Genomic DNA, 288,358 nt, shown 5'->3' on the forward strand with positions numbered 1-288,358 from the left:
GCTTTACACTAATGCGTGTTTGTAATTCGTCAAGGAAATACCCCTGGTGTGTTCAAGGGCGCGGGTTTTAATGATATTGGATTTGAACTTTGCTAAAAGTGGTCTCGACTTAACGTGAGATATTGTCAGTTTTTGTTAACATAATTTGTTTCTTTTTGGAATAGTCAGTGCAATGAAGACTGAACCAAATTCATTGTTTTGTATGCAATTAAATGCCAAACCACAAGTGATATGCGGTACATTAACTTTACACAAGTCATGTGTCATTCTACAGCACGTTCCTATCCAAGGTAGACTTTGTGCTCAAACAGCCCATTCTACACCTGGTTAATTCCTCAGATCTTGCCCATACTTTAACCATAGTTTCAAACAGGTAGGTCAAATGTACTTTTAAATGTGAATTTTGAACTTATATAATGGTGCCTGGGTTGCAGGAGGAGAAAGGTGATTTGGCCTTGGACATATAACTACCCAAATGCAAAACGGTCTGAAGGTAATGTGTAAAGTGAGGGACAAAGCAGAGTGTAGCTAATGGTAGCCCATAATTTAAAGAAAGGAATCAACAGAGCACTTGGAAGCAGAAATAAAGTCCACAAATAAGGTGACTGTATTAGTCCATCTCATGGGACTAGGGAGGTGTAAGGACGGGAAAACTAATTTTAAACCCAACTATGCCCTTCACAAGAGAACTGTCTCCTTACTATACTCAGAACTTGTAAGATTTTGCCCAAGCCATTAGTACACCATACTGGTCACCCTTTGAACACAAACTGGCTTAACAAATAAGAAGGTTTCTTGATATTGAAACAGGAAAAAAAAAACTTTAAAAAGGCTGCATGGTTTATTCCAGGAAGCAGACTAATTAATTGCCAATGTTTAAGTAACACTCCCAGAAAAATACACCCTCTTCCAAATATTTGCTTTCTTGGAAATCCCTGATGCCAGGAAATAATCCTGGTCAAGACTCAATGGCGCATAATTAATTTATTTTAAAATCAGAAAATGACAATCTTGCTCATAATAAAATTGCTTAAAGAATCTGTTCTTGTTATATCACCCACCTGTTTTCTGGAACCTGTGCATGTAAATAGTTTATAGATGCTAACACTTCTACATTGGAGCATCAGTCACTAAAAACTCCAAACCATCTGGCCGTGATCTCACTACAACACTGTAGCCAAGGAAGACCTCCCAACAAGAGCATGTGGGTGTAAGTGGTGTCAGACAACTTCATGCTTCCGACAGTTACCACAACTAAAATCAGTCTTCATTTTAAAAGACAAATGGCCTTGTTCACTGGGTCCATAGTGAAGGTCAAAGGGTGAAAAGATGGTGGATCAGGGTCTTGATTTTTTGTTGAAAGCTACATTTTTCGTCTCCTGCCTGGTCGATTATGGGACTTCTTCTTCTTTTGTGTCTTCTTTATTAGGCCAGGCTGCATTCCACTTGAATATTCAGATCGAAGGATGTTAGCAACACTTTTTTCACTTCCCATGGCTTTAAAAGCTCTGTAAGAAAAAGATGGGAGAGCCTTCAATAGGACACCAAAGCACTTAAAATTACATTCACACAAAACATTTCTAAGGCAATGAGTACATTTTGTGAGATTTTACAAGTCAATATTTAATGAAAGGAGGGTGGCATGGTGGCGCAGTTGTAGCGCTGCTGCCTCCCAGTAAGGAGGCCTGGGTTCGCTTCCCGGGTCCCCCCTGCATGGAGTTTGCATGTTCTCCCCGTGTCTGCGTGGGTTTCCTCCATGTGCTCCGGTTTCCTCCCACAGTCCAAAGACATGCAGGTTAGGTGCACTGGCGATCCTAAACTGTCCCTAGTGTGTGCTTGGTGTGTGAGTGTATGTGTGCCCTGCGGTGGGCTGGCGCCCTGCCCGGGATTTGTTTTCTGCCTTGCGCCCTGTGTTGGCTGGGATTGGCTCCAGCAGAACCCCGTGACCCTGTAGTTAGGATATAGCGGGTTGGATAATGAATGGATGGATGGATACTTACTGAAAGAAGATTAACTGGCTAGAGCCATGAGAAGTGGTTAATATTATTAATATTAAGTGATGTACATTTAGGGTGGTCTTAAGTAGGTAACCACACAACTCCACACAAATAATACTGTCATTACATTGTTAAACCCTACCAAAGTAATTTAATTTCTGCGTCACATCCAAGAACTATTTCAATCTTCCAACTCAACTGTGGAAAGTGTACAAAATTGGAGGAAATCAATTAGATATTGAAATAAAAGTGGATAATCCACCTGTCTATGAGACCCACTGCATTGAATCTCCTAGGACAAAGTTTAAAAAACAAATAATGAACCACTTTAGTACATTTATATTAGCATATGTTAGGTAGAATGCACAGTGGGAACTGGGCAGTCTTATGGCCTTGGAACTCCTGCAGATTTTGCTTTTTTCTCCAGCATCATGCCCCTGGAGTTTTGTTTTATTTTTATTGTCTTCTCTGGCCATCTGAACATAGCAGTGGACTTACCATTAGAGACTTAAAATTTAATCCATACAGACTCTGCTCCTTCTAATACTTATAGAACTCCGTTACGTAAGTGCATATTGATTTATCCTTATCTACAATTTTATTATGTCATTCATTCTTATTCCTATCTAATTGTAATTTGTTTTGTTTTCCTTGCTCCTTGTAAGGCACTGTGAGCTACATTCTTTGTGTGAAAATGTGCTATAGAAATAAATGTTGTTTAAGAAGTCACATAATGTACAAAAAACATCGTCAAATACTACAGGACTTCTTATAAATCATAGCATATGAGACAAAAAAAAAAAAATATATTTTGAGTAATTTTCTCTGGTAATTTTTTGTACTTATATATACTACCGCTCACATTATGAAGAGTGTAGCTGAACTCACCCCAAGCAGACGTGGTCGCTCCTCTGAAACCCCCTCTTAAACGGTGATACAATGGGAAACGAATAGCTTTTTTTTACCTCCTTTTTGCTCGATAAGCTGCTGGCTTGCTGCTGCTGCTGTGCCGCGTGATCTGCATCTTGCATGGCACTTCAAACATTTAAAAGCCTGTACAGCAGCTGTCCTACTCTTTGTGTTTTATTTCCGGCCCCGGACATGGTTAAATCTTTTGGCACAAAGTCCCATCTCACGGGACATGAGTTCTTGATATTTTTTAGTTTAAAATTTACAAATGGAATAAGAATCTGAAAATCTAACAACATCAAATTAAAGTTTGATAAATTCTGAAAAGAATGATACCAAACAAATATATGTAGGTTTTAAAATAAGCCCGAGTTAAAACGAGACAAAAAAACGCGACGTAAAAACGTCACTGTTGCACTTTTACGCTTAGGATTTTATATTATATGGATTTGCAACATTCCCAGACAATGAAGTGTTGCTACTGTTGTGGTCAGTGCTTTCTGACAGGTTACTAAGACCAGCAACCTAACAATACAAGTGCTTTTGCATAATATGTTTAATGAATTAATTACATTTAGTTGGAAACTTTATTACATTACATAGTCAGTAGCTCTTCACTATTTGTATTAACCATCTTCTTTTGAATTAATCTCCTTCAGTACCATTAGGCTATGGAAGCAAATTGTGTCTCCACCTTCAGCGGGCAAATCATGATATTTATGATTTTGCTCCTCCACACATATGGTGGCAAAGATACGTTTTTGTTATTTTTTAAAACTATTATATAATAAAGGCATTTTTAAAATTAGACGTTGCACCTAAGTTCAGGGTATGCCTTGTTCCTTCCACCTCACCTAGAAGTCTAAACTTAGATTAAGCCTGTTTAGTAAATGAATGAATATATGTAGTTCTTATTTTTCTTCAGACTGGCTTTAGAACACATGTTTTTGAAAGTATGGAAGAGAATTCTAGGAGCAAACATCCCTAGTCTAACTTAATTTACTTAGGCTTTGCACACTTTTTACACAGAAAGTTAATAGTGAAAGAAGAAGCTGCAGAAATGAGCAGTAGTTTGTTTAACAGCACTGCTAGCTGGTTAAATAGGTGAAGAGTTAAGTGGAGAATGTTCAAACTCGATTGTCAAGGATATGTCCTAGGACTGTTACTTTTCTTAATTTCTACTAATGATGCAGAGTCATTTCAAGTGAGATACTTGTAAAATCAAGCCTGGAGGGAAAATAAATACTTAGCAATATGGCAAAAACAAAAAAGGTGACAATTTTCACATCTGGGCAGCATGCAAAATTCAATTTAATGCATATAAATGCCAAGGGCTACATGCAGTTAAAAGGAACATTAATCATAAATGGGTGATGCAGAGCTACAAAAAGCAAACTGCGAAAAGGATTAGGAGGTTTATGTTGACACAACATTCAAATTCTCTAGCAATGTACAGAAGGTGAATAAAATGTTAGTCTTTGCAGTATAGATGGAAACTGTGTAATGCACCTGTGAGGGAGCGTCTACAGGACTGTATACAGTTGTGGTCCCCAAGTACAAAAAAGACATAGCAGCACTAGAAGCTGTGGTAAGATAAACAACCAAGAGTATTCTGGGACAAAAGGATACTACATGAATCTCTTTAGTATTAAACACAGAGGTCTATATGAGAATCTTCAAAATTCTTCAGGAAGTTGATAAAGTGGAAAATTCTTTGACCTTCTCAAGGACAATTGGTGAACAATTAGGGGAAGTGGGCTCACTTCTTCAGAGCTATGGCCCATTTGGAACAAGCTACCTAATCATGTACATAAAGCGGGGATCCTGACAGCTTTTAAGAACCAACAGAGAGAGAAATAGTGAAAACTAAATCAGCAAGATCCACTCAATCACCTGTGTCCATTTTTTTGGTAATTGTCATAGGAGGAATGAAAAAAAAAAACCTTTGTTATAATGCAAACAACTTAATTTTCATTTCAAATGATTATGAATTATACAGAAATAGAGATCATTTTGCTTTAAAGGTCAAAAGCACTGCAGCAAATCCAAAAGTGTCCAGCAAGTCCAAAGGAAATAATTTCCAAATTAAATGCCTTCCTCCCCATAACAATCCATTTCTTTTTCCCTAATCATCAAGCAGAGGTTCTAAAACATAGAAAAGCAGACAAATTTTTAATCGTGCTCTTTTTTGGCCAACTGAATTGTTATCCAAATGATTGACCTTGTAATAAATTGTGTTGCTTCCCAAGTAAATTGAAAATCTCCACCATTTCACAAAGCTTGTATTCTCAAACTCATAGTATACAGAACACGTTTTCAAATACCTTCTGAAAAATACAATTCTGAGGTCAAAGAAGTTTTTGCAATCATTTGTGTAATCCACCCATTAGCCCCACTAGTGATTTCTAGTGACACTTTTCTAAAGCTAAGTTGTAAAGAGTCTAAGCCTACTCCATCGCAAGACATATGCATACAACAATGTATTCAGAAATTGGCTGCTAGAGCTCTGTGATGTCATGCTTTGCAAAGCATCATGGGGTGCTGGGGAGAAAAAAGTTTGCTCAAGTCGGCCGCATGGTGAATTTTCAGTGTAAAATTTACAAACATGTTTGCCAGTGAACCCAGATAATTCACTATGAAAAACATTTTGCTGATCAACATGACTCATAGGCTTGGCTTTATTTGAATGAAAAAAAGTGTACACATGAAAGTCACAATAAAATGACATTAAACAGGTTGACTTTGCTTTTCTTACCCCTTTTTAAAGTCCACCCACATTGCCACATTCATAACACATAACTTAATATAAGCAGCTCTAGTAAATTTATGGCCTCCCCAAAAAATCTCCACCAGCTTTACAGAAATAAATAAAGAGAAAGCAATTGGAATTGTACTATGAGTGCAGAAACTAAAAGCAAGAATCACAGAGGAAAAATAAAAGATCCCCTAGCCAGCAATAATAAAGCCATGTCACCCAGCAGGAGACAATGTAAAACAGACCTCCAGTGGATAAGGGAGTGATTATTTAATCAATAAGTCCTGGTGTTTGCGTCAGCCACAGAGCCAGGAGAGCGATCACAAGGCTGTTTCCCTTGGGGGATCAGAGCTGCCAAGGCGCCATTTAAAAGTGGCCCTAGGACAAAAGCTCGACTAGGGCTAAAACATCCCTAAATCAAAGGGGGCGGAGGGTGGTTGACCGACTTTACACTAAAGACTCAAATTTGTCGGCTTTTGTTTGGTCTTCTGATCCACCTCTTCTTGTTCAGTCCAGGATGACGAAGGACCCCTGCTGGTGAGTTAAGGGTCAATGTGAATAAATGATATGGACAAGAGGTGAGCCATAATATACGTAACTTAAAATACACATTTTATAAGATGCCCACAAGGTCTGAAACTTTTAACAAAGGAAGCTTTTAAAGTTACCCAATTCAGGCTGCTGACAAGGCAGCAGTCATTAAGGCTTTTCTGACTAATAAAGATGGAATTAATCTCAATGAATGCTTTCAGTAATAAAGAATCATCCATCTAACAACAGCAACAGAAGTATAATGAAGAAATGTTTCTCAAACATTCCAAAATGCAACAGAAGAATACACTTAAACTAACCAAAGAATGCTAAAAAAACATTTTTTTTAAAAGCTAATGACACAAAAATATTCCAGCAAATCTGACGCACACCTGTTCTTGCAGCATGTTATTTAACATCATCAAAGCAAAAACAAGTTTCGAGGAAACTTAATTTTTTTTAATCACATTTTGTACACTCTAGTCGCACCTTCCAAAATGTGCTATACTGCAGCTCCTTGACATTGTATTGTTTAAGTCTTTGATGCCAAGGCTACACCTAGAGGGAATTTAATGATATAACAGATGAAGGGAATCAAAGAGCCGCTTCCTCAAGGCTTTCATGTCCAAACCAAGAACACGGGGCACCACAGTAAATTAGTGGAGATGCAGAAGTACCCTCCAAACCATTCTTTCTAGAGGGTGTTAGATAATTAAAGGCATGCAAGTATTAGGACAAAAATAACTTAATCAGTAAGAAGGACCATCAAGAGTAGTTTGGAGACACCAACTGGATAGACAAAGTGTGCATCTGAGGGTCAACCCACCAATGCAACGGGTCAGAGACCAACTCCAGTGCCCACACAGTCTCCCATGAAACCACTTAATTAGGACATGTCTGACGAGAGTCGACCGCAGCCACAAACACCTGTAATGAAGTCTCACCTGTGAGCAGCTGGACAAGCTGGCCAGGCCTTCACCTATGATTTTAGAAGAAAAAGGGGTGGGGGTGGCTTGTTTACTTACTTTGATGATGCTTGGTGAGAGTGGGTTTGAAAGGAAAAAATACTGCAGATGTGTCTGAGGTGGAACTGGCCTTCTTTGACATGTCACTAGAGTATACAATACATGGGGATGGCTGCCTTTATGCTGGAAGAGGACTAGTGAATTAAAACAACTGTAAGATTCTAACTGCTATGATGGAACTGTGCACCAGGGATTTCTCTTGTCTGTCAAGGGATTGCCTAGGGCGGCTGACATCATTACACAGAGTTCACAGTTTTAGACTGCGGGACTCTCTCTTGGCTGCCCCCAGAACAGACAGAGAATGAAGCCATCTTTCTCAGGAGAGACGGAGTTATCAAAAGCCTCATCTTTGGTATCTGCAGCAATAGGAATGATTTCATCTCGAGGGACAAGCAAGTATATTATTCCGTTGACACTAAGCAACACAAAGTGGTTTCCTAAAACAGATGAATAGGAACGATATGCATGTTAAGAAAAGATGACACACATGTCCAGATAAAGAACGTATAATGGATTCAAAAAATATTCAGGCCCCTTCACTTTCTGCACACTTTATGGTGTCGTAGATTCAATTTTAAATGGATAAATTTGCCATTTTGCACATCAATCTACTGTATACTCAACAACCTAAAATGACAAAGTGAAATAAAATTTATTAAAAATAAAAAAAAAATGAAATCTCTCATTCACAGAAGTATTTAGACCCTTAATTCAGTACTTTGTAGAAACTCTGTTAGAAGAAATCACAGCTTCGAGTTATCTTGGGTAAGTCTCAACAAGTTTTGAATTCCTGGATTTGGACAGTTTATCCCGTTACTCCTAACATATCCTCTCTGGCTCCATTAAATTGAATGAGAAATGTGTAAACTGCCATCTTCAGGTCACTCCACCCATGTTCTATGGAGTTTATGTCTGGGCTTTGGCTGGGCCACTTAGGGACAATCTGAGACTTGCCATTTCGATGTTGCCTTGGCTGTATGCTTTGTGTCATTGCACTTCTGAAAAGTGAACCATCAACCAGTATGGGGCGGCCTGTGCTCTGAAGAAGGTTTTCTTCAAGGACCTCTTTGTATTTGGCTGTATTCAACATTCCCTCAATTCTGACCAGTCTCACTGTCCTTGCTGTTGAGAAGCTCCCCCATAGCATGATGCTTCCACCACCATGCTTCACCACAGGGACGGTATTAGGCAAGTGACGAGTAGTGCCTGGTCCTTGCCAGACACAGTGCTTGGAATTCTACCCAAAGTTTACCTTATCAGACCAGAGAATTTTTTTTTTGAGCTCCAAGAGTGCTTTAAATTGTCAGATGCCTATTACTCATGAATGGCTTCTGTCTAGACACCCTACCAAAAATGCCTGATTGATGGAGTGCTATTGAGATGGTTATCATTCATACAGGTTTTCCCATCTCAGGAGAGAAAACTTTATGCCACTCCCTGACCAAGGCCCTTCTTGTCCAGTGATTTAAGTTTGGCCACTTAGCCAACTCTAAGAGAAGTCCTGGTGGTTCAATACTTCTTCCAATTCACAATTACTGAGGCCGTTGTGCTCTTGGGAACACTCAAAGCTTTAGAAATGGTTTCAGAGCCTTGTTCTGGTCTATGCCTCACCACAATTTGATTGTGGACATCTACAAGAGATTCTTGGGACTTCTTGGCTTGATTTTTGTTCTGACATCCAGTGTGAGTTGTTGTATCTTATATAAGCAGATGTATGCCTTTCTAAATGATGTCCTATCAATAATTCACTAGGCCAAAGGTGAACTCCAGTCTATAAACATCTCAAGGAGAACTGAAGGAAACAGGAAGTGCACCACAATTTGGAATATCAAGCAAAGGGTTTGAATACTTGTATGAATGAGAGATTTCAGTTTTTGACTTTTAATAAATTTACATACCTTTCTGAAAACATGATTTGCATTTGTCATTTTGGGATAGTGAGCATAAACAGATGTGCAAATATGGGAAATTTATCTAAAATTAAATCTATAACACAATAAAGTGTGCAGAAAGAGAAGGGCTTTGAATACTTTCTGAATACACCATATGTGTAAAACAATATATATATATATATTCTAGCCATCCCCCGCAGCTTCACCCCCATAGAATTGAAACAGGACATTGAGGAGGGCCCTGCCCAGCTCCCTACTCCTGATGTCAAGCTTCCCCCTCTGTCCTGCAAGCGAACTATGATTCATCTCTCTGGGATTACTGCAAATAAATCAGTACCGTAAGGGAACTATGATACTTCGCACGATGACAGAGGTCACAAAATCAAGCAAATTATAAAAAAAAACCCGATCTAAATCTGTTAAGTAGTTCTCTCGTGAAAAGCGGACAGACATACAGACGTGTTATTTTATGTATATATAGATATACATTTTACCAGTCAAAACTTTTAAAACACCTCAGTTTTTCTTCAAATGTAATCAGTTGAAAAGCAATGAATGACCTAAAATTTAAAGTTTAGGTTAGCAAACAGGAAATTTCAGAATATTACAAATGGGCCAACTTCAAGGAACAACTAATAGGTTATGACCTACAGATGTTCTGCAGCAATTAAAGTAAATGAAGCCTTGCAAGTTGAAGCTAACAATTTGCACAAGTGTCCCAACTTCTGTTGATTACTTAAAAACCCTCTGTCTGTCATAAAGCAGAGTTGGAACAGACTATGTTACTACACTCTCTGAAGTACTACTTCAGAGATATGGCAGACCCAAAGTCTCAACCCAATTAGAAGACAAATTTCTGAGGGTCACCAGCTTGTGTGACAGGCGCCTCACAGCTCTCTGACATTTTTAATTGCAAACAACCTCTAAATTGTGTTTTATTCACATCACTTACTGATCTCTTTTATTCTTGTATTAGTGCTAAAAGGTGAGGGTTCAGTGATCAATGAATGATATATCATCATGAAAAATAATGAATAACTCTGTTGTAACTAGTTTTCCCCATGCCTCTATCAGTTACTACCTGTGGCAAAATGAAAAATAATCCAACATTTGAAACGGAACCATAGACCAGTGCATAAAAACTTTAGTGGAAAAAACTCACCCCAGAATCACAGTCCTATCTCAGAGTAAAGCACAGCGGAATAAGATGAGCCACCAGACTATATGTAGGATATTTAGAAAGATGAGGTCACTAGACCGACCAGATAATTTTTGGAGTACAGTTCTGTGCCTGCTTTCCTCATGCATGCTTTACTTCACTAGTCTGAGAGTGAAAACCTTTCATGGTGAGACAAAGGGTAGATAGACAGAACGATAGGGCTGAATTATTGACAGGCTAATAATCTATTAATAGCATATGCTTTAAATTACAAAGGCAAGACTAGAATAATCGGCGTTTTGTTTGCACTTTTCCACAATGTCTTTTGAAAGATGCACAACAGGTTTGCCACAATGTCTTGAAGGGGACCCAGCACTCATTTTTCAGTTTTAACTCTGCCTTCAACTTGAAATAGCTTTGCATAATGCTCAGTTACCACAAAAATAGATGGCAGAAAAGCTCTTCCTGAGAAATCATAAACACATTTTAAAGGAAAAATAATTTTCTGACTTAAAGATTTATTATCCATTGAAACTGTAAAAAACCTATTTCTAAAAACTTGTGTTGCACTCATACCTGCTCTGTGGTTCCAGTCCATCGCTCAAGCATATTAGGCTAATGCAGAGTCAAGTTATTATGCATGGCTTTGGTTTATGGCAGAAAACCAATGTACCGCAAAAAAAAACCAAAAAACATACATATGGTTATGGAAGTTATAAGAAAATTCAACACAACAACTGAGAGACAGAAGTATGACAATGTGAGCAAGTGGTGCTGCAACATTACTTTTTAATAAACATAAATATCTACTAGATATTCAGATTACTTTGGAACTGTACTCACAAGGGAAACAAATTTGACCTACTGATGCACAGAATTTTTTTTTTTTTTTTTTTAATGATGCCTTTTGAAAGGTATTCAGAAATGCACAGAACTTTCAAAGACACTCATGTATTATGACTAGCTGACCCAGGTGGATATTCTGTGCTCATTGTGACCATAGTCCCAGCAGGATTCAGTTCAATAGAAAACTCTAGTGAGTAACAGATTCTGATGAAGCTGCATCTCTAATACCACACTAAGCCTCACTTTTCACATTGATGGTGTTGACATAGCCAATCAAATGAAGCCTAAGCTGAGAGGCAATGTGTGGGACCCTAGAGAGGGAGGCAGTAATTGGTCCTGTAAATATGCCATGGCCATTGCTTCCAAGCCAACCACTCTGAAATGACAGCTGCTCAAGATATGGCCCTCACCTGCTGCTAAATCTGCCCTTTGGATTTAAGCAGGTCAAAAAAAGCAAGCAGAAATCATCCTGATTAAGTGTGACTTAGAAAAGAAACATCACATGACAAGAAAAAGAGAGAAAAAAAGAGTTAAATATACAAATTTGAACTTTTCCTCGTCCTTTGGATCTTAGTGCTGGATTGCCCCAATTCCGTATTGCTAAATCTCCCCAGAGAATCTGAATACTTATTAATAGCTAACACCCAAAAGTTAATCAAAGGTTACGTACCAGGCTTACTAGAGCAACCCATCTGCTACTGTACATGCTGCCAGAAACCAGTGGCATGCAAAAAAAAAACAAAGAGCGGTTACTTAACTACTGCTGCACCGAGCCACTGTAATGACTTCAGGCTGTTGAGGCGTTAATGACTGCTAATTAAGCTAAACGTCTGTCCTGGTCTCCTGCACCACCATCTAGGAAAACCTCAGAGACAATTTTCTTGACCATAATCCAGACTAATTATGATCTGACCGCATCTTGTAGACTGACCCTACAGAAGCTGAACTGATCACTAATGGCCACAAATGCTTTGGTATTTAATATTCCATACTCAGCTGTATAAAATTCATACAAACAGACCACTGCTTAAACAGACATGGACAAACCAATGTGGCATTTCATCCTGAAACAATCGAGTGTGAACGATTCAAAAGAGACATGCCTTTCTTTAAGAAGCTCTTGAAGATTGTCTTGATCAGGAAAAGTACATGTTGGGGCAGTCATGTGAAGTGGGGCACGTACACCTACAAATCTGGGACAGTTTAGCTATGAGCTAAACACACAAGCTTGACGGACTGAATGGTCTGCTCTCGTTTGTTAAATTTCTTATGTTCCTTCCCAGATAAAGCAAAGTCTGACATGCTCAATTTTGGAAGGACTACAATTTCAGCCGTAATGACACTTCTTTATACTTAAATAACAGAAATTATTCTGAACTGGTCATCCTAATGTAAGCTGATTAACAGCTGCACAACAGTGCCCAATCAAAATAGGCAAATATCCTGTGGGACACCATCAACATACCTAAAGACATTTAATGTGAAAAGGGAACGCTAGTAGTTGAGGAGGCAAGTCTACACTGAGATGTTATTTCACCTAGACAGGGAGCCACAGCTTGCCCATTGCTTGCTTGTTTCTTCTTGTAAATTGCAATACTAGAAAAATCTAGATTTAAATTAATGTACTAAAATATTTTTTTAAATTCATTTTTATTTTTATATAGACATCTACAAGGGAAAGAAATATTACCAAGTGCATATTATTTGCATGAAAGCAGAGGAAAATGGACAAGATGACTCCAATTGAGCACCAGTCTTACTAAGCACGAACATGAAAATGGCAAAATTAATTGGCAAGAAGACGGACACTACTGCATTTTTTGCAGTTAGCACCATGATATGCCCTGAAGCAACACTGTTCCACAACCTTAGCCGTATCCGAGGAGATTGCATGTTCTTCCATGGTATGCCACTTCCTTTACACATCCCAAAGATAAGCATTTTACTTTGCCTGCCGTGAGTGTGTGTGGGTGTCTTCTTTAACAGACTGGCACCCACTTGAGGTCTGGTTCCTACCTTATGCCTGATTCAGCTAGGATGGGCTTATAGGCTTAGACACTGAATCAGAAGAGACAGAATCACAAAATGGATGAACTGACATGTCTTGCTGCAGGCCATAGAACCCTTTCCCACCTAAAGCATATCTGTCCTCTAACTAACCAAGTGCTGATCATGTCGGCATGAATCCAGTGCTGTTGCTATCTATTAGGACACTTTCTGTTGTTGTTTCAGACTTTCCTGAGAAACTTAATGTCTAGGCTACTTCAGTCCATTTTTAGAGCCTTGTAAATTTAAGAGTGAAAGTTGCTGTCTTGAATGCATTCAAATCCTCCAATATTATAGAATTTTGTTTTCACTGCTATAATAACAAATGATTAAACATTAATAAAAACAATATACTGAACTTAAGTGCTCTGATTGTCTTAATTCAGATGGAAATATAGTTTTAAATAACTACTAGATGCTCTTTTTGACTGATATATACAAATAATGCCTGCAGCAAAATGTGTCAATTTAGAGATGGACTGTATGCAAGCCCTATCTTTTCAATTTGTACTTCTCCATTTTATTTGACCAGCAAATCCCACTACTAGTAAAACTCAATTTTTAGGCAATTTATATTTATATGTGTGTGTTTATTTTTTTCTCGACTTGGTGATGTGCACAAATAGCAGACAATAGCAGCTCTACTTCACTTTGCAACAGTTTGACCAAATGATGAAAAATTACATATCTTAAAAAAACATATAAATAACCAACTAAAATAAACAGACTGCTATTTCTGTTTTTAGCTAATCACACTAAACAAGGCCTAATAGTACACTAATGTCTCGACCGCCCCCTACAAAAAATAAAATAAAACTAGTAATAACTAATATAAAAACACAATCATCCACACACAAAACATTACTATTAATGCAAATGACTGTGACTGTGTGTTTCTGTGGTCTTGCTCCCCCTACAGGTAGTACCCTACCACAATTTCACAAAAAGCTTACATATCTGCAGTCAGACTCACTCTACTACATGCTAGTTCAGGGCCGATTTTCTCTGGGTTTTGTTTTGTTTTTGGGAACAAAGCAACAACACTTCACTATGAACATTTTATGGGGAGCCCTGCACAAATTCCTTACCTTGCCAGCTGGAATCAAAAGACAACTCTTATACTTAATCAGTTATCACAACCGTCTGTCTTTGAGCACAGAGTAAGCGTTTGGCACTAGGTTGTCAACTAAGCTAACCCGTGTGAGCAGTTCTGGACAAAGCAGCCCACTCACCTACAGAGTCTGAGTTATGAAGCCAAAGATTGTTACAGAACGCACAGCTCCACTGCTTTGCACAATTACTTGTAGTTGCTTATCAAATTAATAAATTAAAAATATCAGAAATGTGATGTTAAATAGATTTGTCACATCTACCTGCAGAGACATGGTGGCAAATAATGGATTGTTTATGTCTATATTATTGCTAAAAACAAAACCAACCAACGAATACCTCCTCTAGGATTTTATAATACGTTTAACAAGTTACAACATAAGACTCAAAATGATTTACAGGACAGTATAATCTTGGCACAATAAAAAAAAACAATAATACCATATAACAAGCAGGATTAAGGTAGCCTGGGAAAAATCCACTTAGTAGTGGCTGTTATCCGATCGAAATTAACTGCATGCCAGGTAATTGCCAATAATGCCATAGCTTAAAAGCATTAGGAAGCGCCTACTCCTTTAATACGTAGTAAAGTGTCAGGCCTTTGAATGATTTGCTGCCTCAGCTTGCATGCAAAAAAGCGTCAAAATGGCCAGGTCAAGCATGTAAAACATAATACACAGGAAGAGAAGAAGATTGTTACGTTACATTCTTACATAAAAGATGCAGGAGGATACAATTAAATTACAAAGCAACTAAATTCTGTGTGGTACAGAGAGTATGTTGTAGGTTAAAAACATACTTAAAAGGCTTTGAGTATTCAAAGTCACACAATTTTGATGTGACATACAGAATTCCATCACCATTAACTCTGTGTGTCAACGCTGTTGTTTGGCTTAAACAGAAGGTTTACTAAGTAAAGCTTTAGGTTTTTATGTATGAAAGTGTACACTATAAAGCAAGTAAGGGAAATGACTGCTAAAGAAATTGAGCTCCTGACCCAGTATGGCTTCATGGAAATCAGAATCAGTTTCAACAGCAGAAAGAAATCACTTTTCTGGACAAGGTAATCCCAATTTTGCATACTTTATGGAATATGTGTAAATTTGGTGGGCCTATCAAATGTAAATTGCTTACATAAATGGCATTCAGCAGTTTTCTATCACCTTCCATCCATCCATCCATCCATCCATTTTCCAACCCGCTGAATCCGAACACAGGGTCACGGGGGTCTGCTGGAGCCAATCCCAGCCAACACAGGGCACAAGGCAGGGAACCAATCCCGGGCAGGGTGCCAACCCACCGCAGGACACACACAAACACACCCACACACCAAGCACACACTAGGGCCAATTTAGAATTACCAATCCACCTAACCTGCATGTCTTTGGACTGTGGGAGGAAACCGGAGCGCCCGGAGGAAACCCACGCAGACACGGGGAGAACATGCAAACTCCACGCAGGGTGGACCCGGGAAGCGAACCCGGGTCTCCTAACTGCGAGGCAGCAGCGCTACCACTGCGCCACCGTGCCGCCCTCTATCACCTTCTTTGTAATAAATTAAAATTACAAGCAATGATCTGACAGGATGGTTTAGGATCATCCTGTGTCCACCAAAGAGAACCAGGAGAAGTCTCTTTTATATAAAAAAAAAAAAAAAAAAAAAAAAAAAAAAAGGTTCCTGGCTGGAACTAGCTCTAAAGTTTGAAGGCTCATTTGGCTCCTGCTTTGTGTGTAAAACTTCAGTGGGCTTGTGGTGGTATCATGGTTATTAATTAGATTTAGCTCTTTTTGAAATACAGGCAAGATGACTGCAGTCAAACAATATTTGTTCTGGGTACTTTCTGAACCAGGGTGAAGAAACCCAGTTTTTAGAGTTTATGTTAATTTGTTCATATGGATTTCCTCAAGGGGCACAAATCACACTGCTAGGCAAACTGATGACTCTGAATAGGTACCAATTTGTATGTGTACATGGCTATTCCCGGCATGCCATGCAGAAGGCTTTGTGTCTTCGGCACTCTAGATAGTTTTTGGCTCCCTAGAAACCATAAACTAGGAAGTTTAGTATATGGTGGAAGACGTGACCTATGAAGGTACCACAGCAATACTGGTCAATTAGTTGGCTTACCTTAAAACTCAGTGTTACAAACTGAAGGCAATGCCCAAAAGTGTTAGACTGATAAATGCACTGCAGTTATTCATCAAACTAACTAGACCTAAGTTAAGATGCCACAGGGAAGCTAGACATCATGTGCACATATTAACTTTCCTGGAAAAGATGGGAGCATGCGATGGAGATAAAAATCACATAGAACGACTTGTGATGGATGGAGGTGAAATGTGAAGTTCCTGATGAAGGCTTTTCATGATGTTCTCCTAAGCCCATCCAATCTGCATTCCTTGGGCCCTGGTGGAGATGCCAGACTGCCCCCTCTGCCCAAAGAAGAAAATGCTGGATCACATTCTCAGAGGCTGTCCGAGGGCTTTAGTGGAAGGTTGCTATAGGTGGCGACATGACCAGGTTCCCCAGACTACCGCAGACACAATCTGTAGTGCAGTCAATAGTGGCCAGAAAGAGATCACTGGGATGAACATCATTTTTTTTCTAACAGTTTTGTTAGAGAGGGAATGAGACCAACATCACCAGGAATATAGTGAGCAGCTGGGTTGCACCATATTTCCCAGGACTAGCAAAGGAGGTCAGACCAATTAAAGTTCACTTCATAGATGTCTCTTAGGCCTGACATAGTGCTCAGGTTAGATTCAACAAGGAACATAGTCATGGTTGAGCTCACAGTACCATGAGAAGAATAAACTGAAGAGGCATCAGATAAGAAAACTGTAAAATATGAAGACCTCATTGGCAACTAAAGATTGGAAGGATAAGTAATGGCCTGTGGAGGCATGCTGTCAGGTTTTCAGCAGTCTTTCTGAAAAGCCTTTACCTCATTTAGCATTATATGATTAAGAAGGAGAAGAGCTATCAGCATTATAGTGAAGACAACTGAGAAAGCATCATGATGGTTCTGGATGAAGAGAGCAGGTCTGAAAATTCCTGCTAGGGCACAGGCTGGGAACTGATTGATCCCAGTTTGGTCACCTGAGAGAGGATGTATGAAAGACACCCAGTGACCCCAGGTAACATCACTGATGGTGTGAAATGAGGTTTCAAGAATAGCTCCCTAGCAACCCATATTACATATATATATATATATATATATATATATATATATATATATATACACACACTGCTCAAAAAATTAAAGGAACACTTTTTAATCAGAGTATAGCATCAAGTCAATGACACTTGTGGGCTATTGATCTGGTCAGTTAAATAGCAGAGGGGGGTTGTTAATCAATTTCAGCTGCTTTGGTGTTAATGAAATTAACAACAGGTGCACTTCAGGGGCAAAAGATTTTGTGACTGATGAAAGGAAAGGAGGGGTTGACTAATATATATATATATATATATATATATATATATATATATATATATATATATATATACACACACACACACACACAGGGGGTCCTCGGGTTACAACACAATTCCGTTCCTACAACAGTGATGTAAACCGTATTTTGGCATAAGTCGAAACACACCCTAGCCTAAGTCACTTACCTATCCTAACACCTTTTTAAAATCATATTCTAGAACATAAAAACACAACTAAGCCACAGAAAAAGGAAAAGGACATAAATATACTATACTGTACACTGTACTGTAGTAACAAAAAAATTAGTGTAAAAAAAAAAAATCCTTACGTTTATTCCTTCTCACGTCTCAATTTTTTAAAGTTTTTATGGGAGTGAGCGTTGTAAACTAGAAATGTTATATGTTGAGACGTTGTAACTCGAGGACTCCCTGTATACTTACTCACCAAAAGAACTGTATTTCCCCCTTAGATACAAATGCTACATCAACAGCACAAGGTATCCACTAAAAAAGGACATTTCAATATATCATTACTTAGGGTAACCAAACACATTACAAAAAAATTGTTCAGAGAACTGAGCCTACCGCTTTATGCAAATTAAGGCCATTACCAGAAGTTAAGTGGAAGGCCGCAAGTTTGGTGAAGCTCAAAGAAAACATGCTTAGCAAGTTTTGTACTTGGGTAAACGCAGCACTCCTTATTCTATCAGATTCTACTTATCCTTCTTACTTAATCCTCACAATGTGGTAACAATACATACCAATTTGATAGAGTGAGGCGATGTTGTCCCCCTTGCATTGCCAGTTGCACTAATTTACATATACTTAGAAGAATGGCGTGCAGGATAGGGGGCCCATGGTGTTGCAGAACATACCATACTGCGGAAATCTGAAGTGTCCCCTTGGAGGTCAGACTGAGATGTGCCTCTACACTGTGGTTCACAAAGCCAAAACAGGGAAGTGGAGGTACAGTGTATTGGCCCACTTCAAGACCTTTGGGTACAACACAAGCCAGGAGTGATGGCACACCTCGGTCCAGTTTAAACACTTGAGCGGCTCAGTAAAAGGTTCCCTCACGGACAGAACACTGAGGTGGTGGACATTGTACACCAACATTACACAACATTATTTATTTCTTTTTATCTGTTCTTTTCTGTACAATGGTTAATACTGCACGAGCCACATAAATGTGCAGCCTGTAAATGTCAATGCTAAATGTAATAAGTTAAAAGTAAACCACCAAATAGTGTGCACTGCTTTTGGCCTAAACCCTTCAAGATTGTGTAATGGTAAAAAAATTATATATTAAAGTATTACATTTAAATCTGATGGAAGCCACCATTTTTACAGGATATGATATAGGGTGAAACAATATGCATACCCAAAATTCCCATTATTCTATATTAATTATCTGTCTGAATTCAAAACAATACAGTTTCCTGTAAAATTGCGTTTTCCAATATTGGTCTTATCAACAAAAGGCAGACTCAGTCACTAGGAAAAGCAAGCATTGATCTTACGGCAGGATGTTTTGCTCAAGGACAATTGTATGTAACACGTGAATAAAAATATTAACCCCTGGTAAAACCAATAAAAATATTATTCGTTCAAAAGTTAGTTACATAGTACTTCTAATACATCCGATTAACCAATGCTACTATAACCAAGGCCAATTGTTTTAGGAAATTCCTAGTTTAGGAATAAGTATCCCATTGTTTTGTAAAACATCAGTTCTTGTGCCAATAAAATAAAAGTTAACTATAGTGGGATTATCAAATGACACCAAAACTACAATAAACAAGTTAGGATTTTTCCGTTAATGATAAAATAAACAAGTAAGGATTCTTCTGTCTTCTGTGTATTCTGTGCTATTCTGTGAGATTTAGAGGTTTACTATTTATTTAAGCAGGAACCTATAGTTTAGCATCATGATTTCATGGTAAAACTACTAAATTGTAAAGGTTTATTAAGTGTTAAGGCTTACCCAACAAATAAAGGTGGTGGACACAATAACCTTGGATTTTATTATGTAAGTCAAGTGTTAAAATTTTTTGTCATATTTATATATAACAATTCTAAGCTAATTTTGATAAGATGCTGTTGGCATTCCAGCTCCGCATGCATCAGGCAGATACCGTTATGCTTCACAGTCCGCCCCTTTCTTCTCATCAGTCACTAAATCTCCCCAGTGGAGACACAGGGTGACAGGTTTCACTCAGTAGCTTTGCCAACAAGCTATAACCTTGACCTTTTAGGCATGCTGGCTCAGTCAATGAGCTCTTTCAGTCAATGGCACACTGCCACTCTAGGCCTGGGCTGTGGCATGGCGGAGACAGGCCACAATGGTAAGATCCATACTGATGGCACCTTGGGCCGAACGTGAGGGAGCCCACTGAGTCAGGATTACAGCAGGAGGTTTCAAATAAAGTAGGCTGTATGTGAGCAGGGCTGCAGACCACCATACCTCATAATCCAGAGTCTTATGTGGATTTGAACTCTAGTTTTTTCAAAGCTTAAAAGAGGAACTTTCCAGCTCTGCTTTGCTTGGACCACATCCCAAAAATTAAACAAACAAACAAAAAAGGATAATCTATGCAACTAGCAAAAGAAAGGAGAGTATAGGATGCCAAATGCAGCACATTTGCATTCTGATCATCATAACTGGTGCCTGGATTTTCTCACACACCAATGGTTCAAGCTGCATTCATTACTTAATCTTATAAAAGATCCAAATAAAATAAACTGCTGAAATAAAACTGAACCAAATAGGCAATGGTGAAAAAAATGTCCAATGTAAAAGAAATAACTTTGAAAAGTATCAAAAGAAAAAAAAAACACAAAATGAATTGCCCAGAGCAACATGTTAGGTAGAGACAGGACTTTAAAAAATGTAATGATGTAAGAGGGCAAAAAACACATTTTCAAACTAGAACTTTATAACGATAAAAAAATTCTATCAAAAAGAGGGGCACAAATTCTCACACATGTACGTCTAGAAGCTGCCAGGTCTTTCATTAATGGGAACAAGTGGCCCTTCAGGTTGGGCTCTTCATGCACATTTACACATGATTTGTATAAAATTCAAGATTCCTGAGATTTTCCAGCGCTATGGAGCATGTGACTGGATTCAGAGATGCTTCACAAGGACTACATCTTAGTTACAATGTTCAGATATCAGTAGAGTAACAGATGACAAAAGGACTATCCAAAATTCAGCAGGGTCTGGTATTGTTTACAGGTCAAGAGAAAACAATGTCACAAGCTAAGATGCTTAAGTCAAAGTGACACCAGCTGCTAAAGTCTACATCACAATAGATGACTTCCAGCAATTTTTAGTTGTAAACTTCATTTACTTAACTTTAGCAAGATGGGAAGCAGTCAGCAGCATGATCATGTGACCATTAGTCGCCTAATATGTCATACCCAGTGACTCACTCAAACTAGTCCACGATTTTCTCAGACAAAATCAAACATGTTTGATTTTGTCTTAAGTTGTACAAGCGGGCTATGTGTGCATGAGAGCTGACAACCAATGAATGCTCCTCCGGAGGTACAATAAATATACAGTAATGCAGCAATAAGGAATATGGAAGGTAGGTGTTTTGAACTCCACAAACTAAAGAGAAGCTTGTCTGTCTTATGTTTTATGTAACACAATGGAATGCAAAAAAAAAGAAAGAAAAAAAAAAGACTGTGTCAAACCCTTCAGTACAGCACCAGCTCTGTCAGGCAGCATGCTATTGGGCTGTGGCAAAAAGGAGTAAGCGTGACTGTGCAGGAAGAACAGCATGCATTCACAAAATCTGATATCTCCAGTAATTTAAACTGACATGGTCCGACAACAAGATCAGCAACTGCAATCGGCAAGTCTGACATACCCAATGACTTGAAGTCGCATAATGTGTCATCAGCTTAACACAATTTCTTTCATACTGCATACAAACAGAACGTGAAAGTCATATAACTGTCAACGAACTCAAGGCAACAGTGCTCTGCATTACATTGAAATAGACTACACTGCACTAACTAAATAATAAAATTAAATTTGTAAAAATCTTAAAAGAATGAATGTATTCATGAAAATACTCTAAAATTTTAAGAGCATTGTCATTTCAAAGATGAGGCTTAGAAAATGAAAGAATATCAGAAAGCTGAATGTAGTTTTAACAATAGTATGAAAAGAGTTTAATGAAGTTCAGCTCAGGCTCCAAAAATGATCAAACTAATGGTTAAATTTTAATTTAAAGATATCTGCTTAGATTGAATGTTCTTGTGGGTGACATGAGTCAACTATCAATACGAAGTAGTACCTAAGGCTTAATATCACCCCTTGCCTTTAAATCATTAAATCAGACACACAAAATCTTAACAAAGATGAAAATTCTTTAGCTTAACTTAATTTAACTACTGAGTTAAATTTTTGTCTCTGTAACATTCTGCTGTTGGTTAATGAAGAAATTTACAGAAAGTCACAGACCAGGAAAAGGATATAAAAATACGCAAAATTACTTAAGATGCCTTGGAGTCCAGATGTCATACCCCAGTTCCCCTGAGCATTTTGTTGCTAGGAAACAGATGGCTACCACATAACTTCTATTTTCGAATTGACAGGACTATAAAAGGAAGTTAACTGGCAAGCAAACTTGCTTTGACTTGAGCTTTGTTTTCTTATATCTGGAATTGTACACCTCTCAGTGTTCACACCTCTCATTTTGCCTTTGATATTTGAATAATGCTCGTGAAATCTTTACTTCCTGATAGTGTGCCTAACCGGCTGCTCAGCGTACAACTTTGTCTTTGTTAATAAATGTACTCAAAAATTTCAAAACAAAATTTTAAAGTAAAGTAAAATTCTGCTTTTCTTATGATGAAAACTTCCTAAGGGGTAATCATAGCTCAAATTAATGCGACAGTTACTCTTATAAGTGGAGGATCCATCGCTAGATCTATATGGACATACTGTCTTTATAAAGTGCAACACGGCTCAAGTTAACTATTAGAAACAGGACCTATAGATAAAGATAATGTAATTAAACAGGAAAACAATGAAAAATATGACTTTGCATTAATTTATTCATAAAAAAATATACTGATACACCATTTCCATATGTTCAACCTTGACTCTTAATAGCGGATACTGTTGCCTCAAGTCAGTGTTTCCTATCACTCCTCCATGCAGAATTCTTTCAGCTGTGCGATGTCTTGAGGGGTGTTTTGCCTGCATAGCCCATTTCAAATCCACTCACAACATCTGACATCCAGGCTTTTGCTTGGCCATTACAGAATCCTCCATTTTTTTCTCTTTAGCCATTCTTTTATTTACTTAGTGTTATATTTAGGGTCATTGACTTGTTTGAAGGTTCACTTTTGGTAAAGCTTCAATCTTTTGACAGATGGTTTGACATTATCCTTAAGCCATCCTTGTTGTTATGAAGAATTCACAGTGGATTCTATGGTGCTGAGCTGCTTAGGCCCAATGCAGTAAAGTAGCCCCAAGCCATAACAGTCCAACCACCATGGTTTCCAACTGCTATCAGGTTGGTCTGGTCAAATACTGTCTTGGGGATATATATTGCCAAACATGTCTTCTGGTGCTGAGGCCAGATAACTCAAATCTTTACGTCATCTGTCCAGAGCACTTTGTTTCAGAAGTCCTGATCTTTACCTCAGTGTTTTCATGGACAAACTTTAGTCTTTCCCTGATACGTTTTGGGGATAGTACAGGTTTCCTCCTGGCACAACTGCCATGTAGATGTAATTTTTATAGTCTCTTTCTAATGGTGGACTCATGCACTTTGATAGCAACAGTGGCAAGAAGTATCAGCAGGTCCTGTCATGAAATTCAGGGGTTCTTAGAGACTTTTTACCATATTTCATCCTTTTGGGCTGGACAAGTTGCCAGTTGTTTGAAATCTGCTCCACTTGTACACAGACAGTGGCATGGTAGACTTCCAATCTGTTTGGAGATCTTTTTAAATCCTCCCAACATTGATAAGCATCAATAACCTTCCTTCTGAAGGCTTCACAAAGCTTTTTAGATCTAGGCACGGTGATAACAAATTCCTTCCCCCAAAAAAAGAGCAAACCAAACTAAATGTCTGAGCTTTAAATAAGACCAGTTCAGATAAGATGCTCTTTAATGATGTTCTAATGATCTGCACCCGATTCTAATTTTAGGTATCTGAGAAAGTCATAAATGAAAGGGTACACTTACTTTTTTCACATGCAAAATATAAATGTACGTCAATTTACATTATACAATGAACTACAGAATTTAAATGTTGCCTGACGTTTGTTTTAGTATATCACCTTTACCTACAGATATAGTTTAAATGAAGTTCAAATCTTTCTATATCAACATACGTTAAAAAAACAAACAATTCATTGGGTGCACTTACTTTTCACATACAGTAATAACTGTACATTCTATACTAAGGTAGCACACAGAAACAAGAACAGATGAGGAAAGCCATTGTATCTTTTATACAAGTACTCTAATTGCCGGCCACGTCCTGAAACCTGAATGTAGTATGAAGTTTTGATATTTAATTTTAAAAGAGTTGGTTAGCTTTATTATGAAAGAATGAAGAACACAATTCAAATGTATCAGTGATTTTTTTTGTATAAATACATTTTGGATTCACTGTCAGTGTAAAATATCAGTTCTTTTCCAGACTTATATGTGTTGCACAGTGGAATCTTATATCTCATTTTTTTTATTTAGAATACCTATAACCAGGTAACGAAACCTCAGCCAAACATAAGCATAAAACTGAATACGTATTGTGCATTTGTTATTCATTTAGTCTTACTTGGTAAGAAGGCTAAAACTTGCTAAAATCTTTTGAAATAGTCACAAAGGTACCAAGCAGTGACATGGATTAAAAACTGTAAAAAAAAAAAAAAACTAGACTAATAATTAGCTGTAACAAAAAATTCTTATTCCTCAATATTATTAATCAAAGAATAGAAAGATGTGGTGTCATACACATCCATGCTAGATGAAAATCATTTGTGTATTCTGGTCTATTATAGTTAAGGCTAGAGGTGTCACCCACTGCACTCGGGTCCCAATCCAGGGGGTTCATCATGTGGTGGGTGCGGCAATGTGCCATCAGTGCATGCTGCCAGCCTCTCTTAGCTACACCAGACAGTATCAAAAAGGAATAGTTAAAAAAAAAAATAAAAAAATTATAGCAAAATTTTAAGAGTTTCCACTTAATACCACAGACCTGTTTAAGCCCACCCACAGTGAAACAAGCTAACTTCAGCTCAGGTTAGCACACCTCTGGGTTGGTGCTTTCACACTGCCTGAGGTTACAAGTAATGTTGGAATGCCAACATGATTAAAAGATCAATATCAATGTATGAATGTACGATCAAACTACAATAATATATGGCATCAATCATGAATATCTTAATCTTTTTCCAAAAGTCATTTTAAAGATGTTTTAAGGAAACCATTTACAAGTATACAATATTGTAAAATTAATCAAAAAATACTTCTTTGTCAGGCAAGACAAAACTGAAATGTTCATTTTGAAAGCAAAAGGTGTGATGCCTAGCAACGACCCAAAAGAGTCCCATCAGACCTGGCAGAGGCAGCATTAGCCTAGGGGGATGCTTCTCATCAGCAGGGACTATGAGGCTTGGCAACATTGAGGGTGGGAAGAGGAATGAACCAAAGTACCTGTAACGCTAACAATGACAACCTGCTGCAGTCTGGTAAAGGACTGGTATGAGAATTCACCTTTCAATAAGACATGAAGCACAAGACCAAAGCTACAGTGCAATGACTAAAAAAATGTAAATAGGCTTGGATTACTGACTTAAAAACTGCTCTCAACAGTGAATCCAAGCAGCTTGGAAGTACTTGAGAGAATGTGCAAAGAAAAACTGGTGAGGGCAGCACCTGTAACCAGTAAACATGCCTTTAGCTTAAAAAAAAAAAAAAAAAAAAAAAAAAAAAAGTGTTGTTACTGGTAGTCTATTTTATGGGTGGCAAAGGTTTGAGCACAAAACATAAATTATGGGACATATGAATAGAATCGATAAGAGGTTACTGAAAACCCTCGCTTTTAAATATGATGACATCAATAAATTGCCAATTCACTCATGCACAAAAGTAACAACTAGAAAAGATAAGACCCCCACATAAACAAAGATTGATGCTCTAGAAAATGTTCAAAATGATCCAAAATTCATTTAATTCATGGAGGACCCTGAGAGCACCATCCCAAAATGCACATCTTATAGGGAGATACCTGTAGTTGCAACTGCTGCCCAAAGTGCTTCATACTGTAGCAAACAATAAACATCAGTATTCAATATGTCATTGTGATCTGTGCTTTAAATTGCACTGCAGACCCATATTTTGTCATTGTTCTATCTTAGGCAGGATTTTTTGTATAACTTAGGTTTATATTGTCTTTTTATTTTAAAATGTCTGTCATATGTTTATAAAATTTTGCATTAATATAGTTATGTTTATGCTTTATTTAGTATCTTTGTGTGATGCATTGTCTCTTACATCCCTTGTGCTTTGTGGGTAGCACCATAAGAGGCGGGGCCACCCTGACTTAAGTGGATCTCAGGTAGTGGTGCACTGAGTGTGTTAGGAGTCTTGTGTGAGTGTTACTATTCATTTATACTTAATAGTTGTCTAATTAATTCTGCTCTGTCTCTGGGTTTTGCGCACGGATTATGTTTTTGAGACTTGTTTATTTTGGATTGCCTTTTAGGTACATCCAACTTGGTCTTTTGAGCATTTTTGTTATTTTTCCTCTTTTTCAGTAATTATTTTATTTATAAAGATTCCTTGTTTCCCAACCCTGCTTTTGTGGCACTTTTTGGAAAAAAGTAAGAACCTTTTTGTTATGGTTCTGACTCCTGTTCATGACAGCTATATTTACACACTGACTTAGCTTGCCAATATGTACACATAAAACACATTTAGTATGTACAAGAGAAATCTCATGAGGGATGCAGTATGAGACATTTAAGCACACAGACCAAGAAATTACAGAAGTGAGATATGGTCTTTTTCAAATATAAATATCCAGACAGAAACAGACTGCTAGAAAACTAATAAAGCAAAAGAGAGAGATGTTTTTTAACTAAAGTTCTTAGAAAGTTTCTGTTAAGACACGGCTAAAGAATATATTTTTATTGGACTCATTTTTAAGCATTTAAAAAAAGATGGTAACAAAATACTACTTGATTCTTTCTATTAAATTGTTATAACATTTGACTGCCAGAACTCCCATCTAGCCTTTGGACATTTTTTGAAAGCCTACTTATTTGGATAACACAGAACAGCTGAGAATGTAGGAACAAGAAACATGTATGTATTGCTGTGGATTCACACCACAAAGAATCTCAGTTTGTAGATTTGAACTGTTGTGAACTGCCTGGTGTCAGCTGTGAACCTGCAATGTCTGGTTTAGAAGCGGTCTGCTTACAACGTAAGCTAAAAGGACAACTCCTTTTCTCATCTTTGCAGAGACTGGTCCTGAACACTGTGAACACAGTGCTTCCTGGTGACATCAGTCGAGCTCTGTCTCTGTCAACCCCAAAATTTTCTGTGCAACGCCGCCACTACACTCTCCAGAGCCAGACTTTACAGGTTCACAACTGACCACTGGCAGTTAACCATAATGCAAATATTCTGACTGAGATGTATTGTGGTGTGACTCCACAGTAATCCTGGTTTCACTACTGGGCCAGCAGTTCTTGTTCTGGTGATCAAGCTGTCTTCCAGCTGCCTCAACAGCTGTTTCTCTCAACATTTTAAACCAAGTCAAGCAAGTGTTCTATTTTTCTTTGATATTTGACTATTTCTTACATTGCCATCTATTTTGAGATCCGTTTGATTGTGGAAGGATGTGGTTGTTAGTTCAGTCAGAAAAAACAATTTTCAGGGAACACATACTCTCTGAAAAATACCCCAAGAATGCAAATTTTTTCTAACATATTTTAGTTTTTGATAACCCAGTGCTAACTTTGAAAATCTTTACTTTTTTAATCCATTAAATATTTAAATCTAACCAGATAAAGTAAGATTAAAAACAGAGTAATAAACGCATTTCTTTTGTACTTTACTTAACTGCAACTTATTTAGAAAGTGTTAAAAACATTACAAGGTTCTATACTGTACATACCGCGAAGCATGTCCACCTAGGTAGGGAAGTGCACTACCAGGATTTCACATGGAAGGTTACATTTTACAGAAAACGTTCAGGCAAGGAAAGGGAAACACACTGACAGGAGAAGAGATACGGCTTATGCCAGTTCAGGAGCGCAAGAGCTGCTAAAGGAGGGATTCTAGTCTGGTGTCCCTGGAGCAAACACTGTGCAACTCTATCTTGGGAGAAAATCCGAGACATGGTTGAAGTGTCCCCAGGATATAGCTTAAAGCCACTTTCATGGCCTGAGGTCCATTAAGTACCATGTCGGTAAAAGATTTGACAGGACCTGGTGACAGAGTACAGCAAGACAATGACAAGAGGGGAAAGGAGTTTGTATGTGGTTCTTTCTGATAGGCAGGTCACACCAACAGGCCGGCATTGAATTTAAGACCCATTTAGGTAAGCACAGATAGACAACAAGGTTTGATTTCAGTGTTGCTTATGTGTGCTTTGTGTTCTCACTTTTGTGTATTCTTCCATGTAGATTACTTAATACAAGTGACATTTCTGTTAATTACTTGTTTATTTGATGCACTTCTAGGTGCAGAGGGTGTTATGAGGGCTTCTTATCTCAATGCTCACTTGTATAAAAACTAAGGTTTTACTGCACATGCACCTAAGTAGTCAATAAAATGCACACGAACATAACATTATTAACATTTCTGGAGCTATATGTTCTATTACATACAGTGGGTACAAAGTATCCGTTTGCAAATTTGATTTACTAATACACGCAGGAGTATCAATAAACCATTAAGACAGCTTTATACTACAACACCCAGGATTCAAACAAACTAAAGGAATGAACAACTGAACAAGTGGAAAGAGAGAGGGACAGAGTAGTAAAACACTCAGCAGGCAAACAAAAGACCCTGAAAAACACACTTGATACCTTGCCTGTTAATGCGTGGTGAATGAAAAGATTTACTGACAGGTGGACAAAAGAAACACAGCGAATCGTCGTGGAGAGGCTAGCTCAGCAAGGCAGGGAGATATTACGATAACAGAGAAATGAAAAGAGGGATAAACTAATACCAAGTAGAAAAGTGAGCAGCCAGATAGGGCTCTCTCACATGTTGTTGGTATTCAGCCATGACACAATGCAGACTCCCTGCAATTACGGCCTGTCAATGGCACATGCTAACCAGGAGCCGGGAATGGAGGAGTTTTGAATTCTAATCACAGGGTAATTTCTATGCCAAAGGAAGGCAGATATTCAAGGAAGAACAAAGCTACGGAAAGAAGGGGACTCTCCGGTAACTGTGCAGCTGTCAGAAGCATCTTTACCTGAAGGTGTCTCATATTACAGTGCCTGAAACTGGCTGCTTCTCCCTTCTGCCACTCTAATGGAGATGGTGGGTGTAGGTTAGCAGTGCTTTCCTACCTTGGCACTTCTCTATGTACTCAGTAATCTCTTTTCAGATTGGGAGGTATGACTGCCTTGTAGCTCAACCCTTAAGCTTGTTTAGCACTGCATTGTGTTACCTTTTCTAAATAGAGGTAAGTGTTTCATATGGAGGAGTATTTGTATCAAATGGCACTTTTTTGAGGTTTTTCCTTCAACACAAGTAAAAAAATAACTTTATATACTATACCTTAAGCATGAATGTGGAACATTAAAACCACATTTGTCAAAAGTAATTTCTCTGCAGGTCCAACACATGTATATTCCAAATGGAAGTCATTTATATTCCCAGAATAAAAGTTTTTCCTCTACTGTACATATTAATAACACAAACAACTTTTCGTGTGTGTCACTGATTAAGTAAGACAACAAATTGTGTTTTATCTAGTCTAATTATTCTGAAATAATGCCCCCAAAGCTTTACTGCATGGCTAAGAAGTCCAAAGGATCATTTAAGCTCATTCTGAGATTAGTTTGCTGGAGAACATCCAGAGGGGGTTAGAGGGTTATGGCAAGTGGCACACACTGGCAAGAACTTCCACTTGGTTAAATATAGAATGAGCTCTGGCATCTAGACAAATGTGGAAATGAATGGCTGTTAATCTGCTGACTGAAGTGCACACATTTGATAGAAAGGTGTTGGAGTTTCAAATATTCAATTCAAATGCTTTTCTCTCAAAATAGACAGATCTCGTTTATATGAAAGAACATGAATCAGAATAAAAATAAGTGAACCTGGGAACTAGTGGGGAATAATTTATTAAACAGTAAATATTTTTACTGGGAATGTGTAACACCATATTTAACCTGCTTTGTCATTATCAATTAAACATAACAGATGCCTCCATGACTAATCAGTGAGGGTCAGAAACACTCATGCCATTTTTCTCTCCCTATGTATAAAAGGTCAATAAAAAGGATACTAATTAATGCTAAGGGTTAATTTTGGATGGTTTTGCATGATGGCAGTCTTAAGCATTTGTACAGGTTCTGGCTTCTTGCCACCCTATACACATTTGTTATAATTACCATATCAATTCAAACACAAAATGGCTTCTAGAGTTATGAGATTGCTGAATAACACAATATTAAATTCTATGTGAGTCATACCTGCATTCCTCAAATGGAAGACCCCCTTGTGTGGATGTAATTGCTACATTTTCTACATTTCTGAGATGATCACACTTAATGTTTAAATAACGCAACATACTCTCCATGTGAGTAATGCCTATATTACTCAAATTTAGGACTCCCTTGTGTGGATGTACCAATAAACAGGGCATATTAACACAGAATGTGTTATGGCTATTTATCTGTGTTATTGATACATCTGTGCATGCAAAACACACACTTATTTTTAAAAGCATCTTTATCCTTTATATAATCCAATAAGAGTGAATAAAGCATAGACATAAAGATAGCACAACCACAATAATGTGGTGTTACTACTAATTCTTTAGGGAGAAATTTCAAGACCCACCTCAACCTTGGAGCCTTGTATGCACTAATACAACATTTTGCTTTAATTATATTTCAACATTGTACCATTTTCAAAACAAAACATGTTATTTGATAAGTGAACAGTTTTAATTTCTGATATGGTACTGGGGATAAATGTTTAATGTGGATGAAAGTGAAGACTCAACATTGTCTGTTAATTTCTCTACCAACAGTATACAATTTTAAAATTTAAAGGTGCCTCAATAGTACTTAAAGAAAAGGGCTGTGCAGCATGTATGAGAAGTCATATGCTGTATGAGTGGCAAAGATGGAACACGAAGGAAAGATGGATAGGACAACAATGAGAATAAACAATTGTATGTACAGAGTTTCAGAGAGGATGGAAAATGCAGAGCTGAGAGAATTGATTTGTGTGACCAGGCAATGCCCTCAATTCTGAGAACCTAAAGGAGATTTTCTGGCACTAGAAGAAAAAAACTGCAATTAGTATGACATTACAATAAAAGGTTGGCAATGTAAGGGCCACACTGAGGCATAACTGCTGTAGGGGTAAAGAAAACACAACAATGTGATTTGGAGATGTGGATTGGAATGCACAGGAAAAAATGGTAAAATGATGCATGGCGGTGAAAATAGAAGTATATGGCATAAGAAAAATGGGTTTCAGCTCTATAGATTAGCAAGACCAAGAAAAGTTAAGAAAATTTCATGGGACAACTGACCAAACTGTATGAACATATAAAATATGATTGTTAAGCCAGTAGAAACATTAGAACATTCTAGACGAGAACAGGCCATTCAGCCCAACAAAGCTCGCCAGTCCTATCCACTTGTTTCTTCCAAAAAAACATCAAGTCGAGTTTTGAAAGTCTCCAACGTCTTACTGTCTACCACACTACTTGGTAGCTTATTCCAAGTGTCTATCGTTCTTTGTGTAAAGAAAAACTTCCTAATGTTTGTGCGAAATTTACCCTTAACAAGTTTCCATCTGTGTCCCCGTGTTCTTGATGAACTCATTTTAAAATAACAGTCTCGATCCACTGTACTAATTCCCTTCATAATTTTAAACATTTCAATCATGTCACCTCTTAATCTTCTTTTGCTTAAGCTGTATAGGCTTAGCTCTTTTAATCTTTCCTCATAATTCAAGCCCTGTAGCCCTGGAATCAGCCTAGTCACTCTTCTTTGGACAAACAATACTGTGAACATCAGATGAACTAATTCTCTTAATTTTGTATGTAGCAATTGTGATGGACAGCCGGCAGTTTAACTAGGCTGAAACCCACAGGATGCTAGATGGCGACTTCCCTGCAGCTTAGCGGTGCCCCGGATTCCCGCAGGGCACTATGGGAGATGGAGTTCGGCTTCACAGCCCTGCTGGGTACCGTGGGTGTTGCCAGGGAATGCTGCAGAGAGACACGGGGACTTCTGTTTCCAATATAGCCCGGTAGTACTCCCAAGTCATGGGGATGGAACCAGAACCAGTACCAGAAGTACTTCCAGGCTGAAGAAAATACAAGTCTCCATCTGACCCGGAAGTGCTGGTGAATCACATGGATGGAAAGACAGAAGCACTTCCGAGTCAAAGACTATATAAAGGACTAGTAGAGACCCAGCAGGAAAGCCGGAGTTGGGAGGTGACGGAGCTGCTGGGAGGAGAGAATTGTATTAGTGATTATTGATTTATTGATTATTGTGGTGCTTTGGGGCACAACATTGAAAAAAGAAGAAATTAAAATTAATTCTTAGTGATTTTATCCTGTGTCTATTGGGGTAAAGGTGAGCAACAGCGCCACCAAGCATCCACTTTGTGACACAATATAAGACTTTTTTAAATCATCATGGCACCCTTACCTCTTTCTTTCTTGCTGCTGCTTGGACTTCCCATCTCGGATGCGCCCATGGCCTATGCTCAAGTTTTGTGGTGCATCTCTGAGTCCAAAACTCTTTGCTGTGTGGCCCAGGTGTAGTTTTTTGATGTGAAAAACATGCTTCAGGGTTGCAGGATATGTGGCATAGGCACGTAGGAAAGACTGCAAAGCTGAATAAAAAAAAAAAGTATTAGGACTAGGGTAGGTACACATCTAAATTTTCTTTTAACTTTTGAATTCTGAGACTTTTTTACATTTGCTATAAAAGAAACAAAGCTGCTGGATTAATTTTGAGAAACATTTAACAAAGCTGTACAGATGCCTCTTATATAAAGAATTTATCTTACATCTCACTGCCCAGTTCATGTGCTATGTTTCTTGAGCTCGGACAATTGTCAGAGTTCAGCTGGTGCAGAAACTGAAGATATTTTCTGGTTGAAAGAAGTACAGTAAATCTATAAAAAGTATTATCATCATCTGAGGAATGTTACATGTGAAAGTCATGTCTAATATGAGAAACCCTGCTGTTGGTTTCCAGCTAGCATGTGACTACTACATGTACCTGCTGCAATATAGTATTTCCTTTGACTGTATTGTCTGGTTTTATGACTGACAGTGCTATTTTCAAGCACATAAGATGAAGTGTTAAAACTAGAAGGCTAAAATCTGTTTGTTCAAAGTTTAGGTGAAATTTCTAGGGAGCGCTCTGGGAGAAAGCATTTATGAACTGTAATAAAAAGAGTGATTTTAGCTGGCAGTCCTGGAACCGCAGCAAGGGATTCGGTTAAGTCTCTGTTTGCAAGAGGCGGGAAAAAAAAAAGTGTATTCATTTCAAATCAATGAAATCTATAGAAGGGGAAATAACTCCAATGAATCCTCATGGCACTCAGCTTAAACTCTGCTAAATAATCCTTAAAGAGACAGATGCCTGGTCTACATTTTAACAAAAAACAAAGCTGGATAGTGGCTTTGGCCTCTAGCAAGCCCAGTAGCGAATCATAGCTTTGAACCCAATTACTTACACCCATGCAGATAAGGAGTGTTTAAAGGCAATTAAAATGAGGCCTTAAATGTTATATATATCTATTTTCAACTTCACACATATAACAACGTTCATTTGATGAATGCTGAAATAATCCACCTTAGTTACTGTATATGTGTGCCAGCTTTACTTAAACCATAAGAAAGTAAAACTCACATTCCCAAAGGAAAAAATACTGCTGCAATATTTCTCTCTAAATGTGTATTGAAAATTGAAAGTCAGAATCTTTGAAAATTCCTTTCAACTAAAACAATTTCCAAACTCGAAATGCCATTTGGTCATGTGCCTATTATTTTTTTTTTGAAGTGTGCTTAATATCTTCTTATGTGGACATGCCCTTCAGTGACTCAAAAGTACATTTTAGAGAATAAAGAGATACTAACCTAGTTTGGCTTCCTGAGTGTTCTCCTCATTGGAGTGGACAAAATTCTCAAACTCCGTCTGCAGCACCGTGGCCCGTACTCGAACTTCTCCTTGCGTGACCCCATGTGATTTCTTCAATCAAAAATTATGGATGGGGGGGTTAAGAAGGGGGGCCGCAGGTGGTACAATAGAGGAAAGACACAGAGACACAAATCTAAATAATTGAACTGGTTTCAAACACGAATAATAAAGTAGATTCTTAAGATTTTAATAAGTGTAAAATGAAACAGTATCCGCCGAGGGGCCAGCTCGGTTAATCCTTTCAATATTGCAGAAAATAAAAAGAGCTTTCCAGTACAGATGATGCTTTTGAAGGCCACACAATTAAGGGCTGCCATTCATTCAAAAATGCAGCTTTTTACCCAAATACTGATGCCTCTTGAAACATAGAAGTCCCCTAGAAAGAAAGATTTTACTGCCTCATTGATTCCTTCCTTTAAGGCTGCTCAGTTAGGTTTAGCTAAATCTGAGGACACAATTTTAATCTCATCCACTGTGCTCTTGGTGGCTGGACCAACAAGCAGGACTATTACCAGTATATTTACAGTTTATATTAAAAAATCATGACATGGTTATTGTTTTCACAGAGAGTGTAATTATAGCATAATGAATCATCAATGTGCACTACATTATATTTAATTATTAAAGTCAACCTAAACCAATGTATTAGCAGTTCATTCATAATTCTAGTGCCATATGTTGTATGTGAATGATGTTACATCTAGTTGCTGTGAATTGACTTCTTTTCTGTTCTATAAAACACATTGTGATGTTATGCTTCATGAAAGATACCATTTAAAGACTTAACTTTATTAGCTGATGAAATAAAGTGATTATATAGATCTTTTGATATTTCTATAAATGAAGCCTTACCAGATGAAGTAACATCCTTAACTCTAAGTGAGTGGAGGGAATCAAACCATTAATCTTGATGTTTATGGTCTAATTCTTTAGACACCAGGCCACACTCAATGTACTACAATTCTGTACTTCCATTTTGATTCATCATAGTGAGGCTGCATCTTGGAATTAAATATCACTAGGACTGGCAGCAGCATAGAGTAGTTGTCATCATAAAGCAAAAAGCCCGGCTAATGATCAGCTTCATTATGGAAGAGGCACATTAATCACAAACTGATATATTTCTCAGTGCTCTATGCCAAGGCAGAGTTTAATATATTAAAGATGTGATGATTACAAAAAAAATAAAATAAAAAAAAGATTACAATATGCAAGCTTCCGAGGCAAATCAGGCCCCTTCTTCAGGCAAGATGTAAGTTGCCTCGAAAGCCTGCATATTGTAATCTTTTCAGTTAGCCAATAAAAGGTGTCATTTTGCTTGAGTTTTCACTATATTCATAATGGCTAACACGGTACAACACCCTAGTACTAATATCAAAGGTTGAAATTTTAAATGGTAAAGTGGTAATTTTCTGGACTTTTCACTTGCTTAAAATGTGTCACCCTTAAATCATTGGTTATCTTTGTGTAAGGAGACCTTGTGAACTTGTACTGCAATGGTCTATCAAAATAACATTGAACTGAGAGAGGCTAGGAGTGTTCACCTTGGCCCTGACAAGATTTAAAATGTCAGCTTCAAGCAGGAAGAGAGAGAAGAACTAGGACAGAGGAGAAGCAGGAAGCAGGGAGAACACAGCCACACAACAATGTAACCTTAGGAGACTGAACACCACAAACATATTGGGCGTATGATAGTTACTGAAAGAGCCAGGTTGTATTACTGGCAATTTGTCACACCAATTTACTTTTATTTGCTTTTGCTTTTTGGCACATTAGGAATATTTAAGAATATAAAGACTATAATGACTGCTCCTCGTTGCTTCCATTTAATATTTGCTCTATCCTGTGGCCTGGGGTATAAATGAATAAAGAGAGAACATCCTCTAAAAGAAGAACTGAAGCACAGTAGCAGCCAGTTTCAGGAGCAGAATGAATCCATTATTCCCAAGTGCAAGAATATTGTGGCTGTGGGCTACGTCTCCTTCCAGGCCATGAAAGTGCAAGGATAAGAGAATTAGAATTGGGTTGGAGGACATATCTGTGGGTCTACATAACCAAGTTAGGACAGGGTCACCCCAACACCCTTCTACAATAAAACACATACAGTACCTTATCATATTACTTTTATAAAAATAACACAAGTCAAAAGACTCAGCAGTGTGATAATATTGCTGTTTACACTTATAAATACGAGAATGTTAATGATGCAATATCAAGTATTTTTTAAGAGTGTTATTTTTACATTTGAGTGATATTTAGTATTTTGTTTGTACATTGCAATGATTTTCTTTTTCTCAGAAAAAAAAATTAAAGTCATGACTATAAAATGTCCTAATGCATGAGAGGCTCTGCAAGATTTCCTATTAACAATAAAATCACAAGATCCCAAGGTTGCCATTTTTGAACACCCCCCGCTACCCTTTTTTAATATGCATGCAAAACAACTTATAAAGTTTGACTGCCCTTTCATACACCGGATTGAGTCGGATGTCGTTTTAATAAAGAAGTCTTTTCTTTAAGGAAAAAAAAACTGTTTAAAATGAACGAGGAGGCATTAAGCCACTGAAGGCATGATTCAATAGCAGGTGACTAGGACCAAACATCCAGATATATAGATATATAGTTCTAAAAAGGCAGAAATCCCAGCTGAGTGCTAAACAAACACTAAGCAGGCCCTCATCTACAGGCTGGTTACTGTGTGTGAATCTCAGAAGGAAAGAAACCTGCTCCAAATCCAATATAAAAGATGACTGGAATTTGCTGGCAGCCTGCATCACAGGTTCGAAGAGAAAATTAAAGCAGGATTAGAGGTAGGTGACACATGCTGGGACACTACTCCACTCCCTCCCCCCAATTCTGTTCCATTCCTGGTGCTGGAAGAATTCAATATTAAGACAAGCAAGCATTATCCAGTGTTCACAGCTCTGGGATTTTCCAATCCATCAACCTGAATCTCATTCATACTAAACATGCATAGCATATAATGTGTGCACCAATGAACTTACACATCTGGTTTATAGTATGTGAAATACAGACGCATAGTTTAATTTCACATATAAGAAGACATTCTTAACTAAGATACACAGGCATCTATACATTGATTATATCACTTGGATACTTTGCTGTTTTTTTTTTTTTTTTGTTTTTTTTTTCCAAAAATTATTTGCCATAACTTATTTACCCATTAATGCATAAAAACACCAATTTTGGCTGTGCTAAATTATTTCCATTGTAGAACGTCTTTCACAGGACATTAATTGTTTACAATACCTCCTGGTACATGTTATTCAAAATCGTACATAACACATTGTGCCTTGGAGGAGACAAACACCTGTAACTAATTACCTATGTCTTCCTCAAGGAAAATCTGTTTATCGTCCATGACTTTGAGAATAAAATAGTGTGAATTAATATGTATTTCTGGTTTTGTTTTATTGTTGTTTTTGTTCATTTCAAGTTATTATTTTAATTTCTTGATGCTATTTCTCTTGGTTTCTTTTGTAACTCTAATTGTGTACTGCCCCTTTAAATGTCCTATTGTTCCGTGAGCTTTGTGGGTGGAACCTGAAGAAGCAGGCCACCCTGATGTCACCACTCCTGAGTCCTCCCTCTGACTATATAAGTCTGCTGAGATGGCTCAAGAGCTGGAGATCATTCAATTGCTGCTGAGCTTGTAAGTATTGTTTTCTATTTAGATTTACTGTTTTTTTAATGATTATTTTTTTGCTCTGTTCTTGGATTAATCTTCTGGATTGTGTTTTGGGAATTGTGTGCTTTTCTAAGCCAAACCATTTGATATTTTTTGGGCCTTTGAGCATTTCTTTGTATTTTTTGTTAAGTAAATCTTCCATTTATACAGATTTTTTGATTGCCTTTTTTTATATAAGCTTATGATGTACGGTTATACGCTCCTGTGGTGCTTTTGCGATATTCTTGGTACATTAAAGTTTATTTTTGAGGTTTATATCCCTTTTGAGCCCGTGAAGCCTGGGGCAGGTCACTGGAACTGGGAATAAGTCCATTGGGGAAAGGCCACTTTCTGGGCATGCAAAGGAGGCTTGGCCTGGCCAGTGAAGCATTTTGGAGGCCTCACACTCCTTTCACCATGTGAATGAGTCCACATCATAACAGATATTTAGTAGCAAATAGTTTGAATGGCAGGTGTTCAGTGTAATGCCTAATTACAATTATATGCAATTATATGCTGTAGAAGCAATTTTCGTATGTATCCTAACAACTACACTGAAACATATAACTATTTACATAGTTAAGGTTATCCCCTGACATTTTTATTAAACAATTTTGATTCGCTGTCAAAGCAGAAATCCTTTTTAGAAAATTGGCAAAATTCACATTAAAAGTGACGTACAAAGGTCAGTAACCACAGGCACCACAACTACGTATCCTGATGTTTTTTGAGCTTCAAGGTGGGTCTTAAGTTCACGTTTTGCTGTTGACTAGACTTTCTTCTTATTAATCAGACAGTCAATAAATTTTACAGTGCACATCAACACTGTAATTTGGGAGAACCTAACCAAAGAACACCCCCTATGGCACCTCATGATTCATGAGGCAGCATTTTACTTTAAGATGGACGGCTGCCTCTCTGATGAGACAGGCAAAAGTCAGTCACAGAGAGAGGGAGGAGAAGCCAGATTCACAGATGGGGCTCCCAAGCATAACTTCCTGCCTCCTTCCACTGTACCAAGATCTGTGACACATCCGTCATCTAAGCTCACACAGATAATCAGCTTGATTGGTGTCTGTCTTGTTTTTGAGTGTCTACTGAGACAGTATTAAAAATTCAAACAAAATGTCAGATCAATGATGTATTACAAGGTAACAAATTTTGAAGAGGAAAATAAATAAAGATGAATTGACAATACAGTGTATACAGTGAGTTAATAACAGACACTGAGGATCAAAAGGTGATTCATAACTGAAAAATAAAGTTACAGGTATGAACTATTACAAAAACAAAACAGAAAAGGTGAGTTTTTAAGCTTGATTTGAATGCTACAATTTATACAGCTTCAAAGAATGACCTAGGAAGAATTATAGTACAGAGAGTAGCAGCCACCAAATTAAATGAGTGTTGGCAGAGAATCGTCATCAATAATTATTCTTTGACAAAGGCCTAATCTAAATCAATCTACAAAATTACCATACATACAGTACATCAGAACAATTACAAAATACAATGTCAGCAAGCAACAAAAACAAAATTGCATTAATAAGTTACAAAGTAAGACACTGAAGTAGTGAGAAGGTTGGCGTCAGAGGATCTCAGGTACCTGGAAAGTTGATATCATATTAAGGCCTACAATGAACTGGTATCTTAGGCAGGGTTGTTTCCTGCCTTGTGCCCATTACTGCAGAAAAAGACTCTGGTTACATGTGAATCTGAACTAGATTAAGTGCATAAGAAAATTAAGGATAATTGATTCAGTAAATATTCAGCACACAGTTTTATTTATTTATCTTATTTATAGTACCTCTAAATTGTCACATAAAGCATAATTAAAATGCACAGTGAAACAGAATGACAGAAACAGTACCACTATCCATTTATCTATTCTATAACCTGGTATATATAATTTGCTATAGAATTATCGGAAGCTAAAGTCTATTTAGACAGCAGGGGATGCAAAGTGGGAACTAAACAGTCCACAACAAGGCACACTCACTCACTTTGTGCCAATTTAGAGCTGCCAATTCATTTATTCTCTACGTGTTCAGAACATGAAAAGAAAAGTAGAGTGCCATGAAAAATCCCACACAAACCCTAGAAGAACATGTAAACTCTATACAAACATAATTTGAATTCAGTCTCCTGCAACTTCTGCCCAGAATCAACACGTGAAAACAAAAACAGTGTGCATAACATAAAAAAATATGTATAAGAAGAAAATAAAAAATGCAGACAAAAATAGACATTACACAAAATTATCACTAATGTTACTTAAGTTAAATAATGGCCTGGTGAAATGACTGATACTGTAATTCCTGTTATGTTAAGAGAATTTTACTTCTTTTACATCTTAACAGATAAGGACTCACCTTATGGCTTGCAACCTTCCTGCCTTTATAGTGGTCATCTAGCAGCAGACTGGCCAAAACTGTTTCCATTTTGATCTCTTCCATGCTGATAAAAAAAGAAAGGTCCACTGATACATGTAACAGTCTTGATAGCACCCTGCTATTTTTGTCAGAAGTAATTCAGAAGGCAGTTAAATAAGTAATGTGGATTTCTAAAATGCTTTCTATAATAATGTGTAGATGGGTAGGAAAACATGAAACCTACCATGTAAGAAAAAAGGCAACATTACAATATCACACTTTAGAGGCAGAAAAAGAGGTAGATGGTGAAATTAATGGAAGGCACTGCCAAAGACTGAAAACTGAAGTTGGGAAGCAGATAATTTTATTGAGAGGTACCAAAGACAGCTATCACATATGGTATCTTCTCCAAAAAAGGCAGCAATATTTCATAATCATGTTCAACTGGACAACTCCTTTGACAATTTCAGAATAAAACTGTGTATGTCACTTTAAGGTCACCTGAACATGTATTAATACTATAATTATCTTCTAATATAATGGTGTCAAGATGATGAATGAGGTTTTGTTTTCCCCTGGACTATCTGGGGGTGAAGTGTATATGTATAGCCTGGCCATGATCCTTTGGTGATGCTTGCCCACAACTCTCCTAAAACCCTTTCAAGACCTAAAATAGGGCAGCAGCACTCAGTTATAGAATTCGCTCATCTAAATATCAAAAAACTTTCTCCAGTAAATAATGACATCACAAGATGCACCCAATACCAGAAGGGTGCAGAACACCATTGGTGGCCCTGGGGTAAAATTAATATTGCATTGCTCTAAATCACAAAACACAAATAACTGAAACTAAACTACAAGTATGTACAGCAAGCCAACCTTATACTTAAACATCCTAAAGTTTTGATAATAACACAGTACCACATAGAACTGAAAAACTATCACTAACTAACAGCTGATCCCTCAGCAGAGATGTGCTGTTTTGGCCGAGGGATTGCTAAAAGTGTCAGTTCTTCCTTCCAGCAATTTGGAAATGCGCACTCAGGATGCTGGGAATTATACAGCACAGCACTGTTTGGATTTTGCTTTTTCCCTAATTGGTTAATTATATTCTGTTTTTAAAAGACACATTTAAAATACTGTTTGTTTTAAAACAAAAGTAATAAGCAGGTCATTGAAATTAAAATAAGCCGTTAAATAGGAAAACCATGACTTACAAACCTGACAAAATTAGGCTGAAGCCAAAAAGGTGCTGAATCAGCAGCTACCTGTAGTAGGGGGTTTCAATCTCCATTTTACTTTTTTCAGATTGACAAAGGTGTTTCTTCCCCATAATTAATAATTATCACTTCAGTACTTGTTGTTGTGCACAATGTAAAGAGAACATGGCAGTGCATATGAAATTGACAGCTGAAAGTAATATATTCTGAAATGGTGGTGTTTTTAAATTTTAATAACTTGTGAGGCCAAAGGAGTTGAAACCCCACTTGCTTCTTCAAAAATGTATGTGTCAGTTTTTCCTTTTAAACTTAAGCAAAATGCCTTGGAAGCATAACCTTTATTATGCTGAAAACTAAATTTTGAGTGTATAAAATTAAGAATTTTAGTTCTAAATCCACATTAAGGTCTTATTGGAAACAAAGAATTTCCATTTGATAGCAAAGAATTACATAAAATTCTTAACGTTCTTCTGTGTTAAGATGTGGGCAGGTGATAAGACTGGCTTTCGAACAAATAACTCAAACAAGTTTCCATTGATAAACCGAGTAGTACAATTTATTCACAAAAGAAGGATTATAGAAGTTGGATACAGAAGTAGGACAATAAACAAAAAACACAAAGCATTAACTCTAATATAGCTTGGTATCTGTCTCTCTTTCTTTTATAAAAACGGAACAGACAGATCAGTTATATTTCCCCTTTTAAACTGGACAAATTACTTATTTAAGACTAGCTTTTAAATGCTGTTTTGCAAGATTCCTAGTACATCTGCCAGTTCAATGGATAAGTCTTTGTTTAACAAATTCCTATGTGCCTGAATGCTTGGACGTAGCTGACATTTCTTCTCCCATAACTCGTCTGTGCAGAAGTGTACCTTTGTGTAGTGAACCTGATACATGGCTGCAAATCTGCCAGAATGGACTTATGCTCTCATGAGTTTACTTTTCATAGTAAATTTGAAGGAGGAAAGTTATAAAAGTTAAGGATTCACCAGACTTGTAAATTACTAATTTTAGCCCTAGCCGGTGGCACAATACATGACTTCTACACAGCGGGGATGACAGATGATACAACTAGTTATCATAGGATATCACGAATTAGATGACTAAGTGACAATTTTCCAGCACAGTTTCACATTTCCAAAATACCACAAGCCTGTCCCGTTTTATGACACCCAATATTATTCAGCCTGACATAGCCAGTGTCATGCAAACGCATTACAGGTACGGCAGGTTCAACCACAATCTCTGCTCCCTTTTTTTCTTTTTTCCATTCTGTTGTGGTATGTTAAACACAAGATATCGACAAATTAGTCCTTCTTCTGTTTGCGTGGTCTAAAACACCCACATTCCTTTTTATAATAATAATCCATCCATCCATCTTCCAACCCGCTGAATCCAAAGGGTCACGGGGGGTCTGCAGGAGCCAATCCCGGGCAGGGCGCCAACCCACAACAGGATGATAATAATAATTTATTTTATTTATAGGCGCCTTTCGAGGCACACAATGACACCTTACAGAACACATTGATAAAAATATTCACAATATAAAATTAATAAAATATTACAGTACAATAAAACCAGGATAAATACAATAATAAAACTGAATTTAAATTTATCAGCTAAAATTATCAGACAGAATAAGTCATCTTTAAAAGATGTGTTTTAAGATGAGATTTACAGGTAGGAAGAGAGTCGATATTACGAATGTCTTGTGGGAGAGAGTTCCAGAGGCGAGGGGCCACTCGACTGAAAGCTCTAAACCCCATGGTAGTCAAGCGAGCAGGAGGTATAATAAGATTAACAGAGGAAGAAGACCTAAGGATATGAGAAGGAATGGAGATGTGAAGAAGATCAGAAAGATAAGGATGTGCCAGATTATGAAGGGTCTTGTAAGTAATAAGCAGAAGCTTAAAATCAGTGCGATATTTAATTGGGAGCCAGTGAAGCTGTTGAAGGACAGGAGTAATGTGCTTTATGGAAGGGGTTCTCGTAATAATATGAGCTGCAGCATTCTGAACCAACTGGAGCTTATAAAGGAGTTTGTGAGGAAGACCAGAAAGGATAGAATTACAATAATCAATAGGAGATGTAACCAGAGCATGAACAAGAATGGCAGTGATGGTAGCTGAAAGAGATGGGCATAAACGGTTGATATTATGTAGATGAAATTGCATTATGTACACTGTATTTCTGAGAGTGCGCTCATTCGATATTAACTCTCACACAGACAGAGCCTTACCCTACAATTTAAAACAAAATCAAACCTGTTCGATTTCATTGCAGCGAGTTGTAGACTAGTTGGAATGAGTCTCTGGGTATGTCATACCACACAACTGTCAGCCACAGGAGCTTGCCGCAACTGCCTTTAGTTCACTATGATTGTGTAATTGAAGTCTGCAACTGAAAATCGCTGGAAAAGTTGAGTACAGTGACAACCAACAACCACAAATAAATGAGCTACTATATATATTTGCGTATCAACTGGCTCCTCTTTATTTGGTGAAGTAGTATTTCCTTACTGCAGTTTCCATATTTCTAAGCTTCTTGCTGTGTCAAATAGAATAAGCCCACCAACCATAGACATGAACCTCATTTCAGCTGCTTGAACTTACAATCTCACCTGCTTTGGTCGCTATCAAGAGGCAAAGGTGAAGTTGTAGCTCATGCTTCACCACCAATGCCTGGTACCATACCTGCAAAACATCTGACTCTGCATCTATTCTTTGGTCAAATTTATGACCATCTCTATTCAAGCACGTAACATGAGTCTAAAGTACTTGAATCCCATCACTTGGCACCCTGTATTTTCAAGGAGTAAGCTGCTCTTTTCTGGGTCAGGATCAAGACCTCAGATTTAGAAATGCTCATTCTCATGATCAGCTGTAAAGTCTTGGGTGTGTCTCATGGGTTTTGATGTGTCTTTAAATACAGGGAAAGATTGCCATGTGACATTGCCAATAACACGATTTCTGCTTGCGTTAGAGTGGAGGAGAACTTTCTGAAGGACACCTCTTCTTCATCGAACAATCAAAGTCCTATCCCTACCCCTTCATCTGCTAGATAACCACATGCTATCTCCAGTTCTCATCTTTCAAGACCTTGCTTCTGACTAGAACGGAAGTCCGTGAAGAAACTATAAAATGGCTAAGGAAGAAGACATTTTCTCTTTTGAACATTCTTTATTTTTGCAACGTTTTGTCAATTGGACAGGTCACCCCTGGTACCTTAATCCTTCTTTCTGTTTTGTTTTCTTATTTCACAATGGATTACACTCCAATGTGACCTAGAAGACATTACTATCCAAAACAGCAGAAATATAATTTGAAAGTTTGGTTTATAGGAATTGTGGTCTAGTGGCTAAAGTGGCAGATTAAACCGCAAAGGCTACTAATTTAATCCTCATCACTGATTTCTGTTTGACACTAAGAGATTTACTTCAGTTGTCACATCTGACACTGTAAAAATCTAGAAACTATCAAAAATAAACCAATAAACACACATCAACAACAAAATAAATGTAAACCTTATAAACATTTTACAGTAGGTGGCATGGTGGCACAGTGATTAGCACTGCTGATTGTATACCTCCAGTGTCCTTAGTTTGAATTCTAGGCCAGGACTCTCTCTTTGTGGAATTTGCAAGTTCTGCCCAAGTCTGCATAAGTTATTTTCCCACATCCCGAACATATGTGTGTTAGAATAATTGACAGTTCTAAAAATGTCCCTTAATGGACAATAATGGTAACAAGTACGTTCACAATATACCATTTTTAATCATGAAAAAAAAAACAACAAAGGTTAACAGTAACTGCAAAATTCTGATAAACTAGAAATATCATAATTACAAATTTATAAATTAATAAACAAATTTAGTTAAATATAAAACAAGGAGTGAGTGCAGAAGATAAGCCAAATGTAGCTGACCTGCGTAACTAAGCTATGAGAGCATCTGATCCATTCAATGGACGCAGTTGCCGTGTTATCAATTACATAGAGCAAAGTCACACACCGCCTTCTGGCCTTGGTGCTAAATTAACTTGTCAGTGCTGTCTCTACGATTTTCGCTTCATAAAGGCAGACGGCAATTTGCTGTGACAGCACTTACTGCTGCTCTGTGATGGCTGCCTATCCGGATATTTGCTGCAATTTATCAGCCTGAGCTGATGTGCTTATGGGCTCACCAAGCACCTTGGATCAGAGGCATGCAACGGATTCACCTTCCAAAATAAATAAAGGACTAGCAGTTAAACCTTCAATTTTTTTATTTAATTTGATAAAAAGAATTTAGAATTTATTTTACTTCTCAGGATATATGAAGAATATTTCTTTGAGATTTTCAATATCACCTAAAATAGGGCCCAACCTTGAACCATCCCAAACTACCCTTGATTTCCAAGCCAACAAGTCCAATTTGACAAATTTCAAAATAAATTAAGTCAGTCTTCAGGACTGGGCACTAACAGGACCTCAGAATAACAATAATGTGCAGTCTGCACAAGCAGGCTTCATCCTTCATATTCTGTCTTTAACTGGGCCTTGTCACAAAGAGCTCATTACTGGAATCTGCCTTTAGAAAAAAGCCATCTCAATCTCATGACAATCATTTGGCAGTGAAATACTGAAAGTTAAACAGCTAAAAAAAATCTCCAATACACAAACAAGTTTTACTCCCATTCTCCCAATTACCGCAGCATATGGAGGTAACAGGAAGGGTGACACACTGACATAGCTTTAAAGGGAAGTGTGAACAATGGCAGCAAAAATGTGTGCTCCTATACTGAGGGCATCATCCAGGGCAGGAAACTTTTTTTTTTTTTTGCTATTTTTATTAATCAGAATGATCTCAAATTCAGGTTATGTGCCACTTCCTAGTTGGATAATGGCACTGACGGCTCACTGACTAGGTGCAATTAGGTATGTGTGACTAAAATGTGCACACTGCTCTCCCTACAAAGATCCACACAGACAGATCCATACATTATCTCCTACCTATTCTAGACTACTTTAAATGTTTTAATACACTGAACAAATCAATTTCTTTATTTTTCCACATCAGTTTGCAAATCACAAGTTTTGCTCAATTATTTTCACAGTTCTAGAACTGGAGCACTAGCAGTAGAAATGAGTCAATGAATTAGTCTGTGGTTCGAGCAACCCATTTAATACAGAATTTTTCAGTAGTAAACAAAATCCCAAGGGGATGTACTGGTAGTAACTCTCAGGTGTTTCAAAATTTCTACACAAAGTTTCTTTATTAAATTAACTTGCTCTTAAATTAGCATTAACTGCTCAATTATCAGCATCATGTAAGGCTGTTAAAAACAGACAGGGTAGCATCAATGGATTGTGTGTGTGATTATACAATACAGAACTGACTAAAGGTTTACGTGGCTTTGAATGTGGCATTAGAGTGGGCCTTAAATGCATAGGCCTAAATATATTAGAAACAGAAAGTCTATGGGGTTACAGCAATTGACTGTAAGAGACTGTCAATGAAAAAGAGCCAATTAAGGCTGACACAAGTTGTTTACAGTAACAAGACAAGGTATTCTGAAAGACGCACAGATGAATAATAGCGGACAAAAGATTTCCATCTCTTTAGTAGAAAAAAAAGGATGCACTTGTAGTCAGTTAACCAACAGATTGCAGACTGGTGGTGGCAACGTAATGTTATGAGCAGTGATCAGTAGCATGCGCTGGATTCCTTGATCAAAGCAAAGGAGCATTTGAAAGCCACACACTTTTTGAAGATCAGAATGTCACAGAACATTCAATTACTGACTGTTGATCAGGTGTATTCTTTATTAACAGCATTTCATCCATTTCTACATTTCAGCAGGGTAGCACTCCATGTCACAAGATATGGAAATTAGTTAAATTGTTCCTGTAACTTGACAATGAATTCAACTTAAGTACTTTCTAAAGGTAAGATCTGCAGGACAAGATAGAACAAGCTACTTCTGTCAACATTCACCACTAGTTTAATGAATATCCCAACCAAAAATGACATTCTTTTATGTTACTTGTTCCATGTGTTTTGTAGTGATGACTAAGAAAATGTGCAATGACATGTTGTCATGGAAAAGAAAGATAAAATAAATATGATACAATACAAGCTGCTGGTGATCAGTTCTATACAGTGGAAAAAGGTATGAAAAACATCCAAAAAGACAGGACTCTTGACCAATGAATAAGGAGGAGAGGCAGATCTTCAATTCAAAAGTACAGTATTATGTGTGTCCTGTTTAAGATGTGTGCAGTTTTCTGGAAGTATCCTTTTAACAATATTTTAGTAAAACATTGATGTGTTTTGCATGTTGGGAACAAACAACTGGATAACTGACATGTGGATTATGAGACACAAGTAACACAAGGTTATTTATTTTCCCTTCATGGATGTTTTTCATATTGTTTGCCATTGTACAGCATTTGTCACCATTGGCTTGTGTTATATTACAAATCTTTGTACCCTCATTCTCCATAAAAAATACAAGCTTACATTTTTTTCTCTGTCTTCACTACAAACCACATGGAATAACTACAATGTAAAAATATCATTTTTGGGTGAAGTATTCCTTTAATTTACATCAACTATGTGACACAGTGAGATCGACATTGGTGACATCAAGCCATATTTCTGATGTTTTGTTTAGTTTAGGCCTGGTAAATTGTGGCTGGTCCAAAAGTAACTAAGCTCCACTTTAATTAAGCAGTCACGCAGTCAGTGGTGTGAAATGAATTGAAATCTTGATTATTTATGTGAAAATTCTTATTGGCTATATATATATATATATATATATATATATATATATATATATATATATATATATATAAATAAATATATAATTGTGAGGGCCATATATTCCAGCCCACACCTCCAAACCGCCAGGTGGAGCCCTCCTAGCAGTATGGAGGTCCCCTGAATTCCAGCAGGGCCTCATGGACCTTGTAGTTTTTACAAACAGCCCTGCTGGATATCATGGGGACCACCAGGAGCCGCTGTAGGGAGGCTTGGGGAGTGCTATGTGCCCTATAACCCGGAAGCATGTCCTGGTCACATGGACAGAAGGAACGACGTGCTTCCGGGATGAAGAAAAGGACTTTTAATCTGACCCGGAAGTGATAATGAATCATGGACTGCAGGGTTGGAACCACTTCCAGGTCAGGGGATATAAAAGGACTTTGGGAAAGCCCAGACGCTAAGCTGAGCTGGGAGGAAGGGTGGCTAAGTGTCTGGGAGAGGAGGATTGAGTATTGTATATTGTATGTGTAGTGTGGAGTGGAGGGTGCTTAGTGCACAGTATTATAATAAAAATAATAAGTATTATACTTTTATCTGGTGTTTGGCGTGGTACCTGAGGGTTCAAGGGAGCAATAGTGCCCCTTACTGGTACAATATATATATTATATATATACATATATACATAGAGAGAGAGAGAGAGAGAGAGAGAGAGATAGATATAGATAGATAGTATATTGACATTTTGTACAATATATTCCCATTCACCACTACTGTATATAATGATGTGATGGTGGCATACATTATATATTGCGCTGTCAATTGTGTTTGGATATAACTCCATAAGAAATTACTAAAACTAGGTTGACTGGCAGTAAAATTCTAAGATCAAGTTTACAATATTGTACCATACTAGCTAGCATCAAGAATAAGTATTACGCCTATCTTTAAAATAATTGACCAGGAGCAAATTAAAATAAACTGAGGTACAAATGCAGTAGTGTATTAAAATGTACAGCTCTATATGTAAAGTTTTTCATTGGGAGACTTAAAAATATGACTTTGTTCTCCATGCTTGCTGATTTCTGTTGGTTTACAAGAATAATTTCCAGATTAAGAAATGAAACATAAACGAAGCCAAAGGTTCTGTTCCAACCTCATAGCTTAGCAAACAACAAAGTTCACATGAAAAAATAAAATACTTCTCAAAACACTTCTTCCTGATTCAACTCTTAACTAGGAGCAGCAACATACAAACTTGACATCTGCAAAAAGAAGAAGCCATACTTTCAGATGAGAAAGAACAGAAGGCCTATGGAGACTGCAATAACGGACACAAACGGCATACATCTGAACCATGTTTTGTTGGGTCTCTGACTCAAAGTCTACAAACTATTTTTTTTATGGTCAGCATTTCCTATGGAGGCAGGCAGTGTGGGCCAGCTATTCAAAAATCAGACAAAATGATATAAGGCTACAGTATCAGTTTCCTTTTCTAGCAAACTGTGTGAACAAAAAACGTTACTTTACTTGTGTTGAAATCACAACTTGATCGATTCAGAACTGAAATCTGCAGGTTATGAGTCCATATGAAAGAAATCACCTTGACATACCTAATTGTCTTATTGATGGCGCTTCAGTGTATTATGCAATCAAAATGTACTGTTTTCTATACTGCAGTGCTTGAAAACCATTCTTACTTTATCCAGGACCCAAATGTAGTTACATAAATCTTTTTTAATATCATCCCAAGCTGTATCATTGTGAATAAATGCTATACTGTGTAGCATGATTTCTTAAACAATGTGTTTTGGGTTGCCGCCCTTTGGGTCGAGCAGTGTTGTGACTCATCATTGTATTCAAATGGACAGAGTCATATACAGTTTGCCAAGTGTCTTGTAATGGGTTGCCACATGGAGTTTAAGTAGTCAACGTTGCTGGCAGTTGTTAAAGGGGGTTAACCCAATCCTCCAGGATATGACTATCTGCATGGATTCTCCAAGAAGGTAGCTAAGAGGCTGGTGGAGATTCTTCTAAAGGGACAGAAGCCATGGCTGTCAATGGTGATTCTTCAAGACTCTTCTCTTAGCGCATTATTTTACTCAGCATCATGCTTTCTTCCTCATCTCTTCTACAAATATTCATTTGTAACACATGTACATATGCTATATACCTTTATTTATAAAATAAATGGGTCAACTACTATGTAACCATCCTTCCATTTACTGAACCACTTAATTTTAACATAAGATAACAGATAGCTGAAACCTATCCTGACACCTTAGGGCATACATCGGTATCGGCATCACACATGTCTTGGGGATGTGAAAGGAAAAACAGAAAACAGACACAAGTAGATCATGTCAACAACTATGAGGCATTAGCATTTACTACTGTCCCAGTGTGCCAGCCTTAGTCAATTAAATTCCACTCTAGTTTCATATATGGCAGCATATGCCTAAGCTAATGGGATCAAAAGGCAAAATAAAGTTGAGCAAAGTTAGGTGGCAAGCTAACAAGGTAAGCTCATCCTGAAAAGGTCTATTGGTGGTTGAGGGACTAATAAGAAACCCAAGACATAAGAAGAATACATTTCCAGCTAGGAGAAAAACCAAAACAAACGGCCACGGGAAGTTGACCCTTGGTCTCTCAAAAAGCATATCTAAACATGAATACTTTCTAGAAAGTATGTGCTTACAAAAATAATAAAGTATACAATGTTAAGCTTCATTAACCTATGCCTAGCACAACCTGAGGAACAGTGCAAAAGAAGCTTTTCTTTCAAAGCACTGTTTTGTAAATGGAATTTCAACAGTCTCTCTATATTGTTTCTATTTAATAATAAAATAATTTTTTAAACATTTTATTGAATTTATTAAAATCAAATAACATTCCATACAAGCAAGTCAGGTATTACAAAACTAGGTTAGAAAACAAAGTAATTTTTATTTTTGAATGTCTCACCCTCTGCCAGTGTTCAGATTGCACTTAACGTAATCTGTCAGTAAACACATTAATTTGCAGTACAGCCATCAAAGGATTATTTCACATTATTAACTGCAGAGCTGACAAAAAGTCTGTAGTGTATAGCTGCATAAAGCACTTCAACTTAATATGAATTGACTTGTTTTATCGATCGTTCACTAATTCTTTTTTGTTTATTTACTATTAAGAGTGTTATACTCTTTATTTCTGCTAAAGCTTCAACTTATCAATCCAGAGTGCCATGAAATCAATTTTTTTTGTTGTTTGACTGATAGTCCAGAGCTTAGTATAACTTATTTATCACCAAGCACAATACAGAATGTATGTTATTTATTTCCCTAGATCTTTATTACCTTAGGTAGCACATAGCAGATTTATGAAGGACTGCTCATGATTTAATTTATTTATTACAGTGTCACAGAACTTATTTCAGTTTTTATTTACACTCTGAAGAACTGTACAGAGTTCTTCATTGCTGAAAATATGACAAAACTTTTTTGCACAATCCAAGAGGATGCAAAATTAATAAAGAGTTCTACTTTTTGGTACAAACATCATGGTTTATCCATGGGTATAAAAACATATAACCACATGCAACTGACTCAGCTATGAACGCAATTTATCTTCATTCAACAGGTGTGTCTCTTGAAAAAACCAAAGAGAAGGTGGTGAATAAAGACAAGTACAGAAGAAGCAGTCTGAGGAACACATCCAATTAAAGCATAAAAAAAAAGAAAAACACTTACGTGATATTGTGAGAGGCCAAAACCGAGACATATTCCACTTCAGAGGGAGCCAGAAAGAGCAAGCTACTTCCCTGTGTTCCAATCCGTGCTGTCCGGCCAACACGATGGACATATTCTGTATGTGATGCAGGGGCAGTGTACTTTTGAAGAAGCATACAATAGACCAGTGTCAGTAATGAAGGGTGGTCTCTGTAGTAAACGATAAAACTATCCAAACTTATCAAAATAATTTTAAATCATCAAGTGTTCATTTTTCAGACTCTCTCACCTGAATGATCCATGTCACTTGAGGAAGGTCAAGACCACGGGCTGCCACATCCTATCAACCAAAAGAAAAAAAACCAAAACATTAACACTGTAATACAGGCCTTTAACCAAAGGTAGACTAAGGTCTGATTCATTTTTTCAACAATTTAACAAAACCAAAAAAGCAAAATTACAGAGGTTTCAATAAAAACACCCAGAAATGACAATTTAATGAACAGTTAATGGCTTTCTCATATCATTAAGATGTTCACATATTGTGCTTCCACATACTACTGATTCTGTTGATCAAACATGGCACACTTGAACTGCAGCTTGATAGAGGGGTGGATAGATTGAAACTTTATTAAACCCAAAGGAAATTGCAGTGTTATACATATAACAAGAACAACATAATCTTAAGTATGTTAACAAGCTACAAATACACATGTAGCAAAAATTATCTGTAAGTATTACTAAGCGTAAAGTGATTCGAACTGCACATACTTACCAGTTAAAATTTCACAGTACAGGATGTCAGACATTGGCACAGTATATTGATACAGTAAATTGCACATAGTGTCATTGTCTGTTAAGATGTATGTTAGACTCAGTACCATTCAGCACACAGAAAACAATGGCACCTCAACCATGGGATAACTCATTACAGAGCCTGAGAGTGGTGGGTAGAAACAGCCTCACATAGCATGTCTTATAGTAACACAGTTGTCTCAGTGTGTTACTGAATGTGCTCCTCATACAGAGGATGAGAGTCATTGCCCAGGATAATAATCAGTTTTCAGAGTGACCTCTTGTTCTACCACTTCCCCCAGTGACCCCAACCTGACTCCCAAGATAGATTCAACTTTTTTAATTCATTTATATATTCTGTTGGCATTTCCCTAGCACACTACTGCATAGAAAGTTACACTGGCCACTACAGACTGTTAGAAAACATGTACCTGTGGTCTGCATACACAAAACAACCTCAACCTCTTTAGGAATTCGAGATGATTCCTATCCTTCTTGTATACAGATGGCTTCTGTTTTGGTACTCCACTCACTCCAGATGCAACCAGAAGGATGTATATGTCGTCACCACCTTCATATCTTCAACATCAGTGAGAACCAGGGAAAAAATGGGCTTAACCCTCCTGAAGTCTACAATTATTTCCTTTCTCTTATTGATGTTGAGCTCCAGGTGGTTCGTTTTGCACCATTCAACAAAGTCCTTCACTAGTGCCAAGTTGAATTATCCTGCCCACCACTGATACACACAACTATGCCTTTGCTCCATCAGAGCATTTCTGCAGGTGACATGAGTCAGCATTGGCTTTAAAGTCTGAAGTGTACAGGGTAAGCAGGGAGGAAGTCAGTACAATTCCCTTTGGAAGCCCCGTGCTACCCTTGACAGTGTCTGATACACAGTTCTTAAACTGTACAAAGTGTGGTTTACATTTACGTTACAACAACATTATTTAAATTCTAGAAAGTTACAGCTTGGCATAAGAAAGGGTGTGGGCATAGAAAAAAGATACAATTGTTTACTTGTGTCAATCAAGTCACAAAATGGAATCTCAGCTCCACCTTTTGGGATGCTACATATGTTATTGTCAAACAAGCCTGCTTTGCTAGAGCATAAAGAGAGTTGTTGTCAATTAATTATGGATAAACAGTTCTATTGTTTTGTTTTATTTTTTTCCTCACTCTTCACTGTAATAAACTTGTCCAACAGAACTGAATACATATTATATTACCATGCTGAATGGTGAAAGAGACAGATATTAAAGAAGGAAATTTAGTTTTGATTACCATAACTAGTATTAAAAATTCAAGACATATAGAAATGAATGCCGTAATACATGACAACATATTGATTTCCGAAAGAATAAATATGCACATACTGGGAAATCTGGAAGAGAAAAAGTATGGCAGTGGGCTTGAATGAACTTTGGGCTGAACTATATTATATGTGCAACTTGCATTTTCTCCTACTTTGTCCAGTCTGCAGTAGTCCACAGCTGGTATTTCAAGGCCCTATTTTGTCCATTACTGCCACTCATCCTGTCAAACCTGCAGTACAAATTCTCCTCTTCACAGTACAAACTGACACTTGCTTTTTTCAACCTGCATTGTTAAGTGGTGTTTGAAGCTGTTGTGCACTGAGGCGCCTATTAGGTGACCTTCAGAAACTTGTCTTCTGATTGAGTGGTGACTTTCGGTCAGCCAGATCTCTACCTATCAGAGTTTCTTCTAGTTTTCAATTGCCTTTGAATTTTTTGCCTTTTGCACCTTCTGTAAATGAAAGGTCTACAATTCTAAGGGTAATAATCTCTGTCTCATTCCATTTGTTAATTGCTGTTTTCTTGCCATTATTACTGGAATTTTCAACTTTATACAGTGTAATATTGCCCACATAGTACTTCAGAGGGTGTAGTAAGACAGTCTGCTCCAACTCTGCTTTAAGACAGACAGAGTTTTAAGTAATCAACAGAAGTTAGGACACCTGTGCAAACTGTTTGCTTTAACTTGCAAGGCTTAATTTACTTTAATTGCTGCAGAACATCTGTAGGTTATAACCTATTATTTGTTCCCTGAAGAAGAAACATTGGTAATATTCTGAAATTTCCTTTTTTTCAGTTTTTGCTAACCTAAACTTTAAATTTACACCTCTGGCAGGTTACTGCTTACCTTTTCACCATTTTAGGTCATTCATTGCATTTCAACTAATTAAATTGGAAGAAAAACTGAAGTGTTCTAAAAATTTTGACCAGTGGTGTATAACATACAACATATATTCAAAAATGTTTGAGGCAAAAAAACCCCTAAGTATTGTATTTCAGACTAAACATCACTGGAGAATGGTAATATGCTTCATATTGATTATCAATTGAAAGAAAGAATTTTACTGTACTCTGCTCAGGTGACAAGAATGATCCTATAAATATGTGCATATGAAAGTATACTTTTATCTACTATTGAGCTACTCGCTGTCAGTTGATACTAACTATACTAACAAAATAACTTCAATTTGAAGATTCAGTTTGATGCTTTCCTTCAAGCTACTTCTCTTTATTTTCCAGACACTTGAACAATCAGGACTGAAAAGACTGCAGTTACTTTATGATGCAAAACGCAGCAAACAACTTTGCAACATTTCTGCAGAGTTACACTTATTGGGTATATGGGTGTGGCCCGACAGATTTGTTTATAGCTACTAATAGCAAGAGTTTAATGCAAATGCTTTCAAATGATTTAAGTTAATCAAACCATTCATTCAGTATTTTGGATGCCAAATCCTGCAGGGCTTCCATCTTTTCAAAGCAAATGAATGCGAATAAAAAACGGAGAGGTCTGCTAATATTCAACCTACTCAAGTTTAAATGCAGTAATCTTTGGTTTTATATAAATAGAACGTGCCTGTGTCTTTTGCTGACTGCTGAGCTCTAACCCTTCTGTCCCTGAAGCTGCCGCCAGGATTAGCTCTTCTTTGGATTTTCACATTAGACTGCCTGGGGTCTGGCACAGCTCTGGCCATAAGTACAGATGGAGGGCAGCGCCGGGCATTGCCAGGCTGTCAGTCGGATTAAAACGACTCATTTATTCACCAAAGAATCTCGCAAAGCGACTGAAGGGAGGAGGGAGGGAGGCCTCCTAACAGTTCTCATCAACCCAGGCTGCCAAAAGTCATTATTACTGTATGCGGAAAGCGACCTGCAGGGTTGCGCCCCCCAGTTGCTGGGCGACAGATTGCGCCACGTAATCAGTTGAAAAAGGAGGGGCAAGGAAGAAAGTGATTGGTTCCAGTGATCAGAAAGCAGGCTCTTGACGAGAGGCACTGAATAACAAGAGCTTACCATGTAACCTTTCATTTTAGGCGAATTACTTAAAGAAACTCACTATGCAGGATATTTTTATCTGAAAATTAAAGTTTGGCTAAAACTGACATGGCTACTAACAGCTTTAAGTGGACGTCATGCAGCAGAAGGACAGAATGGACAATTTGCCCTCGACCTGTTATCCTTCTGCCCTAACTGAGTAATCTCAAGTCAGCTTCTGCAAAATGCTTGTACCTGCGGAGGGAAAAGAAAATTCTGGAAAAAATCTAAGCTACATCATAATGTTATTTATTTTAAAGAATGCATCATTTCTCCAAAAGAGATTTACATACAAACAAGAAATTAAAAAAAAGAAAAAAAAAGGATTTGGGATTAGATACCGCTATTAACACTGTGTGACCACAAGCAAATCATTTTATCTGCCTGTTCTCTAACTGAAAAAAAAAACAAAAGGAATGTAACCAATTGTATCTCAGATGTTACAAGTCACCTTGGATAAAGGCATCAGCCAAATAAATAAATGTAAATGTAAATGTAATGATTTGCGCACTGGCCACAGTGTCATTTCCCCTTCATAACTCTTATGAAATCACCTGATGTGCGTTTTATGCGTGTCTTTATTTGTACTTTGCCAATTTCTTATTACATCCTTATTTATTAAAAGGGAGTATGTAATACATAATCAGTGCCAAGACAATAACCTGCACTCCAGGGATCTGGCTCTGCCATGTTTTCCACATTATCAAGGTTTAAACCCAAAGTTCAAAAATCATGTCTGAGCCATGTTATACTTCTGATGTTACTTATTAAATTTGTGTAATTTTTTATTAATTATCCTGTTTACCTTTAAAAATGAAATATAAGGTATCTTTACTTATGAAAGAAAATAATTATCACACAGCATTTCTAAATATACTGTAGAAGATTACTTAGAAAAATATAGGTGTCAGTTTAACCAAGATTTGTCTTATTAGATTAAACTAATTATGTTAGAAATGGAATACAATTCACGTAGTCAAGAAGAATAAAAATCACATGCCATTTTAGTTGCAATCCATTCCATTCAACAGGTGTGAATCATTCTAAAATGCTGTACCATCGGGGACATAAGCAAGCAGCGCTACCAATAATAATAATAAATATTATTATTTTCATCTATAAATGCTTTTCTAACTACTCAAAGCACTTAGTGAGTGGAGATCCACTTGAACCATCACTAATATGTAGAATCCACCCGGATGATGCGACAGCAGCCATTTTTACGCCAGTATGCTCAACACACATTAGCAGTTAGGTCGTGAAGTGGTGAGAGAGATAGCCAATTAGAGACGCAGCATGATTAGAGGGCCAGAATGACTAGGCCACGGTAGGTAATTCAGCCTGAACATTGGAATACACCCTATAATAATAATAATAATACATTTTATTTATATAGCGTCATTCCCATGCTCAAGGCACTTAAAGAATATAATAAAGAACGGTAGTGTATACAGTATACAGTACAGTACTACTCTTTATGTACTATACAGTACAGTACTACTCTTTATGAAGGATGCCCAGGGATCTTTTACAACCACAGAGAGTCAGGACCTCATTTTACGTCTCATCTGAAGGATGGTGCCAATTTATATAGCACAGTGTCCCCATCACTGTATGGGGCATTGGAATCCACATTCAGACCACAGGGTAAGCGCCACCTGCTGGCCTCACCAACTCATCTTCTAGTAGCAACCCAAGCTTTTCCTAGATGGTCTCTCATCCAAGTACTTGCCAGGCCCTACCTAACATGCTTGTGGAAGACCTGTTCTGAAGTGCATGTGGTATGGCTAATAAAATAATTGTTACCAGCAACACTTTAGTTTAACTTCTGCTGAACATAATAAAAATCAAACCATAATTGCTGCTCTCCACTTGAAGACACTGAAAACTCAATGCTATCAAGTGTACAAAGCAAATATGGGAAATATTCAGTTATTTTGACTATTAAGATAACAGCGCAGTTGGGTTCCTATGTGGATTTTGAGGAAAATAAAGAGTAATCTGCAGCATGGCTAGTGGCTACATCAGTAAGGTTCTGGTGAGATAAGCATTAATAGTTTATCCGTATATTTATTGACCTGTCCAGTGGATACTAAATGGTTAACAACAATTTCAACATATAACATGTCTGATTACTCTTCAGTCCTATACAAACTAAATAGCATAGTGTCAGGTTGCCTGGTAGAGAGACTCTTGTTCTTTGGCATATCAAGTATAGTTATGTTAAGGAAGACTCTAAAGAGTTAACTGTTGGCTTGACTCCTGTGAATAAGTGAAAGAAAACCGTAGAGGTAACAGCAGAAACTCTACGTATCCTCAACTGCTACTCAGGCCTTGTTTCATGTCAGACAGTAGAAGAGAGGACGGCTCTTGGAAGGATTTTATCGGGTCTAATTACTCCCGATAGCTGTAATTTACAGGTTGGCAGCAGGAGGAAAGCGGCAAGATTCACACTTTTTCAGGCCAGCATCTGCCACCATTACACAGCAAACACCACCTTAGGTAGCCAGCAAGCAGAAGAATGGTAAACAAGAAGCCGCATGTGACAGATTAGCAGCACTGGCTAAAGGACTTTCCACTGACAGATCATTTCTCTCACTCCTTGAGTTTATTTTGCGGCAGCTGTCACCAATAAATGAAACGGGTGGGGGCGTCGTTTAATTTTGACCCACCGGCAGCAACCTGTATGCAATTTAGTCTAGAGCCTTCTTTTACAGAAAATTGCACTTTATTTAAACCAAACAGGTTTGATATTGTGATTTTTTTAAACTCACAATGCAAGCCAAATGCCAACTGCATTTAAAAAGCTTTGAAGTTTATTTAGAATGACACAGATACATGATAGGTGTCAGGGGATTGGTGAACCACTTTTTGGGGTATAATGTACTATTGGTCCTACATCACCTTAATTGGCTTTTCCCAATCTACAACAGTTGTTACTCAACTTTGAGGACCTTTCAGATGGCAAAGCTACTCACCCTGCAACCTGACATTGAACAATAAACCCTATGACTCTGCAAAAGAAACTTAATGTCTTTATGTATCCACAGATTGATTGTTTCCATTACTGCCCAAAGTTACAGGTGAGGATGGTGGGACAGACTGACTGGAAAATCAGCTATTACTGTGGACTTAGCTCCATTACTTTGGGGTACTATACCAGCAGTACTGACATTGCCAGACCAATCCAAAGACCACTTTCACAATCACCTCTACTATCAGTTATGAATACGAGATACTTAACAGTGCAGTCACTTCATGCAGCTGTTTTTTTCTTTCATCTTCAAACAGTCTGTCAGTCCTCCTCCAGGAAAGTACCATAAATAAGATTTAAAAAGTGCTGTTTCTCATCCTGACTATGTCACACCTCAGCTGTGACCCATTTCACTATGCATTGTAGATCACATACATAGGTGACCATCAAGACAATATCATACTAAAACACCAGAGATTGTATTCCTTAGACCTCAAAAATGTACAATCAACACATCGCAACTCACCCCTTAATAGCCTGTCAAGATAATCCCAAACAGGGGGTGTGGCATGGGTGGGATTCTTAATATTTTTTAACGGGATTCATCTTAACGGCAAGAATTCAGACAAAATGAGACCGGAAGGCATGGTATAGCAGTCATGGAAACCCTGAACTTCCTAAAAGTTGCTTTGGGATTTGTCTTCACAAAAACATACAATAGAAAAAAAAACTATGTGAACCATTTGGAAATGCCTGTTTTTTTTATTTTTTATTTTGCTTTAATTGGTCATAAAATGTGATCTGATTTTCATCAAAGTCACAAGTATAGACAAACACAACGTGCTTAATAACACACAAACAATTATAATCTTTCATATCTTTATTGAACGTACCAATCAAACTTTTACAGTGTGCTGTGGAAAAAGTAAGTGAAGCCTTGGATTTAGTAAGTGGTCAAACCTCCTTTTGGTAGTAACAGCCACTCGGACAAGCAGTGTGGTTAGTGGTTAAGGCTTTGGATTTCAAACTGTGCGGTGGTAGGGTCAAATCCTGTTATTGAAACGACGTGACATTGAGCATGTCACTTGACCTGCCTGTACTCCAATTGGAAAACCAAAAGAAATGAAACCAGTTGTATCATAAATGTTCTAAGCCGCCTTTGATGAAGATGTCAGCTAAATAAGTAAGTATAAAACATTCATTTCCAGTAGCTGTGGATCAGACCTGCTCAGGAGGAATTGTGAAACATTCTTTGATATAGAACTGCTCCAGCTTAGCCATATTCCTAGGATGTCTTGTGTGAACTGCTCTCTTGAAGTCGCTCTACAGATTTTCTAGTGGGTTAAAACCCAGGCTATTCCAAAAGGTGGATTTCGTTTTTTTGAAGCCATTCTGTAGTAGATTTACTTTGATATTTGCAATCATTATCCTGCTGCATCACTCAACTTCTACTGAGCTTCTGCTAGCAGACAGCCCCCCAGACGTTACATCTTGACAAACATAGGAATGCATTTTCCTCTTGATAATGGTAAGCAGTCCAAGCCCCAGATTAGAAAAGCAGACCCAAATTATGATGTTCCCTCCACTTTGCTTTACCTTTGGGTTGATGTTTTTTGTATCGGTATGCAGTGAGCGTTTATGCCATACGTATTGTTGTATATTATTCCTGAAGAATTCAAACTTAGCTTCATCAGTCCTCAAAATGTTGTCCTGATGGTACTGTGTGGTGTCAAAATGGTCTTTGACAAACGAATGGCATGCAGAGATGTTTTCATTTTAGAAAGCATAGGGTTCATCCTTGGTGTCTTGCAATGGACACCATGCCAATTCAATGTTTTACATACGGTAGACTCATGAACAGAGATGTTCACATACTCCAACGATTCCTTCAAGCCTTTATCTGTTACTGAAAAGTTCCTTTAATACTTCGTTGAGCAATTTGCGTTCTGCCTTTCAAGTCATTATGACTGGGTATCTCTCTTCAGGTAGAGTACCCACAGAATCATTTCTATTTATACACGGTTATCTAACTGTGAAGTGATGAATATCTAAACTCTTTGAAACTGCTTTGAATCCCTTTCCAGATTTATGTAAATCAACAATTCTTGATTGTGGATCTTCTGTTTTTCGTAAGGCAAGCTTCACACCAACAAATGATTTTGTGCATTGCAAATTCAAAATGTTTATGTCTTTTTTAATTGGTTAAACCATCTCTAAACCACACCTCCAGTCTTATTTCATTGATTGGCTAACTCCTGACTCCAATTAGCTTTTGCTGAAGTCACTAAGGGTTCTACAGATCCGCTATAGAAAGCATTCTCTGTCACAGTATGACAGTGTGGTACGGCAGCTGCACAGCACAGGACAGGAAGGACTTGGCACGGGTGGTAAGAACAGCACAGGGGATCGTAGGAAGTCCTCTCCTATACCTGGACTCTGTATATGCTGGAAGGGTGCAGAAAAGGGTCAAATGTATAGCTGTGGATCTCACCCATCCGGGAAATGGACTGTTTGTACCACTGCCTTCGGGAAAACGGTACAGAAACATAAAAACACGCACCAGCAGACTGAAAGACAGCTTTTTCCCCAGAGCTGTGAAGTCCATCAACCCCTGCTGATACACACACATACATCTACATCTACCCCTAACCTGCCCCACTGTAGACATGCACACCCACTTTCCCTCGTAATCCTCCCCTGCAGACCCACGCACACAGATCACTGTTCTCTGCAGGCATACTACCTCAAGGAAAGTCTGGACTTGATGATGTTTAATTGTTGCTGTCTTTTATACTTATTATGTTTATTTTATTATTTATAGTGTATTGTGTATTTTAAGTATTCTGCCTTGAAGCCGAGTCGTACCAACAAAAAATTTTGTTATGTGTATGCATAATGACAATAAAGAATTCTGCTACTTCTACTATATGCTTTGTTATTGTTTGAATGATGTATTCAATATGTCAAAGAACAACACAATAATTTGAGCATTATTAGTTAAAACAGATTGTGTTTGTGCATCATTGTAACTCAGATGACGATCAGACCATATTTTAAGAAAATTTATATGATAATATTGTTATTTCTAGAGGATTCACTTACATTTATTTTCCACAGTAGACACTGACCTTCCCAAAATCTATGTAAGGAAAAGGCCTGGTCCACTGATTTACAGCCATCATGGAATCTACATCGGTTCTTCTGAAACTAAGATAAAACTTTAGACTGGAAACTCCACTCCAGCATTAAAGCATAGGCTTTCCCAGGTCTAAGAATTGTGTTCTCTTGTGTGCATGACGGTGCATACAAATTACACATTTATAGGCAAAAATCAATTGACTCTACAGCATTAATGTAACAAAAATTTCCAGATATATTGCAGATGGAACATAAAAGAAAAAAGGAATCCTGCTAAGGAGCCAACACAGTCAAACACACGTAGTCTGAGAGTGGGGGAAAGTCAGCCCTGATAATAAGAAAGTTAGCTATAAAAATGGAAGAATTATCCCAAACCCCCACTCGAGGATGGGAGAAGTGGGTCATATGTTCTGCATTCACAGAAAGTCACCAAATAATCTGCAATTAGCATTCGTGTTTATTATACACACCTCATAAAATGCTAGCAGTAAAGAAGTAAAATATATTTTAAACAGTTTGCAGTTCAAATGCAAATCTCAACAATGCCTCCACTATTACCTCTGTGTTTAAAAATTACAAAAAAAAAAAAAAATAAAACAAACAAAACTTTTCCCTAACTTTCGAAGTTTTTGGCATTCCTGGTTTTCCAGTGTGCACTCTCCCCTAGCGGCCTACAAACTTTCAGAAGTAGCTGAGGGAGCCTGCTGAAGTGGCAGACTTGAAAAGGAGGCGGGATATCAATTGCTCCCAAACCAAGACTTACCGTGCAGAGCAGAATGCCTGACTTCACCTGGGAAAACTTCAGAAAGGCTTCTGTTCTTTCCTAAAGGGTTTAAGAAGAGGGTTTTACATTGGGAATTCATGCAGCAGCTTTCAGAAAATTATCAAAGATGGCTAACTTCAAGTGCTTTCTGGTTGCATGCACAGTGTGTTCTGTTCATGTATCTGTATTGCATTGCAGAGGAAAGTCATTTCCAACTCAGTATTACTCCAAACTAATACTATTTTTTTTTCTTTTGTACTCTGCTGCACTGCAGGAGACCCAAAGATTGACAGGCCACTTTTATTTTACTTACCTGATGACAACACTTTGAACTTAGCGTTGTTTGACACTTTTCATGCAATCAGCAAGGAATGTCTAAATCCAAATGTGCTGTTGGGATGCAGGGTGAAAGGCTAAATGTAATAGTTTGATTCTATGACACCTAAACATATGCTTCTCATCTTTAGGGATCACACAGGTCCTAAACCCAGGCTCACATTTAAACATTATATAAAAAAGTCACATTTTTCACAATGAATCATCAAAAACACTGACTTTGACTGCTAAAGCTGTACAAAGCTGTTGTTGTTACTGCCAACACTGGACTCTATTCACTGTACTGTGTGAATATACATGGGTTATCCAAGTTGTTACTCTGTACATCACATCAACAACAAGCATGGAAGCCTACTGAAAAAGAAAGAACTCACACCATCATACACCACTGGTGACCCAACTGTATGAAAGCACTTCTTTATTCTAGATAGACGACACTGACACAGTCATGTTGATTCACTGTGAAAGGATACTGCAACAGTTGAACTAGCAGATATTTAATGTAGGCACTGAATTCTATAGGAGATCAGGCTTGGCAACTACAGCTTCATGTTGCCACACAACAGATCATGATGGTGGAGGTGGAAGAAGAGGCACCAATTCCAAGACAACTCACACCAGCACAGGTACTTGCTCTCATCCAAGGTGATGATGATGTGGTTGCTTAACTTCTTTTGTTCAAAAGATCAGGCACCAAGATATCACTGTTCAAAGCGAAGCTGAGCCCACGTGCTTAAGCTATTGCTCAGCGGTTAAGCCCTAAGGGCATATTATGATGTAGATGAGCACTTCAGAGGAAGACATATTATCTGAGGAATATACAAGGGAATTCCTCAGTAAATATGGAGGGACCACCAGATTGAGGCCTCAAAAGTGTAGAGGATGGTGCTATGATTCTAAACAAACTGTTATGGGCCCAAGTGTTCAATCTCTGGGATTATTTATCTAACTGACTCAAGTCACATGGGATCTTGGCCAAGCAGATGACTAAGCTTGTGGCTGAGGAATACCTGATGAATGTACTGTTGATATATGCCAAATAACTAGACCATAATTTTTGCCCATTGTTTTTGAGTCAAAGATGGACAGGTAATGGGGATTCTTTAATGACATCAGGAACCTTAACCAGGTATTGAAATTTAATGCCTACCCTTTGGCCAAGGCTGAAAATCTTTTTGAGAAGCTCTGCCAAACGAGTTTCTTAAATGCTACTGACATAACCAAGGATTACTGGAAAATTGCTATGGCAGAAATGACCAATCAAAAAAACAAATAAATTAATAAAACAATAGACACACATATTTTTTTTTTTTTTGTTCTTTATTTCGCCTTATACAATTTCTTGTATTAGGAATTTGGTAGTTTTCGCATACCCCTTGGGGTCAGAGCGCAGGGTCAACCATTGTACAGCGCCCCTGGAGCAATTACAGGTTAAGGGCCTTGCTCAAGGGCCCAGCAGAGCAGTGGCCTTTTGGCAGTGACGGGGATTCGAACCGGCAACCTTCGGGATACCAGCGCAGCTCCTTAGCCTCAGAGCCACCACTCCTAGTGGATACTGACACTTATTGTGCCCCTTCATATGAGCCACACACCAATGCCTGCTTAGGGAATTTGGTCTACGGTAACTAGATAACATCATAGCAGTCAGTCTACCAATGTTCCTCTCACCTTGCTAAATCCACAGCTTAAAGATTTCAGGCTGCTTTCGGTGACAAAAGATGTTCCTATAATTATAATTATAATTCCTGTCTATAAATATAATTTATGCATATTCATTCAGGGTTGGATCATACCTTGATCCCAGTACCGACAGGATATTCTCCAGCCAAATGCAACCCTAACAAGAGAAATTGAGTGAGTTTTTGCACAAGTGTTATATAATTATATTAGGGCAATCACTCTAGTTATTTCTAAATTATCCATATATATATACTGTATATAGCTGTCCATACTTCTCACTTTATTCAGTTCAAGTGTATCGGGGAAGCCACAGCCTAATTGGCAGCAAAGGATGTGACACCAGGATTAACCCTTAAAAGCACAACAGTCTATTGCAGAGCACATTAACTCACAAACATATACTTTTTGGGGACAATTTCAGGACACCTGTCAACTTAAACACACACACCTGTAACAAAAAAGGCATGCATCCAAATTCACCATATCACTTCTTATTTAAATACCTTATATACCTATATACCAGTATATTAGTACTATCAACACTAGTAATTAAACATCCATCCATCCATTATCCAACCCGCTATATCCTAACTACAGGGTCACAGGGGTCTGCTGGAGCCAATTCCAGCCAACACAGGGTGCAAGGCCGGAAACAAACCCCGGGCAGGGCACCAGCCCACTGCAGGTCACACACACACACACACTAAGGACAATTTAGGATCACCAATGCACCTAACCTGCATGTCTTTGGACTGTGGGAGGAAACCCACGCAGACATGGGGAGAACATGCAGACTCCACGCAGGGAGGACCCGGGAAGCGAACCTAGGTCTCCTAACTGCGAGGCAGTAATTAAACATATCAAAATAAATTGATATTCAGTAATAAAGTGATGCAAGAATTACATGCAAGACTAAAAGAACAACCTTTATTCCCTAGCATTCAAGAGATTAACTTGTAAATAAATCAAGGACATTTCCTTCTCCAGGGTCCCTGTGGTACTACAATTGAGGCATAATAAAGCTCAATTAGTGGTTTAATTAGCAGAAAAAATGCAGGATTTTAAAGGAGGTGCAAGCATGTCCAGTTTTTCTCTAGCCTGAGATTTAAGGTAACACAGGCTTGAGACTTGTGAAATAAGACTGCATACAGCTGTCAGTGTGGACACTGCAATAAACCGTATTAAAATATGGTACTTGCATTCATATTATGGCTGCTAAGGAAAGATTTAAGTTTATGCCTGCAGTAAAGACTGGAAGGGGCGGCACGGTGGCGCAGTGGGTAGCGCTGCTGCCTCGCAGTTGGGAGATCTGGGGACCTGGGTTCGCTTCCCGGGTCCTCCCTGCGTGGAGTTTGCATGTTCTCCCCGTGTCTGCGTGGGTTTCCTCCGGGCGCTCCGGTTTCCTCCCACAGTCCAAAGACATGCAGGTTAGGTGGATTGGCGATTCTAAATTGACCCTAGTGTGTGCTTGGTGTGTGGGTGTGTTTGTGTGTGTCCTGCGGTGGGTTGGCACCCTGCCCAGGATTGGTTCCCTGCCTTGTGCCCTGTGTTGGCTGGGATTGGCTCCAGCAGACCCCCGTGACCCTGTGTTCAGATTCAGCGGGTTGGAAAATGGATGGATGGATGGTAAAGACTGGAAGGTTTTAGGACACCCCAGGTACTTTGATTTTGTACACACATATCGATTTCCAGAACTTGCTTATTCCATTATAGGGTTAAGGCAAGCAGAAGACTTTGCCTTGAGCTTGGGAAAGGCGCTGTATAAATAAAATGTATTATTATTATTACTTGTAGCACTGGGCACACAGTAGGAACCAGTCAGTATTTAATCTAACATTCACATCTTAAAGATGTTGGATGAAAGTGGAAATCCATAACACTAGGAGAATATATAAAGTGCATACAGAAGAGATAGAAACTGGGAATTTGGAAACTGGGGTTCAAGTACTAAAAGGATGCAACAATAACTGACGCATTGGTGTACTACTTAAATTTAAACCAATAAAAGACAACATACTGTATATGTATACTACCTAAATGAAAACAATAAATTAAACCGAATAACATGCAGACACCACACTGATAGTAAGTTGATTACAAATCAGATCCAGATTCCTAGGGCTACGAGTCATGAACAATAACCAATGCACAAATATGCGATCCAAGATTACAAGATACAGACTAAAAAGTATTTTCAAGTTTCAGTAGAGCTCCGCATGTACAATGTGTGTCACACTCCGGTGTTCTAAAAATAACAGTAGGTGCAAGAGAAAACCAATGTGACAATTTTGTGAAAGTTCTATATCAAGCATTACATCAAACAAGCTATAAACAAATACACAAAAGAGTGTAAACATGTACTGAAATCTGACACATGACAAAGAATAGACTGAATGTTTCACACCAAGATCAATTCTGTAAGAAGTCAGATTCAAGACACTCTGAACTAAAAAATGTAATGTACACATGGTGTGAGTCACTGAGTGACTAATTTAACCAAACAAGCTTGATGGACTGAATTGTCTCCTCTGGTGTATCAGAGCTCTGTATTCTTACATAATGAAATCTGCATAATGATGAATTACAATCTAGAAAAATATTGTCTATTATATGTGATGGCTACATCACTAACCAGCTTTCTTTGAAATTTCTAAAGCATCCATTAAGTGAAAATATTGTGAGCAAGGACTAAACGGTCTAAAGGATTTAAGTTTGTGCAAGACAACACAGGCACATTGATACCAGCTAAATAAAATGGCTTATTGGCACAACACATATATCTTGTATCATTTTTCAAATGGCATTAAATAACAGTCAAATTTAAATTGCAAAGTACTAGATGCATTGAAATTATTACTTTTACTTTAATTGCTATCATACCTATGTCTGTTAGAAAAAAATCTGCTTTGGTGAAGCTCATAAAAATAAAATATTAATATATACAACATAATAACAGCAGCAGTAATCATAGTAACCAAAATGAAAGCCACAGAATAAACAAAAGCTTAAAAGGAGGTCTAATGCTTACTTGAACTTACTTTGGGAAATACAGTAAGAGCAAAAGCGCATGAATTTTAATAAAAGATGAGGGCACATCAAATGTTTTTCCGTCTGATCCTTAAACTGGTATTCTATGGTACTGATCTTTCAACAGGGTAAATACCAGCTCCTGTGTACTAAAATGCATACAGTACAAGCTGCTAGACTTTGTGGTTTAAGTTAAAAAATGATGTAAAAACACACAATCTAGTATTGTGTTCTCACTGAATTTATAATATACGAGACAACATTAAGCTGTTGGAAATTCATTCTTATTTAGTCAACATACTGTATACTAGGACCGGCTCCCTTCATATGGGCCGGAGAATTTCATTATGACAGGATGTTTCTCGAAGATGACCCAGGGTCCTTTGACACTGATGACAAAAGAAAAAGTTGTCACAATGGAACTAATTATAAAGAAGAAATGAAGAGTGAAATAGCATGATTTTGCAGATACTGGAAATTAGTTATACTTAGGTCAACTGAATTCATCTTGCGTGAATAATTAAAACATGAACAATGTCTGTGCACTCTGGGTGCCCTGGATGTTGACTTCTAAAATGAATCAATCCAATGTTTCAAGGAGAATCTTGAGCTAATGAATTTGGACTGGGAGAAACTTTGGATACAACTCTCTGACAAACAGTAAAAACAACAGTTGAAACAATGGAGGTATGGTAAGGAAAGTAGTTCACTGCTTCATGAACATCTCCATCCTTACACCGCCCAGGCTGCTCTGTAAAACCGTGGATTCAAAGAGATGCCAACCTCACTATTTCCCAAGACCTGGTCCCATGCAACTACCAGGTAATCCCCAATCTAAAAGGCTAACCCTGTTGGAATTGATAAACCACTGATGAAGACATCAAGTCAATCACAAAGAGGTTTTTGCAAAAGCAACAGACAATGTTTTAATTGAGTGGCATAGTAAAGCATTATAGCCATTATAACAAGTATTCAAAGGGATTATGGGGAAAACAACATGTTTGGTTTTACTATCGTTTCACTTGATAGATCAGGGTTTAAATGTTTTGATCACCCCTCATAACCTTATTGCAAATTCTTAAATTTTTAATGCTATTTTTTAAGTATAGCAAAAAATACCATTTCATACATTAGAAAATACTTTTTAGTTTCTTGTGAACGCAGTCATTCTCAATCAAAGCCTGATATACAGAGCAAGACATTTAAATAAAAACAATGAGGTCTGGGCAATATGCCTCTAAAAATCTAAAATTAAAGTTAGCAGATAGCTGAGCACCATGTCTAAAAGCTGTACCGTTTCTTGGGGAAGGATGGGAAGAAGAAAACAAAACTGATAAAATGAGAGACATAATTAAAAGAAGATATTAAAATTAAATAAGAATGAGGCAGACCCGGTTGTGTAGTGGATAATGCTGTTGTCCTTACATCTCCAGAGACCTGAACCAGATTCTTGGTCCAGTCATCATCTGCAAATAGTTTCCACACAGTGCACATGTATGTGTGTGTTACTTTCCAATATTCTGGTTTCCATCCATATCTGGAATGTGTGAGTGTGGGTAGTGCATTAATGTTTCATCCCATCCACAGAGTGTGATATCACAGATTGGGTTGATACCTGCTTCAAACCCAGTACTGCTGGGATAAGGTCAAGCTTCCTAAAGCCATGTAATAGAAAATGCAAGTTTATCAAATGATCGGATGGATAAAAAAAGAATAAATCATTAAATGGCATTATTTTACTTTGTTAACAGTTAGTAATACTTTATATTTCCTATTTCATTAGTTTAATTATAAATGTAATTTATAGACTCTTAACTCTAGCCTCCCAATTGTCGATCATGCCTTTTTCAAAGATTCTTAAAGAATCTTTTACAGACATTTGCTTACCTTGTTTTCAAGCCAGTGATATATGAAATAAAACTACAAATAAACCACCTAACCACACTTATTTTACCTTTAGGAGCCTTTAGGAGCTAAGAACCTACTAATGTCAGTATGCATATATTAATTTACTGTATGATTAACAGCTTTTTGTGGTTAACTGTTACTCTATTATATCTGTAAATCAGGACAGTGTTCAGATTTATGAAAACAAAATTAGAAGAAAGCAGAAGAGAAATTACCATACCTGCTGGTTCATGCTGCCATGCAACTTTGTGAAGTCCATCAGGGGAGGCTGAAGACCGATGGATGAAGTCTCTTGACCATCAGTACATCCACGCAGAACATTTGTCAAGAGTGTGAAAAGAAATTTGACCACCTCACAGCTGGATGCAAACACGATAATCTTTTGATTCTTTTCATGCTACAATTATTGGAGGAAAGAATACATACATACATGAAGAAGAGTTCTAGAATCCACAGCTGTATGTTTTCTTAAATCTAAATGTGCAAGGTGTTATGTTCTAAACATATTACACTAAATAAGCTTAAAATTCAAATTTCATTTAATTTGGAGTAAAAATGGCAAAGCACTACATACTCTGTCAAAAAGCATTACAGTTAGTCACACCAGGCTTCATACATAATGAGCCAAGAGGGTTAGTAAAATGCAAAATAAACCATTGATTTCTGTCATGTTTTTCTATAGATTGTTTATGGGACACATCATTAAAAGCTGCAAAAGGTTAAATATGTGGCCCCAATAGAATTTCTACCGGTTGTAGGCCTAAGGTGTTAAAGGAAAAATAAATTTCAGAATTTAAATGGGATGCATATTATCTTAAATTATTCAAGAAACAAGCAAGGGAGAACTGAAACAGCAGCTTCAAAGGAAAATCTACCAAGTAAGTCAGATGGAGGACCAAAGTTGATGTACCACTCACTTTACACTTCTCCATAATGAAGGCTGCCAGCGTAACGAGGCGCAGCTTGCTGGGAACAATTACAACATGCTGCTTCAGTTGCTCTGGGATAGCAAAACTCTCAGAGCCACCAGTGGAAAGCAGGTTTTGTGGCTGTTCAGTGTCCTCTTCATGTTTAGATGATTTCGTGAAGACCTGCACAGTGACAGGGTCCCTCATACTGACGTCAGCCAGCTTGATTACACCTGAGAACAACATAAAAGGTAAGGAAGTAGACAGACTTGGGAAGAAAGAGCAAAATGCAGCCATGACTTTGCAAACTAGAGAGCTCTACAGGAATTTCATGTCTGAGAGCTGAGAAAGAAGAAAGGCTGCAGTATGGGTTTGTTTCAAAGTGCTTTAACTGTTTTCTTTTTTGGGACAGTTTTATAAACTTTTTTGCTGCACCATATGAAGAAACAGGTAAAAGGTTTAGGCACCACCTGTCAGAATACAAGCCAAACTACTGGACAACACAATGTCTTTAAAGATCTTGAATGATTGACAATATGGATAATTAAAAAAGCTGAAGTGAGATAGCCAAGTATATATTACAACACAATTAGGCAAGAGTTTTTGGCTTGAATACTATAACGCATTAAAGGAATAAGCAACATTTTGAAAGGTGTAGAAAAATACTGCGAGAAGATGCACTCCAGAGATTGAAGAGGACAAAAAACTACCATCGCTACGCAAATGTAAAATAAAGGAAGTTGATTTGTAGGAAGGCACTGTTTTGCCATGCCCTACGAGCCTCTTGTCCTGTAACGCAAGGAGGAACTCTTGCCAATCAACGTGGCGGATAGGCAGTGGATTTGATTTTCTGCATGTCACACACCAGTAGCAAGTTAAAGTACCCTTAGATTTTTTAGGTTATTCCATGGGAAGAAAAATTGAATTTAATTCTGTTAAACACAGTGGGCTTTAGTTGAAATATGAGAATATTAAGACACTACCAGGGTGCTCAGATACTGTATGTAGCAAATAAGACACAAAGAGAGAAGGAAGTGCACTTTAGGTGTTTTGAAAATGGGTAAAAAATATCAGCATTCAGAACAAAAAATACCTATTTTGCCATATCAATTAGGGCAGTAAGAACTGGCTTATTTTGATGTGTTTGCTGCTTTAGAGAATAATCAATATCCTTGACTTGTAGGTCATTATAAATATCCAGCCTGAGGATTGCCTGTGTACTGCACTTAATGTAGCACTATTTTCATCACCAATACCAAGTTAAACACTCACAGCTAACTAATTTTATCATTGCACATTCTAAACCTAAATTCATTCATAGAGTAACCAGTTAATCAATTAAATAGGTACTACCTAGTACAGATGGAATTAATATCTAAAATCCACACTTTGATCACACAGCCCAGAATTCCTTTTTCCTCCTTTTGGTTTTAATCACTGTAAAATCTACTAAAGATCTGGCACCAACTCTGGAGTGTTTTCAGATATTGTTGTATGTCACTGTCTTCTAAAATCTCCCTTCATCCATTTTTAACGTTTTACCATTCTCTGTCTACTAATATGAAATCTGTTGCTGCTGCTTACGCCTTTTCATGCAAGGCTGCCTTCAAGTACTAGCTCATTCAGCCAGTTTGGGAGTTGGAGCTATCATAGTCTGCTCCTCTTGTTTGGGACCTTATTTTTAAAAACTTCGCTTTTGCTTCTAGAAATTCCAAGAAATCGCACATCCCAATCATCAGCATACACAATTCAAATTTGTGCCATGCCCGTAATTTCACCCCCCATAAACATTTTCCTATGGACCTTTCTAATGATCCTCTTTGTGGTCTTCTAAACCCCCCAAGTATTTTTTTTTTACATATATATATATTGGCAATATCCTAAAGTTTCAGGTTTTGATTTTTGTACTGTAGTTTCTTTCTTCTGTCCTCTTCTGCACTCCTGAAGTTTTTCTTCTCTCGGATCTTTCTGCCCTTTTCTTTTTCTGCTTTCCAGCAGAGATTATTCTCCTTGGGCATTACTATTGCAAAGTTAGCCCTAGCTTTGAATTGGAAATCTCCTGACCCTATATCTTTAATCTCTGGAAACTACTTTTGACAACCTTATGCTTCTTGAGCTACCTGCTGCTAAAATTAATGGTGTGACCATCTCAAAGTGGCAATCCTTTACACAGGTTGTTCAAAATCATCTGGATGGGAGTTGTGACTTAATGTCCACACAGTATTTTTTATGTGCAGCTGTGCCTTCTCTCCTCCATAATTAACTTCTGATATTTATACTAAGATGTCATTTTCAGTATTTAAATAAACATGAAAACGTTCTTTCAGACTACACTAATTAAAAATACCTGCCTTTAATTTAAATATCAAACACTTACAGAACACCTTTACTACACACAAATAAAAAAATATTCTTTTATTAAAAAATATTGTGGGGAAAATGGATGATTTGATGGATGAGAAATGGATACAAATGTAAGGAGCCCATACCTGATTCATTGTGCAAACCAACTTGAAAGCTTATTTCTCTTTGTCTTCACCATAAAGGTATGCTACTATTCCCGTTTCTTCAATTAAAGGTCTGATGTTAATCGAATCAGAGACTATAAAGTTAGTTAGTACGAGTGAGTGTTGGTCAGTGTGTGAAATCTCATCTAGGCTGTTTCATGCTTTATGTCCTTGGCTGTTTGAATAGATGCTAGCTTACTGTTACCTTGCACTGAAAAACGCAGGTTCAGAAAATGGATAGGTGGAGGTACGGTTAACTGACTGACTATTATCAGATGTCTTAAAAATATACAAATGATAAATCAAAACAGCTACACAAAAAGTAAGTAATACTCAGTTGCAAAACATGCTAGAACAGAACATGGGCAGTTTCCCTCAATGAATAAGCCTTATATGAAAAGAGGAGTACTGTGTAACAAGGATATTATCTAAAATTCTACTCCATACTTGTACATTTTTATTTTTTATACTGTATTGAGGATTTGTTCTGTTCTGTGTATTGTATTGACCCCCATCTTTTTGACACCCACTGCACGCCCAACCTACCTGGACATGGGTCTCTTTTTGAACTGCCTTTCCCAAGGTTTCTTTTATTTTTTCCCTACAAGGGTTTTTTTTTTTGGAGTTTTTCCTTGTCTTCTTAGAGAGTCAAGGCTAGGGGGGCTGTCAAGAGGCAGGGCCTGTTAAAGCCCACTGCGGCACTTCTTGTATGATTTTGAGCTATACAAAAATAAATTGTATTGTATTGTATAAACATTTTACCTTCTGTCCATGTTGCCGACAACAGCACATTCTGTCTTTGTTGACACGATGTGTTCAAAGCATTCAGTATGGAAGAAACATCCTTTTCGAATCCCAAATCCAGAATTCTGCTCAAAAGATAAATATTTAGGTTTGCTAGATAAACAGAGTGAAGTTTTTGAGCATTTCACTTGTTTTCCATTTGCTTAAAATTCTCTTCACAATGACACTGCACTGGAATTATAAAATCCAAATTTCATAACTACTAGGAGAATCGGATACTGAAACCACAAATGTGCTATATTAAGTATAATTAAACTATTAAAAACTCTGTGAGCAACACAGCATGCACAGCAGCATAACAGAGTGACAATGAAATTGGACAATAATTTCCATTCAACTTGAACACAAGTTACAAATTACTGAACACATTATTGAAAATAAATTGTACTCTCTACAAGAAGAAAAACTTACCATTAAGCGGAGGTGAAAACATAAATCCAGAGCACATACTGTTTTTACCATTATGCTTGCTGCTCTAATTAATTTTTAAACAGGCCGGTCATAGTGCATCTTGCTTGCTCCCAAAATAATGATATGGTTATATTGCACTATAACACCTTGCTTCTGCACTATGTTATGGGACCTGTCTTTAATACAACAAAAGTGAACCCTGCAAAGCATGGTTCAATTTTTACATACATAAAATGCGGAATAAGAAATATCAAGGTAAGTGAATTGAACATGTTGTTTAGTTGTGGCTACTCTACTGTATACTGTGCTTTCTTTATATATAACAATAATCTCCAATAGCCATTCAGGCAAACAATAAGAAATATTAATATCACTATTCCACCCACTAACTTGCTCCCTATCCATATATTAAGCCTCCTCTGTTCTTCCATTGATCCTCTGAACTCGCCTTTCTTTGCCCAGGGTTACACGGAGCCTGAGTCTATCTTGGCAGCAGGGAGATCAAAGGTAGGAGCCATATGTATACAGGCAGGCTCTCTCACATATGATCTATTAAGGAGTTTCCAATCCACATAAAATGTTTGGGCTGTCAGAGGAAAGTTAAATATTTGGAAAAACATTAATGTGAGCAGACAGATATCAGACAATACCCTTTATACCAATGGCAATACGACTTTACAATGTCTCACCTGTGACTGTTCTTTTTATCTATAACCATGACCAGGAGTTTTTTTTCTTTTTAGTCACTCTGGTGTTGTTTGTCATAATATAATTAGATTTTTTTATTAAGCTTCCATAAAAGCCAAATTTCTCCCTTGTGACAAAGTGCAATCTATCTTCCTATACGGTATGCAGAATGCAATGGAATTGAAACTGAGAATTAAACTGGTATCCAAACTCCTAAAGACTGCAACATAATGTGTTGCATCTTTATGCAGTATTATTTCATTCCACAACCTAACACTACATAGTTCAAAATGCACAAAATAAACATTTCCCCTTATTTAGGTATAAATTAGTAGGGAGGTTCAGCAAAGTAGTTGAGGGATTGCATAGCACTTCATTTCAACATCAATATTATTAAAAGATCTCATACTTCAAAATGAAAAAGAACAATCCCAGCATTAAACATTGTCAAAATTACAGCTTGAAAGAAAATGACAAAGTGAAACAAACAGCAGACAAACTAACCAACCTGTCAGCCTCATCCAAGACCAGCCACTTAACAGACTTAAAGCTGACACTCTTAGTGTTGTTGATGTGGTCAACAAGACGGCCAGGGGTGGAAATGAGAATGTTGATTCCTTTCCGCAACCTAAGTGAAATGAAAAGTGGCATTAGATTAAGGTTAACTGAACTTCAAGCACAAGCCACCTCTGAAGCAGGATGTTGTATATATTTAAAAATTGTATGGCAGTTTCAGTTCAATTTCCAAAACTTACTTACTGTGGTACCCTAAACAGGTAATGAATGGTCAGTGATCAAACCTTTGATATACTAATTACTTTGGATAAAAACAAATTTAAATACGTAAAAGCTGAATTTAATGGGGTTTTTTTTATCTATCACATGCCCAAACTAGAAATGAAAAAACAAGACAAAATTACAGATAATACGCAGATACAGGAGGAGGAGGGTGGGACCATGCGCTGATTACAACGCATTGCCGCACCCGGCACATGACTAACCACCCGGATTGGGATCCAAGTGCAGCCGTGCAACGGGTGACACCCCTGCACCACAGTGAACAGAGTTTTTTTTTTTTTTACCAGTGGCTGGAGTGCCAATCCTGCCAGTAACCCCAAGGTTTTTCCCTGCAAGGTGGAGGACCTGCTTGCAGGGCTGGATGCAGATTAATATCATATCCAGGATGGAGCAGCTGCAGGTGAAGGGTCTTGCCCAAGGGCACAAAGGAGAAGACATTTACGAGATTCAAACCGGGTGCAGATCCCTAGCCTCAGTACCACCACTCTGCCTCCAATGTATTCATTTATTGAACTCATGTTTTTCCCTTACACAGAACTAAAGCCTCGCCATTGCAGTATTCAGCAGAAGTCGGGAAACAGCCTTGAATGAGACACTGTTCTACTGCAGGGAACACTCATGTGCCCACCTGTACTCACTCACACTGAGCAAATGTAGAATTGCACATTAATCTAACATGGATGTCTTTCAGAGATAAGAAAACCAAGGAGACACAAAGATCATTCAATAGTAAAAGTGAATGGGTCAAGAATTGAACTCAGGGTACTACAGCTCTGACACAACAGTGCCAAACACTGAACAGTTCCTTTACTGTGTCAGATTTTATAATTGCTAAAAGGTGATAATACGCAATAGGTGAAATGGCAGCACTCTTACTGCTGTTTCATTAATGCAGCCTCATGACATGTGTCAGATTTTCCACAAACTGTAACTCCGAGCTTTTCCATCACATTTTAAAAGGGGCATTAGAGCCAACACTACCATGTTCAGACACAAGGCAGGATTGAGGCCTTAACGGAACAGCTTTCTGTTGCATGGTACAGTCTCACACCCCAACCCACAAATACACACACATACATTTATATGGGACCACTTTAGAGTCGCCATCTAACTTGAATGCACATGTTTGGGAAGTGTGAAGAAACAAACCCATAGGAAAGCAAGTAAAGTGTATAATGACAATGACAAGGATGGCCAGTAAACCTTTATTAGCAGTAAATACATTTAATAAAAATAATTAAAAACAGGGGTGGCACGGTGGCGCAGTGGGAGTGCTGCTGCCTCACAGTTAGGAGACCCGGGTTCGCTTCCCGGGTCCTCCCTGCGTGGAGTTTGCATTTTCTCCCTGTGTCTGCGTGGGTTTCCTCCGGGCGCTCCGGTTTCCTCCCACAGTCCAAAGACATGCAGGTTAGGTGGATTGGCAATTCTAAATTGGCCCTAGTGTGTGCTTTGTGTGTGGGTGTGTCCTGTGGTGGGTTGGCACCCTGCCCAGGATTGGTTCCTGCCTTGTGCCCTGTGTTGGATGGGATTGGCTCCAGCAGACCCCCGTGACACTGTGTTCGGATTCAGCGGGTTGGAAAATGGATGGATGGATGGATTAAATACAGAACCATTCCACTTGCATAACTACTCAAATGCACCTTCTGTAATATTTAGTAGCATTGATTTCGACTGTCTGAATGTTCTCAACTTTTGACACTGAGGAAATGGTCCATTTTGAAAAAGAAAAGATAACATTTATGGACTGCATATTTCAGGTTGTGTCACACATTCTTTGTATGGGGGGGGAAAAAAAACACTGAAAGAGAATGTTCTATTATTTTTAAAAAACTTAAATCTAACTTCATCCTCCCATTAATCTATCTAGCTATAAAAGCATCTATTTACTGAACGTGCTTATGCCAATTTCAGGGTTGTTGGGAAATTAAGCCAATGCTGTCGGCACAAGGCACAGGACAAGGACCAATATTTACCAGGAGGGCAGTGCACTGTAGGGCACACTTACACTCATACACTCACATTCACTTACACCACATCAATTTAGAGTCACCTAATGTAAATTACAGATGTTTGTGATTTGGGAGAAAATATTAAGAAATTAAAGACTAACAAAGAAATAGGAAGCACTGCAAATTCCGGTGACCAGGCAGGGATTCAAATTCAGTCCCCTGGAGACTAAAGACTGAAGAATTAACCATGGCAACTCTATAGCTCATGATGCCTATTGCAAAGTTATTTGACAATCCCCCTTAACCTACTGTTTAAGGAGACAATTACGTCTCTGTTTTATAAAATTTAGTTCTGAAATTGGGGGTGGCTACCCTGTGCTAGTATGTCATCGTTTCTGCTGGTGTTAACCCAAATTGAGTTCTATATGACATAATGCACCTCTTAACAGAAAACCATTTTTGTTCAAGTAACATTTTAAAATGTTTTTTTACTCTCTCACCTGGAGCCAGTACAGTTTGCAAAGCTTATCTCTTACCTGGCCTTCTCCGATTTGCGTTTTTCTCCTCCCATCAGAATGCCAGGGACAATCCACATGAAAGGCTATGAAAAGGATATACTTAAATTAATGGGGCTGTGAACAATGTGAAAATTTCCAATGCTGAAAGCTAAGGATAGCTTTGCATATATGAAATTTGGAAATAAAATGTATTGATATTACTATTAATGTCAGGAATTTTGCAGAGTAAGTAAATGCATAAAACATTCTATGGTTTGTTTTAGGTGTTTAGGATGGTGTGGTTGTTGCTAAAAGTTACACTCTGCTTCTTCAGCTTGACTGAGACTGTTGTGAAATATATTGCTCTTTATAAGTATCAACACAACAATGTCAAATTTGCTATTTTTATACATTATTTTATATATACAGTATATGTATATATATATATATATATATATTATATATATTTGCAGTTGGAGATCCACAAAGGGAGAAAAAACGAATCACGTATCATAAAATACTTTTATTCCTGAGCTTTCAACCCCTGTCAGGGGTCTTCATCAGAGGGGGTGGGTGGAGGTGACTAAGTCCGTATGATCAAAGGGGGGGGGGGGGCGGGGGGGGGGGGGGGTATCGTTAAATTAAACTGCATAAGCATATGCCAACTTAAGAAGGACATATGCACTTTAATTTAACGATACCCCCCCCCCCCCCCTTTGATCATACGGACTTAGTCACCTCCACCCACCCCCCACTGAATGTGTTGCTATATATTGCCTTTGATTCTTGTAAGTCTAAGCATTATCCTCTGATGAAGACCCCTGACAGGGGTTGAAAGCTCAGGAATAAAACTATTTTATGATACGTGATTCGTTTTTTTCTCCCTTTGTGGATCTCCAACTGCAAATATGCAAACCGTATCACAGACCTTCTCTTCCATATATATATATATATATATATATATATATATATATATATATATATATATATACACACACACACAGTGGAACCTCGGATCACGAACGTCTCAGACCATGTACAAATCGGATTACGACCAAAATGTTCGCCAAACCTTTGCATCTGTTCACAACCACACACAAGCCAGTTTCCCTTTCAGTTCGTACGCGCCGATGATTTCCGCACGTGTTCAGTCTCTCCCTGTACAGTACATTGTTCTCAGTCAGACGTGCATTGCGCAGAGGGACTTTGTGGTATAGCGGGTCCAAAGCTCACGTCAAGAGCCAGTTTTAAATGAATAATCGCCGCGCTTGCAGCTTAGCGAGGGGGCGTGGTGGTTGATCGCTACAGCAAAGAATGCACCGGGCTTGTTTTTAAAGAGACTGCTTCAAGCATTGCTTTAACCTTGTTGTATTTAATGAAGACTTTTTTCTGTTGGAGCGAGTGAGCTTGTGCTCGCAGGCAGGCAGCTGGACAGTGAGCCCAAGCAGTATTTTGGCGGACACTCTATGGGGCAGAAGGAAGTGGTCGCTCCAGCTGAGCGATCAAGGACCTGGAGTGACCAGAAGAAGGATGGCTGGCCGCATAAGGCCGAGAAGGCAGTTAAAGAATGCACCGGGCTTGTTTTTAAAGAGACTGCTTCGAGCATTGTTTTAACCTCGTTGTATTTAATGAAGACTTTTTTCTATTGGATTTTAACTTCCACTTCACTTCTGTTTTTATGGGATCATTCATTTATTGAAGGATTCTGAAAGCACTGCACTTTATTTAATTTGGACTTTGTTTTTGATTGTTGTTTTGTTAATTTTAATAAAAGCACTTGGCACTTTTTACACCATCCGATTGCTCCATTGTAGTGTCTCACTGTTGTGCTCATCGGTAACATTACCGACGGTGACAGGTTAAAGGGCTCCCGGAAGTGAGATGGGAGCATGCAGCGAACCCACATCGCCACAGACTTTACCTCAAAACTGTAATCTCCTCTCCACCCAATTCCTCCTCACTTCCTTCATGCCAGAACTCGACTCATGCAAGGTTAGTTTTCTTGGTTGTTTATGGTTAGTTTTTGTATAAATTACGGATTTTTCAAATGTTCATTTTTTTTTCCCTGTGCTTAAAACTCATTAAAAAAAAGTGTTTACAGAGAGCGGTTCGTAAGGCTATTAGCGTGAACTCTTGCAATGTTAGTTTTCTCTGTTTAAGGTTTTCTCAGTGTTATTTAATGTTTTTACATTTAGTTTACTATTACACTGTGCATTCTGTGGTATAATTATTTTAAACTATTTTTGTGCTTAAAAATCTTTAAAAAAATATATATTTACATACAGCTCGTACGGTCTGGAACAGATTAATTGTATTTACATACAATCCTATGGGGGAAACTACTTCGGGTCACGACCAATTCGGGTTGTAGTTTTCAGTAAACAGCTCAAAAATAAGTAGTGGATGCTCATCCCCTAGTGTGATAAAATAAAAAAAAGGGATAAAAAAAAAGAATATGCCATACCTTCAATAATTTCTGAATGATTTCAAAGCTTTGCAGTGCCAGCTATGAGAAAGACATAAAATGTAATTATTTGTGAGTTTAATTTTTGTAAAGTTAACAACCCAGTGAAGCTGACTGACAGAAGTTATTGTCCTTGCTATTCCTATCTGTACTTGTTGCTGCCCCCATGCCCCTCAATCCGATTAAGCAGATTTGAGAATGTATTCTTCTAATCACTTTTGGCATCATTCCATCTAAAAAATCAATTTTGATCTCCAATAAATGATTATGCTAGTTTTTAGGTACAGTTAGGTCCATAAATATTTGGACAGAGACAACTTTGTTCTAATTTTGGTTGTGTACATTACCACAATGAATTTTAAATGAAACAACTCAGATGCAGTTGAAGTGCAGACTTTCAGCTTTAATTCAGTGCGGTGAACAAAACGATTGCATAAAAATGTGAGGCAACTAAAGCATTTTTTGAACACAATCCCTCCATTTCAGGGGCTCAAAAGTAATTGGACAAATTAAATAACTGGAAATAAAATGTTCATTTCTAACACTTGGTTGAAAACCCTTTGCTGGCAATGACAGCCTTAAGTCTTGAACTCATGGACATCACCAGATGCTGGGTTTCCTCCTTTTTAATGCTCAGCCAGGCCTTTACTGCAGCAACTTTCAGTTGCTGTTTGTTTGTGGGCCTTTCTGTCTGAAGTTTAGTCTTCAACAAGTGAAATGCATGCTCAATTGGGTTAAGATCAGGTGACTGACTTGGCCATTCAAGAATTTTCCACTTCTTTCCTTTAATAAACTCCTGGGTTGCTTTGGCTGTATGTTTTGGGTCATTGTCCATCTGTATCATGAAACGCCGCCCAATCAATTTGACTGTATTTAGCTGGATATGAGCAAAAAGTATGTCTCTGAACACCTCAGAATTCATTCGGCTGCTTCTGTCCTGTGTCACATCATCAATAAACACTAGTGTCCCAGTGCCACTGGCAGCCATGCACGCCCAAGCCATCACACGGCCTCCACCGTGCTTTACAGATGATGTGTTATGCTTTGGATAATGAGCAGTTCCACGCCTTCTCCATACTTTTTTCTTGCCATCATTCTGGTTGAGGTTGATCTTGGTTTCTGTCCAAAGAATGTTTTTCCAGAACTGTGCTGGCTTTTTTAGATGTTCTTTAGCAAAGTCCAATCTAGCCTTTCTGTTTTTGAGGCTTATGAGTGGCTTGCACCTTGCAATGCACTCTCTGTATTTACTTTCATGTAGTCTTCTCTTTATGGTGGACTTGGATATCGATACGCCTACCCCCAGGAGAGTGTTGTTCACTTGGTTGGCTGTTGTGAATGGTTTCTCTTCACCATGGAAATGATTCTGCGATCATCCACCACTGTTGTCTTCCGTGGACGTCCAGGTCTTTTTGCGTTGCTGAGTTCACCAGTGCTTGCTTTCTTTCTCAGGATGTACCAAACTGTAGATTTGGCCACTCGTAATATTGTAGCAATTTCTCGGATGGGTTTTTTCTGTTTTCGCAGCTTAAGGATGGCTTCTTTCACCTGCATGGAGAGCTCCTTTGACCGCATGTTGTCTGTTCACAGCAAAATCTTCCACATGCAAGCACCACACCTCAAATCAACTCCAGGCCTTTTATCTGCTTAATTGATAATGACATAACGACGGACTTGCCCACACCTGCCCATGAAATAGCCTTTGTGTCAATTGTCCAATTACTTTTGAGCCCCTGAAATGAAGGGATTGTGTTCAAAAAATGCTTTAGTTGCCTCACCTTTTTATGCTTCTCTTATGGTGTACTTTGACTTTCAGACCTCCCATTGTGTATTCAAACCTCCTACCTGTAATTCTTTACATTTACGGACATTAAATGTCATCGTCCACAAATCTGCCCAAGCTTGTCTGCTGTCCAAGTCCCTCTGTGATGATTCAACGGATTTGAGATGATCTGCCAATCCACTGAACTTCCAAACTTCACCAGCTTGTAATTTATATTCCTATCCAAATCCTTAATATACAGTTAGGTCCATAAATATTTGGACAGAGACCACTTTTTTCTCATTTTGGTTCTGTACATTACCACAATGAATTTTAAATGAAACAACTCAGATGCAGTTGAAGTGCAGACTTTCAGCTTTAATTCAGTGGGGTGAACAAAACGATTGCATAAAAATGTGAGGCAACTAAAGCATTTTTTGAACACAATCCCTTCATTTCAGGGGCTCAAAAGTAATTGGACAATTGACTCAAAAGCTATTTCATGGGCAGGTGTGGGCAAGTCCGTCGTTATGTCCTTATCAATTAAGCAGATAAAAGGCCTGGAGTTGATTTGAGGTGTGGTGCTTGCATTTGAAAGATTTTGCTGTGAACAGACAACATGCGGTCAAAGGAGCTCTCCATGCAGGTGAAAGAAGCCATCCTTAAACTGCGAAAACAGAAAAAACCCATCCGAGAAATTGCTCCAATATTACGAGTGGCAAAATCTACAGTTTGGTACATCCTGAGAAAGAATGCAAGCACTAGTGAACTCAGCAACACGAAAAGACCTGGACGTCCACGGAAGACAACAGTGGTGGATGATCGCAGAATCATTTCCATGGTGAAGAGAAACCCCTTCAAAACAGCCCACCAAGTGAACAACACTCTCCAGGGGGGCAGGCGTATCGATATCCAAGTCTACCATAAAGAGAAGACTGCATGAAAGTAAATACAGAGGGTGCACTACAAGGTGCAAGCCACTCATAAGCCTCAAGAATAGAAAGGCTAGATTGGACTTTGCTAAAGAACATCTAAAAAAGCCAGCACAGTTCTGGAAAAACATTCTTTGGACAGATGAAACCAAGATCAACCTCTACCAGAATGATGGCAAGAAAAAAGTATGGAGAAGGCGTGGAACAGCTCATTATCCAAAGCATACCACATCATCTGTAAAACACGGTGGAGGGAGGCAGTGTGATGGCTTGGGCGTGCATGGCTGCCAGTGGCACTGGGACACTAGTGTTTATTGATGATGTGACACAGGACAGAAGCAGCCAAATGAATTCTGAGGTGTTCAGAGACATACTGTCTGCTCAAATCCAGCTAAATGACGTCAAATTGATTCATGATACAGATGGACAATGACCCAAAACATACAGCCAAAGCAACCCAGGAGTTTATTAAAGCAAAGAAGTGGAAAATTCTTGAATGGTCAAGTCAGTCACCTGATCTTAACCCAATTGAGCAGGCATTTCACTTTTTGAAGACTAAACTTCAGACAGAAAGGCCCACAAACAAACAGCAACTGAAAGCCGCTGCAGTAAAGGCCTGGCAGAGCATTAAAAAGGAGGAAACCCAACATCTGGTGATGTCCATGAGTTCAAGACTTCAGGCTGTCATTGCCAGCAAAGGGTTTTCAACCAAGTGTTAGAAATGAACATTTGATTTCCAGTTATTTAATTTGTCCAATTACTTTGGAGCCCCTGAAATGAAGGGATTGTGTTACAAAAATGCTTTAGTTGCCTCACATTTTTATGTAATCGTTTTGTTCACCCCACTGAATTAAAGCTGAAAGTCTGCACTTCAACTGCATCGGAGTTGTTTCATATAAAATTCATTGTGGTAATGTACAGAACCAAAATTAGAAAAAAGTTGTCTCTGTCCAAATATTTATGGACCTAACTGTATATGTTTTGAGGTGGAGACCTTTCCATCTTTGTGATTCCAAAATGTACACTGCTATTTCTATCTTTTTTGTGAATCATAAGCATGGGTACAGAAGTCAAAACCAGTATAACTTTTAATTTAACTGAATTTAAAAAAGCACATTATAGAAAGTAATATACAGTTTAATTAGACATTCAACCAATATTGCACTCCAAATGTTTCTTTCATACTAAATCAAACTCGGCACATCTCCCAAACCCAGCAGGGAGCTATAAAAGAAGAAAGCCCAATATAAAGTACAGTCATGTGAAAAAAATAAGTACACCCCATGAAATCTTTTTTTTTTCTAACAAATGTGGAAAATCAAGATGTGGTGTTACACTTAGAAGTATCTATAAATAAAGGTGACATAGTATAAAAAAGATCATGCCATAATTACATTTTGGAGTCCATTATATAATTGAAATAAATATAAATGCAAATTTCAGATGTGGGAAAAATTAGGTATACTTCACCATTTATCACAACTTCAGATATCTCAAATTAGAACCACAACATTATAGATTGGATATTGTGAGAACATTTCTTATCTAAACCTGAGACATTTAGTTTGGTTTGCTCCTTGTTGCTGAAGTGTGTGTTATCACCATGCAACGCTAATAGGAAGAACTTTCTGAGGCCTATGATCCTAGAAAGCAACTTAAAAAGATCTCCAAACAACTGGAAATTAACCACTCCACTGTCTAGAAGATCATCTACAAGTGGAGATTTTAAACAAGTGTTAGGTAAGGCCATCCCAGTAGGATTAGCCCAAAACAAGACTAAAGGATGCTGAAAAATGTCTCTAAGAACCACAGAATTTCATCATAGAGCCTACAGTAGTTCTTGCCACTGTTGATTTCAAAGTGCAAGACTATTAGAAAGAGGCTGCACAAATGAAATCAACATAGAAAATGTGTCAGAAAGAAATTTTAGATGTTCAAAAAGAACATCAGGGCAAGCCCATGGGCATCTATGCAATGCCCAAGACTTCTGGAACAGTGTGCTCTGGACAGAGGAGGCAAAGATATAGTTATCTGGCTGCAGTACCAGAAAGAAAACCAAAGTAAGCATTTGATCAGAAAAACCTGACACAAGCTGTTCTGTTTTGGAGCTGCTTTGTTGCATCAAGGCCTGGACAGTTCGTCATCACAGAATTCACCATGAATTCTTAATTATACCTGAGGGTGTTTGAGGATAATGTGAGACCACTTGACGGAAGATTAAATTTCAACTGAAAGCGGACTTTGCAGCATGACAATGACCCAAAACATTCCAGTAAATCAACTGGGAAATGGCTGAAAATAAAGAGATACAAGCAAGAGACCCATGAAACATCACACAGCTAAAAGAATTCTGCATGGAGGAGTAGGAAAACCTTTCAACCAGTAGATGTCAGAGATTTCTAGACATTTACAGGAAACACTGACTTGAAGTGGCAATACCAACTAGTAGAGCAAAGGGTGTGCCAATTAGAACTACAAGGGAGTTGCGCCAGGAGGAAACCTTTGCTGTCCAGAAAAAAATATCAGGGTGCTTTCTTTTTCAACAGATGGAAATGGCATGTCTGTTAATTTTTTATGGAATAAATCATTGCAAAGTCAAATTTTTTTTTTTTTTCTTTTCAAATTTCATCACCTTTATTTAAAAGCATTGTTTAAACGAAAATCTAATTTTCAATTCCTCATATGAACAAAAGAAAAAAATTTATGGGGTGTACTTAACAGGATGGTTTCTTATTGAATATTATAGGTTGAGTATCCCTAATCTGGAATCCCTGGGACCAGAAGTATTTTCGATATTTTTGGATTTTTGAATATTTGCATGTACATAGTGAGACATCTTGGGGATACAAGTGAGTCAGGTAGGGAAATGCAGTCAAACCAGCTAAATGACGACTTACGGGTAACAATAACTCATATTACTGAGATGTTACAATAATGTGCATTGATACGACAAACACATTGTAGTGACTTGGCTATGACTACCATGTGCTGTCCCAGCATCAAGATGGGATAAGAAGCCAACAGTGTGTGCTGGCTATAGAAATAAGGATGCCAGCAGGATCGATGGGCAGGGTGTAAGCAGCCAACTCGAACCAATACGGACAGAGATACTGAACACTCCAGGAGAGGGGTGAGAAAGAAGGAGAGGTGTGCTGAAGAAAAAGTAATAAGTATTAGCATGGGCAGTGAACGTTGTGAGTGAGATTAGACAGAGAAAGAGTCTTGGTTTCATCTGCTATGTATAATGGCCCTTTCCAGTGAGAGTACCAGCAATTAATTAATGCAGCTCAGGGAAGGTGTTCCTCACTGCCAGAACGATGAGGAAGACAGTACATAGTTCAGTTCTGCATATCTTCGGAACCAGTTATGTCCCGTATCATACTTGTCTCCCTTGTTTTGCACCTCTCCCCTAATTACACTGTTTTGTTTATTTTATTTTTTTTTGTTTAACTGCATTCTCTGGCTCATGTGTCTTTACCTGCGAAGATGTCTCTTCAATACTAAACCTCAAAAGTGATGAATATGATGTACAGACTCTACTGTAGTTCCCTTTTAAGATATCCAATTCTGCGTATTAGTACTAAAAAACCAGTAGTTTATATTGACTGCCTGTTGTCACTTTTGGCTGGCAGGTCAGGAATATTTCAGCCATCCATCACTCCATCATGCCCTCTGTACTGGATGCCATTAAAAGACAGACAAAGCGCTAAATTCAGTTTTCATATAGTGTTAGTGTATATACATAAAACATAACCCGTTTTTGCCAACATAAAAAAATATCTGCAGCGGTATCCCATTTTCTTAGAGCAATTTATTGCACTCACCGTGCAATAAGGGCACTTAGCAACAAGGAAGCTGCTTTTGTTAACCGTGACCAATGACATTCCATTGACACAAAATTCATCTGTGAGTTTTGAGATGCATTCTCATACACATATTTATAAGATAACTGAAATTTAAAAAGATAAACGGTGTAGAAATGTGTGTATGGCAGGTTTAATACATTGGAATTTTTTTGGCATATGCATTTTTCTGTTTTTTTGGCATATGCATCTTTTCATGATCAAAGTTTTATAAATGAGACCCCTGATGTGGTGTGGAATTCGTGGCATCCTATTTATTTCCCCCCAAGGGTCTGTCCAACACTTTTGAACTGCTGCGCAGGTGTGATCAATTTGCTCTTCCTCCCCTTCTTAATGCTTCACAGAGAAGCCATCTCAAGTCCCCCAATGGCCCCACCCCACCCTCCGATTGTCGATCGAGTGATGGTAGTTAATGGCATTTGCTACTTGGAGACCCCAACCCCTGTCGTCAATTGTGTGTCCTAGTTTTGTGGCACTTCACTGTGGACAACTGCCAGGGTTGTCGTTAATCGTGTGTCGTAGGTTCATGGTACTGAATGCTTAATGGAAAACCAGATATCTCCCTCCAGCCACATCCACTCAAAATTGATAAATGTGATTGGGATATGTACATATGTTGTTCACATCTGCTCAGCAGTTAAAAAAAACAAAAAAAAAAAAAAAACAAATAACAGGCAACATAGGTTGACATCATTTCAGTGCTCAAAATGTTTTCAATTGTGAAGCATTTCAGATTTTGGAATTGTAGATTAAGGATTCTCAACCTGTATTAATGTATTCTTATCAGATTCTGAAAAGCCTTGACCATTCCTTGTAGAGAAAATTAATAAAATAAGACATCCTTTTCAAATACAATTATGGAGAATGGGTTAGTGGTTCTTCCAACTGAGTAAAATGATATGACAAGCAAGCAAAATTGTACAATAGCAATTTTTTTCATAGACTAATGTTTTACGTTCTGGTGTTATTACTCTAAATAATACGAATAGAGGAGTATAAATCCAAAACAACTTTAATTGTTTTTCTTCTCCAAAATGAACTGAAAGTAGGGACTTCCCGAAACATTAGACTTAGCAAGGCAGGCATATGAAAACATTGCTCACAATTCTGATCTTGTCCCTAATATATTTTATATTATTTTAGTCAAAATGAGTGTATACAGGGTACAGTGTCCTGTTTTAACTAAATTAAATCATGCTTGGCACAGACTTGTGAAGAATATATCTTCTTCATGCCTGAGTAAATTCCTTAGCTAAGATTCTAATTGAAAGGTCCTGCTCCCAATGTGCCATTTGTTTCAATGAAATGCTCGATTTTAGACAAAACATCACATCTCATGTTTGTGCAAAGAATACAATAGTCTTGTTTGGTTAAATGTTGTGCTTTTTTAATTGTATTTGAATCAACAAATTTTATTACTATGACTGAAAACAGTAAATAAGGATGAAATGATACTGTATATGATTTAAAAAAGAAAGTTTGATTGATTTAACTTACCTCTCTAGTAGGCACCAAGACTACTGCCAGAGGTCCATCACTTCGCTAAAAAAAAGATCAAAGCAATACTTAAAAAGTACAATATAAACTTAAAAAAACGGTGCCTGCTGGTACTCCTATTTATCAATGAAGGAAGGTTTACCTGGTAGCCTTCACTGCTTACACATTTTGTTATACTGCAGCCATAAAATCATTTAAAATTATTTTTCCCATCATCAAAAAATATTCAGAATGCCAGAATGACCAAGCAAAAACAGGATTTTAGGAATTATTGCAAGTTTATTAAAAACAAAAAAACTGAAATATGATATTGACATAAGTATTCAGACCCTTTACTTAGTACTTTTTTGAAGCCTTTGGCAGTGGTTACAGCCAGGAGTCTTTTGGATTTGATGCATCAAGCTTCACAGACCTGGATTTGTGAATTTTCTGCCCTTCTTCTCTGCAGAGCCTCTCAAATTCTGTCAGTTTGGAAGAAGACAGTCTGTAGACAACTATTTTCAGGTTTCTCTAGAGATGTATGATTGGGTTCAAGTGTGGGCACTGGCTGGGCCACTTAAAGACATTGACAGAGTTGTCCCTAAGCCACTCCTTCACTGTATTTGTTTTGGGTCTTTGTCCTGTTGGAAGGTGAACCTTTGGCCCAGTCTAGGGTGATGAGTGCTCTGGAGCAGGTTTTTATTAAGGACCAGTAATGGTGCACTGCACGATAACGTGCAGTGAATACGCTTGACTTAAGCATTCATAGTTTTCATACTCTTTCTCTGTACGTTTATCATTCATTTGCTCAGAGGTTGATGCACTTCTTGCTTCCTGAGCAGCTCTCTGTTTCTCCACCCTAGCGGTCCGCTTCTTCTCTTCTTTTGTCGGCATCTTTCGTGTTAAAACTGATTAAGTCAGTGTTTGTGTTGCAATTACTTAGTATGTTTTCCTTCATTTTTCACTTAAGCTAGCACTTAAGTCTTCAATCTGCCTCAAGAATGATTTAAGATATGAAGAGGTAGGGGAAGTGACAGCAAAGGTGATAGAGATGAGAACAGCGCCTGTATGCATGCGCTGCACGGCCACCCTGCTGGCCGCTGCTGAGAGTTGATTCTACAATAAAATAAAATAAAAAATAAAAAGAGGAATAACCTTGGAGGTCAATCATCATCCCGAAAGCACATAGTAGACATCACATAGTATATGTGTACCAAATTTCAGGTAAATAGTTCAAATGGTTTGCGAGCTACAGGTGATTTAAAATCCTGGACAGACAAACGGACAGCCACGGTAGTGTACTATATAAGAAGATACCTCTATACTTCAATCAGGGTTGGGGAAAGCTAAAGGGAGCAGTCTCACAGTACTTGTGGCTTAAAAATAAAAAAAACCACCACATGGTACTGCCACCACCATGCTTTACTGTTGGAATGACATTGCAGAGGTGATTAGAAGTGCCCAGTTTCCTCCATCCATAACGTTAGTCTTGGTTTTATCAGATCAGAGAATCTTGTTTCTCAGTCTGAGAGTTCTTTAAGTACCTTTTGGCAAACTCCAAGTAGGCTTTCATGAGTTGTCTGGTGACTTAGCCATGAAGCCCAGATCAATGGTGTGTCAGAATGGAGTTTATTCTTCTGGAAGATTCACTTGTCTCCATAGAGGTTTTTTTGAAGATCAATCACAGTGACCATCAGGTTCTTGGCCAACTCTCTTGACAAGGCATTTCTCCCCTGATTGTTCAGCTTGATTCCGGAAAGAGTTGTGGTTGTTCCAAACTTACTCCATTCAAAAATTCTGAATGTCACTGTGCTTTAGGGAACCTTCAATTCTGTAGGATTTTTTTTGTAGCCTTTGGCAGAAATGTGCTTCGAAACAATCCTTTTTCTAAGCTCTGAAGATTAATTCTTACAACGTCATGGCTTGGTTTTTGCTCAACTGTGGAACCTCCTATAGACAGATGTGTGCCTTTACTATACTAATCATGTCCAGTCAATTGAACTGACTAAAGATGCACTTCAAAGTAGGCGTAGGAACATCTCAAAAGTGATGAATGGAATGGGATGGGATGCTCACCTAAGCCGAAGTTCAAGTCTCATAGTAAAGGTCTGAACACTTGTGTCAATGGGATATTTCAGCTTTTTAATTTTAATAAATTTGCAAAAAAAATTGTATTATGTTTTGTCATTCTGGGGTACTGAGTGTTGTTTGATGATGGAAAAAATTAATTTAAATGATTTTAGAATAAGGCTGCAACATTGAAAAGTGTGAAAAGAATGAAGGAGTCTGAGTACTTTCTACAAGAACTGTACACCATAGACTAGTATGCCCCCTTTCCCAACATTGCATTTTAAATTCTCCAGCTTTTTTACCAGGGAACTGATGAATGGCCACCATGAAAACCTGAAAATCAACTATACCTCTACTTAGTGACCCTTGTACTAAACTGTAGGTGGTCTGCATGATCAACAACAAATATTTGCCTGCACTGACAAATAATTTTATTCACGGCTCGTCTCACAAATAGCTAGTACTTGAATGCTTGAGAGATGCCTCTTTCTTAAGTCTACAAGTCATCTGTTACTTTTAGGAAGCTAGCAGGTTGAGTTTTATTTTTCCAAAAATATTTCTATTTTTGTACTCTTTAGAACTATATTTACACTTTTTTCAGTTTATGGTCAGATCATTTATTTGCCAAATGGCAGCTCACTTGTGATGAGTAAAATGTAATGTGAATTAACAGTTTATCTTTTACACTGGTGTCCAGTCAGGGAGAGTGTTTTGCTTCACATAAATCATTTAGAAACATTTAGTCTGCCTCAGATAAGTTTTCTCAACATGATAAATCTCTGTAAATACTTATTGATAGACCAAGACAAAGTAAAAAATTGTAACTTCTTATCATCAACATGGAAATGAAAATGAAAACCCCAAGCCAACTCCAAAACAGTTTGCATATCAAATCTAATCAAATAATTGGATACCTGGGATACTGATTTATAAAAATCCAGTAATATAATGAAAATCTTAATAACTGCTCTTTACACTCCAATGGAGATCTTCACCACCAAAATGTTGTCATTAGTCTACACTGTATTCCTGTTGGCTTATGCTTCAGGATTCAGGGTAAATTATGCACTTAAAATGTCACAGTAATGTAAATGGAGCAAAATATTCCTTGAGCAATGGCTCAATATAGAACACAGTAATTATTACTGGACAGACTGTTTAAAGACTGAGCCTTATACCTAGACAAACAATAAGTGTGCTTACATGTACTTAAAGAACATGGTTATTCACAGAAAGTATTTTTCAGAAATGCCATGTATACCCTTATTCCAGTTGAGGAAACCAGGATATTGGTCTCCGCTGATGAACAGTCATAGATTTCTCTGCCAGTAATCTGGTTATTTGGCCATGTAAACCCTTAACCGGGTCTGTTGTACTCTGTTAGCCTGTGCATGTGTTAACTTTGCACATGCTTTCTGCAGCCATGGGTAGAAAATGAAGGAAGCATCCACAAAGATAAAATTTCCTGAGACAAATGATCAGCTAATTGTATTATTGTTTCTATTGATTGAAAGAACTTGTTTCAGTATTTCAGAAATATCTAAATTAATGGTGACCAGCTGAACTTACGGTGCTAAGCTTGTTTGAGAATGCTCTGTTAAGTTACACATGAGAAACCTGTGACTTTACCCACCCCGCCATCCATTTATTAAAACATCTTAGCCCAGTTCTAAGGGCACTGGTAGTTACATTTTATCACCCTGCAGTGCCACTCTGTACAGTGTATTCAAAACCCTATTCGTCTCAAGCCAATCAATACTTGTCAATCAATCTTCTCTGCACATTCTCGAATGTGAGAAGAAAACATGCAAATTCACAAAGACCATAGTGGGATTTGAACCCAGTTTCTTGGAGACATAAGACACCATAACACCTGGTGCCTTCAAAATTACAAAGTGAATCATTAATACAAAAAAGAATTCATTCACTCTTTCCAGCACTGTTACAATATTCAATTCTTAGCTGCTTTTTTTTTTTTACTGGCTGCATGGAGACAAAGATCATATGGTGGCTTATTTCAACCAGCTCAACATTTAGTTTGATTTAGTGTAGCTCTGTGGCTATTTATAAAAACTTACAATGAGAGGAGAAAATAAATAATTTAAACTTTTAAAAAGCATTGTTTTCAGGCCCGCTGTCCAGCGATCTGCTCCAGTTACTGACACAGCACTGATACCCACTGCTAATTTAATTAAGCGGCATCCATTTAAGCACATTAGTTATTCAAATACACTGCAGAGCTGTGAAAACCTTAGGCTAGAATGAGGGGCCTTCAGACCAGTGACTGCAGGTGTGTGTGTGCTTGTATTATTCTTTCTGTTAAATTGAATTGTGCTATTTTCCACTTAATGGTCTACAACAATGGTTTGCAGCATTTCTGAGCAAAATGATACATACCTGAACAAATTTCCACCTTTAAATTATTTAAAAAAATGAACACTTAGTATATTCATTTGAAATAAAAGGCACATTGTAGTGCATTTTCAAGTAGTAAGCCTCTCTATAGAAATCTACCACACTCAAAACATCCTTTAACTCTTTGAGGGCTGAGTATTTTTCCAAAAAAAAAAAAACTGCTAACAAAGCAATGGTTTCACACATAAATCAACATAAAATGTCTGTTGCTGTGTGCCGTTGCTGCTGTCAGTGCCGGTTTGTCGTCTCTGGCAACTGGTCGGGGGAAGCTCAGCGGCCAGAAAGAATGCCGTGGCGGGCCAGCTGCTTGGCTATCTTCGTGTGATGGTGGCAATCGCAGTGCAATGCAATCTAATTCGTACCTCTTGTCATCGCAAGCGGAGGTATCCTCCTAGGCGAATGTTGCCCTTAACGGGCACATAAGCTACATGATCATGTTCAGCACTACAATCAGCTGATGTTGGTACCTCAGTTTCATTTTTGAGTCCAACAAGTCAGAGTATGATTCAGTGGTAACACACAAAATGTCTCCCGCGGAGCATTTTGCTTTGCACGTTCGCTTTGTTCTCTCGCCAGATGTCGATGCCATTTTAGAGGTTGTTTGCTTTTTGCTACTCATTCACACAAAGGAAATCAAAGTCAAATCAGCAAAGCTAACTTTTCTTCTAGCAAAGAGAGTCAAACTAAAACGTATCAGCGAGTTTTGTCGCTGTTTAGAGCTGATTACCATCCTCTACCCCTGAATTTCGACAAAAGTCTACATCCGCCCTGAAAGAGTTAAGGTAGGTATAGCCTCTTTCGTCAATTTTTAACTAGGCATCTATTTAATACCCAGCTTGATTAGAAGCAGATTGATAAAAGTAAGAACTTCATATTACTCAAACCAACACTATTGCCAGAAAATTTAAAGTAAATGTTGCTGAAAGGAGATGGTGCAAATTTGTAAGGGTATATAACTCACTTAATAGTATACACTCACTTTACAAATTATTAAGAACATCTGTTTATCCATGCACTTACCTAACCAGCCAATTATGTGGCAGCAGTGCAATGCATAAAATTGAAAAGATAAAATGAAGGAGCTTTCATTAATGTTCATATCAAACATCAGAATCCAGGAAAACATGTGGTTTCATTGAGTTTGACAGTGGCATGATTGTTGGTGCCTAACGGGCTGGTTTGAGTATTTCTGTAACTGCTGGTTCTTGAGGATTTTCATATACAACAGTTTCTCTGAGATTACGCACAATGGTCTGAAAAATAAAAAACATCCACTGTAGGGCAATTCTGCGGACAGAAATGCCTTGCTGATGTGAGGCCAGAGGAGAATGGCCAGTGTAGTTCGAGCTGACTAAAAGGCTACAGTATCTTAACCAACCAATGTGTATATCTGTGGTGAATAGAAATGCATCTCAGAATGCATAAAATATCAAGCCTTAAGGATGAAAGGCTACATCAGCATTACACCAAGTCGTGTTTTACTCCTGTGAGCCAATACCACAGGCCCACCAAAACTGGACAGCTGAAGACTTGAAAAGCATAGCCAGGTCTGATGAATTTCAATTTCCACTGAGGCAAACAGATGAAAGAGTCAAAATTTGGCACCAACAGCATGAATCCATGCACTCAACCTGCCTCATGTCAACAGTCCATACGGCTGGTGGTGGTGTAATGTTGTGGGGAATGTTTTCTTCAACACTTTGGACCATTTAAAACAAATCAATCATTACTTGAATGCCATGGCCTAGTGAGTATTACTGCTGGATCTAAATCCAGGAGAACACCATTGGGATGTGGTAGAACGGGATAGTCACTAAATGAATGTGCAGCTGATAAATCTGCAAATATTGTGTGAAGCAATCATCAACATGAACGAGGATCTCAAAAAGAATATTTACAACATTTTGCCGAGTCCATGCAATTAAGAACTTTTTGAGAGCAGGAAGACCTTCTCAGTATTCAGGTGGCACAATGGTAGCGCTGCTGCTTCACAATAAGGAGATCATGGGTCTACGTCCTGGGTCCTCCCTGTGTGGAGTGCATGAGTATTGAGAAAAGTGCTACATAAATATAAAGAATTATTATTATTATTATTTATTATTACAATGTTCCTAAGAAAATGTCCAGTGAGTATATATCTGCATAACCTTTTAAAACAAAAATCATAGTGATGTACATTTCCTGCACCCTACAACATCAGAGTAAATTAACTGATTGACTTGATTCAAGAGGCACCAGTTGAGGGTGGCTGGAAATGTAGTTACGTCCCTTTTGGGTGCCTCTCATGAGGTGTACCAGACACTACCCACTGGGACAGACCCAGGACATTGTGAGGGGATTTATTCTCTCAAATGGCCTGGTTGACTCCAGTAACTCCCCAGGAAGATTTAGAAAAAAAAAATGGAGTTTTTGATTTTTCGTCCCTCCAAGGTTTCTGGTATGATCGCTAGTAGTCTTAGTCCACTGGAACAGTACTGGATATCATCAGCTAGGAATTTGGGTGTCATTTTTGACAGCGGTCTTAAACTGGAAAAATAGGTGTTAAAACTGTTCTTTCCAGTTGAGACTGTTGGCAAAGGTAAAGCCTTTTCTTTGTTTTTCTGACTTTGAGAAGGTCATACATACTTTTACTTCATCTCACCTGGATTACTGCAATTTTCTGTACACAGGGGTGAGGCAGTCCCTTCTGTATTGCCTACAGTTTGTTCAAAATGAAGATGCTAGGCTTTTGACAATAACTCAGAAACAAGTACACATTACTCCGATATTAGACTCTCTTCATTGGCTACCTGTTAGTTTTAGAATTTAAGCTTTTATTGCTTGTTTATAAATCTTTAAATGGTTTAGCATCGGTATATCTTACCAGTCTTCTTAAACCATATACCCTGTCTCAGTCTTTAAGATTGTCTGACCAGTTGCTACTGGTGGTACCTCAGACAAGGCCAAAGAATACGGACGATCATCAGTCTGCGGTGGCTGCTCCATGGCTCTGGGACAACCTGCTGCTGCAGATTAGATCTGCTCAGAAACTGAACATTTTTAAATCCAAATTGAAAACATATCTTTCTTCCCTGGCTTTTAATTCAAATTAAAAGGGTTGCTAGTTTGTACTTTATGTATTGGATTGACACTGTACTTTATACATGTTGACTGTAATTATGCATTGTTTTACTGTTATGCTATATGTTATTTATTGCCTTTCTATTATTACTGTTATTTACTATACAGCACCTTGGTAAACACTTTTGTATTGTTATATAAGTGCTTTATAAATAAAGCTGGCTTGATTTGACATGACTCATTTCTTGTCGTAAACTTCACTTCAACAAGTGGAATTAATGAATAAATGAATGAATCAATAATAATAACTTACATTCATAGAAAATCTGAAAAGGTAGGTCTTACCTGAACTTTTGGCTGCAAGGCTTGTAGGAACTGGACCAAAGGAATGCCATAAGCCAATGTCTTGCCTAAAACACACTTTAAACAATTACTCTTTCATCCCAGAAACAGATACAGATCTATTCAGTAATGTCCAAAATAAAGGCAACAATTAAAATGGTAGCTCTTCATTTATTCTCATGCAAATTATGATGTGCTTGTATTTATGATATTTGCCAAAAGATAGATCAGCAGGTAGCATTTGCTGCTTCTTGATTCCAAGATGCTTTCATGCATTCCAAAGAACTATCCCTGTTCTCATTTGTTAGTTGGCCTAGCAACTCTAAATTGACCCAGTGTGAGAAAGCATTGGTGTATATGTGGAAATCCGCCTTATCATGGAATGGTAATCCATCTAAGTGTTGGTTCCTGCATTGCACTTTTACATGCAAGATAGAATCCAAAACCCTGTACAATGTGACTTCAGAAGATGAATGAATGATGGCTCACATTTCCTGTTTATTGTTCTTGGTTATTTGTTCATGGCATGCAGTACCTCTAAATCAAACCAATTCTCTTTTGATAGTTGTACTTGAAGACATGTGCACTCAGTTTCTTTCATCTTGTAAGAACCTCACATCAAATGCACTTTTTGGCTCTCCAAGTCAACTGGAAGGTGAATGAACACAAGTTTATGGCCTTAGACATTTTATGCATTGTATGATTCAGGAACCCTTGCTCTCAATTTTATCCTTGCACAGCATAATGCGCTTTACATTATTGAATAGTCACTCTGCAAAACTAACCAAGTTTATGACAAGTAGAAAAAACAGAGTGACGAAGGGTTTCTCACAGATAAAAGAAACTACGCCCCAGGAGAGTAAAGCGGTTTTTCTTCAGTGGATGCTGAACTCTGTATTAGTTGCTAAGTATGCCAAAGCATTTTTCAGGGCAGATACACAGTTCTCAGTGGCATGGAACAAACTGGCAAAAAGAAGGGAGTCTTTGTCAAGTCAGGAGGGTATAATTTCAATAAAGTATAGCAGGGGAACATATCATTGTCAATGCCGTTAGATGATATAGCTCTAGTACTGTGACTTGACCTGAGTGCGGAACCAACTAAAGGGCGCTATTATGATTAAAAAAAAGTTATCAGCATACAGGCTGTTGAGAAGAGGAAATTTGGAATGTATAGAAGCCAAAGCAAGTAGGAACTCAGCAAGTCTGGATCTACTGTTCTTTGTATGATGTACAGTGATCCCTCGCTATATCGCGCTTCGCCTTTCGCGGCTTCACTCTATCGCGGATTTTATATGTAAGCATATTTAAATATATATCGCGGATTTTTTGCTGGTTCGCGGATTTCTGAGGACAATGGGTCTTTTAATTTCTGGTACATGCTTCCTCAGTTGGTTTGCCCAGTTGATTTCATACAAGGGACGCTATTGGCAGATGGCTGAGAAGCTACCCAACTTACTTTCTCTGTCTCTCTTGCGCTGACTTTCTCTGATCCTGACGTAGGGGGTGTGAGCAGGGGGGCTGTTCGCACACCTAGACGATACGGACGCTCGTCTTAAAATGCTGAAAGATTATCTTCACGTTGCTACCTTCTGTGCAGCTGCTTCGTGAAGCGACATGCTGCACGGTGCTTCGCATACTTAAAAGCACAAAGGGCACGTATTGATTTTCGATTGTTTGTTTTTCTCTGTCTCTCTCTCTCTCTCTCTATTTCTCTGCTCCTGACGGAGGGAGTGTGAGCTGCCGCCTTCAACAGCTTTGTGCCGCGGTGCTTCGCATACTTAAAAGCCAAACAGCCCTATTGATTTGTTTGCTTTTCTCTCTCTCTGACATTCTCTGCTCCTGACGCGCACTCCTTTGAAGAGGAAGATATGTTTGCATTCTTTTAATTGTGAGACGGAACTGTCATCACTGTCTTGTCATGGAGCACAGTTTGAACTTTTGAAAAAGAGACAAATGTTTGTTTGCAGTGTTTGAATAACGTTCCTGTCTCTCTACAACCTCCTGTGTTTCTGCGCAAATCTGTGACCCAAGCATGACAATATAAAAATAACCATATAAACATATGGTTTCTACTTCGCGGATTTTCTTATTTCACGGGTGGCTCTGGAACGCAACCCCCGCGATGGAGGAGGGATTACTGTATAGGATAGTGCTGCACAAGTTGAATTAAAAATGTAACAGGTAATACCAGAATATCGTAAACTATTTTTAGAATGGCATTTGTATAGGTCATTTGGTACAATCATAATAATTAGAAGAAAACTATACAAAATAACTTAGGACAAGAGTCAGTAGAAGGATTGGGAGAGTATGGTGGGTCATGAGGTCGCTGGAAAGGTGTGTGGCATTCCTGATATCTATGCAAAAGGACGAAGGTGCTACCTGTTTTGCTATATGGCTGCGAGACATGGATGCTATGCAGTGACCTGAGACGATGACTGGACTCCTTTGGTACTGTGTCTCATCCGGAAAATCCTTGGGTACCGTTGGTTTGACTTTGTATCGAATTAGCGGTTGCTCATGCAGTACTGAATGAGGCACATGACCTGCATTGTGAGGGAGCGTCAGTATTGGTACTACGACCATGTGGCGTGTTTCCCCGAGGGTGATCCGGCTCGTAAGATCCTCATTGTTGGGGACCTGAGTGGCTGGACCAGGCCAAGGGGTCACCCACGTAACATCTGGCTGCGGCAGATAGACGGTCATTTCCAGAAGATGGGACTGGACCGCTTGTCTGCCTGGGGGGTTGCAAACCCGGATCCCAAGTTGTTTCATAGTGTAGTGAGTGCAGCAACGCGCTGTACCAGTGCATGCTCCCCAACTTGACTTGACTTGGCAAGAGGCTGTGCTTCTTTAGCCTTCTGACTAGAAAAGAGTGAAACCACAAGTCATATGAGATTCTACCTGGAGCCCATCTTGGCAGCATCAGTTGCAAGGCAGGAACCAGTCCTGGACAAAGTAGCAGTCTATTGCAAAGCATGCTTATGAAGGCACACACAATCTGTAACACTGGGCAAATTAACCTACTCAACACTCTTTGTTAAATAGACTCGTAGTATTTAATTTGTGTAAAGAATATAGGATTATTATTTATTTAAGTGAATAAAACTGTGTAAACAAGACTATATTGTAAAGCTCATAAGTAAAAACTACCAGTATTTTTTGATTGTGTGTATTTAAACAGGAGTTTAACAGGCAAATTTCTTTTTGTACAGGAAGACAGGACACCAAGCACATGACAATGACTCATAGGAATGAATAAGTGCTTTATAAGAAGACTGAGATGTATGCAAAAAGATTAAAGAATACTGGAAGATATGCAAATGTAAATGCAAATACTAAGAAAGTGTTAAAATTATTATATTAGATCAGTTTAAGCTTAGACAAACTAACCAATGTATGTATGCCTATAAGAAAGTATGAAATAACTAAAATAATAAAAGGAAAAGCATACAGGAATTCACCCAACATTCTCCTTACCAGATTTAAGGGTTTAGGAGTCTAATAAAGCTTACCTGATCCAGTCTGAGATCGAATCACTGTATCTCTCCCATTTAGAAGGGCGGGAATTGCCTGTTCCTGTACACTAGGGAAAAAAAGTTTACAAGTTTAAATGACTGATTACATTAACAAAAACATAGATATTGCCCAAAGTCAAAAGTCATGTCATAGTGAACACTGCTCCATAGTCTAACTTTAATGCTGCTCACAAAGATGTACTTTACATTTTATATATTTTTGTATAGGTTCATCCCCTATACACAGAATAAAAAAAGTTTCAAAATAACTATGCTTCTGGCCAAGCATCCTGAAACTAAGCCAAATTAAATAAGACTTACAAATCCATGCCACACATTTTAACAAATAAGCCTGAAAGTGCAAGCAACTATCCAAATACTGATTAGATTAAAATGCATTGGATTAATATCTAGAGTTACTTCAAGGTGAACACAATTCTAGTATAAATTCTGTTTTATTAGGATTGAGGGACTTGGACAGTATACAGGCTTGGGCACAGATGAAATTTAATGTAAATAAAGTATTACATGTAGGAAGTAAAAACATGAGGCTAGAATACACAATAGGAGCTTGGAAATTTCAAAATACACCTTATGAGAAGGAACAAGAAGTTGTAGTGGACTGGTCACTATTTAGATCCATAGAGTGTACAGAAACAATCAAGAAGGTTAACAATGTTAGTTAATATATTACAAAGTGTAAAGTACAACGCACTGGTGGGGCTTTACCCAGACAGCTACGGGCAGTTTTGGTCCCTGGGTTATAGAAAAACATAGCAGCTCTAGAAAAAGTCCAGAGAAGAGTGACAAGGCTGATTCCAGGTCTTCTGGGCATGAGTTATGAGGAATGATTTAACGTGTTGAATGTTATCAGTTAAAGCAATCAGAGATTAAGAACCAAGACAACTGAAGAGTTAAAAATGATTAAAGACATTGATTAGTACAGTGGATTTTCCTTCACACAGAGTGGGACTGTAGTGACTTTCAAAAAATCAACCAATTTATTTTGGAAACTCTTATTATGATTGATCTTCATGCTCATCTATTAGCAAGCTTTGACTTTACTCGTGACTGGAATTCGACATGATCAGCAGAAGTTAAACTATCCCTTAAAACCACCTAGTGGAACCTCGGTTCACAAACGTCTCTGAACATGTACAAATCGGGTTACGACCAAAAAGTTAGCCAAACTTTTGCATCTGTTCACGACCACACACTCGGTATACGAACAAGCCAGTTTCCCTTTCAGTTTGTGCGCGGCGATGATTTCCGCACGTGTTCAGTCTCTCCCTGTGCATTCCCTGTGCAGCAAGAGAGAGACACACACACATGCATGAGAGAGAGACAAACACACGCGAGAGAGAGAGAGAGAGAGAAAGAGAGAGGGCTGGCCTGGCCACATAAGGCCGAGAAGGCAGTTAAAGAATGCACCGGGCTTGTTTTTAAAGAGCCTGATTCGAGCATTGTTTTAACCTTGTTGTATTTAATGAAGACTTTTTCTATTGGATTTTAACCTCCACTTCACTTCTGTTTACAGTGATCGGTTCGTAGCATGCATTGTTGCAATGTTACTTTTCTTGGTTGTTTATTAAATTACGGATTTTTCAAATGTTCATTTTTTTTCCCTGTGCTTAAAACTCATTAAAAAAAAGTGTTTTTAGCGAGTGGTTCGTAGCACTATAGTGCGAACTCTTGCAATGTTAGTTTTTTCTGTTGTTCAAGGTTTTCTCAGTGTTATTCAATGTTTTTACATTTAGTTTACTATTACGCTGTGCATTCTATGGTATATTTAACTATATTTGTGCTTAAAAATCTTTAAAGAAATATATTTATACAGTTAGTACAGTCTGGAATGGATTAATTGTATTTACATACAATCCCATGGGGGAAATTACTTCGGGTCACGACCAAATCGGGTTACAACCAGAGTTTTGGAACGAATTACGGTCGCAACCTGAGGTTCCACTGTACATGCATCTCTTCTTTTTCAATGGACCTAGAAACCATTGAAACCTTGCTGGGGACTGAAAGAAGCTTGTACTGGGGCATGAAAACATAGTGTTCTTAGTGCTCTTGGTGTTGGACACAAGCTCTTAATGTTGGTATAAAGTCATTTTACATACTGCAATGTCTGCATCTTTCATCAAAATTATCTCAGAGGTCTAGCCGACAATTTAACTGGGGATGCACTACATAGCACAGAAAAATGCAGGAATTGCTCTTTATTCTGAAATACAAAGAGAAATCATAGTAAAAAGGGGGCCTATGAGTCTGATATGTAATTCTGAAAGGAGATCCTTGAGCACAATTGTTATTATTACATGTTATTTTATTTTTCACTTGGAGGTTAGGGGTTATACTGTGAAAATAAGTGATAAAAAATAATTTGTCGATTTTGGTTTGGTAGTTGGGCTAAACAATTAATTTTTCTAAAGGGTACATATATTTTTACAGGCACTGCATTTTGTAAATTCACAGTTATCTTAAAAAAATAAAACAACACAAGCCAGCTTATGAACTCAAAATGATAGTTCACATTCTACAGTATTAACTCAATCTCTATGTGTGTGGGTTAAAAAATGTAGAATATTCTTGGAATAGCAGGGGGTCATTGGAACATAAGATCACGAGGCCTGAGAATAAGTATGAATGTGAACCTAATGGTACCTATGGATGCGGTAGTATGATGAAGACATCATTAAGTTGCTTTCTTGAATAAAGCAAAGGTTCTGGTATCTTAGAGGGTGCTAACCTTTATTCTTCTGAGATTCTGCTAACCTTCTTCTGGCAGACCTATATACAGCACTCCTAGATTAAAATTCCAGTCTGCTTCTTCAAAACACTGACAGAATATTTTATCAAGATGACATCTTTGAACAAAGTCTCCTTGGACTGCCTTATATATGTAAAACCACTTTTTCTTTAAATACACAATTGAAAATCTTGAGAGAGCTGTTCAGAAACTCATAGGCCTTATAAACTAATTCAATTCAAGGCACTTGACCTGCGTGCAACACACAGTTTTCTTTCATTCTAAAATTTCCCTTTTTTTATACAATACACATCTGCTAAGAAATATCCAAGATGTAATTAATATGTCAATATGGTCATGCAGCTGATAAAGCCATGGCACGTCTTTTCCAGAACTGAAGCAATACAGTATTAAGCATTTAAGTATGGTAAAAAAAAAAAAAACTAATACAAACGTCAGCTTGCCATTTAGTGTAAACAAGATGAAACTGGGGCTACTTTAAAAAGGACAATAAAAGTCTGACCATGCTAAATTAAATTTCCATTACAGCTCTTCAATAAAAAATAACCTGCTATAAATGAACCTGGCTGTTTAAAATGGCAAGCTTTATCTTGTGGCACCATTCTATTTAAAACATAATACACAGCCTTCTGAACCTAGCTTATTTCATTCATGAAAGCAGACACCTTTGTAGAAGGCTGTATAGAGTACACCACCTACAAAACGGTTACCCAAAGGAGTAAACAGTGTAACTCAAGTAAAACCCATTGATGTAACATTGCCATGTAGCTTAAGTATTAAGAAATTGATTCAGTTTCTTTTCAAAACAAACCAACTAAAAAGTCACAATACTTCCAAGGGCAGCACCTCTCAACATCACCACTGCAGATCAGCCAGAACTTGCTAGTTTTTGTTTCAAAGAACTTTTAAGATGGGGAACTAGTCCATCACAGAGCACACTCACACATACACCCAACACTGGGCTGCTTTAGAGTCACCAGTTAACCGATCTTGCATGCCTCTGGGATGTGGAAGGAAAGCCAGATTTAAACACACAAATTTGGAGAAATGAGGCAGCAGTACTTACCGCTAAACCAACATGAAAAAATAATGATAAATTATAGCATGAGCATTAGTCTGCCAAAGCTAGCAAACATCACAATAATACATACATCTGTCACATGAGGATGAGAGATAATCAGTCTCAAATCTATAGAGAGCCTTTAAGTCACATGTACGTGATGAATATACTAATTTAAAGAGTTAAATAATATTTGAATTAGGTGGCCTGCCCGTTGGGCAGGATGGCACAGTGGGTAGCATAATGGCATCCTAGGTTTCCTGTGCTGTCTGTTGCCGAATTTGCATATTCCCCCTAAGTCTATATGGGTTTTCTTCCCACATCCTTAAATACATACTAATTCAGTTAATGGGTGATTCCAAACTGGCCCCTATGAGAGAGATTATGTGAATTATTGTTGACATTTTTTATAACGTAACTGTTTTTTCTGACCTTGTGGTCATTTTGTGCATTACATCTAAGCCATTTAGAACCTAGCTGAACTTTCATTTAGATCTAAAATGTAGTTTGAGGATGAATTAATACAGTCTATCATTTTATTTTAGTTAATAATGTGCCACCATTTTGATTTTTGTGGGCACTGTCATTTTATGTAAAGGTTACTAGGGCGCTGGTGTCCATTCCCAGGTTCGCACATCCTGAAAGCTGCAACACAGAGCATCACTAGCACAACACTACTTAGTTCTACGTCTCTCTAGAGAACTTTGTCCAGGGTTGCAGATAACGTTCCTTAGCCTCTGGTGTGCAACTTTTGTGAAAAATGTAATTAGGATTATTATTTTTTCTGCTATTGTCTACAACTAATAGCTTTTGATTTACGATTATGATTTGTGTTTTGATTTAGGATGGATTTTATCAGCTTTTTGACCCTGCTAAATTCAGATAAACTTTTCTTCCATTGGTCCCTGTATTAAATGTCCTAATGGTCTGCCATATAATTTCCTCTTGGCAAAACACTATGATCGTTGAGTGTGTGAGTGAGCCCTACAACAGACTCATGCTATGTCTGCTGCAGTTTTCTGCCTTGAGCCAAGGGCTGCTGGAATTGGCTCTGGCCCCAAATGGCCCAAAATGTGAATAAGTGGGCTTTAGATTTAAGCTTAGGATTGAAGAGTAGGGCAATTGTATTGAGTAAACTTGAAACAAAGTGGTATCAAGTGTAATGTCTTAATGTCGAATTAAGAACGCCAGAATGGCAAGATTTCCTTCAAACAAATTTCCTCATCTGTTGTCAATCTATTCTGTAAATTGAACTTTACCTTTAATTAAAACTGTTTACTTCCATTCTCATCTTGTTTTCACATTTTAAGCACACAGACATTTTTCTTCATTTTTAGCTTGTTGGCTTGTTAACACTGTCAACTTTAATGTTCATTTTTATTTTTTTCCGCAGCAAGCTAACAGTAAAAATCACTACTGTTTAAGGAATTGGTGAAAATTGAAATTTACAGCTACTAATGTTTATATACCCAGCTTAACCACTACAGCTTAATACAAAATGCACATTAACAGCAACAACCTAAGTCACAGCTGCATTAACAGCCTGTTATAAGGCTGGTGTAATAATATCATGATAAAATATGTAGTTAGAAAAAAAATACTTTAGAAGCCAACTGTTGCACCTCCTACAGGTTATAACTAGCATAGATAAAATCTTAGGAAAGACCTGTTAGAAAATAGGAATTGACTGGCCAGCAAGCCTGGGGAAATACAGGTGGGCTGAGATGAAAGACCATTAACATGTCGGCAGCAAGCTTACCCTGGGTTGAGTTAGAATCACTTTATAAGCCTGTGTTTTGGGGGCAGGGGGTTGATTTTTAGACATATAAGAATGGGCTGGGACAGGGGATCAATCTACCTGAGCTGAGTCAAGCCTAAACAGCACTGAAATGAGGCAGAGGAGTCAGTCTATCCCATCGGTCTTGGAGGTACAAAAAATTAAGCCAGAGGAGCATAAAGACCAGGAAACAAAGAAACACTCCTTGATGCCATTTTGCATCCTAAAGAGACCACTCTCTCTCTCTTGGTGGCTATATTCAGACAGGCCAAGCTGCCCGCTATTCAATGCATGTGCCATGTCAGACCACATCAGAACAAAAACCAAACTGGACCATAGCCACCTGATAGCCTATTATCAGGTTGTATTATTTTAACCAACAAATTTGTACTCTGCCTATATTTAAGGCATAAATAATATGTGATAAATAAATGTGTAACTATTTCTCCTGCCTGTTCCAGTACTCTGCCTTGTTGCCTGTGGTCACAGATTTTAAAGGTAGTGAATCAAATGATGGCCATAGCAGGGATCAGGAGGTACTTTAGTCAGATCTGCATAATAAAGAGTATAAAGGAGAGAACAGGGTCACCCAAAGACCCTAACACAACAAAACCCAGCCATTATCTGGAATTATAATAGATTATCCCCTAAATACACTCCATCCTGAAGTACTGAAAAAATGTTTTACACTATTAAAAAGATTTTTTTAGTTACCTTTTAGAAGACTAATGCCAGTAAGGCCATTCTGCCTTGAAGTTAATTTTAAAATTTCAGCAAAAAACAAAACTGCCCAATATGAAAACAGAATCAAAGGACATAAAGAAACAGCAGAAAGAATTGAGAAAAGACTTACCTAGTCATGCTAGTAATCTTCAGTACATTTGTGAGAGTGGCAAGCTGTCAACAAATAAGTACAGTGCAAGGTTATATTTAAATGCACACTCATTTCTCAGTTTGTTATATACAAGTTAGCATCTAAATAGTATAATCAGGCGATGATCTGAGGTCCTGCACAGCAAAAAAAGTTAATCATACTCAAAACTGTTGGAAATTCTATCTTTATTTGCTAGGTGGTGTGTTGACTCAGTGAACAGTGATCTTGGGGCCTGCCTTATTGTCATTATTTCCACTGCTTGTAAGGAATTTCCATGTTCTGTGTTCTTGCGCATTTGTTCAGGTTTGGCTTTCTGGAGTTCAAAAAAAAAATCATAGATATCCCTAGAAATCCAGTGTGTTCTAATGTAGGTAAGTGTTCTGGTAATGCACTAGATTTCTGCTTAGGTCTGGACTTTTATCTAGAGATATGACACCAACTCAGCACAACTGTTGAAGATATTCAAGTGCAGACAGTGTGTCATAAGGCTCTGGTCTTCAAACCCTGAGGTTGTGGGTTCAAGTCCCACTGCTGACACTGTGTGGCCCTGAGGAAGTTGCTTCATCTAGCTGTGGCCCAATTTGAAAAACAAAAGAAATGTAACAAATTGTATCTCTCAAATGTTGTAAGTTGCCTTGGATAAAGGCAACAGCCAAATAAATAAAAGTAAAATAATTAAATGTGTATATTTAGCTTAAATAAACAGGTTGCATGATAGGCACCTCACAGGACGGCTTAACAGTGGACAAAGTAAGGAAGTCTCATTTCTGTGCTTTAATTTCAGAATACACTGAGACTTTAAACTATATAAATTAAAAAAGGGGGGCATGTTCTAAAACTTTTAACTATTTCAGCAATGGCTATCTTACTGCAACAGAACAGTAAGTCGAACCCGTTTCCAGTGAGAGTTGGACTCCGCCAGGGCTGCCCTTTGTCACCGATTCTGTTCATAACTTTTATGGACAGAATTTCTAGGCGCAACCAGGTTGTTGAGGGGGTCCGGCTTGGTGGACTCAGGATTGGGTCACTGCTTTTTGCAGATGATGTTGTCCTGTTTGCTTCATCAGGCCGTGATCTTCAGCTCTCTCTGGATCGGTTCGCAGCTGAGTGTGAAGCGGCTGGGATGGGAATCAGCACCTCCAAATCCGAGACCATGGTCCTCAACCGGAAAAGGGTGGAGTGCCCTCTCAGGGTTGGGAACGAGATCCTGCCCCAAGTGGAGGAGTTCAAGTATCTCGGGGTCTTGTTCACGAGTGAGGGAAGAATGGAGCGTGAGATCAACAGGCGGATCGGTGCGGCGTCCGCAGTGATGCGGGCTCTGCATCAGTCTGTCGTGGTGAAAAAGGAGCTGAGCAGTAAGGCAAAGCTCTCAATTTACCAGTCGATCTATGTTCCTACCCTCACCTATGGTCATGAGCTATGGGTAGTGACCGAAAGAACGAGATTGCGAATACAAGCGGCTGAAATGAGTTTCCTCCGCAGGGTGTCTGGGCTCTCCAAAGATAGGGTGAGAAGCTCAGTCATCCGGGAGGGGCTCAGAGTAGAGCCGCTGCTCCTCCGCATCGAGAGGAGTCAGATGAGGTGGATCTGATCAGGATGCCTCCTGGATGCCTCCCTGGTGAGGTGTTCCGGGCACGTCCAACCGGGAGGAGGCCCCAGGGAAGACCCAGGACACGCTGGAGGGACTATGTCTCCCAGCTGGCCTGGGAACACCTCGGGATTCTCCCGGAAGAGCTAGAAGAAGTGGCCGGGGAGAGTTAAGTCTGGGCATCTCTGCTCAAGCTGCTGCCCCCGCGACCCGACCTCGGATAAGCGGAAGAGGATGGATGGATGGATGGATGGCTATCTTACTGCCACTTGACCTGACATACCTGCAGCTTGAAGTCTCTTCACAGTTAAGCTGTGCTTGAAGCTGCTGCTGTGAGGCACTTATCACACAAGCTGTTGGCTCTCAGAAACTTGTCTTTTGATTCTGCTTTGGTTTTGGGTCTTTCAGACCTGTTCCTGTGGGAGTCTCCTCCAGATTCCAAGTTCATTTTGATAGTGTAGAAAACTGTACTTTTGGGTACATTGACTTTCTTCACAATTTCTTTAAATGAAATACCTACACTTTCAATGGTTATAATGGGTGTCTATTCTCTTTTAATTGCCTTTTGTTCTCACCATTATTATTGTAATATACAGTACAATATCCATCCATCCATCCATCCATTATCCAACCCGCTGTATTCTAACTACAGGGTCATGGGGGTCTGCTGGAGCCAATCCCAGCCAACACAGGGCACAAGGCAGGAAACAAACCCCGGGCAGGGCGCCAACCCACCGCAGGGTACAGTACAATATTTTCCAAATAATGTTTCAGTGCATGTAGTAACACTGTTGGTTCCTACACAGCTGTTGTATGCTCAGAGTGTTCGTAAGTAATCAATAAAAGCTGGGACAACCACATCAACTTTCAAGGCTTAACTAATTTTCTTTGCTGCCAAAATATTGCAAGTTGTTATCCCATTACTTGTTCCCTAAAAAAGGCCCCTTTGTATAATTTTGAAAATGACATTCTTTTTTCCCCTGGACGCCTCCCTGGGGGGATGTTCCGGGCATGCCCCATTGGGAGAAGACCACGGGGCAGACCCAGGACATGCTGGAGGGATTATATCTCCCGGCTGGCCTTGGAACGCCTCGGGGTCCTCCCAGAAGAGCTGGAGGAGGTGGCCAGGGAGAGGGAGGTCTGGGCTTCCCTGCTTAGGCCCCCGCGACCCGACCTCGGATAAGCAGTGGATACTGGATGGATGGATGGACATTCTTTTTCAACTTTTGATAGCCTAAACTTTCTTTTATAATCTCCAGTAGTTTACCCCTTAACTTTGTACCATTTCAGGATACTGACTGGACTTGCTGCTTAAATTTCAATCAACAGTGGAACAATGGCGGGTGTTTTAAAAATTTTGACTGATATATAAGACACACAAAACAGTAAGCAGGACAATGACTGTAGGAGTCCCCCAAGCCTTTGTGGTAGATGATAAATAATAACAGAAAAAAAAATCAAAAACTGAAGATACCAGTAATGCTTCATTCAGCACATACCAGATGAGGATGTAGATCCAGTTCTGAAAACAGGTTGCTAGTGAAAACTTCTTCATTCAGAGGGTTCACTTCAGGCCTTGCCAATTATAAAATAACATAAAACAGAAGGAATTTAAAATGATATACCATATATTTTCTAATTTAAGCAATCATTAGTCAATATAGCATTTGCTCTCTGTGGTCATTTTGTCACTCTATTTTTGGATCAAAGTAATGCAGTCCCATCTGAGTTGAAAATCAACCCCCTATATTCTTGTCAACCATGTTTGATTTGTTCAAATCAAATGTTATTACCATAACAGCTCTGAATGTCTCCAGCTGTCAGCTCAAGTGCAGGAATCTCTCTATCTTAATATCATAATAGAGTGCTGAGAGAAAGCAAGTCTACCACCAGTAATGTCTTGTATCTTTTAACATATGTATAGAAATTAACCTTATTCCAATACAGTAGACCCCCGTGAAGTCGGTTCAGAGTTCATGGCCTCAAGTCATTCGCGGATTTTTCCTTAGAACCTAACTAATAATTGTTAGCGGAAACCACAAATATCCTCCGCAATTTTTACGGCTTTTTTCGTGGCAATACTGTACTGTAGAGAGAACAGGAAGCAGCTGTAGAGAAAACCGCGACTTGAGATGGTGAAAGTAGCCAATAAAATTTGAAACTGCAACTCCCAGCAGTCCCTGCAGTGGCTCTGATTGGTCTTCTGCTGAGGATGCTGGGGCTGTTGAGGTCAAAGAATGTCAGCACGGCTTTTAAAAAGGGGGCCGGTGACCAAAAACAAAAAAAAAGTTTTTGTAATTTGTGTTTCAAGTTCCTGTCTGTCTGCCTTCTGTTGGGTTATCTGTACTTATTCATTTTGTCCTGGATCGTTTCGTGCGTCTGGATTGTCTGCCTGTGTACATGAGGACTGTAAATGGATTCATGGCCATCCTGCAAAGAAAGGAGCGCTCCTGAACCCGTCCACCCATCTTCACCATTTCAGGAACTACTGGTAGGACTATCTTTACATTCCCATTCAACGTGCGGATCTCTGGACTATCTATTTTTATCATTACATTTCATCCGTTGCCGTTTTTCATGAACTTTTTCATGATTTACTGTGTGTGTTTTGTTTGTGCTTTGTTGTATTTAATGTGTAATCGCCGTAAGGGGAACAGGGGTGATATCGTTGTTTTCTTATTTCATTTGTTTTCATTACATTCTTTATTTGCTGTTTGATTACCGGCTTGCTTTGTTTTTGTCTCTGTTTGTGAGTGCGTGTGGGTCGGGCCAAGGCTGGAATCTCCACCATAAAAATAAATAAATCACCGTCTTCTCAATTGCAGCTTCTCGCGTGACGCTACGCTTACTTAAAAGCCTGAACAGTGCCTGTCCTTTTTGGCTGATTGCTTTGTTTCTCTCTCCTCCCCCAGACATTCTACTGCTCTGGGTTGTGCTCCCCTATGATGTCTGTCTGTTGTTTAATTGTTAACTAACTGCATGCTGAGCACCTTTTACTTCTGAAAGAGACATGTTTGTTTGAAGTGTTTGACTAAAGTTCCTGTCTCTGCAATCTCCTGTGTTTGTGTACAATTCTGTGACCCAAGCTGCACTAAGACTAGCCTGCCAGCATTAGTGCTTACCTCTGTGTGCTTGCTTGCAGCCGGTTTAAGCGCAGTTAGCTCAGTGATTTACATCCATGGCGTCACTTGTACATATTGTTCCAGCAGTTTTTTTAAATAGTTTTTACAGTTCATTAGCAGTGTGTAAAATGATCAGTGTTGCAGTAATTGTGATGCTCTTTGCATGAAAAAAATGTGTTCCATTAAAATTTCACTTTTTCTTTGTTAATTGTGACGTTTACTTAAAGTGCAGCATAAAAGTATTTGGCGTCCAGGGGATGCATTAACCCTCAAGTATGTGGCAGTTTAACGGTTAAAGCCCCAAGATTCGGCCGAAACGCCCTGCACCTTCTAAGGCTTCTGGCAATGAAAACGCTCTTGCATGAATTACAGTACATATAGCGGTAACATCGGTATTTTACATTCTAGCACTGCGGGAGACATAGCAGTACAGTATACAGGTATACCTTTAACTCTTTATATTTAGGTAATGTATTAAGCTGAGTTTGAAATTAAGTTAAAGTGTTTTGGGGGCATATTTAGGGTTTAAACTATGAAAATAGGCATTTTTTTAACCACATCCAAAATTTGTGGTTTTTCACAATTCGCGGGTGCTCTAGGAATGTAACCCCCGCAAATTTTGGGGGACTCTCACAATATTACGGTTATTCAAACTAACAAAAGGCAATGAACAATAACAGACTGCAATTACTTCCATCAACTGATGTCCTAAACCAATCAAATTCAGTTTTAGGGTCGCAAGTCAAGAAATAACCCTAGTTGGCATGTCAGTTCACCACACAATTCATCCACATGCATGCACTCATTCACAATGGGTCAGTTTAGAGATACCAAAGAGTCAAGCATACAACTCCAGTCATGTGCATGACTACCATGTTTTATCAATCCTTATGTACAATCCTTTATGAATGAATACAAAAAATGAAGAGTACCGCAGTAGTGAGAGGCGCTCCTTTACAATTCCCAGAAAACTTACTGTCTGCATGGACTTTCCAAGTTGTCCTCGTGTTCATATGGATTTTTTCAAGGTATTTTGGTTTGCTCCCACATTACCAAGATGTGGGGGTTAAGTTCATTAGTTATTCTAAATTTGCTTTAAATTAATGACAGTGAATGTACATGTATATGACGGTGCCTTGTTATGGGATGCTGGGTCAGTTCATGTTGTGACAGACTCTGGTTCCCTCAATAAAAAAAAGTTCAGAAAATGGATGGATGGATGGATAAAAAATAAGATGGTATGTGAACTACTGTGTATCTTCATTTATCAGCCCTTTGTTAATTGTATATAAAAGGCGATACAAGAAGGAAAATAGGCAAATAATTGGAAAATATGATGCCAAGTGAAAAGATGAAATTTTGCTTCTTTATGCTAAGACTTATTTATATTAAAGTAGGTTAGTTGTAACTATGGAATAATGAAAAGAAGAATTGAAAGATGAGATACGAAAATGAAAAGCTGGTAAGAAGGCAAAAAGACTGGAGGTTAAGGCAGGAGAGACAAGATTAAATGGATGGTCACATGACAGGTGTGTTGTAACTGTGCTAGGAGAAAGTCTCTTCACTTTTCATGTCACTGCAAAAAACTTTATAGAAGATGCTGTTGTTGTTAAGGTTCCAAGGGGCATCAGTTTGTGCAAAGGTTTAGAGATGGAGTTTGGGAGTTTACTATAATTATGAACCCAGAGATTGCTAATGGAGATATTCTGGAAAAAAAAAAGGGATTTGTGGTTCTGCTAAACCAAGTGACATGCTCAGTATGGCAGAAGGAACAGACAGACGTATGATGGGCGAGATGTGTGTGGAAGTTCTGGCACTGAAGGGAAAAATTCATGCCAACAGGAATTGTATGGTGTTATGCACACGAGTGAACTGTGGCTGATTAGGGTGGAATTTGAAGCATAGTTGGAAATACTCAGCATCAACACATTCAGACGCTTGAGTAGAGTATTAACACATAGGCTGAGTGAAGCAAAAGCATTCACATAAAGCTGAAAAAGTCAGGTGGGCGTACTAACATCACAAATGAGACAGTTTGGCATGTGAAGTCAAAGACAGAGAACTACTGGGTAAAAAGGGTACATTATGATGTGGAAGGTGGGGAACAGGTGAAGGATTTGTGGTGTCATGTGGTAGTACAAGAGACTGTAAGGTGGTCAATCTTCTTCTATAATATGCTACTGTGGCTGTTCGTTTGTCTGTCCAGGATTTTAAATCACCTGTAGCTCGTAAACCGTTTCACCTATTGACTTGAAATTTGGTACACATATACTATGTGACGTCTACTATTCGTTTTCCTGGTGATGATTTTATTACTCTTTTACTTTTATTTTATTGTAGAATCAACTCTCGCCAGTGCGGCGCATGTGTATAGGCGCCATTCTCATTCCCTACCACCTTTGCTAATCATTCTCGAGGCAGATTAAAGACTTACGTCTGTGCCAGATTAAGTGAAAGATTAAAGAAAACGTACTAAGTAATTGCAAAACAAAAACTAACAATCAGTTTTAACGCGAAAAGATGCCAACGAAAGAAGAGAAGCAGCGGGCCGCTAGGGTGGAGTAAAGAAGAGCTGCTCAGGAAGCAGCAAGTGCATCAACCTCTGAGCAAATGAATGTTAAACGTACAGAGAAAGAGGATGAATACTATGAATGCTCAAGTCAAGTGTATTCACTGCACGTCATCGTGGGATAATATGGGATAAGAAATTTGGGATAACCACTACCAGCCTACAGGTAACTAAGCAAGACACCCAGAATCTTATTGCTACTGTTGTCACAAATACCCTTTTCTTTTTTAATTCATAAATACTACTATTAAGCGTGTGTGCACAACTTAATGTTCAGTATTACATTACATTTATATGTGACAGAATTAATAAGCATTACAGCATAGTAGGGGTCCATGGTGGTTTGATCTGCGGTGCAGTATGCATCACTTAAATTATCCTCTGTAGGCGGAGAATAAATATGGGCTGTATGATAGCAAAGTACCATAGAGTGTATTTATACATTCATTCTTTAACTTTTCAAACCCACTTGTATCATTAAATGGTCACAGGGAGTAAGAGGCTATCCCATCTGCAACATGTTCAATTCCCCTTCACATGCCTAATATTGGTGAGAATCATGGTGGCAACAAGCCAAGATGGACAGACCAGGTCACACTGTTTTACCACCTCTTACATTATCCTCCTGAGGAGTTCTCAGACACACCTAGGTCAATCAAGAGAGGAAATGGGGAAAAGAAAGAAAAATATTAGCCATTGGTGGGATGACAGTCCAGTGCAGGGCAAACTCAAAAATGCATACAACTCACTTCTGCTATGGCAGTCTAGATTCTGTAATTAACACTCTCTCTCTCTCACACACACACACACACACACACACACACACACACAGGACTACACTGGATAACCAGGACTAAACCCACATGAACAAAGGAGAAAATGCAAGGGTCACAAAGACTTGATATACAAAGATTGTATATCAATCTCTGGTTCAAATTAAATGGTGCACACTTTTAAATAGGAAGAAATCACACTGACAAAGGGAACTGGAATTAACACTCATGTTAACAGACCACTTAATACAAAATGCAGCAATAACATAAAAGCAAATCTTGATATTTCTTGTATCTCATATATTTTTTTTAATTAAAACCTTAATAATGTGTTATAAATTAGCATAATTAAACCAACAATCTAATTAACCTCAACTTTGCAAATGCCTGAAACTTTGGGATTTTTCTCACCAGCTGCAGAACAGTGGGTGACATTACCATCTGTGCAATGCACTCTGCCGACACATGGGAACCTAGCGGAGAGCAGGATTTTGTAGAGCAAATGACATGTGATCAGGTAAGCGAGATCAACAAATTACAGAAAGTTTTCCTAAAGGTACAATTGTGTAAATGAAATCTCGGCTGGAATTGAAATTAAAATTACTGGGAGTGGGGATGGGCAACCAGTGGTTCCAGAGTTTGCCATGTCAGAAGGTTAAGGCCTTGCAAGAAATTACATTTGTTTTACAATTATACCTTCTCTTTCTCTATACAATGGTCAAACATATAACAACATAATACATACTACAAAAACAGTTGAAAACATAGTTAACTACCAAAATATATGGCAACTAATCAGTTAAAAAAAACACCCTTCTTGACTTAAATGTATGTTATTGCTGTAACTGTCCATTTTATATACAGTACGGTATTTTGTACTCTCTGTGCTATTGTCTAAGAAGCGTTGCAATCTAAGTAATCAACATAGACCTCAGCATATTCAGAGTTAACGTTTGCAGTCCACCGTCTCTTGGAATGTACAGTATTTTGAATTCACTGCATTTTCATTCCAACAGATGGTGTATCACAAACATTAGCACTGCTTTTATGAATCCCATAGCAAATGGCAGAGACATTGTAACTGGATGGACAAACAGATACACAGACACTTCTTTAATTAAGGTGGATTTTGTCTGTTCTCTGAATAATAATAATAATAATAAAGTGTTCTATGCAGTGCCTTTCTATAGCAATTACCATTACAAGACAATTTAAATGCTCATCACGTCCAACTGACTGTTTGATTCTGTGTACATTTATGTATTTATATATTTAAATCATGTGTCCTCCTGACAGGTTAAATGGCAAAATTCAGTACAACCCTACAGCTATCAGGGGTTTATATTGACACATTATTATCATCTAAAGGAATGTGCAGAAGCCATTAAAAATGGCAAATAAATGTTAGGTTACATCATAAAAACTGCTGAATATATGCTCAGACAAAATAATGCATTTCTGAGACCACATCTCACTGTGTGTAGCTCTGGTCACCATACTACAAAAAACACCATTGCTGCAGTTGAAGCAGTGGAGAGGAAAGCGTCCAGGTGCATTTCAGGATTTAAGGACATGTCTGACTATGACAGACTCAGAGAATTAAACCTGTTTAGTCTCAACCAGAGGAGACGGTGTAGGGACCTAATCCAGATCTTCAAAATCTTCTAAGGTATTGATAAAGTAGATTGAGCGGAATCCTTTGAACTACCATATATATATACTCTCGTTTAAATTCTCCCGCACATAAGTCAGGGCTTGATTTTACCGTATACAGTAATTTCCGGTATTTTATAATGTCGGTCGTATAAGTCGAATGCAGAAAACTCAAGCTATTAGTCCAAGAGATTATGATATGATAATGCCCACCTGAGAGGGTAACCATGGAGCACACTGCCTTTTTTTCTATGCATTGTGCCTATGTGCCCACACGGTAATACCCAAACTATTCCGAAGCGACGTCTGCACTGTTTTATGTTTTTTGTCGTACACCTTTATCGTAAGAGCATCCCTTATCTACGATGGAGCGTTCAATCAGAAGAAAATATGAAGCTGGTTTTAAATTAAAAGTCGTTGAAGTGGCGAAAGAAATTGGTAACTGCGCTGCTGCAACAAAATTCAATGTGTCTGAGAAACTGATGCGAGATTGGAGGAAGCAAGATGTTAAAAAAAAAATTTAAGTGTCATATTTTTGAACGGTTGTATAAGTCGGGGTCTGATTTTATGATCGATTTTTTGGGTTTCAAGACCAGACTTATAAGCGAGCGGTAAATAGTGAATCATGTATGCGAAAAGTGGAAAGCAAGGAGTTATAGGAATCTGGAACAAACTACCAAGACATGTAGTTGAAGCTGAAACCTTAACAAATTTAAAAAGTACCTGGATGACTTATTGAGATAGCATAGCTATACATGCAAGCATGATGAACTGAATGGTCTTGTCTTGTTTGTCAAATTTCTTCTGGTCTTACTACTTGTGGCCTACACTCATATAATGCAATACAAAGAATCTTAATTGTTTCTTTTGATAAGTAAAGATGGCAGGATATTGAGAAAGTGTGCACAGAGAGACAGATAAAAAAATCAAAGGCACACAAAAACTATGCAGGGTTGTCAACAATCATGTAATTTTCTATTACTGTATTAACTTGCATACGTATTACTCAAGTTTGTTTTCTCCAGGTATGGTTATATCCTAACAACATGTAAGACTGATTGACTGGCAGCTGGTACTTGACCTTGTATGACAGGTTGGGCGTTGGTGTATGTGCAGAACGGTGCCCTATAATTGGATTTGAACCATACAGGGTTGATTACTTGCATCATGTGCTGCTGGGATCGGCTTCTGCTCCCTATCTGCCTACATAGAATATGTGGATTCAGCCTGATTTGTGCTTAATTCTCCTAGAATAGGTGCCAAATTAGCTGGAAAGGCAGGTAAGAAGATGGATGGACAGATGAATTATGGTAGCCTTAGTAACATGTCTGCTAACTCCCTATAAATACTACAAGTAGAAGCAAATGACTTATCTATATATATAAAATTATTTTCATGTCTGAAATGGAAATTACGTATGACCACAGAACATATTATAATACAGGAACTAATCACTTCGTTTGTGGACGCCATTTTTATATCATCTTTACGAATTATTATTTGTGTGAGAGTTATTTTACTGATATTGAAAAGAAGTAAACACAAACACGCCAATCAATCCCATAGAAGTGCACCCCGCATCGCCCTCTCCCAGCCCTCCTCTCTGCTACAGTGCTGAGCCGTCCGCCGCCAGGTGCGTTCTGACAGAGAAGTTTTATTTATTCGTCCACGTGGCTGTCACGGAAACTGCCACATTGTAACTTTTTTTTAGTTAGCAGTACTTGATAGTAGAAGAGATGAGGAAAACAGCTTTGCGTCTTTCTACTTTTTAACTGTGCCGAGCTGTAAACAATGTGAAGACGAGACCACCTTCAGCGGCCAGTGGTCGTGAGAACAAAAGCTGTTAGTACTAATTACCTGTTGTGTTATAGCGCCTTTAAAATGTAGTTTACCCGAAACCACTCCAGTAGTGGTCAATGTTTAATAACTTACAGACTACATTTTATTTTTTTCCCTTGCACTCAGTGAGTGAAGCCACTGGGTAATCAGCTAGCCTGTAATAAAACTGGATTTAGTTTTAAACAAGGCAAAATTTGAGTTTAAATTTCTTCTAAACAAAACAATATAAGATGAATACACAGATCCAAAAAGTGCCGCAAACTCCAACTTATGGATGCTGTATCTGTCTGTATTATTAAATACTGATAAAGTGCTGTGCTCTTCTCCTTAAATGCTGTTTTTCTGGTGGAAAATCGAAATCAGCAAATATACATTTGGAATCTGATCTCAAACCATTATTTATTGTTGTGTAAAACTGACCTTTAGCAGATTTTAGGATATCTGCTTTCTGATATTATTGAAAAAGTAATGATTGCCTTCAGTGTTTTTAGTATGCAGCACAAAGAATGGTAATGCTTTTAACATATTCATTAATATTACAGTACTAGATTTTATGTCAGAACACTTTCAAATGGTGGAACTAATTAACAAAAAAAATATTATTCAGTTTTTATGTTTACACTGGCTTTTATCATCTATTTCTGATGATATAAGGTAAGGGGTTATTCAGACAGTAATCCAATTTAGGACCATAAAAGCACCCACCCTCCTACCCACCTAAACATTAGCACATAACAGATGTTCTCTGACCACTACGGCTCACCCACTCCCGATACCTCGCTCAACCCCAGCAAAGCTTCCGACAGTCTCTGAAGAAGCCTAATTTGTTTGCATTCTCATAATCTGGAACAGCGCTCATGACACTAACTGCTCAATCTATTCTGTTATTAAGAACATGCCGCCTGCGTTCTCTACAAAACCGCCACTTTTCACACCGTTCTGTCAGGGTTGTCTAACACAACTATAACTCATTATCTTCAAAGCACAGCTCTATGCTTCTGACTGCTATTTTAGACTTCAACAAAAAAAAAGTGTTCAGATATACGCTGAATTGCTGATGTTTTAAGATAGTGCCTTCGAAGAACAGAAGGAAGTAGCTTACAAAGCCTTGCGAAACCCAGCTGATAAATCAATGCAGGAAAAACATGAGCAATATCTGGGTTTTACTGATTTCTTACAAATTTGTTGGAACATAGAGTTTACTTCTAACGTGAATGTGGGGTTTCTGTACCTTTTTTGTTTGGAGCTTCCAAGTGCTGATGTTCATATCAAAACAGACTCCTTGCCTATCACCGATATTTAAATGGCTTCAGTGGCTACAGGTTAATTCTACATTTCAATGCTAGTGAAGGAGGGTGAGGTTTATTCAAAGGTTAACAAAGAAAAAAAAAGTTGATTTCATGGGAATTTTCTGACTAAATCAATAGATTTCTCTGTCAAAAACAGATTTGACAAAGACACTACAAAAAAAAAAAAAACAAAAAAGGAGGACACAGCCCCCAGACACAGACAGACACCAAATGTCCAAAACACACACGTTTATTATAAACAACAACACCACAATGTCTTAATCAGCCAACTCAGTCCCTTCTTTCTTTCTCTATCCTTCTGCCGCCTCTACTTCTCTCCTCACAAGCTCCGTCTTCCTCCTCCCGACTCCGGCTCGTCAACTGGAATGAGGCGGCCCCTTTTATGCAGTACCCGGATGTGCTCCAGGTGCTCTGTGATTATCTTCCAGCGGCACTTCCTGGTGTGGCGGAAGTGCCGCATGAGCACCCGCAAGCACCTCCAAGTGTGGCGGAAGTGCTGCCATCCAGGGTTCCATAATTGTCCGGGCGCCCCCTGGTGGTAGCCACATTCCCCAACAGGGATGAGCTTCCCAGCTCCATTCCCGTGGCCCCCATGCAGACCAGGACGGCTGCCCTCTCGTGGCCCAGGAGAGACACTGTCCCTCCTGTGGACCTTCCAGGCGTCCTGGCGGTGTAGAGTCCCCAGCTGTCTGCCACAATATATAAAAGTCAATGTATGTGTGTATATATGTATGTTCCAGCATCACTTCCGAACGGCTGGAGCGATTTTCATGGAACTTGATACACATTTCTCATTGGATGACTAAAAATACTGTAGGGTGAAATCAGCCTTAACCCACCCCCTTCTGGGTAGGGTGGAGGGTGATCTTGCAGTCTTGTATACATGTTATCATCCAATTGACACTCGGAACGACCACCAGAGGGCGAACTGGAGGTGTCTGCCAGCATTCTTTATGTTTGAGCACCACCACGGCTCTGCTGCTTTTGAAATTAAATAGAGTTGGCCGGCTCCAAGCATCAACTGGATGATAACATACATACAAAACCTCAAGACAAGCACATAAGTGAGTCTTCATTGTTTGTTAATTTGTTTATTTTTAAAGTTGTGTTTTTTTTATTTTATTTTTCTCAAACAATTAAAAAAAAAACAACTCTATTTTCCTCCCGGGCAACGCTGAGTATTTCAGCTAGTTTATCCATACAGTATTTCCATGTAAATTACACTTTAGTGAAACCGCTGGAAATCACTGAATGGAAGATTTTACAAATATAAGGGATTGTACTGTATAATAATATACAAACAAGTACATTAAAATACAGTACATAATCTCTCTCTCTATTATATATACAGTGGTGTGAAAAACTATTTGCCCCCTTCCTGATTTCTTATTCTTTTGCATGTTTGTCACACAAAATGTTTCTGATCATCAAACACATTTAACCATTAGTCAAATATAACACAAGTAAACACAAAATGCAGTTTGTAAATGGTGGTTTTTATTATTTAGGGAGAAAAAAAAATCCAAACCTACATGGCCCTGTGTGAAAAAGTAATTGCCCCCTGAACCTAATAACTGGTTGGGCCACCCTTAGCAGCAATAACTGCAATCAAGGGTTTGCGATAACTTGCAATGAGTCTATTACAGCGCTCTGGAGGAATTTTGGCCCACTCATCTTTGCAAAATTGTTGTAATTCAGCTTTATTTGAGGGCTTTCTAGCATTAACCGCCTTTTTAAGGTCATGCCATAGCATCTCAATTGGATTCAGGTCAGGACTTTGACTAGGCCACTCCAAAGTCTTCATTTTGTGTTTCTTCAGCCATTCAGAGGTGGATTTGCTGGTGTGTTTTGGGTCATTGTCCTGTTGCAGCACCCAAGATCGCTTCAGCTTGAGTTGACGAACAGATGGCCGGACATTCTCCTTCAGGATTTTTTGGTAGACAGTAGAATTCATGGTTCCATCTATCACAGCAAGCCTTCCAGGTCCTGAAGCAGCAAAACAACCCCAGACCATCACACTACCACCACCATATTTTACTGTTGGTATGATGTTCTTTTTCTGAAATGCTGTGTTCCTTTTACGCCAGATGTAACGGGACATTTGCCTTCCAAAAAGTTCAACTTTTGTCTCATCAGTCCACAAGGTATTTTCCCAAAAGTCTTGGCAATCATTGAGATGTTTCTTAGCAAAATTGAGACGAGCCCTAATGTTCTTTTTGCTTAACAGTGGTTTGCGTCTTGGAAATCTGCCATGCAGGCCGTTTTTGCCCAGTCTCTTTCTTATGGTGGAGTCATGAACACTGACCTTAATTGAGGCAAGTGAGGCCTGCAGTTCTTTAGACGTTGTCCTGGGGTCTTTTGTGACCTCTCGGATGAGTCGTCTCTGCGCTCTTGGGGTAATTTTGGTCGGCCGGCCACTCCTGGGAAGGTTCACCACTGTTCCATGTTTTTGCCATTTGTGGATAATGGCTCTCACTGTGGTTCGCTGGAGTCCCAAAGCTTTAGAAATGGCTTTATAACCTTTACCAGACTGATAGATCTCAATTACTTCTGTTCTCATTTGTTCCTGAATTTCTTTGGATCTTGGCATGATGTCTAGCTTTTGAGGTGCTTTTGGTCTACTTCTCTGTGTCAGGCAGCTCCTATTTAAGTGATTTCTTGATTGAAACAGGTGTGGCAGTAATCAGGCCTGAGGGTGGCTACGGAAATTGAACTCAGGTGTGATACACTACAGTTAAGTTATTTTTTAACAAGGGGGCAATTACTTTTTCACACAGGGCCATGTAGGTTTGGATTTTTTTTCTCCCTAAATAATAAAAACCATCATTTAAAAACTGCATTTTGTGTTTACTTGTGTTATATTTGACTAATGGTTAAATGTGTTTGATGATCAGAAACATTTTGTGTGACAAACATGCAAAAGAATAAGAAATCAGGAAGGGGGCAAATAGTTTTTCACACCACTGTATTATATATATATATCTCTCTCTCTCTCTATATATATATATATATATATATCTCTCTCTCTCTCTCTCTATATATATATATATATATATATATAAAATCCATCGTCTGCCTCTCTGTCTGTATGTCTGTCCGCTTTTCATGACACAACTACTTAACGGATTTCGATCAGATTTTTTTCTGTAATTTGCTTGAACATTCCGGTTGATTTTGCGACCTCTCTCATCGTGCTAAGTATAATAGTTCACTTGTGGTAGCGATTTATTTGCACGAATCCAAGCGAGACGCAGCGGGCCAAGGGGAGGGGGGGTGGGTCCTTCCTCACTCATGCGCCAGCCTCGGGGCATATCTTATATCTGCTTAGCTACCAAATGAGAGAACTACTTAACAGATTTAGATCTGGCTTTTTTCTAGAATTTGCTTGAACTCTTCGGTTAACTTTGTGACTTCTCTCATCACACTAAGAATCATAGTTTGTTTGCAGGAGCGATATATTTGCACTAATCTGAGACAGAGGCTGCGGGCCGAGGGGAGGGTGACATCAGGAGTAGGGAGCCGGGCACAGCTCCCCTGGCTCTCCTGTTTCACTGCTATGCAGGTGGAGCCGCGGGGGACGACTTGTTTTTTATATATGCAAATAAATATAGAGCAAAATAAATAGGAAATTGAATGAAATGAACAACTTAAGTAATATGTCATTTGAAATGAAACACGGGTCAAATGAAGTAAAAAAAGCGGTATACAGTGATCCCTCTCTATATCGCGCTTCGCCTTTCGCGGATTTTATATGTAAGCATATTTAAATATATATCGCGGATTTTTTGCTGGTTCGCAGATTTCTGAGGACAATGGGTCTTTTAATTTCTGGTACATGCTTCCTCAGTTGGTTTGCCCAGTTGATTTCATACAAGGGACGCTATTGGCAGATGCCTGAGAAGCTACCCAACTTACTTTTCTCTCTCTCTCTCTCTTGCGCTGACTTTCTCTGATCCTGACTTAGGGGGTGTGAGCAGGGGAGCTGTTTGCACACCTAGACGATACGGAAGCTCGTCTAAAAATGCTGAAAGATTATCTTCACGTTGCTACCTTCTGTGCAGCTGCTTCGTGAAGTGACATGCTGCACGGTGCTTCGCATACTTAAAAGCTCGAAGGGCACGTATTGATTTTTGACTGTTTGTTTTTCTCTGTCTCTCTCTCTCTCTCTCTCCCTGCTCCTGACGGAGGGGAGGGGGTGTGAGCTGCCGCCCTCAACAGCTTTGTACTGGCGGTGCTTCACATACTTAAAAGCCAAACAGCCCTATTGATTTGTTTGCTTTCCTCTCTCTTTCTGACAGTCTGTGCTCCTGACGCGCACTCCTTTGAAGAGGAAGATATGTTTGCATTCTTTTAATTGTGAGACAGAACTGTCATCTCTGTCTTGTCATGGAGCACAGTTTAAACTTTTGAAAAAGAGACAAATGTTTGTTTGCAGTGTTTGAATAACGTTCCTTTCTCTCTACAACCTCCTATGTTTCTGCGCAAATCTGTGACCCAAGCATGACAATATAAAAATAACCATATAAACATACGGTTTCTACTTCGCGGATTTTCTTATTTCGCGGGTGGCTCTGGAACGCAACCCCCATGATGGAGGAGGGATTACTGTAGAGTGGTATGGAGTTCACATTGACATTTACAGATCTAAAGTGTGTTTGTGTGTCTTTTTAATTTCTCCTGCATGAGCTATGGCAGAGAAAAGAAGGCGTCAGCTATGTTCACTTATGAATTTCTTTGTGAGAGAGTGTGTGTGCATGTGTGTGTGTCTGCACACACATATGTATATTTAAATAAATGATGCAACTCAAATAGTACTTCAGTAAAACTTTTGCAAATCAATAGACCTGGCTCCACGACTATACAGAGCAAAGGCAAAAACAAAAAACACAGTTAAATTAACCTGGTTTAAACAATTTAACAATTTCTACAGATGCTATAATTGTACAAACTGATTTTTTTAAGGATTTGGGGATAAGTAATAGAGCAGAAACAACAGGCATGGAGCCAGTAACAAAGCAAACACAACGCAACTTGTTAAAAAAGATACAGTATGTACATTTTTTCAGGAGTTATCATTGTACATAGGTCTCAGTGTTCAGGGTGGATAAGAAAGCATTCGTTCTACATTTTTTGTAAATTTGATGTTATCCAGGAGCTCTACACAATGGAAAACATGTATAATAATCCAACAAAATTTGCAATTATAAATCAATTTAGATTTTCCACAGACACAAACACAGAGATACCCGCTAAAATCACCTTTTCTCAAGACACACACACCCACCCATATACACACATACATGTTGCCCCCAAAAACATGCTGTGATGGACGGCCGGCAGCTCAACCTGGCCGGGATGCCCCTGGAATAGAAGGATGGGGGAAGGCAGCAACTTCCCAACACTGCTTCCCCCAAGATGCTAGATGGCAGCTTCCATGGAGTGCAGTGGTACCTCGGATTCCCGCAGGGTACTATGGGACATGGAGATCGGATACACAGCCCTGCTGGGTGCCGTGGGTGACACCAGGAGGAGCTGTCAAAAGACAAGGGGATTTCGGTTTCCAATATAGACCAGAAGTGCTGACAAGTCATGTGAACAGAAGAGGAGAAGCACTTCCGGGTCAACGACTATATAAAGGACTGGTAGAGACCCAGCAAGCGCGACAGAGTTGGAAGGGAATGTGGCAGAGCTGCTGGGAGGAGAGGAGAAGATTTATTGTGTGTTTATTAGTGTTTCTGTATGGTGGCGAAGGTGCTTCGAGGCATCACTATTATAAGAGAAGGAATAAAAGATACTTTTGGTGCTTTTACCTGGTGTCTTAAGCGTTTGTCTATCGGGTTTGAGGAGTGACAGTGCCCTCTAGTGTCACAATGTACAACACTTTCCATACTTCAGTCAGAAAGAACATGAAATATATGCAACCAAATATGACGTTAATTTGAAACATCACATATGCTGTAGGATATTCAAAAAGAGAACATGCTAGATTCCATCATGAAGCCTAACCATTGATCACAAAACTGTGTGGAGGATGAAAACGTTTTGTCATGGCTCATCACTGGGTATGACTTTGAACGGAAGACTAAAAGACAGTCAATGAAATGGCATCATCCAATTTCATCTCTAAATACATAGTTTAAGATTATTCTTTCAGCAAGGAAGGTATTACCTCTGCTTTTTGTGAAATATGGGATATTTTTGATAACCATTATGGCAAGTGTTCAAAGAACTAATTATGATCTATATAATCAAACACTCTTAAAAAGTTGTAAAAGTATTTAGTATTAGTACTCCATCTAGTTATTCTATGATTGTTAGAACAATGCTGAAAGGTTTTTTGGGCAACCATTGAATTATAAAGATGGACATACAAATTGTTTTTTGAAATATTACCTTTGAATGTCTGGTATGAGCGGGTTATTTTTAAAAAGAGAAGAAGTCTTCACTGAACAATGACCTTCTCCTTCTCTTTTGTCTCTGCCAGTCATATGTGCTGAGGCTTGCTGTTTCGGTGCCACCTTGACCTCAGGAATAACCTTCACTTTTGGTTTAGTTAAAATCTCAGACATAATTTTTGGTGAAGGCTCCTCTTCTTGTTGCTTTGTGATTTCCTTCGTCTTAGGCATCTTTACTGTAGACTGAGGGGAGGTAGTAACATGGGTTTTTTGTTTAGGAGGGGGGGCATCATCTCCAATGGCCTTCCTTTTTCTTGCCTTTTTCTCTTTCTGAAGAAGGAAGAAAGTAATCTTAATAGTTTCACCACTATGCAAGACAGCAACATAAAGAACTTTTAAATAAAACAACACAAATGAGATGTTCAAGAAATATTATAACAAACAACAACAACAGCACTGTAAAATATACACCAGAAATACTAAAAGAGAGGAAAACCTTTGAATGGGGTAAAGATAAAAAAAGCAATCACAGTCAGGCATTATAAAGGCATATTGCTGTAGGTATGAAGGAATCCCAGCAGCGTTTCCTGTTACACTTCTGTTAAATATTTGTTTTTTTGCTAAAATTTCTCACTGCTAGTGTTGTGATGTGAAATTTTGCATACAAGTTGATAAATATTTTGCATGTCTTTATTTGTAACTTAGACAAAGCAATGTAATATTAGTGCTACATCATTGATAATAACAACCCCTTTTAGGAATGAGTCTCTTTGTAATTTTGTGACAGGGTTAGGGAAAGTGCCTCAAACAAGTTTGGCTAATATTCCCCTGCTAAAGTCTCTCAGTCAACCCCCACAGGAAACCCAGGCTGCCAAACTGCCAATCTTTACCTTAACACATGGTTTGGAGGGCAGGTGTGAAGGTATACTATCCCCCCATTGGTCTGAAGTATAGCTGTTTAGAACTGTCTTGTATCAGAAGCCTTTAAGTACCATGCCGTCCTTTTGGCTCTAGGGGTTGAACAGAAAACCTATAAATTTGCTTGCTTTACCTCGCTCTTTCTCTCTTACCAAACTGATGAAAGACCATCTCACACCATGAACTGAAAAGGACAACACAATGAAGAGCACAGCTCGGTAGCCATATTGAGACAGGCATGTGGCCTGTTCTGAAGAAAGCTGACCACAAATGATGCCTTAACTAGAGACATTTTAAGAAACTAACAAGTCCTTGTGCTGTCTGAAACTACACACCACCATTTATCAGGTTGTATGGTTGCCAATATTCAAATGTACTTTGCATATTGTTATTATTTATGAATATTATCAATAATACATTGTTTAAATTTTAACTTAACTCCTGCTTGTTTTTTACTACACCTAAGTGGCTGAGGTTATAAATGTAGAAAGAAAGGTGGGGAGAAGTTATATACTATAATACCTTATAAACAGTGAGATTTGAGGCATTCTGACAAAGGCTACATATTAATAATACAAAAGGGGAAAGTACATCCCTCCCTCTCATTTTATTAGACTCACCAACAGCAGTCTGGAGGACTGCTGTTGGCACCCCACCCATTTTCTGAAAGACCCGCCTCTTCCACCACAGGGAGTATTTAAACAGACGACTCATCAGAAACCAGCAGTCACAGGTGACTTGCATCTGAACAAGACATCACTTCCCTGATCGTACCCTGGCACTATTTCATTATTTAATTTTGTTTTAACTTTTTGACAAAAGACCTGCCATTAAACGGGAGTGCATCCTGTGGTGACCCAATCCTTTCCACATCTCTTTTGGTATTCTTTTAAACAGACAAACCCCCCTAATGTTTTTAATGCAGATGTTACACAGACTCACCCATTTGTCTGCAGTCTTGAAGGAAAAACTCTTATTTTTATAGAAGACTGGTACATCGAGGTTCTCAGTAATATTCAACATTAATCCATCTTCTGCCATTTTATGTGATGGGGATTTTTCAGGGCTAAAAAAAAATATATATATATAAAACATTACAGATTACTTTGCAAATGATTCAAGTACAGTATCAGTACAATTAAAACAAAAACAGATTATAAAAAGCTTTGGTTATAATAAATCCCTGAATTAAACACTATGGCTTTCAGAATATGCCTAAAAGTCTATTAAAAAATAAATACTACAGATGTGTGCTAAAATTTGAAGTCAGACAATGCAGTTAAAAAATTAACAAAATGCAATGAATACATAATACATGAGGTATAGTTACGTATATGAAAAAAAATAAAAAGTGTTTTGATTTTGACCATGCAAAAAGAAGCAATTGTAAAAATTAAAAAAGTACTGACATTAAAAAATATTATTTAAAATGTGGTTCCGACAATGCATTAAATATTCCTGCAAACTGTTGTCACTGAATACATGTACTAAATAAAGATCTTAAATTAATACACTAAAAAAAAAAAAAAAAAAAAAAAACCTTTCACACCAGAGCTTAGGCAAACCATGAAGCAGACAGGACTTCCATGTCCCAGCATGCACAGCAGTAAATTGCAATTTCACTTTGTCAATAGGGCATGTAATCTTACAACACATCTGATATAAGCGCAGTTATGCCTAAAATTCTACAGAAAAAAAAGTAATTCCAACAATCCCTAAAAATAAAAACTCTGATTTCTAGTGATCTAATATGCCGTCTATGTCTTTCTGCACTCACATTACAGACAAACGTGTATGAAAAAGTGTTTGCCCCTTTACTATTTTTGAATTATTGCACAATTGTCACTGTAAATTTGGTCAAATTTTTCCATGATTTGTCATCACACATTGAGAACACAACAAGAAAAAGGAAAAACCCAAGACTGATGTACAAGGTAATTAAAGACGTAGAATAAAATGTTAATGAGTAAACCCCACCTAATTAGAGAGATAATTATGGGCAGCTTGTCTGACTAATTCCAGTACCAATCAGAGCTGATTTAGGCCTGCCCTGACCAATTGTATTGTATTGACCAATACAAATCTGGTCAATTTTTACCTTTATAATATATATATATATATATATATAAGGGACAGGGGATGATTAGGGGGCTAGGATGACCAAGCTGTGGTGGATCATTTAGCCAGGATATCAGGGTACTCCCTACTCTTTGCAGAGATGCCCAGGCATGTTTTATGGCCACGGAGAATCAGAACCTTGGTTTTACGTTTCCTCCGAAGCGCAGTGCCAATTTGTATAGTATGGTATAGCTGTCACTGCACATTAAGACCACAGTGCAATTGCCCCCAACTGTCCTCATTAACACCCCTTTCAGCAGCAACCTAAGTTTTTCCTAGAAGTTCTCACATCCAACTACTGCTTGGGCCTAAACATGTTTACTTTCAAGTGGATTACCTGTCCTGAAGTACAGGTGGCACAGCTGCAGGATATACCTTGTATAGTACATCATGTTACCAAAAAAAAAAAAAAAACAAATGTCAAAAGTTCTAAAAACCTTCAAGAAATGGGAAATGTAAATGTAAGGCTTGTAATTCCATTTCTAAAGCTCTGCAGCTCCAATTAACTGCAATCAGAGTCTTAACTGTCCACATAACGGCTCTGATTCTTAAACAGTAGTTAATCTTCGCATAACTGGCCATCCTACCAAATAAATCTCCCAGTAAGCACAGGGATCAAGGCATAAAAAAATGATCTCTGGATAGAACGCCAGTTCATCACAGGGTGAACAGATACACAGCCACATATATCAGGTGCCACTTTAACAATGCCAGTCTACCTGACCTGCATGCCACAAGACTGTGGGAGAAAACCAGCGCAGACATGGGGAGAATATCAAAACTGCACAAAAGGAGCACCCGGAACCCAATGCATCACAACATGCAAAAACAAAAATGTCTAGCATTTTTGTACTATTATAGGCCTATTTGATATTACTAGAGCTGTATATGATTCACATTTTCAAGTTAAAAGGGTTTATTATTATTATTTAATCTACAGACAGGAGCAACATAATTACTGCTATCACATTTTTTATTATAATGGTTGTTCTATGCTACCATAAATTAAAAGCCTAGATACAATTCATTGTGATGTACTGTGCAGTCATACTTAGCATGGATGTTCAGTGTCACTTAATTAGAGACAGACTTACAGTTTTACTTGGCCTCTGTTTAATTACACTTATCATCTATCACTTTGGTTGTGCCTTAGCAGATGAGTCAGCCCTGACTGGGCCCTAGTTCATTTCCTGGCTAGAGTAATTTCTGTGTAAACTTTCCATGTTCTCCGTGTGTTGGTGTAGGCTTCAAACCCAGAGTTCTAAGACTCGCTTTCATATGAAATATAAGAGTGTGTCAGTGGAGAAGCAGCGCATTTGACGATAGTCCAACCCCGTGTCTCTTTGCAACACCTTACCACTGAAAAAAAAGCTTTTCAAAAAATAGATTAATGAATAGCTTTTCTTCTTCTCAAAACACTGAAAAATGTTTATTGCATGGACCACCCAATGTGCTTTACACGTACAAAGCCTATGTAGAATTGTTTACATGTGTTTTTTTTTTAAAAAAACGGACAAGTAGAAAGAAAAAGTGGTTGAATTGGAATAACAAGTTGAATGACAGAAACTAGAATGCCAGACTTGAGGATGAATGTTCAGCAACTGAACTGCATGTCTTCTCCAAGGCAGGCAGTGTGGTATAGTGGTTAAGGCTTTGGACTTCAAACTCCAAGGTTGTGGGTTCAAATCCCGCTGTGTGACCACGAGCAAGTCACTTCACCTGCCCAAGCTTCAAATGGGGAAAAACAAAATAATAGTAATTCTTTACATTTGTATAGTACTTTTCTCGCTACTCAAAGTGCTACAGTGGGTGGGAGGCCACATAAGCAATCACCAATATGCAGCATAAACCTGAATGATATGATAGCAGTCACTCTGTGTCTGTACGCTCACCACACGAGTTGTTAGATGGTGAAGTGGTGAAAAAGAGACAGAGGATGATTAGGGGGCCAGAATGACAAGGTTGTGGTGGACAGTTTAGCCTGGACATTAGGATACACCCTGCTCTTTATGAAGGATGCCTAGGGATGTTTTATGACCACAGGACCTCAGTATTACATCTCATTTGAAGGATGGCACCATTTTTCAGCAGGGTATCGCTGTTATTGGACTAGGGCATTGGAATCCACATACAGACCACAAGGTAAGAGCAACCTGCTGGCCTCACCAACACCTCCTTCAGCAGCAACCCAGGCTTAGGTCTCTCAGAACTGGCTGGACCTGAACATGCTTAGCTTCAGGTGGATTACCTATTCTGAAGAACATGTGGTATGGCTGCATGTTACCAACTGCATTTCTAATGTTTTAAGTCACCTTGGATAAATACGTCAGCTAAATAAGTAAAAAATAATAATTCATTGTTATTTAAGGTTTTAGTTACATAATTGTTTTTCTTGTTTAAAAAACTTTGTATTTCATTATCATGAGACTACTTTTGTTGTTCCAGACTACTCCCACTACTGTCCAGAAATGTTGTTAGGGACAAAAGGTGATTCAATCAGGTGTCAGTAAGCTTTCTCTTGGTGGACCACAAAGGGACAACAGACCTCACTTCTTATAATTAAATTAGATAATCTGAAGATCATAAGTTAACTGGAATTCATCTTCACTATCTTTTTTTTATCTAGTGTCAAAAGGAATGTTTCCATATATTGAGCTCCTTGTTAACATTATTACTCTGATGGCTCTCTTCAGCTTGCAATGTTTATAAATAAAGTATTCACCACCTTGAAAGTTTCACGTTTTACTGTAATACAACATTAAATCACATCAGAGTTAATTTGGCTTTTCTGACACCGAAAAACAGAAAAAGACTCTTTAATGTCAAAGTAAAAACAGATCATTACAAAATGGTCTAAATGAATTACAAATATAAAACACAAAATAATGGATCTCAGACATATTCACCGCCTAAATCATCACTGGTTCAGCCCCATTAGTTTTAGAAGTTATAGAATTTATTCAATGGATGCCCCCTGTCTGGGGTTTCACTGGCCTGTAGTCTAAAAGCACCTGCATGTGGAAGGGCAGACTTGAAGTGAGTCAATATGGTGATCTAAACAATGAAGACACAAGACAACTGCAAGCAATTCCATTAAAAGGTGACTGAAAAACAGGGGATGGGGACAAGAAAATCTCCACGTTGTTGAATAGCCTGTTAAATCATTCATTAAGAAATGGAAAGAGGATAACATAGATGTAAATCTGTCGTCCACAAAAACTGGTCAGGGAAGAGGGAAACCTACAAGAGACCGCAGGGAACTCTGAAGGATTAACTACAAACTACAGTTGACGAGACTGTAGAGACTCTTCATTCAACAGCTGTGCCTGGTTGTTTCACCAGTCTCAGTTTTATGGGACAGCAGCAAAGAGAAAAAATGCCCAGGACATTTCAGCAGAAGGCATATGGGAAACTTTGAAGTCAGATGGATGAAGGTTTTGTGGTTGGATGTGACAAATATTGAGCTTTAAAGCTATCAAACTAAACACCATGTTACACTGTATATTATCATAATCACATCATTCCCACCACTTAGCATGGTGGTGGCAGCATCAGGTTGTGGTGGATGCTTGGTTGCAGCATGCCCAGGAAAGCTTGTGAGGGGATAATGAATGGAGCAAAACACAGGCAAATCCTGGAGAAAAACCTAATGGTGTGTGAAAGAAACCTGAGCCATTGGAGAACTTTTGTTTTCCAGCAAAACAACCCAAAGTGTAAAATTACAAAATAGCTTCAATGTTAATATCCTGGAGTGGCCAAGTCAAAGTCCAGATCTCAATCCAATTGAGAATTTGTGACTGAACTTGACAAAGGCTTTTCACTCACGATCTCCATGAAACCTGACAGAGAGCTTTGCAAAGAAGAATGGGGTAAAAATGGGAAAGCTGACAGAGAGATGGGGATATCTGTGCACATAGACTCAAGGCTGTCATGGCCAGATACTAAATACTCACCTAACAGGTTTAACACTTATACCAGTGGTTCTCAAACTGTGGTCTGCGGACCCCTGTGGGTCCGCGAGACGACCATAGGGTGTCCGCAGAAAGGGTGTAAATTGCTTACAATTAATAACTTCTTCGCTAAACGCCATTTTATCCAATCGGATAATGCGAATAATAATCAACTCGCCCCTCACTACTGTTTATATTCTATATTCTATATATAGTATATATATGTCTATTACGAACTATTCTATGATGACGTCATTATAGACGCAGCCTGTAATCATGCACAGTTTATGATTAATTATTAAGTTATACGGTGGTAATTCTTGCTTGTTAAATTGTTTTTCGCACGCCCAACTAATGTATGGATAAATATTTGAAGTGTAAGCGGATATCTGAAGAAGAGCACGGGGGTAATGGAAATAGTGGCAATGAACTGAGACATGATGCCAAGAGAGAGTCCGCACCACGTAAGGCAAAATTATGTAAATATGATCCTGAATATTTACAATTTGGATTTATACCGTACAAAGACAACAGTGATCAGCCACAATGTGTCATTTGTTTAAACGTGCTTTCGAACGAAAGTTTGAAACCTGCTAAACTGAAGCGCCATCTTGTAACAAAGCATAATGAACTAAAAGACAAACCCATTGATTTCTTCAAACGTCGAGCAGAAGTGTATGCAAATCAGCAGAAAATTATTAGCACTGCGACAACAGTGAATGAAAAAGCTCTTAAGGCTTCGTATATTATGGCAATGCGAATAGCTAAGAGCAAAAAAGCACACACGGTTGCGGAGAGTTTGATGATGCCAGTGGCTTTAGAAATATGCAAGATAATGTTAGGAAAAGAAAGCAGCCGAAAATTACTGTCTATACCAGTATCAAACGATACCATCAGAAGGCGAATTTGCAACATGTCCAATGACATCCAATTACAATTGGTTGAGCGCCTACAAAGACAGTACATTTGCCATACAGTTGGACGAAAGTACCGATATTGCAGGCCAAGTGCAGTTACTGGTCTATGTTAGATATTGCTTTGACAATGATGTGGTCGAGGACTTTTTGTTCTGCAAACCTGTGCCACTTAGAACGACAGGTGAAGATATATTTGCAATGCTAAATGATTTCTTCATTGCTAACAAGTTTGAGTGGTCCAGCTGTATTGGAATTTGTACGGACGGAGCTGCAGCAATGACAGGTTATAAAAGTGGGGTTGTTGCACGCGTACGAACTGTTTCTCCGAATATTACTTCCACACATTGCATGATTCATCGCTAAGCTCTTGCTAGTAAGAATTTAAACGAATCCTTCGGTGAAGTGCTAAATACATGCATTAAACTAGTTAATTGGATAAAGTGCAGACCGTTGAATGGACGACTGTTTGCTGCACTGTGCGAAGAAAGCGGCTCAGATCATCGACATCTGCTGCTACACACAGAGGTTCGCTGGTTGTCACGCAGAAAGGTACTTCAACGCGTCTTCGAGCTTCGCAGTGAACTGACATCATTTTTGATGGATAAAAACTCAGAGCTGGTGAAGTTTGTTTCAGATAATGTATGGCTTGCAAAATTGGCTTACCTGGCTGATATCTTTTGTCAACTTAATGCACTTAACACATCACTGCAAGGCAGAGATTCAAGCGTGTTGAAAACAACAGACAAGATAACTGCCTTCAAGAAAATGTTGAGAATATGGAAGACACGAGTACAAAATAAAAGCTGTGATATGTTTGAACTGTTAACTGAATTTCTGAATGAAAACAATATGGCCATTGATAACTTGGCAACAGATATCTTTGACCATTTGTTGGCGATGGAAGAATACTTTGACAGGTACTTTCCAACAGATAACACTGCAGATTATGACCGGATCAGAAATCCATTCAGTTGTCAGCTGACCGACTTGACCGGGAAGGAAGAACAGCTGGCTGAATTGTCTAGTGACAGAAGTCTCAAACTTAAATTTCAAGAACAAACATTAACCTCGTTTTGGTGCAACGTTAGGAACGAATATACACTTTAAGCTGGGAGAGCATTGACTGTGCTGGTCCCATTTGTAACTACCTACCAGTGCAAAGCATCGTTCTCAGCATTAGCTGTGATAAAATCTAAGTTTAGATCGTGTCTCCTGGTGGAAGATGACATTCGAGTGTGTCTATCAAAAATCTCACCAAGGATAGACCTTCTCTGCCGACAAAAGCAAGCCCACACATCTCTTTAGTTTCTATGAGTATTAGAGTCTAATGTAATTGTATTTGTAATACATTTGAATGTATTAAATAATTAAAACGTTTACCACTGGTAGGTAGCCGTAAAATTAATAGTCTTACTCTTTATTATTAAATGAACAATGTTGTATTGTAGTTATGCAGTATGGGTATTATGCATTAAATATTGTAGTTGTACTTGTTTTGCATTTTTTGTTTTTGCTAAGCAGTCTTTAGTCCTGTGACTGTCGTATGACACTGTATCATTGACTGTCAATAGTTAGTGTTGTTATGATATGACTACAAAGAATGATTTATTTTATAAAGTCAACTTCAGATAAAAGAAGTTTACACTTTATGCCTGTGGCTATGCTATTATAATTTGGGTTGACAAATCAGGCCGCATCAGGGGTCCGCGAATATCGTATGGCTTGTAAAGGGGTCCCAGGACTGAAAAAGTTTGAGAACCGCTGACTTATACAACCGATTATTTAATGTGTTAAGAGTTGTAATTATTACTACTTGTTATTTTTCTGATGTCTTCATGCAAAGCGACTTACAACATTTGAAATACAATTGGTTACATTTCTATTGTTTTTCAGTTGGCGGCACTGGAAGATGAAGAGACTTGCTCATGGTCACACATGGTCAGTAGCAGGATCTGAACCCACAACTTGGGAGCTTGAAGTCAAAAGCCTTAACCACTACACAACACTGCTTGCCTAATTATATTAGACCATGTTGCATGGACCTGTTTTCGTTTTGTCATTAAAGTGTATTTTTTCTGCTGACCTGACTAAAAAAAAAAAAGCCAAATGAAATCCATTGGGATTCAATGTCGCAAAACATAAAGTGTAAAAACTTCCAAGAGGGTGAATATTTTTTTTTAATTGGCGCCTTATAAATGGTTGATGGGGAGAGCCGAGGGTGATCACTACATCAAATCACCATCTACTTATTAGAGATAGATAGATAGATAGATAGATAGATAGATAGATAGATAGATAGATAGATAGATAGATAGATACTTTATTAATCCCAATGGGAAATTCACATTCTTCAGCAGCAGCATACTGATACAATAAATAATATTAAATTAAAGAATGATAATAATACAGGTGAAAAAAAACAGACAATAACTTTGTATAATGTTAAATGTTAACGTTTACCCCCCCTGGTGGAATTAAAGAGTCGCATAGTTTGGGGGAGGAACGATCTCCTCAGTCTGTCAGTGGAGCAGGACAGTGACAGCAGTCTGTCGCTGAAGCTGCTCTTCTGTCTGGAGATGACATTATTTAGTGGATGCAGTGGATTCTCCATAATTGATAGGAGCCTGCTGAGCGCCCTTCGCTCTGCCACAGATGTTAAACTGTCCAGCTCCATGCCAACAATAGAGCCTGCCTTCCTCACCAGTTTGTCCAGGCGTGAGGCGTCTTTCCTCTTAATGCTGCCTCCCCAGCACACCACTGCGTAGAAGAGGGCGCTCGCCACAACTGTTTGATAGAACATCTGCAGCATCTTATTGCAGATGTTGAAGGAAGCCAGCCTTCTAAGGAAGTATAACCGGCTTTGTGCTTTCTTGCACAGCGCATCAGTATTGGCAGTCCAGTCTAATTTGGATTTTAGCAAATATGTGATGCCCTCAAACGTGACCAGATGACATAAATGTGACTCTTTAGAAGGCAAAGATGATATAACGCGTGTGAAAAATAGGATGCCTCTCAGACAGGGTTGGTTCCTTTGTCGTATTTAGTGACGATGCCAAGTTGTTGCTCCTGCCTTGCGTCCTACTCAGGATTCAGCGGTCTCATAAAGTAAGTATGGGATGTTTATACGTTTGTCTCTTTGCGACAACAGAATGAAAGAACGGATGAAAAACGAACGTTGCTATTGTGTATTATACTGAGGTGTCATGCCAAATCAGATATGCAAACATACTTTTGTTTTTGTTTTAATCCACTGACTACCATCATAACCGTGATGCCCCCAGCTTTTCATTAAGAGTTTGCATCTCAGACAGCACAGGGCAGACAATTCTATTAAGCGAACGGCGTTCCTATTCTGTCTCTCTGTAAACGGCGCACCCCCGAAATCTCAATCATAATAGAAAACGTGTAACTACATACCTGCGCGCGATCTTCTATCAAGGTCTCTTTCTCTATGCCAGTTTCTGTCGCTTAGGCTCCGATCGTCAGTTCTACCTTGTCTCGTCGATGGTTTACCGGTGTAATTCTACTGACTCGAAACAAAGTGAAGCGCGTCACCCACGTGTGCGCTCACCAGCAGCCTACCGTGACCTCCGACCTCCAACTTTCCACTTTTACCACGTGACCGAGGACCTACTATAAAAACAAACAGCCTCCTCCCCCCCCATTGCCCATGCGCGGGTATGTTATTTTACAAGATTCGAGGAGACTGATCAGACACAACCTGTAGAACCGTTGTTAAAATAAAATAAAGTATCGGCATATACTCCTGATATGCTTATCGTCATACTGTAAGTTTTCACGTTGCTTTCATATCACTTAATTCGGCAAACTTCCGAGTGCGCGCTTGCCCCCTTAGCAGAAATGCCGCACTATTGTTTTTCCGGTCCCCTCTTCTGCGTCACTTCCGGGATTCGCCGTGTTTTTTTTTTTTTTAAGACTCGGAAAATGGCCACTGCGGATTGTGTTCGCGGTCCAGCTGAGGGGGGCTCGGACTTGGAGCGGCCTTCTGTCCCCGACCCCTGGACGGAACTTGGACACATAGTGAAGAGGGAGCCAGTAGTAAAACTGCACAGCCCCGTCAGCGGCTTGGAACCCCTCTCTTGGTCTGAAGACCACCGCTTGTCGGCCTCCTGCACTGGCAGCATCTCCTTAATGGAGACGGTCTGCGACGTGCATTCGTTCAGGCAAGATCTGATTATCCACCGCACCAGCATTCCCGTCCCCGACACCACCTGCGTGTTGAAGGTAAAGGAGGGGCTGAGGGTCGGGTGGTGAAAGTGGTAATGATGGTGTCGGTGGTGTGCCGTGGTGCAGCTTGACGACAGCTGCTTTGGTAGCGTTTGTGTTGGCGAGGGGAGGAGCAGCAGGCGGCGGCGGCTCGAGTCATGACAGCTGCATGCTGGGGTTTGGGTTTGTAGCTTCTGTGTGTGTGTGTGTGTGTGTGTGTGTGTGTGTGTAGAGGTGTAGGTGTAGGTGTAGGATCTACTCACTCCTCGTCCGCTCGGTTCCGTATTTGATAACAAGAATTAACACTTGATAAAGGCTGTGGTCAAAAGTAGCTTCTTCAGCTTAGGACCATCATTATCGTTAAATAATTTCTTTGATGATCTTCAAAAGGTTAGTCGTGCTTTCTGTGTCCGTTTGCCACTCTATCAATCCGTCTTAAATCAACATTTCTTTCTTTAACACATTTTCATACAAATGGTGTAGCTCAAAGGGCTTTACAAGATGAAGGAAGACAAATTTATATGAAACAAAAATAAGATTAGGCAATAGTAAGTAACAAAGAATAAAGTAAGATCAGATGACTGGGAAGACCAGAAACAAACAAAAAAACTCCAGATGGCCTGGAGAAGGAAAAAAAAAAAAAACAAAACAAAATCTGCAGGGGTTCCAAGGCCAAGCCCCCACTGGCCACTCTACCAGACATAAATGATCTCGATCTCAAGAGCGACTGAGCAGGCTCCTGTCAATCATGGAGAATCCACTGCATCCACTAAACGGAATCCTCTCCAGACAGAGGAGCAACTTCAGTGACAGACTGCTGTCACCGTCCTGCTCCACTGACAAACTGAGGAGATCGTTCCTCCCCCACACTATGCGACTCTTCAATTCCACTTGGGGGGTTGGGGGTAAACGTTAACATTATACAAAGATGTTGTCTGTCTGTATACCTGCATTGTTATCACTCTTTAATTTAATATTGTCTTTATTAATCCCAAGGGGAAATTCACATACTCCAGCAGCAGCATACTAATAAAGTATCTCTATCTATCTATCAATTAGTCCTTATGGCTTTCAGGCTTCATGTGAAAGAATTTGATGATGATGGTCATGTGGACATCTGGCCTTCAGTCCATCAATGTAGGGATTGCATGGTGCCTTGATCAGGTGGTGGTGGCGGCGCAGAACACCATCACAGAAAAATAAAATAAGAACAGCAGAGAATAACCCGGGATTAGTATGGATTGCAAAGCCTTGGTGAAAATTATAATTCAATGCACATATAGCTTAACAGGGGTACATTAAAATGTAGCTATGAGAAAGCCATGTTAAATAATCGGTTTTTAGCAGTTTTTTTAAAATGCACCTGGTGAATTTCTATCGGTAGACAATTCCATATTTTAGGTGCATAACGGCAGAAGGCCGCCTCACCACTTCTTTTAAGTTTAGCTCTTGGAATTATAAACTAACCCTCATTCGAAGATCTAAGATTACGACTTGGAGAGTAAGGTGACAGGCATTCCAAAATATAGAAAGGAGTGAGATTATTGAAGGCTTTGTAAACCATTCGCAGTATCTTAGTGCATTCTGAATGGCACGGGTAACCAATGTAATGACATCAAAACTGGAGAGATGTGCTCAGATTTTCCTTTTCTAGTTAAGATTCTGGCAGTTGCATTCTGCACTCGTTGCAACCGATTGATATCTTTTTGGGTAGTCCTGAGAGGAGTGCATTTTAGTAATGTAGTCTACTAAAAACAAAAGTGTGAACTAACTTTTCAGCATCATACAAAGTTACAAGGGATCTAACATTTGCTATTTTCCTTAAGTGAAAAAATGCTGTCCTGGTAATCTGATTAACATGTGATTTAAAATTTAAAATCAACAGATTTTCAAAAATGCTCCTGACTGACCATCTCCAATTTGCTGCATACTTGCTGACGCAATTGTAACTAATAATTGTGCACAAACCAGTGTGTTTCTTCGTGCCGGTCCCAATTCCGGATAAATGGGGAGGGTTACGTCAGGAAGGGCATCCGGTATAAAATTTTGCCAAATCAATATGCGGACAACAAGGATGATCTGCTGTGGCAACCCCTAATGGGAGTAGCCGTTAGAAGTAGAATGAGCATGCAAAATTATAGCCTTGTTTGTGCATTAGTTTCTGAGATATGGAGGCTTTAAACAGTGGGTGGGACTCTAGTTTTACTGTAAAAACGAGAGCGTCAGAAAATGACAATGCAAGTCCTAACTTTTAAACCATTAAAGCTAGACGCATGACATTTTCAGAGATTGATATTTAATATTGGGTGTCTTTAACATCTAAAATAGTTAGTCCATAGTTGCATATTTGCCATTTTATGGCTTGCCAGAGTCTGAAAGAAGTCAAAACATTTTGGTTTATGAGGCATTCAAAAATTTTAAAAATCATTTCACACCAACATTTTACTTGCATATTGCACAGACTTAAAGTCTACCATAAAAAGAATTCTGCCCCTGGAAAGTGCTTGTTTTAATTGGTAAATGCACAAAACATGAAGTTGATAACTTTGAACTCAACTATATTTACTAAGGTATTCAACGTGCCATGTTATGCTTTAAAGCAGTGGGTTCTCAGTCTCTGTCCTGGGGACCCCCTGTGGCTGCAGGTTTTCGTTCCAAACGATTTCTGTTTTTAATTGGACTGCTAGCCTAACAAAGTGATCTGTTATTAAACCAGTTTCTGTGTGCTGGAGTCAATGTAGAAATTAATGAAACTAAGTTTGGTAAATTTCTCTCTATTATTAAAAAAAAAAAAAAAATCTTGGAAGATTGGAAGGAGACGAGATGTGATTTTCTCAGAGAGATACTTTCACGTCTCGCGAGTCAAGTCTTTGTGCCAAGAGATTTAACCACGCCTGGGGCCGGAAATAAAACAAAGAGTAGATGACAAAGTAGAACGTCATAAAGAATTCAAAAACTTTGGTGTGGTACACATGCAGAGCAGGTTAGAGATAATGGAAGTACAAAAATTCGAAAAACGGTGGTAAAGATCGCATTAACGCAAACAAATGGAAATTATTACTCGGTGAAATAACAGAACAGTGAAAAGAGATCAGATATATTGTTTGGATTATACTTTAAGTCGGAGACTTGTAGATCGTATAAATCGTGTTGCCATCAGGGAAAAAAAAAGTAGTGTTTCTTCCCAATGAAGAAGCATATCCGTGAGAATTAAAGATTTGTTGTTTGGTGAAAGTGAAATTCTGCAAGAGAAATCATTTGTCATTTGTGTGAATACTATCGTCAGACACATTTCTTGTAGAGAGAAAGAAACGATATTCACTCATGGGCAGTTATACGTTGCGTTGTCACAATGTAATTCCAAACACGGATTCAAAATTCAATGCAATATTGATGAAAAGTTAAAAGTGAAAAGAGATCGAATATATGGACATAGGTGACATGACAGAAGTGTGCCACACAGATCACACGGCACAGCAAGCCACCAGCTGATCGAGCAAAGAGGAGGTAAAAAAAAAAAAAAAAAAACTTTGTTTCCCATTGTATCACCATTTAAGAGGGGGTTTCAGAGGAGTGACCGTATCTCCTTGGGTTGCGCGTTCATCCCCCCTCTTCACAATGCGAGCGGCAGAGACGTGAAGTGGCTGGCGCGTAGCATAGGCCGGGGGTGGTAAGGGGGTTGTCAGGCGAAGCCCCCTAGTTTATTAAAATGTACTAAGCAGTTATAAGAGAAATGTAGTTTTTACTTTTTAACCATATTTTCATCCTGATTTTCATTGTTCTTTTCCAGGGTTTCTGGTTATTTAATCCAGTTTTTACTAAATAGCAGGTCTGATGCTAAAGTAGTTGCAGCCTTTCATCATTCAGTGTTATTTTCCCAGGTGTCTGCTCTGCTTCTTTTTAATTGTCATTATTAGGATACAATGAAACAAGCAAACTACACAGAAAAAGGTCAAAATAATAGGAAACAAGTGAGTTAAGCATTTAAAGATATTGAAAACCTAGAAATGTTTCTAAATATTTTATTAATGTGAAAATCATATTATTCTGCTTTTCTGAATGTGTAATAAGGTAAGATAAAAAAGACCAGCTATTTAAATGTGATCAGTTATTATCACTGATTGTGAATCTGATTGGAACAAAAGCCCACAGCCACAGTGGGTCCCCAGGACTGAGTTTGAGAACCCCTGCTTTAAATTATTCTTTTAAAGCATATATATAATAATAGTAGTAGTGTGTGTATATATACAAAGAAAGGTTAGGAGCATACACTAATACAGTGCATTGCTGCACCCACATACAGAACAGAGCGAGATGTACAAGTAATATTTATTCATTCTCATGTGCCCTGTAAGACTTACAGCTGGCCCAAAAGACCTGATATCTGGTGCTACATGTAAATGCACTCATTGATGCACCCGAACATCATCAGGCAGGCAGTGTAAAGTGCCAAATGATAGGAAAAAGGACAGCTCTGCATTGTTTAAACTTTTAAAGTAGACACAATTTCTTTGCAGTTTGTTTAAATTGTAGAACTGGGTTTAGCTGAATACAGCGGAATAAAAACATTGATTATCCTTATATTATTTCGCTTGTGTCCATCTGTGCTCTATATAAACGACGACTGCCACAACTACTACATCCCTCCACAACAATAGCGAGGAATTTGTGTTCCTGGCAGGGTTTTGATCTTAGGCTTATCTTCAAGTCTTCAATTCTTCAATGTGACCTATTATTGACTGTGGTATTTGACTGTTCATTTGGTGCATACTTTGTTACTGACCAAAACTGCATTATTACACGACCATTTTACGCCTCCTTTGTCTTTCACTTCAACGTAAGCCTCCTGATAAAATGAAAAGGCACATACAGCGTAGCTGCGACCAACAGAAACAGTCTCGCTGGCCTGCATATTCACACCAACACACAAAAGCAGAAACATCAACATCATTCCACACCAACCAGTACAGGCAAGATGCCTTAGAACAACAAAGACAACGTATGACAAACCACAGAGCGACATTATCCGAAGATCAGCAGCAGCAAGTCTTGCACCTGGATAGTCAACGAAAAACGAATTACACACATACCCTTTCTGAAGAGCAGCAGCTAACAGGCAGACAACAAGAAACATCATGACAGAAAAACTACAGGGATGGCATAACACTGACAACTCAAAACAAGATGTTCCCTTTATATTATGGCGTAGGCGATTTCCCATTCGGTATTGTATGACTATCACCAAGTCACAATGACAACCTTTTAATAACATCTGAGTTTATTTGCCAGGCCCTGTTTTTACCCATGGCCAGTTGTACACTACATTTTCCAGAGTTACATCAAAACCCATGTTCAATGTACAGATACTTGCGGGTTACACACAGAGGGATATATTTTCACTGACAATAACGTTTATGCAGCAAATTGTGTTTTCTGACAATTATTATATACGCTGGTATACTACATTATCTGACAGCCACACTTCACACACACTGACTTACATGTGTCCTGCATTTCCCTTCTTATCCAATATGTTCTGTTAACCTGCTTGTGTTACATTTTGTATTGTAAATATTCATGCTGTTCTAAGTGACTGTAATAACATCCCAAAAGAATCATGTGACTGTTCTAATATCGAGTCCTCTCACAAGTCACTACTTATTAAAATCTCCTTTCTTACTATAACGTGATGTTCTTCTCTCCGTCATTATCGTTTCATTAACACTTTTATTCTTGTGAAATTTGTGCAAGCATGATTGGCTAGTTTAGACAAAGTACATCTATAAATTCACTGCCCCATTTTTACACATCATGTTCTTATCCTCTTCTGCAGTTGTCCATCTGGGTTTTCCCCTTCTTTTTCTAACCTGATTAGATTCAGTTTGCTCTCTTCTCTCAAGACAGTAATAGGCACCTTTGTATGAAATCTTCAGTTACTTGTCAGTCTGTCACGAGGAATAACCTTCATTCTGCAAAAACAAGAGACTGGCATGTTTCTTGAGAAATCTGTTTCATTTCAGCCATTTTTGAACCCAGATCTGCACTTTAGGAATGCCAATACCTTGTAAAATCATTGAGCAGGATAACAGATTTCAGTGGTGCCAATGCAATTGAAAAGGTTTCTCTAATAACCAATTAATAATAATAATTGTTTGCATTTATATAGCGCTTTTCTCACTACTCAAAGCGCTCAGCAATTGCAGATTAAGGGCCTCGCTCAAGGGCCCAACAGAGCAGAGTCTCTATTGGCATTTACGGGATTTGAACCGGCAACCTTCCGATTGCTAGTGCAGATCCCTAGCCTCAGAGCCAGCATGTATTAGCATGTAATCATAACTAATTAAGGATTAGCTAAGAGAGTTAACCATTGCAATACTGAAGGAATTGCTGCTGAAAATGGGGATTTGCAACCATACTGTATGTGAATATAAATTAATCAGTCTTTTCAAGCAGTACTGGCTATTACATACGCTTGTAATGCCTTGGCTATATTTTTAAATCACTGTATCCTGCCTTGCACCCTGTGTTGGCTGGGATTGGCTCCAGGAGACCCCAGTGACCCTGTAGTTAGGATATAGCGGGTTGAATGATGGATGGATGGATATATCATGTTAAAAAAGGTATGAATTTCTATCAAAAGCATGAACATTTCTGTGTGACTCCAAACATTTACAGTAGTATATTTACAATGTTGACTGAAAGCACACAACATACAAGATACAACGCATTTTATCACTGCCAATCATCAGGCTACTGATTAGCAGCCTAACCTGTTAAAGTTTGGGTATAAAGGATGCAGCCATGTCATTGTGGGTTTTTTATATTATATATAAAAGAACTTTCAAATATTGAGTATCATTAAACAATAGACGAAAACTTACAAAATAGAAAAGGTTATATTTTTAACAAAAGGCTAGAAGAAAAAATAGTTTTTTGAATTAGTATATGTGAAATTGGACAGTTCAACACATTACAATTTGCATTTAGTCACAGTCAGTACATTTTTTCCCGACTCCAGTAAGCAAAGCTCCAAAGTCACAACCCTGGTTACAACAGTTACAGTGTCATACTAATATACCAGCATTGCATATTTTTGTAACATTTTTTTTCTCAAGGTTCCACAAAATGTAAAATACCATTAAATAACTACATACACGTTTTATTACATATTAAATAAACTGACAAATCATATGCCTATTTAGAAGTTACAAGGGCAAAGACTATTTGAATTTAGCAGATTTCTCCTAGCTTCATGCACAAAGTGTGGCACACGCTCCGTGCACCTCTTCACAGCCCTTACCTGGATACATAGATGGATAATGGAAGGCTTGGGTGGTGTAAAATGTCCAATGCACCTTGTGGTATTTTTGTTCCTGAAAGATAATTAATGAGGTATGCATACTGCCTTCACACCTTTTGCACCATTTACAGTAATTCAGTTACCATACTGACAGCAGTAACCATATACTTTGGAAGACAAACGTTAATTTTGTAAACAAAACCATTTTTGTAGAATCGTAAACTGCATTACCAAGTCTATTAGAAGACCATAGTATGAAGAAGCGAGCACAGGCTCCATGTTCCTTCCCTAGCTTAGCAAATATGACCCCACTTTCCTAACATCACCTATGCTATAACATCTTAAATGTACCTTTCAAGAACTGGAGGAATGCCGTGTGACATAAATGCACATTTTTTAAACAGAGTGAATCTTAATGTTAGATTTTTTTCAACTAGAATGCCTGTGAAGTGTATGAGGGTGCCCATGTTTTTAAGTTGTTCGTTTTTTTTATTATCTCTGAATAAGCAACACATTTTTCTTATAAACATTTTGTGCCTTCATTAATTGACTGCAATTACTTGTATTTGTTTTTTTGTTTGTTTGTTTTTTTTTCAAGGTGGGACCTGAGAAACAAGTGAATAAGGTTAAAGAAAAATTTGCCACTTCTAAAGATCCAACTGTGAGCCAGCCTTTCATGCTTGATCGTGTGCTAAATCCAGAAGGAGGAATCCTCCCTCCATTGCGTGGCTTCAAGTATACAAGTTGGTCTCCACTGGGCTGTGATGCTAATGGCCGTTGCTTGCTAGCCTCGCTTACGTTGGACAGCAGGCTCACCATCCACGCCAATCTGAATAGACTCGAGTGGACTCCTTTGGTTGATCTGACAGAGGCATATGGACAAATGCTGGAAGAGAAATCTTACCATTTGTCAGGAGCAGGTGCACCCTGTCAAAAGCTGGAAGATATGTCTGAATACCAGCACAGGCATTACATGCAGTGCCCTGTTCGCATGGAGTGGTCGAGCGTCTGCTCCACTCAAAAGGTCCAAACTAATAATGAGTGCAAAGATGTTGGAACTGTGCTTTTGGCGGTGCTTCTGGAAAATGGAGATGTGGCTGTTTGGCAGTTTCAGCTGCCTTTCACTGGTAAAGACTCTGTTGTGTCATGCAACACTATCCAGTCGGGTGTGTCAATGCCAAGTGTATTGGCCTGGTGGGAATATGAGCATAGTGGGAGAAAAATGAGTGGGCTTATTGTTGGCAGCTCTGTGGGACCAGTTAAGATCTTGCCTGTAAACTTAAAAGCAGTGAAGGGCTATTTCACCTTACGGCAACCTGTAGTCCTGTGGCAGGAAACAGACCAGATTCCAGTGCACAATATAAAATGTATTTCTCTCTATCATCCTTATCAAAAATGCAACTGTAGTCTTGTGGTGGCTGCCCGTGGATCCTATCTCTTTTGGTGCCTTTTGCTCATCTCTAAGGCTGGACTTAATGTGCACAACTCTCATGTTACAGGTCTACACACAACTTCAATTATTTCCATGACTGCCAGTCGCTATGGGGGTGCAATCTACACCTGTTCAGCTGACAGTACTGTCAAAAAGCTGACACCAATTTTTACTGATGTAGCTGTGATGTTTGAACAGGAACAGATACGTTTACCTGAAGGGGTTGCTGGGCGAAGGACACATGGCATTGCGGTTAGCCCAAACGGAGCCTACTTAGCCCTTGTAAACACAGATGGGCTGACCAATGGGCTGCATCCAGCCAGCCGGAGTTATCAAGTCCAGTTTGTCGCCCTCAAGACACCAGATGAGGCAGCAGCTGAGCTCCTAGAATCCACTATTCAAAATCTTTTCAAACAGGCAGACCTGCTGGATTTAGTACGATGGAAGGTACTGAAGGATAAACGCATCCCACCTATGCTACAAGAAGAGCTGGATGACAAGGTTCATGCTTCTGGGTCTACGTACCTATGGAGGTTCAAACTTTTTCTGTTCAGGGTCTTGTATCAGTCTCTTCAGAACACCCCTTCTGAAGTTCGATGGAAACCTTCACATGAAGAAACCAAGGTTTTCATCAAGGATGGAGAGTCTGGGATTTCTGTGAAAGCTGCTGGAAGGGAAGAGGGTGATGAAGAAGAGGACAGCGAAGATCCCAAACCAACCGCTAACCAGGAGGAGAACAGCAGCACTTCAGCATCAGAGGAGCAGATGAGTGAGATTATTGCCTGGATAGAGGCAGTGGAGTCACATCTCACGCGTGAGCACATGAAGAGGGTCCTTGGGGAAGTCTACTTACACACCTGGATCACAGAAAATACTAGTATTCCAACCAGAGGGGTTTGTGACTTCCTAATGAGCGATCCCACATATGAGGACAGGGCTGCCAGGGTAAGGGACAAGGGCTAATTTAAATTTGTGTGTTTTCTTATATGGATGGGTTTACGTCTCAAGCTTCAAAGAGAAGTAAGGACAAAACCTTATGTTGCTTTTGAAGTGTAGTTTAACACCAAAAGGCTAAGTCTGTGTACTTTGAATGGAGATGAGGTTATGTTGTTGCCTTAATATATTCTTGAAAAGGCCAGAAATACAAAAAAAATACGGACGTACCAAATACAAAAATGTGACCATGGAACTCTTAAAATTAAAACATGGTTACCCGAATCCAGGAAATATTGCCAGTCCTCTATTGTCAGAAACCTCCCATGACTTTGTATCAAGAAAGCATTTTATGTAGTGCCTTACCCATAATGTACAGCATTCTAAAGCACTATACATCAGCAATACATTGGCCAGTCATGTATCTTGTTTCGAATAATACAGCATAAATGAACCAGTAACCTTCTGCTTTACTGTCCAGCATCTCTGTCTTTAGGTCACATTAAAATCTGAAAGCACAGGTCACCCATAATAATTGACTATACGACAAGCTTTTTCTTTACTCTCAAATGAAATATGTGTAGCTTTAAATGGTACCATAGGTAGATGGGGCCTTTGCTCTACATTGGCACAAACATAGAGTGAGAATGTATAATATACAGTTAGGTCCATAAATATTTGGACAGAGACAACTTTTATCTAATTTTGGTTCTGTACATTACCACAATGAATTTTAAATGAAACAACTCAGATGCAGTTGAAGTGCAGACTTTCAGCTTTAATTCAGTTTGGTGAACAAAACGATTCTATAAAAATGTGAGGCAACTAACGCATTTGTAACACAATCCCTTCATTTCAGGGGCCCAAAAGTTATTGGACAAATTAAATAACTGGAAATAAAATGTTCATTTCTAATACTTGGTTGAAAACCCTTTGCTGGCAATGACAGCCTGAAGTCTTGAACTCCTGGACATCACCAGATGCTGGGTTTCCTCCTTTTTAATGCTCTGCCGGGCCTTTACTGCAGCAGCTTTCAGTTGCTGTTTGTTTGTGGGCCTTTCTGTCTGAAGTTTAGTCTTCAACAAGTGAAATGCCTGCTCAGTTGGGTTAAGATCAGGTGACTGACTTGGCCATTCAAGAATTTTCCACTTCTTTGCTTTAATAAACTCCTGGGTTACTTTGGCTGTTATGTTTTGGGTCATTGTCCATCTGTATCATGAATCAATTTGACGTCATTTAGCTGGATTTGAGCAGACGGTATGTCTCTGAACACCTCAGAATTCATTCGGCTGCTTCTGTCCTGTGTCACATCATCAATAAACACTAGTGTCCCAGTGCCACTGGCAGCCATGCACGCCCAAGCCATCACACGGCCTCCACCGTGTTTTACAGATGATGTGCTATGCTTTGGATAATGAGCTGTTCCACGCCTTCTCCATACTTTTTTCTTGCCATCATTCTGGTAGAGGTTGATCTTGGTTTCATCTGTCCAAAGAATGTTTTTCCAGAACTGTGCTGGCTTTTTTAGATGTTCTTTAGCAAAGTCCAATCTAGCCTTTCTATTCTTGAGGCTTATGAGTGGCTTGCACCTTGCAGTGCACCCTCTGTATTTACTTTCATGCAGTCTTCTCTTTATGGTAGACTTGGATATCGATATGCCTACCCCCCTGGAGAGTGTTGTTCACTTGGTTGGCTGTTTTGAAGGGGTTTCTCTTCACCATGGAAATGATTCTGCGATTATCCACCACTGTTGTCTTCCGTGGACGTCCAGGTCTTTTTGCGTTGCTGAGTTCACCAGTGCTTGCTTTCTTTCTCAGGATGTACCAAACTGTAGATTTTGTCACTCGTAATATTGTATCAATTTCTCGGATGGGTTTTTTCTGTTTTCGCCGCTTAAGGATGGCTTCTTTCCCCTGCATGGAGAGCTCCTTTAACCGCATGTTGTCTGTTCACAGCAAAATCTTCCACATGCAAGCACCACACCTCAAATCAACTCCAGGCCTTTTATCTGCTTAATTGATAATGACATAACGACGGACTTGTCCACATCTGCCCATGAAATAGCCTTTGAGTCAATTGTCCAATTACTTTTGAGCCCCTGAAATGAAGGGATTGTGTTTTAAAAAAATGCTTCAGTTGCCTCACATTTTTATGCAATCGTTTTGTTCACCCCACTGAATTAAAGCTGAAAGTCTGCACTTCAACTGCATCTGAGTTGTTTCATTTAAAATTCATTGTTGTAATGTAGAGAACCAAAATGAGAAAAAAAGTCGTCTCTGTCCAAATATTTATGGACCTAACTGTATAGATATTCTTTTAACAATGTTTGAGAAACTTTACAATTGTTTTGTATTTTATTATGTCAGGTTTCCGAGTTGAAATCTGTAATCCCAGGAGTAATCTTTTAGTATTCCTTTACCTCCATATACAGTCATGAAAAAGTAAGCACATCCCATGAAGTTTTTTTTCTTTTTTAACCTACATGGAACTATAAAGATTTGATCTTGTTTTAAACAGTATCTTTAGCTAAAGGTGGTGTAATTGAAAGAAACCAATAAAGATTTGATTCTGCAATGATTTATTCAACAAAAAATGAACAGATATACTGTTTCTGTCTTTTAAAAAAGTAAGTCCATGCCTGGCTGTAATGGCTGGTATTGCCCACACAAATAGCCGTTTACTATAACCATCTAGAAGTCTCTGACATCAGCTGGTTGAAAGTTTCTTCCACTCCTCCATGCAGAGTTCTTTCAGCTGTTTAAGTGATGTCTTGCACCTGTTTCAACCCCTTTAATCCCTCTACCCAGCATCACAATGGATTTCAGATCCTGGTTTTGACATGGCCTTTCCAGAATCCTCCATTTCTTTCTTTTCAGCCTTTCCTTGGTGGCATGCTTAGGGTTATTGTTATGTTATAAGGTACATTTTTGGTTAAGCTTCAGTCTTTTGACAGATGGTCTCATATTATCCTCAAGTACCTGGTACAATGAAGAATTCATAGTGGATTCTATTATGGTGAATTTCCTAGCCCCTGATGTAGCAAAGCAGCCCCATTTTCACCACCATACTTTTCAGTTATTAGGTTCTTTTGGTCAAATGTTGTCTTTGATTTTTCACCAAATAACTCTCTTTGCTCATCTGTACAAAGCACATTGTTCCAAAATTCTTGGTCTTTACCCACATGTTCATTGGCAAATTTTAGTCTTGTTTTAATTTTTTTTCCAGAGCTTAAATGTTTGCTTCTGCCACACCTCCCATGTAAATCACATTTTTACAGTCTCTTTCTAATGGTAGAATCATGCACTTTGATGTCAGAAGTAGAAAGTGTGACCTGTTAGTCCCTTGATGGACTTCCGGAGTTCTTAGAGACTCCTTTCACTATCTTGCATTCTGGTCTTGTTGAGGCAGCCTGGCCTAGTCAAGGTAGCAGTTGTTTGAAGTCATCTCTACCTGTAGATTAATCAGTTCACAGTTCAGAAGATAATCTCCAATTTTTTGGAGAACTTTCTAAATCTCTTCCCAGACTCTCCTAGCCATTTGTAACCCTCTTTCTGAAGGCCTCAAAGAGCTCTTTCAATCTTGCCATGGTGATAACACACACAGACAAACATCAACATTAAAGAGTAAACCCAGCTAAACGTTTGAGATTAAAATAAGAAGAGTTCAGACAAGATCCTCTTTCATGAGGTTCAAATCATTTGCACCTGATTCTAATTTTAGGTCTAAGTGTAGGGGTGTACTTACTTTTTCCAAATGTGAAATTTGCATTTATGTTTACTTAAATGATGCAATGGACTACAGAATGCAAATGTAGCCTGGTATTTGTTTTGTCAACTTTAAGTATAGATAATGTTTAAATGAAAATCAAATCTTGATATGTCAACATATGGTAAAGATAAAAAAAAAAACATTTCATGGGGTGTGCTTACTATTTCACATATCTGTCTTTATAGTACTTCATACAAGAAATGCCCCCTTGAGTGCCTGTTGGGCCCACACTTGCCTACTGTCATCTTTTTTTTTTTTTTTAACTCTCTGTCTTAGGAACTCCATCGCCATGTATGCATGTTCATGTCCATGAAGCTTTCTAGTTCCAGCCTTTGAAAAACTTTTGAAGTGATCAAGGCTATTTTCTTAGTGCCTTTTCTTAGTGGTATTCTTACATTTAGCCAATCTGCATGATTTTTGGTAGAGTGGAAAAAGTTTTATCCACCCCATGTATTATAACTGTTGACCACTTCTTACTCCTCATGCTTCACTACTACTATAAGGCAATGCTATAATTCTACATTTTTAAAATACAGAGAAGGTGATCAGGGCATTATCAAGGGCTGGGACACTTGTAAAGATTTTTACGCATTTCTAAGCTGGCATGTGCAAATAGAGAGAGAGAGAAGTTTAAAACATACAAGCTTTTGCAGTGCAGTTTTTAAGTATATGGAAAGTGATTATTATTATATACATTATTAATATATATATATATATATATATATATATATATATATATATAATATTATTATTATTATTATTATAAGTGAAAATTATTATTAGTATGGCTCTGTACCCATGCATGCCTGTTTTGAAATGAAAGAAAATATGAGCTTTTATCAAAGGCTTCCAGTAATAAACTGAGCGTATTTACTTAAAAAAAAGGGATGAATAGTGTATGAATTATAAGACTTCTTATATGTACTTCCTTCTATTTTAAGGAGCCAAAGGTAAATTAACATATTTATGTTAAATTAAATAGGCAAATTTAATACTTACATTTATTTCAATGACTGCCTGTAGTCTGGAACCCATAAATAATGATTGGACGATAATGATTCAACTTTATTGTACAGGTACAACGAAATGCAGTTACTGCATACCCCTTGGGGTGAGGGTGCAGGGTCAGCTATTGCAGCAGTTGCAGTTAAGTGCTTTGCTCAACGGCCCAGTGGAGTAGAATCCCTTCTGGCAATAACATGATTTGAACCAACAACCTTCTGGTTACCAGCACAGATCCTTACCCCCAGAGCCACCACTCCACCAGGTGCTGGGTTTCTATGATTCTCTTGCAGGCCTGTGTGGCAGTTGTCTTCAGTTGCTGCTTATTTTGGGATTCTTGTCTTCAGCAAGTAAAAAAGATAATCAATCAGATTTAGGTCAGGTGACTGACTCAGCCATTCAATAATTGCACTTTTTAGCCTTGTCCTGCTGCAGTATAAAGGACCATTAACTGAGTTTTAATGCATTAGGTTGAATTTGAGCAGATAAGATCTGTCCACCTCAGAATTTATCCTGTTTTTGTCATCAGTCACGACATCAATAAATACGAGGGAACAGCCATACATGCCCAAGCCATAACACTGGGCTTCCACCAGGTTTCACAGAGGAGCTGATGTTCTTCAGCTCAAGAGCTGGCCCTTTCATTCTCAACACCTTTCTCTTTCCATCACTTTAGTACTGGTGAATCTTCATATTATCTTTCCATTAGACATTTTTCCAAAATTGTACAGGTTTTTGATGTACTTCTTAGCTGGCATTTCCGTTTTTAAGGCTTACCAGTGTTTTTTACATCTTGTGGTGAACCCTCCAAATTTATGCTCCTGCAGTCTTGTCTTTATGGGCATGTTGGACACAGCAGCACCTGCACCTCAGACAGGACAGTTGAAAAGGTGTTTTTTTTTTTTTTAATATATACAGGGTGAGTTAAAATTATGCGAACACTAATGGTACTGCTATGCGTATACTTCTATACAATTTTTGTGGACAATTTATGTGCCACATATGGTACATGTGTTGAACATGATGGCAAACAGGTTGAGACATTCCTGTAAATCATCTTACACATATGAAATATGTTTTGTGAATAAATTGTTTCCGCCGTACAATTGTTAACATAATTTTGACTCATCCTGTGTATATATATATATATATATATATATATATATATATATATATATATACAGTGGAACCTCGAGATACGATCACCTCTGTATACGAGAAATTCAAAATACGAGGAAAGTATGAGCGAAAAATTCAGATCTAAATGCGAGCATTGGCCACTTCAACAACCACCTAAGTGTAGCATCCATCTGGTTGACGTGACGGCAGCCATTCTTGTACCAGTATACTCCTCATCCAATAGCTGTTAGGTGGTGAAGTGCTGAGAGAGACAGGTAGTCAGTAAGGGACAGGGGATGATTAGGGGGCTAGGATGACCAAGCTGTGGTGGATCATTTAGCCAGGATATCAGGGTACTCCCTACTCTTTGCAGTGATGCCCAGGCATGTTTTCTGGCCACAGAGAATCAGGACCTTGGTTCAAATTTTAACATAATTTTGACTCACCCTGTATATGTAAGCTAACACATTTTTCTGTCACACACTGCAGTGGTCTTCCTTGATCTACCAGTCCATTTGGTGTGCCTAATCTCACCAGTACCTTTCCTTTTTACTAGTGTACCAAACCAGACCAAAGGTTTTTGGATTTTGTGTTTCTGTTTATTAGGCTCACAAAAGTGTGCTTCACTGGCATTGGCACTTTGGTCCTCATGTTGAGTGACAACAGCAGCAGATTCTAAGTGTAAATACTACAATTGGAATGAGCTGTAGGCCTTTTAGCAGATTAACTGCACATGACTTGTCAATGCAGTAACACACAGCTGGCAAAGGAGCAGCTAAGTAGCCAATCATCCAATTACTTTTGATTACTTATCATAGGAGGCAGGGACATCTTCACATAAGTGCTAAAATTTTTATAAACATTCACCTTTTTTATTTAAATACCCTCAACTTAATACTGAACATTTATGCTAAAAGTTAATTTGTTTCATTTCATTATGGTGTAAGAGGCTAAAGTAATAACTAATTCACAATCCAAATTCTTATGGACTGCACCGTATATTCTGAAATCGATGCAGAGCAAGCTTATTTGGCATGCTTTCTAAAAGCTAGGTCATACGTGAAAATGACATTGATTACTGAATAATAAAATGTTTGCACCGTGACATCTTCCAAAGGCAGCATTTTGGAAGCACTGTGTACAAGAGAAGAGTTAATCAGCATTTCTTTTAAAAACATTTTTTCTGGGAAGATCAAAATATCAATATTTTATTAAACAAGATAGTTCGATAGATAGCACTTATTTGTCCCCAGGGGCTTTTTCCAGATGATAGACAGATAGAACTTTATTTGTCCCCAGGGGAAAATCTGGCTTTTTATAGAAGCTCTTTAAATGAATAAATACATAAATAGGTAGATAAATATGTAAATAAAGATTATGACAATCAACAAACGCCAAATCAACTACAAAAGCGGAATGACAAAAAAAGAAAAAACTTTTGACTTGGCTAAAGATAAAAAGAACAGTCGCATTCCCAGTGAGCCATTCTAAAGTGTATTGCTGTTGGTATGAAGGAGCCCCAGTAGTGTTTCTTCACATATTTCTGTGGAAATGGGCACTAGTTACATGGGAAAAACACAAATGTAGCATTCGTGTTTCCTCTTCATTTCTTTCATGGAAAACACATTCGGCCTGCTGTCCTGCTGAAGCACGCGACAACCATAGTGTGATTACAGTTTATTTGAAATGCTTGTAGAAAGTTAAATGCATGTTCTTAATATCAACAAATACTGTTGTTGATTACCTGTGTTGTGTTGGCAGTATGCCCTTACTAATCTGTGCTTATGTGGATGAGAGGTGTAATTAGCATTTTTTTTTTACATTTTTACAGAGATCATAGTTTTAGTGTACTTAGTTCATAGTTATACATTTTAAATCTTAGCAGCCCAAGTAAATCATGTTTTGTGTTTCGAACTGCTTGCTTCTTCATTCTCCTTCTACCTGAACTAGGAAACAAATTGACTTCTCTGCCACAATTAACTTCTAGTATCAAAGATGCAAATTATAGATTCCAAACACATAGCTTTTATTTATGGGACAATGCTAATTCCATTTTGCAATTTAAAGGCAGAACAGTTTTATCTTGCCTGTAGGTGATAATGAAGCATTTCATTTATTTATGCCTTATTTTTGATGTCATTCTACCAACTGCACATTTGTTTTACCTTTCCAAGAAAATCAACCAATTTTGCAGCCTTTATTCAGCTGCACCACACTAAGTATTGTTCTCTATTTGTTCTTTCACCTCAACAAAACTTTAAAATGTATTTTTTTTTCTCCTCATGATTACTTTTAAATCTTACAATCACTACCATATGATGAACATCCATAAAACAGAAGTACAGTTTTTATAATGTTATCTAATTTACACACAGGATTTTTCCGTTAAGAGAAATTTGGAAATTAACCTTTGTGTCCTAAAAGCTGTGAAAATTGTTTAAATTTCATGGAGAGACTGGTCCAGTGCTTTTGGGATTGGAAAAGCTCTAGATGGGAGCAGACAGAAACTGTTTAATTAAGTGAAGTTCAGTCAACAGCGAGGATTTAACTCAAATGTTGGTTTGACAAAAAATGTGCATCCATTGTGACACTCAAGTTCAGGGTTTACCTACATGTGACATTAAAGACTGACACATTGGGAGTATTGTGTGGCGGTTCAAGTAAATTAATGTTGTGTTATTTTTGGTACAGATGCTTCTACAGTACGTTTCGGTTTACTTTACAGCACTCCTTTTTTCTGTTTCTCTTCTGTCCCTAAGGTGTTAATTGGACACATCTTCAAGAAGATGAACAAACAGACATTTCCTGAATATTGCAGTCTTTGTAAAGAAGTTCTCCCTTTCACAGACCGCAGGCAAGCAGTCTGCTCAAATGGACACATGTGGCTAAGGTAACAATTCAGATTTTCTGTAGTTAATCCATGGCTTTAACATTATTACATAGCATTAAAATTTAGATCTAATAAACTGAAGTTCATTTGTTATGTTAGGTAAAATATTTTAATAGACTTACATTGGTGTATAAGTATAACACTGCATATAAATGATATATTTGGTTTTTTACCAAGAATTGAGAGTCTCTCTGCATGTTCAAAGATGTATGTATTAATATAAATGATCTCCTAAATTTCTTTGCAAATTCCTGTGTTCAGTATGCCAATGCAGGCGTCTTGACTTTTCTAATAGAACTATGTATGGTGCCTATGGATTTTCATTCAAAATTTTTTTCTTAATTAGACACCAATTGTATGGTGACTGCCATATCCCCACAGGGGTTAGCAACTGAGGTTAGACGTTTTCAATAGAATGTAGTGTGGTTATTGGCACAGGCGCACAGCACAAATCCGAAGATAACCGTTGTGCTGAGCTAGTAAGTCTCTTTGCTTGAAGCAGCTGTCCACATGGGCCAGTACAAAGCAGCTAGTGAATATTAACGTACAGGTTAACTTCCATACTAAAATACTAATTAATGGCTTTTGTTGCAAACATTCGTAAATGATTAATACTTCCTGTCATCCTGCAATAACTGGAAATACTTTGTGGATTACAGTGGATTTATGCCCTTTAATCCATCATAATTTGCATCTGTCTTTCATTCCAACTCATCCATTTTGCACACTACCATTAACCATTTTCTAATCAAAAATAATCATTAACTAATCCACTTGAAGGAACATGTGTGTCATTTACAAGTCAGTCTCAAATGGATCTCTATGAGCTTTTAGCTGTAACAGAAATAAGCCTTTCTCAAGTTCATAAAGACCTGACAACCCACATTTTAGGTAATTTGAAATTGCAGACAAAGAGTAGGATCAAGTCATTCAGTTAACTTTGATTAAAGGCGAGCACTGGTAATGGCTATATACTACATTGCACCGTGGGTATAAACTGGGTTTTGTTTGGGATTTTGGATCACCAGTAGGCCAAAGATTAATAAATTCTTTATAATATGGAGTTTTTTCTGTTTTCCATTACCTCCACACATTAATATATATTTTTTTAAATCTCCAGATATTCTGTATATGCACATATTGTATGTTTTTGTGTTCAGCAAAAGTATGCATGCAAAGTATGCATGTAATTTTAAATTACACTATACTTCTAAATGTGTGTCACACATTATTTAATACAATTGTAGTATATTAGGAATAAATATATTTGTTTCTGGAGGATTCTATATTTACGAAAGCCCAGTAATATTTTAAGAATAAACATTATAATCCTTTTCATCTAAAAATAAAAATTGATGCACCTACTTCAAATGGTAAAATATAAGAAATAATAGTAAAACATGAGTAAATGATCATGTGCCAGTTAAGAGCAGTGGTTCTCAACCTTTATTCCTCCGAAGTCCCCCAGTGTACCATGAGAATAAGTGAGGCCCTGTTACACAGCCCATTATATTCAAACTCATGTACTTTTACTGCAGTCTTGACAAAAATGCTTGTTTTTGAACTTAAATCTATTAACACTGGATATGTGAGATGTTGCAACTGTCCTGCCAGAAAAACTAGCAGGGTGTTTGAAAAGTAACCAGGAGAAAAGGTGTAGTCAGAAATTAGAAAAGAAGTCAAAACTGGAAAGAGAGCCCCACTGCTGCATAAGCCAAATCACAGGAGAAAAATCAAGAGTCAAAAAAATAAGCATGAGTCAAAGAAGAGTTAAGAGTATTTAAATTATAAGGCAGAAAAGGGACTCTGCCAATTTGGATAGGAAGTGAACTTTTTGCTGACCTTTTACACGCATCATGTCGTTACCAAAGGTCACAACCTCCGAGGACACACCCTTAACAATGTGGAATTTATTCCTAGCAACAAGAGGACAAAACAGCAGCAAGCACAATAAACAAAGATGGCAGCAAAAACTGCCCAAATAAATTTATACAATCAAAATCAAACCACTAATCACAAATTCATTGTCTAAGGTATAAAAAGAAATGATCAATGTGTCCAAAACCATCACGAAAGGGTATAGGATTAAAGTGCAGTGCATAATGCCCACTAACCACTGTGGCACAGTACCGCCCCATTTTATTATTTAGATGAATTATTGGCATGCCTCCCCATGCCAGTCAGCAGGAGGTTTTTAAGCAGATCAGATCAAAAGAAATCTCAACCCTTCCCATTGGGGCTGACTTATCACCCCGGCAACTCTTAGTGCAGCCCCCCTTTAACAGCTCATCATTTCACTCACTTAAGCACAACAGCAGCCTGTGTCTGAGTCGCTGAGAAACTCCATCTATGTCCAGCGCCTTCCCACTTATCCTTTTCATAAGTCACAGCTGTGAATGTGCAGGTAAAGCTTTTAAGATGTGAACATCTTTCAGGACTGGCACAGTTGTTATCAGGGAGGAAGTGCAGCCATTATACACCTTTTTTTTGGCACTTCTAATTAATCAACAAACTGAATGTGTTCAAAGGAGATTAATATCTTTGATTTGAGATTAAGTATTTACATTTTTTACTTTATATTAATGTCATATAATGCATTACAAACAGCAAACTTATTAGTGATTTGAGAAATATAGAAAAATAACAAATTTGGTGGACAGCATGGTGGTGCACTGGTAGTGCTGCTGCTCGACAATAAGGAGTTCAGGGTTCACATCCCGGGTGCTCCATGCATAGAGTTTGCATGTTCTCCCCAAGTCTGTATTGGTTTCCTCCCACAATCCAAAGATGTGCAGGTTAAGTGGATTGGCGCTGTTAAATTGGCCTTTGTGTGTCTGTTCACCTTGTGATGGGCTGGCACCCTGCTCAGGGATTGTTCCTGCATTGTGCCCGTTTATTTTAGGGGTAGGCTTCAGCTGCCTTGCGATCCTGCCCTGGACAAGAAGGTTAAGAAGACGGATAGACGGGTAGATGGATAAAATTTGGTAAATTTACTATACACAGCAAACAGATACTGTTAGATAAAAAGTGTTTAAATATTTATACCTTTCCCTAATTGATTTTATTTCTGTTACACTTTCATTAAATTGCTGTGTCGTACTGTAAGTGTTATAGCATCACTGTTGGTACTTATTGCACTTCAACTAAAGAAAGTAACACTATTCTCTTCTAGGAAAGAAAACTCAGAACGATGAAACTTAAAGCAATATTCAATCCAATAACAATAATTAAAAAAAAAAAAACTTGTTTCTTACCCCTCGTTTGCAGTGACAGCTGAAAAACATTTTTAATCTTATTTTTTCATGGAGAGTGGAAATGACCAGTTTTCTGAAACAGAGAGCTCCAGTGGAGGGCCAACATTGAAACAGCAAACAATATCCAAACATTCATGTAAAATATCTTGGGTTACTGGTGTCACAAAATCCACATGTCAGTTATCCAGTCATATGCTCACAAGGTCCAAAAACGTGTGTTTTTGGCTAAAATATTATTAAATAAATACATCCAGAAAATGAGAGTAGTGTACTGTATCCACCAGGGGCACATGTCACCTGGGAATGTGTTCTCTTAGAACTGCAGCTTGTACTTTAAACCCATATGTCTCCCTTCTCATTAACCAGAACAGCAATATTAAAATGAGAGAAATGGGGTACAAAAGAGAGAATATCCAGTATTTGCATTGCTTTAAACTGCAATTTTCACTTGTCTGATATACATTACAGTATATAATACAACTAACTGTGTTACCAGGCTTCACTCAGGAAATTCCACAAGACAATGAGCCTCTGTTATGGTGCTGCCAGTTAAGTACTATGTAACTAACTAATTACTTTTCTGTATACAGTATTGCCAGTTTTTTGGTTGTGGGTTCAAATCCTGTTACTGACACTGTGTGACCATGAACAAGTCTGTTCACCTGCCAGTGTTTCCACTGGAAAAGCAAAAGAAGTGTAATCAATTGTATCTTAACTGTTGTAAGTCATCTTGGATAAAGGTATGAGTCAAATAATAAATTATAAAAATATGCCACTGGAGCTGCTTAATCTTGAACATTGAGAGGAAGGCCATCCATCAGCTTTCACACACGTTCATATAATGGTGTAACATTGATCACTGATTATATTGTATATGATATACAAAATAATCAGGAGCTTACCAATACTGTTTATATATTGTGGAAACCAGGGTCGCGCACAGCCGTCCCACCCCAACACAGACAGGCTGAGACAGCAGTGTAGCACACAACACCCTTTATAGTGAGGAGACACTTTTCTCACTCCCCAGGTCACAGCACAACAGAGCGGCAACATGAAGTGCTGCCAAACAGGGCTCAGTAAATGTCCAGGCGCCCCCTGGCAGGGGCTACAGGCCCCAGCATGGTTGAGCTTCCATGCTCCAAACCCGTGGCCCTGCTGCAAGCCAAAGAGGCTGCCCTCTATTGGTCTGGGGGAGAAAATGTCCTGAAAAAGCTCTCTCCCCTGGTCCTTCCATTGTCAAAGCGTCCTGGTTGTTTAAGGGCCCTGGCCATCTGTCACAACATATACATACGCGCACACACACTACTAGTCAAAAAATTTTTAGAACTTAGAACACCTCAGTTTTTCTGGAAATACACGCAATTAAATCTCTATTTCTGACATAGCCTGTTTTGGGTCATTGCCTTGCTGAACTCCTGACCTACTAGACACAGACCAGAAGGTATTCTGCAAAGTATGCTGCAAACTGCTGTGTCAACCCTTTTAGATTCAGAATGCCTGTCACTCTGTGGAGGTCACCAGCTCTGCCTCCAGCAAAGGAACTCCAGACCATCACACTTCCTCCACCATGTTTGACAGTTGGTGTCTCACACTGAGGAACCATCTTTTTACTAACTTGATGGCGTGCAAACACCCTGTGTGATGAACCGAAGATTTCACAATTTGATTCATTGGTCCATAAGAGTTTCTTACAGTTTTCAGTAGTCCATAGCTGGTATTCAATGGCACAGGCAAGCCTCACTTTCTTACTTTGCCCTTTAAGGAAAGGCTTTCTTGCTGCCACTCACCCTGTCAAACCTGCAGCACAAAGTCTCCTCTTCATAGTAGAAACCGACACTTGCTTTATGTCGACCTGCACTGTTAAGCTGTTCTTGAAGCTGTTGTGCTGCAAGGCGCCTGTGATCACACAAGATGGTGACCCTCAGAAACTTGTCTTCTAATTGGCTTGTGACTTTGGGTCTGCCAGATCTCTTCCTATCAGAGTTTCTTCCAGTTTCCAATTGCCTTTGGTTTGTGTAGGACACCGCTGGACTCGCTAACACTTTGATTTTTTTTTTGCTCTAAATGAAAGGCCTACTGTTGTAATGGTAATAAGTCTCTGTCTCATTTCATTTGTTGAATGGCCTTTTTCTTGTCATTGCTGGACTTTACAACTTTCTAAAGTGGAATATTGTCCAAGTAGTGCTTCAGAGGGCGTAGTAACATAGTCTATTCCAACTCTGCTTTAACACAGACAGATTTTTAAGTAATCAACATAATTTGGGACACTCAAGCAAATTGTTTGCTTCACCTTGCAAGGCTTCATTTACTTTAATTTGTAACATATTAGTAGAATATGGTTCAATGTGCTTGAAGAAGGCCCATTTGTAGTATTCAGAAATTTCCTTTTTTTCCGTTTTTGCTAACCTAGACTTTATATTTAATCACTGACAGTTTACTGCTTACCATTTGAGCATTTTAGTTCATTCATTGCATTCCAGCTGATTAAATTTGAAGAAAAACTAGAAAAAAGTAAGTGTTCTAAAACTTTTGACCAGGTGTGTGTGTGTGTGTGTGTGTGTGTGTGTGTGTATCAATCAAAAAATAGAGCCTCTGAAGCCCCCACCCTCCTTTCCGATGCCACTGCGTCACTCCTGTCTTGTCTTGGATCAGAGGACTACACTTCCATCTCTACTTTTCTCTCACTCCCTTTTTGCTTCTAGCAAACACTTACTAATAACCAAAGTGCCAAGCACCAGCACTCAAGGTTTATAGCACACTACCTAATTTGATCTTTGCATCTTCCTTGAGCTTTGTCGAACTTTCTCTTTCCAGTTCATACCTGAGCCAAATAATACAGCCAAGTAATCAATATATAATAAATATTACCAAAAATATTGAAAAATAAAAAAAACACAGGTTGGCTAATTCTTTTTTTCCTATAACGTCTATCAAATCTGAGATTTTGGAGTATTTAGGTAAACTGATTTGTCAACGTCACAGTGTGTCAGAGGTTGGAACTTGACACCAACGAAGAGTTGTTGATGGAGATTCTCTTACGCTGTCTCTAGTCCACCTCTATGAGGTGGCAGAGGTGAGACACGGAGCCAGCACCTCCACCAATCAGCTCAACGTAGTCTCCATGAGCTAACGGCTCCTTGTGACATGACTTTTCCAGTGCAGTGGTTCCCTTTTAGCCTTCCTTTGTAAGCCGCCTGTTACAGAACTGTGCTGCCAACCTTGTGGCTTAAAGCCCAGTGTCTCAAGTATTCAATGAGGATGTGCTGGACCACAGCAAAAATCCACTTTCTAGTTCCAGGCAACATCCCTAAATTGCCTGCAGGTAAAAGGGAGTGTGAACAATCTCAAGAACAGGAGATAAAAACTGTAATGAGAGAGAGTGTCTAAGACTCGGTAAAAACCACTGTCGGCTAAACCAGAGGCAAATTGGAAACAACTTTTTCCAGACGTTGTTAACTACAAAACGGGTTGACACTAAAACAGTGAGCAAAGTTGAGAAATGGAATGCTAGGAGTCCTGAACCAGAAAACAAACTACTAAGAGCGCAAAGACCAGCATTGTTTGGTGGTTGAATCCGTAATCTTGGATGATGCGCTTACATGCCTTGTGACGTTATTAAGCTGGGCATCGGTTTACATGCCACATGGTGCCTTCTTTGAGGCAGTGCGTCTTAGTGTCAGGCTCCAAAAGGGTGAGACTACAAAATGGCAATGTGATGCACCTAAAAAATAAACAACAAAAATTGTATATTGGTTCATAACAAAATGTTAAATAATAAGTACTTACATTTTAATGTTCCACGAGGTACACAAAGTAAAGAAGCATAAAAAATTCCCCTGAAGCAATAAAAAATATTAAAGAACTGTAAGAACTTGGGCAGTGGGAGTGTAGATGAAAGGCCAAGCAGGCCAATGAGCGCACATCTTGAGTGGTGGACTCTTCCATTTTGGAGCGCAGGTATCAAAGGACACTCACGCAGATGACTGATTGGGTCCTAGCGGGTGGCAGCTTTCCAGTTGCACATGTCTGCCTGTCAGGCCTGCTTTTTGGTAGGGCACAGTTATGAAGATAATGGGCATATAAGAGATGATCTTGATACTGCCAATGTAGTGTCTCACATGTGGAATGCAGCAGTCTGAAGTATCTGTAAGTGCAGCACAAGTTCAAGCTGGTGAGCAACAGCGTGTTAGAGGCCTTCATTTTAAAAAGCCTACCACAAAAGAATCCTGGTTTTGTGTTTTTAAGTGTTGCTGGAAGGCATTGCGAGGCTGGGTTCACCTTTCATTCGCCACATTGTGATGTCAGACATTTCAAAGCCCCTCACTTCGCCTGCGTTTTTGTTTTTTTTTGTTTGTTTTCTCGCCGTACTCTTTTGATTCCTCTCTCTTTGTTGATTCTCGATTTTTTTACTTCCCCGTTTTTGCAAAGTTGGAACGTCATGTTCTTGTTGTTGCTCTGCCAGTCTTTTTGCTCCTGAAGCCTTTTTCCCGGTGCCGGGAAGCATGCTGACTGCTGAGACTTTCCCCTCTGAAACGCAGCAACATCAAAAGCCGGCATGGCAAGTGAGCGTTTGAAATGTGTTCTCTTTTAGGTGCGTGCTGTCATACCAGGCCTGTCAAACGCTCACTTACAGAAGGTGTCTGCTGCAAGACAGCATCGCCAGACATCCCGTACCTGACGGTAAGCCGCCTTTCACTTCCTAGCTGTGGCATGATTCTCCTGGGCGGAGGATGATGACCCTTGGTGGGGGGGTGGGGTACTGTATATTCTGTTTTGTATAGTTTAATGAATATAATACGAGGAAACCCACTCATTTTTTTGAAAATATAATCTCAAACACAGCATGTGCTTTAACATCTTTACAGATGTCAGTCTGTCAGTTTTCTTCCATTTGAAGGCTCAGCTATGTGAAAAGAAGCAAAAGTGCATGTTAGGCTGCAGGAAGTTCTAATAAAGAAATTTCCACAGTTTAAGGACTCTGTGATTTGAAGATGAAGGACGAGTGGGTCCAAAAAGTGAGGTGGAATCCCGGCACTTTTACGCCTGCCAGTTAATTATTGTTCAGGACAAAGACCATATTGAACACTGATGATTTACTGAATGCAGCTAAACTGGTTTGTCATCCCTGGGGTTTCTGGGCTGGACTGATTTTCCCCCAAACAATTAATAATTGAGCGGGAAGAGTCTTGACTTTCTAATCACATCCAACCTTTCGGCTCGTTTCAAAGTAGGGTGGAATATTTTAAGTGCCATCATGTATGTTGAACCGTCTTCCATTATGGATAAAAGTGTCTAATTTGTTGTTTCTTTTCAATCCTTTAGACCCTGACTGGATAAAACGAATTTTGCAAGGACCCTGTACGTTCTGTGACTCCCCACTGTTTTAAAATCGGGGAGCAGTTCCTCTGGGACTTTGGTGGGGAAGACTGTACTCTTGGCATAATGGAAATGACCCTGGACACCGCGTTCACTTTCTGTCCAAATTCAGTTTATTTTCCCAAGTCTTCTGCTGAAGTAGAAGAATAAGAATGGAAGGATACATTTTCGTTCATTTCATATTCCTTCCTAATCAATAATCTTGTTTATTTGGCTCTCAAAAATCTTTAAATTGCTAGATTTCAGGACGCAAATTGTGGCTGTCATCGTTGGTAACAAACATCTTAGCGTCCTCAGGTTTGGTCAGAGGCAGGTAGCATTTATACATATGTACTGTGCCCATGTGGTGGCAAATGTGTTTATGGGTTAAAATTGGTGGTGGGGTTTGGTATTTGTTCCAGAATGAGTCCCAAGGTCTAAGATTACTCAAACTGGGTCTTCATTGAGTGCACTGAGGAATCTATGGGTCTTCAACCAGACCCAAGGAGCTGGGATTGTGGTTAAAGATTCTTATAGACCACTTCAAGACTTAAGTATTTGAACATCAAGGATTTATTCTCATGTAACATTCACATTCGGTCCAGCGGTGGGAAGCTTATGGCGGGTGATTTTGCAGTAGGATTGGCCAAGAAAATTTGTAAAGGAAACGGTCCACCTGAGGGAAGACAGTAACTTTTATATGGGCTGTGATAGTGGCTACTAGAAATGGGCCTTGTCGATTCCTGGCTTAACCCTTTCCCTTAAATCAAGATCTTACCTTCAAGTGGCAGATCCTGTCCTTCCTTGCTCCGCCGTCCTCAGTTTAGCGGCCCTGTAAGCCCAAGCCATCCAAGGTTTAGCGTGAATCTCTCTTAACTCCCAGATGCGCTAATAACAAAGCAGGGAATCCCTGCACGTCCCTCAAGTTTTCTTTATGTCCAGCTGGCCATGATTTGACCACCATAGCGTGAGCTTCGGTTTTAAGAGGTGAGATAGGAAGCAGGGCCTGCAATTATGGCTTTTGTGGCTTGTGCTTACCTGTCAACCTGGGCCACTCTGAACTGTAGCCCAGGGACCAGGAGCAGAATGGCATTGTGGTTAAAGCAGAAGGCTAGAAGGGTGCACATGCGCTGGTGGTTTGAGTTGTGGCTTTTTTAGAAAGTGAGAAAACAAACAAACAAAAAAATCTCTGTGAAGAACTAACATGGTCAGCCTCATGGGACTGGAGTTAATGAGATTCCAGCATAATGAGGGACGGATCTGGCTAGCAGATGTGAGATTTTATTGTTAATTAAAGGGGTTGCGGTGCATATCGTTAAATACAATTAACCCAGTTAAAAAAAGAAAGAAAGAAATCGGGCCTCAGGAGAGGGGCACGTTATAAGGGTGACCATTCTCCTGTGACTGAAAGGCTTGTGACCCTGAATCAAAGGCAAAGCTTATCCACCTTAACATAGAAGTAAAACCTTAGTAATGTAATGGCACAGAAAGAAAAAAAGAAAATCAAAGCCGCGCCAAACACACTTAGGGGGGGGGGTGTAAATCATGGCAGAATGTGCTTTAGGAAGTGACCCTGACTCTGGCACCGCAAGCATCCAAGTGTTGCCTTCATTTGGAGTGCCTAAAAGAAGCGGTGTGAGTGCAAAATACAAACAGCGTTCCCCGCAAGTGTTGATAATCAACGACAAGATGTTGCCCGATTCCTACTCCCATTTCACATCCTGTGTAATTCACTGGCAAAATTAGTTTCTAACAAACGAAGGTATTGACTGAACCTTGTGTTCCTGCATTGCTCCACCACTCATTCCTCCAGACCCACAGTGCTCTTTGTAAGGAGGGGCTGTTCTTCTATGTTAACCTCTTTCTTGTTAACTTCTGTTTGCTCTCTTTGTAAATAAACTGGTTTTCTAAGACTTTTGTACACGGTCACCTGTAGCAGTGCTCCTCTTTATGTCTTCTTGAGGTCCGCTTTCCGATCAGTTCTGTGAACGGCAGCCGGGCCAAGGTGCTGCTCTAAGAACCAAAACTTCTGTTGCCATTTGAGTGATTTCACACCCCAGTTGGTGAGTTTTGAGCACAGCTAGATAAATACGAGGGGGGACCCAAAAATAATGAGAATTGTTTACTCGAGGCAGGAGGTTGCGTTAAGTTCTGATGTTTGCTTCTAGGTGTGTGTACTAGACTGCCCTCTGCGTCATTTGGCCAAGCGGCGTCCTTGAAGTGCTCAAGCGATTGTGTGATGCATTGCGGAAAAGACGACCCGAATTGTGACGATCAGGCGAATGGCTTCTGCACCACGACAACACAGCATTGAAAAATGGGATGACAACGGTTACCCAAAGGACCTTGTGCCCTGTGATTTTTTTTTTTCTTATTTCCAAGAATGAAGAGGGACCTTAAAGGAAAGTGTTTTCAGGATGTGGAGGAGGCCAAGAAGCAAATGACGGAGGCACTGAAGGGTTTCAGAACAGTTTTGAATAATGGAAAAGCGGTGGGACAAGAGTATTGTGTCTCAGGAATAGAGTTTTTTGAAGGTGATTACATTTTGGAAATGTTCTGAGAAATATACAATTTTTTTTTAATTCTTATTTTTGGGTCCCCCCTCTTATAATCTGAAATAGTCTGTTATGGAAGTTTGTGTCTAATTACGATGATGGGAGACCCAAGTTTTCACAGTTTTGTTAAAAAAAACATTCATTTTACAGCAATTCCATTTTAGTCACCGTCAAACTAGTTGCAGTACACTTGTCCCAGCCCTTCTTCCATTCCTAGGAACACTTCCCGTACTCCTCTTTTGTTATTACCATGTCTGGAGCCTCCTGAGATTTTTCTTTTTCTGGATTCTTTCAGGGTAGGAAATCATCTACCCTTCATCTAAGATTTAATTTTGGGAACAAAAAAATGTCACAGGCTGTGAATTCAGGGGTACAAAGCAACGACTACATTGTTTTTTGGTCAAAAAACTCTTTTGACTTGTATGTTGTGAGCAGGTGCCATGTCATGGTGCAAACGCCTCTGCCCCAGAGGTTTTTTTTTTTCCTGCAGACGCCTCAATATTTCAGTGCAGTGTTGCTGATTAACAGACATTTCTGGGGGAACAAGCTCTTTATGAGCAAGTCTGAGTGTCAAACGTGATTGTCTGGTGTTCGAAATGATCTTTCTTTTTGCTGCGCTGAGAAACAAATTGCCCAAGTCGATTTGTAGTATAAATGTGAGAAATACACACTCATATCGTCATCCGCACAATGTCACTTAGCAGACTGATTAAAAAGACTGTAGGCATGCAATAGCTAGCAGTAACTACACCTTTCTCCCGTGTGATTGGCTGATTTCAGGTATTTTCTTAGATTCCCCCTCATATACTCATTTTCAGGTAAAATGGTTGAATCAGAATAATGTGATGTCACTTTTTAACAGTTTAAAGATGCCCTGCCCAGTGTCGGACAGCGGGGAGTGAACTGGCAATTTTTGAGTGTTACACTTCAGCTACATATTAAGAAAACAACGCAGGAGAAAATCCTGGTAGAGAATTACGACATGAGTCAGATTCGTATTCATTAAAAATCATAGGTGTGACCCGAGATCAGCGGTCTGAGATGCCACTTAGAAGAGGCCATAATGGTGGAAGGTGCACTTGCAAGTATATACAGTTAGGTCCATAAATATTTGGACAGAGACAACTTTTTTCTAATTTTGGTTCTGTACATTGCCACGATGAATTTTAAATGAAACAACTCAGATGCAGTCGAAGTGCAGACTTTCAGCTTTAATTCAGTGGGGTGAACAAAACGATTGCATAAAAATGTGAGGCAACTAAAGCATTTTTTGAACACAATCCCTTCATTTCAGGGGCTCAAAAGTAATTGGACAATTGACTCAAAGGCTATTTCATGGGCAGGTGTGGTCAAGTCCGTCGTTATGTCCTAATCAATTAAGCAGATAAAAGGCCTGGAGTTGATTTGAGGTGTGGTGCTTGCATGTGGAAGATTTTTCTGTGAACAGACAACATGCGGTCAAAGGAGCTCTCCATGCGGGTGAAAGAAGCCATCCTTAAGCTGCGAAAACAGAAAAAACCCATCCAGGAAATTGCTACAATATTACGAGTGGCAAAATCTACAGTTTGGTACATCCTGAGAAAGAAAGCAAGCACTAGTGAACTCAGCAACGCAAAAAGACCTGGACGTCCACGGAAGACAACAGTGGTGGATGATCGCAGAATCATTTCCATGGTGAAGAGAAACCTCTTCACAACAGCCCACCAAGTGAACAACACTCTCCAGGGGGGCAGGCGTATCGATATCCAAGTCTACCATAAAGAGAAGACTCCATGAAAGTAAATACAGAGGGTGCACTGCAAGGTGCAAGCCACTCATAAGCCTCAAGAATAGAAAGGCTAGATTGGATTTTGCTAAAGAACATCTAAATAAGCCAGCACAGTTCTGGAAAAACCAGATGAAACCAAGATCAACCTCTACCAGAATGATGGCAAGAAAAAAGTATGGAGAAGGCGTGGAACAGCTCATTATCCAAAGCATAGCACATCATCTGTACAACACGGTGGAGGGAGGCAGTGTGATGGCTTGGGCGTGCATGGCTGCCAGTGGCACTGGGACACTCGTGTTTATTGATGATGTGACACAGGACAGAAGCAGCCGAATGAATTCTGAGGTGTTCAGAGACATACTGTCTGCTCAAATCCAGCTAAATGACGTCAAATTGATTCATGATACAGATGGACAATGACCCGAAACATACAGCCAAAGCAACCCAGGAGTTTATTAAAGCAAAGAAGTGAAAAATTCTTGAATGGCCAAGTCAGTCACCTGATCTTAACCCAACTGAGCAGGCATTTCACTTGTTGAAGACTAAACTTCAGACAGAAAGGCCCACAAACAAACAGCAACTGAAAGGCCTGGCAGAGCATTAAAAAGGAGGAAACCCAACATCTGGTGATGTCCATGAGTTCAAGACTTCAGGCTGTCATTGCCAGCAAAGGGTTTTCAACCAAGTATTAGAAATGAACATTTGATTTCCAGTTATTTCATTTGTCCAATTACTTTTGAGCCCCTGAAATGAAGGGATTGTGGTAAAAAAAGCTTTAGTTGCCTCACATTTTTATGGAATCGTTTTGTTCACCCCACTGAATTAAAGCTGAAAGTCTGTACTTCAACTGCATGTGAGTTGTTTCATTTAAAATTCGTTGTTGTAATGTACAGAACCAAAATTAGAAAAAAGTTGTCTCTGTCCAAATATTTATGGACCCAACTGTATTTGAAAATGCTGAATATTGTGGAGGTTTTTTTTTTTAATTGTATACATACAAATCACTTTCTTAGTAAACTGAAATATCAAGAAACAACACAAATGCTGTTACCTTTTTTTTCCCCAGCTGTCACTTTTCATATCCATCCATCCATTATCCAGCCCGTTATATCCTAACTACAGGGTCACGGGGGTCTGCTGGAGCCAATCTCAGCCAACACAGGGCGCCAGGCAGGAACAAACCCCAGGCAGTGCGTCAGCCCACCGCAGGGCACACACTAGGGATAATTTAGAATCACCAATGCACCTAACCTGCATGACTTTGGACTGTGGGAGGAAACCCACGCAGACACGGGGAGAACATGCGAACTCCATGCAGGGAGGACCCGGGAAGCGAACCCAAGTCTTCTTACTGTGAGGCAGCACCGCTACCACTGCGCCACCCTGCCGCCCTATCTCCCATTTCCTCTCAAGATAATGTGGCTATGCTGTCAGACTGTAGCTCAGGATTGGATAGCAGGTAATCACATGACACCCCCACACCCGGACACCTAATATGGTTCTGCCTCCCCTTCCCCACATCTTACCCTGTCCCTGTGGCTGCAATGTTGCCTTCCATTTGAATTTCAGAGTTCCTAGTAGGAATTTTAAACTGGAACACCCCCTTAAGTCACATTTCCAACTCGGAAACTCAGGGCTGGTCTGTCAAGTCTGAGTTTGTCCAACTTCAGATCATGACGTAAATCCAAAATGGCGACGTACACTGCACACTTTAATAAAAACCTGTAGTATTATACTGGTTATTCGCACCTCTATCTGTTTGTGTCTCAGTAAATCAGTCGTACACACAGCACAGGTCAACTTCTATCCGTGGACATGTTGCTGAGATGTTTGGATGCCACATAATTGTTGCTTTTATTCCGATAGAGCAAACACAACAAAGGTTTTCCTGCATTCACTTATATTAGTCGTCCGAATGTCTTATTGGAACGCAGTCAACTTGGGTGTGACTTCATTCCCAGCCTTGACTCCGAGGTATAGTGGTTTGAAATAAGCATTTGATCCCCTGCTGAATTTGTAAGTTTGCTCACTTACAAAGGAATGAACAGTCTCTACTTGTTACCATAAAAATTAGAGACTGTTCATTTCTTTGTAAGTGAGCAAACTTACATGGAACAAAGGATAACAGCATCCAATCTTCTGGCAATGTTCTTCAAACGATTTTGTGTCCATTCAGCTAAAAGAGCATTTGTGAGGTCAGGTACTGGTGTGGGATGAGAAGATGTGGCTCACAATCGACGTTCCAATTCATCCCAAAGGTGTTCAATAGGCTTGAGGTCAGGGCTCTGTGCAGGCCACTCAAGTTCCTCCATGTCTTTATGAAGCTGACCTTTGCACAGAACAGAAAAGGGCCTTCCCCGAACTGCCACAATTGTCTAAAATGGGTTTATGTACCAAGACATTAACGGAACCCCTCGCTGGAACCAAAGGGCCAAGCCCAAACTCTACTATTACCATACCAACTTGGTAGTAGGCACTGTGCAGTCCAGAAGGTAACGTTCTCCTGGTGTCCACCAAACCCAGACTGGTCCATCAAAAGCCAAATGTTGAAGCGTGATCATCACTCTAGACAACACGTTTGCACCGCTCCAGTGTGCAATGTCAGGGTGCTTTCGTGACCTTAAGGTACTCGACTATGGAAACCAATTTCATGAAGCTCCTGAGGCACAGCTCTTCTGCTGGTGTTGCTGCCAGAGGCAGTCCAGTTGTGAGTGATGCCACAGAGGAGTGGTGGTTTTTACACACCTCAGTGCTCTGTGAGTTGGAGCTGTCATTGCTCCCAGACGGCTCCATTTTACAATAAGGGCACTTACAGTTGATCAGGGCAGATCTGGCAGAGCAGAAATTGAACATACTGACTCGTGGCAAAGCAGCCATCCTATGACTGTGCCACTGAACTCTTCACTATCACCCACTCTACTGCCAGCATTTGTCAATGGAGTTCGCTTGGCCATTTGCTAGATTTGATGTGTCTAATTACAACAGGTGCAGCTGAAGCACCTGAACTCAATAATTCGGAGAGGCGTCCACATAACATTTGACCATATAGGGCAAGGTTAACAGAAGACTAAAGTAGAGGAAACAACTAGTCAGAGGAGCCAGTAAGGTGTCAAGGACACCTACACTGCTCCAGAGCAGTGTCACTTATTTCTATATCAACTGCTATTAAAGGAACACTTTGAAAACACATCAGATCTTAATGGGAAAAAAATCCTGATCTGGACTGATATGGTGATGCGTTAGGAATGAAAGGATGGAAATCAAAATGATCAACCTACAGCGGGCTGAATTCAAAGACACCCCGAAAATCAAAGGGAAAAAATGATGTGGCAGGCAGGCAAGTCCATTTGGCCGAAATTTCATTGCAGCAACTCCAAATCGTACTCAGTAGTTTGTATGGCCCCCATGTACTTGTATGCATACCTGACAACGTATTGGGCATGCTCCTAATGAGATGACGAATGGTGTCCTGGGGATCTCCTCCCAGATCTGGACCAGGGCATCACTGAGCTCCTAGACAGTCTGAGGTGCAACCTGGCAGCGTCAAATGGACTGAAACATAATGTCCCACCCAGAGATGTTCTATTGGATTGAGGTCAGGCTAGTGAGCGTGGGGGCCAGTCAATGGTATCAATTCCTTCACCCTCCAGGAACTCCCTGCCAGCTCTCGCCACATGAGGCTGACCATTGTTGTACACCAGGAGGAACCCAGGAGCCATTGCACCAGCATAGGGTCTGACAATGGGTCCAAGGATTTCATCCCGATACCTAATGGCAGTCAAGGTGTCACTGTCTAGCCTGTCGATGTCTGTGCATCCCACCATGCATGTGCCTCCCCAGACTGACCATCACTGACCCACCACCAAAACGGTAATGTTGAATGATGTTACAAGCAGCATAACGTTCTCCACGGCTTCTCCAGACCCTTTCACGTCTGTCACATGTTCTCAGGGTGAACCTGCTCTCATGTTTGAAAAGCACAGGGCACCAGTGGTGGACCTGCCAATTCTGGTATTCTGCGGCAAATGCCAATTGAGCTCCATGGTGCCCACTAGAGGACATCGGGCCCTCAGGCCACCCTCATGAAGTCTGTTTCTGATTGTTTCATCAGACATTCACACCAGTGCTGGAGGTCATATTTAGGCTCTGGCAGTGGTCATCCTGTTTCTCCTTGCCTAAAGGAGCAGATACCAGTGGGTCCTGCTGATGGGTTAAGAACCTTCTACGAGGGGCCCTGTCCCGCTTTCCTAGAGGAACTGCCTGTCTCCTGGAATCTCCTCCATGCCCTTGAGACTGTGCTGGGAGACACAGCAAACCTTCTGGCAATGACGCATATTGATGTGCCATCCTGGAGAAGTTGGACTAGCTGTGCCACCTCTGTAGAGTCCAGGTATGGCCTCATGCTACCAGTAGTGACAATGACCGTAGTCCAATGCAAAATGAGTGAAAAAACAGTTGGAAAAGATGAGGGGAAAAATGGCCTCCACCTGTTAAACCATTCATTCCTGTTTTGGGGGTCGTCTCATTGTTGCCCCTCTAGTGTACCAAAGCAGCTGAAACTGATTAACAAGCCCCTCTGCTACTTAACTGACCAGATCAATAGCCCAGAAGTTTCATTGACTTGATGCTATACTCTCATTAAAAAGTGTTCCTTTAATTTTTTAAGCAGTATATTTAAAATCCAACGTCTCTCTGTCTGTCTGCCTGTCTGTCCGCTTTTCATGAGAGAACTACTTTAGCTCTTAAAGATCTTTACTATTTAGATCGGGTTTTTTTTCTACAATTTGCTAGAACATTCCAGTTGATTTTCCGACTTCTGTCATTCCGCTATGTATCATAGTTTGTTTGCAGCACCGATTTATTCACGTGAATCTGAGAGAGACACAGCGGGCTGAGGGAAGGGGGGCCCTCCTCACTCATGCGCCAGCCTCAGGGCGTACCTTACATCCACTTAGCTAGCGAATGAGAGAACTACTTTACTGATTTAGATCAGGCTTTTTTTTCTAGAATTTGCTTGAACATTCCGGTTGATTTTGCGACTTTTCTCATCGTGCTAAGTATCACAGTTCACATGCAGGAGTGATTTATTCACGCTAATCTGAGATAGAGGCTGTGGGCCAAGGGGAGGGGGGGTAGCGTGACATCAGGAGTGGGCAGCCGGGTAGGGCCCTCTTCACTCACATGCCAGCCTCCATTCGAGTTGCTGTAGCTCTCGCCACCTGTTTACTGATTTTTGAAGTTTGTCCTGTTTCACTACTACGCGGGCTGAACCGCAGAGGACGGCTAGTTGGTCATAAAATTAAGTAACCGAAATTGCTCTTTTGTAAAACGAATGGACTGAACAAGGCATTAAACATACAGCTTGGGTTTGCCAATGTCAGTCCCTCACCTGGGGCCTCATGGATAACGCCGTGCGTAGAACTCACATTATAACATGGCGTAAGCACAAAAGTGGAAATGTTCGTATGCACAAAAAAACCCAGATGCATAAATCTATGCAAACGCCAACTTTTACGTTCTTCTGCTACATAAATCCCGGTCAGCGTGAAAAGTAATGCACGTGCCTGCTGTCCCGCCCCAACTCCTCCCAGAATTACGCCTCTTTGAATATGCAAATCAATATAAATAGCCCTTAAGCTCAGCCTTCTGTGAAAAGACAATGGGAAAAGCATGGGGGAAAATAGAAGAATTGGGCGGCACGGTGGCGCAGTGGGTAGCGCTGCTGCCTCGCAGTTGGGAGATCTGGGGACCTGGGTTCAATTCCCGGGTCCTCCCTGCGTGGAGTTTGCATGTTCTCCCCGTGTCTGCGTGGGTTTCCTCCGGGCGCTCCGGTTTCCTCCCACAGTCCAAAGACATGCAGGTTAGGTGGATTGGCGATTCTAAATTGGTGTGTGGGTGTGTTTGTGTGTGTCCTGCGGTGGGTTGGCACCCTGCCCAGGATTGTTTCCTGCCTTGTGCCCTGTGTTGGCTGGGATTGGCTCCAGCAGACAACCGTGACCCTGTGTTCGGATTCAGCGGGTTGGAAAATGGATGGATGGAAAATAGAAGAATTTCAGCGAAAACCTAGTGGAGGCAAAAAAAAACGTATTATTTGTTGGTTTAAAAAGTGATATAAACAATAAAAGGAAGTTGATTGAGTGACATAGAGTGTCGGAGAAACTTGAAAGCTCAAGTTCCCAAAGTCGCACAGTGCCCGAAATAAAAAAAGAAGTTGTCACATATCAAAGTCACTGTGAAAAGGCGAGTCGTAGCCCACCGTCTAAGTGTCATATGAAAGCTTATTAGGGTACAGAGAAAAAAAAAGGCACACAGTGGGGAAAAAGCACGAAATGTCAACTTTAATCTCAAAATTTCCACATTAAACTCGTAGTTTATTTTGTCATTAAAGTAGAACATCATAAAATTCATCTTAAAATTGTTTCATTTACTAGTTTCTCAAATCCCGTCGTAACTAAAGTAGCATGTTAAATGCTTTGTTTTGTATTTGATCTTCTATGTGCTCTGTGTGTGTGAATCAGTACGTGCTTCCGGGCTTTCTCTTCCTCTGACAGGACACTGAATCCATTACATTCGTGATATTACAGCTCTCTGAATAATTAAAATACTGAGATGTATACGTAATATCATTTTCATGATGATAGGAGTTAAAGCATGTTATTAAACATGGAAACACGGTGATGCAGTGATTGTTCATGTCTCACACAAGATGCTTGCTGTGCGCGACCTTCGATGAAATCATTTATTGCAGAAGTACTGTCTCTTTCAAACTTACTAACCTCCAATTCCTGTCCTTACTTTTCTTTCTCCAAATACCCAATCGCCACACAATCAGCTCTGTAATAGACGTTAAACCATCTGTAAGCTTAAAACGCCGATTCTTCAAAACTTTTAAGGAACACTGAAATATCTTCATAATGTTTAATTATTCTATCCATCTATCATTCCAGTGTTGCGCCAGCACCAGCAAGAATACAGCGCAAGGCAGAAACAATCCGTGAACGGAGCGCCAGCGGACATGTGTCCTCACATGTTTAATTATTAACAATACAGATTATTTAAATGAAGTTAGTTTTATCTGTAGAATATAATCAACATATTTTGCTGCATTTCATCTTAAAAATGATATCGTCATCATATGTAAATACACCCTTTATAAAGTGGCGCAGGTTGTGCAATATTATAACTGTAGTGCAAGTTTACAGTGAGGTGATTGTACTTATAAGTAAACAGTTCTACAAGGAGCACTTGATGGACTGATTCGAGTGCGTTTGGAGTTCTTGGGATGAAACTGTTTGTGAATAGCGAGGTCCGTACAGGAAAGGCTCTGAAGTGTTTGTCGTATGGGAGCAGTTCAAATAGACAGCATGGCTGAGGCAGTGTGTGCTTGATGCTGTATAGTGATAATTCTCTGCTGTAGATCTGTGATTCACACTCAGATACAGTGATATAAATACTCGAGTGGTGCAGTCATAGTAATATGGAAAAAGATGATCCACTGTGGCAACACCTAACGGGAGCAGAAGAAAGATGAAGAAGAAGGTGCAGTGAGAGTAACAATGCTAAAGCAGCTATGGTATTGGAATACTTTGGCTATTCCCTGGACCATTATATTGTTACAGGTTAATTGCAATCAGATGCCTTAAACTAATAAACAATATGCAGTTAATTTCAGTGTACTGTATATGAGAAAACCGCGTCAGGGATGTGGATCTAAAAAAGAAAGGGTAACCACACAGGAACAGTAGCACTGCTTTGACGCTGGGTGCTGCCAGTCTGCAAAACCGAGCGGAGAACTTGCGTATGCCAGGGTTGGAGGTACCGTGGAAATGTGCGTGGCTTTACGCCAAGTTTAGATTTTATACATCACGATTTGAGCGTGGAAACGTTCGTACGCAACATTTTTGTGCGTACGCACTGTTTATACATGAGGCCCCTGGTGTAAGTTAACTAGCGGTGGATGTCGACTGAAGTAGCTTCTTCCATCTTGTCCCGCAGATCTTACCTTTAGAAGGCACCCAGTTAAGCTGCTGATTACCAAGTTTCATCGCTTGCCATCCATTCCCTCTGACATGGAGCATATCCTGCTGAAATCTACAGAGGGATGGTCTGCTGCTAAATAAAGAATAAACCTGGTCAAGAGTCCATAAATAGACAGCATTTTTTTGTCCCATGGGGGAAATTTTACTTTTTACAAAAGCTCAGAAATTTTATAACAAATGAACAACCACAGCAATCCCCTGGAAATACATAAAAAGGATTATAAAATAAAAGAAGAAAACTTTCGACTTGGCTAAAGATCAGAGAGCAGTCACAGTGAGGCATTCGTCTTCTTCCTCTCTTCATCTCCCTTCTACGATGTGCCTGATCAGCCTTCTCCAAACAGCTCGGTCCTGCTCCTTCTCCCCAGTCAGACCCTTTTCCTTCAGATCTTACTTTATCCAACACCGCCCAAAGTACTTCCATGTCCATTGCTCTTTTGCCCGCATCTTCACCGTCTCTCTTCATCACATGTCCGTACCACCTCAACCTGCTTTCCTGTACTTTGAGATTTCTCTCCCACTTTTGATGGTCTCTTCTTATTCTGCCCCTTCTTTGTAACATTCTCATGTCTGCCACATCTTCTCCTGCTGCGCTCCCTTTACTGTTGATGCCTCAGCTTCATACATCACTGCTGGTCTTATGACCTTCTTAAAACTCTGACCTTTACCCTTCATCTTAATTCTTCAATCACAATACTCCTGATACCTTCTTCCAATTGGTCCATCTACACTTCATGCTCAGAAGGCGTATGCGCACACATCATGGCTGCCACGCGTTCCCAGTGTTCATTTGATGCATCCTCTGAGCAGGTCCTCAGAAATTAACGGGACACGTGCGTGAGTTGCAGAACCAGCAAAAAGTCAGGGGGCACAGTGTGATAAAGAGGCGGGACACCATCTTGCATGAAGGTCTGGCGTTACCTGAAAGACGCTATTCCAGGATGATGGATTGGAAGAGGTGGACAACAAGATCTCACTCATTCCAGGATGATGGATTGGAAGAGGTGGACAACAAGATCTCACTCATCGTGGACAGTGGAAATGAGGCGGGGCAACATCTTGCATGAAGGTCCGGCGTTACCTGAAAGACGCTATTCCAGGATGATGGATTGGAAGAGGTGGACAACAAGATCTCACTCATCGTGGACAGTGGAAATGAGGCGGGGCACCATCTTGCACGAAGGTCCGGCATTACCTGAAAGACGCTATTCCAGGATGATGGATTGGAAGAGGTGGACAACAAGATCTCACTCATCGTGGACAGTGGAAATGAGGCAGGGCACCATCTTGCATGAAGGTTCAGCGTTACCTGAAAGACGCTATTCCAGGACGATGGATTGGAAGAGGTGGACAACGTCGTCTATATGGTCTCTCAGATCTCCAGACCTTACCCCCTATGGGGGTACATCAAAGAAAGAGTGTTTGTTCCACCCACGCCTGATAATCTTCAGGATCTGCAACATCGAGTTGAGGAAGCTGTGAATTGAGTAACTAGGCACCAGTTGACTTGTGTGTGGCAAGAAATGGTCTACTGTTGTGATGTTTGCCACGCTACACATGGTGCTCATGTTGAGTGAATGAAACCTCAAGGACCAAACGTTGAACTTTCCTCTATCCAGTGATGTGCGGAATGTGTTTCTGTCTTATGCAGTTTGTTTGAAATCAATTTTTGAAATCTGCTTCTTTCATTTTGAATAGCCCTGTATATAAAATGTATGTATATGTATATTAAAAGAAAAAAGATTGACTACTTTGTTCTTATTGGGGGAAAAAAATCATTTATTAAAGTATTCAAACGAGATGCAGATCCCTAAACTCATTTGTAGTAATAAAGTCAGTGCAAGTCCATCGCGGGGAGTTTAACAAGGCTGTTAACGTGTTCTTCTAAGCATTATGCTGCACTGTCGTGTCCCTGAGGGAGGCGGCCACTGACCCGCGGATAGATGTAGTCGAGTGGGACGATGTCAGTAATCAGCCCAGCGGTGTCTTTCTGTGTCTGTGGGCTCGCTGGAGTGGAACTAATGCATCCCCCGCACAAGGCCAGAGCAGCGTGCATTTTACTGCTACATTAATTAAACAAACTTACAATTAACATGAGGTTTGTTATGTTGGACGGCGGAAGGCAAAACGCGTAGTGATGAATAAGGGGGGGGGGGGGGGGGGGGGGGGGGGGGGGTGCACCTTCAGGTTGGCCTCGTGCCTTTGCAGTCTTTATATTCTTATTCTTGTCGGGTATTTTCATGGAGAAATAAACCTCTCTCCACTGACTGGGCATACACAGCTGATTAAAAGTAATGCTTGTAACTTTATTTATCAGAATCGTATTAATCAGAACCTGTTTCTTCTCCATAGGCGAGTTTAACATTAGAGGCTCGGCATCAGCCCCTCAAGTGGACGTTTTCAAATATGAGGTGTGATCAAAAAATATGGTGAATGTTTTTAAAAAGAAACGTTAATTGCAGTAAAAGATTGACAACTACTAGTCACCCTCAAAATACTGTCCTCCTCCACTTTGAATGCACTTCTCCCAGCGCTCCTGCCACTTTGCGAAGCAGTTCTGGAAGTTTCCTTTCGAGAGTGTCTTTAGTTGGGCTGTCGTGGCTGCCTGCATGTCTCCAATGGATTTGCCTTTCATGGTCATTTTCAATTTAGGGAACAGCCCGAAGTCACATGGTGCACAGATCCAGCGAATAAGGTGGATGCGGACACAGCGGAATGTTTTTATTCGACAGAAATTGTCGTACTAGAAGGGATGTGTGACAAAGACCGTTGTCATGATGGAGAATGGAACCGTTTCAACATTTTCCTTGATTATTGATGTTGAAGGACGCCCTGATCTTTTCTCGTCTTCAACCGAGTCAGATCCATTACGAAATCGATCAGACTACTTGTAAACAGTCTTAATTGTCGGTGCAGTGTCACCATAAACCCATTTTAACATCTGAGCTTTTTGCAATTTGAAACAAACTGTCATGTTAATGCATTGCTCGGTATCCATTATTAACGACAAACTTGAAAAACACAACAGTGGCTCACAAACGACTGTAACAAGTTTCAGCTTCTTTAATACCGTCAAAGTCGGCTCTAGGATGGACAGGTCAGAACCTCCATTGAATTGTCCTGCGTTGCTCTTGGATGGTGCTCTGCATCAACATTCACCCTGCTTTTTGAACACACCTCTTGTAAGCAGCTGTAAGGTTCCATCGTTTTTTTGAGAATCACAAATGATTCAATACAAATAAAAGGGGGTCTCAGTCTAATCTTATGGACACAAGTGGATAAAGTGGACACAAGTGGATAAAGTGGCTTGCTGTAGCCCTGTTTCCTTAAATGCAACGTTAAAGCAGGCAGCCATTTTAAGATGCCCCCAATGTAGCGTTCATCGCTTAGTGGCCCCTCCAAACTAAACATCTACTCTGGTATATGGGACGGCGCTGCAGGCAAAGTACTGATGAGAACATGGCAAAGTTCTGTAACCCACATATCGCAGACCAGGGGGCATCGAAAGGGACTGGGGGTTATCTCAGTTTGCAGAGGGCACAAGACAGGAACAAACCCTGAACTGGGTGCCACTCCATCACGGACAAAGTGAATGTGCCAGAAGCAAAAAAACACAATCAGATCAAGTTACAAACTGTATTAACAAGTCACTTAATCATATAAAAGATGTTACCCACTTAATAATCTATTTGAAATAATGGAAAAATTGGCAACATTTAGGTACGGCAAAAATACATCTGTTACTCGTATACTGGTACTTTACATTACCAGACCTTACAAAGTCTTCTTTTGATCTTAACGGGGAAGTTCACTCATAACACACCTCAGTAAAGTGACGATTTGCCTCTGTGAGGAGAGCCCACTCCAGTAACGTCACACTTAGGGTGGGGGACCGGAGCCTTACGGCTGGCACACAGTCCCACTCATTAGGAACTCATTATTTATCTCTCATTTTAGACCATGTGGATAACAGGTGTCCGATGCCTCAATCCAATCCTTAGTCTCGTCGTCTTATTCCACAAAGAAGCGAGTTCCAAACCATACATTTGTGGAATATGATTGGTAAAAATGTTCATACCACGCTGTTCCTCTACTCTGATTTTCAGTTAATCTAAGGTGTTGCTTTTAACAAATTTTTAGTTTCTCCAATGTATACGAGGCCTCAAGTTCTACATTGAAGTGCAGGGGCGGACTGGCCATTAGTGCATTTGGGCAATGCCCAGTGGGCCGAGGACTCTGGTCTGGTCATGGGCCGGCCTTTTCATGAAATAAATTTTACGTACTGGTTATTGTTTGACATTAAAATTAATTTTCTAAACTACTAAACATTAACTGCGGTGGATTGGCACCCTGCCCGGGATTGGTTCCTGCCTTGTGCCCTGTGTTGGCTGGGATTGGCTCCAGCAGACCCCCGTGACCCTGTGTTTGGATTCAGCGGGTTGAAAAATGGATGGATGGATGGACTAAACATTATCTGTCCGGTATCGCGATAGTCCTATATAACATACCGTATTACGTCATCAAGTTGCTTTAGTCGTCAGTACACAACGTTGCAGTGAAAAATTTGGTCAAAACTGCCTTTTGCCGATTTCTGTTTCGATACCACTACATTTCGGTTAGTATATACTTTATTACAATTTATTTTATCTCATATCCAGTATTTAAATTCTTCGGTACTAATAATTAGTTTAGATTATGTATTATGCATTTTATTGTTCTCTGGTCATCGTAGTGAGCAATAATTAGTGGTTTTCAGCTGCGCTTATTACTATGATGAAACAAAGTTATAAAGCACAGGACAGGAATTTTTCATATTAGGATGGAACATTTATAGTTAATCGTTAAGTTAATGGAACATTTCAATCATGTGACCTCGGTTATAATTAATTCCATTGTAAATGAGCAGCTACTAGCCTACTAGGGTACTGGCACTTGGACATGACTTTGACATGTGACATCGTGCAAGCCGTGTTACTAATTTTTTATTTTTCATTCAATTTTATTTCTAATCATGTCATTAAATTTTGTGTCTAAACAACGGTGTACAGATTAAGTTTGGCAGCAGTCTGGATAGAGTTCATATCATAGGCTCATAGCAAGTAGCAAGCCGCGTACTCATCACAGATTTTAAGAAAATTTCAATGAATAATGGGCCGAGTGGGTCGACGTTGTCACCTCACTCATTAAAGGATGCCCGGGCCAGTTTTGAGACCCAGTCTGCTCCTGTTGAAGTGCATATATACAATTCACTGATGTCAATTGAAAGAATGGGAAATTCCATATTTGATTTAAAGTTTACAGTTATTTTTTTTAATTTTATGAACAAAAGGTATAACCCAGGCACATCTATTAATTTTCTTAATAGTGCAAGTCGCATATCTTTAGATTTTTACAAGTAAGCTCGCGATTCGCTAGCGAATCGGAAATCCAAGGATGGCAATCAGTTTCTGTTCCGTCCGATATCTGGATGGATGACATATCATGGAGGGTGGGTGCGTCCGGGGAAATGTCATTTAATTACATACGCATATCTGTAGTAAAGCAGTCTTGTTTTGTGGAGACGTGATTCCGTTGCCTTTGCTGACACCAACTGCTGGCAGAGTGGAGCACAGCAAGTTCAGCCCTGCGCCCTGTGTCCATATCCGGTTTACGCCGTGTAGTTTGGACGTCTGGGGATTCCGTACTGTAATGTGATTCATATATGCGCTGAATCCTCTCGTTTTTGTTTTCTCTGTGGCGGGCTCGTTGCAGTGCGGCAGTGTGCGTGCGCCTCGATGCGCCCTGCGTCCATATCCGGTTTACAACCTTCGGTAAGTAATATGGATTGTCTCTATAAGCTGTAACCAGCCAATAAGACAGTAAAGACAGTTGGGAAAAGTTAGCACAGCAGGTGTGTACTGAGTATGTGAATATCATCAGTAAAATATTTGTAATTCTGAAAAGTAACTTATGCCCCTATCTTATTATTTGAAGAAACAAAAATCGTATCGGCCCTATCTGTCCCTTGCCTTCCAATCTCGCCCCCCTGTCCCCTCCATCTCCTCCCAATTCCAATCTTAATATTTTAGGTGTATGAAACTTGTGCCCCCTTCATAGTCACAAGTCCTTTTATTGGCGTATCTTAATTTTTTGCACCTTTACTGATGTATTGTAATTGTTATTAAAGGAGAAGTTTGGTATTTGTCAAGTCATGTACTTGCAGCTTTAACATACTGTACAGTTTTAAAATCATAAAGTGACTGTCTATAATCCTTCTTAGTACTTTAAAGGACACCTTTGGTATTTTTCAACTCAAAATTAATTATTTAATATATATATGCATTTGCCACGTGAATTTGTTATTCTAAAGGAGAAGTTTGGTATTTATCAAGTCATGTACTTGCAGCTTTAACATACTGTACAGTTTTAAAATCATAAAGTGACTGTCTATAATCCTTCTTAGTACTTTAAAGGACACCTTTGGTATTTTTCAACTCAAAATTAATTATTTAATATATATATGCATTTGCCACGTGAATTTGTTATTCCAAAGTCCAGCATTTTGTATCATTTTTGAAAAAAAAAAAAAAATCTTACCACACCGGTGCTTTACAATGGAGGCAATGGGGCAGGAAGCACCACCAGAAAATAAAAGCGTTAAAAGAATTTACTGAATACGTCGTGTCACACATGTGCATCAGAGGATCTCCTTGCTGGCTTGGACAACGTATGTGATAATCCACCGGGGCAAGAGGGGCCGCTGATGCTGACGTTGTCTTCGATGTGCAACTCCGAGAAACCGCCCACTGAAGGGCACTTAGCCCCGCCCCTAACGGGACCCGCCGACATAATAAGCCCGGCTGCCCAGAAAGGGGTCAGCATTTGATCTAAAGGCGAACGGTCAAACGGCACTTCCAAACGACTGACCCATTTAAAATGATATAAGAGCTATCGGAGGAGAGCCTATTGGTCCAGCCAGAGTGGTGATTTACTTTTGTTGAATTTTGAGATTTTTTTGTTTGCATTGCCAAACATTACTAAACAGGGCGACCCGGTTGGCGTCTCAAACTCTAATTTGTTGCCTGTCCTGCCTTACCGCACCCGGCCCCAGTCCTCTTCGAGTTTCGATAAAAGAAAACATGCCTTCTGTGTTTTCAACGCATGTTTGTGACAACAAAAAGGAATCTGGAAATAAACATTTTATCACATATTCCCAGTAGTATTTTTCTCACAGTAAGGACATGTTTTTTTTTTTTATTCGCTTGAGAAAATTCACACGTAAATATGGAGGTAGATCAAAACCAAACCAACCACCTGGCACAAACAGTTCACTGGGTTTTATCTCTGACTCTTGCATTACAGCGGGTTTTCTTTTGAAATGGCTGCATCTACCAAACCAAACGTGACACATATAAGCCAGTTCACAAGACTCAGACTGATATTCCACAACTGTCTTGGCTTGAAAAATGGACGTGATTGTCAAGTTTTGAGGCGCTTGTTTTCCCGACTGTTCCCATGCCCCATTAATTCCAATTGTAAAGGCCAGTGTGGGAATGGGAGTTTTGAAAATAATGGACTTTGGAATACAATTTCACATCAAAAATGCATATATACCATGTTCGTGAAGAAATAAATTTCAATTGAAAATAACCAAACGTATCCTTTAAAGTGTTAAGAAGGATTACAGACAGTAATTTTATGATTTTAAAACTGTACAGTATGTTAAAACTGTAAGTGCACAACTTGAGAAATGCCAACCTTATCCTTTAATAACATTTACAATGCATCAGTAAAGTGATTATTCACCTCATATTAAGATGTGCGCGTTTCATACACTTTGGCCAACTCTGACCATTCCAGTTATTTTAGGAGGCCACACTACGCAGAAGTGAATTGCCACTTAACTGATGCTTTTTAAGTGTTATTGAGACCAAAGGCAGCCATTGGGACTATTAGATGCATTTTCTAAGTACCTAAACATTTAAAACTATCCAGGCGCAGCACTGTGACTCAGATGGTTTCACGCTATGATGTTGTCAGATATCCCTACCCATGACTCGTATTCACCTTCATCCTATCCCCCTCACTTCATTACACAGGGGACGGGCTGCAGATTACAGAATCAAATCTACAAAAGTATCTGCCCACCTGCTTAAGATTTGATTTTTAGGAAGCAGAGAGAAGGGTTCTGCCATCAGAATCAACAGTGCGCATCCTTATCTGCCTGTCTAGGGGGTCTTAGCTCGGCCTGCATTCAGAAGTGAGTCAGATGCTGCCGCTTGACAGTTTTGGGAGGCCGGTTCACCAGCCTGCTTTCTAAAACCTCAAACACAGAGTGAGGGTCCTGGTCTGCGTTCACATGTACAGCGTCCCGGTACAACTCTTGTAGGTCGTGGACGTTGTCGTGGTGTATAGCAAGACGGCGGAGCAGGTCCTCCTCAGAGTCCCGGGGGTTGCGCTGTAGGCGACTTTGTACTTGTTGGCTAGGAGCAGCTTTGTACAGATAGTGGTACCTGTCGAGACAAAAATGAAACCCTGGAGTTATCCATCTAGGTGGTCCGAAAGAAGAGCAATCAAAGTACAAAAGCCGCATCTTCTTACTGACCTATCCCCGGTCACAGGATCAATTGCTCTTAAAGTCAGGCGCTCTATGCAGAGCTCATTGGGCAGGTCCAGGAAGAAGACCCTGAAAGATAAAAATCATTAGAAAGATGGTAAGAAAAAAAAGATGAAGTAGGCAATAACTTAAAATTTTTTTAATTAAAATGTCTGGTGATATATGAATTCTCAGGCAAGGATGTCCGACAATGGCTTCTGGTCATGTAAAAGTTCTTAGGATCTTATCGTCTTATCTTTAACTATCGCATTAATTAAGAGCTCTGAATCTCAGCACTGGCCTACCAAGACACAAGGACGTCAAACAGCAGGTCTAGTTTTACCCTGTCAGGTTTTATCAGTCGCACCATCCGGAGATGGCGATTTCTTTATTTCACACCCAGGTTTGACCCAGCAAGCACACACTCACATAGAGACACATATAAAGAGGATCAAATTAATTCGATAATAAAGTAGACATTAAACAAATAAAGAAGGCAAAAATGACAATTATTAAATAAACAACACGTATGCAGAAGCCCTGATGGCGATCATTATTTAACAAATACAGAACAAAGGAAACCGAACAAAACACTGTACAATAAAATATTACCATAATGTCCAAACACAGTCCAGGACATCAAGGGCAGAAGATGGCGGTGAATAGAATGAGAAGCCCCCACAAAAAGCCCCCTGAGTGAAATGTAAAGTTTTGTCCTAGCAGGTTCCAGTTGTCGCTTGAAGATTTGCCGTGATTGGGAACACTCGTCAGACAAAGACGTATCCAGCTGAGACAAAAATCACACAAACAAGCAGACACAGGACAAGCACAGAAACAAACAGACGGACAGAGTGAACCTTAGCATCCTCGTGACTGCTACAACGTGAGAGGGTAAAACTATACCCGCCATTGACTTCCTTGTGTCCTGGTACACAAATGCTGAGATCCAGAGGGGATTGCGATCCCCTCTACTCTTTTTGGCTCCTTTTTAAAGAGAGTGCGTGATTATCCTTCTTCCCAGCAACCCCCACATCAGGCAGAAGTTGCCCAATGGTATAATATTACCAGGGATGCTGGGAGGTGTAGGCAATTGAAGTAGCACTGTTACAATATTCTGCTACGCTTATCAATTCCTTTACAAGCTTTAATGTCTGACGCTTTGTATTTACAAATTTCTATAGAAGTTCCTTCATGAAATGAAATACAAGTGTGGTGCCTTTCTAAACAAAAGAATCTGCTGGCAGATAGTAAAAGGTTGTTCTCATTAGAGCGGCCTAAACTCAAAATGAGATGTTTGCCTTTACTTAGCTCACGTGGTCAATCGGGTAACTAACCTGGGGTCCGAAGCACACATTGCATTTACAGACGTGGACAGATTTGTTGGTGCCCCTCCGTGAAAACAGAAGAACACAAAATGGTCTCAGAAAGGACTTGAAACTGACAAAAGTCATCGCCACTCATCACTGTTTATTACGTATTTAACAAAAATCAGACTTTGCTTTTGAGTTTTGATCCAACAGAATATATAAAATAATAACACAAATTAAAATGGGACGGAGAAAAATGATGGGACCTTTAACCTAATATTTTGCTGCACAACCTTTAGAGTTTGCAGTCACTGTAAAAGTCTCCATGAGACTCCTGCACCTGTCCACAGGTCGTTCGGCCCACTCGTCCTGAGCAAACTACTCCAGCTATGGCAGGTTTGAAGGGGGTCTTCTTCAGATGGCATGGTTCAGTTCTTTCCATAGATATTCAATGGGATTCAAATCAGGACTCATAGAAGGTCACTTCAGAATAGTCTCATGTTTTGCTCTTAGCCATTCTTGGGGGCTTTTTGCTGTGTGTTTTGGCTCCTTATCCTGTTGGAGGGTCCATGACCTGTGACTGACACAGAGTTTTTTGACACTGGGCATGACATTTCGCTCCAGAATGTCTTGATGGTCTTGAGATTTTGTTGTTTCTTGTACAGACTCAAGGCACCCCATGCCAGATGCAGCAGAGCAGCCCCAAAACATAAGTGAGCCTCCTCCATGTGTCACAGTAGCTATGGTGTCCTTTTCTTTGAACTCTTCATTTTTTTCATCTGTGAACATGGAGCAGATGTGATTTGCCCAAAAGCTCCTGTTGTGTCTCATCTGTCCAAAGGACCACCTCCCAGATGACCTGTGGCTTGTCAATATGCAATTCGGCAAATTCCATTATGTGGAGTCCTCCTGGGTCTTCTTCCATTGAGCCCACTGCTATACAAAAGGTGTCAGATGGTGTGATCAGTCACTGGTGGTCCTTCACCTTGGAGTTCAGCTTGTATGTCTTTCGAATTTGCCCTTGACTTTACAGTACAGTATGTCTGCCATTCCCACTATCCTTCTAGCCATTCTGGGGGCGATTTTCCTCTTGCGGCCACGTCCAAGGAGGTTGGGTACAGTCCCACGGACCTCAAACTTCTTAATAATATTTGCAGTTGTTGTCACAGGAATATCAAGCTGCTTGGAGATTATGGTCTTCTAGTCTTTGCCTTTAACATGCTTTTCTATCATTTTCTTTCCGATCTCCTCAGACAATTCTCTTCTATGCTTTCTCTGGTCCATGTTCAGTGTGGGACACTCGATGACACTAAACAGCAGCGTGACGACTTTTCTCTATTTAAATAGGCTGAGTGACCGATTGCACGATTGATGACGTGTGTGATACAAATTCAAGGAAACGGTGGGTTTGAAAAATCATTCAAATCCAATTATTTAGGATCTTTTCTAGGGGTCCCAACAAAATGTGTCCAGGCCATTTTAGAAGATCTGTGCGGAATACGCAACACTTGATCTCACACCTGCTTTGCTTTACTTGGTGACATCTCAAAGGCATGCAGGTACACAGGGGTCAATGGCTTTATATTCCATCACATTTCAAGAGGTGTACAGCACTTTTTCAATGAGCTGTAAGGGGGCCCAACAAATTTGTCCCCGTCTGTATTTATATTTATCATTTATTTAATTCTCATCTCTGTCTCCAGGATTTAGCCAGGCATCCATTTCTGTTATGACACCATAGTTATTTGCAGCTACTCAAAACTCGCGCTGCTTTAGGCAGAGGGAGTGACACCTGCTGAAATTCACCGAAGTGTGCAGATCAGTAAGCTGTTTGGGTGGCCATCTTGCACAAACTTTACGGTACTCCAAGTCATCCTGCACCGTGACGTGTGCCGATTCACAGCCGATCCCCAAATGTGCAGCAACAGCAGACCACGTAATCCTTCAGTAAGAGGGGAATATAGGGTCACCATTGGACCCTACACGATAAACCATCTTGGGATGACTGCTATACAGTTTGTTAGTTGTAGCACATGGTGGTAAGCAGTGCTCTGTTACACTATGGCCATGCATTGTTTTCTCCTCCTTCTTCTTCTTCTTCATCGCCTCGTAAAGCAGTTTGGGACTGGCTTGTGCCACGAACTCCCTGGACTGCAGTGTGTCTCAATGACTGCATTAGTGGCCAAGATTACAATGAGTGGCCTTTTAGCCTGGTCATTTGGTGCCGGCACACTTAAAAGTGGGTCTAGTTATATGTGCTGTACTGGGGTGGCCATCCTAAATTTTTAATAAATATTTGTCTTAAAAAAAAGAAATAATAACAACCACAAAGCTATTTGGATTAATATTTATGTTTCTCGGTATGAAATATTCATAGACCCAGTTGAAACGAAAGATCAAATTGGTGGGGAGGCTCACGAGAGGCGAATTCGTTTCTAGAGGTTTCTATCCACACACAACCTTGACGTTTTCAATCCGGTGACAGATCTGATGAGTCCCTGTCACTCATTTGTAGCATTTATTTACCAATTCTGAACCCCCCCCCCCACGGATGCATATCCATCCTTTCCACTGGATTTCCATACACGGCTAAAAAAAAAAAATGCATTAAAAAAAAAAAATCCCTTGGAATGAATTACATCCGTTAACAAGAACTAACAGCACATTGCCTTTAGTTTTCGTTTTTTTTTTTTTTTTTTTAACTATCCCTCTACCCAGCCCGAGGCAATCCTTGTGGCTCCGTTCATCCGATCTCCAAATCCCCCTGACCCCCCCTTCCATTCCATCTCCTGAAATTAAGAAATTAATGAGAGATAGATTCTTTACAGACGGCCCCTGCAATGTTTACCGCTGATTAAATTATAATGTGAGCCCAGCTGTATTATTTATAAGCCAATTAGAGGAAGTGTTGCTTGATTTGATGGGATGCGGACACACAAAATACATTTAACTAATACAGAGAGGGAGCAATCCGGGAGTGGAGGGGGGGGGGGGGGGGGGATGTTGAGGAAGCGGGAGAAGGGAGGGAGGCCAGAGCAGCCGGTCGCCCACAACTCTCTAGGATTACGCGGCTAATTGCTTTACTTTATGTGTCCGTCACGGATAGCCATGCATATTTCATCGTTCTCAAAGACTTCGATTGTTTGCACTCATGTTATGGCTGTAACAAGCAGACGCCTGGCCAAACTGCAGTGTAGTTAAAGACCGTCTCAAGACTGCAAGGCAGGCGCTATGTAGCTGCTGCTGCCGCCACCAGCAGCTGTTAGTGCTTGGCCTGCTAAGAGTGAGAACCTGACCTAATGGGTTCCCCGATGTTCTGCGTTGCTTGAGGGTGTGGTGGAGGGTAATGAGGGGATTCCAGTTTTCCGGATACATTTCATCCATCCATCCATCCATTATCCAATCCGCTATATCATGGGGGTCTGCTTTAGCCAATCCCAGCCAACACAGGGTTTAGGCAATTTAGGATTGACAATGCACCTAACCTGCATGTCTTTGGACTGTGGGAGGAAACCCACGCAGACACGGGGAGAACATGCAAACTCCACGCAGGGAGGACCCGGGAAGCAAACCCAGGTCTCCTTACTACTACTCACTGTGCCACCATGCCGCCTGGATACATTTCAATGGTTGGTTTATCAAACTCCTGCAAGGCGAGCTGTGGAAATTGTGTTTGGCATTAAACAAGTGAACAGCAGGTGAACAGCACACACTTAACCTTTGATTCAACATCCTAAATTGTAATAACAATTACCGTATATACTCACGTTTAAGTTCACCCACAGATAAGTCGGGGCTTGATTTTATCTATCTATCTATCTATCTATCTATCTATCTATCTATCTATCTATCTACTGTATAATTTCCGGTATTTTATAATGTTGGTCGTAGAAGTCGAATGCGGAAAACTCAGCATATCATAATCTCTTGGACCAATAGTGTAACGCCCACCTGAGAGAGTAACCACAGAGCACACGGCCTATTCTTTTTCTATGTATTGTGCCTACGTGACCACATGGTAATACCCGAACTATTCCAAAGAGACGTTTGCACTGATTTGTGTTTTTTGTATCTAACACCCTCATACACCTTTATCGTAAGAGCATCCCTTATCTACGATGGAGCGTTCGATCAGAAGAAAATATGAAACTGGTTTTAAATTAAACGTTCTTGAAACAGAGAAAGAAATTGGTAACTGCGCTGCTGCAACAAAATTCAATGTTTTTGAGAAACTGATGTGAGATTGGAGGAAGCAAGAAAATGTAGAAAAAAAAAAATGTAAGTGTTGTATTTTTGAACGGGCGTGTAAGTCAGGATCTGATTTTATGATCGATTTTTCAGGTTTCAAGACCCGACTTATACGCGAGTACAGTATATACGGTAACTATAACTATAACCATACGTACTGGCAGCCTCATAATTCTTCTAAACTCTAATGAAGTGTTTAATAAAACTCTTTCACAAACATTTCCAGCCTGCTAACTTCAAATTTAGGATGTAGGAACCAGGATGGCTGGGGGAAAAAATCAGTCAGTCCTCCTCATCCTCACTAACTTGTACAGTTCCTGCAGTGGGTGGTTAAAACCGCCCAGGAGCTTCACTTAAAAAGCTTGTGTATGCACAAAGAGAGGCTCGAAATACACACACGCAACTTCCCATGCAAACTGGATTTATAAAAGAAAACTTGACGGGGAATGTGCGTATGTTTACAGCAGCTTTGAGCCATGCATACACAACATATCTCACGGAAACTGGGAAATGGTTTGACCACCCCAGGGTCTTTGATCAGCCAAACCTGCTAAATGGATATAGTATCATCCTCTTTAATAAAATCCCTGTTTGCGTCCAGGTGTCCATGTGTGTGTGTCTTCTGGTGATGTGCGCATGCGCGGGGCATGGTACAACGGCGATATTACTGTCAGAGAAAATTACAGGCGTTTTACGGAAATACAAACCAGTATTACTACGAGAGGAAATTAAAGGTACACAATGCAGTGACGCATATTACAGCCACATACAAGCCAGTATTACTGTCAGAGAAAATTAAAGGCATATTACCGACGCACATGCCTGTATTACCGCCAGAGAAAATTAAAGGTATATTACGGACGTACAAGCCAGCGGACGTACAAGACAGTATTACTGTCACAGAAAATTAAAGACACACAATACACGGCGGCAACCCACGAAGAACGGTCAGCTCAGCAAGTAAACATCAACAAAAGAAAGGCTGAACGACAAAGAAAAATACGACCAACAAACAGAATGAGGTCAAGGTCCCTTGCCATTTAATATAGACTGTTCCAACTAATGTTTATGCACTACTGTTCTAGCGCCCGTTATTGTAACGGGCTTAATGACTAGTAATAATATAATCATGGTATAAGATATTATAATAATACCTCTATGATAGAAATGATAATATACTAATTCATTATCACTGAGAGGTGTCTCAATGCATGTTAACGTGACAAACATATTAAACCTCAAAGGTGATAAATGTGAGGCACAGACGTATTTTAGTTCCCTTTTAAGAGGGCCAATGCTGCGTATTTGTTTTTTTGTCAGATTATGCATCGGCTACCTGTTGTCAGGGTCAGGTCAGGGATCTCGCAGGCCAAGCTTCACTGTCATGGCCACTGTGCTGGAAGCCAGTAACCAACCAGCGAAGCACTACATCAAGTTATGGTGTGGGTGTACAGACATAGCACATAACATATTTTTGAGAACATAAAAATGGTAACTTGCAGCCATGCCCGGTTCTCTTAACGCAATCAGAGCAGTTGACTGCAAACATATTACAATAAGGGCACCTAGCAAGAATGAAGCAACTTTTGTTAACTGTGGACACGGACACTCCATTAACGTACAAGTCATCTGTGATGTCAAGGAGAGACTGACAAACCTCCTAACACTGTGGTCTTGGTCAACCCGTGATTCATTTATTTTGAGGCAAAGTAGCTTTGACAAACGTGATGGCGCTGTAGGTGGTGGCTGGCGTATTGGTAAGGAAACCGACAGATAACCCTCAGTGTGTCATATGGCCTGTACTATTCACTATAACACCAATCACGCCATGACATGTGCCAGGTAATAGCGGATACCCACTCCAACACTGGCACCATACATCTTTCCCAGACCCCCAGGACGCAGAGATGTGCTATAATGCTATGCGTGATCTTGTGTGCTCAGCTGAAGGGCACAGCCAGATACTCCTGAAAGCAGGTTATGGGGTCTCGATGCGTCAGGTGGGAGGCTGCTCTACCAGCCAGTGAATGTCTGCAGCATCGTGCCTGTTGTGTTGTGAAATTTTGTATGTAAGTTGATAAATATTTTGTATGTCTTTATTTGTAACTTAGACAAAGCAATGTAATATTAGTGTTACATCATTGATAAGAACAGCAATGGTTTGACCCCCCAGGGAACTGAGCGAGGAATTTTATGGTCAGTGGAAGTGCCTAAAACCAGTTTGGCCAGTGATTGATTCTCAGCAGGACCCACTCAATCAACACCCAAAGGAAGGCCAAACTACCCAGTGGGCAGGCATCAGCTCAACAAATGGTTTTGGGGGCAGGTGTGAAAGGTATTTTGTGCCCCCATTGGCTGTTTGGGATTACTTTGAATCAGAGGCCATTCTGTAGCACGACGCCCTGTTGGTGTAAGGATTTGGACAAAGGATGTGGAAATTCGGTTGCTTTACCCCCCTCTCTTTCTCACACACCATCACAATGAAGGAGCATCTCACACACTATGGACTGAAAAGAAGACCACACTGAAAAGTACAACTCGGCAGCCATATTGAGACAGACATGCGGCCTGTCCTTAAGAAATCCGACTAAAAATGATGACTTAACTGGAGACATTTAAAGTAACTGACAAGTCTGTGTGCCGCCTGAAACTACGCATCAGCATTTATCAGGTTGTATGGTTGCCAATGTTCACATTTACTTTGCTTATTGTTATTATTTCATGGATATCATCAATAATACATTATTTAAAGTTGTAACTTAACTCCTGCTTGTCTGTTACTCTATGTAATTACCTGAGGTTATAGATGTAGAAGGGAAGGTGGGGAGAAATTATAAAGTACAATACCTTATAAACAGTGGTAAGTCTATGGGATTTCAGGCCTTCTGACAAAGGCTACACAATAAAGAATACAAAAAGAGGAAAGTCGCATAATAGAGAACTGTATCGAGATAAAACAGTGACTGCATATGGATAAGGTTGATTAGCATAGAGGCACATTCAGGAACACACATTTACTAGATGACTGTGACCTATAAAGGGTAAACTGTGTAGAAATTTGCATATGGCAGTATTACTATTATTTTTTGCCTTATATATTTTCCCATTGCTTTTGGCATACACATATTTTCACACTCAAATCCATGTAAAATTTTATAAATGAGGCCCCAGGTCACCACACTGTCATCCACACAGGACATTTAAGACCAAAGTCACTTAATAATAAAAAGCCCTTTGTATCGTCTCAGACCCTGCACTCCTCAGCAATAAATAGTTTGATCCCCCCGCTGTCTGGCAATCCATATTGTAGCATCTGATGCCATTCCAGAGGTGGACTCACAAAGCGTTATTGCCCATGGGCTATGAAACTGCAAATGCCCATACGATCGTCTGCTTGACCTGTATTATGTAAGCACCGACATTACTGATTCAATTTTATGGATCATCCTGCAGCTCAAGTTACATTGTCTGTTACATCTTCTCTTTGGTACATCTTAAATGTTTGTAGCTGACATTTTCTTGTATTGTTTTATATGTAGTGTTGCATACTTATTTATTTCTAGTATTTATAGCCAATGCCTTGTTTAGTGATCTGTGTCTGCTGCATGTTATTTAATGTTCTGCTGCTGCATTTTTGATTGTGTTGCTCCAGTGGGACTAAAAACAAATTTTTTCACTGAATTAATGAGTATGAGCCCTGGACAAGGCGCCGGTCCATCACAGGGCACATACACAGTGACCCCCAAACTTACTACTACCAAAACAGATTACAGGGTTGGATTGGTGGAAATGGGCGGCACGGTGGCGCAGTGGGTAGCGCTGCTGCTTCGCAGTTAGGAGACCTGGGTTCGCTTCCCGGGTCCTCCTCGGGAGTTGGCATGTTCTCCCCGTGTCTGCGTGGGTTTCCTCCCACAGTCCAAAGACATGCAGGTTAGGTGCATTGGCAATCCTAAATTGTCCCTAGTGTGTGCTTGGTGGGTGGGTGTGTGTGTGTGTGCCCTGCGGTGGGCTGGTACCCTGCCTGGGGTTTGTTTCCTGCCTTGTGCCCTGTGTTGGCTGGGATTGGCTCCAGCAGACCCCTGTGACCCTGTAGTTAGAATATAGCGGGTTGGATAATGGATGGATGGATAGATTGGTGGAAATTGAACGACTTTAGTGTGAATTGCCACGTTCTCCATATGTTTTACTTATCTGTTCTGCAAGACAGCACTTGCTTTTGATTTAACCTGCATCTTTGACAACATGTGTGCGTCCGATTAAGACAGTAAGCACAGCTAAATAAGAACCTGGTTCTTAAAATGCTCCATCAAATCCTCAACAATCCCACAAATCGCCTACATTGTAAATCTACTTTCAATTCTGTGGCACTGGGCAGATTCTTACAATGTGAAATAAAAACTTCCAGACATAAGACATCATTAATAAGAACAGGTAACTGGAATACACGTCCATCCCCAACATGGCAGATGTATTTAAGCCACTATACAGATGGGTGTAAATTCAGTCATTTTCTAAACCGTTTTGTCCCAAATAGGGTCACGGGGGTCTGCTGGGGCTTATTTAACCCAGCATAGGGCGCAAGGCAGGATGGCAGTCCATCGCACACACGCACGCACACACACACACACACACACACACACACACATACATACATACATACATACATACATACATACATACACCCCCCAACTATACACTAGGGCCTGTTTAGGAAAGCCAAACCACCTAACTAACTTGCATGTCTTTGGACTGTGGGAGGAAACCCACACAGACATGGGGAGGACATGCAAACTCCACACAGGGAGGACCCGGGATACAAACCCTGGTCTCTTTACTACAAGGCAGCAGCGCCACCCCTGCACCTTACAGAAGGTGTTGAACTAAAAGTATTAGATTTGCTCCCTCATCATTTTACTGTGAAAGGCAGCAGCAGCAGCAGGGGGCTTTTAAAACATACAGGATACTAAAAGATGAACAAGCTGCAGTCAAGTTACTCCATTTCACAAAACTCCAAAAAAAAAAAAATGGGGGTAATATAGGCGTGTGGAGTGTCAAGTTTACTGATCACTAATATGATTTTGATATTTGATTCTTTACTGGTGGTCCTAGTCCTCCAAGAGCCACTCCCATGAACAGATTTCAAGCATAAGCAAGTGGGGTACTGTTTTAGATTATTTTAAGGTCACTGATTACGGATATGATGTGATTTTCAATTTGTGATCCTTTGCTAGCCCACTATGGACCTCAATCAGAGAGTGACCCATTTCTATTACAGTCGAGAATATTTAGACCAAGCACACTTTTTAACATTTCTAATCTCTTGATGCGACTATTCGTGTTGCTCATGTACTTCTACCTCATTACAGTCCCTATGAACACCTCAAATTAGGGCTGCCTATGCTAATTCAGACTTTTCACATTTTCAAGTCACAGTTTCTCACCACTTTATTTATTATGTATTTTTGTAACAGTGAGTCACATTCAAAAATAACAATGATAATTACACGTACTGTACTAGTTGTTTACATAAAATTATTTTTTAATACCATTTCGCATTATCATGTGGCAGACACTGCTCTCATAGACAGCAGATTCCTGTTCAAGTGATGAAAAGATCCATGGGCTGCTGTTAGCAGTTGGATGTCGAGGGTCTTTGCCTAATTGTGGTTCAAAATTCTTAAACATAAAATCTTGTCAAGAAGTACCCGATGGAGATTTTAAACCTGTGCTGAAGTTACAAGCTAAACTTGTTGTCTGGATCTGTAAATGATATGATGTGGCGTACTAGCATTAAATTACATTTACTTATTTGCTCGACACCTTTGTCCAAAGTGACTTACAACATTTGGTTGCATTTCTTTTCTTTTCCCAATTGGATCTCTGGCGAGTCAAGTGACCAGCGCCCTTCAGGGTCACATAGTGTCAAGTGACGGGATTTGAACCCACAACCTGACTTACAAACCATGACTTACAAACCAAAGTGCACATTAAGATCGCAAGATGCTGGTCTGCTTATGGTTCCAAGGATTAATAAAATAACAATGGGAGGTCGAGCTTTTAGTTACAGGACCCCTAAACTGTGGAATGGTCGGCCTGCTACTGTAAGAGATGCCCCTTCGGTCTCAGCTTTTAAATCCCGGCTGAAGACTCACTACTTCAGTATAGCATATCCTGACTAGAGCTGCTGATTAACTGTACAGACTGCATTTCTGTTGTTAGTCATTAGCACTAAAACATAAGTAACATGATAGTTAGAACTGGATACTAACCCTCACCTATTCTGTTTTTCTTCTCGGTACTCAAATGTGGCACTTGGTGCCACGGCCCACCTGCCAAGTTGTTTTGCCTGCCTAAGGTAAAAAGTCATCCATGATGGAGGATCACAGGAATCGTGAGAAAGAGGGGTCCTTTCATCGGACTGGCTGGCCCAACACTGTTTTAGCCATAGAGTGGCCAAATGGGGGAGGCAGCTTGATGGATGAGGTCTCCAGGAGTCTAAAATTATCCAAATCTTATTATGTGATATCATCTACTGTTAAATTCTGCTCCGTACTTCTCAAAAATTTTATTTTTTATTGAGGATTTGTTCTGTGTATTGTATTGTATTGTATTGTATTGACCCCCTTCTTTTGACACCCACTGCACGCCCAACCTAAAAGGAAAGGGGTCTCTCTTTGAACTGCCTTTCCCAAGGTTTCTTCCATTTTTCCCTACTAGGTTTTTTTGGGAGTTTTTCCTTTTCTTCTTAGAGAGTCAAAGCTCGGGGGGCTGTCAAGAGGCAGGGCCTGTTAAAGCCCATTGCGGCACTTCCTGTGATTTTGGGCTATACAAAAATAAACTGTATTGTATTGTATTGTAACCTCAGGGTTTAAAGTCCAAAACCTCAACCAGAGCGCCACACCACAAATTACAGTGAAATAAATAAATAATTATAATCTTTAGATAACGCAGCCATGAGGCTGTTTTTAGTGTAACGGAAACATTGAGAGCACCTTCAGTAACTGTAGCATAAGGTCTCACCGAGCCATCTTTCTACATACAGTGGTACCTCTGGTCACGACCATAATTCATTTCAAAACTCTGGACGCGACCCGATTTGGTCACGACCTGAATGTAATTTCCCCATAAGATCGTATGTAAATACGATTAATCCGTTCCAAACCGTACAAACTGCATGTAAATATTTATTTTTTTAAAGATTTTTATTTTTACCATAGAATCCACAGTGTAATAGTAAACTAAATGTAAAAACATTGAAAACAACCACAAAAACTAACCTTGCATGAGTCGAGTTCTAGCGTGAAGGAAGTGAGGAGGAAGCTGGGTGGAGAGGAGGTTACAGTTTTGAGGGACAGCTCCGCGACGGAGGGACGTTCTCCTTCAGGTGTTTTCTCTCTTGTGATTTCTTCTATTTCAGGGGTTTTCACTTGCTTAGAGGCCATGGTTAAATGCAAAATTAATGCAAAAGCACACAAAATAGAGCACAAAGAGTTCACAGCGAATGAACGCACGTCTAACTGAGAACGATGTACAGGGAGAGACTGAACACGTGCTTCGTCTTTGTATATGCAAACAAAAGAAGATGGGAAATGGAGAATGGGAAATCATTGGCACGTATGAACCAGACGGGAAATGGGTCATCAGTGCTTTTGTTCGCCACCAGAGCGTGTGGTCGTGAACAGATGCTAAAGTTTGGTGAACTTTTGGATCGTAACCCGATTTAGATAGATAGATAGATAGATAGATAGATAGATAGATAGATAGATAGATAGATAGATAGATAGATAGATAGATAGATAGATAGATAGATAGATAGATAGATAGATAGATAGATAGGGGAAAGGCACTATATAATAGATAGATAGATAGATAGATAGATAGATAGATAGATAGATAGATAGATAGATAGATAGATAGATAGATAGATAGATAGATAGATAGATAGATAGATAGATAGATACTTTATTAATCCCAAGGGGAAATTCACTAATTTGTACGTGTTCGGAAACATTCATGGCCAGAGGTTCTACTGTACAGTAAGTTAAGTTGATTTTTTTTATTTTTACGGACATGAACATCATGTTACCTAGCGGTTTCAATTTCAAGGAGCAGGAGAAGTGAGCTGCTGTGAATGAGGATCACGCAGCCTGCAGAGACAACCATTGACATATAACTGGACTTGCCACCACATTCTGGTGCAGCAAGGGATACACAGTGAGAAATAAATAAACTACTATCTGGAATAATTAAAGAATACCATTACAGTGGTGCCTTGATTTGCAAGCATAATTCATTTTTGAAACATGCTTGTAATCCAAAGCACTTGTATATCAAAGCGAATTTCCCCATTAAGAAATAATGGACACTCAGGTGATTTGTTCCACAACCCAAAAATCTCTCCATTATATAAAAAAATCCTGGGACAAGACTTTTTAGCCTGGGACGAGATGATACTTTCTCAGAGAGATACTTTCAACTCCCGCGAGACGAGACTTTGTCCCAAGAGATTTAACCACACTCGGGGCTGAAAATAAAGGACAAAGAGTAGACGACAAAGTAGAACTTCGTAAAGAGTTTCAGAAACGTTGGTGCGATACACATGCAAAGCAGGTCAGATATAATGAAAGTACAAAAATTTGAAAGTCTCCAAAAAATGATAGTAAAGATTGCACAAGCGCTAACAAATGAAAATTATTTGTCAGTGAAACAACGGAACAGTGAAAAGAGATCAAATATATTGTTCGGATTTAAACTTTTAGTCAGAGACTTGTAGATCATCTAATTCGTGTTGCCATCAGGGAAAAGTAGTGTTTCTTCCCAATGAAGAGGCGTATACGCGAGAATTAAAAGATTTGTTGTTTGGTGAAAGTGAAATCGACAAATGTGAGCAGCAGAGACATGAAGTGGCTGCCAAGCGAAGCAAGTAGGGGGCGAAGCCCCCTCATATTCATATAAAAATGATTAATACAAAATATAAAGTAAAAATACATAAAACATATTAACCTGCACTTTACCTTTGAAAAGAATTGTTACGCGTACACACGTGGTCACAATGCTTTAGTATACAGTACACGCTCGTATAGATGTTGACTATATGAGTGAGGCATGCCGGCTAACACCAAGCATGGGAGATGATTACCCACAATCCCACAGTGAAAAAGAGAGAAAGGGAAAAGAACCATCGGCTCACGTAATCATTGTGATCACGTAATGCAGTGTATACTGTCACGCTTTGGTCACAAAGTTCCACAGGTTCACTCAGGGTTTTCAAGAGACAGAAAGTTTATTCGAATACAGGCGAAACAAACACAAGTCTCTTTCAGGAGCGATCCGCACGCACTGTCAAAACCGGTCGCCACAACTCCGCCTCTTGATCAAAAGAACACAAAATCTTCCTCCTCCGACCGGAGTGGAGGATGTCTGGGGGAAGAAAGACAAGGCAGTGAGACACCAGGAGAGCCGCAGTGCGGTCTTTTAAATGTTCGAAGCTCCGCGCGAGATGCAGATCATGCGGCATGGCAGCCAGCAGGAGACTAGCAACTGATCCCGCAAAGAGGAGATGAGAAGCTGTGTTTGTTTCCCATTGTATCACTGTTTAAGAGGGGGTTTCGAAGGAGCGGCCACATCCCTTGGGGCCGCGTTCACCGTGTTCACAATACGTACTACTCGTATTGTAAGACCTCGCTCGTTTATCAAGTTAAAAATTTTTGCTTGCCTTGCAAAACACTTGCAGACCAAGTTACTTGCAATCCAAGGTTTTGCTGTACTTGCAAATTGAATCAATCCATAGACATTTAATGTCATATCTTTCATATACGGTGACACTTGGACATCAAACCCCGCCTACATCTGACCCCGCCCCATCCTCAGTCCTGCTTGAGGTGGACTTGCTTCAGTTGGCTGCAGCTGCTGGGGATTTACTGTTTTGCCATCAAGAGTGGCTGTGGAACAAGTAAAAGAAATAAACTATAAAAATTATACAAGCTGAAGTAACCGCTCTCAAGGGGAAAATGAAACAGCAAACTAATTTGTAGTTGGAGTCGCACAGAACGTTTCTGCTCTACTGTCAGATGGCTCTCCTGCACATGGAAATGTCAGCGCTGGAATCTACAGATGGGTCAAACTGGACGGCCAGCACAGACCCCACTATAGAAAACCCAGGAGCAGGTAGGTGGGCAGTTGGCCAAGGTCCCCAGGGCTGGGACTTTGTTTTTAAGTTTCGTTTTTACAGTTGTCATAGTTTGTCAGTTAGTTAATGGACAGACATTGTTGGCTTCCATTTCTGTGTAATCAGTTTCTGCCTTGTTTTCTGTGTGTTTTAACAAATCTGCATTTATGTGTGTATGGGTACTGTATTTAGTAATTAGTATAACCTACACTTGTATTGTAACTTTAGAATTGTTCACAGCGCTCTGCGCCTGCAGTCAGTCAAGCGCGCTACACAAAACAATAAGTTGCAGTTATTGTATGAATATGAAGAGCAACACCCAAAGCATTCTGGGATGGAAAAAAAAAACAAAATATGGATCTCAGCTAAATACAGTAAATAAAGGTGAACATCACACCAAACAAGATAGCTGACTGGTACTCTCCCACTCACTGCTCCCTGTCAGCCATTACAATGTGAAGTTATGCCAAGCAGGGGATGCCACACAGAGCGTGCCATCGGTCCCTTCCTCCCCAGGTGAAGCCGCTCGTACTTCTCAATGATTGATCCGCTTTTGAAATGGGATCAGGGCAGCTATGTAGAGGAGGAGGAAACTGGAGGAAGGGTGTCCTTCATTATCTGATGGAGAGTTATCTAAAGGAGTCTTTTTATATGGGATCAAGTGGCACCATTTCCATAACAAAGGGCCAGCTGTACTGAGCCAGTATTTAATTTTATATTAGTTAAAAACTCATTTGTAGGTCAAACCAGCGTCCTATTCTTGTGTTTACCTCAACGAAGTGACCACACACGTTACATTTTTCAGCAAATTTGTCAAGCTGTGTTCAGGGTAGAAGTCACCTCACAGAGACCTTTAGTTCAAGCATTTGCCTTCTGAGGCAACAAAATCCCACAGTCTGGTGGGGGCCTGACAGGCAACTGCTGGGCAGACGGCCGCACAGTTAGAGCCTTAGCTGAACAGAGATTGTGTGCCATCTGGTGGTCAAAAAGAACACTCTGCACACCCACTCAATGCTCCAAGCTGATCTGGTGTGTGTGCTGCTGTCTTTTACTTTCTTAGAAGAAGTAGAACACGTCCACTTCACCTCCAGGAGTTATTTATGCTGTTTTGATCACCAGATCTGAAAGTTCTAGGTTTCCATTATATAACTTCTTTCACAGTAAACAACCTTTCTCAGCATCTCCACTTTACAAATACAAGCCCACCTACAGTAACGTGTGGCTACTGGCACAGCACCCACAGTTGTTTCCTCAAAGAGCCTGTGCCCTGTTTTAGTTCTTGGCTCAGGTGCCATCTTTAAAGAGTCGACGTGTTCTCCCTTTAATTCAAAGCCCCAGCATGTATGAGGGTGCCCTGTTATGGTTGATTTAGTGCCTGTCTTGCAACACTTTTACTGGAATAGCACTTGGATATCTACAGCTCTGAGATCAGGTCCAGAAAATGGACGTTTAGATGGGTGCTGCATGGCATATTTGTTTATGAACAATGTGTGGTTACACACTGCAATTCTACAAATACTAACTTATGCTTCTTTTCTTATTAGGCAGGTGTTGAGACAGTACTGTTGTTGTGGATTTCTTTTAAATAAATATTCTGAATTGACTTTACAATGGGTTTGGTACACACACACACACATATATATATATATATATATATATATATATATATATACACACACACACACAGTTAGGTCCATAAATATTTGGACAGAGACAACTTTTTTCTAATTTTGGTTCTGTACATTACCACAATGAATTTTAAATGAAACAACTCAGATGCAGTTGAAGTGCAGACGTTCAGCTTTAATTCAGTGGGGTGAACAAAACGATTGCATAAAAATGTGAGGCAACTAAAGCATTTTTGGAACACAATCCCTTCATTTCAGGGGCTCAAAAGTAATTGGACAAATGAAATAACTGGAAATCAAATGTTCATTTCTAATACTTGGTTGAAAACCCTTTGCTGGCAATGACAGCCTGAAGTCTTGAACTCCTGGACATCACCAGATGTTGGGTTTCCTCCTTTTTAATGCTCTGCCAGGCCTTTACTGCAGCGGCTTTCAGTTGCTGTTTGTTTGTGGACCTTTCTGTCTGAAGTTTAGTCTTCAACAAGTGAAATGCCTGCTCAGTTGGGTTAAGATCAGGTGACTGACTTGGACATTCAAGAATTTTCCACTTCTTTGCTTTAATAAACTCCTGGGTTGCTTTGGCTGTATGTTTTGGGTCATTGTCCATCTGTATCATGAATCAATTTGACGTCATTTAGCTGGATTTGAGCAGACAGAATGTCTCTGAACACCTCAGAATTCATTTGGCTGCTTCTGTCCTGTGTCACATCATCAATAAACACTAGTGTCCCAGTGCCACTGGCAGCCATGCACGCCCAAGCCATCACACTGCCTCCCTCCACCGTGTTTTACAGATGATGTGCTATGCTTTGGATAATGAGCTGTTCCACGCCTTCTCCACACTTTTTTCTTGCCATCATTCTGGTAGAGGTTGATCTTGGTTTCATCTGTCCAAAGAATGTTTTTCCAGAACTGTGCTGGCTTTTTTAGATGTTCTTTAGCAAAGTCCAATCTAGCCTTTCTGTTCTTGAGGCTTGTGAGTGGCTTGCACCTTGCAGTGCACCCTCTGTATTTACTTTCATGCAGTCTTCTCTTTATGGTAGACTTGGATATCGATACGCCTGCCCCCCTGGAGAGTGTTGTTCACTTGGTTGGCTGTTGTGAAGGGGTTTCTCTTCACCATGGAAATGATTCTGCGATCATCCACCACTGTTGTCTTCCGTGGACGTCCAGGTCTTTTTGCGTTGCTGAGTTCACCAGTGCTTGCTTTCTTTCTCAGGATGTACCAAACTGTAGATTTTGCCACTCGTAATATTGGAGCAATTTCTCAGATGGGTTTTTTCTGTTTTCGCAGCTTAAGGATGGCTTCTTTCACCCGCATGGAGAGCTCCTTTGACCGCATGTTGTCTGTTCACAGCAAAATCTTCCACATGCAAGCACCACACCTCAAATCAAGTCCAGGCCTTTTATCTGCTTAATTGATAAGGACATAATGATGGACTTGACCACACCTGCCCATGAAATAGCCTTTGAGTCAATTGTCCAATTACTTTTGAGCCCCTGAAATGAAGGGATTGTGTTATAAAAATGCTTTAGTTGCCTCACATTTTTATACAATCGTTTTGTTCACCCCACTGAATTAAAGCTGAAAGTCTGCACTTCAACTGCATCCGAGTTGTTTCATTTAAAATTCATTGTGGTAATGTAAAGAACCAAAATTAGAAAAAAGTTGTCTCTGTCCAAATATTTATGAACCTAACTGTATAGATATATACATATATATTGTGGGATATGGCTGGCCTTTCATCCCGGCCAATACCCCCAGGCCACCAGATGGAGCCCTCCCTGCAGCATGGAGGTGCCCCGAAGGCCAGGAGGGAATCCTGGACAATGGAGTTTTTATCCACAGCCCTGCTGGATACCATGGGGGCCGCTAGAGGACGCTGCAGGGAGCCCAGAGACTCTTACGTGCCCTATAACCCGGAAGCACGTCTTAGTCACAGTGACAGGAGGAATGACGTGCTTCCGGGATGAAAAGAAGACTTTTGGATCTGACCTGGAAGTGCTAAGAAGTCACATGGACAGGGGTTCAGGAGCATTTCCGGGTCACGGACTATAAAAGGACTGTGGGAGATCCCAGACGTTGAGCTGAGCTGGGTGGAAGGGTGGTAACGCGTCTGGGAGTGTGGAGGATTGTTTATTGATTGGATTATTGTGTTTATGAATATGTCTCTCCCGCTCGCATTGTGAAGGGGGGGCTGAATACACGCGGATGGATCAGCTGCTGCTGCTGCCGCCAAGCTGCATGTTCTGCTTGTCACACTGCGCGTTGATCATTTAAAAGCCTGTACAGCAGCTGTTCTTTTGTCTCACTGCCTTGTCTCACATGACGTTAAAGTGTCTTCCGAGAAGATCACGTATCGACCCAAGATTTTTTTTATTATTATAAATATAAAATCCAACATCTCTCATGTCTGTCTGTTTGCTTAGCTAGTGAACAAAAGAACTACTTAAAGGATATAGATCAGGTTTTTTCTACAATTTGCTTGAACATTCCGGGTTGATTTTGCGACTTCACTCAACATGCTAAGAATCGTAGTTCGCTTGCAGGAGCGATATATTCGCACTAATCTGAGGCAGAGGCTGCGGGCCAAGGGGAGGGGGAAGCGTGATGTCAGGAGTGGGGAGCCGGGTGGGGCTATATATATATCAGTAATGGTGCACTGCACGATAACGTACAGTGAATACACGACTTGAGCATTGAGTCGTTGGCGCGTAGCGCAGACGGGGGGGCGCTTGAGCGAAGCCAGCAGGCAGTGAAGCTCCCTAGTATGTATAAATATAAAATGAAAACATTGTATTCATAGTTAAAAGAGTGTAACAGAGAAGTGAGAGGATGCAGGGCTGAGTATTAACAATTCGACTATCAACCTAAATATTTCGCCAACATTTTCATTACCTGGGAACTCCGGCAAAAACGAAGAGTTTCCTATCATCCAGTGCACTGCTTGATTAAGAAAAATAATTACTGTATTTTTCGCTCCATAGGACGTACTTTTTTTTCCCAAAAGAAAGGTGGAAATGTCTGTGCGTCTTATGGAGCAACTATTCTGTCCCAGACCGTGATGTGTATTACCTGACCTGACTCAGATGATGACGAGGATTCTACGTTAGAGAAAGAATGCACGTCGCACTTTTGCTGTCACTGTACTTTGTATCTGTACACGGGAAGCTCTGCAGTCTACTTGTGACTTTACGCTGTATGAAGTAAGTAAATAAATCAAGGTAAATAGGTAAATAATATTCGATCTGCTCTTATATTGCAGATATATATTGCAGAAGTACAGCGACAGCAGCTTCCACCTGCAGCTATAGACTCTACAGTACGCGAGTGACTCTCCACGCTAGTGTTTAGATCTGGACGGTGTATGTGCCCAAAAAAGAAGTCTGACTGCATTCTCGTGCCATTGCTTACGAACTGAAGTGTCAGCGTGCACTTTTCGTGGCATTACACGTGTATTTTTTGAGCATGCCCATGTCGATCAAACACAGCAAGCTCTGCAGTCTACTTGTGACTTCACGCTGCAGGAAGTAAGTAAATAAATCAAGGTAAATAACATTCCATATGGCTTTTATGTAAGAAACATATAAATGTTAATGTTTTGGACACATGCACCGTCCAGATCTAAACACTAACGTGGAGAGTCGCTCGCGTACTGCAGAGTCTGTAGCTGCAGGTGGAAGCTGCCATTAGCAATGCCTTAGATGGAACTGAAGATAATATCATATATGAAGATAGCGAAGAAAGTGATATCAGTGATTGTGAGCAACTGAGCTTCAGCGATGAGGAGTTCTTGGGGTTTCCAGAAAACTAGAAGAGTGCTTGAACCTTAAAGTCTCTCCTCATTTGTTAATGACCGTAATGATGGTTCTTAATACCGCTGTTGACTTTACATGGTTGAAATATTATTCTGCTATATTTTATTAAATATATTAGTACACCATTTGGTTCAGAATATTTTCTTCTTGTTTTCCCTCCTGTGGGAACTGGCCCGGACACAGACAAGCGGACACCGTAGGTTTAGCACCACACACACATTTATTATACACTAGACAAACAGCCCGTTTCGACAACGTGAGATGAAACTGGCACGTGTGGAATAGCAATAAGTATAAGCACCACAAACCTGATATAGGTGTATTGAATGAATGCGTAATTAGGCCTCAAGCTGTAGTCGAAATCGCCTTTCAGGTACAAGGTCTCCCTTCTTACCCATCAGTGCATTTATGGACATGCCCCTCTTTATCTACAGGAACTCCTTACCCCCCATAACTCCTTACGTTCCCTCCGCTCTGTACTCACTAACACTCTTCAAGTCCCCAGAACTAAGCTCAGCAGCATGGGTGACAGGGCGTTTTCATCGGTGTCGCCGAGGCTGTGGAATGCCCTCCCCGATTACCTGAGAGCCCCACAGTCGACTGAGGCCTTTAAGCGAAACCTAAAAACTCATCTTTTTAGAAAGTCATTTTGTTAAAGTATTTTATAGACTCTTCTGTTCTTTTTTTTATTTTATTATTCTATTTTTACTCTGTAGCACTTTGGGATTGCTAAAATATAAAGTGCAATATAAATAAAATTTATTATTATTATTATTAATTGAAGTCGCCTTTCTCTTTGAATTTTTGCAGCTGTAAATCCGCCGCCTGCTGCGATGTCGGTCTCGTAAGGTTTTTTGGGCGACTGCGCATTCAGCTTCGGACGGACGTGAGTGAGTGAGTGAGGAGGCTGGCGAATTATGTATTAAGATTATTATATACAAGTGAGCACACAACCCAGTGCCGCAGCACTAAACACCCTCAGTCCAGGCCTCTCTCCTCTGGTCCGCCTCCACTCCTCTCCTCCGAGCTTCGTCCTTCGTCCACCCGACTCCAGCCTTCGAATGGAGGGAGGCGGTCCCTGTTATGTTCACCCAGATGTGCTCCAGGTGCCTCCAAATGAGCTCCTGCTGGCACTCCCTGGTGTGGCAGAAGTGCCGGCTGTGCACCTGGATGCACTCCGGGTGTCCCTGGAGTTTCCCCCCCCCCCCAACACTTCCGGGTGTGGCAGACGTACTGTGGACCAGGGCTCCCCAGGTATCTGGGTGCCCCCTGGTGGTGACCACGGGCCCCTATAGGGTTGCGCTTCCATGCTCCTTTCCTGTGGTCCCCATAGCCACCAGGTCGGTCGCCCCCTCGTGGTCTGGAGGAGGCGTAATCCCTCCTTTGGTCCATCCGGGCGTAATTACAGAAAATAAAACGAATATTTCCTGTGGATTTTGTCCAACAGTTAAAGTATTGAACGGAGCAGAGTGTGGACTCCACAGCAGCTGCAGCTCTGCCTGCTTGACGCTTATCTGCGTTTCATTAAATAGAAACCTTGTTAATGTGTTTAATGAATTGTAAAGTGTCCTTGAGTGTATGAAAGGCGCTACATAAATAAAACGTATTATTATTATTATTAAAACTGCCCGTATACAGTTAAGGGGATTGCTAAAGTGAGGCAGGTTTCATTTCAGGACAGCCACCAGAATAGCACAGTCTCTCAGATTTTTTTCTTGATTGTTATTTCTCCATAATCTTAAATGGGAGCTGTGATGGATGCACTGGTGTGCTCAGTCTGCCGGTGATTTGTCTTCATAGCGCCTCGCTCAACGTATTCTCCAAATCATCCCAGCATTGGATTTGAAAATGTGTTTTATTTCAAGATGCCTTATAAAAGGAGCATGCTGCAATTTCCGATGGGGAAAAAAATCTTACCCGGCTAGTGATCAATAAAACTTAAAAGGCTGGACTTTTATTTCTGGAAGGATAGACAGAATTATTAGGCTGTTTAGCATCTTAACATGTAAAAGCTTACTGAGGTGGGACGTGGAGGTCAGTTTACCACGATGGCAGGTCCCTTTATGCAGATGAGCTGGCAGGACTTGTCATTATTGATTTATTTATCTATTTGCATTAAAAGCCTGCGTAACTTGATAGCTGTTAATTAATAAAACTGTCAGGTAAATCGCCGCCATCAGACCATCTCTACCCCAATCAGTAACATTATCACTCGATTGTTTAGCTCTTGTGGACCACAGACCTCCAGCTCAATTAAGTTAATGCTATGCAAATGAAGTCTCTCGCCATTAGCTCGACACCGGGGGATGTTAATGGTATAATTGAGGCTTTCTAAGAGGTAATTGGAGTTGATTTCCTCCATTAGTTCAACAAGTCTAATGTTAATGGAAGAGTACTTAGGCTGTGGGGTGCAAGGGTACCACCACTGGCCATCTCTAAAAAGACATTAAAAGGTAAAGAAGACGGAGATGTTGCCTTTACTCAGTATGTAAAGAGTCCTTTCAGCAGGCAAAGGACAGCATTTACAATCCAATAGAAAATCAGGCAAATGGGGCAGGGGGTACGATAAAGAAACTACTGTATGATGGTAATACATGCCCTCTGAATAACCTCAAATGGCATGTTAATTCAAATCAACGAATATCTGATGGCATACAAATGTCTGAAAGAAAACGTTACAGCAGCCAGGACAACCCGAGATACCACCGGCAGCAGACGGTTAGGGATTGTCATACTGCCAGTGAAACGCAGCACACGGCCCCCGACTATTAAAATGACTGAAAATACAGTAACTTTTTGTCTGGGGGTCTTCTTGTCATTTTATATGCTTTCTTCTTTCTTTTTTTTTTTAATTGGAATTTCTAAATCTGGATCCTTACTCACGGGAACATGGGATCTCACGCATTGACTCCAGCCCGGCACTGCTGTTTGGTTCCTTGTGCTTCACTTCCATCTTGCCCATCCATTTGTCCCAGTAGAGACCTACAGCATTCTAGCCATCCCTCCATTGTCTCGCCCTCTTTAAGATTAGGATTAGGGAAGAGGGGTAAGAACATTAGGATTAGGGTTGGGAAAGGAAAAGACGATCCAAAAGACAGTGGGGTTTAGGTTAGGAATTGGGGGGGGGCAGTTTAAAAGATTAGATTTTCTGAAGCCAGGTGGAAAGTAAAAGTTGTGCAGGGAGGCTCTTCTGAACGCTGGCCATCTACATGACCAGTGTGAACATCAGCTTTTTATTTTTAAACGTGATATGTGGGGTTTTCTCAAATTAAATATTTTCCTACCTTGGAATTTCACACATAAATACAGAACTAAACTCGTTTCTTTGAAAAACAAGTAAGGAGACAACTGAGGAAGCTACACAGAGGAAAAGCTGAGGGACCAGCTGGAGTCAAGTTCTTAAGGCCTGCGCTGACCCTGGTGTCCCCTGTCACCTGTTCCGTCTGTCTAGAAGGCTCCAGAAAGTGGAAAACACCCTGCACTATTTGCTTCTTCGCCTGATGATTTCGTCCTGAAGAACGTTGAAAGGCTGGTCCTGGACTATATGAGCCATCTTGTGGTAGACCACCTGGACCCACTGCAGTTTGCTTATTGGAGGAGTGGAGGATACAATTATCTGTCTGCTATAAAAGGCCTATTCTCACTTGAACAAGGATGGCAGCGCTGGCAGGATGATGCTCTTTGATTTCTCCAATACCATTCAGCCATCTCAGTTAAGGGGTAAAATCAGGGATATGCAGGTGGATGAGCCTGTGGGGTCTTGATAATGGACTCTCCGTCAGGCAGACCACTCAAGGACTGTGTGAGCAACACAAAGAACAGGCCTGTCTGGTGTTCTCATCACTCTGCACACCTCGGACTAGGAAAATAACATGTCACTTGAAGAAATTCTCAGGTCATTCTGCACTTGTGGGGTGTCTTGATAAGGGGGATGAGACAGAGGAGAGGAGCCAGGGGGACAACTTTGTGTTTTGGTGCAAAGAGTATTGTCTGCATCAGAACCTCAGCAAAACCAACAAACTGCTTATTGACCACACCAAAGAGCCTCTGTGCCAGGTCACTATTCAAGGATTGACGTGGGGTCTACATCTATCACAGGCTGAACTGGTCTTGGAGCATAGAGGAACTAGAGAAGAAAGTCTCCCAAAGAAAAAGGAGTCAGCTCTGCCCTGTGTTCTTTTACAGTGGGTAGTGACATCCTTCACATCTTCTACAACTTTGATGGCCAGTGAGATTTTCTACACCGTGGTGTGCTGGGCTTGTGACATCACTTCAAGAGAGACCCACCAAATCAACAAGCTAATGAAAAGGGCAAAAATCAGTTATGGGACACACACTGGATGCCCTGGAGTTAGTAAAGGAGGAGAGGATGAAAACAAAACTGAGTGCCATTATGAACAATGCTGCACGTCCTCTCAGTGACACAGGAATACTGAGGACTTTCAGACAACAAATCGTTCAGCACAAGTGTGTCAAGAAATGCATCTGGGGCTCCTTTATACCAACAGGCAATATGCCTGTATAGCGCCTCACTGGGACAGGGACTGCCATGTCAGAAGTTTTCCTTTTACATTTTCTTTCTTCTTTGTTATTCTGGTGTGTGTGTGTGTGTGCGCGCCCTTGGGACAAATTTCAACCTATCATATAATGTCATTTGCGTATCTATCTATTAATTATATAGTGCCTTTTACCTATCTATCCATCTATCCATCATCCAACCCGCTATATCCTAACACAGGGTCACAGGGGTCTGCTGGAGCCAATCCCAGACAACACTGGGCACAAGGCAGGAACAAACCCTGGGCAGGGCGCCAACCCACCGCAGTTTACCTATCTATTAATTACATAGTGCCTTTCTATTTATCTATTAATTATATAGTGTCTTTCACCTATCTGTTAATTATATAGTGCCCTTCACATTTCTATTATATAGTTCTATCTATTAATTATATAGTGCCCTTCACATTTCTATTATATAGTACCTTTTACCTATCTATACATCCATCCATTCATTATCCAACCCGCTATATGGTAACTACAGGGTCATGGGGGTCGGCTGCAGCCAATCCCAGCCAACACAGGGCACAAGGCAGGCGCCAACCCACAGCAGTTTACCAATCTATATATCTATTAATTACATAGTGCCTTTATTTATCTATCTATTAATTATACAGTGTCCTTCACCTTTCTATCTCTCTATCTATTAATTAGTGTCTTTCACCTATCTATTAATTATATAGTGCCCTTCACATTTCTATTATATAGTTCTATTAATTATATAGTGCCTTTTACCTATCTATACATCTATCTATTATATAGTGCCCTTCACCTTTCTATCTATCTATCTATTAATTATATAGTGCCTTTCACCTATAGATCTCTCTATCTATTAATTAAATAATTTCTTTCACCTATCTGTCTATTAATTATATAGTGGCTTTCTATCTATCTATTAATTAATTAATTATATAGTGCCATTCACCTCCGTCTATCTATTAATTACTGTATACAGTGCCGTTCACCTATCTATCTATTATATAGTGCATTTCACCTCTCTATCTATCTATTTATCTAGCTGTCTGTTTTCTTTCAAGGTCTAGTAATTTATAACAACAGTACAAGTATTCATTCTAATCTTAGGAAGGTGTCCTTCCTGTCTTGGAACCAAACCTTCATTTTAAGCTCCACATATTTTTTTGGGGGGCCCCTACACCTCGTGACATAAGCAGAAGATGAATTGTGTGAAGCTGCCCTCAGAGAATGCGATTTCGTAGCCGTACACCTAGGAGGTCCGTAGCTGGCAGGTGTCCAGTGGCCATGTTGTTATCGAAGTTCTGCTGGTCACTCTGGATACCCAAGTCGGCCCCCCATGCAGGAATCCTCTCCTGTTTTAATTCAGGCTGGCACAGAGCTGAATGATTTAGCGCCTAATATTGATTTTCCTTGAATGCTATAATTGAACTTCTGTTTAAATTTTGAAATATCATCTATCAGAGTAATGCCCATCATATTTTTTTTTTGGCACAAATAATTGGATTTTTTTTATTTTATTTATTTCCTTTTTTTATCAATAATAGTTTCTCTCGAGGGATGGCAGCTTGCTTGACATGCCTGGGAGGTCTCTGTCATCACTGTACACAGTGCAAAGGTTATGTATCTTCTACGGCTCAAAATGTAATTTCATCTGCAGGCTCGGGAGATTGTGCTTTTGATCTGTATGCAAGCCGGCCTTTAAATACACAATTCCGGTGGTGCCCTTTCATTTTCTGACTGCGTATAAAGCCAGAATGCTGATGTAGTGTAAAATCTCCATCCAAAATCCAGTATGCAAAGAGAAATGATCTGATCTCGCACTTGGCATCCCAGCAAAAAGCGCGGGCACCTTGACAATCTGAGCGCGCCGTCAGACCCTCCAGGAGCTCAAACAGTTCAGGTAATCAAGAGTCAGGGGTCTTTACTAGGCTGGTCTCGGGTAATTTGGATAGACATCGCCCCACTGAGCTCAAGGCCAGCCTACCAGCGTCCCTGCCACTCTGCATAGGCCGACTCCACAATGAATATTCTTCCCCATGCTTAACAAACTCCTGGTAAATGGCAGCTCGCTGGGTCGCTGGCGCTCCTTTAGCTAGAGTAATGAGGACTAATCCCCAGCTCACACCTCGCTGTTTAAACAGCTCTAGGCTCAGCTTTTTCTGTAATGGAGTAATTAACCCTGCTGACCCCCTTACCACGCACATAGAGACTTCCGTGCAATTCCAACAGGCAAATTCCAGTTAACCCCTCTACCCACGGAAAGGGAAAACTACTTTATTCATCCCTCCTGGCTTATTGTGATCCTCTGCCTTTTTATTTGAATGTCAGTCATAATCTGATGGCTCAATCCCTGTAAGCCTTTCAAACGGCCTGATTATACGACTTCACTCCTGGGCGAAGAAGAAAGGAAGAACAATCGTCTGCCACCTTCAGAGCCCGGGCAACACAGAGGACCACAGACGCGTGGAATACGTGGCCAATAAGGAATAAGGGGCCATCAAAACTCGACTTGAATGTGGTGGGCTATGCTGGGCTGAATGGCCTGTTCTGGTCCAGCTTGTTCAACTGGAAGAGACTCCAATCCATTCTTACGTACGTAACACACCTTTGATGTGGGCCTCACTGAACAAAAGTCCAAGCACGTGTCTGTGATGCTCTCCGGCTTGAGATAACACATCATGATGATGATGATGATATACGAGTGGAAAAATCAAAATTAAAAGTACAGTCATGGCCAAAACTTTTGAGAATGACACAAATATTAATTTTCACAAAGTTTGCAGCTTCATTGTTTTAAGATCTTTTTGTCAGATGTTTCTATGGTGGACTGAAGTAGAATGACAATCATTTCAGAAGTTTCAAAGGCTTTTATTGACAATGACATGAAGTTTATTCAAAGAGTCCATATTTGCAGTGCTGGCCCTTCTTTCTTTTTCAAGACCCCTGCAGTTTGCCCTGGCAGGCTGGCAATCAACTTCTGGGCCAAATCCCAACTGATGGCAGCCACCCATTCCTGCATAATCAATGCTTGGAGTTTGTCAGAATTGGGTTTTTTGTTTGTCCACCCGCCTCTTGACCACAAGTTCTCAATGGGATTTAAGGTCTGGGCAGTTTTCTGGCCGTGGACTCCAAATTTTGTTCCCTGAGCCGCTTAGTTCTCACTTTTGCCTTATGGCCCGTTGCTCCATCATTGTTGGTCACCAAACTGTTCTTGGATGGTTGGGAGAAGTTGCCCTCAGTTGATGTTTTGGTCTCATTCTTTATTCAGGGCACAATTGTGAGTGAGCCCACTGCCCTGGCTGAGAAGCAACCCGACGTGACATGAATGGTCTCAGGATGCTTTACTGTTGGCCTGACACAGGACTGATGGTAGCGCCACTCACCTTTTCTTTTTCCAGATGCCCCAAACAATCAGAAAGGTGATTCATCCAAGAAAAAGACTTGACCCCAGCAGTCCTCAGCAGACCAATCCCAGAATATCAGTCTGTTCCTGATGTTTTTCTTGGCTTTTTTGCTGCTCTTCTTGACACCCACCAGGCCATCCTCCAAAAGTCTTCGCCTAACTCCCACTTGCCTGCTTGCCATTCCTGACAGAGCTCTGCCCTGGTGGTGCCCACAGCTGAATCAACTTTAGGAGATGCTCCTGGCACTTGCTGGACCCTCTTGGGCGCCCTGAAGCCTTCTTCACCTCTCCATTGTAACTCGATCAGCATGACAGGGTGACCTCCAGCCTTGTCCTCGTCGACACTCTCACCCGTGTGAACGAGAGGATCACTGAAGTGACGTCAGCAGGTCCTTTGGTAGCAGGACTGGCATGCAGTGGTTTTTTTTGGGATTAAGTTCATTTTCATGGCAAAGAGGGACTTGGTAATTAATTGCAATTCATCTGATCACTCTTCAGAACATTCTGGAGTAGATGCCATCCTAAAAACTGAGGCAGCAAATTTTGTGAAAATTAATATTTCTGTCATTCTCAAAACTTTTGACCACGACTGTACATTATGAGGACAAAAAGGAATTTCACAGAAACAGATAAGGGAATGAAAAAGCACCAGTTGAGGCAGGACACTAGAAACCTTCCATAGCATCAGAAATCACCCAAATTGCACCTTAGAAAGACATCGAGGCAATTTGATACAACTGGGTGTCAGTCAAAACCAAGTAACTGGGTTTGCATCACAATTTATCTATTATATAGTGCCTTTCATATTAATCCATCATATAGTGCCTTTCACATCTATCTATTATATAGTGCCTTTCACTTCTATCTATCTAGATATTATATAGTGCCTTTCACTTCTATCTATCTATATTATATAGTGCCTTGCATATCTATCTATTATATAGTGCCTTTCACATCTATCTATCTATATTATATATAATGCCTTTCACATCTGTCTATCTATCTATTATATAGTGCCTTTCACTTCTATCTATATTATATAGTGCCTTTCACATCTATCTATCTATATTATATATAATGCCTTTCACATCTATCTATCTATATTATATAGTGCCTTGCATATCTATTATATAGTGCCTTTCACATCTATCTATCTATATTATATAGTGCCTTTCACATTCATCTCTTATATAGTGCCTTTCATATCCATCTATCTATATTATATAGTGCCTTTCACATCTATCTATATTATATAGTGCCTTGCATATCTATTATATAGTGCCTTTCACTTCTATCTATATTATATAGTGCCTTTTACATCTATCTATCTATATTATATAGTGCCTTTCACATCTATCTATATTATATAGTGCCTTGCATATCTATTATATAGTGCCTTTCACTTCTATCTATATTATATAGTGCCTTTTACATCTATCTATCTATATTATATAGTGCCTTTCACGTCTATCTATCTATTATATAGTGCCTTTCACATCTATCTATCTATATTATATAGTGCCTTGTATATCTATTATATAGTACCTTTCACATCTATCTATTATATAGTGCCTTGTATATCTAATATATACTACCTTTCACATCTATCTATATTATATAGTGCCTTTCACGTCTATCTATCTATTATATAGTGCCTTTCACATCTATCTATCTATATTATATAGTGCCTTGTATATCTATTATATAGTACCTTTCACATCTATCTATTATATAGTGCCTTGTATATCTAATATATACTACCTTTCACATCTATCTATATTATATAGTGCCTTGCATATCTATCTATTATATAGTGCCTTACATATCTATCTATTATATAGTGCCTTTCACATCTATCTATATTATATAGTGCCTTAAATATCTATCTATTATATAGTGCCTTTCACATCTATCTATATTATATAGTGCCTTGCATATCTATCTATTATATAGTGCCTTACATATCTATCTATTATATAGTGCCTTTCACATCTATTATATAGTGACTTTCACATCTATCTATTATATAGTGACTTTCACATCTATCTATCTATCTATTATATAGTGCCTTTCACATCTATCTATATTATATAGTGCCTTGTATATCTATCTATTATATAGTGACTTTCACATCTATCTATCTATCTATCTATGTGGCACATGTCACCAACAAACAGCTATTGTCCCTTTTGAGAAGTACATCGGTGATTGAAAATACACAAAAGTTATACAAAAAAAAAAAACTTAATAAAGAAGCCAAAACTGAAAAATATGGCGGGAAACACACAACAGCAAGAAGGCGCACATCTGGGGGTCTTTTCTGCCAGCTGCTATCAAGTAATTCAGCGTTTCCTCCTGAAGCCCCAAATGAAATGCTGATGTTCCATTAAGTTCATTTTGCAATTTCTACACAATGTATGTGACTGATTGATTTATTAATTGACTGATTGATTTATTCTATCCTTGTTTTTAGGTTTCTACTGCTGTATGCACCTAAATGTCCCCTTAGAGTTAATAACCTTGACCTAATCTAATTTAACATATCGCAGAATTTGTCAAAAGAGTTGAACGGTCAAGGCTCGAGTTTACAATTGACAAGTTGGGGTTCAGTGGTGAGCAATGGAAGATTTTTTATGCCAAAATTAAATGCAACCCAACCTGTTAACTACGTTGAATTGTAAATCATGGTGCATTTACTTTTGTCATGATTATTATTGTGTCCTATTTAAAAACATATCAACCAAACGATGGAGTGCGTTTCACTACAGCACGTGATGGTGTTTGTGTCAGTTTCAAATGCCTCAGTGCGTACTGCGCTTCAATGGTGCCAAAGCTTAAAGTAATCAAATGACCAATCAGTGTCAAGAGGTGTGGCAAGGGGTGTCAAGAGCCCTGCCTTTTGATGCTGATTGGTCACCTGATTACATGAAGCTTTGGCTTTGCTCTTAGCTATGACACGCTATCTATGAATAGGAATGAAAATGCGTTGTAAACTGATATAAAAATCATGTGGCGCAGTGAAAAGCAATCGGATCATTTGGTGGATGTGTTTTACATTATGGCACTTTTAAACTTTGACATGATGAGATGGCCCACTTGCATATGTATTGCACTTTCCCATATTTAACACATTGGATCGCATTTAATTTTGGCACAAATAATCTTCCATAGTGAGCATTTCAGTTTAAACGAAACACACTTCCCTGACAAAGACCACCTTAACATGGAGCCCAGTGGTGGCAGCTTTAATTAGAACTATAGGGCATGCTGACCTATACAAAGCAAACACTGCAAAGGATTTAAAGGATTTATGTTAACTTGACATTCTCATGCTTATGACTATGCAGTGAGGCAATTAAAAAGTTGAATAAAACGTCAGCTTAAATCCTTAAACGTGCTGAACAGAACAAGGCACCTTACACTTAAACTCTGTGCCGCCATACTGAAGTCACATTTTATAGTGCTGTGTGCAATTACTCGGCTGAAAACCAAAGGGAGCAGATGAGGCCCGCCATGTACAAAGCATCACAACACGCGGCCACTTCCACCTCACAAGTGCAGACGGGCCTTCAGAATTCCCAAAGACTTTGATTAAGTTCACCCGTAACAAGCCCTCCAGTTAAAGAGTCAGCAGTGTACTACGTGATCCCTGTAGGGATTATGGGGAGACGTCACGGGGGACCTTTTCAAACAAAGACTTCTAGAATTCCAGGACAAGCTACCAAGTTGTGTAGACCTCTCCCGAGACATGGGAGCGACTTAGCTAGGAGCTAAATAGACAAACCTGATGGACTTGATGGCTTCTTTGTAATTCTGATTACTGAATGTTGTTTATGTAATGGGGATGCTTTCCTGCCTCACAACCTTCAAACCTTGTGGAAACTGAAGTCAGAATGCAAATAAAAAAAGAAACTCTACACTAAAATGTGCTTCATCCTTTAAGACTTCTGAGAATAGAGAAACAGACACTTTACTGTCACGCAATAACACACACTCGCTAAAACTTACATTCATTATCCACCTCAAAAAACAGAAAAGTATCTGTCTGTATGTATGTCTGTCCATCCAGTTGCTAGGTCTTTGTCATGTTTTATAAGAAAATACATTGGGTTTGTCATTCCAACAGATGGCGCATCATAAACATCAACATTGCCTTTATGAACTCCATACCAAATAGCACATAACAGAGACATACACATTGCTTCTTTCATTCCAACAGATGGAGCATCACAAACATTAACACTATTTTATGAATCCCATATCAAATGACATTTAACAGAGACAAATACAGTGTCATTCCAACAGATAGCACATCACAAACATCAACACTGCCTTTTTGAACCCCATACTAAATAGCATATAACAGAGACATAAACATTGCTTTTGTCATTCCAACAGACAGAGTATCACAAACATTAACACTATTTTATGAATCCCATATCAAATGACATTTAACAGAGACAAACAGTGTCATTCCAACAGATAGCACATCACAAACATCAACACTGCCTTTTTGAACCCCATACTAAATAGCATATAACAGAGACATAAACATTGCTTTTGTCATTCCAACAGACAGAGTATCACAAACATTAACACTATTTTATGAATCCCATATCAAATGACATTTAACAGAGACAAATACAGTGTCATTCCAACAGATAGCACATCACAAACATCAACACTGCCTTTTTGAACCCAATACTAAATAGCATATAACAGAGACATAAACATTGCTTTTGTCATTCCAACAGACAGAGTATCACAAACATTAACACTATTTTATGAATCCCATATCAAATGGTATTTAACAGAGACAAATACAGTGTCATTCCAACAGATGGCGCATCACAAACATTAACACTATTTTATGAATCCCATATCAAATGGCATTTAACAGAGACAAATACAGTGTCATTCCAACAGATGGCGCATCACAAACATCAACACTGCCTTTTTGAACCCTATACTAAATAGCATATAACAGATACATATCTATTGCTGTTGTCATTCCAACAGACAGGGCATTACTAACATTAACACTATTTTATGAATCCCATATCAAATGGCATTTAACAGAGACAAATACAGTGTCATTCCAACAGATGGCACATCACAAACATCAACACTGCCTTTTTGAACCCCATACTAAATAGCCTATAACACTGACATAAACATTGCTTTTGCCATTCCAACAGACAGAGCATCACAAACATTAACACTATTTTATGAATCCTATATCAAATGGTATTTAACAGAGACAAATACAGTGTCATTCCAACAGATGGTGCATCACAAACATCAACACTGCCTTTATGAATCCGATATCAATTGACATTTAACAGTGACAAATAGTGTCATTCCAACAGATGGCACATCACAAACATCAACACTGCCTTTTTGAACCCTATACTAAATAGCATATAACAGATACATATGCATTGCTGTTGTCATTCCAACAGACAGGGCATCACTAACATTAACACTATTTTATGAATCCCATATCAAATGGCATTTAACAGAGACAAACGGTGTCATTCCAACAGATGGAGCATCACTAACATTAACACTATTTTACAAATTTCATATCAAATGACATTAAACAGAGACAAACCCATTGTATAGTGCACTGCAAATGTTAATGCCAAGGTCTTCATTGATGGAACTAAGCACATTGAAAATCACGGTCAAGGGCATCTTGATATGACAGAAATGAGAATTATGTGAATTCAGTAAGGAAAGTGGAGGACAGAGGTGCCACCTTTTCAAAATGTTATTACATGTAGCAGAAAGATGTATTGATGATGACGTTTCAGTGTTTACAACGGGAAGGTCTGTCGAGTGTCCAGTGCTGTACTGACGCAGATTTAGGCCACACCTGTCATGTGACACCAATGCACAGCTGACATCACAATCCCGACAGTAGAAGTCTGTTTCTGTGCGCACTTTTCTTAGGGTCGAGGGTAGAATCTCAGTGGCCGATCCACACAGCCCACACCCCCCTTGTGTTATTGTAGGCTACCACAGCCCAAGGTGCATTAACTTCCACATTTCCCCTAAAATGAACAACAGTTACTGCATTGTGAACAGAGCTAAGGGGAGCAAACGTCTCGCACTCAATCACAATTATTATGTCTTATTGCCGAACAGCTACTGTCTCACCGCAGTGAACCTTCAGGTGATCAAATTCACCACACGGTGGTTTGCTTGTGCAGTGCCATATCATGCATCAGTTTCACATCGTCATCACGATCGCTCAATTAGAGCTGTGGTGCCGCTTCAGTTTCTTTTAAAACTGCCCTTACAGCTTTTCATTTGCCATTGTGTTTTTCATTGCCGGCTCCGCCCCACTCATGAATATTGATGAGTTACCTTTGAGTGGCAAGAAATATTCATGATTGTTTGATCATGTTGTTATTTTGTCCACTAGATGGCAGCAGAATACTCCCCCATGACTTATTAGGGCTTAACAGTGAAAAGCGGAGGATTACACGTCACCCTGAGCCTGACTCGGGTTTAACTGTAATTACGTACAATTCCGAGCCCAAGTCACACCTCGAGGTTAACGACAATAAGGTTAAACTCTGAAAAATAATACTGGAGGTTATCATATTTATAGCACCTTAAAATGTGATGGATATAATTGGTCATAGTGACTGAAATGACTACATGTCTAAGAAACCGGGACAGACCAACGGTAAAATACTTCTTAGAGCTGACAGCAAGTAACCAGGACTAAAATCACACATACCTGTTGGGGATAAAGCCGGCATCATTCAGCTTCTCAGCCTGGTCCAGGTCTCGAGGGAAGTCGTGCAGGACCCAGCCTTGGGTGGTGCAGTCGAGTTTGCTCAGGCGCTGAGCGAGGACCTTCAGCACAATCGTGTCCGGCACTGCAGATACAATCAACAGTACAACGCCGTTAAAAACAAGATAAACGGTAAAACATCTGATAGGCGCCTCACAGCACAACAGCTTAACAGTCGGGTCAGGTCAGGTTGGGGAGCATGCACTGGTACAGCACGTTGCCGCACCTACCACACGATGAGCCCCCCCAGGCAGACACACAGTCCAGTCCCACCCTCCAGTAATGACACACTATCTGCTGCAGCCAGGTGTTATGTGGGCGTCACCTTGGCCTGGTCCAGACACTCAGGTCCTGCAAGCAGGGTCACCCTCGGGTAATCACGCCACATGGCCATAGTTCCAAAACTGACGTTCCCTCACAGTGCAGGTCATGTGCCTCATTCGGGACTCCATGAGCAACACAAAGTCAACCAGCGGGACCCAAGGATTCTCTGAGGAGACACCAAAGGAGTCCAGTCTTCATCTCAGGTCACTGGATAGCATCCATGTCTTGCAACCACATAGCAAGACAGGAAGCACCAGGACACTAAAGACTTGGACCTTCGTCCTTTTGCAGAGATATCAGGAGCGTCACACACCCTTTTCCAGTGACCTCAGGACCCCCCCATGCTCTCCCAATCCATCTACTGACTTCATAGGAAGAGTCACCAGAGTCATGAATGTCACTGCTGAGGTAAGTAAACCTCTCAAGGAGGTCGACACTCTCTCTGCTGATGGCTGTGCCTAAGAGGTCATTAAAGGCCTGGCTCTTGGTGTTTATCAGGACCCTCACAAGCCCAGACACTCCAAGTTGAGCTCAACAGTGCAGGTCAAAAAAAGCAAATGTCAACTTCTACTGTGACGAGGAGGCCTTGTGCTGCAGGTTCGACAGGACGAGTGGCAGGAAGAAAGCCATTCCTTAAAGGAGGGCATAGAGCTTTGAAATACCAGCTGTGGACCACTGCACTCTGGACAATGTCTCCTCTTCACAGTACAAACCGAGATGTGCTTTTTGTCAGCCTGCACTGTTAAGCTGTGCTTGAAGCTGTTGTGCTGTGAGGCGCCTGTCAGGTGACCCTCAGAAACTCGTCTTCTGATTGGCTGGTGACTTTGGATCTGCCAGATCTCTTCCTATTCCGAGTTTCATCCAGTTTCCAATTGCCTTTGGATTGAGTAGGACACCCCTGGACTCCCTGACACTTTGATTTTTGTTTTTTTGTAATGTCTCTAAATGAAAGGCCTGCACTTCTAAGAGTGATAATGCTTGTTCTCATTTCATTTGTTAATCGCCGTTTTATTTCCATTATCACTGGAATACTGTCCATGCAGAACTTCAGAGGGTGTAGCGACACAGTCTTCTCCGACTCTGCTTCAAGACACACAGAGGGGTTTTAAGTAATCAACACAAGTCGGGACACCTGTGCAAATTGTTCAACTTGCAAGGCTTCATTTACTTTAATTGCCGCAGATCATCTGTAGGTTGTCACCTATGAGTTGTTCCCCTGAAGAAGGCCTGTTTGTAATATTCTGAAATTTCCTTTATTTTCAGTTTTTGCTAACCTAAACTTTAAATTTAAACCTTGGGCAGTTTACTGCTTACCTTTTCACCATTTTAGGTCATTCATTGCATTTCAACGGATAAAATCTGAAGAAAAACTGGAAAAAACTTCTAAAACTTTAACCGGTAGTTTGTGTGTGCGTGTGTGTGTGTGTGTGTGTGTGTGTGTGTGTGTGTGTGCGTGTATGATATGCTGCTCAAAATGAAGGGGACACGTAATCATCCCAGTCTAACACCAAGTCACTGAAGCTTCAGGGATATCTACCTGTCCAGTTAGGAAGCAGAAGCGACTGAATCAACGTCACCTGCTTTGGTGCCAATGAGAGTGACAACCAACAGGCGGGGCAACTGGAGGGGCAACAGCAAGACACCCCATAAAAAGGGAATGGTGGCCACAGACAGTTGCTGTCTCCCGATCCTTACTTTTCTGTTTTGCTAATGTCCTTGTCACTACTGGTAGCATGTGGTGGTACCTGCAGCCCATTCAGGTGGCACAGGTAGTCCAGTTTCTCCAGGATGGCAAATCCACATGTGCCATTACATGAAGGTTTGCTGCGTCTCCCAGCACAGTCTCAAGAGCATGGAGGAGATACCAGGAGATGGGCTGTTATACCAGCAGAGCTGGACAGGGCAGTAGAAGGGCATCAACCCAGCAGCAGGACTGGTATCTGCTCCTTTGTGGAGGAGCACTGCCAGAGCACCCACAAAATGACCTCCAGCTGGCTACTGGTGTGCATGTTTGTAACCAAACTATCACAAATGGACTCCATGAGGTTGGCACGAGGGCCCGACGTCCTCTAGTGGGACCTGTGCTCACAGCCCATCACCATGCAGCTTGATTGGCAATCACCAGCGAATACCACAATTGGCCGTTTTCTTCACACATGAGAGCAGGTCACAATAGGCCCCCATAACCCTGAATTAGATTAAGGGGGCTTGAGATGTTATGTTGGAAAGCTCTGACTTAACGAGTGAAAACCAATTGTGAGTCAACTATGAACATGTCAGTTTACAGAATACTAATAAAGATTCTTTACTGATAATAAAAAAATTAGCATATCCTATGTGAGCTGCACATGATGGAGAGGAGAACCAAAGAAAAGTCAGGGTGCCAAGCAGATCACTCCGTTTCCTGGCAGCGCCTAAAACAAAGAAGAACAATGAGTGTGCGTTGGCACAACAGAACTCGGGCCCAACAGCTGCCTTTTGAGCCTCTCTGGCTTCTTGAGTGGGTCTGAGTCCGCCATGCAGGGCCGCCTTCCCTGAGATCGAGACCCCATCTTCCAGGAAGCCCTCAGATTTATGTCATCCTGACTGAAAGAGGCACGGTTTAGTTGAGTTGGCATGGCCAAGGTGCCCTCACTGAGTGGCTTCTCAGAACTACGGAGGAGAAAGGAGACGGCATTGTTAGCCTTGGCGCCCCTTCTTGTCCCTGTGGGGTATTTCGTCCCTTGCCTGAGCCTGAAAGGTGATCCTCAGGCGCCCATGTGTGACACCTAATATACATGAGGCACAAAATTAAAATTTTAACGTGTGAAATTACGGAGAAAGGTCAGATTTTGTATTTTCTTGGCAAGGCCAGAGCTGTTCACCGATACTGACGTGTTCCTGATGGGACACACTGGCACCTCTCCACAGCAGAGCCACACACTCTTCTGAATCCGAATGCTGCACGAGATGTGTCTTTATATAATGATGCCAACCGGGCATTTGACATATGTGCTCACTAGTTGAAGTTCAAAGTGAATTCATAAAAAAAAGACATCTGTGCCAAAAGTAAAAGATGTCACAGCAGTGGCGATGATTACTGCCTGAGCAACGCAGTCGTTTAATGCGGACATTTACATCGCATCTAGAAGTTCTTCTTCAGAGAGTTTCAGCGGGCTTCACTCCCTCTCAATTTGGCACGTTGTCCAACAATGGAGCGATCCTGTGGCGGGCGTCCATGCTCATGTGACCTTGGCTTCAACGAAACTAATGGCAGGGCGCCATGCCGTGTGTGTTCAAACTACCCATAAGGCATTGCAAACGTGTTGTAGTGTGTCAGCTGCTATCTGTTGGGTTGCTGTGTCGTTTGCCTTTACATTTTGATGTCCCTTCGAATTTCTGTACCACCTCACCTTCTGTTCCTTCAATGGTGGCTGCAGATTGAGAACTTTTGCTCATTCTGAATGTAAACCGCTTTGCAGATGTGGTGGTGCGGACGGTTCAGCCTGCACCAATTAACGTGGCACCACAGTTAGGATTAGGTTCTTTGACTTTTCTGGCGGAGTGGCAAGAACAGAGGCATGGCAAAGGTATATGATGGGAGGGAGTTTGAGGAAATTTATACTCTACGGTTCCCTAAAAATAACCGGAATCTGTACCTGGCGCACGATCTCGACTTAGATGCGAATTTCGCTGCTAGGTGTGGCACACTTACAGCATTCTGTGGCAGTCCGCCAAGTGGCGTTGCTCTGTATTGTCCGTGTCGGTTTTTGTTGGTGCTTATTAAACGTGTTCTGCGATTTTTGTGATGGGTGATCATAAAGAACAGCAAGTCTGCGTTACATTTTGTTTTTTGGGAAAACAGCGGCCAAAAATTGTAGGGATGCTTGAAACTGCTTTTAACTCGTTCAGGGCTGATGTCGACTTTTGTTGAAAGGAGGAGTTGACGATGGTAATCCACTATAAACTGTGACAAAACCAACCGTTATGTTTTAGTTGGACTCTCGTCGCTAGAAGGAAAGTTAGCTTCATTGCTGTTGACCGAGATTTCCTGCACTCGCATGAGTAGCAAGGCGCAAACAATGGCAAAAATGGTACCGAGAGATCAAAGTGAATGTGTAAAGTAAAATACTCGGTGGACGACATTTGCCTATTCTCTGTGAATTGGACTATGACTTGTCGGGACTCCGATTTTGATACGAGCGATCGAAAACAAATGTGAGGCTCCAGCTTCAGCTGATTGGCCACCAGCTAATCGTGGTGCTCAACAGGTTCACGTAGCTGACACACACTACTATGGCGCTGCTCGCCTGGGAGGACTGACACTTACAACGACGGGAGCTAGAAACCAGACTGCAATGCACTGCGACCAGCCACACGTAGACAGCCTGGCAGCCATAGCATGCAGCAACAGATGTTTTATGTTGATTTCTTTGTGAAACCATCGCTTTTCAGTAAGCTATGTTTTTTGGAGAAAATATTCAGCCCTCAAATAGTTAAAAGAGGAAGCTTTCAGTAAAAAACTCAGGTCTACGAGTGGTTTTCACGCTTCATACGAAGGGAAATGTCACGTGAAGACCAAGCAGGATCTGGCCGGAATGACAAAAATCTTCACGATGCAATTTACGAAGATTGTCGACGGAGTATTGAAGAGAGCTCTGAATTGACTTGTGCGTCTTGGAGTTCTTGCCACCTTCCCTACTCGCCCGATTTTTGCTCCATGCGACTTTTTCTTGTACCCGCATATGAAAAAGGAACTCAGAGGAAAGCGTTTGTGTACCATGGAGGAAGTCAAAGGCGGCCTTACTCATCCACAATTCCAAAAATGTTTCCAGCAGTGGGAAAACCGTTGGGACGAGTGCATTCATTCACATGGAGAGGACTCTGAAGGAGACTAAAGTTTCAGTAAGTAAAAAAAAAACTTTTTTCCCCCCACTTCTGGTTATTTTTGGGTACCCCCCTCGTATTAAAACTACGAATAGAAGTCTATACGCCTTTAATAAGCCAAAAATATATAAGCCCATGATAAACTGTATAGGACAAAACAGCTTTGGGGAAGGGGGAGGAAAAGTGCGGAACAACTGGAAATTAATTACACAAACAGTAAAAGAAAATAAATCGGTCATATGGATTGAGGAAACTTCGAAAGCAGAATCGGCAAAAATATGGGAAATGATATCGAGTAAATATCTGCCCAACAATCTGAAAGACCTAGCATAGCAGGCCGTACGCGACATCTTCCACACAAATAACACGTTCAATAGAAACTCTGTAAAAAAATCCAAAATGGCCAAATTCTCAATGCAACGAAATCGAAACTGCGAACCAGGCCTTGTGGGAGTGTAAGAATGCACAAGTAGGGCAGAAAATGGCAATGGCAAAACAAATTGTAGGTGGTGCAGTATGATGTTTTGGTGACTCGGCCCTGGCTGATGTCACTTGTCCAGCGCTGTTGCAGTATTGAGCTTACATATTCACCTGTCCCTGAATAAAGTTTAATGACTAATTCAAATATACAGGCAGTCCCCGGGTTACGTACGAGATAGGGACTGTAGGTTTGTACTTAAGTTGAATTTGTATGTAAGTCGGAGCAGATACATTACTTTAATAAATGGTATTGTTGACCGACTGTAACCAAGTGCTCTGCCAATGAATGATGGGAGTTTCATTTCTCTCTGATCTTTTTATTATTTCTACTTTATTTTCCATGGTGATGGTTTTTCTCTTCTTTACTGTATCATCAGCACTTACATCAGATTTGTGTTTCAGAGACATTGTTGAAGGGTGAAGACAAAAGGTTAAGATGGGCTCTTCGGCACAGCACTGTACAGCAGGAAGGCACCCGTCGTCAGCACGTCTGGTGTACTGACAAGAGACAACTTCCTGCTATGTACGTAACAGGCTTGCTATTGAGAATGAATGGGGGCAGCAAGGGGCAGTTCACCACCCGCCCACCACACAGTCACCTCCACTACAGTGTGCTGCCTGCAGCGTGCGCCCACCCACTGAGAACGAACACGGTGCGGTCACCGCCCCCATTCAACAGGCAGTCATCCGAGGCACACTACAATGCTATCCCCGCCGCCCCGTTCACCCTCAATGGCCTCCGTTAGAACACCGGCATTACCAGCCGCCCACCGAAAATGAACGAGGCAGCCATGTGTGGTGGGCGGGCAGTGAAACCGCTTGCCGTTGGGAGCCACGCGAGGGACAAAGCAGCGAAATCACCCCCTCCAGTCCCCGCAGGCTGAAGATGACGGAGCGGCAGGTACTGAGGCGCATGCGTCGCAGCTGCAGCCTCGTTCGTAAGTCGCAGGTCGGATGGGGACTACCTGTAATCATGTATTTGTCCCATATAAGTTTATAGTAGACACAAGATTTTTAATACGTCCAGATCTGACCTTCGTAATTGTGCATGTAGCTTGAAACTTTTATGTCTCGATGCATGCTCAATAATCCAGGTAAGGAAATCCTAGAAATTTGATTCTGTTCATCTGGACAAAGTTTTTAAGTGGGAGAAATATTTCGAGACTTATCCAAGTCTCTTCCTCAGTCTCAATTGACTGCAGGTTTCCCCAACCTTATAAACAGTACCTTTGCTTAATCACAGAGACTAGCACCATTGACAAAGGGCCAGTTGATCAGTGATATGCAAATTGTCCACTGATTAGTAGACGTGTGAACCATTCATAGAGGGTTGAGGAATGGCTGCAATCACAGCATTGTAAGATGGCGACAGATGTACCAAGTTCACCAGAGAGGATATAAAAAATAACAAGCTAGCCTTCTTAGACTGTGAAATTTCCATCGTCAACGGGGGACATTTGAAAGTTGATGTGTACCGTAAACCCACACATACGGACCAGTATCTAAGGTTTGACTCTCACCATCCACTAGAGCACAAACTAGGTGTCATTAGGACTCTACAACACAGAGCTAACACCATTCCCACAGACTCAGAGGCCAGGGAAGCAGAAGAACACCACGTCTAAAAGGCCCTGAGTAAATGTGGATATCCCAGCTGGTCCTTTGTCAAAGCAGGGAGGACACCTAAAGAACGCTCCAAGCGATTCATGAGAGAGGAAGGACATCCACTGCCTAAGCGAAAACCCTTAGTGATCCCATATGTGTCAGGAGTATCGGAACAGCTGAGGCGCATTTTCTCGAAACACCAGGTCTCAGTGGCTTTCAAACCCCAAAACACGCTACGCCAAAGATTGGTCCATCCCAAGGATCGGGTCCACGGCACAAACAGAGTAACATAGTTTACGCAGTTAAGTGCCAGGAGGAGTGCCGTGAATTGTACATCGGGGAAACCAAGCAGCCACTAGCTAAGTGCATGTCACAACACAGAAGAGCTTCCTCGTCAGGCCAGGACTCCGCAGTCTATTTACATCTACAGGATAGTGGTCACTCCTTTAAAGATGAAGAGGTGCACATCCTGGACAGGGAGGAGCGCTGGTTTGAGAGAGGAATCGAGGAGGCCATTTACGTGAAAAAGGAACGACCATCTCTGAACAGAGGAGGGGGCCTAAGGGTACATCTGTCGCCATCTTACAATGCTGTGATTGCAGCCATTCCTCAACCCTCTATGAATGGTTCACACGTCTACTAATCAGTGGACAATTTGCATATCACTGATCAACTGGCCCTTTGTCAATGGTGCTAGTCTCTGTGATTAAGCAAAGGTACTGTTTATAAGGTTGGGGAAACCTGCAGTCAATTGAGACTGAGGAAGAGACTTGGATAAGTCTCGAAATATTTCTCCCACTTAAAAACTTTGTCCAGATGAACAGAATCAAATTTCTAGGACTTGAAACTTATAGTTTGAAGCCGACGTCCTTTTTAGTTCCTGACATTTGGCACAATGTTTCAATAATGCGACTTGCGTCATTTGCCATAAGTCTGGGCACGTCTTGAAGCGAGCAGGTGAAAAGCGCCATAGGAAGTCCGTTTCGATATCCGCACCGGAAGTGCAGCAGCTGGCTGACACGGAATCCAGAAGGAAGTGAGCACAGAGCACGTTTACTGGCAGCCCACTTTGGCCTTTTGCACTGCATGCTTACGTCACACCACCATAAAACACATTTACATTTGTGAAAGAGGGAAGCATCCTGCTGGGCATTTCTGAATCTGAGCACTAAAACAGAAAGTGGACGACAGCAGTTTCCATTAGTAAGCGTTCAGGCAAAGACAGGATTTGACTTTGGTTGGTAACGTTGTGGGCGGCACGGTGGCACAGTTGTAGCGCTGCTGCCTGGCAGTTAGGAGACCCAGGTTTGCTTCCCGGGTCCTCCCTGCGTGGAGTTTGCATGTTCTCCTCGTGTCTGCGTGGGTTTCCTCCCACAGTCCAAAGACATGCAGGTTAGGTGCGTTGGCGATTCTAAATTGTTCCAAGTGTGTGCTTGGTGTGTGAGTGTGTGTGCCTTGCTGGCGCCCTGCCCGGAGTTTATTTCCTGCTTTGCACCCTGTGTTGGCTGGGATTGGCTCCAGCAGACCCCCTGTGACTGACTGACTGGTAACACTGCAAGGTGAATTTACCAAATCCAGCTTGACAAACTTGGCACTACACAGTTGTTTGATGTCAGATTTACAAAATAAACATTGTAGGTGCCAAGGTGGATGGGTAGGCATTCCAGCCAGGGTGGTTGATGGTGCCTTTCCTGGCCGGGAGGCCATAGTGGATGAGGAAGGAGAAACTGTCCACCCTAAATAGTACAATAGGATGGCAGGGCTCCTGTGGTTATGGACACCCGCAGTGATCCATGGGATTTGTAGTCCTCAGGCACAACCTTGTCACGTTCCTTGGTTGCCACCAGAGGGCGTTGAAGGGAGAAGAACTCCCTGTTTTGTGGGACTCCCACGTGACCCTGCCATTCAGTGTTATGGCACCGGAATTAATCTCCGGTCCAACATAAAAGGAAGCTATCGGGACTCCTCCAGTTGAGTCAAAGTCGGGAGGTAGCGGGCAACACTCACCTGGAGGAACATTTTATAATTGGTGGCTATAAAAGTGAATCTTGTTCATGTGTAAAGGTGCCATGTTAATAACCAAAAAACATTTCTTTGAATTCCGGGACTGTGTTTGGTTTGTTGGGGTTTGGTGGCGCCCCCTGCTGGTTACAACGTCTACTTCGACCATTTCCACTTCGTGTTCAACAGGGTGTTCAATATCTGCTGGCTGTTAGCTGCCTTTTATGTTGCCCTAATTTCTTTTTTTTCCCCTTATAGGTTCATTATAAGCTTAATGGAGAGATGCCATTTACTATTCTCCTAGATAGGCCATTGAGAATTGTTTTGTTATTTTGCACCAAAGCTGGCCACACTGCTAAGCAGGTCATTTATAAGTAATAACAGAATGGTTTAAATAGTTGCCAAAGTGAATGAATGATTCATCATCTGAAAATTAAAACTCAAAGCCATCACTGGGCACCTCTTTAAAAAAAAGATAACGTGGCACAACAGAGACGCTGGTCACAGGCGAGGAACATAAGCAGCACAATGGTGCCAAATCAGCCCTCAGCCATCAATGGACTGACCAGGCAGCTCCAGTCCTGCTGAGAGACCAAAGCGTCCAGGAAGAGCAATGCACCTGTGTACACAAACCGCCTGGCCACCAGAAAAGTCACTGCCTGGATTTACCTAAGCAAATAGATAAGAGCCTTCCATTGGATACGTACTGCAGTGTGTGGAAGACAGGGGGTGCCACAGAGCTTCAAACCCCAAACTCAACTCACCCACGGGTTTTATAAATGCTACTTATTCTTCCCAAATTCCTTTCTAAGCAAGATAATCACAATCAACAATAATAATAAAAAATAATAATACAGTAATCCCTCGCTACTTCGCGGTTCACTTTTCGCGGATTCACGACTTTGCGGATTTTATATGTAAGCATATCTAAATATATAACGCGGATTTTTCGGTGCTTCACGGGTTTCTGCGGACAATGGGTCTGTTTACTTGCTTCCTCAGTTGGTTTGCCCAGTTGATTTCATACAAGAGATGCTATTGGCGGATGGCTGAGAAGCTACCCAATCAGAGCACGCAGTTAAGTTCCTGTGTGCTGCTGATTGGCTCGGCGACGGAGTGTTGCATTAACCAGGAAGTCTCATCTCACTCATTCATCATTAACGTGCTACTCCTACAGGGGCAGTGTCAGAGCACCAACAGAAGATGAAAATGATTGCAGAAAAGGTAAAAGTTTTGGATATGTTGAAGGAAGGGAACAGCTACACCGCTGGAGGACAACATTACAGCATCAATGAGTCCACGATTCTTTTTATTTAAAAAGGAGGAAAAGCATATAAGATCTACGGCTGCTTTTTCTTTTAACAAGGGCGCAAAATCAGTTGCAAGTGGAAGTGATAAGGCAGTAGTCTGGATGGAATCTGCTTTAGGAATCTTTGCAACAAGGTCAACGACGTCATGACTGCCTACAAGCTGCTATGTGTACTATACAGTAAGTGTAAACTTATCTACCGATTTCATATTGCTTAGCAGTTGTCCCTGTTATTAATAGAGTAAATGGTGGGTTGTAAACAATACAGGGAGGGTTTAAAAACATCCAAATACATGTTAAATAATAAAATAAATATGGTGTCCCTACTTCGCGGAAATTCAGTTATCGCAGTCGGCCTTGGAACCTATCTCCCGCGATAAGTGAGGGATTACTGTAATTCATTACATTTATATAGCGCTTTTCCCAGTACTCAAAGCGCTATCCACACAGGGAGGAACCAGGAAGCGAACCCACAATCTTCCACAGTCTCCTTACTGCAAAGCAGCAGCACTACCACTGTGCCACCTGTGAGGACAATGATTCCTTTCTTCTCTCTTCTTCCTCTCGACTTAACTTGAGCGAGGTCGAGCGGCTCCTTGTATTTTGGACCCTGGAGTACTACTGGTGGCAGGGCATAGCTCGATGGATGTACTTCCAGGTCAATCAGAACTTCTCTAAAGCAAGGAGTGTAACTCCCTGTAGCACCCTCTGGTGGCACCCATGGACCCCAGCAGGGTTGCCTTTATAACACTACAAATCCCATGATGCCCTGCAGTTATGGGAATGGATCCCGAAGCCCAGGGATGCTACCGTCTAGCGGTTTGGGGAGGCATACCGGCAGGTTAAGGGAATGGTACCAATGCTGGCCGGGACGCCTGTCCATACATGTGTACCGATGCATGTTTCGGCTGGTAACAAGTTATTTAACACTAACTGATGAAGTGAGCAGCTTCTCATTCCTTCAACAGCCATGTTGGAAGACGTATCCTGTGGTCGTGTAAAAGATGTTACGCTGCTTCAGAAGGGTCAAATTATTGGGCTCCATAAAGCAAAGAAAACAACCAAGGAGATTGTCGAAACTACCAAAATTGGGTTAAGAACCATCTGATGCATTATTAAAACCTGGAAGGATAGTGATGAGGAAGAAATGTGGTCGGAAGAACACCTTGAATGATCATGATCGCCGATCACTTAAACGTTTGGTGAAATCGAATCAAAATAATCAGCAGTAGAACTCACGGCTATGTTTAATAGTGAATGTAAGAGCATTTCCACACACACAATGAAAAGAGAACTCAAGGTATGGGGACTAAACAGCTGTGTAGCCTCAAGAAAACCACTTATCAGTGAGGCTAATTGGGGTCGGGGGGGCTTCAGTTTGCTAGGGAGCATAAGGATTGGACTCTGGAGCAATGGAGAAAGGTCATGTGGTCTGAGGAGTTCAGACTGACCCTGATCCAGAGTGAGGGGCACATCAGGGTAAGAAGAAAGGCGGATGAAGTGATGTGCCCATCATGCCTAGCGCAGCATTGTTATGATGCGGGGTTGCTTCAATCGGACAGATCGAGGTTCAGGCAACATTATGTGCCCAAAAAGATGAGGTCAGCTGACCACCTGAATATACTGAACGACCAAGTTTTTCCATCAAAGGATTTTTTTCTTCCCGGATGGCACGGGCATATTCCAAGATGACAATGGCAAGATTCATTGGGCGCAAATTGTGAAAGAGTGGTTCAGGGAGCATGAGACATCATTTGCTCACATGGATTGGCCACCACAGAGTCCAGACCTTAACCCCAATGAGAAAAGACTTTAAACTGCGGTCTGACTCTCCCATTATCATCAATACAAGATCTTGGCAAAAAATTACTGCAACTCGACGGAAATCAATGTTGTGACATCGCATAAGATTATGGAAATGAAACCACGGTGAATGTGTACTGTAATCAAAGCTAAAGGTGGTCCAACAAAATAGTAGAGTGTGTGACTTTTCTTTTGACCTTTCAGTGTATGTGTATGTGTATATATGTATAGTGACAGATTTAGGGTCCCCATGACCCCTTGAACCCTCAGAGCACGTCAGACACCAGGTAAAAGTCCAAATATTACATTTATTTAGACAAAACGTGCACAAAGCACCCTCTTCTCCACAATATTCAAATAAATACACAATAAACAATCACTAATCAATAACAATAATCCTCCTCACTCCCAGACGCGTTGCCACCCTTCCACCCAGCTCAGCTCAGCGTCTGGGATTTCCCATCATCCTTTTATATTCCCTGACCCAGAAGTGGTTCCAACCCTACAGTCCATGTGACACCTTATCACTTCCGGGTCAGATAAAAACTCATTTCCTTTGTCGCCTTGCCTACGACGTACTTCCGGGTTATAGGGCACAAACAACTTTCTGGGCCTCCCTGCAGCGTCATCTGTTGGTCCCTGTGGTATCCAGCAGGGCTGTAAAGGAAAACTCCATCGCCCATGATTCCCTGCTGGTATTCGGGGTACTTCCATGCTGCAGGGAGAGCTCCATCTGGCGGCCTGGGGGTGTTGACAGGCTGGGATGACAGGCCGGCCATATCCCACAATATACTGTATATACACATATATAGTGAGATATTTGAGACCCTGACAATTCCCCAACTCTGCTCAGCACCAAAACTCAACTAACAAAGGCAGGGATTGTTTGTCTGCCACTGGTGCAACTGCAGGTACACAGGCTCGCCGAGTAAGGCATCTATCGCCCGATGGTTGATGTGGAGAACATGTGTTAAAGCCGGCCACTGACTTGGCTGTGTGCTCACTGCCTGTCTTCTCTCTTGTGCTGGAAGTCTGTCTACTCTTTTAATTTGAGGAGGGATGACATCAGCATCACTGTGTGCGTGCAGGCTGGGTTTTTGATGTGGAGCAATTTTGCAAGTCTTGCCCCGACTATTTCTGCTCATACACACGCTAGGGCTCCCCTCTCACCGATGCCTATTTTGGACGTCCCTTTCGAGAGAGTCGGGTTAGACATTTTCGGTCCACTTCCTAAGAGTACGAAGAGTTCTATGAGTTATCAGCATATGCTTGTGTCAGGTGATTATGCAACAAGATGTCCCGAGGTGGCTGTTTTGTGGAATGCTGTCTATTAGAAGTGTTTACTTGTATTGGCATTCCAGGCCAGGGTACACCTTCTACATGACGGTCATCTCACATCATGAAACAGCTATACGAGAGCCTTGCAATTTAACAACTGAGTACCACTGTCTATCATCCACAGACGAATGGCTTAACTGAATGATTTAACAAGACTTTGAAACAGATGATTTGGTGGGTGGCTCAAGATGACCCAACCTCTTGGGACATCATGTTGCCCTTTCTCCTGTTTGCCGTTCAGGAATCTCAACAGGTATCTACTGGCTTAAGTCCTTCTGAACTGTTATTTGGTTGGCGGGCACAAGGGGTGTTGGGCATTATTCAGGAAGAGTGGACTTTGGGGAACGCACTGAAACTCGCGGGAGAAGATTTGTCAAAGAACAAATTTCAAAATTGTCCTCTATCACAAACAGAAGGCACAAAAATGTAATTATGACAGGAAATTCAAAAGGGCGATCGGGTACTTGCTTTGATCCCGTCAGACCCACATAAATTTCAGACAAAGTGGCTGGATCAGGCAGTAGTGAAGGAACGCATGAGCCTGGTGAACTATAAGGTGAGAATTCCAGGCTGATAAAAGCCCATGCAAAACTTACATATTAAGCTTTTGAAGGAGTGGCAAGATACTAATGAGGTGTTGGTCATTTCCACTACAGGCTCCCAGACTGAGGTTGCTATTGGTGATGATTTGACACACACTCAGAAGGCAGAGTTGCTGTCCCTGATCGGAAGGAACTCTAATGTTTTTTCAGCTTGACCTGGCCAGACATAAAATTACTGAACACAGAATTGTGACCAAGCCTGGTATTAAGGTACTGATGTGCCCGTATCGTATTCTGGAAGCAACAAGGACTGTGATACACAATGAGGTGAAACAGATGCTAAAATTGCGTGTGATTCGTGAAATTAAAAGCAAATGGTGCAGTCCAGTTGTTCTGGTTCCAAAACCGGATGGTTCCGTTCAGTTTTGTATAGATTGTATACGCTTGAATAAGATTTCCAAGTTTGATGTGTACCCAATGCTGTGTATTGATGATTACTGGAGAAACTTGGGCAAGCCTCATATATTTCCACCCTGGATCTCATGAAAGGGTACCGGTAGGTACCTACCTCTGCAGGAGTCCAGTTGCAAAAAGACTGCGTTCACCACCCCAGACAGGCTGTTTGAATTCACCGGACTCCCATTTGGCCTCCATGTTGCGCTGTTGACTTTCCAGCAGATGACGGATCAGATTCTGCGATGCCATTCCTCATATGCTGGTGCGTATCTCGATGATGTAGTCATTTTCAGTAATGATTGGAGGTCGCATCTCAACTGCCTGCAAGCAGTGCTTGACAGTTTGAGGTTGTTAATTGGGTATGTCGGAAACACATAATTTTGGTATATTCTGTGGGGAATGATTTGATGACAATTTGGGTGAGGTGGTTGCATATCCACACCCGGAAACGCAGAAGCAGGTTCATTCTTTCCTCTGACTTACTGGTTATTACAGGCGATTCATTTGCGCATAGAACCAGCCCTCAAACTGATCTGATGAAGGACAGAAAAAAAAAACATGCGTTTGTCTGAACCAATAATTATGAGAGGTCCTTCTCTGACTTAAAGGCCTCTTTGTCTTCATTCCCGGTTCTGTGGAATCCGGACTTTTCTAAGGAGTTCATTCTACAGTATAGATGGATGCAAGTGCTTTCAGTTTGGAGGTCGTGCTTTACCAAGGTATCGATGGAGAACAACATCCCATCACGTTTCTGCGCAGGAAATTACTCCCCAGGGACAGCAATTACTCGACCATCGAGAAAGAATACTTGGCAATTAAGTGGGCCGTGGAGGCCCTCCGCTATTCCTTGTGAGGTAGGCGGTTTACCCTGGTGACTGACCATGCTCCGCTCCAGTGGCTCTGCCAGCCGAAACACACAAACTCCTGACTCACTAGGTGGTTTATTAGTTTGCAGCGGTTTGCTTTTGATGTTTGCCACTATCCCGGCTACGCCAACATCAGCACTGATGTCCTCTTGCGTCCGGCCAAACCCGGGTTAGACTGTCGCTTCATTCACCCTGGTGTGAACAAAACTGAGTGTGGAGGTGGAGTGAGATTTCTGAGACCCGACAACTCTCTGCGCAGGGCGCCGAAACTCTGTTAACGCAGGCAGGGGTTGCTTGTCCGCCACCAGTGCAACTGCAAGATCACAGGCTCAACACGTAACGCGTCTGTCACCCGATGGTTGATGCAGGGAACGTGTTAAAACTGGCCGCTGACTTGGCCGTGTGCTCACTGCCTATCTTCTCTCATGTGCTGGATGTCTGTCTGCTCTTTTAATCTGAGGAGGGAGCGAACACAGGATGACATCAGTGTCACTGCGTGTGGGCGGAAGAGACGGCTCCCATCAGCAATGAGGCGGATTTTATTATATAGTGCATTTCCCCAGTCAAGTTATCACAGCCTTCTCTATCACAGGGGGGTGTATCTGAAAGTACAGCGTGCATCCTCTCTAAATCTGGCATCAAAACCCAGTGTGCGGACTATTCTCTGCGGACTGTTCTTTTTAATGCCAAAGGTAAGAAATCCACAGAGGACACACGGAACGCTGTTTATGCCCAGCTGTATACGTGGGACAAACATCTAAAACACGTAAACGAGAAGATCGCAATGCTGTCAGGAGGACGGACCCTCGATCTCTCATATAAACGCACATACAAGTTCCACCGGACACACATATCCAGTAACTGGGACTCAGTGCAAGTAAAATTCAGGGCTAATACTAAGAGTGCCATACAGCTGGCGGAATCACGGCTCTCAAATGAAAACGCCATTAACAGACAGTTGGACTTGAACTCAGCATATGTGGGCTTAAAAAGAAGAACATCCACGTAATAAATAAGACGTTATGACCAATTCCCTCTGAACCCCAACTTATTAATCCGCCCACCCCATCTTTTGCTATATATGGCCTTTGATTCCTGGATGTCTAATCATTTTCCTCTGATGATGACACCTGGCAGGTTGTCGAAAGCTTAGGAATAAAAATCTATTTAATGATAAGTGATTCATTTTCTCCCTTTGTGGAATTCTGGCTACAAATATGCAAACCGTATCACAGACCTCCACTTCCACATATATATACATATACAAGAATAGAAAACGTCTGACTTGGCAGTCCCAGTCCCTGTGAGGCACTATACACACTTCTGCTGAATGATTTGGTGGCTGAAAGTCCTCAGTGTTGGCCTTTCACAGAGAGGATGTGCACCATTGTTCATGCGCTCTTTGAGACGGCTTCAGTCTTAAACATGCTTTCCTTCATTTCCACGCATGTCCTCATGTATGTGATTCACTATTTAATGAAATCAGCTGTTCCGATGCCCTTGTAAAGGTGTGCAGTCTGGAGTACGAGACCCCCGCACAGTCCTGCTCTCTCAAAACTAAAGAGAACACGGCCTTTTAGTCCCACAATTCACTTGTCCCTGTACAAGAAACCTACAAAAAGTCACCACAGCCCCTGGGCTACATAAGGTAGGAAGAGCCTACAGTGAGCAACTGCCCGGCTGACCAAATAAAAAGTCCAGCCGGACAAAGAATGAAAGTAAAGAGAAAGAAATAAGAAAATGATGGAAAAAAAGTGAGAGGCCAACATGTGACTTAGGAAACATCTAAAGCTACACGTTATGGGTTTATATTGAGCCAGGCCAGCAAAACGTTCATCTACACTCTTCAGTTCAGCATGCAAAACAATCAACTTCTACAAATCAGAAACACTCACTGAAATCAGAGAAGACAACGACTGGGTGGATGGATGGATGGATATATGAAAGGGAAAAGCACTGTTTAATAGGCAGAGAGATCAGTTAGTAGACAGAAAGAGAGAAAGGCACTATATTATAGATAGAGCAATAAACATATAGATGAGGAAAGGCACCATATAGTAAATTGATAGGAAAGGCACCATAGATATACAGAAAAGCAAGGCACTATGTATTAGATGGATAAATTAATAACTTGACAGGGGAAGTGCACCATACAATAAATTCATAGATCAATAGATTGATAGAAAAGGCACCATTTAACAGATTGATAAATGGTTAGACAGAGGAAAGGCACTATACAATAGACAGAGAGCAATAAGGCGACATAACAGACTGATAGGAAAGACACTGTTTAATAAGTAGTGAGATCAATAATTAGACAGATAAAGGAAAGGTACTATATAATAGATAGATAGATAGATAGATAGATAGATAGATAGATAGATAGATAGATAGATAGATAGATAGATAGATAGATAATGAAAGGCACTATATAACAGATAGATAGATAGATAGATAGATAGATAGATAGATAGATAATGAAGGGCACTATATAACAGATAGATAGATAGATAGATAGATAGATAGATAGATAGATAGATAGATAGATAGATAGATAGATAGATAGATAATGAAGGGCACTATATAACAGATAGATAGATAGACAGACAGACAGACAGACAGACAGACAGACAGACAGACAGACAGACAGACAGACAGACAGACAGACAGACAGACAGATAGATAGATAGATAGATAGATAGATAGATAGATAATGAAGGGCACTATATAACAGATAGATAGATAGATAGATAGATAGATAGATAGATAGACAGATAGATAGACAGATAGATATAGATAGATAGATAGATAGATAGATAGATAGATAGATAGATAGATAGATAGATAGATAATGAAAGGCACTATATAACAGATAGATAGATAGATAGATAGATAGATAGATAGATAGATAGATAGATAGATAGATAGATAATGAAGGGCACTATATAACAGATAGATAGATAGATAGATAGATAGATAGATAGATAGATAGATAGATAGATAGATAGATAGATAGATAGATAGATAATGAAAGGCACTATATAACAGATAGATAGATAGATAGATAGATAGATAGATAGATAGATAGATAGATAGATAGATAGATAGATAGATAGATAGATAGATAGATAATGAAAGGCACTATATAACAGATAGATAGATAGATAGATAGATAGATAGATAGATAGATAGATAGATAGATAGATAATGAAGGGCACTATATAACAGATAGATAGATAGACAGACAGACAGACAGACAGACAGACAGACAGACAGACAGACAGACAGACAGACAGATAGATAGATAGATAGATAGATAGATAGATAGATAATGAAGGGCACTATATAACAGATAGATAGATAGATAGATAGATAGATAGATAGATAGACAGATAGATAGACAGATAGATATAGATAGATAGATAGATAGATAGATAGATAGATAGATAGATAGATAGATAGATAGATAGATAATGAAAGGCACTATATAACAGATAGATAGATAGATAGATAGATAGATAGATAGATAGATAGATAGATAGATAGATAGATAGATAGATAGATAATGAAGGGCACTATATAACAGATAGATAGATAGACAGATAGATAGATAGATAGATAGATAGATAGATAGATAGATAGATAGATAGATAGATAGATAGATAGATAGATAATGAAAGGCACTATATAACAGATAGATAGATAGATAGATAGATAGATAGATAGATAGATAGATAGATAGATAGATAGATAGAGATAGACAGATAGATAGATAGATAGATAGATAATGAAAGGCACTATATAACAGATAGATAGATAGATAGATAGATAGATAGATAGATAGATAGATAGATAGATAGATAGATAGATAGATAGATAGATGGATGAAAGGCACTATATAACAGCCAGACAGATCATTTTGGGAGTGATACATTTATATAGTTAAATAGTTATTTCTGAAAATGACAAATTTAATAGAAAAATAAAAAATGGCAAAAAGGGAAGAAAACCTGGAATTTATTTTCAATAAGAAAAGTGAGCTGCACCCAGGGGGTGCTTGAAGCTTGTGAAAAATTAAAGTAGACGGATTCAAACTGTCCAATTTCCACTTCAAAAGAGCTGGGGCTTCGAGACTCTCCAGAACTGGCATCAAACGTCTTGCAGCCCTGTAAAGGTTCTCCCTCTCTCTTTTTATAACACTGTGTGTTTTTTCTATTTTATTTCCTTAATAATCCCAGTCTCTAATTCCCTTAAGCACTGTACTGGTTACACTAGCTGCTGTCTCTCCCTTTCCTAATTATACCCAAGTGAGTCTATTAATCAACTTGTAAATTATTTAAGACAGAGCGCTCTCTGCCTGCAGCTCGCATTGACACTGGAATAGGGGCGAGGAAGAGAGAAGAGGGGGCCTGCAAAAAGCGCCGAGAGCCCCCAGAGGACTGAGCTGCACAAGCTAGACAAGACAATGCTGCTTTTTACTGCCTGCTTCTGCACTTCTGTTAGGAAGCTAAAGAAGAAGAATAGATGCAAGTTTTTTCCTCATAAATTATGTTAAAACTGAAAACCATTCTTGAAGCACACACTGGAAATGTTTGCCACCGAGATGCTGAAACTCACATTTGTTATCATATTTTTGATGGCCTCCAGCGCTCACCTCCACTATCGAACCTATCTACTACGTTTCATTCATTGTGCCCACACATAACTGAGAGTTCGTCACCCCGGATGAGAGAAATTATCACCCTGAACCTGTGCTCAGACGACACCAACAGAAGTGACAGAAATCACTGGTTATGTCAGTGATGTGTCTGTGCTGCATCTTACTTGGCCATATAAAATCAAATATGACTGACTACTGTATGCAGCGCTCGCTCCAAAGGATACAGCAGAAATAAAACATCAATTACTAATTACAAAAGACTTCACTGGCTGCTTTGTAAGGGTTTTTGTAAACGTTCATAAACTGAGAATGATATATAAACAGTATGAACCACTGACTGAGGACTCTTTAAAGCTTTTGCTATGGCAAATATGTAAATAAACACACACACATTATACACATATAGACATATATAGACATATATACGCACACACATACCTATTGCAAAACATGCTCACTTCCTGGGATCTGCCGAGGTAAGCAGTTCCACCCTGAGACAAGAGGGGGCGCCGACGCTAACAACATCTTCTCTTTCCTCCTCCACAGCCTGGGAAAGATGGCACCTGACTCCGCCCCTGATGCCCAGAGAAGACTCCGCCCCTTCTGGTACAAGCCCTATAAATGCAGCTCCCTCCCAAAAGGTGGCATCAGAGGTCAAACTCACAGCCGAGACAGACAGAGCCCCCAATCTTTTGTTGGTTCCTGACTAGTCTAACGCTTTCTGTTTTAAGCCATTTCCCAGTTGTCTTTTCTTTTGATATATTAAAAGGCAAACTTTTTTGGCTGTTAACCCTGGTCTGCTTTCCCAGTCACAGTCACAATATATATGTATATATACGTATGTGTGTGTGTGTGTGTATACAGTAAGTATACTGTATTATCCACCTTAATAAAAGCGTAAGTGTCTGTGTGATTGTGTATCTTTTTATCCATCCAGTTGCTATGTTTATGGCATTCCAACAGATGGCACATCAGAACCATTAACACTGCTTTTACAGATCCCATACCAAATGGCAAATAAGAGACATATGCATTGCATTTTCCATTCCAGCAGATGGTGCATCACAAACATTAGCACTACATTTAAGAATCCCATACCAAATAGCATATAACACAGACATACACATTGCATTTCTCATTCCAACAGAAGGTATATCACAACCATTATCACAGCTTTTACTGATCCCATTCCCAATGGCATATAACAGAGACTTATACACATCACATTCGTTATTCCAACAGATGGCACCTTACATACATTTGTAGTAATGCATTTTACTACTACAAATGTGTGTGTTGTGCCATCTGTTGGTATGATAAAAGTGATGCCTTTTATTACGACAAAACACATACCGATATATGTTGCACTGCTAAATGTTAACACTGAGGTCTCTGTTGATTACTGAGATTGCAACTCGTCTTAGATGAGTGGCACAGCTAGTATATGCATATTTACACACGTTTGCGTGTACACACGCCCCATATATATTTGTGTATACACTTTGTATATATTTATGCAATTAAATGTAACTAACAGCATCAAAAATGGTGGCATGGTGGTGCAGTGACTAGCACTGTTGACTCACAAACCCAGTTTTCTAGCTTTGAATGCCATGCCAGTCGGTGTTCTCCTACCAGGTGGGCATTCCTCCCCACGGCAACACATGTGCAGGTAGTTTCCTTGACAACTCCAGACTGAATGTGCCTAAGCAGGCCCGAGGGTAGACTGATGAGCTGCCTCACCCCAAATGTTGCTCGAGTCGGCTTTGATCTCTGCGATCCCGACTTGGATTGCGCTTGTTTGAGACGCCTCTTAAATTGTTTTGTTTTGTAAAGTCCATTTCAGGAGTGACCATCACTGTCAAAGGCACTAGAAAACAGGACTGATAGTCCTGGGTACACAACAGCAACGGTCGGGCTAACGTTTTATGGAACACTTTGGGAAAGTCCTCAGTGTGTAATGCATTCCTTATATAAAGCTCCGCGGACCACTTTGGAGGTGGGTGTTTGCTGCTTCTGCGGTGGGTTGGCACCCTGCCCTTGATTAGTTCCTGCCTTGTGCCCTGTGTTGGCTGGGATTGGCTCCAGCAGACCCCCGTGACCCTGTGTTCGGATTCAGCGGGTTGGAAAATGGATGGATGGATGGATGTTTGCTGCTTTATGAGGATCGCTCGACTGTTCACCAGAGGGCACAGATAGCGCTGACCACAGAACATGTGAAATGAGACGAGTGAGTGACGGTTCTGTCAAGTGTTTTATAAACTGTAGAAAGTCGCCACACACACTGAGGCTCCGTGAAGGACTACAAAGCTCAGATCATCTCAAACTGGTTTCTTGCATCATGACGATGAGTTCACTGGACTCAAATGGCCTCCACAGTCCCCACATCTGGAACGGGAGGTTCGCATCATGGATGTTCAGCTGACAAATCCGCAGCAACTGCATGATGCCATCATGTCGATATGGACCAAAATCCCAGAGGAATGTTTCCAGCATCTTTTTGAAAGAATTACGGCAGTTCTGAAGGCAAAAGGGGGGTCTGACCAGGCACTTTCAAGGAGTACCTAATAAAGTGGCCGGTGGGTGTAATTTACTAATGCCATGCTGGGCCAGGCAGGGCATCACAAAAAGGTGTGCCTGCACGTCTCGAACAGCATCTCACCATCCCTACGGTCTCTAGTTTGTCTGTTGGGGGCTAAGGGGCAGTGTGGGGGGGGGCGGTTTGGATGTCGCTCTCCGTCTCCCTGCCGTCAGCTCTAATTGTGTGCCTCTTTGCCACATCAGCCGCCTCACCAAGTGCCCCTTTCTACAGTGTGTTTATTAAATTAATAAAAAGTTGCTTTAGGCAAGTCTCAAAGCTAAAATCCCTTTGGTGACACAGTGATTGGCAACCACCTAGGATCTGTCTGGAGAGCGGCTCGTGTTCAGCTAACTGCTTCTGACTGCTCCATGTTCAGGGAGGTCCTTTGTTAAGGAAAAGCGCACGTTGGAGCCCAGGGCCTTGGAAAACGTCGAGCCTAAAATGTGGAAGCTAAATGTAGAGAGGCCGGACAAGCACGTCTGCACCCATCTTCTGCTGCTCATCTGGGTCCAGCAGTCTAAGCAAAGATGCACAGAGGACCCCCCCCCCCACCACAGTTCCTCTGAGGTGTTCCCAGGCAAGTTGAGAGATAAAATCTGTCCAGTGTGTCCACGATGGGTCTACCCTATGGTCTGCTCCTGGTGGGACATTTTCAAAACACCTCCCCATGGAGTCATCCGGGGGGCACTGAATCATCTCAGCTGGCTCCTTTCACAATGGAGGAGCAGCAGCTCTACTCGGAGTTCCACATGAATGTCCACGATCCTCCCTCCTCATTTCTGCTGCTCGTATCCACAGTCTGCTTCTCTCGGTCACGGCCCAGAGGGGAGGACAGGAACGCAAAACAACCGGTAAATCGAGAGCGGATCAGTTCTCTCCTCACCAGGACTGTTCATGCAGACACGGCTTCAGTCTGTCTGCTGTTCTCCTGTTCCCTTCTCCCCTCACTCAGGAACGAGACCCCTAGATAGTTAAACTCCTCCGCCTGAGGCAGCACCTCATCCCCAACCCAGAGAGGGCTCTCCACCCTTTTCCAGTGGAGTTCCGTGACTTTGGACTTGGAGGTGCCGATACTCCTCCTGGCTGTGTGTCGCATCATCCATCACAAGCAGAGATGTGATCCCAATGTCGCCAAACTGAACACGGTCCACGCCATGGCAGCACCTAGAAATTCTGCCCATAAAAATTATGAACTGCAGTTATGTCTGCGGTCAGAGATGAAACAAAGGAGCTTCAAATGTGAAAGAATCGCAACACACATCACTTCCTAACATCTTGTGATTCCTCCCAGAGCACTCCATTCAATGTGCCACCAACCCCACGCCACTCCAATCGTAAATAAACTATAGTCGTGGCCAAAGGTTTTGAGAATGACAGAAATATTAATTTTCACAAAGCTTGCTGTCTCAGTTTTTAGGATGGCATCTACTCCAGAATGTTCTGAAGAGTGATCAGATGAATTGCAGCTAATTACCAAGTCCCTCTTTGCCATGAAAATGAACTTAATCCCAAAAAAAACACTGCATGCCAGCCCTGCCAACAAAGGACCTGCTGACGTCACTTCAGTGATCCTCTCGTTCACACGGGTGAGAGTGTCGACGAGGACAAGGCTGGAGGTCACCCTGTCATGCTGATCGAGTTACAATGGAGAGGTGAAGAAGGCTTCAGGGCGCCCAAGAAGGTCCAGCAAGTGCCATGAGTGTCTCCTAAAGTTGAGTCAGCTGTGGGCACCACCAGGGCAGAGTTGGCTCAGGAATGGCAGCAGGCTGGTGGGAGTGAGGCGAAGACTTCTGGAGGATGGCTTGGTGGGTGTCAAGAAGAGCAGCAAAGAAGCCAAGAAAAACATCAGGAACAGACTGATATTCTGGGATTGGACAGCTGAGGACTGCTGGGGTCAAGTCTTTCTCTCTGATGAGTCCCCTTTCCGATTGTTTGGGGCATCCGGAAAAGAAAAGGTGAGCGGTGCTACCATCAGTCCTGTGTCAGGCCAACAGTAAAACATCCTGAGACCATTCATGTCAACCAAGGCAGTGGGCTCACTCACAATTGTACCCAAGAACACAGCCCTGAATAAAGAATGGGACCACAACATCCACCGAGAGCAACTTCTCCCAGCCATCCAAGAACAGTTTGGTGACCAACAATGAACAATCCAGCATGATGGAGCACCAGGCCATAAGGCAGAAGTGATAACTAAGTGGCTTAGGGAACAAAACATCGAACTTTGGGGTCCATGGCCAGGAAACTCTCCAGACCTTCATCCCATTAAGAACTTGTGGTCAAGAGGCGGGTGGACAAATAAAAACCCTCGATTTCTAACAAACTCCAAGCACTGATTATTCAAGAATGGGCTGCCATCAGTCAGGATTGGGCCCAGTAGCTGACGATGCACCGGATGGATGAATTATGAATATTTTCAAGCAGATGAGCTAATACGAGTGCGGCTGCAGTCCTGTGTGAGTGGATCACCTCACTGGGTGAAGACGGACATCCAAGACTAAGAAAAGGCTCCAGAGAAAAGAAGACAGAGGTGGGCAGCTGGGCGAATTTTGCCTGCTTTGCAGTGTTCCACACTGAAGAAAATGAAGCTCCACAAGTCTGCTTGTCCAGAGTACTTTGTCGGCCCTCCTGCCTGACGTGGACGGTTTGTTTTTTATTTTTACTTGCCTATTTTTCAGCTCCCTAAACCTCTCCGCTCGTTCCCTTTACCATCACCATTCTTCTCTGCTTTGTCCCGCTTTTTTATCCTCGATTCTTTTCTCGTCATGTGTTTTAAGCTTTCTTGCCCCCCACACAGGCCCACCCTCTTGCTATAATTTACCAAACTTGATTTATAAAGAGGGCGACACGGTGGCGCAGTGGGTAGCGCTGCTGCCTCGCAGTTGGGAGATCTGGGGACCTGGGTTCGCTTCCCGGGTCCTCCCTGCGTGGAGTTTGCATGTTCTCCCCGTGTCTGTGTGGGTTTCCTCCGGGCGCTCCGGTTTCCTCCCACAGTCCAAAGACATGCAGGTTAGGTGGATTGGCGATTCTAAATTGGCCCTAGTGTGTGCTTGGTGTGTGGGTGTGTTTGTGTGTGTCCTGCGTGGGTTGGCACCCTGCCCGGGATTGGTTCCTGACTTGTGCCCTGTGTTGGCTGGGATTGGCTCCAGCAGACCCCCATGACCCTGTATTCGGATTCAGCGGGTTGGAAAATGGATGGATGGATGGATGATTTATAAAGAAATCTTTCCTAACTAAGTGGCACTCATTTTTACAGCGCCACGATCTGACATTGCTGGTGACGTTGGGCACAGTTTTAATTTTTAATCGGTCATCTGACATGCAGTTGGAGAGATGTGCCGAGCGGACATCAGATGTGATGGCACATTAACTGTAATTGTCCATTGGGGCGGATGGCTGGGACACCCCAACCATGGAAGGACCGGGGGAAGAGAGGATTTTCAGGACAGTTTTTTCAGAGGGCAGCCCCCTTGGCTTCCAGCAAGGCATGGAAGCTCAACCCTGCTGGGGGGCCCGTTGGCACCACTAGGGGGCGCCTGGACACTTGCGGGGCCCTATTTGGCAGCACTTCTGAGACAGGGTGCCAGTCCATCACAGGACAAACACTAATCCACTAATCCACCTAACCTGCATGTCTATTGGACTGTGGGACGAGACCGGAGCCCCCTGAGGAAACCCACGTGGACATGGGGAGAACATGCCAACTCCATGCCAGGAGAACCCTAGACACAAAGCCTGGTCTCCTTCCGTCAAGTACTGCGCCACCGTGCTGCGCCAGTTTAATTTTGGCTTTTAAACAAACATACGCCATAAAAAATGAATCAAAGTGCCTCACCCTGCAGTGCACAGAAGGAAGAATGAATTGTAAACACAACCTTCCCGGTCAAACAGATTCAGCCATTTTGCTCAGATTCATTCCAAGTTTTAGGTTCTGATGGAGGGAAGGTGCCAGCTAATCAAGGGACAATCCTAACTTATCCCACCAGCAAACTTTGTCACCTCCAGCTCCCGCAACATCACCATACAGTAAGTTTGAAAATGGGGGACTCGGCTGGCACCTAAGGCCTCCTGCTCTGATTAAAGCCCTGGCTGTCTGGCTACGCGCAGCAGAGCTCATCAGCAACTCGCCACACACTCCACACAATGAGGTACCTTGTTCTCCGTTTTCTAGGTACGGCTTAATGAGCTCTCCCAGACTCGTCTCGTCTGCTACCACTGCTTTCAGAAGTTGCCCACAGCAAACTAAGAGAGAGTAAAAAGGAAATGATTATTAAAGTTTAAATAAACAGAATTTGTAATGTAACCTTTAGTCCAGGAGAGAGAACAGAGTGGTGAAGTAAGAGAAACACACACATCATAAAATTCAACCACGAGTGCTACACGGCTTAAAAAACAAACCCAAAAATGTAAGTCAATAGCCCAGTTAAAAAAAAATAAAAATATATATATATATATATAAAAAAAACACCATTAGATACAAATGCGTCTAAAGTGTCACCAGGAAAGCTAGACATATGGGGGACTTTGGGACAAGGGGGCTCAAAGTCAGACAGAACCAGACATTTCCTACATCTGGCAGCTGTCATGGGCTGGCGTTCAGGCTGGGATGGTTCAAGTCAATTATGGAAGGACAGGGGGGGAGACCACCCGCATGGACAATTTCTTCCCCCACCCCCCCGCCGATGCAATAGTTGGCTACAATGCTTGCATGGATACTTGCAGTCCCGTGAGATGCCACTGGGGGGAGCTGCAGGGACAGGATGCCCCTACTGTAAAGAACTTCCACCTGATCCAGAAGTGCTCCCAAGATGCACTGCTGTGACAACAGACGCACTCCCCTGCGTCTGACATAAAAGGGCCGTGGCGCCTCAGCTCAGGGTGTCAAGAGTCAGGAGGTAGAGGACGAAGCTCACTTGAAGAAGGACAGGAAGAAGAAAGAGAGGGAAAGATGAGAATTGTGCTTGGGTACTCCTGAAAACGATTCCAAGGAGAGTTGGTGAAGGTATTTGTTAAAGTAAATTATTCTTTGAATCTGGGACTGGTGTTGGTGTTGGTGTGTGTGAGGGCTTGGAAGCTCAGTGGCGCCTCCCCCCCTTACAGGTCACACAGCACAATTTGAGCTTTTAGTGCCTCCTGAACGCCAAGATGAGATAAACCGCAAAGAAGAACATGGAGGAACGACTTGGTCAAGGAGACACCGGACATAAAGAACATGAGATACAGAGGGGTACAGCTAAAAAGAGGTTTGGAGGAGCCAGAGGAGGTCTAACAGTCGGGGATACAGATACCGCCATAGCACACCCTCACACTCCTCTCCGTCCCTCTCACCTTCTGTTGCTGGCTCATGTCAGTTGCCTTCAGCCGAGGCACATTTTGTCCTAACTGCTTCACCATTTACATGTAATTCTTTCATCAAGCAGGTCTTTACTATCAAGTTGGGTTGGACTTGTTTCTGATTTCTCCTTTCTGAATGAGATTCTGTCTTTACATTTTGGAACTTGCTACTGGCCTGTAAAAGTTCGCGTTTGACTCGATGGTCCCAATTTAGGAATTGTTTTGAATATTTCACTACGGGTATTGTCTCTTTTACTTTACAAGGAGTTTCATTGATTGATTTCTTATCATTGTCTGTTGTGTCCTGGAGTGGCAGATCTTCAATTTTAAATTGTAGACCTCTTTGGTCTCTCTAATAAATCTCTCCATAAGCTTCAGCTGGTCCAGAATTCTGCTGCTCGCATCATTACTCGAACCCCATCTGTTCACCATATTACTCAGCAGCTTCATTGGCTCCCGATTAAGTTTCAAATTGATTTTAAAATTCTGCTGTTAACATTTAAGGCCATTCATAACCTCGCCCCTCCATATCTGTCCGACCTTCTTCATGTTGCCATTCCCTCTTGTAACCTCAGATCCTCTTCCTCCATCCATTTGACCGTTCCTCTCGCTCGTCTAACCACCATGGGGAACGGAGCATACAACCGTTCTGCTCCCAAGCTCTGGAACTCACTACCTACTGAGCTTAGAAATATTGAATCATTTTCAAATGTAAACTTAAAACCCATCTGTTTAAAATGGCAATACAGTGGCTTTGTTTGGTTTTAATTTTTATATTTTCTGTATTTTCTGAAGATTTAAGTTTTGTTTATAATGTGTTTTTTTTATTTATTGTTTGTTCAGTGTCCTTGAATGCTTAGAAAGACGCCTCCTATAAATAAAATGTATTATTATTATTATTATTATTTTTATTATTATTATATTTTATTTTTTACTCAAACAACCAAGATGAACTTAACACTTACAGAGGCAATTAACATCAAAGCATCTTCGCTTTCTGAATTGCACCGGTAATAAATCGCTTTAAAACAGCTATGTAAACGAAGCAGAGGACCAGCAAACAGCTGTGATGTCTCGGACCGCGTTGATTACTTTATGGCTTAAGAACAGGAGATGCATAAAGAAATCCAAAACTTTCAGCAAAGACATATGGACAGCCAGCCAATCAAAGGTCCAAATCAAATATCATGTGTCCCAAAGCCCCACGTGGAATTTTAACATAAATATGGATTGTCTGACGCACCAAAAACGGTGATGACAAAGGGCACAGGAGAGGGTGAGGGCAACGACAGGAGAGGACACCGAGACACGTGACCGATTCATCTGAACGTCAGCGTAAGGATCTGATGAAGAACATCAACTGATTCATCATAAGCCACCCCAGGACAACTTCCAAAAAGGCTTGATATATGATACATATACAGTGCATCCGGAAAGTATTCACAACGCATCACTTTTTCCACATTTTGTTATGTTACAGCCTTACTCCAAAATGGATTAAATTCATTTTTTTCCTCAGAATTCTACACACAACATCCCATAATGACAACGTGAAAAAAGATTACTTGAGGTTTTTGCAAATTTATTAAAAATAAAAAAATTGAGAAAGCACATGTACATAAGTATTCACAGCCTTTGCCATGAAGCTCGAAATTGAGCTCAGGTCCATCCTGTTTCCCCTGATCATCCTTGAGATGTTTCTGCAGCTTCATTGGAGTCCACCTGTGGTAAATTCAGTTGACTGGACATGATTTGGAAAGGCACACACCTGTCTATAGAAGGTCCCACAGTTGACAGTTCATGTCAGAGCACAAACCAAGAATGAAGTCAAAGGAATTGTCTGTAGACCTCCGAGACAGGATTGTCTCGAGGCACAAATCTGGGGAAGGTTACAGAAACATTGCTGCTGCTTTGAAGGTCCCAATGAGCACAGTGGCCTCCATCATCCATAAATGGAAGAAGTTTGAAACCACCAGGACTCTTCCTAGAGCTGGCTGGCCATCTAAACTGAGCGATCGGGGGAGAAGGGCCTTAGTCAGGGAGGTGACCAAGAACCCGATGGTCACTCTGTCAGAGCTCCAGAGGTCCTCTGTGGAGAGAGGAGAACCTTCCAGATGGACAACCATCTCTGCAGCAATCCACCAATCAGGCCTGTATGGTAGAGTGGCCAGACGGAAGCCACTCCTTAGTAAAAGGCACATGGCAGCCCGCCTGGAGTTTCCCAAAAGGCACCTGAAGGACTCTCAGACCATGAGAAAGAAAATTCTCTGGTCTGATGAGACAAAGACTGAACTCTTTGGTGTGAATGCCAGGTGTCATGTTTGGAGGAAACCAGGCACCGCTCATCACCAGGCCAATACCAAACCTACAGTGAAGCATGGTGGTGGCAGCATCATGCTGTGGGGATGTTTTTCAGCGGCAGGGACTGGGAGACTAGTCAGGATAAAGGGAAAGATGACTGCAGCAATGTACAGAGACATCCTGGATGAAAACCTGCTCCGGAGCGCTCCTTGAGTGGCCCAGCCAGAGCCCAGACTTGAATCCAATTGAACATCTCTGGAGAGATCTTAAAATAGCTGTGCACCGACGCTTCCCATCCAACCTGATGGAGCTTGAGAGGTGCTGCAAAGAGGAATGGGCGAAACTGGCCAAGGATAGGTGTGCCAAGCTTGTGGCATCATATTCAACAAGACTTGAGGCTGTAATTGCTGCCAAAGGGGCATCGACAAAGTATTGAGCAAAGGCTGTGAATACTTATGTACATGTGCTTTCTCAGTTTTTGTATTTTTAATAAATTTGCAAAAATCTCAAGTAAACTTTTTTCACGTTGTCATTATGGGGTGTTGTGTGTAGAATTCTGAGGAAAAAAATGAATTTAATCCATTTTGGAATAAGGCTGTAACATAACAAAATGTGCAAAAAGTGATGCGCTGTGAATACTTTCTGGATGCACTGTATGAGAAAAGGAACAGCAGAACTAACTCTACAAGAGGGGACAAGAAAACTGGACATGAATTGGGTTGAGAGGACTTAACACATGAGAAGTGAAAGACTTGGGGACAAACACACCAGGGAGAGATGATAGAAAATCAACTGGAGACACGGATAGGAGAGAAGTATAAAAGTGCAGGGGGTAGAGAAAACATTTAAAGATCTTTGGGACTGTCAGACTGTGAAGAAAGGGAAGCAAAGTTTATCATCCAGATGGTTGTGATGCTGAGAAAAAGAGATGGAAAGGTGGGATCAGACTGGAGTGACCTGTGGCTGAGGAGGCCGAGATAGAGAGATGTACGTTAAGATCTGGTAGAGAGGAGGAGTGATTTTTGAGGATACTGGGGAAAGACAGCAGAAGGGAATTCAAGAGTTGAGAGTGAGGAAGGATCTCTACATATTGTGATGGTTAAAACTGACAGGCAAAACCTCAGAGAACTAGGACAAGTTTAAACCATCTCATTTTACCAGATCTGAAGAACAAAGTAAGGAAACCTGATGGTGGGGAACCCTGAAGGATGTGAAGTCTGTAATTGTACCAACTGAGCATAGTTGTGAATTTCCCCTTGGGATTATAAGAGCTGTTCGGTCCCTGTACAACCAGTGTCAGAGCTTGGTCCGCATTGCCGGCAGTAAGTCGAACCCATTTCCAGTGAGAGTTGGACTCAGCCAGGGCTGTCCATTGTCACTGATTCTGTTCATAACTTTTATGGACAGAATTTCTAGGCGCAGCCAGGGTGTTGAGGGGGTCTGGTTTGGTGGACTCAGGATTGGGTCACTGCTTTTTGCAGATGATGTTGTCCTGTTTGCTTCATCAGGCCGTGATCTTCAGCTCTCTCTGGATTCGCAGCTGAGTGTGAAGCGGCTGGGATGGGAATCAGCACCTCCAAATCTGAGATCATGGTCCTCAGCCGGAAAAGGGTGGAGTGCCCTCTCAGGGTTGGGAGCGAGATCCTGCCTCAAGTGGAGGAGTTCAAGTATCTCGGGGTCTTGTTCACGAGTGAGGGAAGAATGGAGCATGAGATCGACAGGCGGATCGGTGCAGCGTCCACAGTGATGAGGGCTGTGCATCGGTCTGTCATGGTGAAAAAAGGAGCTGAGCCGTAAGGCAAAGCTCTCAATTTACCAGTCGATCTATGTTCCTACCCTCACCTATGGTCATGAACTATGGGTAGTGACCGAAAGAACGAGATCGCGAATACAAGCGGCTGAAATGAGTTTCCTCCACAGGGTGTCTGGGCTCTCCCTTAAAGATAGGGTGAGAAGCTCAGTCATCCGGGAGGGGCTCAGAGTAGAGCCGCTGCTCCTCCGCATCGAGAGGAGTCAGATGAGGTGGCTCGGGCGTCTGATCAGGATGCCTCCTGGACGCCTCCCTGGTGAGGTGTTCTGGACACGTCTAACCGGGAGGAGGCCCTGGGGAAGACCCAGGACACGTTGGAGGGACTATGTCTCCTGGCTGGCCTGGGAACGCCTTGGGATTCTCCCGGAAGAACTAGAAGAAGTGGCCGGGGAGAGGGAAGTCTGGGCATCTCTGCTCAAGCTGCTGCCCCTGCGACCCGATCTCGGATAAGTGGAAGAGGATGGATGGATGGATGGATTAATAAAGTATCTATCTATCTATCTATCTATCTAGTAGGTTTTTTCATTGAAACTCTTTAACATCCCAAAACCTAACAGGATGTTGAAGTTGAGGAGATGACAAACATGGACTGCTTGTTCGGAAGATCAACACTTTAACTCAGTGAACGTTTACAAATCTGAGCAGAAAAAGCTTTAAAGGATTTATTAATGAAATGGACAGAAAAACAACCAAACGAGTACGACTTACTGTTGACAATGTTGTACTTCTGGGAAATCAGCTCTGCCTGCAGACTCTTGCCGCTGCCCGGTGGTCCAAAGAGAAGAATACGTGGAGTAAATGGAGCAACAGATCGATGTCGAGAAAGCACAAACGTCAGCACTGCGGAGAAAGTTACAAAAACACAGGAAGAGAATGAGAGATCATTTAATAGCACAGAATTGGGGCGAATGCTGGATTGTTAGAAGTGCTCAAGTGAAGACTGAAAGCACCAACGTTTTGGAACGATTTAAAACTCATTTTTCTCGTACTGTATGTGAGGGTTTTCATTTTGCAATCCTCCTGACTACTGCTTGAGGTCTATAGATGGTCGGCGGACAGACGACACTTCGAGATACACTGCTGCGAGTTTCAGACCTCGTTTGCATGGAACCATTTAGCTAACATAAGCTACCCTGTTAGCTGCCTACATGAACGCACTCGTCACCCGTCATCGGCGAGATCAGCCATCACCTAACATGTGCAGACATCTGGAGCTTCGTCTATTGGCGGTAAATATTTTTTTTACATTGAAGGCGTTTCATCAGCATGCATTTGTTTTTTTTTTATTTCAATATTCATCTTTTCGACTTTGAAAATTTGTTAATGATGTTAATTTGGCGCACACACCCACATCAAGTCAAGGTTTGAAGGTCCCTCAAGTCCTCCTGTCCATCACACTACTTGATCACTTAGTCCACATGTCTGTGCTTCTTGGTGTAAAGAAAAACTTGTAATGTTTGTGTGAAATTTACACCTAACAAGTTTCTAGTTTCCCGTGTTCCTGATGAACTCATTTTAAAGTCATTTTTAACTCCCGTCATCATTTTAAACACGTCAGTCAGGTCTCCTTATCATCTCCTTTAAAGGCTCAGCTCTTTAAATCTTTCCTCATAACTCATCCCCTGTAGCCCTGGAGTCAGCCCAGTTGCTCTTCTCTGGACTTCTTCTTGTGTGGCTATGTTCTTTTTGTAGCCTGGAGACCAAAACTGCCCCATATGAGGCCTCACCAGTGCATTATAAAGCTTCCTGGACTCCACACAGCAAGGCGCTATATAACCTGACATTCTGTTAGCCTTCTTAATTGCTTCTGAACACTGTCTGGTAGATGATAGTGAGGAGTCTACTATGACTCCTAAATCCTTCTCTTATGGTGTACTTTGACTTTCAGACCTCCCGTTGTGTATTCAAACCTCCCACCTGTAATTCTTTACATTTACGGACATTAAATGTCATCGTCCACAAATCTGCCCAAGCTTGTCTGCTGTCCAAGTCCCTCTGTGATGATTCAACAGATTTGAGATGATCTGCCAATCCACTGAACTTCCACACTTCACCAGCTTGTAATTTATATTCCTATCCAAATCCTTAATATACAGTTAGGTCCATAAATATTTGGACAGAGACAACTTTTTTCTCATTTTGGTTCTGTACATTACCACAATGAATTTTAAATGAAACAACTCAGATGCCAGATGAAGTGCAGACTTTCAGCTTTAATTCAGTGGGGTGAACAAAACGATTGCTTAAAAATGTGAGGCAACTAAAGCATTTTTTTAACACAATCCCTTCATTTCAGGGGCTCAAAAGTAATTGGACAATTGACTCAGAAGGCTATTTCATGGGCAGATGTGGACAAGTCCGTCGTTATGTCATTATCAATTAAGCAGATAAAAGGCCTGGAGTTGATCTGAGGTGTGGTGCTTGCATGTGGAAGATTTTGCTGTGAACAGACAACATGCGGTCAAAGGAGCTCTCCATGCAGGTGAAAGTAGCCATCCTTAAGCTGCGAAAACAGAAAAAACCCATCCGAGAAATTGCTACAATATTACGAGTGGCAAAATCTACAGTTTGGTACATCCTGAGAAAGAAAGCAAGCACTGGTGAACTCAGCAACGCAAAAAAGACCTGGACGTCCACGGAAGACAACAGTGGTGGATGATCGCAGAATCATTTCCATGGTGAAGAGAAACCCCTTCACAACAGCCAACCAAGTGAACAACACTCTCCAGGGGGTCGGCGTATCGATATCCAAGTCTACCATAAAGAGAAGACTGCATGAATGTAAATACAGAGAGTGCACTGCAAGGTGCAAGTCACTCATAAGCCTCAAGAATAGAAAGGCTAGATTGGACTTTGCTAAAGAACATCTCAAAAAGCCAGCACAGTTCTGGAAAAACATTCTTTGGACAGATGAAACCAAGATCAACCTCTACCAGAATGATGGCAGGAAAAAAGTATGGAGAAGGCGTGGAACAGCTCATTATCTAAAGCATAGCACATCATCTGTAAAACACGGTGGAGGCCGTGTGATGGCTTGGGCGTGCATGGCTGCCAGTGGCACTTGGACACTCGTGTTTATTGATGATGTGACACAGGACAGAAGCAGACGAATGAATTCTGAGGTGTTCAGAGACATACTGTCTGCTCAAATCCAGCTAAATGCAGTGAAATTGATTCATGATACAGATGGACAATGACCCAAAACATACAGCCAAAGCAACCCAGGAGTTTATTAAAGCAAAGAAGTGGAAAATTCTTGAATGGCCAAGTCAGTCACCTGATCTTAACTCAATTGAGCAGGCATTTCACTTGTTGAAGACTAAACTTCTGACAGAAAGGCCCACAAACAAACAGCAACTGAAAGCCGCTGCAGTAAAGGCCTGGCAGAGCATTAAAAAGGAGGAAACCCAACATCTGGTGATGTCCAGGAGTTCAAGACTTCAGGCTGTCATTGCCAGCAAAGGGTTTTCAACCAAGAATTAGAAATGAACATTTTATTTCCAGTTAATTACTTTCGAGCCCCTGAAATGAAGGGATTGTGTTCAAAAAATGCTTTAGTTGCCTCACATTTTTATGCAATCGTTTTGTTCACCCCACTGAATTAAAGCTGAAAGTCTGCACTTCAACTGCATCGGAGTTGTTTCATTTAAAATTCATTGTGGTAATGTACAGAACCAAAATTAGAACAAAGTGGTCTGTCCAAATATTTATGGACCTAACTGTATATTAAAAATAGCAATGGCCCCAGCACTGCCCCCTGCTGGACACCACTCTTAATGTCAGCCAATTCTGATCAGGTTCCTCGCACCATCACCCCTGCTATTTTAGCATTCAAAGAGTTTACTTTATTCAGGACCTTTCAGAAGTAATAACAGTTCAAAATGCTTCATATGTACAGTTTATTAAAATATACCATACATGCTACTTTGGTTAGTGTGCTATAAAATGTTTCAGGATGCCAGAGGCGGGTTTGGACTCCACTGTGTTGTGACTTTGACAAAGAAATCTCCCTAAAGTGAAAGAAGTGACAGAGAAATGCAGGAGTGGCTACACAAGGCTCTTCAGATTACCGCACAAGTTACTACAAACTTGGAAAATCAAAAAGAGCAGCAGAAAGAAGAGCGGCTGAAACCACAATGAAAAGAAACTGGCAGCAAAACAATCCCACAGTATTCTTTACAGCACATTTACGACACCGAGATAACGATGTGAGGTCTTCTGGTGACCGCGACAGACAGCGGATGTGAAAGTCGTCTCCTCGCTCTGCCAGGAACTTGCTGATTAGCGTTGTTCTAGAGTTAAGAAATGCGCCCACAGTGCCTGCCACACTTCTGCGTGCCGCAAAGGAGGGGGATGAGGGATCGTCCTTCATTATTTCTTTACAGCAATGACAGTTGTGTCAATGCCGATGTCTCATTTCATTTAGTTGGACCCCTTAAAGCAGAGCAGGTTTGTTGGATCACAGAGGAAGTGGAAGGGACTGCGGTCAAAGGGGAACGACGATCTCTGAAAGCACAGCATTCAGCAAGGGCCTCATGGCGGGGGGATAAAACATCATTTATGCTAATGAATTAAATACAGAATAATGAGCCCCCCGTAAAGATGTACGCCTGGTTCAGTTCATGTATAAAAGAACACGGAGTATTCTTCATCGGTAAAATAACAACACCGGCACCAAGCACAGAAAGCAGCACAAGGTCACTTCAGCACTCGGAAGGAGAGGAGCTGGACGTGGAATTTGTGTTTTTATATTTGACATTCTGATGTCTGAGTTTAAGGCTGAAAATGTAATTAGGAATTACCGCCCAGAACAGAAGAGTCAGGAGTCGGCATTAGCGGTTTATGTACGCCATACAGTTGTTTGCTTGCTGTGAAATGAGCACAGAAGTGAAACATCCACTTTCATGTCTACACACTCTAATGGCCACATGGGCTGAGCACAGACATGACATGTCTACATAATTGAGTGACCACCTTGGCCTAGCGCAGAAGTGACACGTCTACATAATCTAATGACCACACTGGCTAAGCACAAAAGTGACATGTCCACTTTCATGTCTACATACTCTAATGGCCACATTGGCCTAACACAGAAGTGATATGTCTACATAATTGAATGACCACATTGGCTGACCACAGGAGTGACAAGTCTACATAATCTAATGACTACACTGGCTGAGCACAAAAGTGACACATATACATAATCTAATGACCATATTGTCTGAGCACAGAAATGACACATCTACATAATTTATTGACCATATTGGCAGAGCGCACAAGTGGCATGTCCACTTTCATGTCTACATACTCTACTGACCACATTGGCCTACCATAGAAGTGATATGTCTACATAATTGAGTGACCACCTTGGCTGACCAGAGAAGTGACATGTCTGCATAATCTAATGAGTACATTGGCAGAGCACAGAAGTGACATGTCTACATAAATGAGTGACAACCTTGTCTGAGCTCAGAAGTGACACGTCTACACACTCTAAAGATCACATTGGCTGAGCACACAAGTGACATGTCTACATAATCTAATGAACACATTGGTAGAGCACACAAGTGACATGTCCACTTTCATGTCTACATACTCTAATGGCCACATTGGCCTAGCATAGAAGTGACATATATACATAATCTAATGACCATATTGGCTGACCACAGAAGTGACACGTCTACATAATCTAATGACCATGCTGGCTGAGCACAAAAGTGACATGTCCACTTTTATGTCTACATACTCTAATGGCCACATTGGCCTAGCATAGAAGTGATATGTCTACATAATTGAATGACCACCTTGGCTGACCAGAGAAGTGACATGTCTACATAATCGAGTGACCACCTTGTCTGAGCTCAGAAGTGACATATATACATAATCTAATGAACACATTGGCTGAGCACACAAGTGACATGTCTACATAATTGAGTGACCACATTGGCTGACCACAGAAGTGACATATCTACATAATCTAATGAACACATTGGCAGAGCACACAAGTGACATGTCCACTTTCATGTCTACATACTCTAATGACTACACTGGCCTAGCACAGAAGTGACATATATACATAATCTAATGACCATATTGTCTGAGCACAGAAATGACACATCTACATAATTTAGTGACCATATTGGCAGAGCACACACCTGACAAGTCCACTTTCATGTCTACATACTCTAGTAAACACATTGGCTTAGCACAGAAGTGATATGTCTACATAATTGAATGACCACATTGGCGGACCACAGAAGTGACATGTCTACATAATCTAATGACCACATTCTCCGAGCACACAAGTGACAGGTCCACTTTCACATCTACATACTCTACAGGCCACATTAGTTAAACTGGGCCACCTGAGTCAGTGTGTCCTGTGACGGAGGAGCAGTCCATCTTAGTTTGTTCTGACCTTGTGCCCATTGCTGGCTCCAGTTTCTTGAAACTTTAAACTGGATAATTAAAGTTAAAAAATAATCGAATGAGACTAAGCATGAAACCAGGTAACTAGGATGGCGTTATATAAAGTGCCAGTGGTAGAACCGCTGGTCAAAAACCTCCTTTAACAGATGGACCTCCCTTTTGGAGTAGCTCTTGCACACTGAGAGTGTAACTGATTCCAACAGGAACAGAACCTCCTAGTCCATCACAAGGCCGACAGACACTGCCACACAGGATCAGTTTAGGGGGATTTATCTCTTCAATAGAACTTCTGTGGGATGTGGAACAGTGAAGATCTAAAGTCTCGGAGACCCTGTCCACTCTACTATACTTCCTTAGTTTTCTCCTTTCGTCCATAGTACCCCATCATTTTCGACCCCAGAAAACAAAGACTTTTTAAAAATGCCCTCCAGAGTCATACACTTCTGAAAACGTAGCGTCAGTGTTTTGGTGTGAATGGGTGTAAACGTGTTGTCCCCAGGGGCACATTACGCTAATCACGCTCCGATTAAAACATAAGAAATTTGCCCAGTGAGAGGAGGCCATTCAGTCCATCAAGCCTCTCTGTTTAGCTAATAGCTCAGCTGTCCCAACATCTCCTCCAGATTCTTCTTAAAGGTTCTCAAGGTTTCCGCTTCAACTCCATGTCTCGGTAGTTTGTTTCTGAATCCCACATCTGTTTGTGTACAGAAACGCTTTCTGGCTTCTTGTCCTAAATGTACTTCCTCTTAGTTTCCATTGATGTTCTCGAGGATGTGACTCACCCTCAAGCTGAAGGAATTCTGCTTTATTGATGCTTTTCAAGATTTTGAAGACCTGGATTAGGTCTCCCCCCAGTCTCCTCTGCTCAGACTAAACGCGTATAATTCTCAGAGTCTGTCACAGTAGGATGTGTACTTCAGTTCCCATAATGCACCTGGTGGTTCTCCACTGCACAGCTTCAGGTGCTGCTATGTCTTTCTTGTAGTGTGGTGACCAGAACTGAATCATTCACTGACATTAAAGTTCATCTGCCCAACCCCTCTGAGATGATTCAATAGATTTGAGATGATCTGGCACACTTCACCAGCTTGTTATTTATATTTCTATCCAAATCCTAAAGACATATTAAAAATAGCAACAGCCCTAGCACTGCCCCCTGCTGGTCACCACTCTTAACTTCACCCAATTCTGAACAGGTTCCTCACATCATCACCCTCTGCTTGCTATGTCTGAGCCAATTCTGCACCCATCTACACACCACATCCTGAACTGGCACCTCTTTTAGTTTGATGCCCAGCCTCTCATGTGGCACCTCATCAAAGTCTTTGTGAAAGTCCAGATAAATAATCTCATGAGCTCCTCTGTGATCGTATTCTTTTTTTGCTTCCTCATAGAATTCCAGCGTGTTGGTAAAACACGACCTCCCGCTTCTGTTCACTAATACTGATGTTCTCACCATGTGCTGCTCAATCTTATCCTTAATAATTCCTTCCTTTAATTTTCCTCTGATGCATGTTAAGCTTACTGACTTGTAGTTGCTTGGATCTGCCTGGTCAACCTTTTCATATAACGGAATAATATTTGCCATTTTCCAGTCTTTTGGAATCTCTCCAGCACACAGTGACTTCCTAAAAATATTATCTGTGTGTGGGGTATTGGTGGTGTTTGCAGATGTTAGTGGATGGGGTGGGTACTGGTGGACAAAGGGGTCATCTCAATGCAACCTCGGAGTTTATGTTGTGGGGAATAACTGAGGTACCTGGATGAATGGGATGTAAAGAAATGGTGTGCATGCTGCGAGTCCAAGTTGTGAAATGTTATTGGATTTCTTTGTTGGTCACGGATTGTCCAGAACACAAGACAGCTCAGAAGTACGCTTGGCACCAGAGTGTCTGTCAGGACCAAAGGTCAACTTAGCAGCCTCTCCATCTGATCCGAGAACGTGTTTGTTGTGAATCTCAAGAGTTCCCAAGCACAAAGTCCCAAAAACTTCCAAAGATGCCCACTCAAGGGAGAAAGCATCAAATCCAACTGGTAATAAGGGCGAAGACAGAATCTTTAAAAATGGCAAAAAGATTTATTCTTCAAACAAACAAAAAAAAATGCTCCGTGGAGCACAAAATGAAAAAAGGTATTGCCTGAAATGGCAACGGGAAACAATACTGAATCACAAATCTAAGATGAAGCAAGAGGGTCAAACATCCAGGAACACACACAAAACACAAGAAATCAGAGACGAAGACTCGCCACACTATTGAGCGCATTCAAAATGAACCGCAAGGGACTGTGGGATGCCTGACCTCCTCAAGGACCACCCACAAAACACATGTATATATGTGACACATATACAGTATACTGTGATGCTCAAGGGCACGTACAGCCGCCCTATCCCGGACACGGGCAGGCAGGACACGACTTTGCCACACAGCACACTGCTTATTTATATAAAGACAGTCCAGCACCAGCCAATACCACAGTCCTTTGGCCTCCATTCCTCCTCCACAGGTTAGTCTTCCTCCTCCCGACTAAGGCCCTTGAGTGGTGGTGACTGGCCGCCCAACGAGCTTCTTCTGGCAGCACTTTTGGTTGTGGCAGAAATGCCACCAAATAGGGCCCTACAAGTGTCCAGGTGCCCCCAGGATCATGACCCATGGCCCTGTTGGAAGCCAAGGGGGCTGCCCTCTGCTGGACCGGGGGAGGAAATGTCGTGGAAATGCCGTCTCCCTCGGTCCTTCCACTGTCAAGACATCCCAGCCAGGTAAGGGTCCTGGCTGTCCACCACTACATATATAGTGGTGGATGGCCAGGGCCCTTATCCAACCAGGACACCCCAGCAGTACATATTATTTAATAATATTATTGTATAATATTTCTTATATAAATAATTGACCAAAAAATGAACAAAGGGGACATAAACCTAGCATTTGAGCCTCAAGCCAGATGAGGAACCCTGGGTGAAATATAATAGGGTGCTCTGGGCATCCTTCAGATGAGGGCTGCTCTGCTATCAAAAGACCACCACCTGGTGTTGAGAGGACTCAAAGGGTTGCAGCTACAAAGTCTTTTAGCTAGACATTACGCGACTTACCGGAATGTGCCACCGTGCTGCACCGAGACAAAAACAGAGATTGCCCAAACGGCGAGGAGCACAAATTCAGCATTTTCACAACGTACTGCAACTGTCATAGCTGACACCTCTGAATATCACAGCCAAATCCAAATATCAATATCCACATCTCCACAAAGTGGAAAAGAAACACGAAAGCCTGCTGCCCAACACACATCCCGCTGCCTGTGCCCCATGGCGTCCGTGCTTTCATTTGGCCTGTGGCTCTGTGGCAACTGCAATGCAATTACTGCACAGCCTCGCGGTTTACTTCAGATTGTGATTCTGTCTCTGCCGCTCATTAGCGTCCGTCTCCTTTCTCTTTCTAAATCAGAATTCCACACAAAGTAACTTGGTTTTTAAAAATCAGAGCTGATCCATTAATTATGAAAGCCAAACTGCTTGTTCCTGAGGAACAATCGCTTGGATCCTGACCTCCTTATGCAGGTTAACAGCTGTTTACAGCTGGAATCCTCTGCAACAATGCGGTCCACAACACGATCGCACCGCAATTAACCACAGGCTAATCATAACTAATGACTCCCACCATGGCCGGCGCCAAACACTCGACCGACCGTACGCCACGACATCTCTGACGGCTGCCGCCGGAAACGGCAAAGCACAGAAAATGAGGGGAGGGAATGCAAAGGGCTTGGCGACGACTAATCAAAGCGCATTTTTAATTAGCAATAATCAATATTCAGCACAGCGACTTTATTGCATTTTGTATTTCAATAAAAAATCATGAATTGTTAATGAAGAAATAGGAAAAAAAATATTTTCTTCATTTAAGGCAATCAAGTAAATCAGCGGTGATTAATTATAAATCGCACCATTATGGAATGGCCCCAAACCTCATGCTTGCAAATATCAGAAAAAACATGAAGCTTGTTAAAATAAAAATGAGCTGGCTTTGGCTGAAAAATATATTCATTATATTATATTATATTATATATATATATATATATAAGTGTTTATATGAATGATGAGAGTCAATGCATGGGGCCTCAAACTGAAGTATGGCATACAGTAGATAGCAGAGCACCATCAGAAAAGGACTGAACGGCACTTTAAATGGTGAGCAGTGCAGTGAAGAAAGAAAGAAAGAAAGGAGATATCTAATAGACAGATGTGAAAGGCACTACATAATTAATAGATAGATATGAAAGGCACTATATAATAGACAGACAGACAGACAGACAGAGATAGATAGATATGAAAGGCACTATATCCCATTGCCAGATGGTGTTTTTTTTTTTTTACGAATCCCATACCAAATTTCACATAAGATTTGTCATTCCAACAGATGGCACATCACAAAACACATTATCACAAATGTTTGTGACGCACCATCAGTTTGAATCACAAGTACAATTTTTTTTACTGCAAATATTTGTGAAGTGCCATCTGTTGGAATTACAAATGCAATTCACATGTCACTGTTATATTCCATTTGGTATGGGATTCATAAAAGCGGTTTTAATGTTTGTGATGCTCAATCTGTAGAAATGACAAATCCACTGAATTTTATTACAGCACATATTTCTGATGTGCCATCTGTTAGAATGACAAATTTTATATGAAATTTGGTATGGGATTTGTAAAATGTGTTAATGTTTGTGATGCACCAACTATTGGAATTACAAATGCAATGCATATGTCTATGTTATATGTCATCTGGCAATGGGATCTGTAAAAGTGGCTTTAATAAGTAGTGTTAATTTGACTGTTAAAATGACTCTGTTAAATGTCATTTAGTATGGGATTCATAAAAGCAGTGTTAATGCTTGTGATGCGTCATCTGTTGAAGTGACAAATGCAAGGCATTTGTCTCTGTTGTATGCTATTTGGTATGGGATTTATAAAAGCAGTGTTAATGGTTGTGATGCTCCACCTGTAGAAATGCAATGCATTTTATTACTACAACTTTCTGACGTGCCATCTGTTAGAATGTCAAATTTTATAAGAAATTTGGTATGGGATTCGTAAAGACAGTATTAACATTTTAGATGCGCCATCTGTTGGAATGACAAATGCAATGAATAGGACTCTTTTATATGCCATCTGGGAAGGGATTTCTAAAAGCAGTATTAATGTTTGTGATGCTCCATCTGTTGAAATGAGAAATGCAATGCATTTTACTACTACAAATGTGTGTGATTTCCAATCTGATGGAAGGACAAATGCAATGCATATGTCTCTGTTTTCTGCGTTGGGTTGGCACCCTGCCTGGGATTGGTTCCTGCCTTGTGCCCTGTGTTGGCTGGGATTGGCTCCAGCAGACCCCCGTGACCCTGTGTTCAGATTCAGCGGGTTGGAAAATGGATGGATGTCTCTGTTATATTCCATTTGACATGGAATTAATAATAGCTGTACTAATGTTTGTGATGCTCCATTTGTTGGAATGACAAATGCAAGGCATGTGTTTTATATTCCATTTGGTATGGGATTCGTAAATGCAGTGTTAATGTTTGTGATGTGCCATCTGTTGGCATGACAAATGCAATGCATATGTCTCTGTTACATGCAATTTGGTGTGGGATTCATTAAAGCAGCGTCAATGTTTGTGATGCATCCGACAGAGCAGAAAAAACAATAAACCAGCCAATTTTGATGAAAAACACCACTGAGCACAGCAAACTTGCCAATTCTTCTCACCCACTTTCTCCAAAATAACATTCAGCTGACGACGGCTGAAGTGCCAACTCTGTAGCACACTACTTGATCATTTATTCTGCGTGTGTGTGGTTTGTGGTGTGAGGATATCTACGGACACAAGGCTCCCTTTTATTACAAGCAGCATGTGAACACAGAACTTGAGTTGGTCTTGTAACACAGGAATAACTAAGAGTGTCGTCTATAAACTTTACTACAAAACGTACAGAGATTTGTAATTCTTTGTTTTCCAACTAAAAGCATCCTCATTGAATGGTGGCTGGTAACGTGCTCAGTCTCAAACTCCTGTAGGCGTACTGAAGTTCAATAAATATTCAATATGTCCCTGTAGTCTGTGTATTCAGTGAGCTTTGCACTCATATACATAACCTGCTTATGAAATGTATATTATTTGTACTTACTATTTTTATTATGTTACTTTGCTTGCTTTTATTTGTTATATATTATACAGTTTTCCTTTTTGCTTTCATTCTATCAGTTTGTAAGGAAAGTACTTCTTGTGCTCTGACAGGAGAAGCGCCATGAAAGTTTTTTTTACCCCCAAGAGATTTCTAGCAAAATGAGGCACAGCTCCTAGTTAAACACGGAATCATTTTTGTTTGCCAGAAGAATATGATCTTAAAATTCATAAACAGAGTAACCGCAGCTTGGCACTTGATTAGGTTCAGAAGCACTGGAGTACAACCATCGCTGACCTGCTCACTTCGGAGCTGCAGGCCCTCAATTTGTCTTCCATCTTGCAAACTTCTGCCTGCTGCGGTTGTGATGATGAGCATCTGCAATGTTCTGCTTAAAGGAGTCCCGCCACTCATCTCTTGAAGCACTTTGTGATGATTGGACTCAGTGCCACCGGTCTGTGGTCATTCAGAGTCCACCTTCCTCTTGTTTGGCAGAAGGGGAAATGTGTCCCTTTGAAGTAGACGGCGACCACAGACTGTCTAAGCAAAATATTAAAGATGTCAGCTAAGTGACTGCTAAAAGATTTTAAAATGTGCCCTGGAATTCCATTCACACCTGATGTCTTATGGAGAATAAAGGGCAAGTTTGGTATTTTTCAAGTTGAACTTCACTAATGCGCAATACACACATCTGCCACGTGAAACTGTGTTCTAAAGTTAAGCATATTTTATACATTTTTTAAAATATTTTGCACATAGCACCACCTGAAAATAAAAGCATAAAAACTTACCAAATACAGTACATCCGTTTTCTCAAGCCAAGAAAGTGGTCAAGTATTGATCTGCGTCTTGCAATTATGCACATGTTGTAAAGCAGTTCATACAGGCCATGTTTAAAGAAAAGACACCAAGATTCAGCCATTTGAAAGGAAGACCAGCTGTGCACCCTACCTCAGCGTTTATCTTATTCTGCAATAACCTTTTACACCACCGGGGGGCGAAGTTTCCTCTTGAAGAACAAAATCCCAGTAAACTGATCATGTCATGTCATTGGTTACGATTTAATTTAATTCTGTATTTATGTGCGAACTCACACAAGAGAATGGAAAATGTAACACAGCACCATAAATATGCAATAATAATAATAATCTGTAAATATGGTTATTTACAGATCCCTTTTGTAAAATGTCACAAACGTGTCGAAAACTCGGATAGCACGTTTAGTTTTATCGAAACTTAGAGGACATATTTAGTGCGTTTTTAGGGTTTTCTGGTGGTGTTTCGTATCCCATTGTCTCTGTTGCAAAGTGCCAGTGTGGACAACATATTTTTAAAAATATCTTTTTATATTTTTTAATTTTATTTAGTGTATGTATATTATATATATATACATATACATATTATATACATATATATATACATATATATACATACATACATACATATACATATATATATATATATATATATACACATATATATATATATATATATATATATATATATATATATATATATATATATATATATATATATATATACACATATACACACACACACACACACTACCAACCCCCAGTTGTGGCCAGAATATTAGTAAAATCTGTAAATGTACAAAAGAAAAATGAGTCAAAATCATGAAATTCTATAAATATGTAAAAGACAAATAAATGATTATTTAAACAGGGTAAAAATCATGAAACGAGAATAAAATATTTACTCTCTTACCGACTGGAGTATTCCAGTTAAACAGAGGTCCACTATGCTCAATGAGTATTTATAAGAGACTAAATAAATGATCCATTCTTTTTAACTGACATTCTTATAGATAAAATAACTTTAAAAAATGACTCATTTAAATAACAGGAAAAATCACGTGAAAACTAAAGTGGTATGCAATGGGTCAACGTAACTCGACCTTCAGCTAACTAAATCACCTAAATACAAACATTGGTGTTATGAATAGATCTTTTTTTTAATAGTTTGTTCCTGTGAAAGACCATTTACTCAATCAAATATAAAAACCACAACATTCTTGATATTTTAGTTTATAATTTAAAAATGGCATAAGAATCTGAAAATCTTAACAACATCACATTAAAGTTCGATAAATTCTGAAAAGAATGATACCAAACATATATATGTAGGTTTTAAAATAAGCTGATTTAAAGCGTGACAAAAAACGTTGACATCATATCGTTGCACTTTTAGGCTTAGGATTATATATATATTTTGATATATCTATACTAATAAAAGGCAAAGCCCTCACTGACTGACTGACTGACTGACTCATCACTAATTCTCCAACTTCCCGTGTAGGTGGAAGGCTGAAATTCCTTACAGCTTACTTACAAAAGTTAGGCAGGTTTCATTTCGAAATTCAAAGTGTAACGGTCATAACTGGAACCTTTTTTTTGTCCATATACTGTAATGGACTGCAGCTCGCTGGCTGTGGGAGGCGGAGTTGCGTATCGCATCATCACGCCTCCCACGTAATCACGTGAACTGACTGTGAATGCAGTACGTAGAAAACAAGGAAGAGCCCCAAAGAGCGCTGAAGAAAACATTCATTACACAATTGAGAAGGCAGCGAAACAATAAGAAGCGAGCGAGTGATGCATACAAGCATATTCATAAGTGCAGCTAAGGCGGAAACAAAGCACGGTGTAAACCGTAAGTTTAAATTAAGTTTGGCAAGATTGCTTTTCTCCTGTACAACTGTACATTGCATTCTCAACAGTAAGCTTGCACGACTTGGTCATATTACAACCGGAGTGCTGAACTGACAACGTGGTATACAAAGAGAACTATAACAATCGTAATAAACGAACAATAAAACAATACAGAACTGCTAAGCAAGGAGAAAGGATGGCCTTATATGGCATTCGTTTATAAAACAGCGGAGAGGCTGTGTAAAGGCAGCTTCACAAAAAAACAAATCCTTAACAAATTGTTATTGGTATATTTTCCCTCAATTTAAAAAAGGTTTTCTTTTCTTCTTAATTAAAATTTAAAAGCAATACTTCACCGCTGCGAAGCACGGAAATTTGGCTATATGCAGTGAGTGTGTACGCCTGATGAGCCCAGAATTAGAGCGAAACACGTGTCGCGTACTCTTTGCATTATTTGACAGTAAACTATTTTCAACCATTCTATGATCTGCTTCTCACAAATGACGGCACCGTGGTGGATGTTAGCCGACTTGCTGGCCAACCACAAGCGTTACCTGGTAGGTAACCACCCATACAATCAGATTGTGATTCAGACTATGAATGCCGTCAATATATATATATATATATATATATATATATATATATATATTTATATGTGCATATGTATATATATATATATATATATATATATATATATATATACATATAAATATGTACATATATATATGTGCATATGTATATATATATATATATATATATTTATATGTGCATATGTATATATATATATATATGTACATATTTATATGTATATATATGTACATATGTATATATATATGTAGATATGTAAATTTGTATATGTATATATATGTATATGTGGATGTGTATATGTATGTATATATATGTTTACATAACCTCTTTAACACACTACTTCTCCGCTGTGAAGCGCAGGTATTTTGCTAGCATATATATATGTTGTGATGGATGGCCGGCTAAATATTCCGCCCCACCCCTCCAGGCCGCCAGGTGCAGCTCTCCCAACAGCATGGAGGTTCTCCAAATTCCAGCAGGGCCTCATGGACCTTGTAGTTTGTATGTGCAGCCCTGCTGGATACCATGGGGGCCACCGGGAGTCGCTGTAGGGAGGCTGTCAGACTGTTATGTGCCCTATAACCTGGAAGTACGTCCTGGTCACATGAACAGGAGAAATGACGTACTTCCAGGTTGAAGAGAAGGACTTTTACCCTGACCTGGAAGTAATAAGGACTTGTGGACTGTTGGATAGGAACACCTCCGGGTCAGGGGGTATAAAAGGACTCTGGGAAAGCCCAGACACTGAGCTGAGCTGGGAGGAAGGGTGGCGAGGTGTCTGGGAGAGGAGGATTGGTATTGGATTAGAGAGCATTGATTATTATATGTGTAGTGTGGAGTGGAGGGTGCTTAGTGCACAGTATTATAATAAAATAAATAAGTCTTGGACTTTTACCTGGTGTTTGGCGTGGTACCTGAGGGTTCAAGAGGTCAATAACAGCCTCTACTGCTAGAATATACACACACACACACACACACACACACACACACATATATTTTATGCTTTATTTTCCAGTGGTGTTTTGTGCCCCCATTGTAATGTGGCAGTGTGGGCAAGATATTTTAAAAATATATTTTTTAACACATATGCTAAAATATATTTGAATACATTTACATATACATGACCAATCAAATTGCTCTGAGGGACAGGACACACACACACACACACACACGCACACACACACACGGGCATTTTATTATATAGTAAATCTATATACATCTATTACACATTCACAATTCTATAGATCAACCACGCATACAAATGTAACTTGGAAATATTAAAGCCCTTAAGATAGATTAAATGTGACCCAAAAGGTCTTTACACATCTCTATATATAGATTTATAAAATCCAACGTCCGTCTGTATATCTGTCCGCTTTTCACAAGAGAACTACTTAATGGATTTAGATCCGTTTTTTTCTAGAATTTGCTTGAACATTCTGTTTGATTTTGCGACTTCTCTCATCATACTAAGAATCACCACAGTTCACTTGTATGAGCGATATATTCGCATTAATCCGAGGCAGAGGCTGCGGGCCGAGGGGAGGGGGAAGCGTGACGTCAGGAGTAGTGAGCCAGGCAGGACCCTCCCTCACTGTCCTGTTTCACTACTTCGCCGACAGAGCCACGGGGCACACCTAGTATTACACTAAAAAGTCCTTATTTGAAAACACTATCTTAATGAAAGGATAAGTGTCCGTCTTGTGTGTCGATCCGATTGCCATGTCTCAGTCATTCCAACAGATGGCACATCACAAACATTTGCAGTAATGCATTTTATTACTACAAATGTCTGTGATGCACCATCTGTAGGAATGAAAAATGCACTGCATTTTATTACCACACACATTACAAATTACATTCCAATAGATGGTGCACTGCCAACATTAACACTGAGGTCTATTTCTACCTGTCTTAGAGGGGTAGTGTAAACAGTTAAATAAATAAGTCCCACTTTTTCACTAATGCTGGCAAAAAAAAAAAACTGAAATGAAAATATGAGATTGCAGGACTGGTTGGCACCAAAACAAGCAGCTCCTTTAGCCCCACTGAGCACACAGGTAACTCCACTCTGCAATCGACAGAGAAGACGAGACACCCCGTACGGCCGGACGTTGTGTTCACGATATGCTTGGCTTCAGTAGGTTAAGTCAAACGCACCTCCAAACTTCAGCTTTCACTGAAGTCTCACTTTTCCCAGGCCCTAAGAGACCGCGGCTGCACAGTTCGCCGGGTTGGCTCACTTGGCACAGTCCTTAGTGACGGCCGAAGCACCCCGTTGTGTATCGACTGAGTTAGCTTCACACTGAAAGAGGCTGCTGACTAAATAAACTTCTGCTTGAAGTTCAGAACTCTCTCCTGGAACTTAACTTTAATTCTCTGGACTTGACACTTCCTCTCAGAACTTCTAAATGCGTGTGCTGGCCCCTCTAGAAACTTCTCCATCTCTTTCTCCGTCTCCTCCTCCCTTTCTCCTTCCCATACACCTTTTCTCCATGACCTTTGACATTCCCTGCCATTCGCTACCATCCAGGCAAGTAAAATTTAATGAAAATAAGTTTTTACTTTTAATCTTGGAAAATTTTAAATACTATTAAATAATATTTTAACAACATTGCATAGGAAAATAATTCTAATCCATTCACATTTATCACAATTAGACATATGTGTGCTTGGTGTGTGGGTGTGTTTGTGTGTGTCCTGCGGTGGGTTGGCACCCTGCCCGAGATTGGTTCCTGCCTTGTGCCCTGTGTTGGCTGGGATTGGCTCCAGCAGACCCCCCGTGACCCTGTGTTCGGATTCAGCGGGTTGGAAAATGGATGGATGGATGGATATTGCTATCACTACCTCATATCTCAGTTTTTGAAACCTTGCACAGATCGGTCAGCGAACGTGTTGGTTTGTGAAGGGATATAAACAGCAAACCCGAAAAAAGTGAAAGTGGACGACACCTGAGCAGTAAATATCCCAGAGTGGGTGGGACGATTTTACGATTCATGCCCCACACAATAAAACACGCACACACCTCCACCTGTGCTTTCAGCTGACAGTTCGGTCGGATTCCCCTAGAAACGCCTTAAAGCCATAGGACAGCATCAGGGGTCTCAGCAGTCAACAACAGGTCTTTCCACGTAGCCAGCCTTGCTTGAATGGCATCTGATTTATGATCCAGTGACTGGCTGCCGTGTTTTACTCTCACTTGGACGCCTCCACTTGGTCTCCATTTCCCAGCTCACTTTGTTCCGTTTTTCTTAGCCAATTGCGTTGTCCAAAGTCAAATTCGGAATATTTGCTCTGATGTTGAAAAGGCCTGGCTAATCATAATTAAAAATCATTAAAACTGACAGCAAAACGACAAAAATGACGTTTAATATTTAAAAAATAAAAAAATCCGATGTCTGTGAGAAAAGCCTTGCAACACATCGCTACTCTGAAACGCCATGAGCTTCTCTATCTAGTAATACAACGAATATTCTGTGAAACGCCTCCATTTTAACACTTCTAATGACAAAATAAGATGCGATTGAGGGGTGTGCATCTCTTTGGACTAAGTGGAGTCACAATGACCGTCACCGCACTTCTTCTGGTCAAAAAGAACATAATGCAGCTCAATAAAAACTGAAAGCACAACCTCCTCAATACGACTCAAGTGCTAACAGGGAGAAACGAGTATCCACGCCCCAATTTACCGAGGTTCCACATTATCCGAGGCGAACCTGAAAATGTAATATGTTATTTTTCTTATCTCTCTATTATATAAAAAAAATCTTGGGACGCGACTTTTTTCCAGTGACGAGACTTGATCTTTTGAAGAGAGACACAGAGAGAGACGCTTTCACCTCCCGCGAGACAGGCACGTCACGTCATACTTACAACCTTTGGAAGCAAGTCCTGTGATACACATGCAGAGCAGGTTAGAGATAACGGAAGTAGGAAAATTCGAAAGTCTCACAAAAATGAGTAAAAAAAGATCACATTAGTACAAACAAAGGGGTCTAGGGTCGTCTGTACTCCAGAATGTTATGAAGAGTTATCCGATGAATTGCAGTTAATTGTAAAGTCCCTCTTTTCCATGAAAATGAACTTAATCTCAAACTCATTGACAATTTTGACTAAGAACGCAGCCATGAATAAAGAATGGGACCAAAACATCCTCCGAGAGCAACTTGTCGTGACCATCCAAGAACAGTTTGGTGACCAACAATGAACAATCCAGCATGACTGGGGCAAACAGAAAAACAAAGTGGCTCAGGGAACAAAACATCGAAATTTGGGGTCCACAGCCAGGAAACTCCCTGGAGAACTTGTGGTCAAGAGGTGGATGGACAAACAAAAACCCCCCAATTCTGATAAACTCCAAGCAATGATTCTGCAGGAATGGGCTGCCATCAGTCAGGATTGGGCCCAGAGGTTGATGGACAGACAGACAGAATTGCAGAGGTCTTAAAAAAGAAAGAAGGGCCAACACTGCAAATATGGACTCTTTGTCTAAACGTCATGTCATTGTCAATAAAAGCCTTTGTAACTTCTGAAATGCTTGTCGTTCTACTTCAGTACACCATAGAAACATCTAACACAAAGTTCTAAAAGCACGGAAGCAGCAAATGTTGTGAAAAGCAAGATTTGTGTCATTCTCAAAACATTTGGCCACAACTGTAAACGTCCGCAGCAAACGCTATCTGGACCCCGTATAGGCAAAAAACAAAAAAACAACTGACTGGCACAAATACTTTAATAGTGGCATATCCAGGCCTTTAATGACCTCTTGGGCACGGCCATCGGCAGCGTGTCTGTTTGCGAAGAGAGTGTCGACCTTACTTACCTTGGTAGTGACATTCATGTCTCTGGTGACTCTTCCTGTGAAGTCAGTAGATGGATTGGGAGAGCATGGGGGGGTCATGAGGTTTCTGGAAAGGGGTGTATGGCGCTCCTGGTATCTCTGCAAAAGGACGAAGGTCCAAGTCTTCAGAGTCCTGGTGCTTCCTGTCTTGCTATGCGGTTGCAAGACTGGACGCTAACCAGTGACCTGAGACGAAGACTGGACTCCTTTGGTACTTTGGTGTCTCTCCAGAAAATTCTTGGGTACAGTTGGTTTGACTTTGTGTTGCTCATGGAGTCCCGAATGGGGCACATTACCTGCATTGTGAGGGGCCGTCATTTACGGCACTATGCCCATGTGCTGCGTTTCCCTGAGGGTGATCCGGCTTGTAAGATCCTCTTGATGGGGACCCGAGTGGCTGGACCAGGCCAAGGGGTCACCCACGTAACACCTGGCTGCGGCAGATATGGGGTCATTTCCGGAGGGTCGGACTGGACCGCGTATCTGCCTGGGGGGTTGCCAACTGGGATCCTGAGCTGTTTTGACGTGTGGTGGGTGCAGCAACGCGCTGTACCAGTGCATGCACCCCAACTTGACTTGACTTGATATCTATTTGCATGTGCAATATTGTACTTAATATGAAACCCCTACAAGATCAGGGTAAGCTAAAGAGCACCGTGACCTAGAAGAAAGCACTGAGGAAGCAGCACAACACGGAGACGGGTCTAAATGCGGCCTCCAACCACAAGTGACAGGGGCACAGGAACAGGAAAAAAAAAAAAAAAAAAAGATTCAAGCCCTTCAGTCACAAACAGCTGTCAAGGGATGTTGTTCCAACTATGAAGGCCTCAGTGGCCTTAATTATACCTGCCCACTGCCCTGTCCTCAACTACACTGCGAAACTGTTAGCTCCTGGCTTTGCCTTGGGCAAGCCGGGCTGGAGAAGGAAAGTGAAGGGCTGCGGCAGAGAAGTGCACAAGAGCTCTGTCATTTCTTATTGGCCGTCAGCAAAGGCTGCTGACTTGATTTAGAGATCAGACGCCAAGTGACTCCGTCTCTCGTGCAGGGGATGGCTTGCTGGGAAAAAAAGAAAAAAAGGAGGGGAACTGCAAAACAATTTGGGATAAAGATGGAGGGGAGGGAGAGGGTGGGCATCGTGTAGAGCCGGACATGAAAACAAGGATGATGTGATAAAATCTACGAGCTGTTACTCGTTTATCACGTGAGGCCGGATAGCTCCACGCCATTCGCCAATTCCAGTCTATAGAGTTCGGAATAACTTTATGCTGTCAGTGGAAAGCGACCGCAAATGGAGATTACGGTGCATGGAAGCTTGGCTTATCACATACAGCATCATGGAGACTCAACTGATTGAGGAGGTAAGGAATGCCAATGGAATATTTGAATATATACATATATTTTATGCTTTCATTTTCTGGTGGTGTTTTTTGCCCCATTGTCTCCATTGTAAAGTGTCAGTGTGGGCAGGATACTTTAAAAATATATTTTTAATATATATATACTGTGGCGGACAGCCGGGATGCACCTTCGCTATACGTTCAGGGGGAGCAGCCATGGACTGTGCAATACCTCCCCCAGGACGCTAGATGGCAGCACTCCTAGGTTGCGACGGCAGCCATTTTTGCACCAGTATGCTCTCCAGACATGAGTGATTAGGTGGCGATGTGGTGAGAGAGATAGCCAATTAGAGACAAGGGATGATTAGGGGGCCAGAATGACAAGGTCATGGTGGGCAATTTAGTCTGGACATCAGGATACCCCCTACTCTTTGCAAAGGATGCCCAGGGATCTTTTATGACCACAGAGTGTAAGAACATCAGTTTTATGTCTCACCCGAAGGACGGTGCCGTGTTTACAGTAGGCTGTCCCTGTCACTTCAGTGTGGCACTGGGATCCACATTCAGACCACAGGGTAAGCGCCCCCTGCTGGCCTCACCAGCACCTCTTCCAGCAGCCACCTAAGATTTTCCTGGTTGGTCTCCCATTCAAGTAGATGACCTCTTCCAAAGTGCACGTGGTACGGCTGTTAGATATTGTGTCTGTGTAGCTGTGTCTGGCGCTTGGGACGCTGCTGTGCCCCCTGGTGGCCACACTGTATAAAGTGAAGACTCCTTAAAAGATTTTGATTACAATTTTGATTGCGTTGTTACAAGGTAAAATGATGACATGGATTAAATAAATTAAAACACAAACTAAAAGTTCTAATCAAAATATAAAAAAAATTAACGCTCGCTGGTTTTTTCCATTTGCATACCCCACTGTGAGAGTCCTCAATCTAAAACTAAGCGTCAGTAAATGCTATGTTTGCCAGCTTTGAGAAGTGCTTCGTGTATTCAAACTGTAAAAGTCGTCATATTACAAAATCAAAACTTGATTGACTGACACAACGTGGCAACGCGGAGACACACAGGACATTCATCAAGTTCTCCCACCTTGTGAGCAGACATCGACGCATGGCTGGTCAGCATTGAAGACTTTGTGGATGTAGTGGTAGGTGTTTTCCAGGGCTTGGTTGTTTCTTCGATACTCTAGTAGTTTGTTGGCCGTCTCTTCCTCGGAGATTCCCGGAGGCTCAACAAGTCTGCCCTGCACCTCCTCGTTACTAGGCCAGTCGAACGTTGTATGGTACACAGCTATGGAGGACAAAAGGCAACGTAAGCAGGGAAACAGAATGTGACACTTCTGTGAAATATCGTTCTTTAAACCTCTACACTTGTTGGAGAAAGGAAGAGGCCATTCAACTTGGAAAATAACAGTAAGGTCACCGACTTTTATTTCTCTTCACAGAATCTTCTTTTAGATGAATCAGCCGCAATCGAGGAGTTATCTTTGACTCTAGCATGTCATTTAAAGCGCACATTACAATGTTGTCCAAAACAGGTTTCTTCCATCTTAAAAATGTTAGGAAATTAAGGCGCTTTCTATATAAACAGGAATCTGAGAAATTAATTTGTGCATTTATTTCTAGTAGGATTGACTACTGCAATGTGGTGTTCACTGGATGTTCAAACTGTTCTCTATACAGCCTCCAGTTAATCTAAAATGCGGCTGCAAGAATTATTACAAGAACAAGAAAATACGAACACATAACTCCAGTTCTTAAATCCTTACACTGGCTCCCGGTTAAGTTTAGGGCAGATTTCAAAATCCTCCTTTTAACATATAAAGCATTAAATGGCCGAGGTCCGGCTTACTTGTCTGAACTTATCATGACTTACAAACCTGAGCGCACATTAAGATCTCAAGATGCCGGTCTGCTTATGATTCCGAGGATTAATAAAATAACAATGGGAGGTCGAGCTTTTAGTTACAGGGCCCCTAAACTGTGGAGTGGTCTGCCTGCTACTGTAAGAGATGCCCCTTCGGTCTCAGCTTTTTAAATCCCGGCTGAAGACTCACTGCTTCAGTTTAGCACACCCTGACTAGAGCTGCTGATTAACTGTACAGACTGCATCTTTGTTGTTAGTCATTAGCACTAACACATAAGTGACATGATAGTTAGAATTGGATACTAACCCTCACCTATTCTGTTTCTCTTCTCGGTACTCAAATGTGGTACTTGGTGCCCACGGCCCACCTGCCAAGTTGTTTTGCCTGCCTAAGGTAAAGTCATCCCTGATGGAGGGTCACAGGAATCATAGGAAAGAGGGGTCCTTTCATCGGATTGGCTGGCCCAGCACTGTTTCAGCTGTGGAATGGCCAACTGGGGGAGACAGCTTGATGGATGAGGTCTCCAGGACTCTAAACAAATCCAAATCTTATTATGTGATATCATCGACTCTTAAATTCTACTCTGTACTTCTAAAATTTTTATTTTTATACTGTATTGAGGATTTGTTCTGTTCTGTGTATTGTATTGTATTGTATTGATCCCTTCTTTTGACACTCACTGCACGCCCAACCTTTCCCGAGGTTTCTTCCATTTTTTTCCCTACAAGGTTTTTTTTTTTTTTTGGAGTTTTTCCTTGTCTTCAAGGCTGGGGGGCTGTCAAGAGGCAGCACTTCTTGTGTGATTTTGGGCTATACAAAAATAAATTGTATGTTCCGGCCTGTTTTCAGCAGGAGTAAACCATCGAAGCTCATTAATTTATAAGGCACTTTACATTAGCAGTAAACCTCAAAGTGTATCATTTTAAACAAAGGCAAAGCAAGATAAAAACAGAGATAAAACAACAATAATTCTAGCATTCTTGTTAATAAGCTTTCCTAAATAGAAAAGTCTTTAGCTGTTTTTTAAAACAGCCCACAATCTGTTGTGTTCTCAGACTCTCTGGTAGAACATTCCAGAGCCGTGGAGCAGCGGCTGCAAAGGCTCGGTCTCCCATTGTATGAAGTTTGGTCACAGGGGTGCAAAGGCAATAGGTATTTGTAAAACGGAGGTTTCTTGTAGTGGATTGTAATATAAGGAGTTCTTTAAGATATTGTGGAGCATTTCCATGGATACACTGGTGAGTAAACAAACAGAGTTTGTATTCGATATGGAGATGGATAGGGAGCCAATGAAGTGACCGAAGGATTGGTGAGATATGTTCATATTTCCACAGCCTCATCAGGATTCTTGCAGCACCATTTTGAATTTGTTGGATCTTTTGAAGGCTCTTGTTGGTTATCCCGATGAGGAGTGCATTACAATAGTCCAGTCCGGATAAGACAAAGGCATGAACCAGCTCTTCAGCATCACAGAAGGAGAGGTAGGGACGGAGTTTGGCTGCGTTTCAGAGATGAAGGTGATGGACACGTGCATCAAATGACAGATGGGAGTCTAACTTGACACCCAAATTTGTAACAGAAGGGGAGAGGGTAACGGTATGGTCAGAAATACAATTTACAGAGGAACAAAGTTGAATTGATGGGGTGGTGCCAATTAAAACAGCTTCAGTTTTGGTTCTGTTCAGCGTGAGGAAGTTCTTGGACATCCAGACCTCAATCTCATCCAAGCAAGAGGAAAATTTATTGTTAATGTGTGATGTTTTGTTGTAAGCAATCAAACTCTGTTTTGGGTAGCATTAATTTAAAGTACATAATATTAGAATATTAATTACTAATAATATTTGTTAACACATATTAACACGTATTATACACATGAAATCACCTTCTAGTCTCTCAAATGGAGCTGCCCCATTTCAAAAAGTAAAGAAACCATTAAACAAACAGAAATAACAATAATAACAATAATAACAACAGATTAAAAAAAACCTCCACACAGCCAAATTCTTCCTGATTGTAATCTTCCAAAGATTCGATGTCAAGATTTTGATGAATCTCGACATTTCAGACCTCCCTGAGTCCAAAAATACCATTTTTGGAAATATGTCTCTGTGAGTGTGCGTGTGTCTGTGGGTGTGTATAAACACGATAACTTGAGTACGCTTTCACTTACGTCAACCAAATTTGCATCCACGTATTGGGTACAAAACGTAGATTTCTATCAATGTTTGGGCTATTTCCGTTAACCAGAAGTGGCATTTTACCTTTTAATTCATGCAGCTGCAGAATCCAATTTATTCAACTTTACTTTTATAATAATTGCTCAATATATTATTAATTTGATTTGATTTGTTGTTAATGGTTCTTTAATGAACTGCTCAAAAAAAATTAAAGGAACACTTTGAAAACACAGCGGATCTCAATGGGAAAAAACATCCTGCTGCCTATCTCTACTGATATGGACTGATATGGTGATGTGTTAGGAATGAAAGGATGTCAGCCATGTCTTTTGATGGAAATGAAGATGATCAACCTACAGAGGGCTGAATTCAGACACCCTGAAAATCAAAGTGAAAAAATGAGGCGGCAGGCAGGTGAGTCCATTTGGCTGAAATTTCATTGCAGATACTCCAAATCGTACTCAGTAGTTTGTATGCGCTCCTAATGAGATGATGGATGGTGTCCTGGGGGATCTCCTCCCAGATCTGGAGCAGGGCATCACTGAGCTCCTGGGCAGTCTAGAGGTGCAACCTGGCGGCGTTGCATGAACCAAAACATAATGTCACAAAGGTGTTCTATTGGATTGAGGTCAGGCGGGTGAGCGTGGGGGCCAGTCAGTTGTATCAATTCCTTCACCCTCCAGGAACTGCCTGCACACTTTTGCCACGAGGCTGGGCATTGTCGTGCACCAGGAGGAACCGAGGAGTCACTGCGCCAGCATAGGGTCTGACATTGGGTCCAAGGATTTCATCCTGATACCTAATGGCAGTCAAGGTGCCGTTGTCTAGCCTGTAGAGGTCTGTGCGTCCCTCTATGGATATGCATCCCAAGACCATCACTGACCCACCACCAAACCAGTCATGCTGAATGATGTTACAGGCAGCATAACGTTCACCACGGCTTCTCCAGACCCTTTCGCGTCTGTCACATGTGCTCAGGGTGAACCGGCTATCATCTGTGAAAAGCACAGGGCGCTAGTGGTGGACCTGCCAATTCTGATATTCTATGGCAAATGCCAATTGAGCTCCACAGTGCCGGGCAGTGAGCACAGGGCCCACAGGCCACCCTCATGAAGTCTGTTTCTGATTGTTTGGTCAGAGACATTCACACCAGTGGCCTGCCTGCTGGAGGTCATTTTGTAGGCTCTGGCAGCGCTCATCCTGTTCCTCGTTGCTCAAAGGAGCAGATACTGGTGGGTCCTGCTGATGGGTTAAAGACCTTCTACGAGGGGCCCTGTCCAGCTCTCCTAGAGGAACTGCCTGTCTCCTGGAATCTCCTCCATGCCCTTGAGATTGTGCTGGGATGCACAGCAAACCTTCTGGCAATGCCACGTATTGATGAAGTTGGACTAGCCGTGCCACTTCTGTTGGGTCCAGGTATCGCCTGATGCTGCCAGTAGTGACGCTGACCGTAGCAAAATGAGTGAAAAAACAGATGAGGAGGGAAAAATGTCAGTGGCCTCCCTCCACCTGTTAAACCATTCATTCCTGTTTTGGGGGTCGTCTTATTGTTGCCCCTCTAGTGCACCTCTTGTTAATTTCATGAACACCAAAGCAGCTGAAATGGATTAACAAGCCCCTCTGCTACTTGACTGACCAGATCAATAGCCCACAAGTGTCATTGACTTGATGTTCTGCTCTCATTAAAAAGGGGTCCTTTCATATTTTTTTTTTTGTTTTTTCTGACCTCATCACCGGACTTATCCTTAGTGACTTGTATTAGGACACTCTATAGAAGGATGCTATGCTTTCATCCATCCATCCATCCATTATCCAACCCGCTATATCCTAACTACAGGGTCACGGGGGTCTGCTGGAGCCAATCCCAGCCAGCACAGGGCGCTAGGCAGGAAACAAACCCCAGACACACACACATATGGGACAATTTAGCATCGCCAATGCACCTAACCTGCATGTCTTTGGACTGTGGGAGTAAACCCACGCAGACATGGGGAGAACATGCAAACTCCAGGACCCAGGACGTGAACCCAGGTCTCTAAACTGCGAGACAGCAGCGCTACCCACTGCGCCACTGTGCTGCCCTGCTATTCTTTCACTTGATATATTTATCTGATTTTTATGATCAGTTAGATTAATTTGTTTTTTATTTTCCTTTGTTATTTACTCTTTAATATTATTGCCTAAACTTATTTGTTTCTTGTACTTTCGCTTTGATGTCTCGTGAAGCATTTTCAGTGCCACTCTTTGTATGAAAATGTACCAAGAAATAAAGGTTGTTGTTGATTTGAGTCACTTCAGCCTGGTAATGTGAACGTAGCCATAGAGAGAAACCACAGAATCGGAAACCAAAACACTTGAGAAGGAATACGCGCTTCACTTGAGTTTTTATCCAAATCACGGATACCGACAGAGTCTTTGTGCCAAATTTAAAGGGTCACGCCAATGATGCATGGCACGGTGTCATGCGGCAGTGTGAATAATTAATCATTACATTCAGGAGACACAGAAACACAGAATGGTGGCAGAGAAAAAGCAGCCACGATACCCATGAAAAATATAGTGCACAATCCATAACATGCTAATCCATTTTAGATATATGTAGCACTTTTAACAACAAAGAATAACCAGCATGCACTGAGCAAGGCCAGTCAAATCCATGAAGCTCCAGATGGGAAGCAGCAAATTCCAGGCAAGAAAAGTCGATGGCCGAAAATAGGAAAGAGAAAAGGGAGACAAGAGGCAAGAATATCACACGGCAGTGGTGCATTTGCTTACCTCCCGTCTCAGGGTCTACTCGCTTGCCCAGGTTTCGTTCTATAAGGACAGCATCTGGAGCCTCCAGGAACACTGAAGACGACAGGACAACATAACATAAGTACAGTAGATGCAGAGAGAAAAACAGAAACACTTCAAGAATGGCACACAGCTCTCAAATGGTCAAAGTTCTGCTCCAGGAGATCTTGTCATATTTATAGTCATACTAGGGGGTCAAGTCCCCCCTGGTACCTTCGGCGCCCAACCCTCCCCTGGCACCTTTGGCGCCCAACCCCCAGTTGCAGCCAGAATGTTAGTAAAATCTGTAAATGTACAAAGAAAAATGATTATTTATAGGAATCAAAATCACAAAATTCTGTAAATATATAAAAGAAAAATTAATTATCATTTAACGGAGTAAAAATCATGAAATGAGAATAAAATATTTACCCTCTTACTGATTGGAGTATTCCTGTTAAACTGAGGTCCACTATGCTCGATGAGTATTTATAGGAGATTAAATAAACGATCTGTTCATTTTAACTGACATTCTTACCGATAAAAGAAAAAGGACTCATTTAAATAACAGGAAAAATCACTAAAGTGGCATACAATGGGTCATCGTAACTCGACCTTCAGCTAATTATCCATCCATCCATCATCCATCCCACTATACCCGAACTACAGGGTCACTGGGGTCTGCTGGAGCCAATCCCAGCCATCACAGGGCGTAAGGCAGGAAAAACCCCGGGCAGGGCGCCAGCCCACCGCAGGTCACACACGGGACAATTTAGGATCACCAATGCCCCTAACCTGCATGTCTTTGGACTGTGGGAGGAAACCCATGCAGACACAGGGAGAACATGCAAACTCCACGCAGGGAGGACCCAGGAAGCAAACCCGGGTCTCCTAACTGTGAGGCAGCAGCACTACCCACTGCGCCACCGTGCCACCCAGCTAACTAAACCACCTAACTACAAACATTGGTGTTATGAATAGATCCTTTTTTTAATAGTTTGTTCCTGTGAAAGAAAGTTTACTTGATCAAAAGTAAAAATCACGACTTTCTTGATATTAAAAACCACAACTTTCTTAATAATAAAAACCACAACTTTCTTGATATTTCAGTTTATCATTTAAAAACGGAATAAGAATCTGAAAATCTAACAAAATCACATTAAAGTTCGAGAAATTCTGAAAAGAATGATATCAAACATATATATGTAGATTTTAAAATAAGCCCGATTTAAAGCGTGACAAAAAAACGTCACATAAAATCGTTGCACTTTGAGGCTTAGGATTTAATAAATATATAGAGTAGATTATTATGATTTTATAAATATATAGAGTAGATTAGTTAACTTTTCCATCCCTCTAAAGGGTGTACTTCCTTGTCCATGTTTAAGAAGGAGGAAAACAAGTGGGTGACATATGAACCTGGTGGTAGAAGCAGCACAGCGTCCCATTTGTCGGCGATGATCACTGATTGGGCACGTTTGAAAACGAGAACATGGAAAACGTGGCAGAGCTGCAGGAGCTCATTAGTCAGAAGCATGAAGAAAACGGAGGGGAAGGACGTACTGAGGCTGAAGCAAAAGGGGTGGTGGAAGAGAGGGAATGAAGTGTCCGAAGATTTAGGGGTGAAAGACAAATGGGAAACGATGAACGATCTCAGGACAAAGTCTGTGGGTGGACCACTGAGATGCAAAGAAACGTGCTGGTGGAATGGTGAGGTGCAGACGGCAATGGAGGAAAACGGGAGACGCCATAAGGAATGGCAAAACAACAAACAAAGGCAGAAGGTGACAGGGTGACACATAAGGAAGCAACGCAGACGAGGAGCAAGAAACCAAGAGACGGAAGTTTAGAAAACGAGCTCCAGAATGAGGAGGGGAACAGGAGGGTGGAGAGGATCACAAAGGCAGTGGCAGGATGAAGAGCAGCAGGTGTGAACAGAATTAGGGATGCTCTGATCAGGTTTTTTAAGGCCAATGCTGATCATTGATTCTGATTTTTTCTTTATCCATTTAAAAAACTTTGGTTTGGTGGAAACGAGAATAGAAGGCAAGGTACGTTTAAAATCTAGTCGATAATGCCAATGAGCAGCATAGAATAGACTGAAACTACTGGCTTGCTATACTCTTCCAGTTGCGATTCACTAAACTGCATACAGTGGAACCTCGGCTCACGAACGTCTCGGACCACGTACAAATCAGGTTACAACCAAAACGTTCACCAAACTTTTGCATCTGTTCACGACCACACACTCGGGTCATGAACAAGCCAGTTTCCCTTCCGGTTCGTACGCGCCGATGATTTCCGCACGTGTTCAGTCTCTCCCTGTACACTGTTCTCGGTCCGACGTGCGTACATTCGCTGTGAACTCTTGGTGCTCTATTTCGTGTGCTTTTGCATTAATTTTGCAATTAACCATGGCCTCTAAGCAAATGAAGAGTGATAGTGTTGGTGAGAAGAAAGGTTTGAAGAAAACTGAAATCGAATTAAAGAAAGAAATTATTGAAAAGTATAATAAAACTTGGATAAAAACTGCTTCTGAACCCGTTTGTGTGGGCCTGAACCGTTCTAGAAGGCCTGTTAAGTCGGCAGAAACTCAAACATACAGTCGCGAGGGTGAAATGGATCTTTAATAACGTGAAGTGCCCTCCTCTAGCAGCGTGATCTGGAAATGTCCCTCTGATCTTCTGCGTTGTTGTAATAACCCACTGAAGAGCTGCGCTACGGTAGGTTACTCAGCTTTCTATAGCCCACCAGCAGAAGTTGACCGGCAACATCTGGGGAAAGTTTACTCTCCTCAGCCGCCCCAAAATACTAAAGACATTTCTGTGCTTTTCTTACTATTATGATACAGAATGTGCTCCGTTTAACATATTGAGATGTAAATTCCGGTGAACAAAACCTGAAAGTCTGATCTCTCCTCTCATATTCACCTTCTGATCTCACAGACAAGTATCTTCTGCACACAGCAAAATCAGATTCATTGGTCTTGCTGTTCCAGTACTTTTGGAGGGGACTGTAAGCACCAGATGTGGACACAGTCGGTTTAACACTTTGGGGAGTCACAGCTGAAGACTAAATAATGCAGCCACATTGTTAGCAGCCCTCAATCTCCCAGAGTTCCCTGCGGTCCCGTATCGGTGGCATACATACATACCCACATGTTCGGGGGAGATTCCCTTCTCCTGTAACAAGAGAGCCTGCTCACGGGTCTTTGGAAATCCTTCCAGCAGCCAGCCCTACAAACAAAAGAGAGAACACTTCAGAGAGGAACGACGAAGGAAGATTAAGATCACAAACACGCAGACCTGGGAATGGGGTGTTCCTTCAAAATGCAGAAGGGTCTGTGTTTGCAGCAGCCAAACATGACAAGGGAGACGTGGCTACCCCTAAAACTGAAGTTGAAAAAAAAAAAAAAAAAGGAGGAATGGCAGCACACCCACCACTGAAAAGGCCCGCTCACGCCAGTTCTTCCGAATATATAAATTGTGACATTAAAAGAATATTAGAACTCGGCCTGGACTCAAAAACAAATTTAGGCTCATCTTTGGTGAGATATTCTATATCAGCACCCACCCATAGTGCCATACCATTTGTTAATTGCCCTTTTCTTGCCATTATCACTGGAATATTGCCCAAGTAGTGTAGTGCCACAGTCTGTGCCAACTCTGCTTTAAGACAGACAGAGGGGTTTTTAAAGGAATCAACACAAGTTGGGACACCTGTGGAAATTGTTTCCTTCAACTTGCAAGACTTAAGTAACTTTAATTGCTGCAGACCTTCTGTAGGTTGTCACCTATTTGTTGTTCAATGCAGAAGGCCCATTCGTAATATTTTGAAATTTCCTTTATTCTATTATTTGCTATTCTAAACTTTAAATTTGCAACCAGTCGTCCTGTCCCTGCAGCTGAAAAACACCCCCACAGCATGATGATGCCACCGCCATGCTTACCTGTGGGGACTGTATTGGACAAGTGATGAGCAGTGCCTGGTTGTCTCCACACATACCTCAGTGCAAGACACATGACAGCCCGCATGGAGTTTGCTAAAAGACACCTGAAGGACTCTGAGATGGTGAGAAATAAGATTCTCTGGTCTGATGAGACCAAGATAGAACATTTTGGCCTTAATTCTAAGCGGTATGTGTGGAGACAACCAGGCACTGCTCATCACTTGTCCAATACAGTCCCCACAGTGAAGCATGGCGGTGGCAGCATCATGCTGTGGTGGTGTTTTTCAGCTGCAGGGACAGGACGACTGGTTGCAATCGAGGGAAAGATGAATGCGGCCAAGTACAGGGATATCCTGGACAAAAACCTTCTCCAGAGTGCTAAGGACCTCAGACTGGGCCGAAGGTTTACCTTCCAACAAGACAATGACCCTAAGCACACAGCTAAAATAACGAAGGAGTGGCTTCACAACAACTCTGTGACTGTTCTTGAATGGCCCAGCCAGAGCCCTGACTTAAACCCAATTGAGCATCTCTGGAGAGACCTAAAAATGTCTGTCCACCAACGTTTACCATCCAACCTGACAGAACTGGAGAGGATCTGCAAGGAGGAACGGCAGAGGATCCCCAAATCCAGGTGTGAAAAACTTGTTGCATCTTTCCCAAGAAGACTCATGGCTGTATTAGCTCAAAAGGGCGCTTCTACCAAATACTGAGCAAAGGGTCTGAATACTTAGGACCATGTGATATTTCAGTTTCTCTTTTTTAATAAATCTGCAACAATTTCAAAAATTCTTTTTTTTGTCTGTCAATATGGGGTGCTGTGTGTACATTAATGAGGAAAAAAATTAATTTAAATGATTTTAGCAAATGGCTGCAATATGACAAAGAGTGAAAAATTGAAGGGGGTCTGAATACTTTCCGTACCCACTGTAAATATTTTGAGATGCGATTAAATCAGAGGTGTCACACACATACACTCCTCAACCGGAAATAGAGTATAAGGTATCCCTACAATGAATTAAATGAATGAAAAGATTCGAGGCACTTAAAACGGGTAGATGGAAAGAATCGATTCAGTAAATGAAATTGAAATGTCCATCACTACCCCAGTCAGGGAAAAAGCTCTGGCTGAAATCTAACATGTGTGTGTATGTGTGTGTGTGTGTGTGTACGTGTGTGTGTGTGTGCGGTAAAAGTTACTTTAAGTGGTTACAATGCT

At 40.4% G+C, this 288,358-nt stretch overlaps 4 protein-coding genes across 6 annotated transcripts in view; 1 reads left to right on the top strand and 3 right to left on the bottom strand.

Moving 5' to 3' along the window:
• Window positions 1-965: 965 nt before the first annotated feature.
• Window positions 966-137,515, bottom strand: ddx31 (DEAD (Asp-Glu-Ala-Asp) box polypeptide 31). 2 transcript variants are annotated; one of them, XM_028808571.2, is made up of 21 exons: window positions 137,330-137,515; window positions 127,870-127,993; window positions 126,008-126,339; window positions 109,848-109,923; window positions 106,740-106,783; window positions 100,274-100,344; window positions 96,762-96,826; window positions 88,893-88,937; window positions 80,842-80,883; window positions 78,417-78,481; window positions 75,642-75,761; window positions 73,994-74,100; window positions 70,734-70,957; window positions 70,037-70,213; window positions 62,866-62,925; window positions 52,138-52,188; window positions 51,870-52,009; window positions 40,177-40,261; window positions 34,056-34,167; window positions 32,614-32,800; window positions 966-1,508 (listed from the first exon to the last, which is right to left on the bottom strand). In XM_028808571.2, exons 2-21 carry the CDS (start codon window positions 127,966-127,968, stop codon window positions 1,364-1,366), a joined length of 2,247 nt encoding a protein of 748 aa, XP_028664404.2. In that variant the 5' UTR covers window positions 127,969-127,993; window positions 137,330-137,515; the 3' UTR covers window positions 966-1,363. The 2 variants fall into 2 exon arrangements, with proteins under 2 accessions (XP_028664404.2, XP_028664405.2); XM_028808572.2 differs by having other exon boundaries at window positions 40,192-40,261; window positions 137,330-137,514.
• Window positions 137,516-137,758: 243 nt separating this feature from the next.
• gtf3c4 (general transcription factor IIIC, polypeptide 4) lies at window positions 137,759-166,546 on the top strand. The gene is made up of 5 exons (XM_028808569.2): window positions 137,759-138,157; window positions 146,038-147,816; window positions 156,453-156,583; window positions 164,432-164,520; window positions 165,163-166,546. Exons 1-5 carry the CDS (start codon window positions 137,774-137,776, stop codon window positions 165,225-165,227), a joined length of 2,448 nt encoding a protein of 815 aa, XP_028664402.2. The 5' UTR covers window positions 137,759-137,773; the 3' UTR covers window positions 165,228-166,546.
• Window positions 166,547-184,933: 18,387 nt separating this feature from the next.
• ak8 (adenylate kinase 8) overlaps window positions 184,934-288,358 on the bottom strand; it is a 175,881-nt gene continuing 72,456 nt past the window's right edge. For both annotated transcript variants that reach the window (XM_051931801.1, XM_028808573.2), the window contains exons 7-14: window positions 286,345-286,426; window positions 283,194-283,265; window positions 277,464-277,664; window positions 255,031-255,162; window positions 249,030-249,119; window positions 221,990-222,131; window positions 186,142-186,222; window positions 184,934-186,049 (exon numbers count right to left, since the gene is read on the bottom strand). In XM_051931801.1, the coding sequence (XP_051787761.1) occupies window positions 185,791-186,049; window positions 186,142-186,222; window positions 221,990-222,131; window positions 249,030-249,119; window positions 255,031-255,162; window positions 277,464-277,664; window positions 283,194-283,265; window positions 286,345-286,426 (1,059 nt within the window). In that variant the 3' untranslated portion in view covers window positions 184,934-185,790. The remainder of the gene's footprint in view (window positions 186,050-186,141; window positions 186,223-221,989; window positions 222,132-249,029; window positions 249,120-255,030; window positions 255,163-277,463; window positions 277,665-283,193; window positions 283,266-286,344; window positions 286,427-288,358) is intronic.
• LOC114656939 (hamartin-like) overlaps window positions 227,541-288,358 on the bottom strand; it is a 180,543-nt gene continuing 119,725 nt past the window's right edge. Inside the window, exon 22 of the transcript XR_007935827.1 lies at window positions 227,541-227,551. The gene's annotated coding sequence lies outside the window, so the exon portion shown is untranslated. The remainder of the gene's footprint in view (window positions 227,552-288,358) is intronic.

The sequence above is a fragment of the Erpetoichthys calabaricus genome, chromosome 9, assembly GCF_900747795.2.
Source record: "Erpetoichthys calabaricus chromosome 9, fErpCal1.3, whole genome shotgun sequence".
Lineage (NCBI taxonomy): Eukaryota > Metazoa > Chordata > Cladistia > Polypteriformes > Polypteridae > Erpetoichthys > Erpetoichthys calabaricus.

Bases quoted from the DNA above. Each gene is read 5' to 3' on its own strand.
- ddx31 (XM_028808571.2), bottom strand. From the start codon at position 127,968: ATGGCAGAAGATGGATTAATGTTGAATATTACTGAGAACCTCGATGTA. The intron at 88,938-96,761 runs GTAAGACCTACC...TCTTTTTTTTAG, and splicing joins CCTTGCAGCCAAAAGTTCAG to CGAAGTGATGGACCTCTGGC. The intron at 34,168-40,176 runs GTGAGTCCTTAT...TTTTGATTGAAG, and splicing joins GGAAGGTTGCAAGCCATAAG to AAATCACATGGGGTCACGCA.
- gtf3c4 (XM_028808569.2), top strand. From the start codon at position 137,774: ATGCCGCACTATTGTTTTTCCGGTCCCCTCTTCTGCGTCACTTCCGGG. The intron at 138,158-146,037 runs GTAAAGGAGGGG...TTTTTTTTCAAG, and splicing joins ACACCACCTGCGTGTTGAAG to GTGGGACCTGAGAAACAAGT. The intron at 164,521-165,162 runs GTAAGCCGCCTT...TCAATCCTTTAG, and splicing joins CAGACATCCCGTACCTGACG to ACCCTGACTGGATAAAACGA.